Here is a 262,343-nt window from a genome sequence, read left to right as displayed (position 1 = left end):
AGCCGCTCGCCCGACTCCCACAGCCGTGGGAAAAAAATCAGCAGAAAAGGGCAAAACTCGTGGGTTGAAATATTATAATTTAACAGAACAGACAAAGGGAAGAAAAAAGAAAAACGATAACACCAGTAAAGGAATACAAGAACGCGATTACAGTACCGCCGCGAAGCGCACCGACCGCACGCGCACCGCCACACCCGCCCCCGAGTGGCGACTGGGTCTTGCTCCCCGGCTAGCTCCTTTTATAGCGGGGCATGGGTCACGTGGTATGGAACACGTGCCTCCCCTGCCGGCTCCTTGGGGAAATTAACCCCATCCTTGCCGGAACCAGGACATTATCCACCCCTTATTCCATACCATCTATGTCATGCCCAGATCTTTCAGTTCCCATAGTCTATGAGCCATCCCTTAAAAATGTCCATTAAGCTCACGTAGTCCATGATGGTAGGCTCCAGCGGTGAGAACAGTCTCTCAGGGCACATAAGATGATGTGTAGTGCTGAACTGGTGGGTGCTGTATTTGAAGTTCGTGAATAGGGAATCCAATACAGTCCATGCCCATGGTCCACAGGTTGAAGATGTCGATCTCAAGGAAAATTGCTGGGCGCCAGATACTAAGATCAGTTCTTATTACATCATCACGCACTTTACTTAGTCTCATCAAAGTCCATCTGTCATTGATTTGGGTGATTCTTCTGTAATACCATTGATAGCAATAATAATGATAACATACACCAGCAAGGTTATTTAACATTTAACATCATAAAATTATTCATTGGCTATTCTCACCCAAAATCAAATCCCCATGAGGTACACATCGGACCTCCCCATCCTCTCTCATCACCCACCAAGTGCACCCAGGTCCTTGTGCAAAAGCAATCCCACGGATGGGTTTGCCTTTGCCTGAGGCAGGGCTAACCCAGACTGTCTTTCCTAACATATTCTTCATATGCACTACAGGGACTTTATCCCCTTCTACTGTACGTGGAAGTTTTGATTGGGCAGGGCCAGCTCGATTGGCAGATCCCCTAGTGTTAACTAACCAGGTGGCTTTTGTTAAATGGGTATCCCAATGTTTGAAGGTTCCACCCCCCATGGCTCTCAGGGTAGTCTTTAGCAGTCCATTATATCGTTCTATCTTACCCGAGGCTGGTGCGTGATAAGGAATGTGATATACCCACTCAATGCCATAGCTGCTATTTTGTTGATCACATCCATTGGGATCTGACGGCGTCCATCTTGCCATTTTATTCCTAAAAATTGGATCTCCTGTGCAGGTCCCTTAACCTTACTTCGTTTTATGGCAAAGCCAGCTTTCAGAAGGATTTGAACTATTTTATTCCCTTTCTCAAAAACTTCTTCTGCTGTGTCGCCCCATACAATGATGTCATCAATGTACTGCAAATGTTCTGGAGCTTCACCCTGTTCCAGTGTGGTCTGGATCAGTCCATGACAAATGGTGGGGCTGTGTTTCCACCCCTGGGGCAGTCGATTCCAGGTGTACTGGATGCCCTTCCAAGTGAAAGCAAACTGTGGCCTGCACTCTGCCGCCAAAGGGATTGAGAAGAATGCATTGGCGATATCAATCGTTGCATACCACTTGGCTGCCTTCGACTCCAGTTCGTATTGAAGCTCTAGCATGTCTGGCACAGCAGCGCTCAGCGGTAGTGTGACTTCATTCAGGCCACGATAATCCACTGTTAGCCTCCACTCTCCATTAGATTTTCGCACTGGCCATATGGGACTATTAAAGGGTGAGCGAGTCTTGCTAATCACTCCTTGAGTCTCTAGTTGACGAATCAACTTATGGATGGGAATCACAGAGTCTCGGTTAGTACGATATTGCCGTCGATGTACCATTGTGGTAGCAATCGGCACCTGTTGTTCTTTGACCCTCAACAACCCTACCACAGAGGGGTCCTCTGAGAGACCAGGCAAGGTGGATAACTTCAATTTCTTCTGTCTCCAAGGCAGCTATGCCAAAAGCCCACCGGTATCCTTTTGGGTCCTTGAAGTATCCTCTCCTGAGATAGTCTATGCCAAGGATGCATGAAGCCTCTGGGCCAGTCACAATGGGATGCTTTTGCCACTCATTTCCAGTTAGGCTTACTTCAGCTTCCAGTACAGTCAACTATTGGGATCCCCCTGTCACTCCAGAAATACAAATGGGTTCTGCTCCTCTGTAATTTGATGGTATTAAGGTGCATTGTGCACCAGTGTCCACCAGAGCCTTATACTCCTGTGGCTCAGATGTGCCAGGCCATCGAATCCACACAGTCCAATAAACCCGGTTGTCCCTTTCCCCCACCTGGCTGGAGGCAGGGCCCCTCTAATCCTGATCATAATATACGTTACTCACTTGTTGCAAAAATGATTTGGAAGTCCCTTCAAGAGGATCGGAGGTAAGATCAGGCTTTCCATTCTGTCTGGGGAACTGTCTGCTGGAAACAGGAGCTGCACTTTTCCTGGAGGGATCCCCTTTTGTGATTGTTCTTCCTTGCAGCTCACGTACCTGTGTCCGTAGGGTTGAGGTAGGTTGTCCATCCCACCTCCTCATGTCCTCTCCATGGTCACGCAGGTAAAACCACAGGGTGCCTCGTGGTGTGTACCCCCTATACTCTCCCTCTTGAGTAGGGAAACGCCTGCTCCTAATAACTGAGATGCTGGCCTGTACAGGTGGGGAGTAGCACATACTCTCTTCAAGTTGCTGGACCTTCTGGGACAGTTTCTCCACAGCTGAAATGAGGGGGGAAGATAGGCTTTCTTCATATTGACGGAGTCGTCCAGCCACCTCATCCACCGTTGGTCCCTCTTCACTCCATCACTGCCAAGGAGTTGGCATATGATGATGGTGCACTCCGTACAAACTTCCGCCATATGGGCCTTGTGCAGTGGACTTCATCAGGATCTGTGGGTAACTGCACGTTATCTGGGTCGAAGTAAATCATCTCTCGTACTGCTAATTCCCTTAGGTACTGGATACCTTTTTCCATGGTGGTCCACTTGCTTGGACGACATACAACATCTTCACTGAAAGGATACCTTTCCCTTACACCTGCCAGGAGTCGCCTCCAGAGGCTGAGGGCTTGTGTCTTTTTCCCAATTGCCTTGTCAATGCCTGCCTCCCTAGACAAGGATCCCAGCTGCTTAGCTTCCCTGCCCTCTAATTCCAAGCTACTGGCCCCATTATCCCAGCATCGGAGCAACCAGGTGACAACGTGCTCACCAGGAAGTCGACTGAAATCTTTTCGCATATCTTGCAGCTCACTCAAGGATAGGGATCAGGTGATTATCTCTGGTTCTGTCTCTTCCTCCTGTTCCTTTGATGGCCCTGGTTCATCATCATCCTTTACTATGTGAACTGATTTCTTGGTGTATTTCTTCTTCTGTAAAGGAGCAACTGATACTGGCACAGGTTGGTTGTCCAGTTCAGCTGCAGTGCCTGCTGCTGGGGTTTGAGTGGCTGCATTGCCTGTCACCAGGGTTTGAGTAGCCACAGTGCCTGCCACTGGAGTTAGAGTAGCCTCATTGTCTGCCACGGGAGTTGGAGTAGGCATAGTGCCTGCCACTGGAGTTGGAGTAGGCTCCTTGTCTGCCACCGGGGTTGGAGTAGCCTCCTTGTCTGCTGGTCTGGCTTTCCCCTCTTTCCCCTGAGGGTCCTGCATAGTACTGAGCAGTGTTTGGTAGATACTGGCCAGGGCCCAACACAGTGCCATAAGTTGTGCCTCTCTGGAATAGCCACAGCATTTTCCTTTCAAATATTCTATTACTTTATCAGGGTCCTGTAGTTGTTCAAGGGTGAAGTCCCAAGCCCTTGGAGGTGAGAAGTTCTCTAGTTACCTGCCCATGTTCTCCCACATCCCATGCCACCCCTGACTATCTGGCCTGGGACAGATTTCTGAGTGGTAGTCTTAAACAGCTGTTTTACCCTAAACAAGACTTGAAAAACATTCAGGAGACATAGCAATAGGAACACGCTGGTTTGAGCATCCCGAGGATATTCAAAATTCTCAAGAGGTGTTATACCTGGCCCAAAGGAGAAGAAAGAGGCAAAAGAGCTGGGGAAAGTATCGCCCCCTGTTTCTCCCATAGATTGGGTGTGATTATTGATAACTTCTGAGAGACGGTAACCAAGGTATGGACAGGACAGCAATACCGCATAGAAACCTCAACAAAGCCACTTGAATAGTGATGTTACCATATCATAAGCTGATATTGCACAGGACAGCAAAATAGTAGTCCTGATCCCTCTCCCTGAGATAACAAACAGCATCACAGGGAGTACATACAGCATATAAGAATTTACATAACACAGCCATGTAAACAAACGAAGCAACATTGTAACCGGCAACTATTTAACTAATAGGAGAAATACATATAAGAAATCCGTTTTAACAAGCTCTGGTCAGATCTGTCGTTATTACAACCCTTCGTGCCCCACGTTGGGCGCCAAAAAAGGACTGTCGTGGTTTGGCCTCAGCCGACAACAGAGAACCACGCAGCCACTCGCCCGACTGCCACAGCCGTGGGAAAAAAATCAGCAGAAAAGGGCAAAACTCGTGGGTTGAAATATTATAATTTAACAGAACAGACAAAGGGAAGAAAAAAGAAAAACAATAACACCGGTAAAGGAATACAAGAACGCGATTACAGTACCGCCGCGAAGCGCACCGACCGCAACCACACCGCCACAGCCCGCCCCCGAGTGGCGACTGAGTCCCGCTCCCCGGCTAGCTCCTTTTATAGCGGGGCGTGGGTCACGTGGTATGGAACACGTGCCTCCCCTGCCGGCTCCTTGGGGAAATTAACCCCATCCTTGCCGGAACCGGGACAACGGCCTCAGGCATTTCACAAAAGTGCCGAGTGGAGGTGTGCGTGGCTGATACTCAAAGAGACCCTGTCCTATGAGAAAGGAAGAAATGCTGTTTTTGTAGACCCCTGCCACCCTCTGGATAGAGACCCGGGCTTGTGGACTCAGGACAACAAGGATGCAGTCTGGCAGGGACCAGTGAGTCAGGATAATTTACTTAACACTGGACAGAATTTTATTTTTCAGAATGCTCTTGCAAAACGCCGTTTTCAGCAAAATCTGAACATTTACAAGAATGTCCAAGTCAATAAAATGGTTTTTGTGTAAAAAGCGTCCCCAAATCCTTCTGCTTAATAAGGTCCGGATGGGACGTGAGTAGTAACATAAGGGGGCTGCTTGAAGGCAAATTTAGGACTCTGGGTATGCAAAAGTCAGTTCTGCAAGAATCAAGTTGATGCAGAAGATGGTCCAAAAGCCACTCTGCTGTTAGGTATAAGGAAAGCAAATTAAACCCTATGGATTAGTTTCTCTACTATGTTTTGGGTTTTCTTTTCCCTTCATTTTGTAGAGTAGAAGATTTGGGATTAGGTTTTCTAAGAAAAACTTTAAATGATCAGCTCCTGATGAATATTTCAGGCACACCCCCATCCAGTAGCCATCACTTTCCACTTAAATATTCCAGGTTCATCTGTCCAGTGCATCTCAGTGTGCTGAGTACACGCTCTTGATGCACTGCTGAATGTTCCAGGTGGTATGGAGTGATTAAATGTCCTACTTTTTTACTTTTTTTTTTTTTTTGGTGGTGTCCTACTTTTTGTGAGGATTCAGGTGGTGTGGCCAACTGGTAACAGCAACAATAGCAACAGATACTAGTACTTTCATCCTGCTTTCCTTAGCTTATGAAAAGATTGTGGGCTGATAAATACATTTCAAATTCATAATTCTCATGAGGTGCCACAGATAATTTATAAGCATCTGTAACTTCCAATTTTGCAACTGAGTCTACTGAGTACAGTTGTGGTTATTAACAATGCTTCCAAAACAAGCTTGAATTTTTAAAATAAATCCTCTTTAGTATGCCAATACATGTTCGGAGCAGTCAGAAAAATGCTTAAATGTATGAAAGACATGAATATCTCTAAGATGGTAATGTGGAAATTTTCCTGAGTTCATACGCATAAAAACACATCAGAGTTAGTATAAATGAGAAATTTTAGCTCAAATACTAGTTGTCTTTCAAAATCCCTAGCAGAGGGACTTGACCCTACTCTGAGTAGAGTGGCTGGACTGGATGAGCTGCAGAGGTCCTGTCCCACCTCCACTGTTCTGGGATTGTGTGATGCTATCTGAGCATTTGGGCTGGTGATTTTGAGATGGGGCTTTTCAAAGAGAACTGCCCTTAGAAGAAAGAAACACTGCAGACAACAATGACAGATTGTGCGCTTGTCTCATTACTTGGCTTTACTTAGGATGCAGTGTCCATTCCGAAATCCCTCCTGGCAAACATGTTATGTCCTAGTTTTTGGCTGTGGCCATCTGATCACCCTCAAGGTAGAACACACCTGCCATGCTGCTGCATGTTACTAGGTACTACCCTTCCAGCTCTCCTAGATTTTGTATGTCAACTCAATAGAAGTAAGTATTAGCATATGTGCAATGGAAAATGAGAGGATAAAGGATTGCTCTCAAACGTCCTCTAGATTATATATACTGCAGTCGGTTTTTAGGCCAAGTAAAATGACCATTACCTTTTTCAGAAAACTGCCCAGAGGAGGCTGCAATATGTGTTTTGTTTTCTTACAATTGGTAGAAAGTTTGTGTAAAGAAGAGACATTCAAAAACCTGCTCTGCAACTCTAATACTTGACCAGGGTTGTGTTAGCTAAAAATATCACACAAGTTGTTTGTGAAGACAGGTGGGTGCCTCATCCTGGTGACTCATGTCTGAGCCATTTTTGAAGAGCAATTTTTTTATCATCTCATCTCTACCATCAGTGTCAAGCCTGTTAGCAGATGAAACCTCAGATACATGATCATGCTTCAGGGACATATTTGCTTGCAACTTTAGGGAAGTCACATGCTTGACAGTCTCAGTTCTTCTTATTAGCCAGAGAATATGGGTGAAACAGAAGAAAGATTTTTGTCTACTACTTGGCAATGCCCTACAACTGACAAGGACAGAGAATAATTTAGTCTCCTTTTCTGTCCAGCAGAATCTGTCCTCAAGTCCTCACCTCAGCTAACTCATCTGGGTTGCTGTTTTTCTCTTGTGGTTGTTTCTCTGGGAATGGGATTGAACATATGTAATCATTTTACTGAAGTCACTGGTTTCATCACTTGGTATGTAGTTTTGAGGGGGACCTTTGAAACCAGGAATGAAGTCATGTTCACAGCCACAACTTAGTACTAGCTGGGCTTTATTCAAATTTGTGCCATTCACGCCTAATTCTAGCCATGTTGTCATGTTGTCTATGGGTAATCTTCATATGGCTGAACTGGATGACCCCACCATACATCTCCACTAAGTTCTGTATCAGCACTGTAAAGGGCAGAGGAGAGTGTTTGCATGATGGTAACATGAAGGATATGTGCCTGTGTGTGCATAAAAGAAAGGGACATACCCAGTCCAGTGTAGTCGTTCTGTCGTCCTTACAGCCATGGAGAATTGAGACCCCTCTGCTGACTGGTTATTCTGGCATTCGTGACTCAGCTAAGGATGGGCTGAGGGCCCCAAATAGCAGCGCTGTCAACCACATCTCCTGCCATCACGGTGATCGTATGTCTTTAGGTGCTTCCTTACAAGTAAAATGCAAATAGACACTTGCATTGCAAAGAGACCAAATTTATTGCTCTGTAGGAGCTGTGTGTTTGCCACACCAATGTAAGCCCGTCTTCCTGCCAGACTGAGGCAGCGTTGTTTCTGGCTGTAGTCTGCGCCCCCGCCCCCTCCCTTGTTACACATGATTAATGTCACTGTGGCCAGAGTGACAGGGGAGAGCGTCTTCACACAGCCTTCAAGCTTGTGTGCAGCTGATGAGAAAAACCCGAGACTCTAAATCTCTCTGTGCCTCTGGCCCAGCGAGGGAAGGTTATAATTTGCTTGGCTTTAATTCCACAACACCTGAACACCAAACATGATTTACAGTGGGGAAGAGCCCTTTTCGGTGGTGGATGAGAGCAGGACCGAGTGTCTCTCCAGATCAGGCTGTGGGATGGGAGCTCCGGCTTTGCAGGAGCACCCACCTCCAGCTTTTCTCTCTCCACAAGCTGTGGGCATAGTCTGAGCTGCAGAGACAGCTCTTTCTCTCCCTGTCCAGGGGCATTCCTGTGCTAGCGGAAACCTCTGTTGGGCTTCCCAGTCAGTGTTTCTCTGCTTCTGTTCTCCAGGTTTTGTGTCCAGGGCCTGAAGCTCTTCCTCCACTGTGTGTCCCAGGTCCCTCTCCGTTCCACCCCTGGCCACCATCCTGTGTAAGAGAGGGGAGTGCTGCAGCCGCTGAAGCTAATCAGGGAGAGTTCCTGCCTGTGAGAGCAGAGAAAGTTCATGATGGATTCTCTTGCCCTCATTTCCAGCTCTGCCTGGAGGTGTGAGTCCCCAGGGTAGTCATGGCTGCAGTCAGTGCCTGCTCCACTGACTTGGAGAAAGATCTGAATCACACTGGCAGGGTTTTTGGTTGGGTAACTCTGAGAGACTCTGCATGAGAATAATCTCTCCCCTTCCTTCCCCTTCACGCTCTTTCTTGGCTCTTCTGTAAGCAGAACACGACGTGAGCTTCACCCTCCCTAGAAGGAATTTCAGGAGCGTGCCTAGCATATTTCTACAGCAAAACCCACCACCTTTACGCCTTGCCCCCTCTTCCCACAACTGAACTATGACACAGAAATATTCCCTGATTCTCAGAGTTTATTAACCTTTTTTCCAAGAGAATGAATAGAGATAGTCACAGCTTTTGAACAGCAGCAGAAACCTATTAAATTGCTCTGTGGCAATTTTGTCAGGAACTTGTTCCTTTAGCAGAGGCACATTTCAGAAGGCTCTGCACTCACTCCCAGCCTATTTGGATTCAGTAAATGCAGGTGCTGCTGAGGCATTAGGGCGAGCAGCCCTGGACCCTAAAGCTTTAAATGTAGCAGGGCGACAGACAAAAATTTCTCTAGTCTTGAGGTCTCAGAACTGGCCAGAGATATTAAGTTGTTCCTAGCACCAATGAGATCTCTGGGTCTGCTCCGAATGAAGGAACAAGGACAGTGCCCTGGGACTGGGATTGATCCGTTCACCGAGCAGCACAAACCCCTGCCCAGAGAAATCTGTAGCGGTTCCTGTGCTAATACTAGCAGCTCTACACTCTGCTTTTCAGTGAAGGCCTCAGCGAGACCTACATGGAGGACATTGGTTTCGTTACTGGTACAGCTTCCTACCCTTAAGACAGTCCTGCTGACCCAGGCTAAAGTCACTCATCTCTGAGCTGATGCTCTTACTATGGTGCTGCTACATATTAAGGGGCTCTGCATAGAAAATAGTATGACACAGGGAGGGAGAGAGAAGGAGAGACACCAAATGCATAGTGCAGACGTGCTCACGGGATGTGCATGCCTCTCTAAGCAACATCTGTTTGGAAGGGAGGTAGCCGTCACCCAGCATGCTGGTAATGCCGAACCTCGCTTGGGCTTACATCTGCAAGCAGGTTTTTTCACTTCTGCAAGCAGGTATTTTCACTTCTGCAGACAGAACACGAGTGGGTGATTTAAACCCTGAGTATCACCACTGGGGCATTTTTGCTTCTGGCAGAGATTAATGCTCCTTGTTTAATAAAAATAAAATAAGTCAATTCATATTCTCCCCACTTATCTTTGTTGTCAGCTGGATGAGAGAGAAGCTAGGAAATTAAAGCTTTTATACTGTCTCTTGATTTCAGTGCATCCATAAATGTGATGTTACATACTACTTACCTGTGTATACATTAAGGTATCACCTACCTGAAAATCCAGCTGTTGCCATATACCATCCTGATTGCATCCCATAGCCAGCTGATCTTATATTCAGAAGAGCTTCTGAAAACTACTAATACATCTCTAGCAATGATTCATTTTTCACGGAGGCAGTGACATCCTAATCTATGGACCAGATGGAGTGGGGCCTTGGGCAATTGTAATCAAAGAGCAACAGCCACAGTTTGGAGAAAAGAGAGATTCCCAGTTGGTTTCCTATTAAATGCTTCTATTTTCATTTTGTTTTGACTCAATTGTGTGCATCACCATGGCCCACTGAACACATCTGGCTGACATCTTAGATCGCATGCCCAGCACATTACTGTGTTAGCTCAGCGTTTCACTTCTTCCAAAGTCAGTGGCAGTGCTCTGTGACGACGAGTTGTTTTATCCCCATCCTTAGGTGGAGTTGGGGGAACAACAGAATCAGTCGCAGGCAAAGGCGGGCTGAGGGAAATCCATCACTGTAATGATGAACCACTCCCATTCCTCTTCACCAGCAAAATATCTTTGCCTCTGTAGAAGCTGGAAGATTAATTGACTTGGATTCTGGAGCAGAAAACGTGGCCACTTAGGAAAAGTATGATCCTGCTGAGTTACTATAAATTGGTCTGGTTCAGTCCCTCCCAAAAGATATATCCCACATCTAATACTGACAATGATGCTTGCCTATGATTTTTTTTTCTGGCCATTTCATCGATCTGTGAAATAAAGGTCTTAATGTTTTCAGGTGTTAATGAATGTATAATTGTACTTCGATTTTTTTTTTTTTAAAAATCAGTTAAATTAGAATAAAATCTGATAGTCTGCTTTTTCATTGTCTCCCAGCTTTCAAAGGTCATCTTTTTACTCTTCCCATGAGAAAAACTTGCTGGAACTACAGGTCCTGTCATATACACTGTTTCCTTAGGTTTTGGACGGCATTTGAGAGTTCCTCCAAACATGTTTTCTGTATAAACTCTGTAGCATTTTCAGCAAATGTATTTCAACAAACTCTGTGGCTAGTTTGCTTTTTGTACAGTTTTACATTGCATGTATCTTCCAGAAAGTTGCTAAGTGATACGTTTTTAGAAATCATTGGGTTTATTCTTGTGTTATTAATTGATGTGCTAATTATGACACAAGAATTGCTTTTGAATTCCGTGTAGTTTCTTTCACTGCGTACAGTGTAGTTTCTTTGAATTCGTATCACTTTGTGATCTGGTGTCAGTTCAAAGGCTGGCTTTGCTTTTTGTGCTGTTTAGACTTTCTTTTTCACTTAATATGCTGCTTTAAGGATCTATGATAAGATGACGTTGACGGCAGCGTAAGACTCTGGGAAATGACTAGGCTCAATCAGAACAGCCTTGCATTTTACATTAAATGAAAGCGGTTTGAGCCAGAGTTACCAGCCGTTACTTCTTAGCCGTGCTCTCCAAATGCACCAGCGTCATTGACTCTATTTATATGACATGTTTTCTTGCTTTGTTTTCTTGCTTTCCCTTTCTATGAACAGATGGGAAAAGTAATTTAAGTACTGAATACCATAAGGTACCTGGAGTAAAGTAAATTAAGGAAATACCATGAGTGAAAAAATGAAGCAGTTAAACCGCTAACAGGAGATTTACAGTTAAGAATGAACAGAGAAGATAAGCTTTGCCAAGAGACAGAAATCACTTGGTTCAGAGTGAGTCTTGCAGAGGATGGACAGGGCTCTGACTTTACAGATAAGTGGAGAATCCCAAGTCATAGAAAAGAGGAGACTCGAGGCACCAAACATGTAAAAGAGTTTATGGATTTATGCACGCTGTAGCAGGTACGGTAAATTGGCATGATGTTCACTATATGACAAAAGATGCAAGGAGTACTAGGGATTACATCGCTTTACAAAAGCATGTGAGAAACAACAGAAGGAATATACAGGATGGGTAAAGCAAACAAGGACAGCACCACTTGCGTAGATGAAAATTAGATAGCAAAAACGCACAACGCAGCAGCAGCCAAAGATGAAATGGTCTGACTGGAAGTAAATAGGACATTTCTTTTTCAACCATTACACAGAAGCAAATGTGTTGCCGGAAATATCTTAGCAGATGCTCGTAGGAGAGTCACACCTGGCAGAAAGTAAATATGGAAAACAGAATGGACAGTGATAAGCTTATTAAGTACAAAAAAGTATGTGAACAAAACTGGAAAATAAAAGGGGCAATATATTGGAAAAGGCATAATTTGTAATAGTGACCCAGGAAAGATCTCAACTGAATACAGAGCAGACCTGGAGGAGTCTCTCTCCCTTAGCCTCATGCTACTGCCTCCTCCCTGCAATTCTTGTCTTTAGGAAAGTTATCCTTAATTCAGAGGCAAAGAGGGGCTGTTAACAGGGTCATTGCCTGGAGGATGATGGAACAGGTACCGTCACACTCCTTTTTGTAGGGACAAGACATAGTATCTTCTAGTGCCAGAACTGCCAGGACAAAGCTAAGTAAACAAAGTGGAAAATTCTAGATCATGCAAATAATGTCTGAATAAATTACATTAACATAAAAAGTCAAATAAGTAGATCATGGGTGAGATGGCAGAGGAGAGTTTGTCCACATAGGTGAGAAAATGTGTAAAGATTCATTGGGAAGTTTGGTAACATGGAGACATTTGCCCCTAATCGAACTGCTTGCAGCAACCACCTGGAGCACTGTTGCGTGGTGATGTTTAATAGATGTACACTGTCAATATTAATACCGAGACTGAGAAACTGAAGGGGTTGATTAGGGGCCTTTATTCCAAAGGTTCACAGAACAAGAGTTAAGTTATGCACTTCTTTCTCCAAGGATGCTCTTAGTGGTGCTGCAAAGCTATGCTTGAAGCTGCAAAACAATGGCTTCTGTGCCACAGATGCCAATGAAACATGATATCGGTGTGTTCTAGTAAATAAATAGATTTTAGCTTTAATTCACAGAAAACAGTGTTTGCTGAAATTGGCCATGTCACACTCGCTGAGATGTTCAAGCCAGTTGCTCCTGGGAATTACTGTTTGCAGTTAAGCGCCCAGCTGGCAGGTATTTTGGGGGCCCAGACCCACTCCCAGCTACCTGTGTGCTAATGCAGTAAGTGCAGCTTAGAATTAGATTTTGCATGCGACGATCTGACTTAGAAAAACAACCAACCAAATATCCAAAGTTTTGTCCAACTTTGAACAAAAGACGGACTGTGACTGCCAGAGATAGCTGTGAGAGAAACTATAGAGAAAATAAATAACGTTTTTAGCAGAATTACTATTAAAAATTATGTAGAAACTTTCATTAGAGTTAGGATCAAAATGGATGTTTGAAGGTTCTTCAGGGACTGGAAAATCTAAACAGCCAGGAAAATTTTCCACAGACTGTTAGAGACACTGAGGAAGCTGGTAAAACTCACTGTGTATGCTGAAAATGCAGATTTAGATGGTTCATTTGGATGATGGAGGGCAAGCAGGAGAGCTGCATATCTGCTTGTGTGTATGTGTGCTAGTTACCATCGCTTTCATAAAGCGATGGGGCATGTGCAGCTGTGTATTCACTGGAGATTTTCACCTCCAGCACACGATTAGTTACGTGATCATCTCCAAACCCAAGGAAGGAGGGAGTAAAGGGGCAGTGCATCTTTTGTTTTATCCAGGAGAGGTGGGCGGCCGCAGAATCTGTGGATTCATGGCTATAGGCTACTGCTTTGTCCCAAGCCAGCACTGCAGATCCAAACAGCAGCAGTAGCAGCAGATTCCTTGCACTAATGCTGATCCTGAAATGTCACTAAGCATTGATTTAGACAGGAAGACATGGTCTTAAGACTAGGGCTTTGGATGGCCAAACTTTGATGGCCTGTCACCACTGTGCTGTCAGGCTTTTCTGGCTGTTATGCATGGGCGATAGGAGCTGAACAAGACATAAGGCAGAGCTCTTGATAGCCAGGCGGCTTTCTGAATACACAGTTTGATTGCTTGGACTTGTCAAAACCTCACAGTTCACGACCCAATGTATTTATGGGAGTCCCGCTGTCAGTAAAACTGGCAGCGGGACTCCCGTAAATACATTGAGTCATCTCAGGTGTGGCTGCTGAGTCCCACATCCACCACCACATCCTGGGCTGTGGGGAACCATGGCTGTTTGCCTGCTCACACCCTGGGCAAGGCTTTGTCCCACAGCTTCACAAGTGGATGGGAGCAAGGATCAGTCACCAGGTATTTCACCGTAATGAAATGTGTATCCTGGTAATTTGTCAATAATTGTTTCTTAGGTTAATAGTCATTGATATCTTCCCTCACCAAGTTTATTTACTCCATGTCATAGTTACTGTGTCTTAAACAGAAACTACCCTCAAGGTGTCATCTAATTATCTTCTCATCATTCTGCAAATCTGTTTCGTATTACTAACAATCTTATTACTACAACTGCAACATTCATTAAGCAAATTGAGGACAATAAAGATACATACAATAACAGCAATTAAATTAAGTTTGAATCTCACAGTGAGTGATGGACAGTCGTGGAGCAGATTGTTCTCATAGATTTTTGCCCATTATTTTCTGAGAAAGGTTTAAATAGCTCAAGAAAATCCTATTTCAATTGTAGAGTTCTTTTCTAGAGTCTGGCCATTTTACACAACCCCGTTACCACAAAATGGCACAGTCTGGACCACAAATGGTCACAGAGCCTGGGGAGACCTCTCAGCAGAGATGACATTGCTGGATTCCTATGGCAAACACCAGTCCCTGCACAGGCCAGCCCGGGGGGCTGCCAGAGACACAGTGAAGCTGAACTCCATGACAGTGATACAGCACCTCTTGAGTGCATCAAATGCTTCCAGATGATATACTGAATGGTCTTGCATGGGACTAGGAAGCCATCACTTCCTTCCTGACACGTAGCGGCTCCTGATGTTGCACTGAGCAAAGTAAAACCACCAGAGGAGTTCTGGGCCATCTATATTTAAAAGATTTGGAGCCTGATCCTCAGCTCATGGAAGTAAATGGAAATACATTCATGAAGAGCAGACGACTGGATTTTCAAGCTGTTGTTGCCTATCAGCCATGCCAGGTTATATTTAGCTCTATTACACCTGCGCAGAGCCACTTGAATGTGCATCAAAACAATTCCCATCCCTAGCTTTGATCCACACTGTCTAGTCCAACAACAGATCATCATTTGTCTCACTGGTAAAATAACTGCTGACAAGTGTAAGTGGGCATTTTTTCAGCTGCAAATGCATGAAAATATATTTGGAAAATTTTATGGGTACATTGCACACCTGATGGAAACATTTATGACTGCTTCCTCTCTGGGTATATCAAAAATATCCTCATCCAACTTCACTATTTTTATCAACTCCACTCTTACACTTAATGTTCATTCTAACCTGGAAATTTTTTTTTCTGAGTATCAGAGATGAGTTTGTGACCTCTTTGGTATGCTCAGCCAAATAGCTAAAAAAGAAATCCACCCCTGAAGTACTGTAGGTCTCATTAAATCAAAGAGGAGATGGTATGTTATGTGCATGTGTGTATGTGCAAATTACTGTGCGAGAGAGAGCCAAGGCAGAGAGAGGTGCCTGGATTTATTTTGGACTCAGGAGAGGTTACTGGTCATTGCCTTTTTGTGCTGGCCCAGCCCCCTTCTACTTCGCTTTCATCCAAATAATTGAAATCTCTTTTTGTTTTAATATGCAAGTTTGCAATTACCTCAATAATACAATATTTACTACTGCAAATATAATAGAAATATAGATTACATTTTTCAGGAAAGTGGGCAAAAGGACAACAAATAATTAAAAAAAAAAAAAAAACAACAACCAAAAAACTATCCTAAGTCCATAAAGGAGTAAAATGGAAAGTTGGAGGAGGATAGCATCCCATCCCTGCTGGTATAACTGTCTGTAAATCCTTTGTCCTTTTCCCATTTGTGTTTTGTGACCCTTCTGTCGGGGCTACACTTCCCTATGACTATTTTCCTGTGGAGAAACACATCACAGATGATGTCTACAGTCAGTTTTAGGAGAAACGAGGGGGGTCTTTGGTCACAGGGTCTCCCACTATGCTGTTAGAAGCGACGCAAATCTTTCAGCATGTGAGGAAGTCGAAGCTTCCCCTCTGCCCAGCTCACCCATAACTCAGGTCCTGTGTTACACATTGCCAGCATTTGTTCTCCTGCGGTGCTGTCTGGGCTCAGCTAGGAGAAGCAAAAATGCAATCAACTTAAAAAAAAATTAACACCCGAGTGCTCCTGGTTTAGCTGCGTGGTTAGGAATGATCTGCCAACCCAGTGCCCTGCCTGGCTGCAGGTCCCCGTTTCATCATCCTTCTGGCCCAGTGAGGGTGCATCCTTACTCTGTCCAGGGCTGCTGAGGAAGAGAGATGTTTCTTTTCCTGAGAGAGGACTTTCTGATCTCCAGCACCCTCACATTGCTTAATGGAGGCTCCCCGAGCAGCAGAATTAGTAGGAGATCCCTTTCTAGTCAACCCTCCTGGGGGCGGCAGGAGGAAGCAGGGGCAGAGTGATACCTCGCCAGCTCTCGGTGTGGTTCGCAAGTTTGGAAATGAACTGTGAGAAACTGGAAATCAGTGACGTGGTTCCTCCTGGCTATTCTCTTGTTGGGATGGAAGCTGAACAGCAGACCTCAGGAACAGGGTTTGCCCTTAACCTCCTCTGATCTCTGCAAGCAAAAGGCAAGTGTTTTCTGAGCTGGCAGGAGTGAATGTGACAGCAAAGGAGAAATGAGAGAGGCAGGAGAACGAAGGGCTCCACACAGAGGTGACACCCTTGAGGGTAGAGCTGGCTGAGACCTTGGCCTGTTTGCAACAGCGTGTGCTGTTTTTGACTGGATGCAGGCAGCAGTGAGGCAGTAAAAGGCTTTTTATTTAAGGTGCTGACACTTCAGGAGAAAATGAGAAAAAGAGAGGTGCTAAAAGAAAAATACATTGCTTTTCGTTCTTCTGTCCTCTCACTTCTTCCTTAAATTTTATGGGATGAACTCGCTCAATTTAAGTACTTGTCAGCAAAGGTCTGGCAGGACAATCAAGAGCCATCCACGGTGCTGGTTGGGAAAACCACTGGAGACCAAGTGCTGGCAGCCACCTTGGCACTGCCTGGGGGTACAGCACTGCTCCCCTCCACCTCCTTCCCTCTGTCCACTCATGCTGGGCAGTCAACCTGGTGCATGACCTCCTGCACCCCCATTATCGAGCCCTGTGAGCCCCCGGGCCACAGGAGCACACTGTGTTCAAGAATAGATGAGCATATTACTAATAAATGTGCGACTCAGATGCAGCTCTGCAAAGAAGTAGCAAGGCCGATGAAAATTAATTTGTTTTTACTGGCAAAATGGCAAAAGGTGGCTCTGGGATTGTTTTATGCAGACTGGGACTATGCCACCTGGCAGCGTTTTTAGCAGCAGTACCATAGTAGCCTTCACAATAAGCTTTTGCAGATGTTAGCCTCCGTCCCTGCTTACTGGTGGTCAAAGCAAGGCAGCCAGGTGGGTTGCAAAGTTTCCTGCAAGGCCATTCAGGATGGCGCTAGAGGAGGGAGGGAAGCCTGGCGGATGGCCCATCCTGAGGCACAGCTTCCCTCAGGGCATCTTCCCATCTCTGCAGATAGGTTTTAAGTTGCCAGGTATAGCTTGGGAGCATTCAGATCCTGCCTCAGACAATGTGGATGTTTCTGTGTCATCCTCCCTGGTGGGCTCCTCTTCAGCGCTCAGACCCAGAGCAAAGATGTCAACAACTGCAAAGCCTCCCAGCTGAAAGGAAGAGCCGACGCAAGGCACCTTTGGAAGGAGCAGCAATGACAGCTGCGATGGGCAAAGGTGTCGCCCAGGACACAGAGCTGCTGCCACCTGCGTCCACTGACTTGTTTGGGCCTCCCGGGAAACTCTGCATCTTTGTGGAAAAAGCTGAACTCTAGACATAATATTTTTAGCCTGATTTCCTAAGGAAATGAAGATTCTGTCACTTCATGTCTGCCCATCTGTCCCCATCAACCTTTGAATCCGCTGGCTACTTGCAAACGAGTTTGATGAAGCATTACAAGTCTCAAACATATTTAGATTAATTGTGAAAATTGGTAGCTGGGGAGAGATGAGAAGTGCAAGGTAATGCATGAATCTCCATCTGACAGAAGGGAAGGAAGGGAGGACTCAGCAGTCACCCGTTGTGTTTGAAAGCTCCTTATAAACCTCAGCACATGGTATTTCTTGCTGCAAACATGGTGGGTAGAGAATTCCCAAAGGGAACGAGCTAGGTTAAATGAAGCAGAAACTGCAGCCTGTCAGAGACACCCCGAATGTGAAACTGAAAAGTTGAGGCTTTGTTCAATTCACACAGCGACTTGTTTCACTGGCAGTCTCCTTTTCTCTGACAGGTTTGCAGGAAACTTGTAAGAAAACATAACAGAAAAGGAGGAAATCTGCCTTGTGCCTTGTTGTGAAGATGGATATTCAGTTTTGTTTCGTGTTTCACCTACCAGTTGAAGGTACGCGTGTGTCTGCATGCGTACGTGTGTGTGTGTGCTCACTTAAAGTTTATTTAGCCATCAGAGGGCATTGAAGTACTGAGCGGCTTTCCGTGCATAGTGGTTTCAAATATATATGGCCAATTGTGCCGATTGTTGCTATGAAGGCTTTGCCTGTGCATTTTATTCCCTTCTCTCACGCTTTGGCTGCCTCTGCTTTTCCAAATCGCATGCTCCTTATGGCAGGGTTTATCTCTCCCTTTATGTTCCTGGCATGCATTTTGAGTATTGCTGTGAACAGTTAGCAAAAGCCAAAGCAAGATCCCTAATGCCTCCAGTTCTCCTGTTTAATACCTCCCGAAATACCTACCACCACCTTTGACTGACAGGGTTGTCTCCAGGGAGTGGAGCGGGGGGAGATGATGGCCCAAAGCTTGGACTCTGTGACCTCTCTCCGACTGTATCTGCTGGCAGTACAGCTCTCACGCCCCTGGGCATGCCCTTGGGCCACCAGCTCATTTCCTGGTAAAGAGCTGAGCTCTGTCAGAGGGCTTTGCTATCACGGCCAACACAGGCTTCACTCTGAGCAGCCAGCTCCAGGTGAGGTCCTCGCTCCCAGTGACGGCCACTTTGAATTTCAGAACTGAGGAGACCAAGGGTTTATCTGAGGATGGGAAGAAATCGCAGGGGATTAAGCAGTCAAAGGGAAAGTGTGGCTTCTTAAAGAAGTGGTCAGTGGTCAACCTTTGCAAGTCAGCAGCAGATGCAGGGTAGCAAAGAGAGGGTGGTTGAGACACACTGTGTGACCCTGGGGCAAGCATGGGCCATGCGTGACGAGCTCTGGGGTGGTGGCAGCCTCTGCCAGTCCTGGCTGGGGACAGGCTGACTGCTTTGTTTGGCACAGGTTAGCAGGCTGATAAAATCGTAACTGAGCTGGCATAGTTCTTTCACTTCTGTCTGATGCAAATGAACAAGACCACACTCCCCCTGAGCAGGGAGGGAGTGAAAATTTTAGTAAATGTAGCTTGTTAGGTGGTCTGGTTTTGGTCTCCGCAGGAAAAGAGCTCAGCCGTGACTCTTTAGAGGGCCCCTGGGGAAGAGCCCGATAATGTAATGGAATAATGAGTGTCGAGCTATGAAAGCATTTCATTACCAACATCCTCACCCCATGCAGCCCCAGTCTGCTGCAGTTATCATGTGCTTCTGACAAGAAAGGTCACTGTGAGATTATCCTGCCTCCAAAACAGAGCGGTTGCATTTCAATGAGAGGGTCCTCGCTCCTGTGTGGGCACAAAGAATTAGCAGATACCCCAAAGCAAAAGGAAAGCTGCGCTTGGGGGTGCTGCTCAGGGGCAGAGCAAGGGATTTCACTGCTCTGAAGAACTAGAGTTGTAGCCCCTGTCCCTCCATTTGACCTGCTGAGGCCCCATTATGTTGCAGAGGAAGCCGATGGGTAGATTTCTTTCTCCTAAACCTAATTCTCAAAATATTCACCACTTTCCTTCCTAAGTCAGTAGTTACTTCCCTTCACAACCAGGTGGAGTTTTGAATAGACAGAGGTATCTTTGAAGGTGACGGCACTAATTCAAAGTCAGAGTTGGACCATAAGAGATGAGCACTCTCGATGAGAGATGAGATGAGCACTCTTCCCAAACCACGAGCTGCCGAACGCGGGTGCCCAGCACGGCAGAAGGGCAGAGTCTATATATGGCAGAGTCTATATATGGCAGCCTCAGCCCTTTCCTTCCCGACTGGGACAGCCTAATGAGGGCACAACGAGCCCCTGCCCTACCATGAGTGGCATGGGTGATGTTGGGTTATTCAAATCCCTCTGTTCTCTGTTTCCTCTGTGGTGAACTACAGTTAACGAGTCTTCCCTTCTCTTGCTCACTGTCTGCTTTGTCTAGCTGGATTGCAGGCTGCTGCACGGTGCTATAGCACTGCCTGGTGTGTCCCCTTGTGCCAGAAAGCAGGACCCCAAGAAGTGAGCAGCAGCCCATAAGGCACCATAGAGCCTGCAGCAGCAGGGCTGGGTGGCCTGGGCACTGCAGGCAGCAACAGTGCACTGCGGGCTTAAAATTCAGCCCTCACGTGGCTAACACAAACCTGGCATCTTATGCACGAATCTTTCCTGAAGTCAGGCCGCTCTCTTTCTGCACTGCAGGCCCTTCCATGGTGGCATCTCTAGCTCAACTTTCAAGGAGCAGCCAGCTCCTTTGGTCCATGTTCTTCTTCCCCATACAAGCGCTAAGCAGCTGAGTCCTCTGCCCTGCAGCCATCCTCCCAGGGCTCTCCCTGCCATCGCTGCCACGAGAGAGGGCACCTGCTTTCTCCCCTGCCACAAAGGGAGCTCTGCAGACTTCCATTTTTAGCACTGATGAATCATGTTGTCTTTGCTGATGGCAGAGAGCAAAGACCTGAGTGGCCCCTACCACCAGCATTTGCTGCTAGCCAGAGAGGTTTCACTAAGCAGATGCGGATGGCTGGGTGGGCAGCTGTGCCTGGCAGTATGGGCAGGAGTAGACAAGAGGGGGAGAAAGGTTTTTAAACTTTTAATCGAAAGGGTTTTACTCCCTCATAGCACCAAAGACGCTGCTGTACAGCCTTTGCTTCCTTCATTTGCCCTGGGGAAGGTTGCAAGCTTCTCTACCCCCTGGCTAGGTCTTTCCCCCTCCCGCTCTCTGCTTCTCTCCACAGACTTTATTCACAGGAGCAAGCATGTCATAAGCTCTGGTAATGCAAGTGATTTCACTCAAAATGTGGCAAAAATAGTCACATCCTCTGAGTTTTGAGGATATCACCAGGATTTCTCACTTCCTCAGCCATTAGTGACAGGGAAGAGGTTGAGGAATTTATGGTAGTATCAATGAGGTTTTGGACGGAGAATTCCCTTTTATGCTTCTCCATTCAGACCCTTCATTTTGTTCCTTACTGCAGTTGATATTTTAGACAGCACCTCTTTTGGGGGGCAGGAAGGATTCCATCCTGAGAACCGCAGGAGATTGTTTGTTGTCACTACAACCCAAAGTCTGTTGCTGAAAAACATTCAGCTTTGGAAGAACTGTCAGCTAGAAGAATGTGCCACCTGGCAGGACATTTTAGGTTCCTCCTTATATTTGACTGCGAGGTCTCGATAGGTACAACCGCTAAATCAGGTGAAAACAGCCAACACAGACAATTTTAATATTTACCACCATATGCAACAAAATAATAACGATTTAAAAATAACTTGCCTGCTTTTTTTTGTAATAGTTTAGTTCTACGTTAATTAATTTAAAACTCATTGAATAAAAAATTTAAAAGTTGTGTTTTTCTCTTTGATCTACTTTTTTGCTTTTCCTCTGCTAGGACAGTTGAAAGCACTGTTGTCCATTCCTCTTAGCTGCTTTTTATGCCTTTGGGGTAGTTTCTACACCTTTACATTTGTTATGAATACCCTGATCTTTGGGTGTTCAGCCTGGGAGACCTGCAGCTCAACTCTAGTTGCACACTCAAATCTGTATAGCAAATGTATGCCTGATTCATTATTCTTGGCCTGAGGATACAAGCACAATGAGGAAGTACTAATATCAGTGTAGCATTGCGCCTGCCAGGTTTCCTGAAGCCTTTACAGCTGAGCACTGAAAACCCAAAAGACTGTATTTCATATTCGGTTTTGTTTGTTTGTTTACTGGGGGAGGGTGGGGGCTAAACTACTGCGATGTCTCTATACACTTCAATCAAATCACAGACTTCTGCACGGTAAGTGACTCCAAAAGGGATTAATGGTGTTAGAGTACATGCAGTTCCCAAGGCTCCAGCAGGAATCAATCCCTTCTACGACAGGCAGAAAAACCTCCTCATAAATAGTCAGGTTGAGATACTGGCTGTGTTTGTAATGTTTTGTACAGTGTTTCTGAACAGAAGCCATCTAATAATTATTATTAGTGTTTTTTAAAAGAGCATTCGAAAACCCCATAGCTCAGACGCCACCCACCTTCCAGTTCTGCTCTTTGTCCTTCATCCTTCAGCTGGGGATGGGGGTAGTGAGAGGTGTCCAACCCTGCTCCTGAGACAAGCAGACACAACCGCTTAAAACACACAACATGATTTTTTTTATTTGTTTAATCAGTTTACATTCCACAATTGACAGTTTACTTATTTATTTTTTAATTTTCCATGGACAAGTTGTTTAGTTAGTTACCAGACAAGATTTTAATCGATGGAAATACAGTATTCTGTGCCAATCTGGATAAAACCAAAACCAAACAAAAACAAAACAAAAGGAAAACTAAGATGTAGCCAGTTTTTTTGGCAAAGTCCTGTGATGCTTTCTGCCACTTGTCTTTCAAAGTTACAAGGATTTGTTCGTTCTCCCTGTTAGTTCCCTGATCTCAACCCTGCCATAAAATGATCCTTCAGGACCATGGTCCTGCAAACACCGATGCACCTACATAAACACCCGTGTGTCTGCAGATTAGCACCTTGGAGTAACGGAGCAAGAAGTTTGGGTTTGTTTCATGTTTAAACAACTTCCGTTCACCTCTTCTGCAACAGATTACAGGAAGAAATGGAAAGTACAATACACTTGATAAGATGCCGCTTTACTTGTGAAATTAGCCACCACACTCACATCTTACCCAAATGACCTAACACAATAGTCAGTTGTTGTTGATGTATTGTTAGCACCGACGGCCACAAGAGCCACTTTGCTTCTTGCAGCAGCACAGATGTCAGAACCTCATAGGACGTGTCACCCTCGATTACTTCTGACAACTGGATGTTACTACCCAAAACTCCTTAAACTCTGTATGGATTGGCTAAAAAGTGCTCCACTTGGTTGAGTGGCTGCATACACAGTTCGAATATCCTTGACACTGCCCAAAACATAATCAGAAATGGACACATTTTTGGATTTTCAAAATATGTTAAACTTGAATATATTTTAATGTAATTCCCAATCTAGCAAAGCAATTAGGCATGTGCCTAGCTTTAAGCATGGCAATAGCATCATTAATGGGACATTCATGCTTGAAATTAGGCAAGTGCTTATGTGCTTTGTGGGATCAAAGCTTTGTAGCAGTGCTCTGATGAAGTCAGGATCCTGAGTGTCCTAATCCTGGCTTTCACATTTACAACCACTGCAGATTTGGATAAACCAGCTACAGTCTGGATTTTCAAAAGGGCTGAAAACAGAATGTTCCACCTGCAGCTAGTCCACGTTGCGAGGGGGCATCAAACCACTAAAAATCACGTCTTTTCCTGGGCTTTTGGCTTCCTGTCTCTAAAATGGCTGTAATACCTACCTGCCTCAGACAGGTCTGATGAGACTCGTAAAATTTTCTGAAGATATGCCAGATAAATGCAATGTATCAATGCATTTCTCTGAACATGCCTGAGTATTGTGGCATTCTAGGTCTTTTCTAATCCAGCTTTGATACGTGTGTAGTGCACTTAGAGGAAACATAAACATCTGGCCAAGATGCATCCACATGACAAATATCTTGTACCAGTCATATTATTTTACTTGGGAATGTCCTAGAAAAGTGCTGACATACTTCAATTTGCAGGCATTTAAGTGAATTATTATCCTAAGCCTCCCAAAGTGTCAATTAGAGAGAGTGGTGATTGCAACTTTTGTCATCACCAAAGGATGGTTATGGGAGTTGTTTAATTTCTTCTGAGAAAAAAGATGCTTTTTCTTAAGGAAGAAAGGACCAATGAGGGAGTCAAGGAAAGAGAACCCTCCAAAAACTTTTTGCCGGTGTGGTAGCTCGTGGCTAGGGCAAACATTACTTGTGGCAGAAGAAATCCTAAAGAGCAAATATCTGCATGAGATGCACCTACTGTGGATGGAAGAGAGTCCAGTGAACCTGATTTCTCACTGACCCTTGTGCAAAACACTAGCACTTTCACACAGGTGTGTTTTGCCATGCCTGCAGGTCTTTGCCATACGAGTGTGTGATGGCACAAGTGCAAGAGAGCAATGAGTCCGACCCACAGCTCTGAACTGGCCGAGTGGTTCATGAACATCACAGTGGGAGCTCGCAAGGCAAGGTGATGCTTTAGCTCTCTGATGTAAGATGGCCACGGGTACCGCACCCATCCTCCTGCCTACCCCCTAGGATCTCATCCGTGCCCAGGCGTCACTGCTGTCCCCTGGGAGGCTGTGCATTCCCTCCCTGCTGCAGGGCCACAGGAATGGTTATGGCTTTCACTAGAAGGTGAGACAAGTTTTTTTAAGAGAAAATGGAAAATTATCCAAGAAGATAATCCAAGTGCAGCATGGGGGTGAGGGGCCAGGCAGGCCCCTTTGACAAGCTACACCCTTGGCAAAGGCAGCCCCGCAGCGAGGAGGGTGTGCACAGCTGGACATGCAGGGCTGTTGTAAAGAATGGGAAAGAGATATAAACTGGGACAGAGTCACCCTTTAGAGTCTTCTCCCATGTGTTGTTGCAGATTGACTTTATCACCTTTTAAAAGGAGGTTTCCTTTGACAGTACAACTCTGAAAAGTCTGCAAAACCCTCCTGGGACACAGTGAGTCAACAGCTTAAAGAGCAACCTTTGAGAGTGCCACATTCCAGGACTGTCCCTGTCCCTCTTACAGAGAGGGAGGCAGAAGGGTGATGATGAGAATTTAGGAACATTCTGAAAAGTCTTGCAGAAAATGGTGCTGCATCCTTAAATTTGATTTATTCTCAAGCTCCTCCTCATTGCCAGAGTTCACTCTTAAAGCCTTTATTTCTTTTTCACAGACATCTCAAATAACAAAACAGTCACATATGCAAGAGTTGGTATGGAATGGGATTGAGAGAAAACATCTTTACAGGAAGCATCTCTATATTTGCACACAGAGGGAGGAAAAGGAAGAGAGGAAGAGAGAGGTACATATCTGACTCCTTAAAAAAGGGAAAAGGAGAAGAGGAGAGGAATGTCAGAATGAAACACTACAGCTTGGTCAAGGTGGTACCATTCTGAAAAATAACTTTTGATCCCTGGAACTCAGCTTTATCTTCCACTTTCTAGCTAAATTATTTTCCTCAGTACTGGTACACAGTATTGAATCTTTACAAGTCCCTGCATGCCAGCTGAAGTCCCTCTTGCCATAACCTTAACAGTATTTTTAAAAATTAAGTTGTTCTGAGAGATGGATGAAGATTGTCATGACTTAAATTTAGCTGTAGAAATAAATAGTAGTGACCATACATTGGCACAACATCCAAAGTTCACTGAGCCCTGGAGCTTTCAGAAATCAGTTTAATTGTCCCACTCCTCTGACTGTGTTTGGTTTATTCAGGTAAAATAAGGGAATATACAAGAGCTCCAAAGTTCTTATACTGGGTCAAATTGCTGGTTCTTCCAGACAGACTTTCTATCGAAATTTTGGCTCTGAGGGACTCTCACCATGAGATGGAGACGTATGTTCAGTCTTGTCAGAGCAGCTTTCTGAATAATCCAGTCACAGTTCATTCTCTTGTTGAGTCCCCAGTTTAGTTTTTGAGGACAACTATAATCCCAACAATAAGGAATGAAATTGCAATCTCTTTAATCTCCATGTAAGCTGTTTGTAAAGCAGTTATTAACATTGAAAAAAAATAGGAAACTACCCAAACTGTACCTTGGAGGGGAATTTTTTGATTACCACTACCAGCTAGATAACCTTTTTCAGGCCAGTTTAGGGACAGAGCAAGAAAGCAACCTTCGAACAGCTTAGCTATTCAAACTTTCAGGATGTAAACTCACTCTTTGAACTGCTTCAGCAATGCCCAGGACTTACAGAGAAAGGTGAAGAGTTCAAACCAAAGATCTCTGACCTCCAGCACTGGGACCACCCAGTAGTCTGTGCCTGGAAACCACCACCAGGAACTCACCTCAAATGCAATTTCTAGGGGTTGGGGCAAGCCCTATCCTTTCCAGTCATGTTGCAGTTCAGGAAGGGAATGCTTCTGTGAACATCTCCTTTTGCTCCAACAGTCTTCCACAATTAACATGTGCGTTTTGCATGGTGAGCCAGGCCATGCACCTGAAGCACATGGCCACGGCTGATCTCCATATGGATGCTCTTGTGCACTAGGTCCCTGATTCATCTCACCAGGACTTAAGATCTTTTAAGATCTTGGGACCACCCAAGATAGGTGAATCATCACTCTGTGGAGGGAGAGGGAGATCCTAAAGCTGACTTAGAGTCAGTTTTACTGGTACACCATCTAGAAGCAACTGTCTCTTCATTAACTATACAAGAAACCAAGGGAGACAAGCCCATTAACATAAAGAGCTTGGTTAAGTGCTTAAGGTTAATGGGGATGAATTCAGGTCAGAAGATCTAGGCCTTTGTGTAGCTTGACTTCATCCACAGAGGTGCTCCTCAAACCTAGTCCAGAAGAACAGCATCTGTACAAAGAGCCTCTTAATAAAGGATAAGTGAGTCTATTGAGACCGCTAACATGGAATGGAAATTCTGCTGTGGCTTTTTCAGTCCATTTCTTTTCCTTAGAAAAGCCCTTGAGACCCAGTCCTGTGACTGGGTATACGTGTGTGGATGTGCGTGCTGCTGACTTTAGTGTGGTACCCCTCCTCAACTGGTGCAATGGCAGAATGAGGATTTTCCTGGGAAATAATGATTTTTAATTTGTCTTGATTTAAATATGAGATACATGACGATTGTGAAAAAGAAACAGTCCTTTGCCTGAAATTCTGTACATCAATCTCAGGTTATTTCAGGCAATCATGAAGCCATGGACATTTCTCATAAATTTACAAATATATATACATATATATACATATATACATGTATATGTGTGTCAGCCTATGGGCTAGATTTACCACTGTGTTATTCCAGCCACACACAAGTATAATGGTTGTTTTTTACAAAAAGAGATTGGTATAAAGTTGGAGTGACTTAGCAGTGACTGTTCCTGTGTCTATGCAAAAGATCCTTAAATGGGCTGACATGTAAGTCATATAAATAGGACCCAGTCTTACAGTTGTTAATGAAGCAAATTTCCCATTGATTCCAATAACCTGTGATTGTAGGGAATTTTACATGAGAGAGAACTGAAAGTTCAAGCCCATATTAGGTACAGTTCACAGTTTTGAAAGTTGTAGTATCTGTCACACTAGGCCTCAAAATGCTTTAAAAGAATTTAAGTTACTGCAGAAAAATATCTTCAATAGTCCCCAAATATGCTTTTCTGTGTAAGTAGGGGAAATTTTGTCCTGCAAAAGATCAAACAACAAATACATGAATATAAACACTCTAAGTGATGGAAATTGCTGTGTAAAAATAGTAACAGTTTAAATTAGATGTCTGTGATTGTTGTTAGTGCCCAGGAGTTATAAATAATTCAGTACGCTCTAACTGAATAGTCTAAGGCTGCACTTTCATTTCATTGTTCTGATTACTTGAACCTTTTTCTTATGATCTATACAGTTAATGAATAACCCTTCATAAAAAAATGCAGCCTCATGCTCTACAGTCAGATGAAAATTATTCTTGGGATAAAATGTCACAAGAGCTTAAGCAAATTAGGAGCGTGTATATTTTTTAAAAAATTATGCAGACACCAAAGGCATTTAGTGTTTTACTCCTATTCACCGTCTAAAGAGGAACTGGATGCTGAGGATCTTTTTTGTAGCTGGCCCCAGGAGGCTGAGCCGTATCCGATTCATGCTCCTTGGTGTCTACATCACTTTGAAACTGGGGCAAAACCCGCAGGTCACACAGGTTTTTGAAGACTTGGCTCTTTGTCTCATCTACTGCAGAATTTTTGTTGCTGTTTGGGTATTTCTGACCAGCTGGCAAAAATAACAAGGCCACTTGAAAGGAATTGCCTTTACAGAGATATTCCTGTACCCTGCTGCCACAGATAGGGATCAGAGCCACGGGGATGTGAAGCTCCCTGCTGTGCCGAGCGGCGTTAAGTGAGGTCTTCGTGCTGCCGACAGCCCGCACAAGCCCTCTGCAGAGGGCAGAAATAAGACTCAGGCAGTGTCCTGCCATGGTGCTGCCACTTGGCACAGTGGGATTTTTACACTAGGGGATCATAAACTTTTCTGATTTGGCGGTGACATGGTGCAATTTTTTCTCTTGTGACTATGGCCATCCGTGTTGAGAAGCACATTGCAACAGAGGGTTGCAAGAACCAGTCTTGTGAATACCAAGGCTGTCCTTCTGATGGGAATTCAGGTTTTTCCCCTTAGCTTTATGCTCTCAGAAAGTGACACCCGTATGTACCACACACGAGTAGTTAGTACCAAGGCCTGTGCCACTAGAAGGTAGTAAGGACTTGTGGACACAACTGCGTTTTTGGAGGTGGAATGGCTAGCTCAGGACTGCCTGGATCAGAAGTAGGTCTGTAGAAACCATGTATCGAAGAGCACTGATGGTCAGCTCTGGAGACTCTTGATGCAGGATGTTTCAGGATGTTTTTGCCCTGAGCTGTTCACTGCCTCCTTTTTTTTGCTGGATGTATCTGCCCTGAGGCAAAATAGACAGAAAGAAACACATATTTGTGTCTCAGATGCTTCCTTTACCTGCATCTCTGGGATCAGAACAACATTGACAACTCTTTCTTAAATACCCAAATACGTTTTGGTGGTGAATACCCGATTTGTCCCAGTTTTATTGTGCTTCCCCACATCTCTTCAGCAGATAGTTTCCATGCGATCTGCATGCACAACCTAACACGGACGCAGACGGCATCTGAATTGCATTGCAACTCCTGAGTTAAGTATAAAAGAATAGAAAACAAACTATTATGCTGTATTTTGCCATGTATTTTCTCTATATATAGTACACATATTTACAGGTTACTAGCACCCACCTCATGTGGGGTATGCATGCATGTGTGTCTAAGGAAGGAGGGGAGCGAGGGTATCTATGTGTATACACCCTATGCAAGAAAACTTTTGAAGGAGCTTTTTGCCACTCTGCAGGAGTGTTAATCAGTGAAGGAAAAATATAAAAATGCAGTCCTATAAGGGACTGACAATTCCTGCTGCTGCTGCTGCTGCAGGCGACATTGGATCGTCCTCACACAACTCTACCAATGCCTGTCAATTCTGACCTATAGCAACTGCTGTTTGGTTTCCTTTTTTTCACTCCCCCACCTTTCTCTGGAGATAACCTATCTGAGCCTCAGTTATTTTCATTGCAAGTCTTCCCTGAGCAAGGAAGGACAACTGATCTGTGAACCTGGAGTGGTTTACTAGAGGTGACCAGCATTTCATTTCCCTCGTGGCCCATATTGAGGCAGTCATCTAGGCTCTTTCTCCAAGTCAAATCCTAAGCATGTGCAAGGCATACTGCAATTAAATTGACAGCACTGTATCAGGCTCCAGTTCTCCCCCTGACGTCAATAGGAAGCTTATCAGACCTGCCTCGCACCAGCAGTAGGTCATTTGTTTTAAAAAGTGTTGCAATATCTAACTATGGCTCTGAAGAAAGCTGTAAGATTGTAAGATTGTAAGTGGGCAGAAAAGATGGAAACCCTAAATCAGGGAGAAAAAAAGAAAAACATAACTTTTGATGACCAAAGAGTAGATGTTGTGAGTGTGGAAGCACGCATTTCATTTTCAGCATTAGCCAGGACAGCAGTAAAATATTTTCTGAGGCACCTGATCCAAAACTCACTGAAGCCAAGCAGAAGCTTTCTATGGACTTCAACTGACGTATTATATTCCTTACTATTATTGGAAAAAGTGGGGCTATAACTTTTGAGCTAAGCCCTGTTTTTATGAGTTTTTCAGCTTAGACTGACAGAATCAAGATCTTATGGATCTGGCCTGGAGTTTGCAATCAGACTTTAGGCTTGTTTGAAAACTCCGCTGCTGACCTTGGAAATTCATCCATCACTAATCTTTACATGCCGTTTGTGCTTCATGCACACTTTTTACTCTTTGTCTCTCAGCAGTGCCTGGCAATCGTTCAGAGCTGTCTCGGTTTTTCACCTTGTGTCTTCCCTTGCTGGCTAGATGAGCACAGTGGTATGGGCCATGAAAGAGTGCAAAACCTGGGGGCAAGGAAATGCAGCGTTGGTTTGTGTGAATGTGCCTGAGCACTCCTATAGCCCTTATAGGCCTATGTAGAGACACACAGAAGAAAGAGCCCAAATAATGTATGTCTTTATTTAAGCTATACTTGGTAACATATTATTTCCTCTCCATTTCACTGCTGGCAGTTAGCTTGGCACTCAAAAATTAAGGACAGATTACAGTGATTTTCTTCTGAGCTCTGCTTATCAGTGGGGCTTCAGGGATGAGCCTGACTTGGAGCCACTGCATGGTGGGTAAATGGACAGTCAAGGAGACACAGTCTTCCAGGAACGCTTGAGAATCTAAGATACCCCCTGCATATCAATCCTCTCCCTCACCAATGTTCTTTTATTCACCAACCAATGAACTGCACAGCTGACATGCTGTAGCTAAAAGTGGTCCCAAATGACTCGCATCTACAGGAAAGCAGAATATCTGCACTCTCACGGTCCCCTCCTGGGAGGATGAGGATCCTCTGTTTAGAGGACTCTGAGGGTTTTTTTTTTCCTTTCATTTGTTACTGCAGCTGGAATAACATTTAAAAAAGCAATAGCAATTTTTCAAAATCAGTATTTCAAAGAAGTTGCTCTGGTCACTGGTGGTTTGTGATCCACTTGTGACTGTCCCTTGGGTAGAATGAAAGAAAAAAAAACCCCAACTAGAAATACGACTGGAGGGACTGTACTGTTTAGATTAGGGAAGAACAGTTGTGTGTTTGCAGAGAGGGAGAAGGGAGAGATGATATTTACAGGTGGCCAATGGGAGTCAGGAATTTTAACACGCAAACAGCTTTCGCTTGAAGAAGGTGTCCTATACAGTACCTAAGATACAGAGCACATGGACTCCTGCCATGTAGCCCCCTCCATGTACACAGTGCCCCCGGCAGGGATGGACAGCAGAACCCCCTGTAGCTAACTCACTGCGATCACAGGACAACTTCACTGTACAATAACTGAGAGTCACTATACATAAAATGTCAGCCTGCAGGTCACAGTGTGTTGAGCCAGTTCATCCTGCATCCCTGGGACTGGCATTTCATGACATCTGTGTTCACTGCAGTCAAGTTCCTCTGTGGTCTCTGAAGCATAGAGATGTGTTATCTCAGCAGTGCAACATGCGGGAGAGAGCCTGCCAGCTACGGGCCCCGTGTTACCACCTCACAGAAAGGGAGACCAAACACCCGCTGATACATCAGGCTGGGACAAAAGTGTCACTTTATCTACAAGGTAGGAAAAGAAAAGCGGGGGCTGGACTCTGCGGGAAACTGAACATCATCCAGGAAAACACATTCTTAACTTTAAGCATATGAATAGTCTACCAAAGGTAAGGGGATTAGTTACATGCTCCAAGTAAAGCACATGCTTAGGCGCTTCGCCAGAGCAGATGTGAAGGATGAGGTCAAGACCCTTAATGCTGGGATCACAGCTAACAGATTTCTAATTAACTACTCCTCCAACTATAAAACCAGACATTAGTTAAAAAGCTTGAATCTCTGTTCAGAAAGATATTTCAAAGCATCCCCAAAATGCAGAAACTCAGACTAGATGGGAATATGCTTTGGCTCAGGATAGATGGAGACACTAACCGTTGTAAATTTGGATCTGGATGTATTTTGAGTCAACCCTTATCTAAAGATAAGTCTGAGCCAACAGAAAGCGTGGCAGGGCTGTGATCCCCCTTCAAGGGTGTTGAAACACGCAGGGCTCCTCCCGGTTCTGCAAGTAGCACAGAGGGAAATTCACAATATCGCAAGGGGGTTTTGCCCTTATTTGAGGCAAAGATGAGAGAAACGGTGTTTGGACAAATGGTCCCTTTAGGGATCTGATTTGAGATTAAGGTTATAAGATCATCTGCCGCTTCAGACACTTACTCCCATAGTTTTTAAGATGCTTCATAGCCACACAGGCCTTACAGAGCCTATGCTATGGCACATGGAAAATCACAGAACTGGTCTAAAGATCCAGGGTTAACATTTGCCCGTTGCAAATAAAAATAATCCTAACCCTCTTCCACCATCGCCACACACAGAAAAACACACAGGCTCATATACAGCTTGTAAACCAACACTGTAAGAAAATACTTCATCAAGGCAGAACTATTTTCCTGCCAGCTGCAGAAAGAAAGGAAAGCTTTGAGAATCCATAAAACAGCAAAATAATTTCAATTTCTTTAAATCTTACTGCTATATCTCTTTCAAAACTGTATTGCAAAAGAATATACCCTGTGGATCATCACAGACCACACAAGACTGTACATCATCACAGGAGCTGTTGTACTGCTTTCCATGACACAGGGCCTGATGGTGGACTCCAGCTAGATACCGCTGTGTCCTTCGGTTTACCTGGGTCACTCCAGGTACCTGTATTCCCATGAAACACCTTCCCTGTTGCACTCAGCACTGCAGAGGAGGAAGAAAGTTTGCATTCAAAGCTGTTTTAATAAAACAACTGCCATTTTTCTAAAGCATTATTCTCTTAATGAGAAGATGGTTTTCACAATTTTTTCCATATTTTGAAAAATTTCACAAAAATTTTTATAGGTCTCTTTTGGTTTTAAGTTATTGATTTTCTGCTTTCAGTTTTCATTTAGCTTTCCAAGAGCTGTTTTTATTTTTAATTTCCTTCTTCACTCCAATAGTAATTCATCAGCCTCCTTACCTACTAGGCACTTGCACAGTTAAACGGTTTCAAAGCTTTTCAAAACCACTCTATTTGAAAACCTTGCCAGAAAAAAAGCAATAAACCAATCTACTTAAAAAGGAAGTTTCTTCAAAAGGCATTTTCAACATGAATAAATAAATACATTCTCCAGTCAGATCTAATGGAGAATGAAATGACAAAACTTCAGTTGCCAGGGGTGGCACTTCAGTGGCAACACACTGGCTTGGCAGCTGGCATTGGCATGTTTGGGGAATTTGTAGACCAGAGAAAGTAAAAGCTAGGTAGTTAAGCAAGAATGAAAGCAACTCAAATCTACCCTACTCCAAAACGCCCTTCTTTGGGCATTGTTAATAAAGCAACATCATCACATAAGGTGTAACAAGGAAGGGTAGTAGGGCTGGAAGGGGAATAGCTGGCTATGCAATTGTATTGCATAAGAATTATTTGTTGGTTGGATTTTTTTAACCAAGCAAAATACTGTTCCTTGCCAGCTGTGTGAATGGCAGGACCTGGAAATTAAAGCGTTCATTTATGTGCAGTAGGCACAGTTTCAACAGGTTACCTCCTTCTACCAATGACTTTTCATAGATGCAGAGAATAATTTTTATTGACTAATGAGGACTGATGGCATGCAGCTGTCATATAAGAAAGGATTGCTGGTACTGTCCCTGAATTAAGAGCACGTTGGGTTTTGGGGAGAACTCTTTTCTTTGCCCTGTCTCCCTTTGCCTGTATGTTTGTCAGTGGTACCCTCACTCCTGCATATGGCCATTCAGTCATCGCCTCTTCAGACTCCCTTTGGTTACACCCTTGGCCCTTCCTCCCCACCTTCCCCTCAGCCACAGTTCCCCTGTAAGGACCCGCTGCCCTCACAGCCGAAATGCTTTGTTTCCCCTAATGGCATTCACCCGCCTCTCCAGACTTAGCTGTTCCTTTAGCTCTTCTGGGACCTATGACCTGAATGATGGGAAGAGCAGAGTGAAGGAAAAAGGAGACAATGGGAAGAGGAGTAGCAGGACAAAGAGAAAGACCAAAAAAGAGAGAGGGTCCCATTTGCAGATTCACAATTATATCATACAACTCTTGAGCTCATGGGGAATGGATCTCTTTGCTTCCATCTGTACACAGTTCTCCCATATGGAGAGTGTAGATGTCCAGTGAACCGGGGTGGTTTCCAAAGATGTGAGAAGGTCTTATTTGGCATACATGAACACAACAAGAGGCGTCTTTTACTTCTCCCTTAGCTCCCCTTTTCTCCTCGGCAATGGCTTTTGCCCAGTTGACTTAAACATCCAAAACAGAAACTTGATGAAATCCTACTCCAGTAAGTACCTGGGAAGAACAACTGCCAGGGCTCTCCCCACCTCCCTTCTCCCTGGTCGGTCTTCCCCTGGATCCATCATCCTGAACTCTCAGGCGCTCCGTGAAAACAAAAAAACATCCTGAAATCCACCAGAGGAGACACGCTGTCTCAGACCTGACGGGTTTCCTCACGCTTCTGCAGTTGCAGTGCCTCAGTCTTGGGCCACAAACACAGCATGGATGGTTTAGTGGACAATCACATTGCAATGTTTTAAAATTTTCTTTTTCTTAAAAAAAAAAAAAAAAAAAAGAAGAGGGAAGAAAAAGTTATACACACACGTATCACAGCATTTTCAAAAGGCCTTCTGCTGCATTTATGTTAGCAGTTCAGCCTCAGTTGTAAGCCTGGATGTAAGGCAGCTGGAAGATTAAAACTGCATTGTTGGAAAGTCCGCTGAGATGTCCTCATGGAGTTTTTTTTGTTGTTTTCTGTTTTTATTTTGTTAGATCCTTTTGTTATTATTATTATTTTCACTTGTTTGCTTCTTTCTAAAGTTTGGCAGGCAAAGAGAAAATGCTTTTCTGCTTTTCCCCACATGTTCTGTCCATTTTGTTTTCTATGTTTTTAAGCAAAAAAAAAAACCCAGAAAAACCCAAAACTAATGACAGCGCAGGCTTCTGTCATTTTGTTTTAAGAAAGAAAAAGAAAGTGTGTGGGTTTCTGACAATGGCCTTGAGGAGTCATGTTGTAGAGGTGTCTCAAATGCTTGATTTGTTCCTTTGCTTGCTGTTTGCATTTTCCTCTCTGGCTGCAATGGACAGGCTTTTTGTCCCCCCCACCCCACCTTCCATGTCCTGTACAGATTCTGGTTCCAGATCCCCCACACGGACCCCCTGTTCCCCTTCCCAAATGGCAGTAGGTAGGTGCAACTGTATGTTCATTCAACCTCTAAGGTATGATGCTGAAGTTAAGAGTTGGATGGAAGAGCCATGTGAGAGAAAAGCTTTCCCATCACTGTGAGAAAGAACAAAGCAACACAGAGTCCGGTGGAGATGTGAGTGCCGTGTTGGACTCAGCTCTACCTTGGCACTGGCATTAATTTGATATTTTATATATATATAATTATATATACATATATATGCATGTATAGGTATACATAGACATATATATATATATGTATGTTTGTGGGTGTATTTGCTCTTTCTTTTAGCACACTGTCCCATTCTCAGGTCTAGATTTGGGGCAGTTGGTCCTGGGGACAGGTTGGACAGAAGGGGCCAGAGTGCAGAAGAAGCCAGAGATAAGAGTGAGGCCCAGGCCCCCCCACGCACAGAACATGGACCAGCCATAGCCATGGCTGATGTCGTCGGGAAGTCCATACAGGTAGCGGGGGTAGCGGGAGAGCTCAAAGTTGATTCCAGCCACACACGTGCACAGTGAAATGATGCAGAAGGTTCCTGGAGGAGAGTGGGAAGGGGAGAAGGAGGAAGGAAAAAAAAGAAAGAGAAGTTAGAAGAGTGATAGACACACCACTTTCCGAGCTGCCTGAGAAGAGCTGGTGCAAGCAGTAAGGAAATACCTAGGGGAAGATGTTCGTATAGAAAGTGGCTTAGTCTAGTGGCTCCACAGGGAACGAACTGAGTGCCAGCAGAGCCTTGAATATTGATCTGATGCTGAACAGAGCTGTATGGAGAAACTTCAACAGGAACAGTTTTTTCATTATGAGCACTCCCTTGGGAACCAGAAAGCTTCACGAAACCATTGATTTTTCTAGAATTCTGCTTTAGACAAATACAGACTGAATCATTATGTTTCAATATTTTGGGGGGAAAAACATGATTTTTTTTTTGTTTAATTTCAATTTTTCAGTGATGGATTTTCTAGAACAAAATATTACAAAATACTTGACATATTCTCTGTTGAAACATGCATTTGAAATTACTTGGAGAGATTTTTTTCAGACTTTTCTTATACCTCACTTTTAAATATCACTGTCAAAATCATAAAATCCATCACAAAATTCGGATTCCGCCCTCTGCATGACTCCAGTCCCAATCTAGATGACCTCTGCAGTGTTGGGGAAATCTTCAAAGTATCCTGTTCTTGTTTTCCATCTCTGCAGCAATATTTCATTTCTTCATGAGAACACTGCAAGGACAGGCTTCATAACTCTGCCAGATGGTAAGTGTTATGGAAAGTCCAACATTTTGGATGAGGCTGAACCTTAGCCCACAAGATGAGTCTAATTTTGATCTTTGGCCTCCAGCTACATCAAAGCTAAACTCTGAGCTCCTGAAATGTCACAGTTGCCACCCACACACCAAATAATGGTTATGTGTCTGTCTCGAGAGATAACAACTAAAGTCAACATCAAGTTGGCAGTTTATTTTTCCTCTCTAATTCCTCCCTATGTGGGCATCTCTGAATTACCTGGTGAGCCCTGGGCACAGACGGCATATTGCAGGATGTGTGCTATAGTAACATGTTTAGCCTGTCCTGTGTGTCGTCCCGTTGTTCATGCAGAGATCAGTAGCATGCTACAGGTGCTACCTGTGCAGCACGTTCTGCATCTTTTCAACTAGCAGCTGCTGGCAAGGAATTTCTTACTCTTCCTGGTTTCATCCCTAAAATAGCACAATCCCCCAAAGCCAGACTGGTATTAGTGTCAAGCTCTTTTCTTCTGGTGCCCTTGCCTCCTTCTATTCCTTCCTGCTCCTGCTCCTGCTTCTCTTCTGCAACACTTTTCCTGTTGTTTCTCTCCTGCTTTGCTATTTTTAGTTGCAATTGCATTGAAGAAATGGATTTTACACTCCCCACTCTGAAGACACAGGTAAGATTATGTGGCAAAGTCACCTGGAATTAGGCTAAGAAACTGAAGGCATTTGTAGAAACATATATACCACCAAAAATGTGTGGACTTCCACCATACTCACCTCCTTTACTTAGTAGGCACATCACACGGGTCTAGATTCTGCAGGCAAATCTCTGTCACAGACCTGCTGTGAGATCACTGTCATGTCCCTCTCTCTGTTCCCTCTTCTGATCACTGCCTTGTCTATTTGGACTGTCTTTTCTCCAATGTGTTTTGGAGTGCCACTTGTAGATGCTCTCTGTTGTAAAGGTCAGGGAATATGGGAACTCTGGGTGCATCCTCTAATGCTATATGTAGCTGTCGGGTGGCCCAGGTTATTCATAAGTACTCATATTATGATAGTGCCACAAGGTACCAGTCAGGTGTCACAGTGAGTTGCTGCGGTAGGTACTACAGTTATTTAAATAAAGACCGCCTTCCTGCCTCACAGCAGTGCCCAATTAGTCTACAATCAGTGCTCTGGACTTTTGCAAAAGTCTTGTGAGACCCCAGGCCCTGGAGCTGTCTTCAGAGATGTCATACACTACTTCAAAGCACAGAGCAGGATAAATGGGGACGTCTCCCTCCCAGAACCCGTTACTCAAAAAATCAGGTTATTTTGATTAGAGACCACACTCCCTTTCTGTGTTTTAACTCATCCCTTAGGTTATCCAGTAACACGAAGGTGTCTGGCAAGAACGCAGTTGTTCCCTGTGTGACATGTCAACATGACACTGTAGGATCAGGGAAAGAGGGATCCATCAGAGCCACTGTGCCCTGAACCAAGCTCCGTGGCTCATTTCAAATGGCTGTGGTTAGAAAATGTCATGAAAAGTCTTTCTTTGCTAGCAAGAACATGATAATTTCAGCGCTCTCAAAATATAAGATTGTTAAGAGAGGTGGGTGGGAAAATCTGTGTGGCCAGACTGAAGTGGCATTTGCTAAGTACAAAAGGGAAGGAAACAACTTTGGTTGTTTCAAATACTCCCTGTGCTTTCACACTTTGTCTTGGCTATTTTGATTACAAGCTCTTCAGTGCAATGAGCGTTGCTTACTCTTTGTATTCAAACAGTGCCCAATATACTGGCACTCCACCTTGCTGCCCCATAACGAACGAACAATAAAGAAGAATGAGTAACAACAATAGAGAATAAAGCAAATCATGAGCATGAGACTTCTTTAAAAAAAGGCTGCCCCCATCCTGCCCCTTCACTGGAAAATGTGCTAATCCCATGACAATAAATAACGACTGCCATGCACAACATTAGAGGATGCATAGCACGGTCCTCAGCCAGTCCCCTCCTCACCGCTTGTGCAGGATGTCTTGTACAGCACAGGTTTATCAGCCTCCCTACTGCTATTCATTACAGACACAAAAAATGCCACTTTATACCACCTAGAGGAATCTTTATGGCCATTATATGAGTCCTATGTGTTGTTTGTATTCAGCCAAGCAAGGAAATTCCCACTTGTAGTTAATCTGGCCTCTCACCAGGACAGTTACTGATGGAAACTGAGTACAGTAACTACCTTTGGACTGTTCGGTAGCTTTTTCTCATGAACTGGCAATCATAACACAAAGGATCATCCTTGCAAATTGCACAATTGTTGTCCGTCACAGTGAAAAAGTCATGGGTGGAAAGGATGCAGAGACTGAGCTTACCCTTGGAAATGCAGCCTCTGTTAGTCTGGGTAAGACACAGAGCTGGGATGGCCCAAGGTGGGAGGCTGTCACTCCTGCCATGACACTACCTGCGCTATGGACACAGCACTTCAGAGACCCCAGGACTGCAGCAAGTCTTAAGCATCCCGAACCCTGAGATTCTTTCTTTTCCCAGAAAACAAACCAAACCCTTATTCACTTTCCTGGCAGGTTCTTACCGTCAGTGAGGTGCCCCCCTACATGTGCACTAATGTCCCAGATCCCCGGGCAGTCACAGCAATATAAACTTTTCTCTTTTTTTGTGACAAACACTCCCGATAACTCTGGCCCAAGCAGATGACCAGACCTGAGGGCTGGTGGTCCAAGGCTCGGCACTTCCACTGTGGCACTCACAAGCAGAATGTTAATGACAGGCTGTAATAAGAGCTCACCAGGGATGCGCTGGTATGTGAGCTGGAGGGGGGAGATAAAGACCATCTCCTTCAGCAGTTGGGGAGAGCAGAACGTGCTAAGTTCTTTGTGCTGGGATTTACACGGTATCATCCTGAGCGAAACACTAATGAATGAGACAAGGCAACGGCGGTGGTTTTGACAAAGGAAATTCACGTGTCATTGCAAAATGCTTCAGTCAGGTGAGAGATGAAATTTCATGTAAGGCCATGTCTGCACCACAGAAACTGCTGTTTGACATGTAGTCAAACCTCCTCCCCGCCCTGACTCCTCATCAGACAGCTGCCCTTCCTCTCGGGTCTCAGGTAGGTTTTGACAGTACCTGTCCTAACAGACTGATGATCAAAAGTGGTTTGAGCACCCGAGCAATTAAATACCTCATGGCTATCTTGCGCTTTTCCTTCTTATATATCATGGAAGAAGAATATTAAACATTATACTAAATGTCTCCTCCATTTAGACTGGAAGCTTTTTTAGGACAAAGATGAACTTATTTGCTATATATGTGTACAAGATTGGGGTTCTGCTATCCTTACTGCAGGGGCAGACATGTTCAGAAGAGGGATGGCTGGGAAAGGTAATATCATTGTTGGTCAAAGCCTGATTCAGTGTGGATTATGAGTCAGAACGTTTTGCTGTAGCTGTTTGTAAGCATGATTTTATCAAGCAAAGCCGTGGGCCTCTGCTGCTAGAAATTCTTTTTTTTTTTTGGTAAATGTCCCCTTTCTTTCCAATTAGCCCGGCTGTGCAAGGGCTGCAATGCCTCCGTTTGCAGTTTTCAAACCTCACCTTCAGGGGAGAGCCAAACTGCTTGCGAGTGGACCAATTTAAACACAAGCAGGCTCAAACCATCCATACCAAATATGTTTGAATTTTGCCTGAGTCTAGTGTCCCCCTGAACCACATCCTTCGTGCACAGGCCCAGCTTGGCTTCCAGACTGATAGAGCTTGAGAGTTTTCACAGGGTCCGTGGTGTTTTTTGAACAAGAACTGCTGCCTTTCTTAGATACGCTGCAACCGAAGGTGAACCTTCATGGTGCTGATGTGCAAACAGACCCTGCTAGCAGGAGCTTCATCTAAACTTCCTGGTCCCTAGTATTAGGGATGAAGTGTCTGACTGTAGCCTAAAGGAGACATCACCAATTTGAAGTCAAGGGAAATCCAAAAAGCCAGTAATTACAATGAACAGGTCACCAAGCCCATCTCTGAGATCCTCCTCTCTACAAAGCATTTTTCTCATTATTTGGAAAGCATTTCTTCTGTGTCTGACGGAACAATGCTCGTTCTCTCCCTTCCCACCACAACAGACAGAAATGACTCACGAACTAACTGTGCTGTCAGCTATACAAAGAAAACAAACCAAAAAAACCCCGATTCTTCTCTCTTTCTGGTTTTTGGTCTTTTTTTTTTTTTTTTTTTTCAGAGATAAAACCACCAAGTATTACTTATAAACACTAGTAGATAAAAAGGTATGGATCCTAAGATATCCTCTGAAACCAAGCAGTTCTCAAATAAATGCGAATCTACGCCTTTTAAAGTATTTCTAGTAGCTGTGATTGATGGCAGTTTGTGGCCACTAATGTCTTTGGAAGGAGTGCTGTTTATTTAATTATCATCACTTCTTATTATAGGGTTATGGGGAAAATAAATCTCACAAGTGAAACAATATTATCTTTACTTTCTCTTTGCCCTACTAGTTTTTACTATTTTCAGGGTACATCAAACAAACAAATAAAATGAGGCCTGATCCTAAAGTGGAGTGTGTACCATTAGCTATTTAAATTATATCACAATCAAATGAAATTATTAAAGAATAAACCGAATTCCCTTCCAACACAGTGGTGACAAAAGCCTTTTGCAGGGAGCAGCTTTGCAGTAAACTCCTTCTGTGCATGGATTAAACGCCTCAGCAGCACGCAGCTCTTGAGAACACTTTATTGCTCTGTGCATACACGCATAGAATATAAATTATTGCTTAATTATGTACTGTTCCAGCAGAAGCAGCTTGCAACATCACCAATAGGTTGCAGAATAGCAAGGGGTTTACTGGAAAATTGCACTTATAAAAAAAGCTGAGATGGAAAGAGAAGTCTGACTGGGTGATGGAGATTTAGTGCGGTGTCCTTGTGAGACAATAAACCCACCTGGGTTGGAACTTAATACATTTTTATTTTATACTAAGAACCAGTGTAAACTGCAGGGTCTATAGCGGTGCTATGATATTGCATTATAGCCACTGTCAGAATGCAGTTTGCATTTGGCCTTTGGCCTCCTACCTCAAAAGGTACCAGCAGCATCCATACCCCATCAGAGCTGTACGCCAGCCGCGTGTTTCTTCAGCAGCGGTGCCTGCCTGTCTATTGAACTGCTACTGCTCAAGCCATAATATGTTATGGCATCAGAGGACTATGTATCCTCTGTCACAACTGCAAATACTTAATGGCTCATATAAATCTGTATAGTATATGGAGCAATAGTACAGGAGTTGAGGACTGATCTCCAGTTTGCTATGCTGGTACAACGGACAGTCAATCTAATATTGCACATTATAGCACCCTGCAGATTTGCACATGGTGCCATTTCTGCTGCCATATCCCACAGTGCATGGGACTGCACCAGGAGTGGATACCCGTGCTGTGCACTATTGGCAGCCAGCGAGCACCAGCTGTGAGCAAGCACCCTCTGAAGATGTGAGTTGGCACATAAGGGAAAAGCAACACTACATAGCTAAAGGCACGTTGTTTTGATAAAATGGACTAGGGAGAAACAGGGGAGTTAATCAAAGCCTGAGTTGAATAGCCCTCTGATTACTTTAGCGATGTTGATTCGTGACCCACCCAAAATAACCTAGCAATAATAAGGTGACTTGACTACAGCCATTAAGCAAACATAATGGCTCATGAACTGGCAGCCACAACAGAGGAGGCAGCAAAAATCGTGCCAGTTGTAGTAGTGGGATGTGATTCAGTATTTTACTGGGAGCAGAAGGGAGAGAAAGGAAGAGGATGTCTTAATGTCAAAATGAAGAAACATCCTAATCAAAGGTTAGTGAAACTATCCCATCATGGTGCTGGCAAGCACCTTGCGTGGCAACATGAAAAGGCTGCCGGCAGGTTTCTTTCATCCACTGCAGTATGGACCTCCCAGGATGGCCCAGAAAGAGGCTAAAAGATGAAATGGAATGGGGCGCTAGAGGTCTGAGCAAACTCAAAGTGACTCCATCACATCTCAGATTTGCCAGATGACAAGACACAGAAGTTTAGTATCAAACTGTACCTCAGGTAGGTGCTACCCAGCCAAGCATTTGCCACAGCTGAAGAGAAACTTATGGGGTCAGGTTGGGTTTGCCTTGTCACACAACGTCTCCCGTAGCATGGGGAATCCATGCACCACATTCCATTTGGTCTTTTAGCAACCGGGTCATTCTGCCTCTCTCCAAATAAGGTCTTTTTCTTCCAGTCAAAAAATTGAACCTCTCTCAGAAGGAACCTCAGAAGGAGCCTCAGAGGGTTTGTGGAATCTTTCTTTTGTAGGAAACCTTAAATTGCTGAAAAGTCTTCAGACAGGTGTTTTTCAAGACAGGAGATACTGAAGAACAGACACAGCACAAACAACTTCAGTGCACCCTTCTTCCATGTTGGCTAGTGTGTGCAACTACAAATACTCTTAGAGGGAATACTTTCAGGGCTGAAAGGGTAGGGTTACTCACATGCATTTTTAATCATTTTCTTTGCTGAAGGCATTACTAAAGAAGCCATCGGGAGCTCTGGGTGATAGTGGTGGCTACCTGATTTGGATATTTTCCCTTCAGGTGCTGGAGACAAGCCTATCTATTCATTTTTTCAAGTGACCAAAGGACTCTCTGTGCAATTTTCAGTTGTTTTTACTGAATGTGAACTGAGGATCTTTGCTGCAAAAGGCTCTGGGCTCTATTACTGTTTGCCTGAGCTGACCTGCCAGGAACAGTAAAATGCTTTCTGTATGTGCTAAGTGATACAGTTGTTGAAATGTAATATCCAGAAATAAAAACAAGACGTAGTTGTCTTGTCAACAAGGACCACTGGATGCAGGCCACCCCTGTGAAGTTTACATCGTTGTGTTGCTTGCAAGCAACAAACTACCCTGACACCTTCGTTACTCCCTTAAAGGGTCACATGCTGAAATCGTCTTTCCTGTTGCAGAGGAAATACCTCCACAGCCTCTGCAGCCCACACAAGTACATCAGCATGACTTGTCTCTGTAACCCCTGGAAGAGCCAGGTTGGGCAGAAAAAAAGAAGGCCCCACTCATCTAGTTTCTGCCAGGTCCAGCTGCTTTTTCTGTGGAATTTCCAGTGGCCAGCTGGACTCTGTCCAGGTAGATTAGACCAAGCAAGCGTAGCAGTGATTTATCCAAGGGGAATGTTGTTTTTTTAAGTTGGCAATCTGAGGAGACAAGAAGGTGAATGTAAACCTTGCTTCAGCCTCTCCATTTAACAACAAGATTTGCTACACACAGAAATTTGCTCCCCTTTCTCTCTGTAAAGAATTCTTCCTTGTCTAGCCAATTATGCCAGTATTACTCTTCCTTCTGTTGCATGTGCAACAGTCTTCTTTCCTCTTTGATGCCATTCATGCAAACAACGCAGCAAACTTTTTTTTTAATAAAAACCAACCCAATAATAAATGCCAGTTTTGTTTTCATTGTCTTCCTTTGGCCTTGATGCCTCTTGCCATTGGGATTCAGAAGTCAGCAACAGATCAAAGACCTGGTGACATTATTAAGGGATAAGGAACAACCACAGAATTTTAAAATACACATAACTTATTTTCCAGGGCTGTGCATGGGAAACTCTTTTGTATTTCTATCAGATCTGTCTCCCCTACTTTGCTTCTACTTTAATTCACCTTCTGTCAGCCTCCCAAAGACCTATTGACATCCCTGAGAAGCAAACTAGATTGCATGCCCTTCATAGACTACACTAGGTTTTCTGTTCTCGTAACTGTAGAAGGTACTGATGTTTCTGTCAGTACCTCCGTCCTGGCGAGGGAGAAATTATAAGCCAGTATAGTTGACTTAAAATGAACACACTCAGGAATATGAAGAGCTCTTTTTGCTGAAAAGCCAGAGTGAGCTGACTCCTAATTTACTGTACGCTCAGTTCAGGGAGACTGATTTGAGTTAAGACTGAAAAACAATGAGTTTTTAGGTACACATTCACTACTTGCCCTGTCTTATGCTCCAGACTATGAGATCTCTGCACCTCATTATGAAGCCTTTCCTCTCCTTCTTCTAAATGCCAGTGCTCTTCTGTGATCAGGTACAAAGTTGTTGGATTGCTTGTGTTGGTATTTCTCCAGCAGTGTGCAAGCGCACATCTAGGAGCATCAGAAATGAGCCACAGGAAAAAAAAAATCCAACGCATTTGAAGGTTGACTTTGAAGTCAGCTGATAATGTTTCCATGGAGATCAAATGCTATGTAGTTGACAATGAATTCTCTCATTGTGCCTTTCCTTCCAGGAAAAAAAAAAAAAAAAGACCTCTAAATGACTACACACTGCAGTACAGCTGTGTTATTGATTTGAAAAAAACATTTCTATATCCCACCCCACCCCCATTCTCTTATGGAGATGTTAACTCTTAGGTCCCAGCTTTTCAGGGCTAGGTCTGTTCGTATTGACCTAAGGAATCAGCTAAATTCCTGAGGTATTGCAAAAAACTCAGCATCTAATGAAAACAGTATTCTGTGAGAAGAAGGACATAACTCTGCTTTTGAACTTATGCTGTAGGGGATGCAAAGATGGCTGTTATGATTCCCCTTGAGGAGTATTACAACATGAAATTATAAAAGAACATTTCAGTGGCAGGTACAACGTGACGCACAGAAGCCCGTATAGTGAAAGTAGGTGATCTTTCATATTTCCAGAGAGTCCGCTATTTTGTTTTCAAAATGGGTCCCAGCATTAATAAATAAATGCAAAATGTGTTCTCAGTGCACCAGTAAGCATAGAGAAGTACTAGAAGTAAAGACTAAACACGCTACCCCAGCTCTGCCTTTTAAGCATAATGTCTTGCGAGCCTTGTTGTGCGGTCAGCTAAGCAACTGTTTCCTAGCTTGGAAATGCTAAACAGGCCACCTTGACATCATATTAAACCCTGAAAAGATGGCAAGGGGGATGTATGTCAATGTTTATTTTTGGAGTGAAAATAGGAAATTAGACAACAGTCAAAAGGAAAGTGCTACGAATTTCTAAAAGGTGATTATTAATGGTTAGTTGGTCAGGACGAAGAAGCATCTCCAGTCCTATCCACGTATCTGCACTGGACATGTCCAGTGGACTATATCCATTTATGTATCATGAAATCATAGAATGGTTAGAGTTGGAAGAAACCTTAAAGATCATCTTGTTCCAACCCCCCTGCCAGGCAGGTACACCTCACACTAGACCAAGTTGCTCAAAGTCTCATTCAACCTGTCCTTGAACCCCCCACGGATAGGGCATCCACAACTTCTCTGGGCAACCTGTTCCAGTGTCTCAACACCCTCACAGTAAAGAATTTCTTCCTAATATCTAATGTAAGTCTACCCTCTGAGTTTAAAACTGTTATCCCTCATCCTGTCACTATACTCCCTGATAAAGAGTCCCTCCCCATCTTTCCTGTAGGCCCCCTTCAGATACTGGAAGGCTGCTAGAAGGTTTCCCTGGAGCCTTCTCTTCTCCAGGCTGAACAACCCCAACTCTCTCAGCTTGTCTTCACAGGAGAGGTGCTCCAGCCCTCTGATCATCTTTGTGGCCCTCCTCTGGACTCATTCCAACAGGTCCATGTCCTTCTTATGCTGGGGGCTCCAGAGCTGGATGCAGTACTCCAGGTGGGGTCTCACAAGAGCAGAGTAGAGGGCCAGAATCACCTCCCTTGATCTGGTGGCCACGCTTCTTTTGATGCAACCCAGGATGCAGTTGGCTTTCTGAGCTGCAAGTGCACATTGCTGACTCATGTATCCATCAGTGTCCATGTTTTGAAATACATAATTAAAGAAGGACCACTCTCTAGACACCAGAAACATAGCCTAAAATGGGACCAAAGAACATGACCTGCCAGCCCCGTCTGTCAGGGATACCACAAGCTGTGTAGGAGATAGCTTTCTGAAAAGAGGGACTGACAAATCCTGAAAGTGAGGGAAAAGCATATTTTTAAAACCAGGCTAACTCTTATTAACTTAATATGCAGCACTCAGCCTTGTTACTTTACTGCCTGATGGGTACTGAGGCAGAAAACCTGCATGGCTGCTCCGGGCTCTGAGTCTCATCACAGGTCCATAAAGACCTTCATCAGCTCCTTTTCTGCCTTTCCCAACATCCTTGTAATGTGTTTGATGGTTTTAAACAATCAAGAGCCTTAGAGAGGTTTAAACATTTAAAACCTATTAACGCTGTACATTAACTCAAGTTCATTCCAATTTGAGGCCTTAAATCACTATAGAGCATAATGCAAAATTTAACCAAAAGCACAAGTAGGAACAAGAGCGTACGTGTGTGGTGTGGGAGGCCTGGCAGAGAGGGGACTGACCTTGGCGCCCTGAGGCTTGTTTCAAAGACTTTCACAACCAATTTATGGCATCTCTTGACACAAGCCAGCCTTTGTCTCCATCTGGAGGTCAATCCACGTAAATAAGTTCTTACGGTGGTCTGCAAGGAGTTTTGCTGAATTCTTAAGTTCCCCAGTAGCCATCACTAATTTAGTATTCTCTCGCAGGATTAAAACATGATCAGCATCTCGTTTTTTCCAGTGATCCAACTTTTTTTGAATTATAAATACTTTTCAAACTGGCAAAAGGTATTATGCCTTTGCAAAAACTGTATTTATGCCAAGCCTCACAGCTCAGTTTACAGCCACTTATTGTAGACCTCAGTTTTTGTAAAGATCACATGCTGTTGCTTAAGATCTGTATGCATACACTTCTGCACATACATGTGCATTTGCACTTGCCTTTCCATATTTAAAAAAAAAGATTTTACGTATACTATCTAACACGATTTCTTTTGGGAAAGAAGCACATGAAACTGGATTTTAAAGGATAATGTTATGGAACAGAAAAAATAAATATGATCACAGAAAATATATTCAGTCTTCGGTGGTGTGATTGATCATGTCAACGCTGAAGAATGGGTAGAGACCTTGATCATTAGTGAGAAATAGAAATCCTTGGTGCCCTGTGAGACCCACTGTATTTCCAGATGAGCTCCAAAGGATGTCTTTTACTTTCTTGTTTTGTTTATCTTTCTCTTTGCCTCCTCTTGGCAGCTGCTATGAAGGTACTTCACAACTGCCTAGGAGATGTCAATCACAGAGCTTTGCCTTACACTTGCTCTATTAAATTGCTCCATTTTTGTTTCTTAAATTATTCAGCAGCGGAATGATTATTTTGAGATGGCAGGACCACAGTTGTATAGAATAAACACTCTTATTTTCTAGCGCTATGTGCTATTTTCAAAGTACAGTGAGTTAAATTTGGGACTCAAAAGACTCAACAGCTGGTAACGATCCATGGCTGCAAATACACAGATGCCTCAGTTGTCATCTACTAACATATGCACAGCGCAGGCGAAGGAAGCACAGCACACAGGCTTGAGGATTTTGAAGATGAGACTCTTCATGGATGCAGGGAGTGAAAGAGGATACAGACGTGTGCAGCGCATCTGTACCAACAACTGTGCTGAACGGGCTCCCAAGCCCTGTTTTGAAGTACTCCCTTCTGATGGGGTTTGTGTCCCTCAGTATCAGCCTGGTCGTCAGCTCCTGGACACAACGGGTAGCGCTCTGGCAGCTGCTGGGCTCTAGCACACACATTGGCACAAACCCCTGAGCGCGTCTTGTTACCCCCGGCACCTCGCAACAGACCTGTGTGAAGGGTGGCATGGCTGGGGCAAGAGAAGGTGACCCGGTGTAAATGGTCAGTCCATCCTCTGGCTGTGGGGATAATAAAGCAGTTTGTTGACTTGCATTGAGGGAAGGAATATTTTAGAAATATCTCTGGGAAGGGAGGAGAATGGAAATGATTTACAAAAGGTTGTTTCTCCCTGGATTAGAATACAAAAGCAGAATGCACTCATACATTCGTAAGTGGGTTGTTCTTTATTTCTTTAATAAAAATCCTTTCTTGCATATCTGAAATAAAGTGTTAAATTGTGCCAGCACACCTGCATAACTTTTTTTTTTTTTCCCTCTCATGCGTCTTTCCTGCCTGCTTATCTCTGCTGCAGCAGCCAGCACTGGAAAGAATAGGTATTCACCTCTGCTATGGGAAAAGGTTTGAAGCTTTTGTAACCCTGATATAAGTCCTGCGAGTATGGACGGGTTGCAAAGAGCAATGTCTCCGCAGCACTCTTAGCTGGGTCAGAAGAAACCCAAACCAGAGGCAGAAGTGGAGCTGGCAAATGGTATTCAAATCCCCCAGACTGGCAGATCATCATTGGAGAGGAGGGAGGAGGAAAGGATGAAAGAAATTCCCAATATTTCTGAAAGCAAATGCTGGGACAGAAAATCAGAGAGAAAAAACCCCATAGCACTGCTGTATGTGTACAGCAAGGCTTTCAGGCCTTTCAGTGCCAGCAAAAAAAGAACTTAAGACTCCCAAGCAAAGCCCCAAGCCCAGTATTTCACGCAAAAATATCACTAGGCAAAGACAAGAAATGAGCTGCTATGTGAGACTACAGATCATTTTATTACAGAACTGCATGGTGAAGCTAAATCACATGAAAAAGGGCATTTAGCAGCTGGAATAATTTCCAAATAGACTAATTAGAGACTGAATTATTAATGGTAAAATTTATAATTGGCTCAAAGCAAGGTTAGAGCAAGAAACACACTTGACTTTGCAAAGAATAATGAGTATTTGCAAGGCTAGTAAAATTATATGCTTCTCTAAGGAAACAGCAAACAGGGAAAAAACCCTAAAGTGATCCTAAAGTGCATGTCACAAGACAAAACTGGCAGAGACCAGATAAGAGTGAAGAGAACAGGTAAAACAGTAAACAAGTGCAGAGATGATTTATTGCATTTATTTGCAGTAAATTTCAAACAAAATGAGACAATGCAGAAGTCTCTCCCTGAAGGGCTTCCTTGTTAGGTATGCAGTAAACCCCCTAACTACTCCACCGAAATGTGTTCTCAATACAAATTACAGACTTACAAAAGGAAAATAAAAGAATGTGCAGCTGAAGGACAGAGCTCTGATAAGGATGATAAAACATCATTCTTTGTGGGTCTTTCAATACATTTACAAAGGCAAGTGATGTAGCTTTGGCCAGGGATAATTTTGTGCTGAAGCAAGTATGAGAACAAGATATTGGAAGTGCCATTTTATATTTCAAGCTGGGACAAGGGACAACAGTGCAGCAGGGAGGTGCACCAGGTAGGGAAGGGGAGGATGCAACCACTGCCAAAAGACTGGAGTGTGCCACCATGGGGCAGCCCTGCCACCCACTTTCCCCATGGCAGGCACTGATGAGGAGGAAAAGGGTTCTGGAGCATTTAGGTACAAAGGCAGCCCTGCCCTCAAAACTAGAGATAAAGCAATCCACGTGATGTTTCAAAACAGCTGACTGGAATGAGATCAGAGCTGAACTGCGAAAACAGCAGGCTACCAGAGATAGTCTTTAAAAGGTGATTCTATAAAGCAAGTACAATAACAGAAGGTGTGGTGAGGTTGGGTTTGTATGGTTTGCATGACTGTGGAAGGACAATCAACTTAGCAGAATCTGAGATGCTGAAACAAGAAAATAAACGCACTAGAGAGCAGGTGGAAAAGCCAATAGTTAGATGGATATATAGCTTGTTTGCTTATCATGATACAGGAAATATTCTTAAACAACTTGTGGAAGAACCAAAAGGAGGGATTCCTGAAGATACAGGAATTTGTCCTAGTAGAGTTGCCATTGTGCCAGTTCATAGCATCCCAGTTCTTTGGGGCTGGAAATAAAACTGAAATATGACCTTGACCTGGCAATATTACCTACTGTTGAGGGAGTAAAGGCGCAAACCAAATGAATTGATGGGTTTGCCATGATAATAAAACCAAACACGTCAAGGATTTGGATACATTCAAAAGAACTTCTGAAAACCAGAAAATGTGAGCGCTACTTCCTGGGAACTGATGAGGATGTCACATCTAGACTTCCATAAGCAAAGGCACGTTCTTGGTGCAAATAAATATACTTTGGTCAAAACACGATGTATAAAATGCCTCACATACATTTATTCAGGTAGATGTTTAACTGAATTCCTTTTAGACTACTACTAAGTACTTGATGTGCATGAAAGCATCAAGTTTGCCACAGGACTGACATTTGGAAGTAGTGTTACAGATGCTTCTAAGATTCCAGAAATTATTATAAAATTGCAAAATTTCTGTATCATGTGCCCAGTATGGAGCTTTTACTGGTGCACAGATTTTCATAATTTGCACGTAGAGACAGCGCAAGAAGCTGCAAGAGGATGTGCTTGGAGTCATGTATAATTTGAGTATGACCCACTTCTGTAATAGAATTAAATAGTCTCAAATAAGATGCATAAAATGAAGTAGTCTTAGTGAAACTTAAGACCAAAATTCCAAATTATCCAAAAGAGAAACTCTCCCACCTTGGAGGATAAAATCATACTGACATTACTAAAATGAAACTACAACAGATAGTGCAACTCTGGGCACAGGAGGCTATGCTATAGTACCATCACGCAAAATGAGGTCAAAAATACTGAACAGAATTTGCAGTATCCATCTGGCTCTGTACAAGATGAGGGACTGAAAAAGAATCCTACTGTGGTCAGGCAAATGCTGTCGTTCAAGATAAGGAATCTAAGTACAAATTCTACAATAAATATAGAAAATTATGCAAAAGAACTTTGGAAGCCATAAGAGACCTGGGATTGCTGTTGATACAGATACATTTAGACTAAACAGAAAAGATAAATTATTAATAATTTTTAACTTGTTACAAAACATGCTGAATTACAATCTAAAACACACTTGAAATCACAGTTTACATGTCCTGGATTCCAGATGAGCTAATACCAGATAACGGCCTGCATTTCACAAATTACTTATTTCAGTAATTTGCTTGATAAATTAGATCAAGCACACTAAAGCAAGTCCTTATTAGGCACTGCCACATAGGCCAACAAGAAGACTGTTCAGTAAATATAATAAAGAACCAGAGGTCCAAGGAAACCATGTCTGGTCTTGTTAGATTATCACAGCACACTTCTCAGTGCTCCACTGAGATTTGCTGTTCAAAAATTATGGGCAATAAGGGAAAAAACCCATAGATATAGTAAGCCAGGAATGTTTAATTGTTATAGAAGAGCTATTTGTCTAGAAATTAAAACAGAGCAAATGTTACAAACATAGCCAAGGCAAGCAGCATTGCAAATGCAAGGGAAAGTTAGATTTCAGGCTGGTTATAGCTCGCAATTTAACACAGTCTCCTCTCATCTGCAACGAGGTCAGATGTGATAAGCCTCCCAAAGCATTTTTCCCATTATTGGACCAGAGAAAAAGCTAAGGAAAACTAAGAGACACTCTGACTTTGTGCATTTGCAGGATAAGTAGGATGATATCTTGACAGCATTTATGCCATGACAGAAGTAAGAAGTTTGTATTCAAACACTGTCCAGCAATAAAAAGGTTCAAATTAAAAGATTCATTGGCTGTATAAGGAATGCCTATGTAACATATGACACAGTCTGAAAACATTGATAGCTACTGACTTTTAGATTAGATTGCCTTAGTTGTGTATTTGATTAACTGACTGCTTCGGTTTGTAGGTGTTACTTTATGCACATCTGCTGTTTAAAGAAAGGAAAGGTATAGCAGTTGCCACTGACTTCTGCAAAACAAAAAAGAGAGTAACCTTTTGTAACCCCGATCCACATGTCTACAGTGGAGCAGAAAATAAGTTTGATCTCCTCCCAACACATCATTATTTAAAATATCATACATCTTGACAGAATTTGGCAGATACAATAATCTGATGCCTCTCATTTCAATTAGTTTCAGATTCCAGCTGCTGGATCTTGTTATTATTTTGCCTAGTCAGTCAAAGAGCATGCTACTATCAGATGGCTGCTCCTTGCATAGGTACTTCCACACTGTGTTCCACTCAATTATAAACCTTCTGTTAAACAGTTTCAAACAATTGGCTTTTGGTAGCATGCTTTATTTTTCTTGTTTTTTCAGACCTTGAGTCATTCTTGCAGCTCTTCTACAAACCTCTCCCAGTTTTTCCACATCCTTCTTTAGTATGTTCACCAAACTAGGATGTCCCAAAATAGCTTTGCTTTGCCCAGAGATAACCCCACCTCATGCTCTTATTGCATATTCCCATCAAAACTGGCACATTTAGCAGCCACATTGCACTGAGAGCTCCTGTGCAGCTGGATGATCCCAGCAACTGTGATCCCAGAGACCTTTCCAGAGCTGCTGCTTTCTGAGAGGCAGCCTCTCATTCTGCGAGGATGACTGGCACTTTTTGTTCCCAGTTGCATGACCTTGGATCTGTCTCCACTGAAACACGTATTGTTTGAGCATACCAAAAGATGGCTTGTAAGCTGTGAGTGACCCATCCCATTATGCATGGTTATACCAAGTCTTGTTTCACCTGAACACTTTTATCAGCCGTCTTTCAAATCACTGACAAATAACATTAAGCCAATAAGTAATTGCTGCAGCTGCACTAGAAACTCTCCCATATATAGTGATAATTTGCAATTAGTAAACTAGACTTAGCTAGTTTGTAATAAATTTGTTTTCTGCATTTATTTAGTATAGTCCTAATGTTTTAATCTGAATATTGTGCTGTAATAAGTTAAATACCACACAGATACCTGAGCATATTACAGTAACATCGCCTCTGTGCAAACTAAGCTTTTAATTACATAAGAAATACCAAGCTAACTTGGCAGACCCATTGCCCATAAAGTATCAACACCCACACCAAATCATTTACTGACATCCACACATAGACCAGTGTGTGCTTGCACAAGGTACTAGCAGACTTCAAATGTGTTTGTGGGCACCGAGAGAGCTAATGTATATCTCGCCAGCACCAACAGCACTGGAACGTAAACAGATGTTACTTGAGCACTTAACTCCTCTTCTGGGACTACAGAAGCTTTCCTGTATTTCACACCCTTAGCTGTGTCACACCACAGTACAGATGAACAGGCAACCAAATGCATTGAAGTGATGATCTGCCTGGGGGGCAAAACCCAGCCAAACAAAAACCACCAGCAGAGGAAAGAAGAGAGAACAGAAGTAGTGCTGTTCACTTTGAGACATTCACCCAGCGCTGTGTTTGGAACTTGACTCTCACACCCTTCATTTCAAGTAACTGTGTGCCATGAAACCTGCTGATGACATAAAGTTGGATGACATCTGTAGTAAGAAAGGCTGAAGCATTACATGGGAAATGTTGGGTGACCTTGAGGGCTGGCGTAGTAGAAATGGGAAGAAGCTCAAAAGCACAGAGTTCCAGGGCATGTACCTGGGGAGTAATAAGCAGAACCTCTGCTGTAAATTGGGAGATCAACAGTAGGAAATTACAAAGGAGGGGAAAGGCCTGGATATATTATTCAACTGAAGGATGACTGCAGGTCTCCAGTGTGACGCAGCATGAAAAAGGCAAATAAAACTGCAAAATACTTCAGGCAAAGGATTTCCAGCAGAGAAAAAGAACCAACACATCACTATACAATGCATTGATCAGACCTTGTTTGGGAACAGTCCTTCTCATCCGCATTTGAGAACGGCAAGTACAAACAAGAACAGAAAGGGCTGCTGGATTGATAACTGGTCTTAAAGAGGAAAGTCAACAAGAAATAGCATATGTAGAGTGGGAAAAGGAAAACACAGGATACCATTGCTCTTCGTAAGTACATCACAGAAAGAAAAGAGACACATAAACTAAAGGTTGTATTTGACTCAAGAACAACTGACGAGGAATAAATATAGGTTAAAACCTTGAGCACAGTTTCTAGTTATCAAAGTGTCCCACTATCAAATAGGATAGCGGTGGGAATAACATCTGCATCATCTTCAGATTGTTATTACTAAATTTATTAAGCTTATTAAGTTTAAGGGTGACAGAGTTACTTGCAATGATAGAGCACTGGACTAAACAACTCAGAAGGCCATTTCCAGTCCTGTGACTTACAGACACTGTTTTGTGATAGAAGTAACATGTAACTATGGTTGAGTTATCCTTGATGTACACCAGAAGGAGCTTGGAATGAAAATAAGTCCAGATCACCTAAAACAACGCTGAAAACGTTTTCAGTGACTTAGAAAAGGAGGGACATGTGGAAAGAGGGAGCACAAAAAAACAAGGAAAAGAACATATTTCTTCAGACACCAACATCCTTACCTCCCATGAGGAAGAGAAGCCCCGCCACATACTGCATAAGGCCTCGATCCCAACAGCACCCCAGCACCCCGATAATCCAACCAAAGAGGATGATGGCCACAGCCATGCCCATGAAGCCAGCTGTCATCCTGCGCAGATCTGCAGTGGGGAAGACAGAACAACAGCATGCTTGTGAACAGTGATACATTATCATCATTGGAGGTTCATAACAGTCTTAACCCAAAATGCTACTGATCTGCAAGGTCTTCAGTGTTTGTTGGCACTGGATGATTTGAATAAGAAGGGTTCAGAGGGAGGACAATCCATAAATTACGATACTAGCTTGGGCTGAGGAGAGGGAGGAGGTGACCATTTCACCACACAATGAGGTGCAGATGCACCCAAGGTACTTGTGACAAGCTACTCAGGAACTAGAATTTGTAAAATGGCCTCAGTAAAATGCTGTGCCCAATAGCTCTAGTCTCTGGGTACTAGTACAACATGTGTTTAAGTCCTGCCTTCTTGTCTGCATCCTTTCCTCAACTGCATCCAATGGATGTACCTGCTCAAACTGATATGCAAAGCCGTCTCTATGCTTTGCTCCAGTGCTGACATGACAGGGAATTCACCTTGGTTCTGACCCTTTGTGTGATCTTGGGCAAGTCACTCAGTCCCCCTGGGACATGGCTTCCCATGTGTATGTTGGGCCATAGTGCCTTGCTGTCCAGTGGTGGTGTCTGAAATTCGGTACCTCCAGGATAGTGAGGCACGCAGGTATTCTGGTGTCAGTGATAATAAATGCACTGCAGATACACAGCTGGGGCATAGGACACTTTATTGCCCTCTCTTGTATCTAGATGGTGACCATGTCAGATGATTTTTGGTGAGGATGTTTTTAAGTGCTCCGGGGAGCACTGAGAGTAGGAGGAGGGCAAGGGCTTGGAGTGAAGCATTTTGTGCTCTGCAAGTGGGGACTGAGTACTACATCTGATGTTTGTGTATGGGGTTGACCTGTATTTATTTCATAAATAAAGGAAAAAGATCCCAAAGAGCTAATGTAAAGAACTCTTAAATTAAGACCTGACTACATCGCATATTTGCCTTCTGCAAAAAGGATGGGACTACTGGGATGCCTCCTCCTGCATGTGCTGGGAAAAAAAATCTCCACAGCTGTTTTTGATGTGAAATCTGGGCAGGGACACAACCTGGCAACCAAACCAGCAAGGACTATGAGAGCTGAAGAGCATCTTTACACCCTCAAATAATGGAACAGATAAGGGCATGTCCTCTAACATTTGATTGTTCCCTCTTCCCCCTCATGCATGCATAGAAAGTTTAAGCACTGATGTTTCAAAAGTATATATGCAGGGAAAATTCCAGCCAAGTCAAGTCTCCAAACATTTGTTTCCTTCTTGAAACTTTTTTTTTTTTTTTTTTTGCATAGCAATGATTTCACTTTCTTTCAAGAAACAGAATGCTTATGACAGGGGGAGGAAGATTTGAAAACTGTGAATCATCCACCAGTCTCTGTGGCAGCATTTCTCCTTGGCTAGCCTTTGACTGTTTCTCAATTTCTGTTATTTTTTTACCCTTTTCCCACAGTGGATCAAAAGGATCACTAATACCAGCAGTGCAGATTCAGTGAAATTTGTAAACAGTGATAAACTAGCATCATCAGAGATTTATAAAACTCCTTATCCAAAATGCTAAGTGTCCACAAGGCATATAGGTGAGCTGAGACAGCATGATTTGATTCAGTGGAAGACAGTTTACTCTGGGCTGTGTTCATTATAGCAATGTTTATGCAAGATCGATTTGCAGAACGCAACCCCTCCCTTGAAACTATAACTGGTTCCTGTAGATTGCCGCTGGTTTTTGCAAGATATCCCTCTGACAACATAAAGATTAGGTGGCCTTCAGCCCACCAGTGACCAGGGCCCTTTTAACAAGATATACATCTTAAAATTCAGATGTTTATCTTCGGTTTTGTGACAGTCACACCAAAAAAAAGCAAAAAAAAAATCTCCCCACAGAGCATTTGAATATGTTCAAGGAGGTCTAGTGCGGGAAAAAAAAATACATTTCCTGCAGAAACTTGTACTTCCCACAGGCAATGCTTGTCTCTGTTCCTTGGGAATTTCTGAGTGCTTTCTAAAACAAGCAGTAAATGTTGGTAAGCATCTTTTATGGCAGAGTATCTTCCTACTTTTCAGTCCATGAAGGCCTGGACTCAATTTGAAAGACAGATAAAAACATAAAATGTTTACTGTTTCCTATGTCATCTTCAATAACAGCACAACACGCCTCTCAGAAGCACAGCTGCCTGTGTCAGCTCTACAAAACCCTTCCATTTTAACTTGCGACTGCTGACTCTGGGTAACAGCACTTGCTCATCCTAATGGAAACATACCCTAACAACCTGCTTTTAATGAGATGAATTTAAATAGCTTTATTCAGCTGCAAGATGTCAGTAACTCCTCAGACCTACCCCAATGACTACCTGATGGAGCCAGTTTTCATAGGTCCCAGAGGGGATTACAAGAATCCCCAGATCCTATATACCAAACTAAGGAATGGTTTTTACCCTACTAAAATCAGTCTGAGTTTTGCCATTGAACAGAAGAGTTAAAGTAGCAGGACCCAGATTTCTAGGCCCAATTTTGAGGTTTGTTTCACTTGACCTCTCTTCCTGATGGAACCTGAAATTCCTTTTCTAACAACACAACAAAATCCATCAGCATCCAGCTTACATTATCTCTTGAAAAAAAGCAGAAAGCTAACCTCTGACAGACACTTAATATCACATATAAAAAAATTCAAAATTGAAATTCTTTATGAAATCATAGTTTTCGCAAGTTCAGTGTGCTTAGTTTAAGATTGCCACTGCTTAGGCCAGTTGCAAATCTGCTCCTTACAAGCCCATCCATTAGGGCTTATCTGAAATAAATAAAATATAAACTTTCTTTTTTACTCAAAACCATCTTGGCTTTTGTCCTGCCATAACCTTCCTCAAGGGCAGCCCTTGCATATGGCAGTGCTGGGAGAGGGGGTTGCAAAGCTGCTTTCATAAACAACTTGCACTTGTCCAACAAGATCTTCCCGGTGCTCCTCACCTGTCAGAGCCCACATGAAGCAGAGGTCAGTGCTGGGAACAAGTCGGTTCAAAATGATTCTGTAGTGGGAAAATACTTAATGTATGTAAAAAAATCATTACCCTCAGGCTATTTAGTGAGGAGAAGGCCAGGGAACAGGAGCCCATATTATCTGGACAAAACCCTCTATTAGTGGCCCTTTTTATGATTATTGTTCTATTGGTGTGGTGCTCGATGTGGAGAGGACAGCAGAGAAGCAAAGATTTGCCCTGTGTACTTGAGGCAACACATAAATTCCTTCTGCTAATATAGGAGCGAGGGATGCCATATAAATAAACAATAGCTCATCAGTACAAATTGATGGGGTTTTGTCTGAATTTGATTGGCACTGATAAGACCTTTCCTGAATACATTCTGCAAAGGTAAAAAGGGTCATCCTTTGTCATGCAACACCACTTTATGACATTTGAGCACATCCTAGGTTTGGTTTTTTTTTTTTTTATTTTTCTGAAATTGCTTTTATTTATTTTTAGGCTATGAAATAAACTGTTCTTTACACTCTTGCTTTCTTTGAAAATCTCTCTGAGTAACTACAGCATCTCAGGATCATGGCATGACAATCCCAATCAACAGAAGGAGTGACTATGCCAGCAAAATGCATTGTTGAATCTTATGCAGCCAAATGGGAGCTGCAACAGCAAACATACCTTGCCTTAGCTCACTCATGTGCACTGCTTAGCTGGTTCTACAGCTGATCCTCTCCTGGATATCTATCCCAAGTCCTCACACTGTAGCAAAGTGCACAGATCGCAGGAGTACTATGAATCCCCCTTCTTCACCATCTAGTAACCCAAACCTTTAAAAATGTAGCTAAAGGGTGCAAGTAAGGAGGGTATTCCATTGCTTGTTCTGTAAGACCTATCATAAAGAAGTTGATTTTCAATGCCTTGCCTGTGTGACCAGTAGTTTCAATAATTTACTACATAGACTTACATATCACCATCACTTGTGGGTGAAAGTGCAATATTATCTTTCCACTCATGTTTTAGAGACACTGTCTTCATCCCGTTTTCTTTTTTATATTAACAGACTAAAAGCTACATGTGAAGCTACATCTTCCCCTTGGGAGTGCTTTCCATGCCTAGCACTGCTACAGGTGCTGCTGCATGTAATAGGCAGGGAACTCAATCCTAATTCAAAAACAATGTGGATTATCAGGCAAGGAATACAGGCATCATGTTCGTGTAGGCTGGAAACAACAAATTTCTTGACTGGTAACATTGGAGAAGGGACAGGGTAAGAAGTAATCCAATTCCCATGACTGGAACTGATACGGTAAATTTGAAAGCCACAAGCTTTGTGAATCGTGATGAAAAGAGAAACGTTAGCATTCTAGACAACCTCCTTAAAACAGAGACAGATTCTCATAAAACAACATGCATTTCCTGAAAGCATTTTAGTCTTCTGCTGGAGAATATTAACTCTAAAGGTTTTCTGAAGATAAAGGCAGAAGAGCTGATTAAGATCCATTTATTTCCAAGCAGCATGTGGTAGAAGGTTCTCGCTGTCAGTTTGCAAATGCCCCTGCCCTTCATTTCACCCTGATATCTGTCCATATGTATTTGTTGTGAGCAATAAAGTAATTCATGCTGGTTGTCACATTGTGGAAGAAGTTTCACACCTCAGCAGCTGCAAAAAACATGTTCTGAATCAGCATTGCTTCTTGAAAATTTCAATATGCCTTTTTGACTTCTGATGTTCTGTCCTCTTCCGTGAAATTGCAAGTCATCTTTCTAAAGCAAGGGCTCAGTCTTCCTGTTGATATCTATCTTCCTTTCCACAGAGGAGTTTCATAATACTTCTAAAATATTAGAGATTTCTTTCCTCACACCACATACAGAAAGGAAAATATAAGCCTCTTCTGAACAATGGGGAAACCAAGACAAGATGAGAATAGTCAGCCTGCCTATGGCTATGTGAAAAGTTTGTGGAGGAGCATATAATTGAATCTATATTATCAGGCTTTCTAGCCAGCCCTTTAACCGCACAGAACTGCTTGTTCTCAAGTGTTTGTTACCAGATCAAACTACAGTGCTTGTTATCAGACCATCAGAAAGCGCAACACTGGTGCAAATAGTGTAGCAGATAGTCCATCTTACATCTCCTCCTTTCTTCTCCCAATAGAGAAAGGTCCATAGGGACTAACGACCTTGAAGTCTGTGTCCAGAATACCTGCAATAGCTTGGAAAACACTCTGGGTATAGTGCTGTTCTTTCCTGAGATGTCCCAACAAAAGGGGCAAGCAAAAAGGAAATCACAAATAAATTTTTGTGCCCATCTAGGACCAAATGCCAGAATATAGTATTGTCACAAGCAGAAATAGACTGAGATAGCATAATTCTTTAGCATAATCCTTCATTACAGGTCACTTTGATCTATACCTTCCTGTACTAGATTCATTCTCATTTGTCTTTAGCAGTGTGGGATTAAAAACATTTGTACTTGAAAAGAGTCTAAATCACTCCTTTTTCATCTTTTTCCAAACAAATATGTATTGGAAATTGTTCAAGAACTGCACACAGCCCAAGCACACGATTTACCAGCTTTCACTAAGCTTTCTTTAAATGACTTTTACAAAGAATCAGCAGCACAGAGGCACCCTTCTCTGTCATCGTTCCTTCACTTACCTCACCCCAAAACTAAGACAGATATGTCTTTTACTGAATCTAGCATCTCCCAGCTACAAGGAACAAGTGAGTATTAATGCAGGTGATTTTGAGTGGCATCTTCTGGCTCTCACAATTCTCTCTGCATAGCTTAAGACTGTACTTTGGACGAGGTTGGCAAGTAGAGGGCAAGGTTTTAATCTTTTCTTTCTGCTTCGGGTATGGAAAGATAAGAAAAGAAATATGTATTAGTCTACCTGAGAGTCAGTTAAAATCTCTGAGTGCCTTTTACTGGATCATGTGGCAACACAGTCTTCAGTTTAAAGATTACTCTAACGCAATCACAATGAGTACAACCCACTTCAACAAAGTAACAGTGGATTATATTTATGTTAGTACTCTGCATCAGCAAGCGACTCAGAAATACGCATATCAAAACCGCATACATTAAAACACAACCCTCTCAAAGCTGAGAAAAAGAGCAGCAGAAGGCCCTCCAAAAGAAACTGGCACTCCGAAGGATTTAGGTGAGCCTTCATATCACAAGAGATGAAATGGTGTTCATAAGATACATGCATAACTTCTCCTAAACCAGCAAATCCCATCACCTTATCTTGACTAGAGTGTGTTGGTTGTGTGACAAAGTGTTAAGTGTTTGGTTGCCAGCATGTATGAACTTGCCTATATGGAAATGCTGATAGGAAACTTCACAAACTGGCTGTGGTCAGCGGTGGACAGACTGTCTATCTGGATTTCCTCCGTCAAAGTTCCTAAGTGTTCTTATAGTTATTTAAAACAGAAACAATCACAAAAGGAAGGTGGCAGCTGTGCACTGTTGGTGTTTCAGCCTGCCTTCCTTCATAAGACATCCCACAACTTAAGAGTCAGGTAAGCAGTTCATCGGAGGAGGAATGAAGTCCGGTTGTATACAAAGGCTGACACCTTCATAGGTTCATGCTGACAATTAGCAAACTCACATGACACTGCAATTTCATGTCTCTGATGAACCTTCCCATAAAGCACCAGAGAGGGAGGGGGCATCCCAGATCAGGTCACACACTGGTGTGTTACTGTCTGAAAGCAATTCCTCCAGTATTTGGGAAAATTACAGAGGCCTAAGAAATTCTGCAGTGGGTGAAAGCACCATCTGGAGCTTGAATATTGTCTGGGTTTGAAGTAAAACAGCAGCAATTTTGGGTTCAGTAATTTTACTTTTCAGTTAAATCTCTTCTAACTAACTGCACTCTCTGAAATTATTGGCATATTTTTCATACAGTGTCTGCTTCCAGAGCAATAAGGTTTGATATTTATAGTGAATGCCAAGGAATGGTATGCAGAGAGGCTCCTGTTTATACTTACTGCTATAACAACCAAGGTTAGCTAACTCTGTTATTTGCCCCATTAGAAGGTTGGAAGCAGAAAAGCATAGAGTTGTCACACTTGCAGGGAGGAGCAGAGAGGACAGGTGACCCAAAACTGACCAACGGGGTGTTCCATCCCATCTGCCTCATGCTCAGTATCAAAGGAGCCAGTCTCTCTTTCTTCAGTGGCTGGTGCCCAAGGAGGACTCTGTCTGTTCATCTGCCTTTGATCCCGATCTGTGTGTTCCTGAATCCAGTTCCTGAGTTCAGCTCCTGTCTGTCTCTAAGTCCAGTCTGGGACTTTCCCAGTGTGTTCTCATGACATGATCATCATCCTGGGAGCCCGATATTGGTTTTGTATATATTGTATGTATTTCATTATTTTCTTATTAATATTATTATTTTACTACTAATATTTCATTAAAGTACTTTAGTTTCTTTTCAACTCATAAGTCTCTCTCTCTCATTCTTCTGTCACTTCGGTAAGAAGTTATAGGACATCTGTCATTCGTTTTAGTGGCCAGCCCAGCCCAAACCATGACAAATATCAAGTCCTGATTTTATTCTTGCCTTTTGCTCATGTAGAGCAGCGACCAGACAAAAGAGAACTGCTAGAGAGAGGGGAGAGATTTAAGGAGGCAGCAGAGAAGGAAGGAAAAGCTTGTTTAAGTGCAGGGGGGAAAGGTGGGAAAAAGTGTCTTGGGAGGCTGAAAAGATGGATTTGTCTTCAAGAGACTTTATGATATGGATATTAGAGAGGTCAATGCATAAAGGAGGCATTTGCACAGCAGAAATTTAACGCATGAGATGCAGTTCTACTGTAGAAGGCAGAAAACCTGTTAGGTCTTGCGAGAAAGATGGCTGTGAACACCATCCTGTAGAAGGGTTCAGCCTTTTACTCCAATCCTACTTCCCCTTCTGCTGAAAAAGAAACTTTGGCCAAAGAAGAAAAAGGATTTTTTATTATCTGCTGTGTTACTACTCAGCTCTGAGTGACAGCAAGCTATGAAGGAAACAAAAGCTTTGCCCTTATAACCCCTGGTGCAGTGGGCCAGAATAGCTGAGCCTATGACAAAGGACTATTCCACTCTACCGTACCCTACCCTACCGCAAGCCATTCCCTCCCCTTTTCTAATTCTACAGAGGAGACCTTTTTTCTCAGAAAGTACCTGAAGCTGATCATTTCTACTTATTCAGTGATGTTCAAGAACTGATCTTGAAGAGTCTTTCTCTCTCCAGATTTACCATCCAGGCTTTTAGCACTGCAATATATGATCATCTAGGAACATTTCCAAGCTTCGGTCCCAGCAGAGTACACTTGTAATTTGCCCAGCCAACCCTTTCATCCCTTCTCTCCCTCTATCATTCCCTAGAAACAGGGAAGAAAGTCTGAGGCACCTGCATTTTTGGCCATCCTTCTTCATATTCATAACTTTAATCCTTCCTGCTCCTGCTAGGTGAGGCCACACAAAGCAAACATTTCCCAGTTGTAGCCATGCCAAGAGGCTTTTCGTTACACAGCTTTCATGGATTATGCAGGTGTTGAAGAATTTGAGGCACATGTAATAAAATGGCTTCTGCTCAATTTCAATGTGAACTTTGGGACTTTATAAGATCAGAGCTGTGCTTTTTTTCATTTTTCACCCTTCTTGTTCCCTTGAAGAGCTCAGGGAGTGCACACTTCTTTATGCTGGTCACCTCTTACTTTAGGTGACCTCTCCTTTGAGCCACAACACCACAAGTACAATCCTGCTGGGGAGGAAGAACAACACAGTGCCTCAGCACCACATTAGCCTGGCCAGAGGGATCATTCCTGGAGGATGTGAGGCACCATCTCCCTGCGCCCAGCACCTCCAGCCCTGGCAGCAGTGAGAGAGACCAGGCAGAAAGCCCAGCTTTCTAAATGGAAGTTTTCCTGCATTCTCCTATGGTCTGGAAGAAAGCTGTGATGGGCTCTGGGTTTCAGGGCAAAGGCAACACCCTTCACTGTAAAGTGCTTTCAGTGCTGGTGAGAAGTGCTGCTCTGACACCACTGAAGACTGAACTACTCCATTTATTCCCCCCTACTAGGTACAGTTTACAGGAGGAAATCCAGGCCAGGGCGTCATGCAGCTCTGCCAGGGTGTCACAGGCACCTAGAGACACCACGGGGGCAAGTGGTGTCTCCAACACCCCTACCCTCAAGGGCCTTAGCATCTAGAGTGAAGAGCTCAGTGACCTCTACCTTCCCAGAAATCAGTGGGAGGGCTGGGTGCTCCAAAGCTTTCCTCTGAAAATCAGGCTTTTTCCTATCTCCCAGGGGTGCCATGGAAGCTAATTAATGACTTTTTTTCCAGAGGCATTCGGATAATAATGATATACAGAGTACAGTAATAGTTGTGTAAAAATAATCCAGATACAGAAAGCACTATATCCTATTATATATAGTCACGGTTTTGTCTAGTTTACAAAAGTCTGCTTCTGCAGGGAGCACACTCTGCCCTGTTACACTCTGCTTTTTATATGCCAGCCACCATCACAGTATCTACATATCCAGTTTACTAAACTTTAATCTTCAGTTAGTATCTCTTGAATGATTTCTTGCAAACGTGGCCAGGGTTCATCAGGGCCAGAAAGAAGAAGAAAAAACAGAAACACTTTTTTTCCTCCCTTTTTCGTTCAGTTAGGAGAGAAGAGAGGACAAAAACAGATGGAGAATAGAAGAGAATGATGAGGAAAAGTAAAGAAAAGTTTGTATTAAAGATGACAAATGGAGTGTGACAGGAAGCAAGAAACATAATTGTATGTAAAACCCCAGTATCAGGCAGTGTTAAGGGTCATTTGTAAAACACAGATTTACCCTAAGCTCCTCCTGAAGATAAATGAAGTTGGAGGTATGCAGGAACGGACCACAAGAGGATCAGGAGGGGTAATACAGAAAGAGAGAAAGACTTGGTAATGCCTTCCCTGTGTTAACTTGTTCCCTCTGCATTTGACTTCCCTCCCCTGCTGCCCAGCCCAGCCCAGCCCAGCACCAAAGCCTTGCTCACATTCAGGAGTGACTAAAACATTATCCTAAAGGTTTTTCTTCCCTTTCAGCTCCTGCCCCAACCACTGGTGCAATATTATGCAGCACAAACCTGAGAATAATCCAATCATAAAGCATTCAGAGCAGCAGGTTTGCTAAATGGCTGGGATGAAAAAGGCTGGAGGTGGAAGGATTGTATCTCTGCTTTATCAGTGCTCCAGCACTCTGCTCAAACATACTCATTCCACATACCCCAGCATTAAACATTTTAATTCAGAAACTCTGAAAGGTGTATTCTTGTTTTAAAAAAAGACCATTTAATGCAACTGAGGCTGGGCTGGGGGCTGGGAAGAGAGGAAGGAGGATTGGGGAGAAGGAGGGAGAAAGTATAGAAAGACATTTAAAGCTGTGAGAAAACACTCTCCCTTATGGAGAAATTTTGATTTTGAAGTTTACTCTTCTATTAACATTTAAATTGAAAGGCGTTTCTTCCAAGCTCCACATAGGAAACCAGAAAATCTGCATTTAAATAGATACCATTTAAAAGTGGGGAAAAATATATATCAGCTTTGAATGCTTCTCTATTTGTCTGAAAAGAACTTCACTTACAGATGATTATTAATTTTTTCCCTTTTTTCTTTGTGTGAGCTAAAAAGAGACATTGGAAGTACATTAAAATTCTGCTTGGCACGAGAAGGAGGCGGGGGGATGGCTGCTTAATTGCCCAAAACTCAGGTTTTGAGCTCAGTTATTCTGCAGGAGGGCTTCTGGAGCCTGCAGGAGGCAATCCAGCCTGCTGCCAGGGATGGGGCCAAGCGGGTCCTCTCCTGTCTCGTCCTGGTGCCACGTCACACGTGCCCGAGGGGCTGCACATTCCCACTGAAATGCCTACCTCGCTGGGGACATCACCAGGGTCCTCGGTCCCAGCTGGAACATCAAACCTTCTGTAGTTTTGTTAGATGCCTCTGTACCTTCAGGGCACCAACTAGAAAGCAGAGCCATGCACCTCCCAGAAAGCAACCTAAGCACAGCTGTCGTGTGTTGTTAACTGGGGTGTCATAGGAGGAGAGCTCACAGCCAAGGAGTCAGTGGTTTGAGCAGGCTGTGCTCAGAGGGTTTGGAGAGAAGTCTTAAAGAGATGTTCGTATGTTGATCCTTGGCACCTAGGGCTTTGCACAGCCCATCACAAACCCAGAAACCTTGTATAAGGTTTGGATCTGGTGTTTTGCACAGCGCTACCTCCTTTCCTGCAGCAAAAGCAGCAAGAACAAGAAAGAGCAAAAGCAGGCTCCTGAGCAGGGCAGAGCTGAAATCCGCAGTGTACCCAATGCAGGTGGAAAGCTGGAAATGAGTAAAGGCAATATGCCCACGTTGCATGCAAGTTCTCCCCACCTTCTGCCCTCACCTGCTCATCCCTGCCTCCTCTCCGCTTGAAGAAATGTGAGGCTCGGCCTTGCCACACGCCAGTGCCCCACATCCCATATGTTGGCCATCGGCTCAATTACAGAGGGATGGGCAGGAGCATAGGGGGGAGCAGGGAAGTTCCTGCCTCTTGAGAGAGGGGCCTCTCACTGGCTGTGTCCACTGCAGAATCCCCCATTTCTTGTTTTTTGTCGTTGGTGGTGAAATTTAATTTCACTACCAGCAGCATTCAAGAAGCAACAAAGAGCCACCTGTGTGTGGTGCTCACTCTAATTCCAGGGCACAATGGGCTTTGTCACCTGTGAAGATTCCCTGGGACAATCCAATTATTAATATTCATTCCTTTTTTCTCTGCCTCATTTTCAAGATCCTTCCTACAGAAAAGGTCAGACACATACTACACCCCAGCAGTACATTATCGGCCACCTCAAGGGCCTGCCATGTCACAAAGGGAATAATCAGGAGTGAATGAGCGTTGGTGCCTGAAAGGCTCAGCTATGGACTCTACTGGGTTTCACCTTCAGGTTACTGGTCTGAATCTAGGTCCCCCTGACGCTGTCTGTGATCTACAGTCCAAAAGCTGGGCAGTGGTTCCTGTGACATAGCAGCTCCATACAAACCCAAATGACACGCACCTACACTGTGCTTTGGCTCTTTTTAGAGAGTAACAATGCAACAAAGATTTAACTTTTCGGTGGGGTCTGGGCACTTCTCCTCCTCCTCCTGCCTCTCTAATGGATGGCTTCATTGCTTCCAGCTGGACATTAGGTTGACTTTAAAAAAACAAGGTGGAAAAGCCAAAGGAAAAAACGGGGCATGACAAGGATGGTTCGGAGACCCAGGTACTAGCGGAGAGTCTGTAACGATGCAGATACTACTTTCTGCTGTCTCATGGACTTGCATGGCAAAACAGTCAGGTTTTCTGTGCCTCAGTTCTCATAAACTGGGATAATCTCATCTCACTGAGTTATTTTGAGGATTAATACATTAAAGATTGTGAGCTAGGTTCTCTGCAACAATGGTACCAGGAGCCCTAAAAATGCCTTGAACCGATAAAAACTTTACAGTAATATATGGGAATTTTTTTCAGTGGTGAATTTGAATACAATCTGATTAAATCTGAAGAAGCACAGAGATGAAAATAAGCAAAACGGTAGCTCTCATCTGTATACAGGCACCTGTAAACTTGGGGAGAGCAACTGAACGTCATGACTATTCCTTGGGCCAAGCTAAAATCCAGAACCAAGACTCAAAATCTCCCAGTTTGACACTGGGTCCCCATCACACACAAGTGTTGCAGCTTGATCCTGTCTCTAGTCACTGGGTCAGTGAAGACAAACATCTCCTGCCTCTCAAGACCCAAATGAATTTGGCCGTCTTGCTCTCATTGCCTCGCAGCTTGCCAGGTTCTCACAAGGAACAGCCTTGTTCTTCCTGGGGTCTCTAGCTAATTTTTTTCCTATGCAGATGGCAACCACTTTCTGAAAAGATATATGTGACAAGAAGAAATGTTTAGTAGAAGAAGCAGGTGCCTGGAAAATGGATTCCCATTTGTCCTTCTCTCCCCCTTTCCAAAACCCAATCATTTCCCTGTTAATAAGCTTGCTGACTATAATGTGGCACTAACCTTTCACAATCGATGCCAGTGACATTTTGACAGTTCCACATATGGGCCTGCCGAAAGCAGAAGGAATGTAAATTTGCAATTTGGTAAAAAGCTGGGTGAGCAGCCAAAGCAGCTTGGGGGAAGGAGGAGAAAACCGCCAACCAGCCAACAAAAGCCCACTGCACAGATGTTACACACAGCAAAAAGGAAAAGCACATCCACAGCTGGATGTACCCCAGCAAATATGTGCTTGGAAAAAAAGCCTTAGGCACCCATTAAGCCTGAGATGCCTCCCAACAGATTCTCCTCACGTGGCAAATTTAGGGAAAGATTTTCCTAGCAGAAGGGAAATGGGACACAGCATTCAGTCTGTGCAAACTATCCGGTTAACATTAGATGACACAGGACTCGGCAGTTGCTCTAACAAGGAATCTTTAATATTTCTGCCAATGTGATCAGCCGTAGGGAAACAACTATTTTTTAACACTGTTTTGTGGAGTGTCTTTGAATTTACTTTTCAAGATATCTCTGCACAAAACATCACTGACAGGTCACAGATTGGCTCAGCTACTCAGCGTGCGTATCACACACCATGCATCTTCCCCAAATTACATCTATATTGAATCCCATAACATTTATCTGAAAACTAACTTCCAGAAAGTAGTCCAATAATCATGTGACAAGATGAAGGTAAGAAAAACATTGCATTTAGCAGTTTGTCCAGGTGATTAACTAACTCCCACTGTTAGAAAAACAATCCTGTTCTTTCATTTGGATATGCCTGGTTTCTGCTTTCAGGTGCAATTATTGCTACGTGGTGAGGTAAGTGGTGCTGTGATCACTCCCCTTCTTTCTGATCCTCATTTCAGCAATACTGAAATAACTTTTTTGCTGAAATCAGAGGACTGTGGCTTTTACCACGGTTTACCTCAGTGGAAAATGCAGAGGTGGAGTCACTGTATATGCATATATAAATAGTCATGTGTAGTAATGACATAGCTGTACCTGCCTAACCTGCAATGCAAAATTACTATTTAAATATAATGGTTTATTAGAATTTTCCGTACGACAATGTGGTTCCTCTGGGTAGACCAGGCAGGGAGGCAGAACAAGGGTCCAGATAAACATACCCAGCTTGCAAGTGAGAGGCAATGGGGCATGCCCTTCCCATCTCCAGATGCACAGAACCAAATGTGGAACCCAAAAGAGGTCTAACAAACACCAAAATGCTCCCTAAGCAAGGGTAGTGGGAGCCACTGGTCAGCAGTTGTTGGTAGAGTTGGACTGACACTGAAAGCGCACCCTTAGAAAGCTGGATCTTTGCACTGGCTGGGAACAGTAAGCCCGATGAAAAAGTCAGATTTACTATTTTTGAGACATTTTATCTGATTTTTTTCTTTTTTTGTGCTGAAGAAATAATAGTAGGGTAGGTGCTGAATCACTGTATTAACTACGCTTGTGGGGAGTGTGAAGCATAAGACCTTTCTGAAGTAATGTCACTTGATAGGCAGGGGACTGTGGCCAAGGCTGGACCATGTGTGGGTGTTTCATGCGATTGCAGGGATACAGATGACTGCTACCAGCATGACATTTGTAAGGGGTTATGCTTGATGGGATTGGGAGGATGATGGGGGTCAGAAGTGCAGGGTGTCCAGCAGTTGCGACAGAGAGCATGCTGGATTTCACCACGGCATGCTTGATCTGAAGTCATTAATCTGTCCGACTTCAGGAAACAGCATGATGTTGCTTCCAATGCCAGTATACCATATTTAGTTCTTACTGCTTCAGGCAACACATCGCTTCATCTAAAATAACTAGTAGGGTCCAACCTGGCACAGGAGACTACCTGCTCTCATCAGGTAAAATAAGTGGGACTTATTATTTGGCCACAGCTCTGCAAGCAGGTAGGGTTTCCACACACGAGACAGAGTGAGCCCCTGCCTTCTCCTAGCAAGGCTGGTGACACAGAGTAGCCCATAGATGTTCATCTGAAGGTTTCTCCTCAAGTCAGCTCATTCCCAGTTTTGTAAAGGGCCTCCCTCGCCCAGCACCCCATTCCCACCCCCTAGAAGGCCTCATTTGCTTCTCTGACTTCCCAAGCCGCTAATGAGCTGTGCTGTTATTCGCGCTTTTTCAGGAAAGACCTATCTTTGCACAGGCTCTCCTGATGGCAGCCACAGTAGAAGCACCGGTTAGCAGCAGATTTTTCAACAGCAGCGTTAGCACTCCTGCTGCTGATATCATTACAAAAGCCTACGCCAAACCGGTACAACTGTGGGAGATTTTCTGAGAAATGACCGCATATTAGTGGAAGCTGGCCAGTTTAAACAGCCTCCGCGCGCTGACTGGCAGGGTAGGAGGATGAAAAATCTTGCAGCTGTATGTGGTCTCACAGGACCTGTTACCTTTTCATGGAGACCACCCCTCAGTCTTTGCTAAGGAAAACACTGAATGCTGCTAATGCAGCAGAGTCGTGCAAGCAGTACTCTGCCTACAGCTCCAGGGTGATGCAGAGTGGCGTAAGGCCACAAGATGTGGCTTGAGTTCTCTGAAGCGACTGATGCTTGTACGGTAAACAGGATAGAAGGGCCCTATACTTTCTACATTATCTAGATTACCTAAAGCCAACAAACAACTCCCCCCAACACTAACATACCCTGGTGGTGTTGCTTTATACCATGTGTTTTTCAGCTGCCATTCCAAACTGGATTATTGTCACTGCCATATACCCACCAACCCAGAAACTGAAGTCCCTGTGCACAGAGTCTCTGAAGTCTGCAGGCTGCACAGCAACAAGAGGACAAAGGGTGCTATCTGACTTTACCCTACCGACCTCATCCATCAGCCAGGAGCAGGGCTGGTTATGTGTTTGGAGACGTGCAAAAAGAGAGATGGGGAAAGAGCTGACAGTTATAAATGTTTTGCAACCTGAATGTGACATTAATGTATGTGTTCAGTGTGTTCACATTAGGTATTTGTGCACAACCCTAATAAATACCATGTTCGACAGCAGTTTCACAAAACCACTCAATGATGTAGAAGAACTTGCCATGAAACAGACTCTAGTTTTACTGAAAAAGAAGGAAATATCCCTGTACTTAGTCAGATCCTTTACTTACTGGAAATATAGAGCAACTCCAATGAACTCCATATAAAGTTTAATTACTCACAAGCTCGTTGAAATGACCAGATAGCCAAGCGATCAAAACCTGCTCCATAAAGCACATGATGGAACGACTGAGGGATCTGGGGTTGTTTAGCCTGGAGAAGAGGAGGCTGAGGGGAGACCTTATCACCCTCTACAACTACCTGAAAGGAGGTTTTAGAGAGATGGGAGCTGACCTCTTCTCCCTGGCGACAAGTGATAGGACAAGAGGAAATGGGTTCAAGTTATGTCAGGGCAGGTTTAGATTAGATGTTAGGAAGCATTTTTTCACTGAAAGGGTTATTAAACATTGGAATAAGCTGCCCAGAGAGGTGGTGGATTCACCATCCCTGGAGGTGTTTAAGAAAAGGGTAGATGAGGTGCTTAGGGACATGGTTTAGGAGTGGTGGTGTTTTTATCAGGGTAGGTTAATGGTTGGACTTGATGATCTTAAAGGTCCCTTCCAACCTCACTGATTCTATGATTCTATGATTCTATGATTCTATGATTGATTCTGTGCCCCAGAAAAGAGTTTTAGTAAGCTTCTTTCAAGTCTAGAAATACCGATATAGGATGCATGGTGTTGTAATGTCTGCACCCAAGGGACTCTTTGTGGAAGGGTAGCTATCCTGTTTCTCTCACTGGGTGGTGGCCCGGTAGCTGAACTTAGAAGTCAGAAATTTCACCATACTCCATGGCTTTCATTACGTGTTCACTTTAAAGGCCGAGTCTGTGCTACAGAGGTAGTCCAGAGATGTTTCTAATGCAAGCTGGAAGCTGACTACCTTGACATTTTCCTCACACTGTGGGTGTTGTGGTGGTCTGTGTGGAGACATGCACATACGTGCTGTGGTGCTGCATATGGAGACATGAGTATACATGCTGTGCTGCTGTAGGTGGTCCATTCCCCCTTATAGGGTACCAGAGCAGCCTTGAGGCTGCTCCCATTGATGCAGGGCTCAGCCACAGTGCCAGGATGGTAGCATGCAAGTCAGGACAGGCTGAGGCCAAATTCTCCATTTCACCAGATCCCCAGCCCCTTACTACAAAAACTTCTTTAAGAACAAAAGGAAGACCAGGTCCTATCTTCAGTCGACACATTTGCTCAGAAACAGTGTGGTGGTTAGTGGTCAGGAGTGGGAAGACACCATGCCAGGCTGACCCCCTGCCCTTGGGAGCTGCTTCCAGCCAGGGTGACAGCCCCCGCCCCATGAATGCTATGGCCTCGCCATGTCACAGCCAGCCCTGAGCCTAGCCAGGGACACCCCATATCTCAATCAGGACCCTGCCCCCCCGAAAGGCAGCTGGCCCCCACTGCTCCCTGGCAATAGAGCACCCCAAAAGCAATGAAACAAAATGTCTGTGTGGTCATCTGCTCAATTCAGGTTTTCTACTGTTTTTGAGATGAGAGGCAAATTTAAGTATCTCTTAAAAAATGTTGATATGCTCCATATTAAAAATACCAAAATGTCTCACATGGGCATTTTCTTAGAATAAAACTGACTTTTCATTTCAAATCCACATTTTTTAAAACTGCACTCACATTAAAAAGGAGAAAGGATTCAAAAGGGTTAAATAAGACAATCAAAGCATCTCAATTCAACCAAAATTCTCTTGGCTGCTCCAAAATAAATTGTTGCTCATTTTGCTGAAAAACTTCTAAAAGCCACCTGCAGCCCTTCCACCATGCTGTTTTATTCACTTTGCCTTCCCAGCCAGAAAGCCCTTTGTCTCAACAGCTCTGTCCATCAGTGCAGCACCTGAGCAGTGGCAGAGGGCTAATAATATCACTGGCAAGCATGAGAAGGCTAAACTTGGAAGACAAGCTTTGATAGGCGAGTAAAAAAGGAATTCATTCCCAAATATTTTGTTTCTGAGATGACATATGGTTTCATTCTTTGTGCCTACCCACAAGTGATTCAATTGATTTGGGATCTGAAAACCTTGTAGCACATTTTCTCACTTTTAAGAAGCTTTTCAGTTTGCCTGTATTGGCTGGTTTGCTCACTTCCTAATGGGTCTCTCCAGATCTGATGCAGCGTTTGAAGCTGTGATGGGTACATATGTGAAGGAGGGGGAACAAATGGAGGGAAAAGCCCACTGTGCATTGCTAACAGCCTCACGTTTCTGAAAACCTGTGGTTAGGAGATTCCTAATTCAGTTAACCTCTTTGATCTCATCATGCAGTATGAAATATCGAAAGGTAATGAAAAGATTGCAGGCAGGTCTGCTACGTTTGCATATCAAAACACATGCCTCAGCCTGGTACAGAGCAGGAGACAGATACAGTAAATACACTTGTGATAGATGGAAAAAGGATCTTTTGATTGGGACAGAACAGCTTTCTTCCCAGTTGTGTAGTGCTCATGTATGTGCAATAAGAAAAAAGAAAACCAAACAAACAAAAAACCAGAAAACTTGCACTGTATCAGGAAGTGATGCACACTGGGGCCAGGATTCACTTCTGCGGCAGTCCGCTAGGCTACAGGCATGATTTATCTCCCTTTTTCCCTTAGTTATTAGCAGTAGAGCAGAAGGCAGACTGCTATGCCTCAGACAACGATGATATGCCCCTTAAAAGAGCCTGTCCTGCCAAATGCTCAGTCACCAAAAGATGTGACGCGTTTTATCCGGGTTCAGGTTCCCATTGTCCTTTTCTTTAACTGAGGCCTGTCCACCTAGAGAGCCAAGATGCATGTCCAATGCATGCAAATATTTGTATTTTAAGAAAATATACCACCCTTCCCCTTACAGCTGCCAACCTGCTCCCTCCAGCTATCTCCCTGCCTTTCCTTCTCTCTGTCCCTCTATCCCCATCTCTGGTGCCAATCCCCTCCTTTTCTCTACCTGCTCTTCTCTGCCTCACAGCGCTTTGGTTTTTCATCATCTTTCACTCCTCCTTTCTTAATGCACACCTTCCTTCTCTTTCCAACTTTCCTCTATTATTTCCTCCTATCTCCTTTCTCTCTCTGTCTAGGTTGACACATCTTAACACCCTCCCAGTGACTTTTAAGACATCTGAAAAGCTGTAGTCAGGTATCAGATTCCTTATCAGGTCAAAAGAAAATATTAGGGAAGTCAGTGGCCAGATGCAATGATTACGGTTCAGTGTGGACAAGAGCGACACCAGTCTTTATGGTCCCAGATGAGATTTAAATTGTTGATAAAATGCAACATTATTGATTTTCCACTATCTCCCTTTGTGGTATCTCTCCAGAGCTGAGGTAAGAGAGCTTGGGTGCCTTATCTCTGCATTTCTTACCTTAATGTGGTTGCTTTCTCTTATGCATGAGCTCAGTTATGAATATCCTGGATTTCTGCTGTTTGATATTGTCCTCTACTATTTTTACCCAGAAGTTACTGATACTCTTAAGTGTAACACCACTTGATGTTTTGCTCAGCAATTTTCTTACTGTGCTTGTTTTAATTATTATTTTTTTAAATTATATGTAACAAGATATATAGGAAAGCCAAAAAGAATCCTACCTTCTGATATTTCTAATGGTGTGATGACCTGAAGTACTAGTTTTACATCACTCCTTATTTAACCTTTTTTAGGACATATTCACTGTGTTGTGGTGTCACACACCCAAAGCACACTAGTCAGGCTTTTCACCTTTGATCAACATTTTCATCTGTGGGCTCTATAAATTAGTGTACTGCTACAGTGACGGGTGCTGAGGATGCTCAGACGAGTCTCAGTGTCTCTGTGCTCCAGGCTCTGTTCTCCCAGCAGCTGTGCCCCAGACATGGGGTGCCATCCCCCACCCATGGTGGGTTTGTGAGTCCTGGCATACCCCTGCCAACTGAGACCTATTCCTTCAGGGGAGGGACATCCCAGTGACACCGAGTCTCTGTAGCCCACCATCCCACTGTGTTCAATAAGCCACAGAGGAAATGTGGCGATTGCTTGGGCTCCTCTGCACCTCCAAGTGACCTGAGTCTGGCACAGACCCCGATCACCACAGCATCTAGACACAGCGATCATTGACAACTTAGCTTAATTACATCCTAATTTCTTCACATAGAGCCTATGAACGAGATTTCAATTAACTGTTATATATGTTTGATGCATCTCTGTCATTCCATTAAGATGATTTGGGACAAGACAAAGATAAACATAGATGTTAACATTCTATAAAGTATGAGATTTTTAATTAATTTTAAAAAAATTATCAAGTTATTTATAAAGGATCATAAAATTCATTTTCTAGACACAGAATGTACTTTCTGTACATTTGGGATAGGTTTGTTCTGTCTTTCAAAAAAACAGGGATCCTGAACCCCTTTTGATCTAATCTGATCTTACCATGGAGTCATAATCAGCAATTCTTATTAGAAAGAGCTTTGGAATCCTCAAATCAAAGACCTATCTAAGTGCAAAGTCCTATTAGGGTTTTCAGTGAGCATTTTTATTAGCATGAGATGAGCTAAATAAGGTTTAGCTCAGGCCGTAGCCTGTTTGACTGAACCAAAACTCTTCTTGCTGGGAGGAACAGCTGAAAATACACCAGACTCTTAACATGAAGCCCCTTTAAAGTCAGGCTCTGCTATGGCCCATTACAAAATCACCGCATCCCCGAGACAGGGTTTGAAGCTCTGCTGGCACATAATTAAGTAGGCATGTTCAAGCAAAGAAGTCCATATGATAAATCTGAATACGAATCCATCCGTGGAAGAGGATGTGTCCTGAGTCGAGACTTCGGATTCACTTATTAAGCGGGCAGCTCAGCTTCAGGAAATGCCAGGTCAGGGTTTGGTAGCCATTAAAGCTGCCCTGTTTGCTGGCTACTTCTTAATTTTAAGCATGACTGCAGAAGCAGCCAACAGCCTCCCATGTACTGTGCCACTGTTCAGCCAGCAACCAGGTTTTCTGGCTGTAGAGCTGTCACTTGGAGGGATGCTCAGAGCCTGGGGGTGGTGTCCCGTGGGCCCCACACAGGGACAGTCGTTGCCCACATGTAGGACAGAGTCTGATTGCACCCGCCTGCAGTTACGTTTATGGGGACATCTCTCAAACTGTGAGCAAGTTTGTTAGTCCCTGTCATCTCCCCACAGACAGTTTTGAAAATGCCTAGAGGATTTGCTCTAGAGGATGCCTCTAGACTTCTCTCTCTGGCTGATGGCAAATGCACCCGTACCGCTGGGGTCGGGGTGCTGGGAAGCCCTACCCATGAACCTCCTTTGCCCCCCCCAGACAGGCATCATGATAGAGGGGAAAGACCGGGCTTCTCAGGTCAGAGGCTGGGTGCTGCCTTGCGGCAGCCATGCTAGCTTCCATCCCTGTAATTAGTTCCGTTAGCGGGTTGCTATGGAAGTTTCCTTTCCCTGGAGAAGGTGTCGGGGCAGCACTCAGAGGAGACAAGGAAATTAAAAAGGAGGAAGGGAAAATGCTGATGACTGAAGGAAAAACAACATTGCCTGTTGAAACTCCCCCCCAGCGCGTTATCTCCTTGGCCAGAGCAGACCACACACTTTAAAGTCAGGACTCATTGACTGTGTATTTTGTCTCCAGAGAAATGTTCGCCTTGGCATGACTAATACAACAAGCAAACCCAGCACAGCAGAAATGTCACCAAAGTCCCTCCCACACAGGACCTGTGATTACCATAAGCGAGCACTCTTAACCTGCTTCGTCTTTAATTGATAGCTAAAGAAAGCTGGGAAGGAGGAGAATACTATGCTGAATTTTTGCGTCTTCTTGACTCTCGGTAAAAACATGGCTTCTGAAAAGAAAAAAAAAACATCAGGCAAGTTCAATCCCCTTTGTACTACTGATTCGCAGCTTCCAAGTGCTGGAGAGAAAGAGAGCAAATCCCTCACACGACCGTACCTCCTGATTTGGAGGAGAGTGCAAACAAGACTGAGGGAGAGATTTAGTTCCCAGCCCACACCAACTGCTGCATCGGTGGGCAGAAGCAGCTGGGGGGAAAAGCTGGGAACGAAAGTCTTTAAATGGTTTTTGTTCCTCCAGAGTCACGGGGGGTGAGAATCCATAGTCTAGGTAAATCTGGATGTAAAACGAGCAGGGACCCAGCTGGAATCAGTTTAGTGATATAAAGACACATAGTCTTAATTAAGGGAATTGTGATTTGCCAATGAAATCCCAGCAGGGCGTCTGTCTGCCTGATCAAAGGCTCGACTTTCTGATGGAATCTTAAGTGCATGAGCCATGAAATTACTTTTTGAAAAGGGAACATGCGGCACAAAGAGGCAGAGCGAGAAGGGAGGAGGTGGAGGAGAGGAGGGAGGGAGGGATGGGGAGCCGAGCGGAGCTCCAAGTGATGCTACTGGGAGCCTCCATTCCCTCCCTCCAAACAAAGCTAGAGCGGGGCAGGCTGGAGGAAAAATCATGCCAAACTGTCAGCAGAGTCAGCATCTAAAATCATTACCAAGCCTACTAAATAAAGACACATTCCTAATTTGCTCTTCAAAATTATTTTTAAAAGTGCTTAGCAGAATTTGGGGGAAAATGTTTTGTTTTTTTTTTTTCCTAAGAAAATCCCATTTTCCCACCCTCAAGCCCTTCCTTATTTGCCACAGACTAGACAAAGTGACCTGCTATTTCTGCTCTGAACCTAATTTTCTAAGAACCCTGGATATCAAAAAAGCAAGGCGGGTTTCTCCAACCATTTCCTCCTTTTTCTTTTTTTTTTTTTTTTACAGCAACACAACATATTTCCCTCCATTTTGTTGCATCAATAAGAAATGCTTCAAACTATCTGCTCCAAAAGATACCAAGCTTTTCAGTGTACATAGGAAGAGTTTCGGAACAAATCCCAAAGTAGGCAAATTCTGTGTGATCTGGAATTATAATGCTGTGGGGTCCTAAAATACTGAAAGCTCTGCAAATCAAGACACAAAGTTGACAGAAGAGACACAATCTACCAGCTTCATTTCTCATGTCTGTACTGCACGAGCATTCCCACAGCACTGAATAAATTTCCTAAATCCCATCTCCTCACGTAGCAGACTCGGCACAAAGCTACACAGGATTAACCCAGGACAACCTCAGTTTTGTTTCTGAAGGTCTGGCGAGGCATCCAGAGGACATCACATTTCCAGACATCTTACATGGGTCTGCTCTCCTCTGACTTTTAAATGTGTATTTTTTAAAAAGCGCTCTCATTGCCAGGCTAAAACCCAATGTAATGATTACAGAAACTATTATATGAGAAAAAAGCCAACTGTCACCTTGCCATGTCATCTTCCTCAAAAGTGTCTAAAGCTTAAGTGCTTCAAAGGAAGAAATAAAACACCCATATGCACCTGCTGTGCAGGGCAGGACTTTGTTTAATGGAGGAATAGTCCCAAGCAAACACATCAGGTTGTTTCACTGATCAGGCAACAGCATGGACCTAATAAATCACAATTGGTGTACTGATGCCATGCCAAGATCTAAAGTAAAAGAGAAAATAAGCAATCAAACCCTATGAATTTCTAGCTGTGTTCAAAGTATCTGGAGGAAAACAAGGGATGTGGTAAAATAAAAATAATAAAATAAAAAGAAAGATGAAACCAGTGTGGGAAAACACTCCATTCTCAAGCATCTCCAACAGCTTGTGTAGCAAAAAGCCTAAGGGTTTCTGACAAGTGTCTGCACAGCACAGAATGCAGCTCTGATCCCAGCCAGTGGCGTAAGCAACACGGTGCCTCCACTGCTCCCCAGATTGCTTGGTTCTTACCGATGTTGCTAGATCTAACAGGAAAACAAATCTCAGCATCATTCACTGAGTCAGCCTTAAAGCTCTGCTTTGGGACAGTGTAGCTCTTGAGAAAAGCTGCAGGTTGAACAAATAAATAAGAGGGTCACGGTACACAAACATTTACCTTAATTACTCTGTTTTGACATGTGGGTGTCTCCCTTCATGCCCCATTCGATAAGTGTCAGTCACCTGATTTATTTAGTAAGATACGGTTAGCTATGCAGTGGCTGCATGCTGCCCAGTTCTTGAGCCTAATGAAGGCTTCCCCAAATCAGAAGTGAGCCTCCTAGGCACAGCTGCTTTGCTTGCAATGGTGAAAGAACTTGTGAAGCTTGCATTGGTGGAAGAAATATTTTCCTCACTGCTTTTTCCCTCACATCATCAACTGTCAACAGGTCCCTCTCTGCACAACTTCACTGCCATGGGATGAAAGAGACTCCTTCACTGCTGCTGTGGCCACCAGCTCCCATCCACTCAACCACCTTCTCACTTCTCAATCTTTTCAAATCTCAGGGAAATGGGTTTTCTCTTTGTCCCCTTTTCTGCCTCCCCTGACACAGCGTGCAGGCTGTTCCTGTACTGTAAAATTTCAAAAAACAATTTTATATAAGAAATACAGATCAAAATGTAAAGGAAGGTAATTTCCAGGAGACTATAACAAAAAATGCAGGGTTTTTAAGGAGGATTAACAGCCATTTCACAGACGCAGCTTCTTCAGAACACTTTCCTTCTCACTATCAGAACAGGCTTCACAGCAAAGCAGCAATTCACAAACTCGAGTTTTCCAAGCAGGTTCTGTGCTGTGCTTGAGGGGCTAATTAGAAACACCAAAACACACTATTAATTTGTGTATCTTGAGTCATAAACTGCTGGCTCTGCTGTTCACCCCCAAGCATGCTTAAGATCTAGAGGAAAGTATCCCAACATAACAACACCAAGTTCTCATCTGAGTTGTTCACACCTTATTTTCCAAGCCAAAGAGCAGTGGGTGGCCGCTCAGTGTCAGGATGAAATCTAAATTTCAGGCTGCCTTGACAGACAGAATTCCCTGTGCCTGGGACTTCATGTTGTCGCAAGGTTTCTGACTCAGCAGCACCCAACACCAGCTGTTGAGCCATCACACAAGCCAGGATGCTGCACGTGGCCGGTTACTAACACCATGAGTGGTTAGACCCAGATTAAGATCAGCACAGCTTCACTGGCTCGGTGGAGCTAGAGTGCTTTACAGCAGTTGAAGATCAGATTCATGACTTACAACTAGATCTGTGTGCATGTGTATGTGGCGACTGTGTGCATATAGCTATCAATGCTGAAATATGAGACTGCAGACTATACGGTCTTTCAGAAGTTTCTTTGAAAGGTTTCCTTTGGGATACTCTTTTGTATTTCCCTGAAAAACCTAAACGGCCAGAGCCTTGTAATACCCTCCATCACTAGAAGACCAGATCAGCAGGAGTTTGGTTTTCTAGTTAAGGCAAGGAATGAATACTTGGGAGGGGTGAGGCCCGCTCCTGGACTTCAGCCCTCCACCCAGGAAAGGGCACTTTGCTCCTTCCGTCTCTCCCTGCCTTCTTTTCTCCTTCCCTCCATCCTGTAGTATTAAGGCTTGTCTGCTTTTCAGAATCTACAGTTACACCAGACAAAAAAAAAAAAAAAAACCAAACCAGGAATTAGGTGCTCCTGCCCTGATCATGTTTTTTTTCTGCTTTCCTGGATATCTATTTCTGAGTGCTTCTGCTTTCTCAGAAGAACTCTATCGGTTCAGACAGCAGTTTCTGCTGTAAAGAAAAGGGGCTGCTTGTAGAGATGTGATCAGTAGTCACTCCCTACTCGCAGCTTTTAACTCTGCTGGAGTTCATACCTGTTTTGCTCATCTGCAGGGATCTCCTCTACTGCAGATTCCCCCTCCTCTTCCTTATATAATGAAAAAGTCCTAATCCATCCCTCCCCACAAACATTCTACTTAAAATCAGTGCTCATTGTAGTTAGTCCCCAGTTCTCAAAGGGCATTAATTGCTTTGGGCTTCACCTCAGAGCTGTTGAATACTGATAATAACTGGTTTGCCTGGGCTTACTGCCTAAATAGCTGATAATTACAGCCCAAGAACAGCAAGGAGCATGCTGTCTTTCTGCCACAGCCGTCTGTCTAACTGGTTTGCTAGGCATCTTTCCACCTGTCTCTAGGCAATTGTTCCTCTTCTACTTGACTTTCTTCTCCTTCATCATGTCTCTCTCTTTTTTTTAATTTATTTTGCTTTTCAATCTCTTTTTTGTCTTTTCCAGAGCCCTGACATCTTTGATCTCTTGTCGACAGGGAACACAGCGTACTGGCTACACATTCAGAGATCCAAACATTTTATCACCCCCTGGAAGCAGCTCAGGATGTGACAGGTGAAACGTCAGGAACAATTACAGAGAGAGGCTTTCCAGCCCCATGGGGGAACCATCCGGTCTGCATTCTGCGCTTCACCTCCTGACTCTGAGGGAATTGGAGAGCCAAGCCGCCCCGGCACCCATCCAGAGAGACAAATGGAAAGAGATACAGACACACAGGCAAGATGTTGAAGGTTTGGGGTGCTGAAGGGGGAGATTTCTGCAAAAGAAACCAGTGGGATCATCAGCTAGATTCCTCTTTAGCTGTTGAAAGATGCAGTCATCTGTGCATACAAGACAAACGTGCCCCCATCAGAGGCAGTTTTCATATAACCTCATTGCGCTATTGCGACCATCTGCTCCCCCACCCTGCCAAGCTCCTGTGGACCATGAGGATCACCGTACGCTGACCAGGGAGCCAGGCACTGAAATAGAAGCAAACGTTACAAGCCAGAAGAGCAATGTGGGAATTTGGTCTCTGCTGTAGCCCACTGCACTGGAAACCCCGAAGGATAAAAAAAGCACAGAAGCCTATTGGGAAAGTGGGCCAAAACCTGGGGTTGTCATATTGGTTTGCAGACCATGGGTGGAGGTCCGTTCCATTATTAACTCCCTCTCTTTGCAGGCCAAGAGGCCAGAGGCTGTCCTTGGGAGAGCTTGCTGTCCTGTACTGCCTCCTACCTTGTAAGAAAATCTCTGCCTCCTCCACCACCCTCCTGGACACAGAGACCTCAGGCACAAGGCACTACAGCTTTTTGCTGAGGGAGCAGAAGGAAGACCCGCCATCAGCCCATCCTAATGGCTGCTGTTGAGCAGCTGCCACAGCTCTGAGAGGATGGGCAGGGACCCATCCAGGTCACTCTGCACCAAGTAGGACTGAGCTATGCTCCAAAGGGTGGTACAGTGCAGGCTGCAAGACTAGTACTGACCATACAGCAGAGGCATAGTTGTACTAGTGTTTCGTAACTGGGTACTGTGGGATGCCACGTACCTCTGGAAGTGTGATGCCGCTGCAATGTCACCCTGTCAGTCTTCACTAGTGCAAACAGAAAGGCTCCAGGCTGGGAACCCACAGGTATGTCAGGGAAAGTGATATACCCACAGGGAGTCACAGCCACCTACACGTGTTGCATATGTATTAGGCACCACAGAGCAGGAAACACAAGTGTTCATGAAATGGGCAAATAATGAAAGGAAAAACTAGCCCAAATCTTCCCAAAACTCTAAAAAAGTTGTCATTTAAATTCTCTGTTCAGCTCCTAACTCCCCTCTTGCCTTCACCTCTCCCTCTCACACACAGCTTATAAGATGACAGCCACTGGGTGTTGGAAGGAGCAGCCCACCTCTGCCCTAAGAAATGATCTCACCCAGCTCCCATTCCTGCCAATTGTACAGAATGGCTTTCCTGTACCCTCTTCTTCCCTCTCTTTTCCTCCATAAAACTGATTCGGCAAATAATCCTTTTGCTTTCTGACAAATAGCACCATTTGCCTCCCGTGTGCGTGCACCCTGCCAGATGGCAGGGTGAAACCACTATCTGCACAAGGAAGCGTTTTGGCTCTCTATGCACAGGAAACAAGCCAAAGGAAAAGGAGAAACACTTTCAGATGATGTGCCTCCTGACACAAACTGATGAAAATCCAGGAGACTGGTACTTCAGCCTCTTTGCACTTGCCCCTCATTTAATTTTTTCCTGTGCTTTGATCTCTGTGAGTAGAGGACTGCCAATCGATAGAGCAAATGTAAAGGTCCAAGCTCTTCTAGACATTGAACTAGTGCTATAGCTCCATGTCTTTGCTGCTGTTTTCCAGCTCACAGTTGTTTTCAAAAATGGATGTGGGAAAAGAGAGAGCACTTCCCACTCCAGATTGACAGGTCTTCTCTGTAAGTCATGTACCAACATCCAGAGGTGGGATGGAGCCTGCGTTTGCTTCAATATTTGTTGCAATGTCATGGACAGTAATTCCTTATTCCCTAACATCAGTTGGGATATGTGGGACATGAGAGATGTTAAATCATGTTCTCATCACAACACTGAGGTCCTTTGCTACAGCTAACTGTGATGGCATGGGTTGTGTCTTCTTGATCTTCTGGTGAAAACAGCCCAAGCAGAGCCTGTTGCCTCATCTGATCCGATCTGACCTTAAGGAATTCAGCCCAGATTCAGACTTGGATCCATAGCTTGTGGCAACAGTGATTTCAGCTGATGCTGCTCAGTGCGTATACAGCAGCAGCAGCAATGTGGCCTAAGGGTAGTCACCTCAATAATACCCTCCAGTGTCCTGATTTAACCAGCTCCCAGTCAGCCTGCAGAAAATATTCCATATTTGACACCTTTAAAAATAAAGTTATGGGCTGCGTGTGTGTTCAGATATGACTTTTTCCTGCTGTTACTGAAAGAAATTCAGCTTGAAAGTCTCCTTCAGTTCACACTGTACCTGGGAGGGCAACAGTAGCTTGCTTGGGGAGTGTAGATCTCTGTATTCCTAGACCGTTCAGAGAAGAAAACAGCCTGGCAGCTTAAAATTTTGAATGATTGAACCTTTAAGAGCAGTGAATACAAAACAAAACGAGCCTGACGCCATTTTCTCCAGTGATGTGCCATGGCTTATTAGGAAAGGGTTATAAGCTGCTTTCCAGTGAACTTGTTCTCAGAGAGATAAGCTGACTAGTGGGAAATCAATCACTATGAATTTTGATAGCAGTGCCTGCTGAAGTAATTACTTCAAACATCAATAATTCTGGTCACCTGCTTGTGCAGTTTTCAGTCATGCTGAAGGTTAGATTAACACCATGGAGCTCCTGGGGACTTTTGTTTTGTTTTGTTTTTTTATTTCCCTATCCTTTTCCATCTACTTCCTTAAATATTTTTTTTAAATGGCGATGTAATTGAAATGTCACGTTGCCCTCTCCTCTCTTTCTCTGTCTCCTCAACCGAGTCATCAACATGAGTTTGCTCATATCAGTGAGATTGTCTCTGCAATTCTGTGCGTGCAGAAGCTGCAGCTGATCCTTCCTGTCAGACTTACCAAGCATTGAACGTTCACATCGCATCTCTCCTCAGCTGTTTATGCTTGTGTTTAAGTTAATACGTATTTAGAGAAGGTCAAAACAACCTCTGTGCCAACTGCTGCTGAACTGAAGACCCTCACAGTGGCCTCTGGATGGTGTGATTTTAGTTCTCACACAGATAAGCACGTCAGTTCAGGTTTTGCCACACAGAACAGACTGGGTGCACAGAAAATTCATAACTTAAAGCACATCTTACAAAAATTTTAAGGTGATACAACATCACCTAAAATGTCCCTGACTTAAAATTAATTCCCCTTAAAACAAAATGAGAATGGTTGGTACAACACGTGTGTACATGTTTGCACGTTCAGCAGATAGTAAATTAAAGAGGGTATTACTTGATAGAGAGGCCAAATATTTCATCCAGTTACTAAACAACATAATAAAATTATAACATTATCCAAAACGTGTATCATTTTCATTTTAAATATAATGTATGATCTGAGTTTTGGACTACTGTGCTTCACCGACTGCAACCTCCTCCATTCGCCACATCTCCTAAGCTCCTGGATATCTCCTGCTGCCTTATGCTAAATATCCTCCAGGTCTCCCACTGCTGCCCCTTTATACCCAAATTTCATGCAGCCTCAGTAGTTCTGCTCTCTCTGCTGGAGCAGCAACGTATTTATTACTATATTATTATTGTATTTCAGCTCCCAGCTATAGTAAATTCCATCCTGCTGTAACCCCTACCTCCATCTACCATTAGACAGCCTGGGATTCCCACAGACTTGCCAAATTTGATAGATTTGTTTATCAGCTCATCAGAACTAAAGCATGCGTGGACTTACTGGCTGACTGCAATCGAAAGCTGGCACAGATGTGCCAGGGGGTACTTTTCTCACTATCCTTATCTTTTTCTATTCTGTCTGGGGAGTAAATGGCAGCGATATTCCAGACTATTTATTTGCACGTAGGCTTCATTCCCATAAACAGCCCACTCCTGTCAAATTTTAAAAGTTCCCTTTAACGTCAGTTATCCTGAGCTGTGAGGCCTAGCCTATATTGATGTCATTTGTTTATAACAGTGATTGATTGAACACACATCACGGTTTTCAGCAGAGAAAGCCCTCCGCAGACCCAATTTCAGATCCAAAAAGTGTCCTGCTGACAATTGCCCACATAAATCCAAGCAAGGAAAGAATGAAGACTAAAAGCAAGTGCTTTCCTGTCTGAATGACAATTCAGACTCATGGCAAAGGACGACATCCATCACTCTAGCATCACTTAGGTGATCGCTGCAGCCACATAGGTAAGGGGAGGGCAGGGCAGGGAAGACCTCTTGACACCACGGGTAATCAGGACTCTTTCACTCAGGCTCCTTACTTAGTTGAAGGCAGCCACATGCGAAAATAAAAGCTGCACCTTTAGCTAAATTCTACTTCTATTATCTTAATATGGCTTTGCTGAAGTCAGGTAACTGAGAGCTGAATTTGGTCCATATTGTCCATAATGACAAATCAATATTTGATGACCTCCTGTGAGAATGTCTGTTCAGTTTATTAAGAGGAAAGTGCTCTTGGTTGATCTGACACTGTTTATCTCATTGTTATCAAACCTCTTCTGAAATTAACTGTTAGGAGAAAGGAGGACCATTTTCTCCAAAGAGAAAATGAAGTAAAGAAGAGAGAGGCTTTTAGTGACTGAGAAGGGGATTTCAACACTACCCAGCCAGTGAACGACAGGTCAGCAAAATGGTTCCTAACTATAGATTTTAAAACAGTTTACACTGCTCAAAAATACATTTTGGAACCTCAAAAATTTTCTTTTCTGTCTTTGAAGTAGTAGGAACATTGCATGGCAAAAGATTTGAGATTTGTGATATTTGTTAGTAATTTACATCAACATGTTCAGTAGGGATCTATGAAAAGGAGTGAAGAGGGAGGTGATTAAACCTCCAGACAATGCCATTTATTCACTTTCATCAAGAGTGAAAAAGATGATAAAGACTTTCAGCTGAACCTGGTAAAGATATGTGAATGAGCACAGACGACAACTGAAACTCAGTGCTGACAAATGTGAGGTACCAGAAGGAATCACATGAACTCATCTCCCGCATTACTGGCTTCTAAATTATCTATGAACTCCACGGACAGTTCAGTGTGCAACAAAGGCAATCTTCAGGATGAATTATATATCAAGATGTATGAAGAAAAGAACAAAGAATAATACTTGAAATATTATAATTTCATTATAGTAATCCGTGACAACCATACAAGAGGAAGACTTTTGTGGGGAAAAAAAAAAATTTGAAGAGTATGACTAGAAGAGAAAAATCAAGGGGGTCAGTTCCAGAAAGAGCAATTGTTATAAGATTGGAAACACTGAGGGAAAAAATTAGACTTTAAAGACTGAGACTATGTTTAGAACAAACCCCATCCTGCAGGGGGGAATGGCACAAAAACAAGAAAGGGTGAAGAAAAGTTAAATTAAGAGATTGTATTTCTCTCTCTTCTTCCTATGAGAAAAAGATAAATTAATCACCGAATTGAAAAATGACAGTTGCCTGGAAACTCACTATCATGACCAGATTACGTGCAAAAATGGCAACAAAAGGTCAGCACCTACTAGTAATACTTACGTATTCATACCGACACGCTTACAGAGTACACAAATACCTACAAACGCTCTTCAGGCTTCAAGAGAAGGTATTTGAAGAAAATCTGAGTGAAACTGATAGAGACCAAAAATTAGACAGATAACATGACTGAAAAGTGGAAGCACTTTATAAAGAAGAGTTAATTAACTAGTCAAAATGCTAGTCTCACAGTCAAGAAAGCTTACAAACTTGGATAAGAAAACAATACTTGGTTTGATGGCAAATAAAGCGGTAATTAGAAATAAAAGCAACATACGGCAAAATGTAAGGCAGCAGGTACAGGTAGCAGTCAACATAAATGAAAGTTATGAGGCGTAAGTAACTGATAAGGGAAGCTGAAGACATTAGGGGAAAATGCCTGGCTGACAGAGTTAAGAATGACAAAATGTAGGTGTCTGAAGATACTCTGGGAACAAAAGAAATCTGAAGAAAAATGAAAGTGTGATACTAGTTAAAAGTGGTAAAATCATTAATGCTGAGGTAGCAAAATGTCTTATAACCATTGCTGTAACTATTTAATATAGCTGTTCTGAGTTGGCGATAATTCATTCCATTAGTAAATAATGAACATATTCAGGAGCAGAGACAAGTTCTGTGGGCCAGCCAGCCTATACCCACAGTTCTTAAAATGCTGGCTTACAGACAAGCCTGGCCTCCTGATGGTAATTTTTAATACATTGTAGAATATCGAGGAACTCAATATGACCGTGAGACTCCTAATTTTGAGCCAATAGTCAAAGAGGGCAGGGGAAGAAGGAAGCATTCTCAGCCTGACAATACTTCCAGGAAAGATCACAGAAATGCCGAGTCAGTATTAAATACTCAAAGAATTAATGGGTATCAATAAAATTCATGCCAGGCAACATAGGATTACGGGGACAAAGTCTTTTTAAAGCAATATGTTTTCATACTTCAATTAAATTACAAACTTAGCCGACAAAGGTAAATGAATACCTACAAAAATTTTGGCTTCTGTAGAGCTTGTGACTTATTACCTCCTATCACCGTGATTTAAATTGCATTATACATTAACAATAAAGTACCTATTCAACGGATTGAGAACTGTCTGAGGAATCTCAAAAGAAACAATGAACGGGGAATCATCATTCAGTAGGAGGATTTGGTGTGGGGTTCTGCAGAGATCATGAGTAAACAGAACATGATTTTACATCTCATCACTGATGTGGAAATAAATGCAAAATACTTGAGGTGAAGTTTGCAGAGATTGGTAGAGGAACAGACATATAAAATAAAGTGGATCACTTCTAAATGATACCTGTTCAAACTGAATATAATTTCATTCAGCTAATTATATAGAGTAATATATCAAGGACCAAGGAACGCAGACCACATCTACAAAGCAAGTGACTGCAACTAGGAAAGCAGGAACCTTGAAGAAGATTAAGGTTCACTGTGGATAAGCACAACTATAGAAAAATGGGTGAATGGAAGCCTGGAAAGTGAAGCAAGGCATCTTCAAACTAGAAATGAGGTGCAAATTACACTGCAAGTGTTTAACTACTGGAACAAATTACCGAGAGAAGCAGCGACTTCTCCATCTCTCAGTCTCCTTACATCAAGAGTTGATGCCTTTCCAGAAGATATGCTTTCACCAAACACAAATTATCAGCCTCCACACAAGTGGAAGTCAATGAAATGAAATATCCTGTGTTCTATAAAAGGTCCTTCCATACAATGTCTTCACTCTTCTGGCCTTGAGCTCTTTGACTTTGCAAAGCAAGGCTTTTCAATGAACCAGAAAGGCAGCAAACTAAAAAATGAGAATAGGAGAGATTTTCAAACTCAGAATGTGGAAACTCTTTTCCACGCACTGTTGGCTGACTATGCTATAAGCTGCTGGGTTCTTGGTTTCAGCACAGATGCTACCTGCAAAGGCTGTGCTGACCACAGTTCTGGTCTCACTGTGGGCTTCCAGAAAAACTGCTGGCTCTGTGCAAACCCTGACCCTCTGTAACCTGCCATGACTCAGGTCTTCGGGCTGAGGTAAGCTGAGCCTTCTTGCTGTATCATAACAGAATTTGGGTTTGGTTGTTTATTGTTTTAGCCAAGAAAGAAGCGTAGTGGGAAGGCACAGGAGAAGAACTACTACTCTCATGACCAAGGCTGTACCCTCAAAAGAGTGTGGCCTTTGGAAAAGTGCTGAGGGCATGGGCCACCTGAGGCAAATGAGTGGGAAACAGGAGCCGTGGGGCAGCTAGGAGAGCACATCTACCCCACAGCGGAGACCTCAGCAGGATGCCAGTGCACAGTCACATAACCACAGGAACTAATGGACCCTGGCTGGCAGCAGATTTACATCTCAGGGCAACTTTCCCAAGCAGTTCAAGAAGCTGTGGCCCCTGCAGCATCCTTCCCCTCAGGGTGTTCTCTAACCTATTTGGCCAAAGAGGTTCAAACTTAATTAAAAGGAAGAAGAGGCACTAACTTTCTCTCTCAGTGTTAGTATGTAAACCATGTTTCCTTAGAAAACCACAGTAGAAAAGATTCAGTGTTTACAATCTTGCTTCACACCCATACTAAGCCCTCAACAAAGTAAAGTGGCCAAGGAGCGAGCATAGATGTAATTTACTCTTATTGTAAATGCCTAGAAACAACCTGTGTCTACATACAGTAAATACAATCACCTCGTAGAAATTAAGCTCTCTACATGCAGGTTTGACAAGTATAATTCAAAGTATAAAGCATCAAGACACACAGACCTTCAGCATGTATGCTAAAAGGATGCCTTATTTGCAGTACAGAGAAGAGTTATCTGTTGTCGGGTGTGAGGGCAAAGAAGAGGTTAGTATGAAGAGGGGTGGGCAAGAGGGAAGAGTGGGGCTTCAATGAGTGTCTGAAGCTGATATGGTTCATCCTGACAACTTGCACTGCCCTATCCTATTCTGCTAGACCCACTTGACAACCTTTACCCTGGTATTGCACTCATCAGCATGGGGCAGCTGGGTTTCGGAGTCCTATCTTACGATGTGAGTGCTGAAGCCAACCAAGCCATTGCCATGACTCCATCCTGCCAAGTTATAGGCAGTTTCTGGGAGTGAAAGGAGTATTGTGAGAAGGTACTGGTGAAACTTAATCATGGCTGTGAGCCTGAGTCCTCACATTAAAGCAGGCAGCTCATCAGCTACAGTAACAACAGTACACAGGACAGATTAATTAGCTCTGGTTTGGAATAATTTTTATATATATATATAAAATTCTCATGATATACATATTTATATACATTATATCTATCTGTGTGTACATGTGTACATATATATAAGTATATGTATATGTATAACTGAGGGGCCCTGGCACTGGGGAACACAAAAGCAAGAACCTCTACTAGCTGGACAATGAATACAAGTCCAGGAAAAGAGCAGAAACGGGTAAGAAAGTGTGAGAGAAAAAGAAAAAGCAAGTAAGGGAGATGCTGGTTATGCATAGAGAGCCTGTGAAAAGGCAGAAAAGATATGTAAAGGGAAGGGGTTTGGAAAAGGGCTTTTGCCTATAGCAGAACATGGGGAAACAGAGGCAAAAGGGAAGTACAGAAGGAGTTGAACATAAAGAAATGCCAGGGAAACCAGAGAAGTAAACCAACAAACATCAGAAGGGAATTCATTTGTGAAAAGATAGGAAGGGAAGAGGACATCTTTCCCTCCCTGCTCACTGGTATAACTTCTGCATTGCATCTCATATCTTTTATTCTCTCCCATACACTTCCTCCTATTCTTACCAGTCCCTTATACATGTTTGTCTTTAGAAGCATTAATCTGCGCAGATTCCCTTACTATGCCCCTGCCTCTCCACTTCCCTCCCACCCCAGCACACAGGCGTGATAAGAGGAAAGACCTCTCACCTCTACCTCTCCCCAGCAAGAGCTTTTGTCAGCTTATGAATCACTGCCAGGTACACGACACAAAGGCAGAACAATTTACCTTCAAAGAGAAAACCTCATTCTGACAAACCCAAAGTTTGTTTCCACCACAAGATGTCCCCCAGGGGATGGAATTTAGCAAATCATACGCAGTGTAATATTAATTTTGGTGTGTTATTTCAAGCTGACATGCTGTCTGTTAGATGACTGTTTTTCCCTAACAGGACTATTCCACTGGGAAGAAAATTAACTCTTAATAAGCATTTCTCCTCTACTTTGTCAGGTTCCCATTTTCTCTCTTCTTCAGTTTCCCTCATATACTCCCTCCATCTGCCTTCCTCATCCTCTTCCCTGATCTCTGTGTCCCACTTCCGTCTTTCTTATTCCTACCTTCACTTTTTCTTCACTTCTCTTTTTTTCTTTCTGCATCCTGCCTCTGTCACCTTATTTTGCTATTCCATACTTTCTTTCTTTTACTTTTTCCATATTCTTCTATTTTGCCATTTTTGCCTGCTACCTCTCCTGTCCCCCTCGATCCATTCCCCACAACCTGCACCCAGAGAAGTGCATGAGAATAACATTCAAGGTATTTCTATAGCCACCGACACATAAGGGCAGTCAGCCAGCCTATTTAAAAAGCCACCCAGCCAGCCCTATAGAGCCTCCAGTGTCGCACATTATTCTGCAGGCCAGTAATTTTAGCTCCTACAGCCATAAGGGAACCAGAATAAAAACCAGCACCCTCTGGCACTGGGTGTTCAACATCTTTGGAGACCCAATGCAAGAATCTGGCTGGGGCTACACAGCGCTCCAGGCTTTGAAATGGATGTGCAGAGAAGAGATTGGGCAGGATTCATTGCTCCTAACTTCAGGTGACTTTAGGGTAGGCGTCTTGTCTAACCCTGCTGTATGTTTGTGCTACAGTCAATGGGAAGATAAGGGGGGGTCACTTCCAAAGAATTAATTATTCCATTATAAATAGTCGTCTCAGATGGGGTGGCTGTCAAGATAGCCTCAAAACCAGCTTAAATTAATAGCCTAACTTTCAGACAGTAAAAGCTAGGTAACATGGAACACCTAACATAGAAGAGAAAATAGAAGGGAAAGTCTGCATGAGGGCAGAAAAATGGCAGAAACTGGAGGGAAAGCAAGAAAGGTGGGAAAGCTACCTCATTTACTAGTGTACCGACCGAAAATAAATCTTTGCTAAATCAGCAGTACATCGAGGGCCAGAGTTGCAGACAAGCTGAAGCCCCACAGCTCCCATTGATTTCTCCTGCATTTTGGACTGCTCAGCATTTCTAGAAGGCAGAACCCTAACACCTCTCCTGAGCTGGGGGCTAATCTAAGAGACTTGCCTTTCACGGCTAATGCTCTGGACATGTCACCCCCAAAACGCTGACTTCATTACATTTTGCACCTAACTGCTACTGAGGAAAACACTAGAGTGAAAGAACAGAGAATTAACACTAACGGGTCTTGCAGAAAATCAGTCGATATCTGAGAAATCTGCCTCAGACTATTTCCCTCACACCATTTTCCACTAGTATAATTTAATCTCCTGACAGCACGGACTGTCAAGTCCCGGAAGGGAGTGCATGTGGACACACACACGCATGTGCGTCTGGCTGCTGAAGCGTCAGCGATTTAACTCTACAGAGATGTATGCAGCAAATTGCCTCTTGCCAAAACTGGGAAGCACAGCATCCTTTTCGGGGGGGATCAGTGCTGCCTTCTGCAGCTGGCGGGATTTGGCATCTCCATGTGTTTATCCACTGCATATGAAGACATAGGATTTAAATCATCAAACATGGAGCAAAGCTGAGTGCAGTGCTGCTTAGCCAGTGCTACAGTGTGCTCAGGTTCATATTCAAGGGTTCTCTACCAGGCACGGGTACACAAGAAGCACGTAGGAGACAGGGTGACAGGCAGGAGATGGAAATGTCAATGAAAGTAAGGAAGGAGGAGGCAAACATAAACAGTATATGCGACCAACAGTTGTGTGAACAATCAAGGCTTTCTATGTGTAACAGTGTAACACTTCCCAAACCATTGCAAAATTGGTGGGATTTATAAATGGCTTAGACCAAAACCAGTGCATAGGAATGGTTTTCACTTGGTTTTTGGAAATGAGGGACCGAAGGCAGTGAGAGTAACCCAGTGTTAAAAATGTTGACTCTGACTTAGAAACAGCATACCTACATGCTGACTGTATCAAGCCTTTACAATACGTACAAAAAGTTTGGGGCCTACAGTTTCCAAAACTCCAGATCCTGGGTTGAGGATGGCTGGGAGGAGAGCTCAACAGAGATATCCTCTTCAGCTGTTTTGGTCAACAGAGTATTTGCTGCTCAGTGCCTGGGGTGTTAAGAATGAAACCTCTTGTGAAGTACAGAATGCATCTACAGAAAGAAAAGACAAGCAATTCCAGACTGAATGTTTTCATGAAGAAATGGGGATGTAAAACACAAAAGAGAATCGGTATAGTGTGTTTTGGGGCTTTTTGTATTATTATTATTATTATTATTATTATTATTATTATTATTATTATTATTATTTCACTTGTGTAAAGCAGCTTCAGAATAGCCTGTTGGCTAGTAAATCAATACAGCCTTTTGATCAGAAGTGCTTTTGGTTTGGTTTCTGTGCCTTGCCTCTAAGCTACGCTGCCTTTTCACTGGTATCTCACAAGTGAGAACGTCAGGACTTTTGTGGTGACTTCTTTAGGACATAATTGGGGATACTGGCAGAGGGCATCCCAACAACAGACCCTCAACCCTGGAGCTCATCTTCTTCCTTGGCCCTGCCCAACCTGAATTTGATCAGCATTCATTTACATGATTTATAGGGAATTCTGGAAATATGATTTTAGCATAATGAGAAGGTCATTTACATTTTCTAATACTAGCTGGTCCGTATAACTGTATGCTATTCCTACCATAGCCTTATTGATTAAAAACAAGTGACTTCTGTGTTTGTATATTAATCCCTGCTTGTGACTTTATTATGTTCTCATGGGTTTTCTGCCATAAAAGAGATTGCACTGGAGATACTTTAGAAAACAAAACAATAAAATGAAACTGAGAGTCGTGGATGCATCTAACCACTCTGTGGTGACATGTAATCTATTAAGCTAACATGTAACTAATTTGGAACATTAATACAACATTTTTCTTTTAATTCAGCGTGAATAAACTTTCACAGGAAAAGTTAGTATTGGTTAAGAAGAACCAGTGTTCGAAGGAAATACAGTGGCTGGAAAATATCTCAAAGGAAGGAAGGAAGGAAGGAGGGTGGGACAGTAAACATTTGCCTCACAAGCTGTGGGCATGTGCAGAAGCACACATGCGCACAAGCCCAGAGATACATAGAATCATAGAATTGTTTAAGTTGGAAAAGACCTTTAAGATCATTGAGTCCGACTGTAAACATAACACTGCCAAGTTCACCACTAAACCATGTCCCTAAGTGCCACATCTACATGTCTTTTAAATACCTCCAGGGATCGTGACTCAGCCACTTCCCTGGGCAGCCTGTTCCAATGCTTGGCAACCCTTTCGGTGAAGAAATTTTTCCTAATATCCAATCTAAACCTCCCCTGGCACAACTTGAAGCCATTTCCTCTTGTCCTATTGCCTGTTACTTGGGAGAAGAGACCAACCTCCACCTCGGTACAACCTCCTTTCAGGTAGTTGTAAAGAACGATACGGTCTCCCCTCAGCCTCCTTTTCTCCAGGCTAAACAACACCAGTTCCCTCAGCCACTCCTCATAAGATTTGCAAGACATCCATTCCAAGTTTAATTTGTATTTCAGAGGAAGTGGTGAATACAAACAATAGCAGTGATTTCTCTATTAAATGTGCCTTTCTGTGCTGGATCACCTTGCTGAGTGAAAGGAGCCAAACCAATGTATACGTGTAGATAATTTAGTGTTTCATGGGATTTTTTCCCCGTTTTACCTTTTCTCTCTCTATTTTAAGGTGAGGGGTGATGCACACTCTAGCAGCTATGATGACAGCAAAAGGTGTTGTCAGCAGCTAGAGAGACAGATGAGCACCTACGCAGCCAGTGACTGCCTTCACCCTGTGTCATCACATCCATGATCACCAGCCAGTTCCAGTTGATGGGGACAACTTACTTCTACCATGTCAAGGGGCACATTAATTAATTAATAATGCATAATCTGTACTGATCTGCTGATTAAAACACACCTCTGCCACAACCTTTAAGAACATGATTCAACTCAGAACTTGCCAAGTATTGTCCTCCAACTCATCCCAGTCACCTCCAATGAAGAGGCAATAGGGATCTGCCATTCCAAGCAATGTGATCTTTCTCCAGATGTATAGCTTCAGTGAGGTGTTTCAGCAGCAGAAGAGACTGCTAACACATTTTTTCTTTCTTCCTCACCCACGTTGTATATGCATGTCTTACTATAAATATAGGTAATAATGTAAGATTCTGTCCCCTCAAATCTCCAGCATTGTACCTGATTATATTTTTCCTAGAGCAAATGGTTAATGAAATATCTACAGAACAAAGAACCCAGAAGGGCAGGTACTTTTTGAAGCCAGACAGAAAGTGAAAAAGTGGTGGTGGTGGCGAAAGTAGGGGTGGAGTAGGAGCACATAGGAGAGAGGGAAGCTGAGCAGGTGACCCCAAGGGGAAGGAAGAAAGAATACAGGCAGGATGAAAACCATGAAAAGCAGGGGGAAAAGCACTACTAATGGAGACAAAACTGATGGGCAAAGGAATGTCAATAGAGAGAAAACACAGAAAGCAACACTTGCAGGTAGCATTCAGGGAAAACACAGTGGAAGTTAGGCACGGATTTACCTGAAGAGGCTGAGGGGACTGAAACCCCTTTGGTTCTACTTCCCTCCATGCCCTTCCTTCCAATTAAAACTACTGGTTGTGGACCAAGCTCTCAAGTCTCTTGTCACAGATGTACTGACATGGCTGAACAAGACCTCTCCCCACCCCTCATTCAGATCAGGGGGAGGAATGCAAGGAGACAAAAAGGGAAGAGGTGACACAGAAAACGGAGCAGAGATGGGAAAAAGACAAAGATGGAAAACAGGATGATAGAGTGACAGAGCTATTATACTCAGGTATAGAGCACTTCACTCCCAGGAAAGTAGGTAATTTGGGGCTGTTCAATAGAATGAATAAGGAAAGATAAGGACTATTACCTAATCTAATTTATTTAATAGGGAAAACTGAAACAGCTAAATAGGGTGGCTAAATAAGGAAAATCAAAAAGGTATGGGCATAAGGTATCCTTTGTACAGCAGTATCACAGAGGATGCTGGTCAGGTACCTGGAGCCCACTGTGCAATATCATGAGACGCAGACCTCAAAATTCTCTACACACAAGGTGACCACCTAAAAAGCACATAGGGAGTGCAAAAGGCAAGCAATGTGTTGTGAAGAAGAAGAGAAAATCCGCAGATGAACACAAGTGGGTGCACATCTATCTGCATGGGTTTTTTCTACCATGTGCACTTAAGCAAATATCTAGGAACAACAGGATGAAAATGACCATAATAAAAATCAGAGTGATCTCCATGGAAGCTGTTCGGACTCTGAAGCCTGCTTCTGACCCAGGCAGAAGCTCCCTTGCTTCCATATGGACATTTAAACTAGAATGAAGACTGCATTTGAGGAAACAATCGTGAAACATGCATTACCTAGGGAAAAGACATGTGGTATCATTGGCATTTAGAGAGCAACCTCCTAGATCTTGCTAGTTCAGCTCTGATTGGCACTGTCTCCCTCTCCTCTTCCTTTCACACACAGGCTCATGAATGACGTTGAGGCTATTAATCAGCATCAACTCCCCAGAGCACCTCCTGCTCTGGAATGCCACTGATGAGCAGATGGTATTTTTGGCAAGAAGTGACCTGGCCTGAAAATGAACAGAGGAGGAAAGTACTAGAGGGGAGGGTAGGGGGAGCTGTCTGAAGCTCTCCATTTAAAAGAATGGAGGAAAAAGAGATTTTTCTTCTCTGCTGATAACATATTCCAATCTACAGCCATATAAGGAATTATCAGAAGCCACCTGTACACGTCAACACGAGCCAATTTCCTTCCTTAAGAGTCTGGTATATCTATGTTTGTACAGACATATCTAACTCAACTTGGGGATCACTAGCACCTACCTACAGTAACTCAATACAGGTTAACTAAAAAAAGTTTACTCAGCCTCTTGGGTAGTCTTTGCAGCTGACACTGATGTCCAGGTGGATGCCATGCTAGGAAGACTCTATCTGGCTATTTTAAGCTAGTGTGGCCACATCTGTATAAACTGCAGCAGTGGCAGTCTAGAAAAAACGCCTGACCCAAAGTCTTTTGAAACCTATTGCTCATTGCCCTTCACATATCCTTTTGCTCAGAAGATAACAGACAGGCTTCCCCCTGACACTCCCAAAATTTACATGCAGGAGGTGTGGGCTCACAAATCCTTCAGTCATGAAATGGGAAAAACACCTCAAGAAGGTTTTCCACATTAGGAATTACAGGAATTAGTGTCACTGTGAGTGCAAAGAAGGTTCAGTTCTTATAGGTCAATGGACACTCAGTTTTCACTCTGTAAATCTTACTGGTGGTAGTGGAAGCTGGGGAGATACATCCCAGGTTACAGTTTGCACCTTTAGAGTGCTACAATACTGAAAATCACTGTTACACATCTTGGATTCAAATGTGAATATAATACTTGAAAAAGCAACAAAGACTATTTGTCTTAGTCATATTCCTTCTTTTTTGAGAAATCTTACATCTTATTTGAGTTACTAAATTAAAAACACAACAGCAGAACACAGAGTTAGTCTGGCAACAAAGCAGTCTGTGTGCAGGCAGCCTAGGAGATGAGCACCTGCTCAGGGATCATTAGTGAATGGAGATGGAAATACTTCAGTGCCCCACGCTCTCACTTCACACGCACTTTGAAGAGACATGTGGTGCATCGTTTGGTGATGCACATGGCACAGTAATGCTTCTTTCTATAGCTCATGCCATACAAGGCTCACAAACCAATTTACAAATACTAACAAATGAAGCCCTATCTCTACAACATCAGTGTTATCATCTCTCTTGATTTTATCATAAGTCTCACCACTTTACTTGTTCTACTCTGTTTTATGTGAAGCCCTAATTCTTGGAAGTCAACTGATAGGCAAGATCCGTAGCTATATAATTGGGCAGGGGTTGGTTAAAATCATGTCTTATGATTCAAAAATCTGAAGGTAATTGAAAAACAGTTTCCACTTAAGAAAAAAAAAAAATCTTGGTTCTTAAGTCAATTCTCCTATTGATTGCATGGATGGCTTCTGATTTCTAATTCTTGGGCTGGTAAATTGCAACATTTCTCCATTAATGAGCAAGTAATCTTATCCCTAGCTGGCAGATCAGAAACTTACAAGGCAGCGCTAAACCTGCCCACAGTATAAGTGAGTTTTCAACACAGCTAAATTCCTGTTGCGTACTGTGGGGTTGAACTGTGTCTATAAAAAGGGCAAACAAGGCATGTAAGAACAAAGCGTGGGCAAAGTCTGATGTAAAATCCAACTGTTTTACTCTCAGTCCAGTGTCTCAACCAACAAACATGCTCTCATCTAAACACGGAATTCAGCAAAAATCCTCCTTTTTTTTAAACAAAAATCTGCAAGCCCACCTGCAGAGATATTTGAGGAAAAAAAAACCTAGTAAAAAACATTGGAACTTCTCATATCTAATTAGGGAGTTGAAGAAGAAAAGGAGCACATTTTTACAGCACTTCGAAGATATTGCCTCCTATTTAGACTGCAATAAACTAGGAACAGTTTCCTAGCCTGAGCAAGAACAACAGCAGCAGTTAGAGACCTTCACGCTGTGAGCCAGTTCAAAAGACAGAAGCAGAAAACAGCAGGAGTAGGGAGCTGCCCAGGAGCTAAGGAGTTAAGCAGATTTCATTCCCATTCATTGCACATCCTTAAAAAGTCATTATAGATACAGCTCTAGTATAGCTTGGACCCGGAGGCCTTTTGTTTAGCTTGCAGCGTATGACACGAGATGGAGCCCACACCGTGTTGTTTAGTGCCTGCTGAACAGGGTGATATGAGCTGTTTCATGCAGTGAGAAGGTTGCACATCATTCCTGGTGACTAGATGGCTACTGACTTTTCACAGACGATACCTTGCTGTACAAACAAAGTAAGAACCATACACTCTCCCTTGCTTCGTCCTGCTGTCTGCCTCTGTCCCACCTCCCCCTGTATGGGACTGAAACCTGGAAGTCTGAAGGAACAGAGCAATTGGTTTACACCATCTGAACATGAAGGAAAAGAAACAGCAAAATAAAAATTAACGAAATGCAAAGAATAAACAAGCTCTCCCTAAAAAAGCTGCAAAAATAAAGAAGCCTTTGCAGGGAATTTAATTTCAACACCTATCTTAAGGGAATAAGAGGACTGGATGGTGTTAAGGTCCATAAAGCAGATTATAAACAGTTACACAAGAGCAACACTATATATTGTAACATGCAATTTTATAGATGCCTTCAAATGAAAATAAAACACTGAGTAGTTGAGGATCTCTTACGTGCCTGCAAAAAGTCAGGAAAGAAGAGATTGTATCAGGAATTTATAAACTGCAGAGGAGAGAGAAGACACAAGAGAGAAAGAGCTAGTAAACATTTTATTTTAAAATACCATTTTATTTGTTTCAAAAATAATCTGGTGGGTTACTTCAATTTATTTCCCAGATAAATAAATGAGTAAGGCTTCTGTGAGCTCTCTTCAAAGCATAGCTGTTAAGTAAAAGAAAACATCCCTTAAGTAATATCTAATCAGGGCAGGAAATAGGAAGGGATATTAAAAACAAAATACCCCCCACAAATTAGTTACTAGACATCTCTCAGATGTCTTCTTTTCTCTTTTTAACCCTGGGGAAGAGAAGGGGTGAAAGAGATAAAGAAAATAGAAACAAAATTAGAGAGAACAATGTTTTTCCCATATTTGCATCTCGCATGACGAAAGTAAGTTTTTCTTGGAGCACGAAGGTCGGGGTAGACAGCTACAACATATGGGTGTGCAAGTCCAGGAAACCAGAGGTCCTCAGACTTGCCATGATGGAGGAGCTTGACCTCATGTACCCTGCATTGATCCACTGGATTTTCCACACATAAAAAATGACCAGATTGAACCTAGCCAGCTCACCCAGGGAATTCTGCCTCTAAGCCACTTCTGTTTGCTCCCAGATCAACAGACAAGGTAAGCAAACTTGTCAGAGCAACAACACAGACACTATGCCTGGGCCCGCTGCACATGACACTTGCACTTGCTGCTGTAGTGCATTTTGAACTGGGATGTTCACAGATCTCACCCATTCACAAACCAGAGCTGAACCCATGAGAAAAAGCACTGAGTTTATGCCAGACAAGGAGGACCTTTATAGACTAAAAAACTCTGTGTGAGCACAGAGTACCTATTCCAAACAACCTATAGCTTCCTGGGATGTCACTGTAATCACCAACACTACACACATCGGCCACACGAAACTGCAAAAAGTCACTGAGGACAGAGCCCAGGTCCTTCTGATCCCAGAAGCGCAGCCCCTCGCAAACAGAACCAAAGAAGCTCTCACTGAGTGAGACCTACAAAAACACAGATAAACAGTTTAGCCTCTCTACAATAGTTAGTGGCACCTACTGACACTTCATTACGAATGCATTACTGGCTGTAAAATGGTGAGAGGCTGAGACAAGCACACCACTTTATTACCCTGGGCTGCATGACCTCCAAATCACCAGAAGCATTAGAGGGAACTGCAGCGGGAGAGCCAAAGGCTGCTGAGAACAAGACAGGGTGGAGAGGACTCCTACAACAGTGCTGTCCTTCATTCCTTCTTGGACTCCTCCTTCTCCCTCAGTTAGATCAGGGGTGCCCACTGCAATGCGACACAAAGAGGAGCCCCATCCCCACACTGCTCTGGGACATGCACTGTTTCACCTGGTGGCTTTGTCTCCTCCATGCAATCCTCAACAGGCACTCAACCTCAGAGCCACTGCCACAGGGCTCAAGGCTGCACACTCCTCAGAGCAGGGGTCTTTTCTGGTACCTCTGTGAAGAGCCATGTATGGCTATAGTACAGTACCGATATGACGGTGGCACTGGATGGCAGATGGACAGCATTGGATGACTGAGGAAAGACCAGAACCATCCAAGTATTTTAACCTGACTCCTGTTTGTCATGGTGCTTTCTCTCTGATGCAGTTTCTTTACCTGCAAATCCCAGTACTGCTGAGCTCTCTGCTGGCATGGGAACACTCTGCAAAACTTGTCTTTCAGAGCCTTTTGAGAGACAAGGAGTGGATGTAGGAAAAGGACATTATTTTCTAGAGGAAATGTTAACCCTCAAGCTGCCTCTGAATGTAGTGAAGGAACTAAAATACAGGGCACTGACTGTGGCCATCTGGAACATTCGGACTGGGTTAATGAGAGGACAAAAACCATCCATGCATATAAGGAATAAAATTTGTCCTGCAACTGAACAGTTTCACAGACTGAATCTCTTTTTAAGAAAGTAAGTTTCCCACAAAAGGAAACAATAATCTTTCTTCGTTTCTCTCTTCCTTTCAGCTTCTCCTTTTCTTCCAATCGGTGGCTATTTTGTGCCTGTGTGGACCACATTCCCACCTAGTGTAAAATCCTCTGACTGTAAAACAGAAGGTTGCAGCAAAAATACAACTGGCACCGAGTGCTGATTCCCTCATTTCCTCCTCAGTTTCTTTCTCTCCATGAGTCAAGCTCTTGCGCCCCGCTTCTACACATGCACACAGCAAGGCACAGCACGCTTTTGAATAAAAGCAACATTTTGTTAAAGCAGCCTGAATTCTAAGTGAATTCCTACTGCAGCTTTTACCCTAACACTACTCTCTTGTCCTAAAACGTGTAGCTTTCATGTAGCTTTTCTCTAGGTAGTTCCAAAATAACAACACTTCCTAACTGTACCATATGGCTGACAAGGGACAGCCAGGCACAGGTCACACTCAGACGAATTCCAGCAAAGGCTTAGTCTCTGCAAAGAAACGTTTGAGAACCTTTTATTAACACTGCTGTTTGCATTAACCTATGGGGTCACAACCTCAAATAACAGGAAACCTTTGCCAAGGAGGCAAAAGACAAGACCGGCAGCCTAGCTGAGGTCTAAATCCTCACTGTTTTACTCTGGATTATGGTTTCAAAGCCTTCATGCCCCTTTTTTAACTAATAATAACTTTATACACCTAGTAGTCCTACTACTAAGATTAATTTCCTTTCTTTAATTCCAACCACCTGGCTCAGTATTCCCAAATGCACTTACATAGGAAGAGGTAACTATGCAATGACAAATCTGTCCTTTTGTTGTTCATGTCATTTCATCTTTCACAGATGCCAGTCCTGAATATCATATGGAAGATAAATCATCATCTCCCAGGAGTCCAAAAGAACAGAGCCAAGAAGCTTATTCACTTGAGACCTTGTTTATCTCCAGTTCTGATGATTAAAATGGTGAGCAATGCATAGCAAGGAGGGACTGATGCAATCTGGGTTAAAACCAATATTCATTAAGTGACAGTAATGACCCTCACTCCTTCAACAGAAGCGTACAGATGCTGTGGGTCAGAGTGTTGCTTTACTTGTGTCTTTTATTTTAAATGAGATAATGCTGGTGAAAAGCGCTATGCTGACAGTCAGAGACAGAAGTCCACCATCTGCATATCACAGGTAGCACAGGAAAGCAATAGCGGTGACCAAACGTCTGGAAAACATGACCAAGGGGGTAAGAGTTTGAAGGCAATTCAGGGTGTTTAGCCTCCAGGAAGCTGAAAGGAAATATAGCAGTCTTCAAACATGTGAAAGGTGACTGAAGAAAGGCAGGCAATAAGCCTCCTTGTTCACAGGGAACAGGACAAGAAGTAAGTTTGAATTGATTGTGGTGAGCAAGATGTGGGTTAGACCTTAGGGGAACTGTCTCCAGTTGGGAACAGACAGTCTAGGCTGACTGCAGGGCTTCCAGGGCAGAGCAAGTCATGCAAACACCTGGCAGAACGGGTGGGAGTGTGGCTGGTCCTGTCTCCATGCAGGGTGATGGCCTGCCTGGCCAGCAAAGATCTCATCCAGGCCTTTTTCCTGTGACTCTCAGATGCCATCATTATAACCTTTGCCTTGCCAATGTGCTTTTACCCTCAACTGGAGACGCCAACACCAAAGTTTATGGGCTATCTCCCTGTCCATACCATTCAGTCTATGTTTACACTGCTTAAAGTGCCAGCAAAAATGTTAGCCAGTGCATTATGCACTTTAGTGTTGTTGGCACCTTCTATTTGTGAAAGAACTGAGATCAACTAATTCACAATATGGCAAGTCATCATTACAAAAAGCCTGAAACAAACCAGAAGGGAAAGAAAAGGCTCATGATGCAACCAGGGAGTGTTAAAGGACACCTGGACTTCAGGGACATTCAATCCACAGTTTGGCCCAACAAAATTGCTGTGCACAGCTGAGAGAGAGACTGCCAAGAACTTCTCTGAATGTGTCTATAGCCTTATCATAATCGGGGCAACTCCTGATAGCTCTGAACTGCACTTGGTGGCTATGGCCCATAGTCCTTCCCTTTTGGTCATGTCCCTTGTGCCTAAAATATGAGGTGTAAATACCTACAAGCCAGTAACTCAACTTTATTCCAGTTGCTTGGTTACAAAGACTTGCTGGCCCCTTTCCTCTACAGAAGTAGTTGGAGAGACTTTAGTGATCGCTTGCAGCTGGAGGAACAGTGTTTGGCACGGGAAAAACTGAGTACACCTACCCATGTATTATGGAGTGTGTAATGGAAAAAAAACTGATGAGAACATAAAAAAACCCAATTTGTTAGAGCTCCCATTTGACTCCAGAAATGTTACCATCAGCCTCATCAAAGTAAAAAACGCCTTTATTTTTACCAGTGCCATCATCATCCCTGCTGTGATTGCCACTGGGACTCAGTGCTCCTGGAAGCAGAGTGGTAGGAATAGTATCCATGATCTCTGGCCCAAACTCCTCTGGCTCCCAAACACCATGTTCTGCCTCCTGACCACAGTGTGTTGGGAGAAGCAGGAGGAAAACAGAAAGATGTTGGTGTCAGTGACAATGGTCTCTTTGCCAAGAATGATGAAAAATAAAGGAGATGGCATTGACACATCATGACTACGGTGATGATTATATTGCCTGGAGTTAAACAGAGGAGGGAATAAATCAGTCCTGTCACTGACAGGCATGACAAGAGGAGTCTGTAAAGCACATGTAAGTAGCACTCAATTTTCCATTTTGACTATTTCCCATCTTCCAAGTTCCTCCACCTCTGAAGTTGTCTGTGAGTGCAAAGAGAAGTGGCATTCTCCACTCAAGGATAAGCTGACAAAGTTAATTTGCTTTACTTGCTCCCAAACCCCTGATTCATCCACTGCATCTTAAAAGGCAGTTACTAAGCCACTGGTCTAACTAAGACATTACTGTTATTCAAGCAGAGTCTTTGGCATTGTGGTGCAAATTAGCATAACGGCATCACACCCTGTGGGGGCATTAAAACAACTGCTTTTATCGTTCCAGTTTAGGTCTTCAGAGATGGAAGCCTCTGATTGTGAAACTGCTCTCAAAAGTCTCATTGAAGTCATCCTGCTGTGTCCTATTAGGATGAACCAAACTCCAAAGACCAAATTTGTGATTTTCTTTAGATAATACTGAAAAGATCCAGCATGTCCTAGCTCTCTTAAAACATTAACTCATTTACAACTACCTTGGTTTCCCAGTTCTGTAAATATATTCCATCACAAAATTATAATCTCGTCAGTTATGGTGACTTGCAGCAGGCAAAAAGCCAGTATATAAGTGGTTGGTCCTCCACTCTGTAAACTGTCTAAAATGCAAACTGAAATTATTCTTGTACAAAACTGCAAGAGATTAAATTCCAAATCAGCAATTTTTCTGTTCCTAAATAGCTATATATTATGCAGACACATGCCATCATTATTATTTTTTTTGCAAAGAATAGGAATTCCCTCCTCTGAGTGCATGAATGTGAGGATCCCTGCTACACAGTGAGACTGAGAGTTTCCTGCTTATAGGAGGGTCCAACCCTATGGAAATGCTCTAACTAGACCATACAACTAGGGAAGGAGTTCCAGTTCTTTCTAATGACAAGGCATTGGAAAGACATGTTCCACTTTAATTACCTGCAAGTAGACTACTTGGTTTGCAAACATACTGGGCAATGGCACAGACACATGAGTTGGCTCTGTCTAGCTCTATATGGGTCCAACCAGCTTACCAAGCAGGGGTAACCATCATTCAGACACACTGTCCAGCTTCCGGAGCAAAGCTGAATCTGTGTGCATGCTCAGCACCCATTACATACATAGCTTAAAACAAGGTTTTCTCTGCCCTGTCAGTTGTGTAAAGGATCCTTCCTTTCTTTGCTGAACATGTCTCTGCTAGTAGAGCAGCCAAGAAACCTTTAAGCATGGAAGTTCACCCTGCAGGACAAGGCCAGTTCTAACTGCCTTCCCAAGACTCAGTATGCTCTTTTTAGGCAACTCTTCCATCCCGGCTGCTCTGGGAAGTCCTGCTCAGGAGTGGAATATCCACCAAGCTCCCTGTTTTGCTGGGTTTGTGCGTGTCTAAGCACTGTCTTGTCCTCGGGCACCAGATACTGAGCAGGACAGACCAACAAGCTTGGTGAAAGACACCCAAGCTGGGTCTGGAGCCAGTTCACTTTTGAGAGTGAAAACTGTAATATGGTCTGTGGTTTTCCATACCTGGAATTCATATTAAACGAATTATTGGGGTGCTTTCAGTATACAGTTAGCATTGATACATTGCTGCAATTAGTAGACTAAGCTTTCAGTACTGTTCCCCTGACTATTTTAGCTATATCCACTTCAAAACAGTTAGTTCTTTTTCAGGCCAGACGAATTCAAAAGAGAATCAGGCCCTTCAATGTAGGGATCTCTCTTGAAGCCCAGCCCTTGGATCTTGCTGAGTTTAAGTGGTTAAGAATAGCAGCCGCAGCATTTCTAACTCTGGCCTGGGGACTCCCTTTCCACCGCAGTGCTCCACTTCTCAGTGCTAGAGTGAATATTGCTTCTATTCCTGGCTTTTGAGTGAGTCTCCCAAAAAGACTGAATTCCAGCTGTGATACTACTGTACTGGGTGGCAAACTCCAGCACACAGGTTCCCCAGAGACGTGCCACAAACCGTGTGTGTCTTGCTGAGCATCAGCTCTTTGTTTGCAAAGATCTGCCTGTTCAGAGTGCACATACCCCCCACCTAGAAAGACCTTTTTCCCTGGTAGGCAGTTGCTGCCTGTCACACGGAAATAATGTGCTCTTCAGCAACTGGGGGAGCTTGTGCAGGATCGCAAATTGGGAGGAGTTCCCAAGGCACTCTCTTTACATTAAAATATGGCTTACAGTTATGAAGGAGACTGAGAAGACCCGTAGTGCAGTAGCTGAGAAGTGGTCAATGTTATGAATTACACACAGTCCAAGATGAATAGCAAGTCCTGCTGTAGTCTGTCTCAAGAGGACCACAACAGAACATGTATCACAGGAGGCTAAATACAATTTCCAATCTAATTTGAGTGTTTGGATGAGAACATCATACTGTGTGCTTTCTAAGCTGGTAGATAGGTGTTACAAAGTCACTTTTATGCTGCTTGCCCCTGCTCTCCTCTTGCCTTGCATTTATGTAGCTAAAATATACTGTTTTCCTGTTCTGACTTTGCCAAAACAACCATGAGCAGCTCCAGTTTGCATGTGCGTCTTGCAACCCTAACAATTAGCCCCCAAAAGAGCCAAGGAGGTAAAGAGGTAGTGTGTCCTGCCCCTTTCTTCAGCTGTCCTGAAGATAGCCTGAGCACACCTGAGAAGCTTCCTTAAGAAACTACATCTCACAGACTAGCAGCAGACCTACCACCCAATAGCGCTCATATACCTCTGTAACTTAAAATCCATGCTCAAAACAACAAATACTGGCCTGTGGTGTCAGCTCTCCAGCTACTGTAATGACAGCTCAGAATGAGCTGGCACCACATACAGCCTTGATGTGAAGGTAGAATAAAATATGAGGCGGGAAGTGAGAATATCAAAAGGAAACATGAGAGTATGCTATGCAAGGCAAGGCTCTTTGAAAATACGCTGAAGGACTGCGTGTGAAGTAAGAAAGGTTTTCAACTTCCCACTGTGAAAGCTCTCTCTCTTGCCCTGCGATGGGGGCTTGGTAGGGACTGACCCAAGCTGGGTAATTTCCACCCCACTGGCTGCACAGCTCTCTCCTACAGTCTGACAAATGATCTTTATGATAGCCTTGCAAAAATAATGACAAGTGAAAAACAACTGCAACCCAGACAAAGCAGCAAAATGCTAAATTCCTGCAAAGTGTGACAGGCAGAACTAGCAGGGAAAAGGGCTTCGCAAAAGGAAGCCGAACTGGGAAGACCATGGGTTAGAGAGCTGAATGGGGCAGGTGAGATGTGTGGAAAGAGTGAAGGAGGCCACATGGAGTCTGAAAATGAAGAAAAAAGAGCTGGCTAGTACGGAGGAGAACAAGGGCAGGGCTGATGCAGCCACACAGCCTGATTCATTTAAATGGTAGCTACAGTGGCATAAACCTGAGCAGTAATGGAGTGGTGAGTCAGTCCCTTGTAATTAGCCCTAATTGGAGACATAGCTTAAGACAGAGGGGGGTAGAAATAGCAGAGCAAATCCTGTCCTATTTACACTGATGCAAATCCACAATGCTTAGTTTTAAAGAAGTTCACCTGATCACTGTTTTTTTCAGAAAGACTAAATAAACCCCATACTGTATAGGCAAAAGGCTTTTCAAACCACATCGAGAATCCTTCAAGTTTGCCATTTTCCTTTTACAATACAGCCACTTTCAGATCTTCAGTATTAATGTCATGGGGGTTTCCATATTTTTAGTAGCATTGCAGGAGACGTCACAACTAGAAAGCAAGTTATTTCTCAAGGCACAACACAACCACTAAAAAACAGCATCAAACCATTTTCCATTCAATACAACTTATTTACTTGACAAGTTAAATGTTTCAATACAAGTTGAGAACTATATTTCTTTGAAAACAGATAGATTTTAGTGGGGAATTTTCATCAGCAGCTATTTTACAGAAAAGAGATGGCCCTGTGAGTCAGGACGCTGGCCTCTGGGAACCTGAATTCACACTTAAACTGAGCAAAATGAGTTTGATAATTTAATTCTCAGCCCTAAAGAACATCAATACTTCTCACAAACGCACATCCTTACCCAATATAGATGGCAACTTCTCCTCAAGACCTAGGAGTGGAGCACAGAAGCAGTTACCGCAAGTGAAATTGCCTGGTGGCTTTATTATATTTGCAATGGGGTCTTTCATCTGTCTACCACGTGGTAGTGTATCAGTGATATCACCTCCGTTCCCTAGCTAATTGAATGAGAACTAAACACAGTCATGATGTACTTGCCAAAAAAAAGACACCCTTCATCCCTAATTGGTGACAAGGTCATTACATGTCTACAATCCCTCACGGAAACCGTACTACAGTCAATGTTCTGCTATCAGGAGTAATGGGGGAGAGATGTTGGTTTATCCCAGATAACGCAAAATTAGTCTTGCTAAATCAGATGTATAAACATCCTGGGGTCTCTGTATGGAGGCAGTTTAAGTCCAAATAGGTTTATTAGCTCCATATGAATGTTATCCCTCCTGGACTAGATTACTTGCTACAGAGCCTCTGGGGTGGGGTGTATGTCCATCATGGTTTGTAGCATTCCTGGTGCCCAGAATCTTTGTACCAGGCAGAGGACGGAACCTCTCCATGCCTCCAGCATCAGCTGTGTGTGGAGCCCAGCTGGGGCTGGAGCTTCTGAAACCAGCTGGATCCACAACAGCTCCATGCAGTATTGCCCCCCTGCCACAACTCCCTTCCCCATGTCGCCCAAGTCCAAGAACAACCCAGAGACACCCAAGCAACTGCACTCTTAGTGGAGGAGATATGGCCCTGGATATAATGCAACTTTATGCACACAGCACTGTGCCTCACTTAATAACCTTTCTGGGTTCAGGCTGCCTCTACATCCAAACAATGGATAACCAGCAAGCCAGGAAACACCTTTCTACATGTTCACCCTGCGTCTTGCAGCAACAGAGGCAAAGCTGGGCTCTCCCAGCCACTGAACTCGCAAGGGGAAATAGGAGCCTTCCCAGACTGCTCCGTCCACATTGACAGACCCCAAACAACACCAACTAACGTGCAAAGCAGAGCCCAAACTTCTCTCAAAAGTGGAAGGGAGAAGCAGAAATGATGCTGAGGTAAAGGTGGAATTTATCTCTCAGGAAGTGGAAAAACAAGCACAGTGCGTTCCTTGCTGTCAAGCTCATCAGCACTGGGAAGGTATCTGTTCCAGAAACACTATCCAAACGCACAGTTATGAGTACAAGCTAGTAGCCTATCTTCAGATGACAGTTTTTTTACAAAAAATACACCCCATCCTAGCAGTATGGTCAGAGCAGAAATGTGAGGGGAAGGAAAGGAATGGGAGCAACAGAGAAAGGGAGGCAAGTGAAGGGGCAATTTTCTTCTATCAATCATTCTTCCTGACTTAAACCCTTCAAAAATCAAAAATCAAATGGGCTTAATGGTGCAGGCCACCTGCTGAACCAGAAAATGTCACACCAAACTGACCTTCAATGTACAGGTTATTTACAAACTAATGGAGGCAGCAAGCAATTCTACTTCTGCAAGGGCTCTTTCCAGAAAAAGGCAGATCAGAAGACATCACAGACTGATTTAATAGATCATCAAAAGCCAGTGATTGAATTATTGTGTCAGGTATCAATCTCACTCCTCGGTCAGTCTTTATTACAGAGAAACAGTTACATAGAAGGACCTCTGTGAAGAAGCTGGAGAAAGAGCCGCATTTCAAAGCAGTGGGTGAGTCAAGGTGGGAAAATTACAGCTACGATTCACCAGAAAAGAAAACTGTTCATTTCACTTGGGAGGAATTACTGACCAACCTGGGCAGAAGGGGAGGCAGGAGAGCGGGGTGACAAGGAGAGCAGAGCTTAACTGTTCTTTGCATTTTTATTGGTGTGTAAATGATTTCCTTCTCCTTTACTAAAGACTCAGCAGCATCTTTGGAAGGACTTGTAATGGAGTCTCCTGCTGGAGAAAAGGGAAACTTAATTCCATCTGAAACACTTCTTTCTAATTCTCTCCATTAAAACAAGAACAGATGTCAATAACAAATGCATCTCTGTCTCTTAAAAAGACTTATTTCCTGCTTGGGCCCCAAGCCTGGGAGATAACAAATGTTCTCAACCACTACCGGACAGTGAAGCTCAGAGGAAGGCCTTGAGGAGGATTAGACACCTAATGTCACCAGTCCTGATTATCTCCCCACAGACAGCTTGCAGAGAGAAGGCTGGGATTGGGATTCCTGGGGGTGGGTAGGAAAAGGCAGGCTAGGGAATGTGAAAACGAAGATCTCAAACAGATTAAGATCTATCCACAATCCAAATGTGGTATTTTGATAGGACTTGAGCTAGTCCCATCAGAAATGGTAGAACAGGAAAATTAGTGCCATTTGAGCACCTGGGAAAACAGGGCAAAACTTGGAAGATTTCTGTTTCTGACCTTCTATATTTCACCTCCTTGTACAACAATTTTCTTGTCTCCTTGGTCTTTTAGAGCCAGGGCCTACAGGGTGATTAAAATTATGTGTATTAATGTAGCATTTACTTTGTATGCTATCAATCAGCTACCTGAAATACGCACTCAGAAATGTGTAGGTGTGGGGATCGAAACAGGAGAACCAGGGTTTGAAGGAATGCATTTGGCTGCAGTTTTGGGTGGGAAGTCTTGGCCTGGTTCTCAATAGAACGCAGCTTCAGGAAGGCTGAAGGCTGAGACTAAACATGTCTTTTCTATGTGATGCTGCATGCTGATGAAATGATGGCTAAATGTGATATTCAGAGACAGCCCGGTCACAAGTCAGTAACTGAGTCTCACTCCCCAGCTCTGGTATTCAAGCACCGAGGAACAACCTGGGGTATTCTGTGGCAAAAGCGTAAATACAGAAAGGTCTTACAGTATAGAAGCCTAAATGGAAAAAGAAAGCATCACTTTTACAGGATACTGAAAGGTCGCTTTGCCCTTTTGCCTGTTGTTTTTGCAACTTCTAGTTCCTCCTAACCCTGACAGCACAAGACAGAAGAGGCATACATGCAAAATACAAGTGGTTTTAAAAAGAACAAAACAAACCAAACATCAGGAACTTCTCTAGAATAACTGGAAAACTAGAATAAAGTTGAAGAAGAAATAAAGGATGAACACACCCCGTTCTGCCTCCCTCCCTCCTCTTCGCCCCAAGCACCAAGCACGCCCGACAGGAAGAGACAGGTAACAGACTTTGTCAGCTCCTGATCCACACACTCTTTTTTGAAGGCAGAGAGAAAAATTAGAAATTCAGCTCTCACCCACCTCCACCCACCCACTGGAGCTGAAAGCGATAGTTCAAATTAAAACGATGATACTTCCTTTTAGTCTCCAGGAGGGTAGAGAGTTTTGGGGGTGGGAAGAGCAATTTCACACTGTCTTTTTTTCTGTCTTTTTTTTTTTTTTTTTTTTTTTTTGACCAAGTGTGAGACAAAAAAAGCTGTATTTGTTTTGTTGGGTTGTGAAAGGTGTGGAAATAACCATTCCATGGGATAAGTAAAGAGCTGCCTCCCCCTTTCCATCAAAGCTACTACACCTACAGCCTGTGAAGAGCAGAAACCAGTGAGAATTGGGTTATGGGAATGTGAAGGGCAGGAATACCCTGTTTTTAATTCAGAAGTCGTTGTCTCTGGCAGTCTTTTGCCTCTCTTGTCTCTGCTGGTCTCCATGGCAACAGCAGCCGAGCAAAAGCATCCTTCTCTTGCTGGCTCCAGCACAAATTCAACCAGGGGTCAAAATCAGCTCCTGCTTTCAGGAAAGCAAGAAAACGTGCCATCTTCCTTCTCTTCCTTTCCACTGCCATCCTCTTTTGCTTTTTTTTTTTCCTTTGTGGTGCATTTGGGCGGGGGCTAACCTATCACTCTTGTTTTTCTTCAGATAACAGCAGAGAGAAATCTGTTTTCTTTTCAGGCGTTTTTCCAGACAGCTCGAACGGCCATATTGCATGCAAGTTGGGATGATTGTGAGAGAGACATGCCAAAAGAAACACAGGCCTGGGATATCAGGCTCCAGCCTAGCTGCCAGGACACGCATGCCTTGCAATGTGCTGTGGAAGGGCTGCCCAAGCAGCACCCACACTGGATTTATGAATAAAAGCATGGAGAGCACCGCTGAGCCATTAATAAGTGCTTCATTGTTCTTCGTTGTCTTGTTATTTAAATATCTCATTTGAAAACCCAGGAAGCTCAATTGGCATTGTCCAAATTGACATCAGAAATTTGTTATTCTCTATTCTCCCTTTGCATTTCTTCTACTGAAGATCTTTCAGTCATCTGGTCAAGGAGCAAAAGCACTACTTGAAAACCTATTTCAGGGTCGAGTCAGTCATGCAGCACGTAGCTGCAGCCTTCATTGAGCAAAAAGTCCCTCACTGCTTGGACAATACTTAGAAAGAATGCATTAGTCATAATCAGAATCAGTTTACAAACAAAAGTGAACCATATTCACTGAATATTTTATCTGGAGCTAAAAATTCTCCCAGTTCTTTTTCTGATTTCTTTGGGTTTGACAACAAGCTTTGCTTGTAGAGACAAAGATAAATGCTAAATGGCTCAATGTTCTCTGAAAACTTCTGTCACCACTGGGCACCCATGAATATAAATATAAGGGAACAACATTAGTCCTACACCCAAAACATACCCCCCTGTGCTGTTCAACATCTTTCTTTACCTAAAAGACTCCTGGAAGAGATGAGGGCGGCTAAATTGTACACTTGCTCCTCTGCACCTTCCCTCTCATTTCCACTTTGCCTTTTAAAAACTCACCAGCCCTCTTAATCCCTACCAAAGTCTCTTGCCAATTTTCAGTTGGTGCTACAGAGAAGGCTGGAGTCAGAAGATATGTCTAGGTTTGCCCTGGCTCCAAGGATGAGTTGTTTTCTGTCCCACCCTTGATCCTTGCTTCCCTTGCTGGGTGAGCCGGAGAAGATGCCGCTAGGAGTTGGGAGAGCCTCAGGCCAACTCAATGTCACCTGTCCACATGACAGGGAACCACCCCCGGGCAGCGGGAGACTAAAAACTGTGAAAGAAACATTTTTAACACTGTCACCACACATGATGCTGTGAGGCTTTGCTGCCAAGAAACGTGGTACCTGACGGTATCCTGGTTTCTGGTTCCTTGCTGGAGAGCAAAGTATTTAAATGTTTCTGAAATGTCTCCTGCCCTCTCTCCCTTTCCAGGCCAAGAGATGCCACCAGCTGCCTCTCCCTATCCTCTCATCACCTCCAGATGGGCTCCAGAGAGTACTGCTCTCCCACACCAAAAAGAGAGGAAAGCTGTCAGAAATACAAACATGGTCTTTAAGCGGCTGTGGGCCCTACCCACTCTTGCTCTATTCCCACTCATTCCACCCGCTCCAAAACTTGTTTTCACATGTCAAAACCACTCCTACTCCACTTCCACAGGTTCCACGTAGTCTTCCTTAGCTTCCACCTGCCTCCCCCTTGCTTCCTCTCCATCTCCACTCGCCCGACCCACTCCTGTTCCACTTCTGTGCGTCATCCCACTTCTGGCATGGGGAAGGTTGACAACCTTAATGCTGAGCTATTGCAGACTCTCCCCGTTCCCCTCCCTTCTCCCTTTCCAACCTTGCACATATCTATTTATATTGATGATATACTTTAATCTCCCTTTAAGTACTGTCTTGATGGCCCGTTTCTCTAACAAGCATGCATAACTACTGATTTTGATTACCCGTCTGGTGTCTGCTTCACAAGCAACCATCACAGCAGAGACTGCGAGAACATTTTGGAAAAGCTTTTAAAAACCCAGTATTTCCTTAGCCCAGAGGTCACTGCATGAAGCCCCAGGGGTGTCTTTACAGCATTAAAGACAAGACAACCCCAGAGCTTGCATGAATTTTCAGGTTTTGGGTAAGGACAGTGACACTGCTAGAGAAATTAAAAGATAGTTTTGTTTCCCTGAGATAACCAATATCAAACAAAAACAAGGATGGGATGAAAGGGGACATGAAGGATAAGAAGGACTGTGACAAGCTGACAGGATCTCACTCCCTCACTATACAGCTACATCTGTGCACACTACACTGAGGTATGCCTTTTCAGGTATGTGGATTTTGACTGACATCTAGCATGCCAGTTAATAACCTCAAGAATAGGAAAGCCTTGGATGTTTGGTCAGTAAAGCTTTTCCTCAGGCATCCTCAAGCTGCAATGGAAACAGATGTTAATTTATCTCAGAAGGCTTTATTGTAAGAGACACTTGAGATGTCCTGGGAGGGTGTACTGAAAGACAGGAACACACACAAACACACACAGTGTTGCTTTTCACTTTTAAATAATCACAATGGTATGGTGGAGGTTTGAAACCGTCCTGCTGAAGGGAGAGGTGAGCTGACTGGAATGAGGTTGACCCAGGAGATGAATTTAGAATTAGAAGCCAAGATTAATACGTCTGTTCTTCTGATTTCAAAGTAGAAAACAAGGTGGAGAATGAAGAAAGAGGGAGGCTGGAAGAGAAGTGGAGTATATAATTGCCTAATTAACAGGATTTTCTCCACTGATTATAATCACTTTCAAATTAAAGAGGGTTTAACTGCATCATAACCAATATTTTTCTTATGCTTTTTTGGCATTAGAGAAGTGCCAGCAGTGTCAATAAGACCACTGCAAGGTTGGAACTGCAGTGACAGAGCTCTCATTAGTGACCTGGGGCCAAATTTTCACAGCTGGCCTCACCTGGCATGACTCCAGTGAAGTCAGCAGATTAAATATGACCTCAAGACTCACTTGCCTACTGTGCTGTGGAACAGGGAGAGTGGAAATGCATATCTTATCTGAGTTGTTTGGCAGTGTCCGAGAATGTTCAATCAAACTGCAGAAAGTATTTCAGCAATTATTTTGGAAAAAGATACTCAGTAAACCATACAGTATTATGCTGTGAAATGGGAGAAAGGGATATGCTTTTCAAGGCAACAGCTCAAACTTCATGAGATGAAAATTTCACGTTATGCTCCAAACTGCAGCATATTCATGCGTGTTCCTTTACTGCTTCAAACTGGTATTTGGGCATCCGACTTTGGATTAATTGCATATTCAGCCACCATTTATTTATGTAATAGAAAACATGCTCCAAATTTGCATGCGTTACCTTTCAAGCCTAGTCTGATGTTGCATATTTTTTCAAACGCAAGCAGATAATAGTGACAAATCTCTTCAAAAGTGTCTTTGTGAAACTTCACCTTAGTTTTGGAAAAATTAAAAAAATGTCCCCAAAACAGTTGGACATTTCTTTGCACCATGTCTCTGAACATTTCAAAATGGAGAAGAGCCCCCTTGGATACACATGATAACCACAGAAGGGGCAGCATAGAGGGCTCTCTGCTTGCCCTGGTTCATTTTTTTCTTATGACAACCACAGAAAGATCCAATGATAGCTCTTTTCCAGCTGAGGAGAGGTACTGGGCACTTTAAATTAAAATCTTTATGGGTGAAATGGGTTTTCATCATTTAGACGTGAAATGACCTTACGCTGCAAAATGAAGAGCCATCTTTAAATAACAAACTGATGGCTCCCTGTGGAGAACATAATGCCATATGCTGTACTACACCGGATTTTTCTCTTCCTTTGAGAAACTATCACAAACATTATTAACTTCCCAGCAGAAAAGAAAATTATAACAACCTTAGGAAAATATACTCATATGCCTATATATTTTACAATAAAAATGCACCTGTATGTATAATAGTACTTTTTTTTACAAGCCCACAATATATGACAGGTGCCCCACCTAAGCACTTATCTTTGAAAAGTATAGGAACGCATGAAGACACACATGTATGCAATGCATAGCGTACATATATGTATCCTACATGTATTCTTACCTATAATTCAGACACCTACAAGCATAGGCTTGGACATATCTTCACGTGCATGAGTAGCATCCATATATCTTACCCCAACTACCGGTAAATATGATGGTAAACCTTCCACATACTTATACAATAACACATCTGCACGCCTGCCTAACCCGCCCCTCCCCATCTGTAGTACACCGTGTTGTGATCACACAGCTGTAAGGTGAGTTAGCATCATTATGCTGTGTGCTGTGTGCACCACGGCCACATGCAAACATACATGCCATTCCTACAACAACATATTCTGTGCCCTTTGCTAAAACACGCACGAGTAAAAAATCCCCAGGGAGTAAAAGAAATTCTTATTTGTAATACATAAACAAGAAATGTCTTCAGGTTACGTAACCCCTTCTCAGCTAGTGTAGCATGGCTTCTTCTAGGTTACTTCCTACTTTTCTTGTAGATGACTATCAGGCTCGTCTGACCATACACAGAGATGCAAAGCACCTCTGAGGAGCACTGGGAGCCCAGAAACATCAACAAGCCAAGTGCACCTATCAGCCCTGACAGAAGGCAATATATGGAAGTACACCACCTATGTCTTACATACAGCATTTCTCCCCAGAATAAAGAGATATTATGAACGTCTGACCCTGGTCTCCCTGGGGAGCTGAAATGACATCTCTACCTACCCGTTTATCGCCTCCAGCCCTTGACAGCATTGGCAAGGCCATCCATATTGCTGACATTTTTCTCCGCCCTCCCCTCACTGCCACCCTTGCTTGCTATGGCCGGGTAGTCCTGCTAATGTTGCCATTTACAAGAACAGCTGAGACAGTAGCGCTGATCAAGCACTTCTACAATGCCATTATCGATTCAACAGGCATATGAAAAGCCAAGGGGTGCTCACAATTTTTCTGTGCACTTGCAAAAAGGAGGGAGAGCTGCAGAGCACAGAGCAGCCTCCCCCTGCGCCGATACGCCTGGCTCGCTGCGTCTCCTGAGCATGCACCATAACCAGGCTCGCCCTGGATGCTGAACACGTCTGCCAACCCCATCAGCAGCTTGGCCTTTTGCCATAAATCAATAAGTTCTCTTTAGAATTCCACCTTCCAAAAATATTTACTGTACATAATTTAATATAATACTCTCCTGGATAAAGAGCTGACATGTTTAATTACCTGGCTCAAGTGCTTTCCTTCTACAGAATACTGTACGCCCAGCCAGGAATGTGGACAAACACAAAACGGATTTTTAATCTGTTGGGACCTTGGGGTGGGGCAAATTTGACCCTTGTCTGACAATGTCCTCCAGGACCTAGAGTGAGTTTGGGTTTGACCCTAGGAGGGAGCAGCCTCTTGCCCACACAGCTCAAATAGGCTCTGTCTTTGCCTTACCAACACGTGAAGGGGTTTGGGGAAAGAAAGGGGTGATGAAAAGAAACCCCATATCTTAATCAGCTCAGCAGACCGCCGTTGCCATTGATTCGATGGTAGTACCACTTATCCCAGAGTAACTTCTTGACCAAACAGCACTGACAGAGCTCTACCGCTTTGTAGGTATGTACCCACTACTGCTTTGTAGACATGAGCATCCAGGACCTCCATTCACAGAGCTGCCTAATTACACAGAAGCAATCCACCATTTTTTCCTCACAACTTTTAGACTGTAGTTATGTTTGAAAATTTTTTGTATCTAAACCCTCATTTACCCTTTGTTTTTATCTTCCATCTCAGCACATACATGCTGCCATTTGTCTAATGTGGCATCCTTGCCAAATGCAATGCATCCCTTCCTGTGCTTAGGATGTCATCCTAGAGACCACCACCACTAACTGGGGCTTTAGTTTAGCCTTTCTGCAGTCTTCTTACAAATACACAGCCCAGCCAGGGAGTTTTCATTTCAAGGTCAAGTTTTTTGATGACTTATTCCATGCTGCCTGCTCCAAGTTGTATAATCTCAGTGAAAGGTGTGCTGGGAACCAGGTATAGACCGCTGAATACAGGTATGTGAAGTGAAGGTGGCACATGAATGTGAAGGACACTCCTTGGAGTCTCAGCAAGTACAGGTCACCAGTTTTGTGCAGACTTTGACTTTTGAACATCCAAAAGCTCCAAAACTTAGGAAAACTCACCAGTGCACAGATATAAGTTAACTCACATTCAGATTTCTGGGAATGAAAATATCCCATTTTGCATATGCTGCTGAGAAGTTCTAAGCAAATTCTGCCAACTGTTTCCCTTTGATAACCAGACGAAATGGCAGCTCTGAACCAAAAGCCAGAACCAAAGTCAACTGAAACTTAGTCTAGGTATGTTGAAGAAGTTGTCCCTTCTTCCCTGCATGATAAGTGTCAGCAAAGATTTCTTGAGAAATACATCTATCCCAGTTCTACTACATTTGTCTCACATTTTCATGAGGAAGTCCCAGTGATCAAGGAACATCACTGCCCTAGTTTTCATTTACATCAGCTAAAATATTTGTGCCTTTTTCAAATGACAAAATATTTCTGTGAGGCTTATTGCTATACTGAGTAAAATCTTCTCTACAGTTGCTAGGGACAAGCAATCCAGGGGTACAAGCGTTTGAAGTGAAAAGTTGAGTGTAGATATTATCAAAGCTGTTCTTTTGTATGTTAATGACGCTTGTTCAGCAATTCAGAATAGCAAAATATCCTGGATTGTTTCAGTTTTTTTGAAAATACAGTCAACTTATTCCTTCAGCTAACCTGATGTACACCCCCTATTTGAAACAGAACCTAAATTTAATCTAGTTCTCATAAGAACTCTTTTACCTAACCCTCAGTTACTTCTGATCTCACTCAGTTAAAGCTTGATGATCACTTCCAAATGCAAATCAAAATCTACTTCTAAAGAGGCGGATGTGTACTCTGAGCAGAAAAGTATAAATTTAGACCCCAAATGTTTTCACAGTAGGGGTTTTGTCAGGTTTTCAGACCTGACAAATCTACTTCCTCTCTCAGTAATTCAGGTAGGTTCTCGGCAACATTTGAATTTTTTTGTTTGGTTGCTTTAGGGATTTTTGCAGCAAGGCAGGGGCAGGACTTGGCTGGTCCCTAGCTTGAATACAGTCTGAATCAAAATGTTAGTGAAAGTCTCCCTACCTCCCTTGTCTCTGAGGAAAGCAGAGTGTCTCGCACAGTACTGTGCAGATCTGACACCTTGTGTGCAGCACTGCTGTGATGCTGCATTGGGTGCAATGTTGTCACGCATGACATCCCCTGGTGACGGCAACATGCATGCCTACAGCTCACAAAGCTGTGAACAGAAGTCTCTAAGCAGCTCTTGAAATGCAAGAAATGTGGCAGAATTTGGAAACCCTTCTGCTAAAAGCAGAAGCCTGAAACTTTCAGAATGGCACATCTCCGAAACGGATGTGGAAGCTTATGTTACATGTTCTATCCAGTCAGGCACCGTGCAATTTTTCTACACACAATAATAGATCACTGTCAATGTACCTCAGCCTTCATCTGCAGCGTTTTCTGCTATTCTTGTCCCCAGACCGTCTTACGCAGAGGCTGCCTATCACGCCAAATTTTCTGCTAGTGACAAACATCTAGCATGTAAAAATAGCCCTGAACCAAATATCCTTTTCCTGGCCAGTTCCACAGGGCTGAGAGAATACAGATTGAAAGCAAACATTTGGATTTCACAGCTGAAGTTAAAAAATCCTCCTGTCTAAGCACTGTAAAAATCTAGTACTGTTGTAATCTAGACTTAGATCTGCTGTCTGGAGATCATCTCTGATGACCAGGTCTACAGAGAAACCACAAACTTGTTTTGCTTGTGACCTAACAACAGTTACTGAAAGCAAAGAGTGGTTTTCTGCTGTCTTCAGGGGTCTGAATCAGGCACTGTATTAGATTATAAAACAGATCTAAGATGTAGCCAGTGTATTCACCACTCTCTATTCACATATCCTTGTCTCTGGTCCCTCTGTAAGAGAAGAGAGCTCTCCTCCTCTGTGACACGCTGTGTATCAGCTCCCTGCTTTTCATACAGGCTAACTCCTACTCTCCCCAGGAATAACTTATCAGAGTCTCCAGCATTGTTTAGCTGGCTATAAACCAGCAAGCAACTTCTGTCTCCATGGTGAATGATTCTTTGTCATCTTTTCCTCAAAGCTTCCTAATTAGACATCCTGTAATTTGCAGCTTTTCTGTAACATATTTGCAGTGGTGTGTGTGTGTGCATGTGTGTGTATGGAGAATAAAAATTAAAATGTGGCAGTGAATCAGCAGTCTGTAAATACTTGCAATAAATAAATAAACAATTTTTTTTTTTAATAACGAGACATGGATTGGATCTTCCTTTCAGGCAAGCGGCTGGTCATTTTATTGCTTCGTCCTTAAATCCCCAAAGCCAATCTGCTGTAACAAAGAACAACATCAGTTTCCACCTATTCTCACCATTATACGATACATTTTGGTGATCTGTCCCACAGTCTGTGGGTGAAGCAAAGAATGGATGCTGAGAAAGTGAGAGCACAATAAAACAACATGCCATTTAAGAAAATATTCACCTCCAGTTTAGCATTTCTTCTCTAGTCAAGAGCTGATCAAATCTGTTAGCACTTACTAGACATCTAGCATACTTTGTGAAATGAGCTGCTGATTTCATCTGGTTCCTGCTGGACAGATATTTACCTCACAAAAGCAATCTTTACAGCAGGTATTACTTATCAGGCCATGGAGACATTCCAAAATAAAAAGGGAGCTAAAAAAATAATGTAAGGGGGACAGGGGGATAGTGGGACAAAGGAGAAAAGGGAAAAAACAGAACCAGTGATTCAAACAACTGCTTTTCCCACTAAAAATCCAAGTAGCTAAACTGCTTGCGGCTGTGTCCCTATCCTCCTCGTGACTGCTTGGCCACCCAAAACACGGAGTCTTCTCACAGACCTCCTGGGCTGCACCAAGGGAGTGAAGAGTGTGCTGCCTGGTATACCTCCTTGGGAGTCTCCAAGCATGAAGCTACTTCAAAACCTAGACTTTCCCCAAGGTATACTCACTCCTGACAGAGGAATACTTTCCACTACCCAAATTAATGATTAAGGGTTGTTCATTCCTTATTCAAAGCAATGAATAAGCTCTCTAGTACTGCCTTCTGATCTCCTCAATAAAATATTCATATAAAAATAATGCTTTTTTATACATTACATAGGCTCATACATACATCATATATGTTCTTTCAAACTTATTTGACATCATTAGGAACGCTGCAAAGAAAAACTGAAATTTCATCAGTGTCTCGCTTGTTGCTCAGCTGAAGTTGCAAACCCCTACTTCTAGTAATGCAGTCAACTCCACAGAAATATACTGCATTGTCACAAAGAGGGGCTTACGATTTCAATTTGGGAATAATTAGATGGAACAGATGCGAATGTCAAGAGTATCTGTGTCTGCAAATTCCTCCAATAATGCATCTGATGACCACAAAATTTTTTATGAGGTTCAAGCCTCCTCCACAGCTAATGGCTCCCAGTTAATAGAACCAGTCAAAGGGCAAAGAAAGGAGAGGGGGGTGTTCATGAATATTTATGAAGCAAAACAAGCAGCAGAGATATTCCCTTTTAACAGGCTTCATTACTTCTTCCACCCTCCTGATGAGGTAACTGCATTAAAATCCAGACATTTGAGTGTTTCTCGGCTGCCACTCATAATCAGACTCATAAAATCATTTGAACATATATATATTTATATCTACAAATGGAAACAGGAAGAATCAGACGCACTGTGTTCTTTTTAAACAATTTTGTTGCTTGAGGACAGCACCAGATTGACAGACAGTCCTCTTCTGTGCCTAAATCTGCAGGCTGCTGAGTGCCTCCTGAAAACACTTGAGCCTTCTCAGAGGCATGAATCGAAGATGAGATTGCTGAGCCTCTCTGAAGAGATGCTCAGCAGTTTGCAAGATTGCTCTCTTCATCCTCAAACCAAAGGTAGTCTGGGAAGGCTTTACCAACATGGCTTGTGTCCATGCCCTTGGTTACCATGGCTAACTTCTAATAGAAGGGTAATTCCTCATCAGCTTTGGTTGTCCCTGAATGGTTCTGGTGACAGAACTGATGGGAATGGACCTAAATGTCTATAGGCACGTAAAAAAATCAGTGAGCTCAAGGCCTACTGACCCTTATTACATCTGCCTGTCAATAGCAATGACTTACTACTCTCAGCAGGTTGGAGTTGCCTGTAGCTGTATCAACCTACTTCGTTTAAGAAGTAGGCTAATACCAGCAAGCAAGTCTATAAGTTGGATTTTCTGAACTTGGTATGGTCCCTGAATGTCACAAGTTACAGGAGGACTCCCTTTACCTAGGTAATGTGCCAGGCAGCCATCAGCATGCTGGAAGGCAGCAAGTGATGGGTATAGGAGTAGACAGGCCCAAAGTGTGATGGGTTTTCTGCACAGCACTGTCATAGTTCACAACAGACTGCTGGCAGAAAGTGGAAATGCATCAATCAGATCAGGCATGAAGTTCCTTCCCAGGTCTGCAGGACTCACACTGCATTCTCTTGCAGGCATGCCACAGACTGTCAGGCAAGTGTACATGCAGAAAACATACTCCATGCACCCCTACAAGACACAGAAATTCCAACTGTAGCACACAGAGATTTGACATGATTGTAACTGCAATGTGAACCTTGTCCTCCCTACTGGTCTCAACTGCACACTCAGCAGAGGAATGGCAAAATTTTTGCAAAACCTCAAAGTGTAATATTCATAGCCAGTAATCATAACAACTTAATTGATACAGAGAATATTCCTTTGGCTGAAGTTCAACCCCAAGAACCTTGGGAAATGAAGCCTGGTCTTCCAACCAGCCCTTCTCTGCCTCCCAAGAGGTCCTTTCACAGTCTTGATCCCGAAAACCTGTGGGAGGAAGAGGGTAACATGAGCTCCCTATATCCAGCCACATCCTTGCAGACCCCAAGGACCAAACACAGGAAATTCAACTGGCTGTACCAACTGCCTCTGTATCTTGAGCTTTGAAAATAAGTCGGTTAGTTGGGTCTGATTCCAGATTTTTAACCTTGTGGAGCAGCTGAGACAGGAGGACCTCAAATCAGGCCCCTTGATAGCAAGATGACTGTAGCAAACAAAAACTCCACATCCTGACCTGGCACTGTTAGTCAGTCCTACCAACTCTCCTCTCTGAAGAAAAGTAAGAAGGAAGACAGAAAAGGAGACAAAGACCATAGCATCTCATCTCTTGGTTGTTTCAGTGTCTTGGTTACCATGCTGAAATCCAGGTGGGAATCAACGTGTTTATGCTCATTTCCCCAGACAGTACTGCCTAGACTAGAGTGTCAGCAGTGCAGAAGGTTTGAAATGGCATCTTGACAAGATGCTAACTTTTTCATAGCTCAGCAGCATATGCACACATATGACACAGCCTGGCAGTCCCCCCATACACTGTGCCTTTAAAAGCTCCCAAAACCGTGGTGTCCCATAGACACATTCGCTCAGATCAAGGCAACGGTCCTCACTGAGTTCTTGAGCCTCCAAGCTCTATGACATTGCAGGAGGCTGGAATGTGGTCTGCTTGCATTTTTTCCTGTGAACACATTTAATTACCAAAAAAATATATTCTTTTAATCAAAAACTTCTACTAGTAATGCAAACTTCCATGAGAAAATAAAATATTTTAGTTTTGGATTAGATGCTTGTCTGTGTGTTCTTGATTTTGGCTAATGATTTGTAAACATAGATATAATCTTGTAAGAAAATACATATTTTGTGAAGAAAAAACCAAAACTACCATAGTTTAGGCCAAAATCGAATTTGATATCATAGCATGCCCTTGCTGGAGGCTTTTTTACCCAGTTGTAGCAAAAATTCTGTGCAACAGATGAACATTTTTGGCACCTCTTCCACATGGGGATAAATTGGTATATCTTTCTAGCACTTTTTGCTGCTAGGGCAACTTTTCTCAAGCAGATTTTAGCATCCATGGCCATGTACCTGACCGTTCACACCTTCTGTTTATAAATCTTTCAGTCTTGACTGCTCCCAAATTATCAATGCCTATACTTTTCCACAAATGTACCTGGTCTTTCTAACAGCTTCTTTACCTGCACATGTAAAACATGCTAATTCTGGAGATTTCTAGCAAAAAGTAGACAGTTAATGGATATTTTAAAATTGAGCATGGATCAGCAAGTCTATGTCATTTTAGCTCCCTGCCATTAAATTTGCAATGCCTCAGCAGGATGTATACCCTCAAAAATTCCACAGGATCATGTGTGGTAGAACCAAAATTGTCCTTCCTGCAGCAGGAAAATGGTCCTTCTTACTTTAAGATTCCCTTTAATACATCATATCAGCTAAATGTATTTTTTTCATACAAAACAATGAATTTTATCTTCATCTTGCATTAACATAACAAGCGTGAGGCTCCCCTGATTTCCATGCGGCTATTTTTAATTTATTCCAATACAAAAGCCAACTAGGTTTTCATCTTGCACTTATTTCTATACACAAGAGATTTTTTTTTTCCACATATTCATCGCTCCTGAAAGCCAGTTCAATCCTGATTATCAGATTATACCACTTACTTGTTTAACATGGAACTTGTTGCCAAGATGAGAGGAATGAGGAATAAGCAACAGCCTGTGCTTCAGTATAAATTGGGACAGTTTTGGCATTAGTGGTACACATCTGATGTGCTACACTCAATATTGCAATATGTATATGTCACTAATGAAATAATATATATTTAATATATACGAATATTATATTTTACATATATTAATACAATATATATTATATATTTTTTATATATTAATATATACATGTGGCCTAAAGTAGAGTTCATCCATATAGTTTTTGTTCCAATGTCTAGAAATATTTGGGGTCAAGTAAAGGTGAAGTTTATTAGTCACTTCTAAGATCTCAAAGTGGACTGTTAATTCCAGTCTGCTCCCAATGATGCCTAGTTGCAAGCAGCAGTGGCATCTCAAGTTTTTGTGCAATTGTCCATATTGATCTCAAAACTGCCCCAAACTTTATTAATGCATTTAATAAAAGTAAAATATTTCATTAAAGTAAATTCAGATGGATGCTTTGTAAATTTTCAGTGTACAAAGAAAACCTTAAGATCACCTTTTGGCTTGCAGTGGCACAACTGTTGGGTTTTATCTACCAACAGTACTGGAGCTTATTAGGAAACAAACCATTTCCCAAATTAATAGAATAATGGAAGTCACACTTCTACAGTTTCATTTGTGAAGGATTTTTACAATGCTCAAGCCCAAAAGAATTGTTTCCGTGAGGTTATATGTTAATTAAAAAAGAAACATAACAGTGGAGGCATTTTAAATATAAACTAACAATCTGCTCTGGCGATTGCATCTCTGTGATGCTGCATAAAATCTAAAATTGAAACTGAACAGAAAATTACTATATAAGCAAAAATGAAAATCACTAACACCTCATTAACAGAAGAAACTACATCGTGGTCAAACCACATGAATACTGACAAATGAAAACCATTATTTTAATCTTCAGTTTTAATCTCCTAAGGTTATTTTAAATAACAAAGTAAGTAAACTTGTTTTATTATTACTTTTAACTACAGAGACAAGTTAGTTGCTGGAACAGCTCTGTGGAGTACTAGCAGCCCCATGATTTTTACCGTGACCAGACCCTTTTAACTCCCCTGTTTGTAGGGAAATTCTGCCCTGATTTTGACAGCACTCAGACCTTCTTTAGCCTGAATTTGTATGTTTTTGGGGGGGATTCAGTCTAAGACACAGTTCAAGAAATAAACTATTTGGAGATCCAGAAACTGACTGTGAAAAATCTAATGTCAAAAGTTTCTATCAGCGCTTACTAGATGATGTATCAAAGACACTTCCCAAATAGATTACTGAATTTCAGTTGAGAACTTTATTTTATCAGAAACTATTCCTATTAGCTCCTTTAGAAAGTCTGTGACATCTAGAAAAAAGCGCAGGAGAAGTGTTTCCCTTCTTAACTTTTTATTCATAAATCCTTTTATAAACCTGGGTGCCACCTTTCAGCTCCAGAACCTGGAAAGTGCCACTGCAAGTTGTTGTCATACTTGAAGAGGGTCACAGCACCTGGAAGGGCTTCATAGACTAATCCCGAGGAGAGTACCTAACCACAGTCACCGTCTAGGCCTTCTACTACCTGGATGGGAATGGAGAACGTATTAGAGGTCTCTCCCAACAGAGATGATGGATACCTGGTTTAATGACTGAATAGTATTGTATTAACCATTAGGCAACTGGATACTACAGAAACCATACTGCACACTAGTGACCTCTCAAGCCACCAGCTTCCCTTTTCAAAGCAAGTCAGCTGAGAACCTGGCACAAACCCAGACTTGTGTCAGGGTGCTGGGTGCTGTTTGGTCACCTTCGGACCAATACACATCCTGCTGCACTATGGGATGAAGAGCAGGCAAAGTACACCTCTGTTCTTCTGGGTTACGTTGTCTTGTGAGAGGTTGCAGGAGTGTACAGGGCCATCCTTGAAGCAAGGTTTATGGAGAGAGATAACATTTATTATTAGACCAACTGATATAGATGGAAGAAACAGAGAGACAAGCTTTCAGCCTGAAAAACCTGTTTGATTTTTTTTCAGCTATACCACTTGATCAAATAAAAGATATTCTCTCCCTATAAAACTTGCCTCGCTTATGTATTTTAGACAATCATGACTACAGAAATCCTACCACTGCTTATTTTAACCACTCCAAAATGGCCCAAGGTCCTCCCTCTCAGATCAAAGAGAGATGGTCACTATGGTTAAATTTTTCTTCCACCTCCACAGTCCCTTTGGGTCCATTCCTCCTACCCAGGCTGCTGGTATTAGCGATAAAACCATACAGCATGAAATGCAGATTACTCTAAGGTGTATTATCTTCCTTATAACAAAAATAAATAGTATTGTTCCCATTTTTTTCAACATAGGCTTGCAGAAGGAAGAAAACACATCAAAGACCTTTTTTCCTCTAACACTGCAAGTCTTCTACCAACATGTTAAACCCACATGATCTTACAGTCCACCTCCACAACAGGCAGTCTTGCCTTCCTGTCCCCCAGCCACTCATCCCCTTCAATGCCCTCTCCCTCCTGGCAGGAGAAAAGATTGAGATACATATTTTGTCTATCTTAGGGTCACTGAATATCAAAATAATGAAGTCAGGAAAAATCTAACCTATATCCTTTTGCTGCTATAAGGATTACGTCCCATCTCATCAGACATATCTGGCTATTAAGGTTCAGGCATCCATGATGTCAATATTTGACTGTGACAACTAGTTGTGCTTAGTTATCCAGCCACATAACTACAAGAAGCTTCAGTGGATGTAAAATGAACCTGCTTGCTTATTATTAGCTATATTGGGTCATTGTACACATCGAAGATTCCTCGTTAAGTTTGAGGTCATTTCAATTTTTCTGCCCTCTGCTCAAGTTTGGGATTTTTTCCATAGTACTGACAGTAGCTACTCAAGGGACTTCACTGCAACTAAACGCACTGCACCTAAGCAATGACACCACTGACTAGCAGTAGAAGGTTCATAAGATATAACTTTCATATACTATAGCCATCATTCATGTATTCGTTAAAAGCGTAGGTCAACTCACATTCAGAGCTGAACATAAAACACATCTGTGTAACTGCCCTTCTCTCTACTGAACTGCAAGTCATGTCTTTACCTGCTGCAATATACTCAGATACACATGCATGTACATGCACAGTCTGTGGAATGGGAAAAAAGATTACTAATATTATTTTACTTTTAATACCTTAGCAGTAGTTTGCACACTTTATTTATGAGGTCATATAAGCATTCATGTGATAGCTTGATCAATCGACAGATCAATAGCTCAGCTGATCATCTGTCACCTTTAATTCTTTCAGGATTATATCTCTTAAGACAAAAGAAAAACACATCTTTCTAATACCTTACAAAAAAAAGCAGATGTATCAGCTGTTTCTCTGGACTAAATGAATATTAACGATCACAGGATCCTTATAAGCCTCTTCTTGTCTTCTGCATCTTCACCATTTCTAGCAGCACATTCAGTTACTGTATGGAAATATACGCATTCACATTGATCACTATAAACACCAAGGATTTGAATGAAGCCACACTTAAGGTCTGTGAACAATGCTCAACTCATGTCTCATTGCTTTTTATTGTAGCTCATGTGGTAAACTGAGTTCTTTAGCTGAGTTACTTCACCAGAAAGCAATCATCAAACATTGATGCTTCCTAAACTACCTCACATCTCTCCAACCATGAGTCAGTCCAGCAATTACAGGAACAGAGTCAGGATTCTCAGGTCCTTCTCTTTTCTCTGCAATTGATTGCCATACATCTTTGGAAAAAAACATCCAGCCTCACTCCGTACCAGTCTTTCAGCCTGAAGAACGGGTGTCTTAAGCCACACTATGCACAGCAGGCATTGCTAACCAGCATCAATGAAATGCAGGAAGCAGCAACCTGCATGTGAAAACCTCATGTCTGGCTCACAGCAGGAACTGAATGAGGATCTTGCAAGCACTGGAGGCATTAATACATCTGATTTCAGGAAGATAAGAGGTTTCCTACACTGTCATCTCACCCAAAGTAGGCACAGAGAGAGAATGCACCCCCTATATGCTGCTCATGGATTACCCTGGCACAGAAAAGCCAAAAATCCTACAGTCTTCTGTGGCAACAAAAGGTCCTGGCCCTGGAGAACAGCAACACAGTGATGGAGAAGCAGAGGCACAATTTGAAGACACCTTTTCAAAGGCAGTCACGCTCAGGGGAAGCTCAAAGAGTCAGGAAACAGGAGGATCTGCAAAGGGCAGGGGTGCAGAGCAGCAGGAGCTGTAACACAACCAGTGATATGCAATCCGTAATTCATAGTGAAAGAAGAACACTTGGGGCAGAGGCTGGCACTTCTCAAATGCCAGAAGAAAACTGAAACATGGAGAAGTGATGGCAGATCCATCCATCATCTTTGGATTTCTAACCACCACATTCAGAGCAGAAGGTCCATGGTGAAAGAGGCTTGCCATGTTTCAAGCAGAAACATTCAGTGACAATGCTCCTTACAACAGAAACTGCTGCTTCTTTCAGTTGGGATCGCATCTTGACATGAAGATCACTGAGCTGAGGCACCACAGGAAAGAGTTAGTGTGGTTCATTTCTAGGAAAGTTGTGTAATGAACAGAAAGAGCAGTAAGGATAGCAAGGGATTCCTCTCCAATAAAACTTTCCCACTCCTGCCAAAACAGCTATGGGTTGTGTTTTTCAGGAATTCATTTAGTCTGAATAAACTTAATGCAGAATTGGCCAGATGCTTGGGTGAGCATAAATCGGTGCAGCGCCCCTGACTGCTGGGTAGCCAAAGCTCAGCACAGGGTATGCCCAAAGTGCGAGCCATTCATCATTACTAACATAACACATCACTGCTCACTGAAGTAAAGGTTTTAGTGCTGCTTCAAGTCCCACCCAACTAGAGTACATTCATCTTCCCTGCTGCTCAGTTGTTCTCTGTCTCCATGAAATTAGTGTGCAGATGTGTTAAACTATTGGTGTGGTAATGTGCCTTACTTTTACTCACTCGGTTACAATTTTCATTTATCTCACAACACACACAGACAGTCAGAGCGTATACAATCAGTTTGCAAAGTGTCGTGTGACCTAGCTGGCTGAAAGGTGCTCTATGAGTATCATAAATCATTCTTTATCTGCCTTGGCTCTTTTTATAAATAGCACATTTTGGCTTTGTATGTCTTAAATGCTTTGGACCATTTCTTTTGTTTAGGCGGAAAAAACAGTGATAAGGATTTGTTTATTAACAGGGAGAGAAAGACAGGTATTAATATTTTTGTGCTGTTGCTGAAAGCACAGTCCCAACAGGGCTGAATTTCCAATCTTTTGTATAAAAACCAATGACAACCTTTTTTCACTAGGCTACCCAGGATGTTGTTTAAAGCTCAACGCTCACAAGAAAGTTCATGTAAATTAGCCACCTGAGGGTACCAACACGGACCCATGATCGTAACAGAAACATATTGACATTGGCATAAAAAAGGCTAATTAACTGCTTCCTTTCTGCCAGTTGCACACTACATGCACACTGCTGCTCAGCATCTCCTGGGCTGCTGCAGATATGCCGGCAAATACTGTCATTCCATGGAGTTCAGCACGACAGCTGCTTAAAAGGTCTGCACAGAAACGTAGGGGAACAGCAATATGAGGACATGAGTACTCTGCAGGCAAAGGGATAGAGAGTTCAAAGTATATCCCCTTCCTTCATATGGAATAAAGCTCTCTTCATGCATGCACCATTTCTGGAAAATCAGACTTGACTTCGTATGTTTTTCTTCCTCAGTACAAAGACCCATTGAAATGCTGTAGTCCTATGCAGCATGTTCGGTGCTGATAAGAATAACAGTGTGTAGGGAATTTAGTCCTTCATTTCACACAGAGGAAAACAGACTTTGTGGCATATTCTGACTGAAAGACAACTCCAAAGAAGGATGTGAACTCACAGCTTCTAGAGGTTAAAGTCAGACTATTCATCCAGGGAGTTGCACACTCTGATTAGAGGATCTTAAGGTGTTAACTGAAAACCTGTAGACTTCCATGAATGCAACTGAAATAAACTGTGAATTACTGAAGTAATTCTCAAGCGGTACAGAGCTTGATTGCCTTGTATAGTGATTTGCACCAACACATTGTGAGCATCAAGCAGGTATAAAATGCCTGCAGTGGAGGAATAGGGAATGCTGATTTTGGAGCATTTTATACACACATTGCCCTGAACTTAAGAGCTACGAAAGTGTTCTACAAGGTAAAGTGGAAAGAATTCAGTCCCCAGAACTCAAAATACATGTCCTTTGTGACTATTAAGCCCTTTACATTTACAGAAATCCTGATATTAATGCTTATTCTTACAATGCACTAGACGAAGTCCATACAAAAACCCTGTTCTAAGTCCCACAAGGATCTGTGATACCTGAAACCCATTCCCAGTCTTTCATGTTCAGCCTCCTTTTTTTTTTAGTTTCTAGTTTTTTCTCTTTATAGTTTTTTTCTGTTATATGCAGCAGAAGATGAGCTCACCCTCAGCATTTTCCCTGTAACCATTCTGCATCTACAGCATCACCTCACACACAGAAAACCTTTATCTAGCCACAAAGATGACGTAAGAAAGAATGACTGCACAGGTCAGGTGAGTGGTAATGGGACAGTAAGCCTTTCATCTGAGATCACCAGAAAGAATCCAAATCATCTCAACACAAAATGAAAGCAAAATGAAAGTTGTTCCACTTTAATGACTTTTTGGTCAACTGTAAGAAAGCAGTTAGCAGTTTCACAACAGACTGAGCTCCATGTCACAGAAAATAAATAAGTAAAACACGTAAACAGAAAACAGTGCAGTCATCTGACGGCAATGCTGCCACCCAATAATGAAATCAGGTCTGAAAACCTTTTATCTTCTAAAGGATGGAGGTGCTCTGGTGGGAGGCAGAAGCATGCATTTCTGTTGCCTGTGCTGTCCTCATTCTGAAGAAAAGCACAGGACTCAGTGTCTGGGGATGTAAAGCCCACACTAAAGCCACTACAACACAGGGGAAGAGATGAAGGGAATGTAGGGTACCAGACAGAGAGATTCTCTGTTCACTCCTCACACAGTTGCAGCCCAGGGAGGAGCAGAGGGTGCTTCCCTGTAACATCAGCTCCTGCCTACTTAGTATTTTCTCGCTACTAGATGGATGTGCACACTTCTAGGGTAAAGCTCTTTATGTGCCAGAGAGCACCAGAAGCAAAAAGAGTAATTTATAAGCAGCCAGCACCCCTACAAAGCTAGCTCATTTCACATTTTTACTTTCTCCAAACTCATCTTAAAGATAACACTTTCCCTCTGGCTAGAAATTAAAAACATCTTTTTTCTCTCCCTTTTATTTCACTGGCTTCAAAAAGAAGCGTTGGGAGGAAGATGGGTGCTGTGACAAATGCACACTGAAAACATTAAGAGTTAACAAAAACACTGGCTAGGAATAGAAGATAAGGTTAAGGGCAATGACCTTCTTTTTGCTCCTGAAAATGTAGAACAAAGGTTAGCTGTTCTACTAACCCTGCTCGCTGGTTTTTTTTGACTCCTCACAGCCCAAAGAAAGCCTTGGAGCAATAATATTGCCTTAAATCTCATGGCCTATTTGAGGTGTTCCTTCTTTGAGAATCTCTTCCTTTCATCAGATACAAAGAGGCCAATGAATGAAGCCAGCTCTCCCTGAAGCAACCTGTTCGGGAGATGCACAGGCGTGCACACACACTGGGCTTGGGGTGCTTGGAGCACTCTGGCAGCCATCAGCAACAATTAGGCAATTTATTTCTCCTGTTACATCCTGTCACCTTAACCACTGCATGCCCAGTTGGACTGCTCCAAAGAAAAGGGCCAGTGCTTAATTCCATTAGCCATCACCAACTAAAATTCCAATAAAACACGACAGAAGAATAATGCTGGAAGGCATACGGATATGTCACTATCCTAAAAAAAAAAAAAAAAGACAAGCCTGTAGTTGACTGTAAAATAGAAAAGGAAGCAAATCTCTCGCATACCACCTCCCCTAGGCCTCCAGACTCATTCAGACTGGTATCGCCTCTCTGAATTGTTTCCTTATTTTATTAACAGCAGCAGTGACGATCTGCTTCCGCTGTCTCAGAGCTCTGCTTGATATTGGAGACTCGCTTTCAAACTGCAAACAGATTTTGTGCAAGAGGCTTGCTTGCCTCTTTTCTTCTTAGATCTGTCTTTAAATGAAATTGTAAGGCTGGCAGGATTGGACCTGAAAAGAACCATTAAACCTTGATAATTTTCTGCTAGAAGAAACACTTTAAGCCAAAACGACAGTCAGATCAGGAAAAAACATCCACTTTGATAAGCTGGTAATTAAACAGCAAGCAAGCTGGGGAGGCAATGTGATCAGTCAACCATGCTGGCCAAGATGTTACTGTCAAGTGGGACAGAAAGTTTTAAAGGCAAATTTTGCTCATCACCTACTTAAAAGAAAGACAGAAGATGCCACAGATACACCACTGCAGAGGAGAGGTCATGTACAGAATAAAAGGAAGGATCCTGGTCTTACAAGAGAACCCAAAACACAAGGAACATGCCAAAGGAGTGAGAAAACTGAAGCAGAGAAATGTTTTTAGTATTTTATTGATTTTGTCACATGTCTTGTGATGTGTGAGCTGAAGGGGAACTGACTTGGAATCCCTCAGACAGTGTATTAAGTATTTCAAATGACTCAGGGCAATAAGCCATCAGCTGGAGCAATCATAAAACTAAAGATTTGGGAAAAGATGGGTTTTCATGGTATGTTTTCTGAGGACCCTAACTGGCCCTTGAGGCCTAGGAGACTTGGAAGTGATACGTGCCAGAGGAGTCAAAGAAAAGGACAGTACAAAAATCTGTGCAGAGGAAAGGGTTTAAAAATCACATCAGCTTAGCCTGTGGAAACTGAGCAAAGGCAGGTGGGACAGCCCATAAGACTCAGACGCGTAAAAACCACCAACTCACATTAATTTAGTGGTTAAGCTTTGCAGAGCTCTCCCACTCCACTATATTTGCTAATGCTGCTGAAGCTGTTGCTACCAGTCCCTTCACCTCCTTCCTCGCTCAGCACCAGTCCCTAACGTGAACAAAAAGGGACATCTGGGGACCCTTTAGTTCAGGGCTGAAATCCCTTCTCAGGAAGTGGTGGTCTGCTGGCCACCGCACAGCCCCACATGTCTGCCAGGGAGCAGTGTGGGGTCGAGAGATGCCACGCATTGGTTTTGTTTTGGCACATCATATGTTCAACCACAAAAGAGGCCACTGCAAAGCTCAAGTGGTACAACTGAGGAAGAACGGTAAAATCCCATCTTTCGCCATTTTTACCTGTTTCTATACATGCCCAGCCCTTCCCTGCCAGACACTTAGCATGCAAGTCACCCTTTTTGCATACATACCAAAAGTTCCCCATTCCTGGCAGGTTTGAGTGAAAACCAGATGTGTGGCAATTATAGCCCACATGACATTACAAGTTCATTATGTGGCTACCCCGATATCTCAGTTATCACCTATCAGACAGATGGAGAGATCAGCACCTTTAGCAAAAAAAAAAGGCAATTTTTTATGGCACAAGCTAAAAATATAAAATTCTAAACTTTGTAACAATACTAGGGCTTACAAAGTCTATGTATATAACAAAGACCACCACAATTGGTCTATCACCTATTTAATATGAAACACAGAGGGTCCAGAACAGGTTTTTCAGAAAGCCCAAACGATAGAAAAATATAAAAAAAAAACACTGAAATCACTAACACCATTAAGTAATGACCTCTGACATCACTGGAAATTTGTATTACCTCCAATGGATGCTGGATTAGACTCTTGTAGAGTTATGTGAATTATTGAAAGTAAATACTTTATTTAGAGGTTGATACTCTGTTGGCATTTTTTGTGTGTTTTGTTGTAAGCAGGCTAGCCCCTAAAAATATGTTTCCTAGTCAATACCGATAAGTGAAGGTTTAGAGCCAACAAATCTGACCTATGAAGTGCTAATTAAATGCCTTTCCTGGACAATTGTTATGTTTATTTTATCACTTTATTCCCTTGTAGCTGCCTCAGTTCTCTGAATGAGATGAATGTAAACGCTAAGAAGAAACAAATAGTGTTTTAAAGACAGTGACTGGAGAGAGTGAAGTCTGTCATTCCACAAGTCTGTCTACTGACAGATTGCATTGTCTTTCATCATTAAAAAAAAAATTGTCAACAGGTAGCAAAATCATACTTACAAGGAAAAAAGAACTGTGTAATGCATGGAAGAGGAATAAATATGAACCAAAATAAAATCTGTCAAATAGTTTCTGAATACTTTTTGCTACCACTCAACTACTTCTGCTGATAAATTAGTATCAGTACAATTCCCAGACCAATTCAAAAAATAACAAAATATTTTGAAGAGTATCCTTAAAAGGTACCACAATCATATGCAGAGCATATTTAGGGAAAGAGCATTTTAGAGTCTGAATATTAACATAGCATATTTTGATTCCTGACATTTTAGGTTATAACAAATCTCCATAATAGTCAGCCAGACCAGCAATTGGAATAGCAGGTATTAAACAGCATGCTCCCAGGTATGGTGGTCTTTGAACTAGGGTTCAAGACTGTAGACAAAACAACAAACCTGAAAAGAAAATTTCTGACAGAAGTAGGGATAATCAGGAAAATTAAGATCTGTGATAAATAAAACCAAGCTATCACTGTTCTCAGTTATTAGCACAGGAATGAATGACATTCAGTTCCTCCTCTTTTATGATATGCCATCTCTGGTCATGTCACTGGCTCTTTGAGTCTTGAACCCCGCTACTGACTGATGCTTCAGAAGAAGGTAATAGTGTACATGGCCAACCAAATAATAAGCTGTGGTGTGGAGTGGGGGTAAAAGGACATCCATACTGGGTTCTGCACATGATCAAAGTTCACATGTTGAATGAATTTGTCTCAGAGCCTTCTAACATGCTTAGGTCAAATTCGCATATTGAAAAATATCTCAATAAAGAATGAGGATGGACCTATACACATTCTGTTCCCACCATTAGTACCAGTGCTCCTTTACCTTTAATTCACACACAGACACCCCACATCACTAGTATATTTTGCTAAAATATTTCATTGGGCCTGTAACAATAGTGATTCTGACTAAGCATTGGAGCTAGCCAGTACCAATCTCTATTACCTTCATAACTTCTATTTTCCCACGGCAGCTACACAGTGAGGAAACAGTCTTATGTGATCCCGCTTAATGTCCTGTTAAAAAGTCAAGTGTTTTGTCAGAGCTCTTCCTAAACCTATCATAGTCCAGGATGTTATTCTAACTTACACCAAATATAGTGCAAAGCATGTGACAAAACCTGCTGGAGAACCATAGGAAAGAAAAGGAACTAATGATGGGTCACGGGAAGGGGGGAGCAGGGAGGGTAAAAAAAAAAAAAAAAAAAAAGCAACCAGGAAAAAGACTTGAAAGGCATCTTCAAAGCTACAAGGTTCAGTCCAAGTTTTAGACCCTTCCAAATCCGCAGGGATTTGAATCTGTAAAATGTAGCTTCAAATACATAATCTAAACTTCTCCTCCAAAACCTCCAAGGACTTCGAGATTTTAGGTTTGTATTCAGGCATATGGACTGGTAGAAGTTTCATTGTTGCTCTGAATAGTCTGAAACATTAACAACCAATAACATTTTCATTAGTGTTACCACAGTTTCTCCCATAGCAGGGAGCAGCCTGTCACTCCCTGCTCTTAGATAAGCCTGAAAGCATTTCCAGTGTTGGCTGCTAAACACTTGATTATTATCCTGTGGGCTTCTCACCACCTTTTCTTTTATGTACACTCACCGTGTAACTGTGCAGAAGACAGGATGTATATTTTGCAGCATGGTGCTTTAGCACATGGCTCAGCATGCAGAATGCATGGTCTCTAGTCTGACTGTCAGTGTTCCCAGCATCAGGACATAGCTAAATAGCTCTCAGGATAGGGCTCATTAGGCTCCACTGAATAGCCAAGAGGAACAATAGATTTCATAAGTGAAAACATTCACCAGGTGGAAAATATTCATCACTGGATTTGAGCAAGGACACATATTGCTCTTAAAATACTTCTGAGTAGCTATGAAAAGAAAAGAAAAGAAAAGAAAAGAAAAGAAAAGAAAAGAAAAGAAAAGAAAAGAAAAGAAAAGAAAAGAAAAGAAAAGAAAAGAAAAGAAAAGAAAAGAAAAGAAAAGAAAAGAAAAGAAAAGAAAAGAAAAGAAAAGAAAAGAAAAGATAGAAAACCACATCTGAATTGTTCTCTTTGGCTTCATCATCACTGCAGGGAAGGTGCATTCTGCAGCACACCCCAAAGTCCTGTAGTCCGCCTAAGTGAGGAAACTACTGCAGCCCTGCCATTCCCATCTGCCCAGGTTTACTTCCAAAGGAACAGGAATGAGTTGGGAAATGACGTCTGCTCAGGCCCTACCTTGACACATAGTTTTAATACTGCCAAAGCACCCACTGCAAACAGCTATGAAGAGTTCCCAGTCCCACTCTTTAGATAAATGGGACTGAATCTTATTCCTTTTATATTGAGCTTTTCGTCTGCACTCCAGAAGCCTGAAAATGGCCATTCCAAACTGCAAACTGCACATCTTGACTGCTAAGACGCAGAACTAAACACTTGAATTCACCGAGTACGTTGGAAAGCATAGGTGGAAAACAAAGGTGATGACCAGGCATTAGGATACACTGTGGCTGTGCGACTCAGAGGTGCTTCCTGGTGTAAAGCTATTGCAGTATCTTGATTCATAAAGGGGAATTTTCTGGTACTTACATTAAATTTGAGAATCTTTAATGCCTCAATGAGTAAATTTGCATGATATCAAACTAACTTATTAAAGGCAGATTAGTCCTACAGAATACATTTTTGTTTGGTTACCATTAAACGTTCTTAGGACTGCTTTAGCACAGAATCACATCATTTTATTTTAGACCATGAAGCCATTGAACTGAATTTCCATTTATTGCCAGCGTGAGCACTCAGACAAACACCAACCGACAGCAGGAGGAAAGCTGTAGGGATCTTCTCAGGGCATCTGGTGGACCTAGATTGAGGGGGATCTCCAAAAAAGAACAGTTCCCAGGACAGCCCGTGTTTGCATGGTGAGAGGCTAGGAAGTTCATGCTAGAAGCACCTGCACCAACAGAACCTGCAGCTGTAGCAGCATGGAGACAAGGACTTGAGGAATTCTCCTTCAGAAAGAGCTCTACCCAAACAGAGCCAGAGCAGAGAACCGGCTCCTGACAGCAAGGGATAAATAACAGCTTAGAGACAGTCTGAAGGAACCACAGAGTGTTAGGTCAAGAAATGAGATCTGTGAGGAGACTAACTGCAAAGTGATGAAAACCACCATGCCAGAGGCCATGTCATCGGCACCTTCTACTGCACCCCTGCAGAGGAGGCACTGACGGTGCCCCAGCAGAGACAGCATCCTATGTCCACAGAGACAGGGACTGAGGGAGAGGGATCCATCACTGCCTGGCCTCCTCACTGCTGTAGTCAAGAGAGTGATGATGGGCTGTAACTAGCCCTCTGACACCAGAGCTTAGTGCAGCGCTGCATTCCAAGGAGCCTTTGCCCTGCTGCTGCCGGTGCCGAGACAAGCCCATGACACATCTACTGAGGCAGGGAATGCCATTTTTTATATTGACACTGTCCCTACTTTGGGCTTTTTATCTTTTTACTGCTGATGCCTGCCTCTGCTGAGACTAGGGGAAGTCCCATGTTCATATGGCAATGGTTTCATTTCAGGATTTATTAAACATGTTTAAATATTAGTCAATAAATGCCAAATTGAGACAAATATTCATTTAAAATGTAAAAAAAAAGAGGTTTCAAGTCAGGAAAAGCCAATGATAAATGAGCTCCCACTCAAGGGAATACACTGGCCTGATAGCACTAGAACAGATGCCCCAGCAGTGTTTCAGCTTCTCTTGGCACTTTAGGGTTTCTTTATGGTTTTTGTTTTGATTGCAGCCCCAAGTTTACCCTTCTTTTTGAAAACAAAACCAAAAACCAAACCAAACCACAAAACCGGAATTGCACACTTAGAAAATGCATTTCACTCCCCCCCCTCCAGGTCCAGAGGTGATTTAGAAATAGCATATAGCTCATCCCAAGCCAAAATCCTTGAATGACTAGTATTTCACAGATGCACAGGATGCACCAGGATAGCATTGAAAAGTCCTGGTTTTGTCCTATCACTATCAACTCCAGATGTGACTGTAGCATGGCAGGGGAGTTCAGGCTCTGCAGTTTGCCTGCAGGCTGTGCTCAGCCTCTGCCACCTCACAATGGATGCGGTCGATACTGAAAACCTCACAGCTGATGTGAAAAGGTTGCTGCGCACAACGTTCACTCCTGAGAGATAAATCAACACTTTCCATATTGCTCTGCCTGTCGTGTTCGAAGTAACATGGTGCCCACTCTTCACTGTTGCACACTTATTGATATGGCAAAGCTACAAGACCCTTTAAATTGCAACCATGATTATTCGTGCCATACTTAGCACTTGGCTGCAGTTAGGTTTCCTTGAGAATGTATGGGAGGCCTAAAAAGGAAAGACGCTGTATAGAAAAGTGTCATGCCAGAGAAAAGCTCTTCTATGAAGGCAGTCTTCTCAGCAGAGGAATATGGTTAGCAGGTAACCTGAACAAATCGTTAGAGATCCATGGTGCGACTCCAGTCACAGCTGCAGTTAGAACCCAACGGTGCAGTGAGGAGAGGGAAAAACAAGTGCAGGGGCTGATTGAAATCCCAGAGGATTGACTTCAGAGGACTTTGGCTCAGGCTCTTGCTTTACAAATCCTCACAGGCTTGATTTCCACACCAGCCAGGTCTGCATGATTTTACATTGTTACGCAGCATAGTGTATGAATCAGAACACATGCAGAAGCTTCCTAGAGGTTTTCTCTTAGGTGTTTGTAAAGAACCACATATTTAAACTGCATTTCCCAAATCATAAACAAGTAAATACCTAAGACTTCCTGATTTACGTTCAAGGTGGGTTTTTTTTAATGTGAAGGTCACCTTGAAAGCTGCAGTGTAAACAGCTAACTCACTTTACCTCTAGCATCATAGTCCTGCCTCTGCATACAGTAGCAAAAGATCCTCACCACATGAGAAACTAATTTTTAATTCTTGGGCAAAATTAACCTGTCGCAGATTTTGAACGTGCAGCCATGATCAAAGAGTACCCACCTGTCTACGTTGATGAGCTGGCTGGGTAGAAAAGTGCAAGATCCCTTGGCACTTTGCATCCTTCTGAAATAACTTCATAGAGGCAATACGGTTTTGGAAATATGGTGGTGGCCCCAACATTCAGGAGACCTGGATTCTGTCTGTTTCTGGCTCTGCCACTGACCTGCCAAATGACTCAATACAAATGACTTCAACACATCTGCCAAGTTTCACAGAGCAAGTGCGAGACTTGCGCTCTCCCATTCCACCCCAAGGTGTCTCTTCACAGCACCTGCATCCCACACATTTGCAGTATAGTCATCGTGTCTCTTCTGCCTCATGATCTCTTATGCAAGCTGCAGCTTACCAGCCCCCTCCTGACATGCCAGCCTCCTGTGTTTGGGGTACAGGGTCCCAAAGGGAGGGTTCAGTGCTACAAGACACATTTGCCAGAAGCACCCACCTCACTGTCACCCCATGTCACTTCCACTGACATGAAAAATTGCTCGGTGCAAGGATAACATTTCCCATGGTCTGTGTGGCCCAAGCAGTCCTCAGGAGAGTTGGAGCCACTAAGTCCTTCTGTGCCTTCATGATCACAGATTAATTTTCCCATTCAGTAGACCCTTCCTCTACGAAACCATCTCTGTAACCGCTAAGTACATCACTAGTGATCCCATTTCCCAGGGTTAGCACTAATTATTTGCTGGATGACTTTTGAAAAAGTATTTTACTGTCCTGGGCTTATCTATCATCAAAATACAAATACATCAGTAAGAAAGGAGCACTGTAATCTTTGACTGAAAAAAAAAATACATATAAACCAGCTATTTTTATTATTGTTGTTAAATATTATGATTATTTCATTAGTTATTCTGGCAGAGGAAAATATGTACTATGAATAGGAGTCACTAGGGGATTCTCTGCCTAGCCTGATATCAGACTGTCCTCTGTAAACATGGACTGCCTGCAGCATGTTGATTTTTGTTTACCTTTCACAATGGAGCGGTAGAACTCCACTGCACGAGTTTCTTGATTTTTCCACAAACAGGTGGTACAATGAAACATAACTACCTGTACGATTTAAATTAGGGTTCTGTGCATAAATTCATTAATGTTGCTTTGCATTTGGTATCACTTGAAATGAGCAGAATTCTTGGTGGGAGAGTGGTGATGGAGATTCTTGCTCATTTTGAGGGTAGAAAGAGCCCACAGTAAACAGCAGGATGACCAGCCCTTTCTGAAAGAAATTTTAGCTACTTCTGGCATAAAATCGTAACAAGAGTGAGATGTCTGCTTCTTAAAAATACACTTCAGTTTAAGTTACTTTATACAAACTGTCTCCCCACAGCCCCTGGATAGTAACAAAAGAGGAAAAGGTGTTGCATCAGGTCATCAGCACTATAAATGGTAAATACACAGAGGGAGAGAGGGGATAACAGAACATGCTGGGGGGGAGGGGGGGGGAAGAGCACGGAAAATCTCAAGGGAGCCTCAATCACCAGCGGAGAAACCCTCACAGACTTCTCTGAGCATTACTTTTGCTCTGCATGCAATAACTAAAATGCCAGCAAAGGAAAGGACACCACTGAATGGGCACCGTCCTTACACACAGAGGGCGAGGAGACTGAACCTGAAAAGTCTGAAAACTACATGATGAAGAGATAGAAAAGGGAACAAGAAGGACGGAGCCATCTGGCAGAAGAAAAAGTGTGGCCAAGAGCTAAGTTCAACATCACAGAGGAAGCTTGTTTCAGAGATAGGCGTTTGAGACCCAGGAGAGTGCCCTCACCCAGGCAGTCCCCTGATGCAGGAAATGCAGGTTACCTCTTAAGTGACCCTCAGCAGGGAGGAATAAGTGGGAAGTTGGGACAGGCCGAGGAAAAAAGTTCACCTGCCTCTGTCCAAGAACATCTGCATCCAGGAAACAAAGTGAGAATTTTCTTTCCTTTCAATGAAGGACATAACTTTAAGCAAAAGTTTAAAGGCAGATACCTTGACAGAAAAGAGCCAAAGCTCTGTAACTGAGAGGTGGGATCAACCACTCACACAGGCTTCTCTTAAATCCTTGTTGTGTTATTTCTATCTCTGAGAGGACAGTAGCTTTTTACTACAGTTTTTACCAGCCTAAATAATCTTTGGTATTTGAAAACTGTGAAACATGTAGTTCTTCCACCCTGGCTTTAAAATAGCGTCCACAAGAGTATTGAATAGAGACCATTCCTCCCACTGATCTTCATTCACAAGGAAGCCAATAGCAAGAAAAACTCACTCCAGGCCAAGCCTTCTTCCTCAAGTTTTCATGCACATCCCTTTGGTGGGACTGCTCACGTCCATGCTCATGCTGGCCCAAGGAGCCAGGAACTCCTCAAGCCTGGAGCTTGAGGTCCGCTTCATGCCTGTGTCTGCAAAGTATGTGTCAACAAGGATCCAGCAGCCCTTCACAGCAAGCTCCCACCACTTACCAACAGAGCGCATCAACAGGAAAATCCCATTCCCTGCTTCACCCCAGTCCAACAACTCACAGCTGAGTGCCAGCACAGGAGTGTTCTCCTCAGCATTAATTTCGGCAGACATAATAAGTGTTAAACTACTTCCTATTTCATGACCTTCCATTTCTGTAATGCTGCCAATCCAGACTTACTGCAGACTGTTCTCAGTGGACTTGGAGATTTATCTGGGGAAGCTTCTGGTTGCTCAGTACACGAATCTTAAACTCTGACCTTGGGAAGGCAAAGAAGTGTGCTGGCAACTGTCAATATTTCAGGTCACTAACATAACAGAGGTGGCGGTCTTCCTCTGGGGAACACAGCCACAGAGTGGTGAGCAAAGCCTCCTGTGGCTATGTTATTTAGGAGGGTCAGGATACAGTTATGTAACTGTTCACAGATAAAGACCTGTAATGAGGTTAGCTGTGCATGCCAATGAGAAGAGGGAAGAGCAGGCTCCAAGGTCCCCTGAGAAGCAAGGGCACTGTGGGTCTTCCCTGGGCAAGGCAGTGATTCCCTCCAACAGGCTGAAAACTTCAGACTCCTTACTCAAAGGCAAGCAAGTAAAACACACACACTGAAGAGATGAGCATGACAGAAAGGAGAATGGAGGCTTACCTGGCTCTAGCAACGCCACAGGGAACCCATCTGCTTGAAATGTGAAATGAACAATTCACCAAAAAAAAAATATGTGCTGTGGATATAGGGTCTTGTTGTCAGCCCCTTCACTGTTAGCTATTGATTTTACAGTATTTGTAAGATTTATTCCCTTTTATTTTCACCAGGGGAAATTAGGCTGTCAGGATCTATTAACCCGAAACAAGCCATTATCCCTCTCATGATTATCGCCTTCCAGGGCTGCCTGCAAAGTGCCCCCAGGCTCTGTCTGCCAGGGAAGGAGGCTGCCGGCTTTTGCGAGCCTCTCGCAGCCACCCTGCCTGTCCCACTTAGGGTGCAGGTGGATCCAGATAACTAACCTGCAGAGGACAAAGCCAGTAACGCGTGCCTGAAGCGATGTGCGTGTGCCCCCTTCCCCGCTGGTTGCCCAAGGCCCAGCAACAGTGTGCCAAACAACTCATGCAATCCGACTGAAAAGCATCTCCCTCTCTTGTCCTCATAACAAACCGTGACACCTCCAGAATGGTGTGGGCCCACTGCCAAGCGGCAGCACTTGGACCAGAGATACGAGCACATGCATGACTCAAGATGACTTACGCATTCAAACTGAAATGAAATATGTGCTTTTCCATTTACTTTCTTACAGTGTTTTTATCTGCTTACTTTATAAAAAAGAAGCAGAATATCAAAAGAGATCATGCTAAATCTACAGGGATATAAAGCTCCCAAAAATATAGAAACTAATTTGCTAAACAACACCAAAATGGTACGCTCTCTCACCAAATTTTGTTTGAAATGTGTGTGCAAGCTTGTTAGTGGCACTTCCAAGGAGATCAGGGACTTCAGTCTGCCTGACTTCAGTCACTCCACTTTTATGGAGCACAGCCATCCTCAGGGGCTGTGTTAATGTGCCTACTAAAACCTCTGCTCCACTCATTCAGCATGGGATTTTCAAAACCCCTTAAACTGGTCAAATAAAAATCAGTCACTGTTGGATCAGAGCCATAGGCTGTTCCCCAGTGGCAACCATTTCCATAACGAACCACAGCTCTCAAATTCCAGCCGGCTTAGCACCAGCCAGGCGCACTAAATAGGAGTTGTGAAGCACAGAAAATTATGAGGCACAGACCTGGAAATAGGATTCATGCCCTCTCAACTTCTAGAGCTGAGTACATTTCCCCAGGCAACAGAGGCATTTTGACTGGTGGAGCGGCAGGCACTATAGGACACACTTTTCTTACCTTAAGTTCTTCAAGCCATGTGAAAAGCAGCCCGGGCTTTTAAAGCCCTTTTGAGGCCTACCCAGTTGACTGCAGAGTGAAGTTATTCATTCACAAACAGTGCCTCGTTCCTGAGATGCACACTTAAGCCCAGCAAAAACACTCTACAGTTCAGGCTCAGTATGTGATTTTCCGTGCTAATAGTGTGGTCAAATCAAACTCAATTTCCTTCGGAAAAAGGCCACACATCACTCTTCAGTGAAGAGCATTTCCACCCTAAATCACAACTTTCAAACATCTGCCATTACTGCTGAAAAACGGTTTAAGAAAACCACCACCACCTAAAAGACATGCCCCCCCTTTTTTATTTTCCTCAGGAATAACTAAATTAACTCTGCTCTTATTTGAAAAGATAGGACAGAAAAGAAAAAAAAAGAAAAAAAAAAAAAGCTTTATTTCCAACTAGAAACTGAGTATGACAAATCTGTGCCAAATGCAGAATGCCTCCCAGGTTCAGGCTGAAAACAGGACTTTAAAATTTAAAGCACCTTGATAATCTTAAATGAATTCTAACTGGACCAGCCCCTGCTAAAAATGTTCATTCTCTAGTCTTTCTATCACTTAAAACTGATGGTGGTTACGGGAAGAGAGAATGTGACAAGTAAATCAAGGCATACGCGTGTCAGCCACTGCTCTGCTAAGCGAACAAGAACAGACAGCTTCCTCCTAACAGCTGGTTACCAAACCTGGCACTGCAGGCAAGAGCAGATCCAACTGGGGACTCAACCATTGCAGCCAGGCCATAACTCCTTGGGAAAGGCTAAGCTGCACCATCTGGGGTCAGCTCACATCTTGCCATGGGGCATTCCTCTGATGTTCAGCCTCGCTCTGCAGAGACACACGCAAGAAGCCAAAATAGAGACTGCACATCCCTTGGATGCGGTTTAGGTTTTCCCTCCTGACAGCAAATGGAGATCATCCCTGTAAGTTCTGTCTGGGTGCAGGTATATTGCCAAGCAAGCCGCCAAGACAGTGTGTTTCCGTGCATGTGTTAGCAAGCAGCGGGGGGACTGGATTAATGATAAAACTGTTAGAGCAAGCTCTCATCGTGCATTTGAGGCTCTAAGAGCTGTAAGCATTATAGCCATGCTTATGATCAGAATTTGACTGCTTCTGCAAAGAAAATGGTGTTCTGGAGTCACTTGTAATGAGGCACTCCCAGTGCAGCACTGATGGCATGCAGAGCATGTAAAGGCCCAGCTTGGAACCTCAAGGGTAGTCACCACCTTAAAGCCACTTTGTTTTGGGGATGTTTGAGCTAGGCCTAATGTGTTGTGGAGCTTGTACCATTGAAGTGCTCTGGGGAGATTGGAAAGGAACAGACTCTGACACACCATTCCTCATTTAATTCCCTCTGGAGTGGGATGGTGCCAGAGCTGGCCAGAGTAATTAAGCACACCATCTGGGCCTCAGTGTCTCATGTATGCACAGACTAGCCCCGCATCTTGTTAACCCTTCTGCATCCACAGTCATTCACTGAGATAAGTTACGCAATGGGACAAACAAAAATTTGGACTAGGCGTAAAGGGTGCAGCTGCACTTAGCCCTGCTGGGCTGAATAAGACACTCTCCAGTTCAACCACGGAAAGGAGCAAACGATCCAAGGGTGCACCGGCTGCAAATGATCAGCCACAATGTTAAAAACAATGGTTGTGATCTTTCAGACTTGTCAGCAGAGGCAGTCAAGCCTGTTCATAGAATGAAATTAAACCAAAAAACAACAGAAGGGACTGCATCAGCAAGAGCAGGAGACTGGCCAGATCACAGCTCTCTCTACTGAAGAGTCTCCCAGGTTCAAATGTTGCAAGCAGGGGATGACCTAGTGTCCAGATGGTGTTCTGAAGACAGAAAGCAGCAGAAGTCCTCACAAGAGGAACCCTGAGTGGAAGCAGTGGATGGGTCTCCTTGAGCACAGAGCTCATCAGAAGGAAAAAACTCTGGGCACTTCTGATAAAGAAGCTTCAAAAACTCCTGCTGTAATTTGTTTCACACTAGTCAGAGAAACAGAATTTGGTTCAATTATCTTAAATGGGAATTAAAAGGAGTCTTAGAATAACCTAATTTATTCTACTGGCTTCCTATCCTACTAGGAATAGAGTCCTAAAGGGCCAAACTTCAGCTAGCCACAGAAGTAGCAGGACACCATCACTCAGGTAATGCAGGTGGTCTTCAGGAAAACCTCAGCTAGAGGGAAAGATTTGTTTATTAAAACACTCACATTTAATCATACAGAAATGTTTGATGTATTTTCAGAATGACTGGCTGGATTCAAGAAAGTGGAGAAAGGCAATCGGAGAGATGTTGTTCTTACCAGATTATGCACATAGATTCGGGACTGATGTAAGTCATGTTAGAGCCTACGGAAAGACTAAACAGTAGATAGGTAACATTCAGGACCGAGGAGAGGAAGATTAAGTCCCGGCAGAAAACCCTACAGAGTCCGATTTGTGATATGAACTGTCCTTAAATGTGCAAATACCACAGTTCATTCCAGCAGTTACAGGCCAACCCATGACAATCTCACCTAAGAAAAATGCCTCTTAAGTGCTGCCTGAGTTAGACAGCGTTAAGGCTTAAGAAACAGACCTTTGCTTCCTCACCTTCCTTCCTAAAAGTGCTTCACTGAATAGTATGTAGAAGCATCTTGGCACTGCCCCCAAAAAAAACCTAGTTTCCCTAGGGAAAACGAGACAGCGCATGATAAGCGCACAGAGCTCTTAAAGAAGAAACCCCACTGTCGTTTCCACCCCCCTTTAGACATGTAGCAATGGACAGGCAGAGAAAAGGCATCCATCCAGTTTATGAGTGCAACCACAACATCTCCAGGCCACATCATACAACTTTTTGGCTAATCAAATATTCCTCAGTGATTCTGGAAGAGGAATTATAATAAAATACTGGGTTTATGTCCTGTTACCACACACTGGCTCTCGGCTGGTGGAAGCAGAATAGCAAGCAGAATTGCAACCCTGGACTTCAGCAGGGCAAACTTTGGCCTTTTCAAACAATTACTAGGGGAAATCCCGTGGACAAAGCTGTTTGAAGGTAAAGGTGCCCAGGATAGCTGGTCAGCATTCAGGGACTGCTTCTACCAAGCTCAAGATCAGAGCATCCCGACACGTAGGAAGTCAAGGAAGGGAGCCAGGAGACCTGTGTGGCTAAACAGGGAACTGCTTGGCAAGCTCAAGTGGAAGAAGAGAGTTTATAGATCATGGAAGGAGGGGCTGACCGCTTGGGAGGAGTACAGGGCTGCTGTCAGGGGATGTAGAGAGGCAACTAGGAAAGCTAAGGCCTCCTTAGAGTTAAACCTGGCAAGAGGGGTCAAAGACAACAGGAAGAGCTTTTTCAAATACATGGCAGATAAAACTAACACCAGAGGCAATGTAGGCCCACTACTGAATGGGGTGGGTGCCCTGGTGACAGAAGATACAGAGAAGGCAGAACTATTGAATGCCTTCTTTGTCTCTGTCTACTCTGTCGGGGGCTGTCCTGAGGAGTCCTGTTCTGCTGAGACCCCAGGTGAAGATGAAGTCAAGACAATGGATGGGTTTGCCTTAGTTGATGAGGACTGGGTCAGAGACCAGTTAAGCAACCTGGACATCCATAAATCCATGGGTCCAGATGGGATGCACCCGCGGGTGCTGAAGGAGCTGTCTGAAGTCATTGCTGGACCACTCTCCACCATCTTTACCAAGTCTTGGGAAACGGGCGAGGTGCCTGAGGACTGGAGGAAAGCAAATGTCACTCCAGTCTTCAAAAAGGGCAAGAAGGAGGACCTGGGTAACTATAGACCGGTCAGCCTCACCTCCATCCCTGGGAAACTGATGGAGCAGCTTATCCTTGGTGCCCTCTCAAGGCATATCAAGGATAAGAGGGTTATTAGGGGCAGTCAGCATGGCTTTTCCAAGGGGAAGTCATGCTTGACCAACCTCATAGCCTTTTATGAGGAAATAACGAGGTGGATGGATGATGGCAGAGCGGTGGATGTGGTCTACCTTGACTTCAGTAAAGCATTTGACACGGTCTCCCACAGCATCCTCGTGGCTAAACTGAGGAAGTGTGGACTGGATGACCGGATAATTAGGTGGACTGCAAACTGGCTGAAGGAGAGAAGCCAGAGAGTCGTAGTCAATGGGGCAGAGTCCAGTTGGAGGCCGGTAACCAGTGGAGTGCCTCAAGGGTCGGTACTGGGGCCCATATTATTCAATATATTCATTAATGATTTAGATGAGGGAATTGAGTGTACTATCAGCAAGTTTGCTGATGACACTAAGCTAGGAGGAGTGGCTGACACGCCAGAGGGCTGTGCTGCCATCCAGAGAGACTTGGACAGGCTGGAGATTTGGGCAGGGAATAACTTAATGAAATACAACAAGGGAAAGTGTAGGGTCCTACATCTGGGCAGAAACAACCCCAGGTTCCAGTATAGGATGGGGAGCTACCTGTTAGAGAGCAGTGTAGAGGAAAGGGACCTGGGGGTCCTGGTGGACAGCAGGATGACCATGAGCCAGCACTGTGCCCTTGTGGCCAAGAAGGCCAATGGCATCCTGGGCTGTATTAGAAGGGGGGTGGTTAGCAGATCGAGAGAGGTCCTCCTTCCCCTCTACTCTGCCCTGGTGAGACCGCATCTGGAATATTGTGTCCAGTTCTGGGCCCCTCAGTTCAAGAAGGACAGAGAGCTGCTGGAGAGAGTCCAGCGTAGGGCAACTAAGATGATTAAGGGAGTGGAGCATCTCCCTTATGAGGAAAGACTGAGGGAGCTGGGTCTCTTTAGTTTGGAGAAGAGGAGACTGAGGGGTGATCTTATTAGCGTTTATAAATATATAAAGGGGGAATGTCATGAGGATGGAGCCAGGCTCTTCTCAGTGGCGACCAGTGATAGGACAAGGGGTAATGGATTCAAGCTGGAACACAAGAGGTTCAACTTAAATTTGAGAAGAAACTTCTTCTCAGTGAGGGTGACAGAGCACTGGAACAGGCTGCCCAGGGAGGTTGTGGAGTCTCCTTCTCTGGAGACATTCAAAACTCGCCTGGACACCTTCCTGTGCAACCTCGTCTAGGTGTTCCTGCTCCGACAGGGGGATTGGACTAGATGATCTTTTGAGGTCCCTTCCAATCCCTAGCATACTGTGATACTGTGATACTGTGATACTGCATCTTAGCAGCTTAGGAAGTCAGGCAGCCGCTTTCTCCAAGGGTCTCCAGGAACACAGTCTACACATGCAAAGGAGGGAGAGCACTATCTTGTTTCCTCTTTCTACTGCCAGGGCATGCATTAAATGCATTCCTTTATTTTAATAAGATAAGAAGCTGCATTTTATTCCCTTACAGTCTTGTTCCTTAATATGTGCTCTGCAGTCTTTGACATGCTTGGGTGCCTTGACAAAAAGGAAAGAGCAAAGGAGGGAAACATGGAGCTTTGAGGAAGGGAACCAATAAATGATGTTCAGTGGCAGGCACTGCTGAGGTTGCAAGGAAAAAGTACAGCCTAGTGGATAAAGCAAGCAAGGTCAGAAGTGTGCATACTTCCCAGCTTTGCTACTTGCTTACGATGTGGTTATGGAGCATCCCACCTTCTTCACCTATTAAAGGAGAACAATAACGCTAACTTACCACAAGGCAGCATAAAGATGAGCGATTAGTCTTTGGAGAGGGCTTTGAGATCTTGAAAAGGAAGTTATTATGAAACACATCGTCATTGTTTTCCACAGAGGATCGTACAGATGAATTTTAATGGGAACAGGTATGTATATTGCCTTTGTGTAGTACATCTATAGTATGCCAGGATCTGTTTAGATCTATATTTTATTCCAGTAAGATGAGAAGGGAGATTTAACAGTGGTAGCACAATAGGAACAAATGAAATCCCAGGACCTTTCTTCATCGCCAAATCTTCCTCTGAAATTCCTATTTATTGCATTTTCCCTGCAGCAACAAAACCACAGCAGCAGTAGCTATTACTGTTCCCATATACAAACCATATTAGACAGCATTTACAATATTAGCTGTCAAATAATATCCTTCCCCCTACCACCCACTCCTTAATATACAGCCACTGATGTAAGAAAATTAAGATTTGGGTATTGGGAAGGGGGGCATCTCTCCATGCAGGCGTGGCTGCAGACTACAGTATCATAGGGATACTATCTGCGGGGCATGTGGGGAAGGAACTCAGAATTGAAAAGGGAAGATAAAAGGGCAAAACCTGGAGTATTTTCTATGGAGATGACTGTGCTTGAATTTTCTAAGATTTTTTTTGTCATGCTGCTACCAACTGCCTCTTTCAAATGATGTGAAAAGCTATGATCTTTATTTGTATTCCTGCAAGAAACTGATTGCTGAAACAACACACAATTAAAAATATTTTTTTTGTTGCAAAACAAAACATAATAATGTATTTTATATTTACATAATAGCTTTCAGCCTGAGATCTCAAAATCATTTGCAAATAGCAAGAAGAATTTGCCCTCTTAGTATCAGCACAATACAGCAAAAAGCCACAGTCCCTTTTTATCAACAGGACAACTGAGACACAAAGACGTTGTGCTACTGGGTTATGATCACAGAGGATGGTGGCAGGATTAGGAGTAGAATCCAAGTCCCCTGACTCCCAGAGCTGCAAGCAAAACGGGACCACATCCCTCGTCTTCCATGTGTTTAGCCCTGATCAATCATACCCCCCAACCCTGTCTGTTGCCAATGAACACGCCAACTCAAGTGCAACCACATCTTGCCTTGGACACTCAGGCACCTCAAAACACGCCTGCAGTTCCCCATATGCCCTCATGTACCATGCAAGCACACATCTGCTTTCCCTTGTGCACAACCACTTTCTAAGAACTTCCCTATGACAAGTGAATGCACAAAACTACAACATCATCTTCATCAATGAGAGGCAGAAAGGACCATCTCTGGCCTCTCAGACCACACAACAAAGTAGTCCTGTACCACTGCAAGGACCACGTGACAAAAGGAAGACCAAGTTGAATCAATGGCTCCAGCCTGCAGTAGCTCTTATTGACTATTGAAGGAGGGAGGAAAAAAGTGATCTGGGTTACTCAGCAGCTCTGTAGCCTGCAGAGCAATGCTTACCACTGGAGCCATGTCCGAACTCTATTTTTCATGTCTGATTTCTCATGGAGTCTTGTGGAGCTCTTTATTGTATAACAAAATGCTAAAGCAGTTTGTTTAAAAAGAAAACCAGACTGTCATCCAGCACCATGTGGAGCCGTTCACATGGGCACGCAGTGACTGCAGCATGCCACCGGATCAAAATGGTCGCACTCTGAAGTCTCTTTTGCAGTGATGCAGATGACAACACATAGCACAAGGCAGCAAAGATCTGAGTCTATCCCCCAGCCATTTCCCCTGAAGAAGATAAATCTGCTGTCAGCCAGTGAGAAACCTCTCGCATCTAGAACTACCGAAAAAGGGGAGTCTGGCTAGCAACATGCAGGCACTCCTGCAGTCCTGTACGTGCCCATCCTTTCACATACAGCAGACAACATGGACATACATGGCCAGGAAAAAGTTGATACCTTCAAAAGACAGTTTCTGCGTGTGAACACGCACACTGAAAGACACCTCTAGTTGTGCTGACAGCTCTTACGCTCACCCAAATTGCTTCTGCAAATGCAATTGTTCATTTTCTGTCAAAACACAAGGAAATAAGTTTGCTCTTTGGTGGCAGTTTCTTAATGGAGAAGAGGGATTAGCATCAGCCTTTAATACAAAATGAGGGTCCACTTCATCATCGCAGTCAATTCCACCCAGGACCATGGGACCTATGCAGCCTCCTACCCTCAGTCCATTGCTCCACTTCCTACATATTAATGAAAAACTGGACCAAGGAGGAGGAAGGGGGCAAGGAGGGAAAGAAAAGGCATAAGGTCAGAAACTAAATCAAGCAGACATTGTTTTAGGGAACACTTCCTTCCACTGTACTAGGTTATTTATTTTATATTTTTTTTAAACTGTTTCACTGCTGATATTTCTACAGCATGCGGGGCTACTGTTCTACAGTGAGAATAAAATACAGTGGGAACTTCAAGCACTAGATTCAGCTCCATGAAGGGTAAACACGTGACCCCCCCCATGTTACAGAGTTGCAAATGTACACAGAAATCAGTATTCTTGTTAAAACTAGATGAGGTTAGCATTTTAATTCTACTGGTAACTATAGCATCAACATTTGAAATAATTCAAAACATAGATGTAAAGAAAAAGTTTTAAAATTAACTTCTCCTTAAGAAATTAAGTTTTCTTCAAAATTTCTTGGGGAAAAAACCCTTTTAAAAGGGTTAAAACAAGGCTTGCAGGAATTTCCATCCATATATGAAGCCATTAAACTTATTTATTTTGCTCACCTGGTCATCTTCTGATATATATATGGGGTTCTTTTTCCCCCCCAAAAGAGCTAACAGTCAAATGCCCATAAAAGACTGCAGGGTGCTGTGGCACGGGCAGAAGAAGCAACTTCGGTGACTGGAAAGCCGGTGCCTATCCATAAAGCCTTTGCATGAGCCAGCCAGCAGAGGGGAGTACTTTGCTTTGGGTTCAAAAGCTGAAACTGTGCCTTGGGCTGCTGACCCTGTGCTCCAGTACTGGAGTGGGCTGCAGACCTTACACTCACTAGTGGCGCGACCACTGCCTTATCAAAAACTGTGCTCATACTCGCTTGTTAAAAATAAAAGTTGTTTTCAATTTCCTGTAGCTAAATGTCACTGACAAGAACAAGTTAAAAAAAAAAAAAATTTGCTTCATGAAGCTCTACTTAAAAATGGCAGGAGTTTTGATTACACCTAGGTTAAAGCACAGCTCTGCACCATGTCCCAGCACTGGGACTTCATCTCAATGAAGGGGCCACCTGGGGAGATGACCACCAGTGTAACCACTGCCCACCTATTCCCCAGGAAATCCTCTCCTGATCGTATGGTTGCAGGAGAAGGTACACTTCTTGTAAGGAACTGAAAATACTAAAGCCTCAAAACTTGCGAAGAAACCACTGAAATCAAACCCCGAGTTGAGGTGAGTGATAGACACCCACATCTGCAGATAGCCTGATAGGCACCAGCTCGAAGGTGTGCGACTACCACTGCTCTCAGCTCTGGGGATCCCATGGACAGCATCCAGACAGTGTACAGGAGGAGAAACATGAGCCAACCAGGCAATTACTCCCCCAAGCAATAATACAAACCCCTTTTCTTCACATTGCAGATGATACCTGTACTTCCTTCACTCGAAGGAGAAGTGTCACAGAGGGGAAAAGGATCCAGCATTGCTGCGCCCACCTCTATGAAATGGGTGGGGATACCCACCAGGGACGTCTGAAGTAGGAGCAGAGGGAATTAAGACATGAGGGTATACAGCTACAAGTCACAGCATGGATATTGCCCCAGCTCTGGTTTGGTCACAGTCCTCAGTTGCCCGTTGAAGTAGCTATATTTTACATGTTCCTCCAAATAATTTTTTGGATTACCTGTGTCCATTCTGCATCCCAGTTACGCAGGACTTTACATTATAACATGCCCAGCATAACAAGTCACACCAACTCCTCCAAGATAGCTTCCTTGCCATTTTTTAATCCATGTACAGTCCCTGAATATCACAGTGATAAGCACTTTATAAAGGGCAATAAATAGAATCTATGGATTCTGACACTTACTAGTGTAACAGGCACTTTTCAAGGATGAGGAACAGCAAAACATTCAGCAAATTGCCAGTATCTGAAAACCTAACATAATTCTCTAAAACAGAACCTGATGTAAGAAAGACAAGGCATATATTTTTGAGAGCCATTATCACCAGAAAATCCTTTCTTTTCACCAAGAGAAAGATGCTGGGCTAATGGATCTTTTATAAGATACACCTTCACTAACAGATTTTTTTCTTGTGACAACTTCAAAGCCATTACAGGTGCATCAAAGTCACTTCCGGAAATTACTAGTTTAGACTGAAAGACTCAATTCTTAAACTGAATCACTATTTAATTTCTTTAAGCACCACTGCCTCTTTATTTATGTACCAACAAAAAATAAATTAAATGCTTTATAAAATATTTAAAATCTTGGGAAATCATACAACAAAGACATTTTGACTTAAGCAACAGTCAACGTTGCAAAGTGAGAAGTATTTATTCATCCATAAAACATGGATATCAAGGGCTGAACTCGCGACAAACAAGCGGTGATATTTTCTAAGGCATCACTCACAAAGTACAATACTAATCTAACTTGGAACAAAGTACTAATGTACTTGAGATAACAAAGCAAAACATCAGCCAGAAATCCTGCAGCTGTTAAAACTGCTTTCATACACGTTCTGCCAGGCATCTCTTGGGAGAATTTCAGAGACAGGACCGAAATTAAGGAATATTTAAAACTGGCCTGCGTGTAGGAAAATTCCACTCTGGGGTGTCAGGTGATCCTGATACACCAGTTGAAATAAACAACTTCCACTCCTCATTGCAGAGGAAAAAAAAATAACAATGACAAAAAAGCATCTGTTTGTAATAAGTTCATTCATTTACTGCACCACACACTGATCAGCAGTGCAGAAATTCATGATGTTACCACTGAAACTATACTAACCAGGCACCAGTCTTGCAAGCTACCAAGACAGACCCTGACACGTCCACAACCTGTGGTTTCAGGCTGCCTGCAGACTCAGGTAGATGCTGCTGACTCATTTTCATAATTTTCTTCACAGATAAAAAGTTCAGTGACTTCCTTTAAAAAAAATAAGTGTGTGAAACTGGGCAGTAACAGGTTAGCCAGGTCACTGATCTCCTACGACCCAGTTCAATTCAAGCCCCAGGAAATAAATAGCTAAGGAGCTCATAAATTGTATTCTGCCCATGCAATAAACACATTATTCTTATCAAGTGGGAAGAAATACTTTTCATCACAGCCCAGCAACCCTGAAGGTGACCTGTAAAGGGACAACCAGCTTGGTTTTGGGTTCCCTTTTTATTGCTCCATGAACTATAAGAAGATATTTTTTTTATGCATTTGCATTTTATAAGGTATTTTCCTGCTGGTATCATATATGTAAAGTCTGGATATTTTCTGGAAGATGTTATAATGACTTGAGAAACTGAAATGTTATTTATCACAAGTCTAAAGCCAGGAAAATTGGAGGAGTGATTAGTGGAAGGGATTTTAGTTGTGCTATTTAAAAGTTCGGGAATTTGGAGGTTTGTGGTTATGATATTTGAGTTCAGATCTGCGAAGGATGTTGCTTGCTTATTAACATACTTTCTAATATCAGAGTTATATAGCATTTGAAGGAAATCAAGCCATTTTTAAAGATTCTGCATCCTACTCCATTCAGTTATATAAAGGAACTAATATGATGCTGGCCCACTGGATCATGTACTTGGTCCTGACACAGGCTGAACATGCCTGTTTTGAGCTGCACACGCACCTGTGTCCTTAGAGAAGATCAGAACTTACATTTCTCATATATATATATATATTTTTTTTTTTTTTTTACAACTGCTCTGGACTATCACAGGTAAGCTTGAACACTCTTCTAATGTATGTGAATTGCCAGTTGTCCCAAAAGGTTAGTATGACAGTGAAAAAGCAGCACTGCACAGGAAAGAGATGGTAACATCCATTGAATGTTTACTTCAACATTGCTGGCATCAGGAGAGATCAGACAGATGCCAAAATACTAGTATCACCAAAGACAACAGATATTACATTTTCTGCTGCAAAACTCGACCAGGTGGCGACAAGGAGCATGGGATTTAGGCCATTACTACTTTTCAGATTCTTAATATTTGTTTCCTTCTGAATGCCTGCATTTTGTCTGCAATGCAGGAAGCACAGTTTCTTAAACCTTAATCAATTGAAGGAAGCTTTTTGGTTTCGATCTGTTTTGCATACACAGCATTACAACCGTAGGCACTTGCAAGGCAGAGGTTTAAATAAACTTTATCTTTTCTAAACAGCAGTTTGCTAATGACCTTGCTTTCCCCACCAGAGACCTTACACATGGCTCAGAAGTTAGAAGAGGAAGCAAGTCCATGAGTAGAACTTTCTAAAAACTGCAGGTCTGTGATATGAACCACAGACACACAAGGCAGAATAGAAAGAACAATGTTTGGATATACATCAGGCCAGAGCTTGTTCAAAGGTTCTTGACTTTGTAGGTAAAATTTAAATTTTGAGCAGCAACAGAGCAGGTTCTGGGTTGGTGAGTGAGAAGCGATGGATATGAGAGGGATAAAGAGAGCTGGGTGTGAGCTGAAGGCTCTCAGGAGATGGGAGATGATGGATCTCAGCAGCTGCCAAGACAGAATAAAGGAGCTTTAGGGAACCTCTTTATTCATACACATCGGCTCTTCCTCTTTGGCCCTCTTCTCCTATCCCCATCCCCTGGGATACAGCACTTCCCTTAGTCTAACCGGAGACCCCTAAGCTGTCATTTCCAACCCACTTCTACAATAGTCTCCTCCTCCAACCTTTTTCCCCACACAAACCTCTTTATACTCTCCCCTGCTTCCCCAGCTGCTAGAAAGGGCTTAAGAGGGAAAGAGAAGGGCTGCCATCAACTTCTCTCCTGCATAATACAGGGCAGAGAAAGGGCAGGATCATAAGGGGCAGGGTCCCCACAGAACAAAGATTTCTGCTCCCCTTGTGCCAGGAGTGGGGCAGAAGCAGAGGTGGGGGTTGTGATTTTTTGCAATTAGGAGATGTGACATCTCACAGCAGTTATCATCCCCTCCCAACTCTCCCTGTCCCTTCCCTGGCAGCCCAAACAGACTGCACCCTGCTTGGGAGGTGGCTTCTTGGAGAAAAGTGATTGCTTTGCTTTGGGGCTGGTGGAGCTGACTGCCAAGAGGTGGATTAGCCCGGTGACAGAGAGGGCTAGGAGCTGTTGCTGCAAGCACAGGGCAAGGAGGAGCTCCTAAAAGGCATTGCAAAGCAGAGGCAAGATGGAAGAGCTCCCTGCCATTTCTCCAGGAAACCAGGCCAGCTGCCATCTCAGTCAGCTACCTACTTGTCCTCTGCCCTAGGTCAACTCTAGACAGGCTGACTCTGGACAGACTGACTCTGGACAGGCTGGTTCAATATGGATTTCATAATACTCTGGCTTTGAAGGAAGTGCTGCTTCTGCAAGTTTCCCCATGGTGCCAGGTGGGACTGATGCCAAGCACAGATCATCATGTACACTCCAACCACCGGGCTCAAGAAGTAACAAATTGTGAAAAAGTGCCAAACAGGAGGCATCTCCACGATGAGGACTACACAGTGCTGGAGATAAATGGGCAACATATTAAAACAGAACAAATCCAAACTGTAGCTAGACTACAAGGAACCTGTTAGAAAACAGCTATTAGTTGGTCTGATCACGCTTGGCCAAATAGTGGTGTGAACCAACCCCTCCTTGAGAAACAAATATCTAGGCAGACAGAGCTTGCTGTGAGAAGTGAAAAAATAAGAAAGGGTAGAAAGAAGATAGCCAACTTTTCCAGAAGCTCCTCCAAGTTTTTTTGTATGGCAATAGAGAAAATATCAAGTGCCATATTCCAGAGCTGGGAGCTAGGTATCAACTCTTGTCATGATCACAGGGGAGCTGGCATCAGCCCTGCAGTCACGTTAGCTTCTAGCTGCTTCTTCTAGCTCTACAATTGATCTGTTTTATGAGATTGTGCAAAATGTCTAAACTACATGTGACTCTGTTTCCTTAGCTCCAAAATACAGTTTTTGCTTCTCTTCTTCATTGGGACTTTTAATTAATGTTTGCAAACTGCCTTGGCAACATAAGTGCTAACTATCGGTACTCTCTGCAAAAGTATCCGTGAGAAAAACATTCCCACTGATGGTGAAATTACATCTAAGGAATCAGGCAAAGAGAACCATGTAGCATGTTCATCACAAATTTTCCTTCAGTCTTTGGCACACCATTCTCTCCCAAGCTAAAGCCACTAATCTTAGGAAGATTGCATTTTTTTTGTCCAGCACAATGAGCTCTTAAAAAGGTCTTCTTTGCTACACATTTTTTTGCTGAGGGATGCAGAAGCCAATTTGAGGGTGCAAAGGCACAGTGGTTGAAAAATCCAAGAGGAAGGCTACAAGATCAGTTACACTGCTACTCTGCAAAATCTACAGTCCCTGGATGTTTGTAAAAAAATGTCCGGAAAACAAATAAAAAATGCCCAATTTCATTCTAGGAGTTCATGTAAACTGGGAGAGGTCCCAACCTTCCCCTGCCTTTCTTTAAAAGAGAGAGAAGTTTGAAGGGAAGCGCAATGTGTTTAGAAGACTCTCAGCAGGTCTGGAAGGTGCATGCTTGGGAGGGCCCATGACCCATTTCTAAGCCAGCCAAACCCCTTCCCAATTGTTTCCCACTTGGTATATCGGTCTTTCTGTTTCCGGCAGCTGGCTTCACTGAGAAGGAGAAAGGCCTCCTATGGCCTTTAAAGCCAGGTCACAAAGTGCAACAGAAACACTGTGTGTCCCCAAAGGGAAGCAGAATGCAGTGGCTTAAAAATCACAGTACAGGAAACAAAAGCACAGGCTGAGGGGGCAGCCTGCGGACATGGTGACTGTTAACAACATACAAGCTCAGCTACCTGGAACCAGCCTGCCCAAAGTTGGGTGAGCAGAGGGAGGCTAAGTGAAAAATAGGGGATTTAACACTCTCCCTTTCTTCCCTCCCTCGAAGCAAAAGATCAGTGGTGAAAAATTATGTCTGTACCTTCCCTTTCACTGCAGCCTGTTCCCTCTGGCTTTCCTCTAGAGCATACACGTGGCAGCTTGAGCCCTTTCTGCTACTTTTCCCTGCTGAAGGTTTGGACTTCTGTCCATGCTGCTATTTGCAAAACATACTCCCACTGCTCATGGGATGCTCCCACTGCTCATGGCCCAGGGGTGACCTTCTCCAGGAAGGGAGAAAAAAAAAGTAGTGAAAGAAGAGAAGGAAACTAAAGAAGACGAGGGAAGAAGACTTAATACAGGTGTGGAAAGACACAAGAACCATAAAGAGATGGAGAGATGGAACACAGGAGAGGAGGAGGAAAAGGGGGGAAAAAAAGGAGAAGGAGAATTGTCTACTGAATTAAGAGTATGTGTATGGCAGTCCTACTCCCTCTGTCAGTGTATTTACCAGTGAACATCTGTGGAGTGTGTGCAGGTCATTTTTTGATATGGGTGGCATATCCCTTAAAGGGATACACATCTTAAAGGACTGAGCACAAGACCAAACAGGATTCACAGCTTCAGCACTAGCTCTCTGGATGCCCCTGCGCATCTAAGATTTGTACCTCAACCTTTGCAACCTTTGCATGAAATTAAGAAAATCCCATTAACCTCACAAGGGGGTATAGTGAGCCCAAACTCAACTTTTGTTCCCTAAGAACCTGGAGGTCAGTCCTTAGCTTTAAACTTGTTTCAGAACAGCAAAAATGAGTTGACCTGTACTAAAAATCAAGGGACCTACATTTCGCAGAACTAATACAATCGTACCATTAGATGGCCTGAAAATTTAACAGATTAGCACTGGGTAATGCTAACAGATGGCATAGCAGGGCACACACATGGCAGAGCAGGCAGGCACCACTTGGTCATCTCGCTGTTCCTTTGTAACACTTGTGGTGCTCCAAAGTTGTATTCAGCAATGGGCATTGTCCCCGGTTTGCTCTACTGGCAAAGTCAGTTTTGCCTGGGAATAAGACAAAGATTGAATCCCTGTTTTGTCAAGCAAAAGTACATGGCTCAAAAGCCACTCTGGGACTCCTTGTTATGGTTCCTGCTAAGGGGACTGTAAAGTGAAATCAATTAATACCAGAAGCAGCAAGGAAACTGGAAGAGACAGGGAGTAATTAAAGATGCCAGTCAGAAAGGGGCAGGGAAGGAAAGAACAACCCAAGTCATCGTTAAAGGGTCACAAGCATACAACAAAAAGAGCAGAGCCCCTTCAAAAGGGGACTGCAGACAATATTCTGAGACAAAACATCTGTTGAGAAGACACTGCATATATGTTGCTGGGCAGCCTTAGAAGAAACAAAGTGCCAGGGGAAGGGAGCACCTTCTCTCTAGCCAGTACATCGTGGTGGCCTGGCAGTACAAAGAGCCCACATTCAAAGCAATGTTTGCCACCTCTCAATTTCCCTCTGCAAATCCTCCTGTCCTCTCCATCTGTACCCCAGCAGAACAACCTAGCACAACGAGCCCTGCGCAATTCATTACCCGCTTCCAGGGGAAGCAAGAAGATGATCTTTCACTTGGCCCTGAAGCAGTAATACTGTGGGCATCGGGTGGGAAGGTCTATCAACCCCACTACTTTGTGAGTGAAGTGCACTGGTTTTCCCTTCAGAAGAGGTTTTTTCTCATTGCCTGCAGCAGAGCTAGTGCAGTGCCATCTCGTGGTACTTTTGAATGACTCATGCTAGGTAAAAAAGCCAGTCTAAAGCTTAATAAACAAATGTCAAAATGGAGCTCATCACATTGCAGTTGTGCTGGGGCCTAAGAAGTAACACCAAGGACTGTAAGCAAAATGCCAGTGTGGGTGAATCCACTGATATTGCTGTGAACAGTGGTACCAGGCTGTGGAGACAGCTGGTTTCAAAGAGGTCTCATCCCCCCTGTTCAGACCACTCACCAGGCACGCACCCAAGCAAATGTAGCCTTCCATTTCACATAGAGATCCCAGACAGATCAGGACCAATGACACGAATCCAGACAGCAACATGAGGTGGAAATATCTGACAGCATACGGCAGGCTGTATTTAATCCCAGAGTGAGCAATGCTCTGCTCACTGCCCACCTATCGTAAAACAGACTTTGTACTGCAGTGTGGCACTGCTTTAAAGCCATCTCTAATCTTCTCTGATTACAGCCCAGGAGCACATGCAAAATCCAACTGCACCCATACTGTGCAGAAACTTTTTAAGACTAGCACCTTCCTTACCTGAGATTCTGAAGATCCAGAGAGTTAATATAAACCAGAAGCAAACAGGGAACAAAGACCTTGCATACAAATATCTCATCAGTACATAGAAAGGGAGCTATGCAAAAGCATAGGGAAGCAGCCTTGTACATCTTATTAAATTTCATTCGGCAAAAAGAATTTTTAGGATACAGTGGTGATCCCGAAGATTTTCTAGAACTACTTTTCCTAGTCAAGATAAACCCGGGATGAATGGGTGCACAGCAACCAGGCTTGCACATATGCTTTGGTTATGGTCTGTTGTTTTTAGCTACTGGAATGGTACTAAATCCTAAATTAACACAGCCCTAGAGATTTCATTTCACCTTCATACAGAAACCTGAATTCCAGATCTCACAACTAGCAAATGGAGCTCATTGCTGCACCTAAGGTGAGAGCCCCATAGACCTTTACTGCCTGCACGATGCCCACTTCTGCTTCTGAAAAAATGCACGTTCAGCAATAACCCTTCTAGCCTCATCCCTTTTGTGGGTCAGCAGACCTCCCTCTGAAGGATTGAAGGTAACATTAACTGAAGTTCTGTGATCAGTGAAGGTAGGTGGCAAAGCCTGAAAAGCAGAAAAAGTTTTCTTCAGTTATCTGGGACGAGGCTATTAATTCTCCAGAAAATGACAAAGAACATGAACTATGTCCCCACATTTCCCCCTCTTCTCGCATATGCCTACATAATCTTTCCTAGGTAGATGGTACTTTCTTTTTGTCCGTGTTCAGCACAAACATGGCTCCAAACAAGCTTTAGGGGTGGGAAGAGGGAGTCCACTTGACTCTACAAAAGGCTATATAGATGGACTGCTTGTCTGTTCACCTCCCTCACATGCTTTCCTCACTCCTAACTCTTGTTAATAAATTAATATACCTGTTCTTTCAATGTGTCATAAAAATCCACATGCTAGTAAAACAGTGATAAGTCAAGATCTGTGTAAGTAACTCATATTTGAAAAAGCTTGAGAAGATCATAAACATGAAAAAACAGCTGCATTGGCCTGTGGTTGAAAAGGAAAATCCTTAACTAAACATTTTAAAGGAACCTTCTAAAGAAAATTTCAAACTGTTCATGAGCCATACATTTTTTGTCCCTTTTATAAAAGGGACAGAGATGAGAGAGAGCAAGAACCTCAAAATTAGTGGAGGAATGGAATTGACAGAATCACCACAATGCATACAGGAACACACCTGCACCCCCATACACACTGTGTGAGGGTTCTCCATATGATCTAGAGCTTACCAGCTAGAAAACCCTATGCCGAATCTCACATACAATAGTCTTCAAGGGTAAGGATTCCCTGGATTTTGTGGTGGGAAGAGATGCAAAGCCTCATGTACCTCAAGGGTACAAGCAATCAACAAGAGGTTAGAAAAGAAATCCATACAACCCCTGAGCCTCATCAGGTTTGCAACCAGAGAAGCGAGAAGAGAAAGCTGTAATGACTTTCATTACAGTTACTCTCTTCCTTATTGAAAGCTATTAAAAAAAAAAAAAAAAAAACAAAACAAAAACAAAAACACCAAAGGGACGATGAGGATGGTGGCAAAGATTGCCAAAATTTAGAACAGTCTTAGAAGATGCGTAAATCAGGCTCAAGGCTCTTTTAGTTCTCAGCAATAGCTTAAAAATCTATAGAGTGCAACAGTAAATAAAACCTTCTTCTGGATGTACAGCACATTCTCATCTTTTATTACACATTGTCCCTCCATTTACATTAGCATACATGTATGCTATATTAACAAATACATATATGTACAAAAATGCCTATACACACACACATATATATGTACCACACACACATATATATGTACTTACAAAACTATTTCAAAGCTTTACAGTGAGAAACACTGCAAACAGTGAGAACACTATGAAGTTAAGTCAGGTGAAGTTTATTTCAGTGTCTCTCACCAGAGAAAAATAGTTCAGGTTACTTCCTACAGGAAACAGGCAGTATGGAATATCTACAGGTTTTGTCAGAAGTTTGTCCTAGGCACGGCTCAGACTTACACTGAGGTCTCACTCAGACACACTGTGGTGTCCTGGTAACCCACAAGACACAAATTAGCTACCAACAACCTGGGCATGTGCAAAGCCTATAGGATGGTGTTCCTCTTCTGCAGCCTTAACCAGCCTTTTGCTCATGTCACAGAGGAAGGACGTGAGGAGTGGGGCCAGTGCTTTGCCCTAGCAGGCTTTGTGGCTTTGCCCCTTGCAAAGGTTGGAGGATATGGGCTGGAAAACACCTCAAGTAAATATACCCCTTCATATTTAATAGACACAAAGGAAGTGTGGAACAGACATAGCCTCAAGGAGACGATTAAATGAATTAATTGTCTGCCTGGCAGAGGGTACACAGAATGTTAAACCGAATTTTTTTGTGTCCTACTGTCCAGTAGGGATGAAAGTAAATGTGTTAGTTTACTGGGAATAAATGGCTGTAATCCTTTACTGAAAGTGGTTCCATTATGCGGGCTCAAAATTTCATTTAATTTAAAACGGTCACATTCTAACATGGGTCTTCATACCTTCTCCCTTGTTCATCTCATTACACATCCCAGTGAAAAACAGTGTGCAGATACAGCAGATACCACCAATTCAGAAGCCAGCATGCATGAGCAGCCCCACACTGATGCCGCAAAGCCACTTCCCCCTGCTCTCCTACCATTGCCCCATTGCACACAGCATGGGCGCTATGTCTCTAATAATGTGGGCTGGGAAACGGATTCAGAAGAAAAATAAGCGTTTTCCTCCTCTCTGGGTCCTTATGAAGGGGGATCAGCTCCCTGATCTAGCTCACTGTACAGACCCCCCCAGTTTTGCACTGTCACCACTAAGGAGATGCTATAGAGGTAGGACCAAGTAGACAGGAGACAGCACATTACTAGCAGAAATATGCACATCATAGCACTTCTCAAGTGACAAAACCATGAGCTGCATAGTGCCTCTATTCTGTATCAAGTAGACTTCATAGCCTACTTCCAAAACTTTATGCTATCATATACTCTCTGTATGTTACATGTTAAAAAGGTACTTCTGGAACAATACAAAGAGCTTTTTAAAGTGCTGCTAGGAACATGTTACTCATTTTTTCAGCTTAAGCACCAGGTGCCTTAGTTACGACAACCCCAACCACAGAGGCCTCAGAGGGAGCCATTAAAACTGCAAAAAAAACTACTTAAAAATAGCTTTCCTATATCTAAAAATATGTTAACTCTTATCTCAGACCTTTTGAAAGCTGTAGGAGAGAGTTTGTCCCACTGGGAAAAGAGGGTGACTTCCCTTCCCAGTGGCACAAAACTCTTAACTTGCAGCCATTCAGAGCTTGAGACATCTGATTTGCACCATTTCATATCATTATGTCCAAAGGATCAAAGACAAAACATTGACCATTTTAGGTCATGTTAGTAGCTAGCCCTGAAGGGGGAAAAAAAAACATAAAATAAAATATATATATATATAAGCTCATTGTAAGAGAGGAAACACTAATCTGCCAGGCTGTTTTTTTTTCATATTTAGGGTCAAATTTATTTTTTTAAAAGATGCTGGAATACACTCAGAAAAATAAATTACTGAACAGAAGCCAGTTGACATGTGTTTAATTGGTATCACATGACTTCTCAGTTTAATATCACCTCTACATCTGTGAGGGGACATCCATGTGTATCTACTCCACAATTGCTGCCAAGAAATCTTGAAAGAGTAATTTTCTCTGTTTATGTAGGTCCTACCTTGTGTTATCTTTTCCAGATTCAAAACAAGCAGAGGGAGCATCTGTTAACCGAAAAGAAAAAAAAAAAACAATTCCCAGGGCAGAGAAACGTTATCCAACATTGTGCAGGTGTTTCAGTAATACACCAAAGCCAGGTTAATTTTACACCTATTGGAAACAAAGGGCTATGGAAAAGACTTTAAATGACACTCATTTAATGTTTCTCTATCCCACATATACCCTGCAGCATAATGGCAAAGGATGGAAACGTTACTTATATCCCTTGAGAAAGTTCACAAATATGAGAAAATACACAAATCCAAAAATAAAAAGCAAAATATTAATTTTCATGCCAAAAAATCTGACTCCACTTCATGTTAGCTATTTCAGTTAGTTATACAGGTGTTTCAAAGCTCCCTTTACATTCAAGAGCCAGAATTTCACTAGTGCCCATAAAGTTGCTATTTAGAGCTTTTCTCTCCGTCTGTCCAGCCATAATCTGAAATTCAGTCTGAACTGTTGCATTTTTACCATCACTGTATATTATACTAATGCAGGTAAGAAATCAGCCTGAAGAATATGCTAGCAATTTACCACTGGGATTAAACTGACTCTTATTTTTGTTCTTTCAAGACTGTGTTGCTCACAGGGAAAAAAAAAAAAAAAGCAGTGCTCCTGCCTCTATTGTTTGTTGTTTTTTTTCCCTTTGAACAGTAGGCAAGCACAGCTCTCTTTCCTTGTTCTTCCAAAGTCTTAGATGCCAACATAATTCCAGTTTGGTTTCTGCTATGTCCATACATAAGTATTACTGATCCTTGCTGTTCCTTGGACTTTCTGAAGTGCCTGTGATAGTAAAAGAGCAATGAAAATTTTAATGGAAAAGGCTTTTTGTCAGAGCAACTGGCAGAAATGGCAAAACCTAGATGCAGTCAGGCACACAACCCCTTCTCCAAGGGGGAGACGTTACGTCTTCCTACAAGACTTAATGCAATTATATCCTGAAACTATCATACCTAAAAGAACACTATCAAGAGTATTTGGGTGCTGTTCATATATTATACCCAGATCACATTCATATAGGACTGCCTATGGCTAAGCACTTGTTTCTGCCTTTATACTTGTAGCTAGATTTTTCCAGCTTCCCTTTAGGGAAGTTTTCAATAAAATGGCAAGTCCTGCAGTGAAACATGAAAGCAGCAAGACTTGGATCTCTTCTTGGTATACCACTGGAAGTTTTCACAGAGGATGCTCCCCACTGTCATGCTTCATGTACTGCAACTACATGATACACCATGTTTGTCTCTTGCAAGTTTATAACCAGGGTCTGTCTGCTGCAATACGTTGAACAACTGCAGCTTTTTTGCAAAGTCCTGGCAGGCTTTGAGATCATACAGCTCCCCCTTTAACACCAGACAATGTTCGTCACAACACCCATCCACTTCATAAGCAGAGCCGTAGCTTCGTCTTCAAGTTGATGCAGTCCTGGAAACTATGGACTATTTAAGTTCTTAAGCCTTTGAGTTCACTCAGCAGAAATGAGTGCATTATTACCAAATACTGTTTCTGTTCAATAAAAAAAGAACAGTCTTTTTAAATGTTATTTTTAAAACCCTGCCACTATGAAAAATATACTGAGTAGAAAATTTACCTCTGCAGCTGCAGTTCTCACCAACATCCCAGAGATCTGTGCTTATGTGCCTGACAGCAGAATTCAGTCCCTACAATTTAGAAGCAGGCCTAGATCAAAATATAGGTTTGGAACCTAAGGCATACTCTTAGAGACATATTTCTTAAATAATAACTCAAATGTCAGAAAATTAAACCGAACCAACTAGATAAATATTTAAAATGATTTAGTGTTAAGGATTTATGTCTACCTGACTAGCTCTACTCAGAAAATAAGTACAGTTTACGGACTCCCCATATATATCCACTCAGCAGAGTGAAATTTTGCTTCAGGTTGAACTTTTTTTTCATTCTACTCATCTTTCCCCAGTTACGCTCATCTATGTGTCTGCATTATTTACAGGACCTTCATTTACATAGTATTTAAGTACCTTATAATTTATAACATCAATCAGGGAAGCAATATTTATCCCAATTTTACAGATAGCAGCTGAGGTGCCACAGTTACATGGCTTGCACGCAGCCACCCTGGCAGGTATCAGTGATGAAATCTGGAACTCGAGACTAAATCAAGCCTGCACACTGCCTCTCCTTTCATCTTGTTTCTATGAAGGTTGTTCTTCTTTATGCTCTTGCTTCCCTAGTTTCTATCCTGAATGTCAGCAAGGTATGTTATCAGCATGGTTTAAAATGCAGTGGATCTGATAGCAACAATATCTGTCTAGTTTATCAAGTGGTAGTGACTGACACACATTACCTCTGGCCTGGATGTAAGCTAAAGACTTAGAAATGAAAAGTCTTCATCCTTGAAAATGAAATAAAAAGATGGAATCAGCAGCTGACGCGATATTTCTACTACACCACTATCTCCAGTCATCAAAGGTCCAAGCCTATCCCACAGAAAAATGAGGAAGAGGGACCCTCTTCCAGAATGCTCAGATTGCTGCACTGGTTTACTGGAGCCACAGAAGAGAAACAAAGGAGCCAAAGGCTGAGTCCCCAGTGCCAGACCAGCCTAAACCACAACAGATTGGCAGAGGAATCAAGCCTTTCCAGTCCCATCATAAGGAATGTGCCAAGGAAACCACGAGCTCCAGTGGAGGTGGCTCCTGGGGCGAAAGAGATTCAATAGCCCCAGAGCAGCTTCTATGGCTACCCTAAATCCTGTCAAGACTACAAACTCATCTTGTCTGCTTTTTCCTGGTTAAAGCTTCTGTGCTGCACCCTTCCAATTCACAAGTGGCTTTGGTAGGAGTGGAATTGGTCCATGGCACTGCATTGCCTACTTACAACAGCAAACACAAGGACCACAGATGACTTCAATACCTACAGCAGGGACGTGGAAGTGCATGTTACCTCTTGCAGAGAGTGTTAATGAGTGTGAAAGGGAGTGGGACTGTAGCAGAGCATCAGAGTAAAATGAGATTTTGTCCAGAGAAATCCCCCAAGCCTCCACAGGTGTCAGTGTTGAAGGAAGTAGCTTACAGGCATGAACCCAACCCTTTATGCCTCCCAGATGTTGTGTAAACAGAGATGTGATGTGCATCATGTCACAGCCCTTTTTGGGCTTTCTTAATGAATAAAACCAATTACTCAAGCAACCCATTCCTAGGTACTTCCTAGGAGTGTTTCCAGTGCCTGCTACATTGCCCCTTTTGGCATGGATGAGACCCCCTCTAGGCATTGCATAATATTAGCATTTAGATGATGGCCATGCTAGCAGCTCAGCTTGGAGAGTGGAGAACCAGCAGAGAAGCAGGAACTGCTCCAGCACACAAGCAATGGCAAAGCAGAGAGCTGTCTCTCTTTGATCAAAAATCAGATTCATTTCCTTACCGCTCTTTAAGCAGAGGCTTATATGGAACAAGGTAATTGCTAGCTCTCTATCAGGCAAGTTTTACACCACTTTCAATACCATCAGATGAAAAAGATAATAAACTCATTTTCTTCCTCTCCTCTTTATTCCCTGACTCACTCTCCCTTGCCTTCTCCTGCACTTTGACATTCCATCCTTCGCAACCAATTTTCACTCCCTTCACTGATTATTTTTAGCTTTTGCCACTGACTGTCTTTCCTTCTCTCTTTTTTGCGCTCTCCTTTCGCCTCTATTTCACTCCACATACTCATTGGCTTCTTCTCTGTCCTTTGCAGTCCTTCCCTCTTATCTCTGCTCACCCCTATACCAACAGAGAGGCAAGTCTTTTCCTCTCTCATGCTTCCACTGGCTCTTCTAAGAGAAACTGTTAAAAGTGAAGGATATAAGTAATTATCTGAGCAAAACCATGACACGCTAAATTAAGAAAACAACCCAGGAAGTTTTTGGCAGTGCATCTCATGGGTAGGAATCTTCTTTCAATTCACTAATGTGCTGAACAGTGCAGAGTGACCCAGACGCCAAAGATACTTCAAGGCCTGCCACTCTCCCACGATTTCATGTACTTCTGTAATGCCATAAGACATCAGCTAATCCACCTGACTTGGAAAGCAGGGCCTTTACAGTGTTCTGGTAAACCTCTCATTTGAAACAAAAAGCAAGAGTTTTGTTTCTCTTTCAGAACATTTCTTGCTTTGCATTATTAATAGTGTTTGGCACACTATAGTGCTTAGGTAACTAATCCTTACAACCACTTCTCACTTACAGCCTGTCAGGTAGGCAAGTGTTATCATTTCAATTTTAACGTTACAGACACTCAGTCAGAGATAGCAACTGAGCTGGTAAGAGCCACTGGAAGAGCAATGTCAGCGCCAGGGGAGAAGCCAGGAGGCTCTGCTTCCCCAAACCATTAGTTCATCCAATTGTCTGGGGAAGAAGGTGGCACTAATAGCAGCTTATTAGCATATGTGTAGAAAAGCTCTGTGGGAGGTATAGCTTGCTATATTCCCCTGAGGAAAGGCAAGGAGATGACCTAGAAGAGGGATCTAAGGGGTCCGACAGGCCTGATATATGGCAATCTAGAAGCAACCTAACTGGAGGAGAAGACTTAAGGGTCTCTCCATCCCTGGGATGAAGAGACCCGAGCTGAATCTCCACATTAAATCCAGAAACAGAAATGCTGAGGAGCATCACACAGAGATATCGAAGGCAGCAGGACTGAGGCTATCTCAAGTCTGGGCGTTAGTGGGCTCTTTAGCGCATGCACGGTGACATGGGGAGACAGTTCTGCTGCCTCCAGGTGCAAGATGATGCACCCACTGGGGTTTTCACTGTGCTGTGCCACATGAAATAAATAGAATTGGTGTTTCCCAGGGGATCCTGCACCATACCCCATCACACAACGCACACGTGATCTTGGATTCAAGCTGGTGCTGTTTTATCTTGACCACCTTAAGACCAAATCTCAAGAGAAGATAAAAATACTAGTCCTAAACAAAATCCGTGCAGCCTCTGTTAGTTCAGTAGAGCATCTGGTTGTTTACATGTGCCATTACAACTCACTGCAAAGTACTGTGAAAAAATTATTGTGTTTTAAAATGGGAGCCTTTAAACTCAACATTACTCAGAGATTGTCAAAAATTTTCTGTTGAAACATCTTTTTAAATAGATAATTAGATTTTTGACAAAAGGCAATGTGGAAAGCATTTACTTCCTTGAAAAAAAAAAACAAACAAACAACAGGTTTCGTTGGAGAAATAAATGCTAAAGACTTTTCAGCATTTGTCTGCAGTTTGGGAGGTTTTAGCAGTTTGTAGTTATAAAAGATCAAGTCCCAAAAATTTGTTGCCTGAACACTATAAAAGAATTGCTGTGAAACACCAACATTCTCTCAAAACAAGCTTTTTTTTTTGTCAGGACTTTTAATGAAAAAAACATTCTCCAGTCATGCTTATTAATCACACTTGGAGCAGTTATAACTTGATTCATTTAAACAAGTGGCTCCAGTTCATGTTTTCTCTTGTACATGATGTTATAGTACCCACTTGTTTTATTCATCCAAGCAAGTTTTTTTCTACTACACTAACACAAAAATGAATAAACTGAACTGTATTCTGCCTTGCACATCAAAGTAACAATTAGACAATCTCTTTCTGGTAACTCTCCTGCGTGTCTTTCTGCAAAAAGCAAAAAACACTTACCTTGTCTTTCAGAACAAAGGTTTGTTTTAAAGATTTTTGCAGTTGGATTATATCTTAAGTAAATTCCATAGGAAAGCCAGAGCAAGTAGGGAACACTGATGCTCTTTTCACAGATACTTTTCTGTCTAGGGATTCCCTGTTTACAGCTCTTTCATCCCCTATCTCATTGCCAGTGACCTGTGTGGAACTGAGGAACAAAAACCTGCTATCAGATTTTTATGAATAATAGGGTCTGTTAAAAAAAAGGTAATCTTAGAGGTGCATTTCACACAAAATCAGCTTAAATATGGAATTTTGAAAGCTATGGCATAAGAATTTTTCTATTCAAGTGTATGTATTTTCTTCTCCTTGTTAATGTAGTGCTACTGAAAGTTGCCAGACTGAAAGCTCTAGAGGCATAAATCTTATTTATTCCCAAAATAGGTCAAAACCAGTCATTGAAGCAAACACTTTCCCACACATATCTCAGCCAAGAAGGCACTGTAGTTTGTGCAGATTCAGTGATGCTGGTTTTCTGTGCTTAGCTGCTAGCAAAGGTATTTGCTCTGTTTAACTGTGCTATGGACATCTCACTCCTGTGAACATATTCACATGTCAAATCTTTAAAGAGGTATCACACTGTAAAAGCTTTTCATTAATTTATGACCTGTTGATGTAACTTGATGCTCAAACCTCCCTGGGAAGATGGTAGAAGTAACAGTCTTCTACCCCTCACATTTAATTCCAAGGCTGTTTCTGAGTTGTTGGGTTTTTTGCATAAAACAGGTGTACATACAAAATAAGAAGAAATCCTACTGCTCCTTCTGGTGTAGGCACCTTAAAAAGAAACCAAAAACAACACCGGAAGAAATAGTATGGTCATCTAGGACCCAGTTTCCCCATAAGAATTCCTAAGCATTACTAGCATCCTCAGTCTGCAGTTGACAACAGAGACAAGCCTTCAATAGAAGACATTCACTTCCATCAGCCCTCAAAACACATCTGATTCAACACAAAAATACCACCCTGCTCATCTAGCATTTCCACAATCACTCATTCTTTCTCTGTGTATCTTTTATAGTACATACTGACATTCAACAACTGTAAATTAGGTTTGGCTGTGAAATCACAGCAGGAAGCATTAAAGTCACAGTGGGAAAGAATTCTGCTCTGTGTTCAAAAAAAGCCTATCTGACAAAAAAAGAAAATAAAATCTACCGGCAATAAAGAAATTAAAAGGGAAGTGACAGCATCCCAGAAACTGGTATCCTCCATCAAAGAGTACGCGTGTCAAAAATGGAGGCACCTCCTCTACAAAGATCACATCAGTAACAAACATCCTCATCTGTACAACGGCAAAAATACAAGGCAACTTTCTACCTCCCGTGAGACAACCTGGGCCTCAGCAAGCTTGTAGGGAGTGAGGCAGGGATTACAGAACAGCATGGGACTGCACTGTGCTGCTCTCCTCCTTCTGCGTTTGGTGAGCTGTGTCAGTTTTCAGAGACGGGTGAAAAGCCAGACGGATCTCTCACGTTATTATAAGGTCCCAGAAACAGTTTACAATGAATAGGCTTGAATGAGGCATGTAATTTTTTTTTTTAATATAGTTCCTTGCACATCTTTTTTAACAGCACTAACAAGAACACCTGCCATAAACTTGTAGATAGATGAGATGCTTTCCAGCTGCAAACAAGTGAAAAGATGGATGATGCCTTAATGCCATGACACTTTTACCTCTTAAGTAGTTCCTTCAGTACTGCTGACTTCTCATCATTTAAAGGCCTCAAAGACTGCAGCCATTCCAGTATCCTGCTTACAAATACTCATGGGCCAAATCCAACACACATGCCCAAGCCTGTTTTAGCCAGTCAAACTGTATTTTAAGAGGATTAAAAAACAAGGTATGTGAAAAAAAAAAATCTGATTTTCACAAGACATCTTTCATATACCCAATATAAGATGGGGGGCCTCATATATGCCACTCAGGTGGCACAGTTTTATTACTAGTTCTGTTTCCCAACTTGCTCAAAAACACTGCATAAAGAAAATTCACTCTTCCCTCCTGCAATCTAATGGGGAAGGAGGGGGGCAAAACCTCAATATTAAATCAAGTTCAGCTCAAGCCTGCTCTCTGCATTTCAGAAGGCTCAAGAACTCTCTTCAGAATCCTGTTTCTGGGGTTCATCTCAAGCAAAGTCATCCCAAACCCAGTTCCTCTCTCTCTCCTTACAATGTAAGTAATATATTATATATTCTTCCACAAGCCAACAGAATGAAGATAACCTCTCCTAGCAGCATAAATACCTGCAAAAGTGTACAGGATGATACTGAATAATATTGTTGGGTAACTGCTGTTCGTGAGGTTTAGTGTGGGTGAAAGTTTGCTGTACCGAAGTCCCCAGTTTATTCACACAGCAGAAACAGCTCACAGAGTGGCAGCTTGCAAACACAGTTAAAAAGAACAAGAACTCATCTCAACTGTGACCAGGAGGGAGCTTACCTGCCAGACTGAGATCAGTTCAGTCTCTTGATTGATTCAGCTCTTGGCCTCTCTTCTGAGACTACTACAAGGTGCCAACTCCATAGGTAGCTGTGTGAAATGGTTGGGGAGCTCATAGAAAGAGAAGGGAGAGCACCTGTCTCTCAGCACTGAGGCCCTTGCTCTTTCTGTCTGAGCACAGGGTAACTCAGGTATGTTGTATTCTCACTGACAGCATTTGTATATATCAATGTTAAGACACTTGTTTAAGGGCACTAAACCTTGAAAATACATAGAGAAAATGTGCAAGATGTCAACATACATGTGACAAAAGTTACAGATACTGTCAAGCTCTCAGACTATCCAGTTGCGTTGACTTCAGTTTTTCAGTGCAGACAACAGTATCCATAGTTAGCATCAGTAACTGCATAACAACTGAATGTTTATGTATGTTTGCCTCTTGTACCCATGGGACACCTACGCAACATGATGAGTTTGCCCTCAGTCCCATATATATGTATGTGTATGTATGTGCTACAGATATATGGGACACACTTTGCAAGAATAACTGGAAAGAGACAAATTCTATCAGAAATGAAAACTGAAGATTGCAGCGCTCTTTGGACGGCCGATTTATTAACTACACTTCAACTCAATCACATCACATGGAAGGGAAAGTTGAAGCATTTTAAATTCTTGCTTGAACTTAAAATGTCCTGAGATGAGCAGAGCGCTGGGGACCAAACACCAAGAATCCTGTTGGTATGACAGTCATCCCTCAAAATAGAGGATATTTGGGACTCAAGAGGACGTGATACAGCAGAAATGCAAGAGGAAAGGCAACCTTATTCTGCATGGACTAGTTTAGGTAAGTTCAGTGGGAAAGACAAAACCCTCCTCTGGAGATGAAATGGGACATGAACTGTGAGGAGAAAAACCCAAGTGAATATCCTTAGATGTCACTACAGTTCTGCTCTCACTGCCCTGTGAGAAATCATATTCAAATATTTGTAGGATGAAAAGGGAATATTGAAAAAATAAATACATAAAAGAGAGGAAAGTAGTCCTGTAGAATATTTATAGGATAGGAAAAACTAGACAATTACAATGTAAGGACATCACTGGAAACAGAAGAAGAGTTTATTCAGACACTATAAGAGTCCTGTCACTGGGACAGGGGCAGCATCACTCTGCACCCAGAACCACTGAGACTGTAGCTAAAAATTTCTGCCTGAGTAGACTAGAAACTCCTCAGCCAGATTGCTTTTAAGAACACACAACCCCCACACAGACTTCTGAACTTGAACTGATGTCTGTGGATAAGGAGTTATACTTCTAAATTTATCTCTAGCCACTTAACTAATTCCAAATAAAACACCTTTGATATTCTGTGCAAGCAGTCTGCTTAAATCAAGTGTCCTGAAGAAACCCCTCACTACAGATTAATCCCTCGGGCACTCCCTGCCTAAGAGTTGTTGTTTCTTATGCTTATATATTCTTCATGGATTTTTAATGTAAAATAAGATCTGTCTTCATTTACCAAAGGGTTAACAAAAATTCCAATAACTAAATTAACAGGAATCAGCTGAGGAGCTCCCTGGTGCAAAGTCTAGTAAATATCAATTCCTTTTCTCCTCCAGGATAATGGACCAGCCAAGAAAACTTCCAACTGTCCCCTACAGGGCTTCAGCTAACAGGCACAAATGTGTACAGGTACTGCCCCATCTCTCTCCTTCCATCCACAGGATGACTCCAGCTCCCTGTGGCAGATGTGACTTTATATAAAATAGGCCAAGTCACTTTTGTTTTTCCTGCTTTCTCCAAGGCTGAATGTGTCTAATACGGCAACTGCAGCAAGTGATTAGAAAGTGAGACTTAACAACATGTTTCAAAAGATACAAAAGATATTCTGGTCCCAGAAAATTGGAACTTACACATGAGCTCAGCAGAGGACTGAGAATGGCTCTCAAAACCTGTCCAAACCATGACATCTCTGACATGTGCTTTCTTTTCACCATCCCCTATGAGTGAAATCTCTGGGACTGACAGTCTTTCTCAAATGGTCAATGTTCTTTCTAACTGAGCAGAGAGCGTGCCTCCCCTCTCCAGATGTTAAAAACCCAGTTATGACTCTAGAGTGGGGAATAACCATCACAAAGTTAGATCAGCCACAGAAACTTCTCTTGCACCCTTTGGATGATGCATGATGTGGCTTGTTCCGATTCCCCTCAAAGGAGGGATCTAAGTTGGGAAACAGCTTTCAAGAGAGTCACATCCGTGCTGGGGAAGCGACCGTGACAAGAGCCCAGTGCAGCATTTATTGAGCAATGCCACCCATTTATTGAACAATGCCACCGAGATGTTCTTGATCAACAGTTAAGGGAATCATGCTGCATCCTGAGCAACTGCAATGCCAGGCAGACATATCAGACTTTAGGACAGAGCAGGATGCAGTCCCAGAGGAGGGTGGCAGCTGCTTCTTTCCTCAGAGAGGAAAACGTGGATTTTTTTCCAACCAGAAATCCATTGGCTCGCTGCTGCTGAGGGCTTCCCGAAGACATACTGCATCAGCAGGTTCACCCATCAGTTTGGTTCTGCTACTGCCCAAAATAGTTTTGTTTATTTGTGAGCAGCCACAGCTGGAACCCGGGGTATTTGTGTGGCTTGTGCCATTATGTCTTAACGCCAGCATTGAATAAGGTCTGCAGCAGTTATGAAAATAATTTGCTCTTGTGATGTAAGTTTATGAAGCACAGTGCATGCTATTTGTTTTGCACTAGGAAGTATATGTTTGTTACTGAAAATAGGAAGGTGAAAAATTATTTGTTGATTTCAGCATATACAAGTTGATTTAAATTTTACATCATACATCTGTAGCGATTTTAAAATTTTCAAGGATAAACAGCAATAATCAATAGTAGCTGAGAACATCCACCTTGCCACATACTTAAAGGATATTAAGAAAGTGAAGCCTTGAATTTGTCCCTAAGGGAGTGTGAGGTGACACACGACACACAGTAACAGCAAACTAACTCGATCTTTATCATCAATATTTTTAATGTAAACTGAAAAAGACAAGCTTTTTTCAATATTAACTACATCAAAAGAGAAGTGCAAGCACATAAAGAATGAATTATCTGTGCATTACTGTTAATAAATAAATTCTGTGCACTGTTAATAATAAATATGCTAATAACATTCAGTTCATAATGCTGATATTCCTGAGATACTAGAACTGTGTGACAGCTGTGTCTGAATTTTATTCTGTAAGTGATTCAACTAGAATAATAACTAACTAGTTATTTTCTTCTCTTTTGTAAGTAGAGTGTAACAAAAGGTTTCCCTATGATAAAACTAGCAGAAGGTTAAGGAAATGACATCAAAAGATTATAAAAAGTAATTCTATCATGCAGATAACCTCCTCGTTGTTAGACTTTGCAGCAAGCACCTGTCAAAAGCTCTCTCTACAGTTGATGCACCTCTAAAACTGAGGTTCATGAACTCAGACAAATTTTCCTATTGAAGAAATAATTTGCAAGAAATTAAAATTCAAATCACGGCTTGCTCTACCACCCGCTCCGTAGGATGTTGTGACACTGCGGTACTGGACTTTCTGCAGCTCTAAAGATAGAGCCATGCAGTCAGCGCCTGAGAGCTGCCAAAGCAGTGCATGAAGGACCTGAGCAGCCCCAGGCAGGAGCGCGTGCAGAGTTAACTGCTGCCCACCTGCAGGATCCTGAGGCTGAAAGCATGGGGATGGGGGCAGGAGGCTGACATTATGTTGTGTGCAACATTAGATCTTGCTTAAAATCTTGTAATCAAACTGTTGAAGAACAAACCCGTCATAGGTGCACTCTGGAGCTCGGCTGGTAAGAAAGCAGAAGCCCATGTCACCTCTCAACTCGGGTGCAGGCAAGCCCCTCCCTGCCCAGCCATGGCCACCACCACGTAGCTCCTGCTGCCTCCCAGAGACATCAGGGGCTTATGCTGGGCAAATGCATTGACAGTGTCTCCTGGAAAATGCCACAGCCTACATGCTGCAAGTCTTACTAGCAAGGTGCAAGTCTGCCCTTCTACAGAGGAAACGAACACGGAGAGAGGACATAAAGGAAACAGAACAAAGACGAAATGTACAGACTTGTTTCATAGAATCATAGAATCGTTTAGGTTGGAAGGGACCTTAAAGATCATCTAGTTCCAACCCCCGGGCCATGGGCAGGGATACCTCCCGCTAGAGCAGGTTGCTCAAAGCCCCATCCAGCCCTGCCTTGAACACCTCCAGGGATGGGGCATTCACAACTTCTCAGGTCAACCTGTTCCAGTGCCTCACCATATTTCTTCCTAATACCTAACCTAAATTTCCCCTCTTCCAGTTTAAAGCCATTCCCCCTCATCCTATCACTACATGCCCTTGTAAAAAGACCTTCCCCAGCTCTCCTGTAGGCCCCCTTCATCCACACAATATACGAAGTTCACAAGAACTGCCCTATTACATACTTTCTAGTAGCAAATTGCTGACTCTGTCTCCCTTAAGGAAACACTTTCAGTAAAAAAATACCCATATCCGATGGACAAATATCCAATACCCGAACATCAGAGAGATTATGAAGCCAATGAAAGCACAGGAACAGGGCTGACAGGAAGCAGTATGAGAATTTAATAACCATATTGACTATTATAGGAAGGATTCACAATGACTTTTTAAATGAAGGATTTTAGAGTCTGGCTGTTGCGACTTTTTCATGGCAACTTCTAAATCCCATTAGGGAGTTACAGAGGAATTTTTTTGTTTCTTTAATAGCTATGGATTAGAAGCCAATAATGAAAAAAAAACAAAACCAAACTCTGAGTACTAGTTCATGCTATGGTTTGGAGACAGGACAACAGATAAGTATGGTTTCTTTTTAAACACATAAATTTGAAAATTCAACTTATTGCAAGTATATGCTATTTTGTGTAATTACATTCCTCAGTCTTCTCCTGAAAGACAAGTTGTTTTTCCTATGTTTGGTCTACAGGGAGTTCTGAAAATAAGCAATCAATCTTTTCTAAAAATTCTGGATTATCCCAGATTTCTCTAATGTATTCTCATAAAATTAAACTAGGTGTAACTTGATGACAACACTGTGAAACATCTCGCTAGGGCATGCAAAACATCCATGTGAACTCAACACGACAGTAAAGCCTATGTTGCCTGAATAAATGAGACTTTGCCTGCAGTATAATCATATTCCATTTGGATCCACACCAGAGTTTCACGTTACTAACCCACTCCAAACTCCAAAACAGGCCTATGCTGGTAATCATGGTGGTCCAAAAGAGGCAGATTCAGGATTGAAAACAGGGAAAGGGGACAAAAGTATATTGGAAAGCCCAACAGGAAATATTAAGGTCTGTTAGTCCTTCTACACACTTGCTAAGAGCTGATACCAGGCAGGCTGCTACCTGGAGTAGCAGCCAAATGCTCCAGCTGCAACTGCTACCACCAAATGTTGCTCCCAAGCCCTCTGCCAGCACCACTAAGGGCTCCTACCATACTCCAGGTTGTCCTCCATATCCCCCTGTGAGATATGTCAGCAAGCAAATGAAGAAGGCACAATGTGCTTTTAGTTGAATGTTACCTGTTCATCTCTAGATGGTAGTTTAAATGGTTCATACTGAGAATTATCTATAGATCTTCACCCATTCATCCTGCTGAGAAGTCAGTTTGCCACTACTCACTTCTCTCAGATCAAAGGAAACTCAATCTCTTCTCTATCCTTTGACTGTCACCACAGGCAGAGGCAGGGAAATGAACCCAACTATCTGAGATAGTTCAAATAACTAAAAATTCTCTTATCAAGGGGTACCTGGCACCAGCCTCATTGCTAAAAAAAAAAAAAAAAAAAAAAATTAGGCACAGAGAGAAATCAGCTGGGAAATCATCCTGTAGTTGCATACAGAAACAATATGGATATGCCTATGGATACTAGACAATTTAAAGTGAGAAAGAATATATAATTGATGCATTTGGGAAGGAAGGAAGGAAGGAAAAAGGCAGAAAAGGCAAAGGAACATAATTCAAAATGTTTATTGGAAGGTGGGAGGGAAAGGGACTTCCACCTAATGAATTACTCACTCCCCTAGATCAATACTCAAGCTCATGCTGCGAGATCATTATTTCAAATAGCATTTCTGAAGAAATCTCAAGTTTTGCAATGCGAGCTACAGACGTAACTGTAATTATGACTACTCATCTCGAGAGAGAAACTTAGTATTCAGGAGGTCCTTTAACTTCAGCTGCCATTTGCCACGTCTCCCAAAGCCAAGTCACACCAGGATCTCCAAGACAGTTTGCATCCATCAGTTTTTGTGCTGCTTCAGCTACTCTGGGAACAAAATATAGGATGATTTTCAAGATTTGCCTACGACTTTCAGGGTCATTTGGGATCCTGAGTAGTCCAAGTGCTTTTACAAATCAACACAGTATGGTAATTTATCCTAGAATTATAGTTCTGCTTTTGGAACACCAACACCCACCGCGTGTGTGGAAGAGACTTCACACATAGCAAAAAATATCCAGTTCTATGGTGCAATTTTGCACACAGCCTTTTCTCCATGAGTTGGTTCCTAACCAAAGTTCTCCTCTGGTAACAAAGCAGCATCGTCACTGGAAATCTCAGGTCTAACTAACACAGAAATAACAAATACAGCCAAATCTACCAAAGGGACACCTTTGTTTAGCAACTGCTTATACTAGGAGGTATTGATGCACATAACCATAGCCAGATGCTGCCAATCTTACTTAGGTTGCTGGGGAATGCTGAACCCTTTCCCACTGATCATCAGGCCCTTTCAAGCATACTTCATGTCAGACATCTCAAAATCAGGTACACCAATTCATTTCTTTCTAAAAAAGCACATCCTTCTATAAGTAAATAGCTGATTGATGTCAAAACCATGCTTTCTATCAAACCTAACAGGGCAACTTTCTCCGTGTGCTTTCTGATGGCTGCCTAAAGGTCACATTTTTATCTGCAGCCACTAATTTTGCATGTGTAACAGAGGGTGTAAAATAGGCTTATGAGGTTTTTGTCTCTCCTTCGTAAATATAACTTGGAATTCTAGTATATGTACCTGTTCTTAGCACTGAAAAATTCAAGGACATGGAAAAAAGACCATTCTGCCTTCCCATTTCAAGGCCCAGGGCTAACCAAAGAGTCATGACTTACAAATGGATGGAAAGCAATGCCAGCACCCTAGACAAAAGGATTTACAAAAGGATTAAATAACTATCACTTTTCTTGACTCAGAACTTTTCTGGGTAAATTATTACTCTTTAAAGCAGTGCACTAGGAGTAAGCTGCCTGACTCCCATTAACATTAGCAGCAGTGGCATAGCATAAGCTTTATGTGCCAGTTCTGAGGATTAATCACAGAGTCGTATCTATAGGGCACTTGCTTTGAACTCAGCAAATCTGCAACAGAACAAGTCTTCTTTGTCAGACCCTTCTTTGAAAAAAATCACAAGAAAGTGGGTGGGCTGCTGGCTAAGCCCCTTCTTAACCCACCAGCACTTCCCCCATAACTCTAACAGAACAGTAAAGCAACAAGTGAAAATATTAAATAGCTCTCTCTTGCTGCATCTTCAGTAATATTAGCCAAGGCAGGGGAGCAAGAAGGGACAATTTCTTTTGGAGCAGGAAGAAAGGATAAAAGAAATCACACAAAAAATAATGTAATAAATGTGCCATCAAGAAGAGATTGCGATGTTTTTGTGTTTGTTTTTTTTTTTTAATACAGGATGAAAGCTGGAACACTTGAGAATAATTTCCATGTATGGATTTGGAAATCTAAAAATAACACCTCATTTAATACAAAAAAAACCCCGTCAACAACTGACCCTAGAATAGATAGTGATGAATACATTCAACACAAAATTTTCTCTATTCTCTCTTCCCTTCAGTGCTTGCTGGCACCTTTCCCCCAGCCCACCCCTTGTCATTTCCCTAAAGAGGGAGGAGAGGTAATCGTTTCTGAGCAGCCTCAAAGTAGCTCTGGCAGAGCAGGACAGCCACGATGGCTACGGCTTTACAGGAGGGCAGCTTCATCAACTTGGGGCTTGTTATTGTTTGCCTAAGGTGCTAAGACTTTGTCTCACTTGACGCTACAGTGAAAAATTTCCACTGCCTGTGGTTTCCACATGATGTTGCTCCATAAGCTTTTAGACCTCCCTTTTCACAGTTCTTTTGTTCTCCTCCACTCAGCAGCAGTACACCTCCCTGGCACAGCCTTTTGGTTTGGTAAAACCCCCAGAAGGACCCACACAGGGCCACCACCAGGGAAGATGGGAACGCAGAGATGCAGGCAGCTCTTGAGCCTCAGCCTTCCTCTCCCAGGGGCTGAAGACAGGCCAACGGCCCCTTCGGACCACTCTGTGGCACGGCAGCACCTTCAGTCCACTCCTCAGGCAGCTTGCACGCCTTCAGCTTACAGAAAGCCAAAATCACTGACCCTACACTTAACACTGTTTCTCCCACTTCTCCACTGAATAAGAGCTGACCAGAGGGCTGTTGCTCTCCAGTGAAATCTACTGGTGCAACAAGTTATCAGGGCCGTGTCTGTCAGGTCCAGTTACAACACACTTGCATCAGGGTCCAGAGTGCTTCCTAGACAGCTGTATGATCAGAAGCATATAAATGCATCACACAGACACTCTTTGCCGCAAAACTAGAGGCTGGATACAGCCAAGCCACCAAAAGATTGGGGCCATAGGTTGAACTCATACCCTACAAATGGGTGCTAGTCTACAGGATCTAACCTCCTGTAGGAGAGCACGACACTGAAGCAACAGATGTCCTGACGTGAGCAGCAGCTCAGGGAGCAGAGCTGAATGGCTGCAGCTGCGATAATGCTATGCTTCAGGAAAAGCGGGGCAATACTGCAGGGGAAGGCTCGATACACAGCAGCAAAGCTGTCCGAAGACAAGAGAGTACACCACACCAACAAGGGATCAACTCTTTCTAGAACGACAGTTTGTACGCTGTGATTAAGCACAGTGGCATGGCTGTAACTGGGAAAAGTGCCCAGTACTTGCCTGCAGTATGCCTGGTTTTAGCCGGTGCTGTCAAGTCTCTTGCTTTCACAAGCAATACGTTATTTCAGCCTTCCCACGCACACATAACCCCAAATAAAGAGAAAACTCATCTTACTGCAGGAGCCAATGTTCTGTTCCTACTGTCTGTTCATTCACACCAGAGGCCCACCAGAACGGTCACATCCAACTGCACCTCATTTACTTTTATTGATTATGCCAGCATTGTAGCAAAAACAACACACTGAATTCAGAATAACTGAAAAATCAGTTTTCCACTCCTTCATAAAAGGAAAAGAGTCAAGCATCATCTATTGATAGTTTCTAGCAGTAACATTCCACTTACACTGCTTACTCTCCTATGCCACCTGTTGTTTATCCATCCTAGACATTCACATACAGGTGGGTATAAAATGGATATATACACCAGCTCCATGGACTAGTGCCTACAATAGTGTTTTTATAACTTGGTGCTCTAAGTAGCCAGTGATCCTACCAGCACAACTATTGTCTTGACAAATTGAAGAGACATGGATTCGACAAATGGACCACTCGGTGGATAAAGAATTGGCTGGACAGTCACACTCAAAGAGTTGCGGTCAATGGCTCGATGTCCAAGTGGAGAACAGTGACAAGTGGCATTCCTCAGGGGTCGGTACTGGGCCTGTACTGTTCAACATCTTTGTCGGCGACATGGACAGTGGGGTCGAGTGCACCTTCAGCAAGTTTGCCAATGATACCAAGCTGTTTGGCGAGGTAGACACGCTGGAGGGGAGGGATGCCATCCAGAGGGACCTGGACAGGCTGGAGAGGTGGGCCCAAGCCAACCTCATGAAGTTCAACAAGGCCAAGTGCAAGGTCTTACATCTGGGTCGGGGCAATCCCAAGCACAAATACAGGCTCGGCGGGGAATGGCTGGAGAGCAGCCCTGAGGAGAAGGACCTGAGGGTGCTGATTGACGAGAAGCTCAACAGGAGCCAGCAGTGTGCAATCGCAACCCAGAAGGCCAACCGTATCCTGGGCTGCATCAGAAGTGTGGCCAGCAGGTTGAGGGAGGTGATTCTGCCCCTCTACTCCACTCTCGTGAGACCCCACCCGGAGTACTGCATCCAGCTCTAGAGTCCCCAAAATAAGAAGGACATGGACCTGCTGGAGCGTGTCCAGAGGAGAGACACGAGGATGATCCGTGGGCTAGAGCACCTCCCCTATGAGGAGAGGCTGAAAGAGTTGGGGCTGTTCAGCCTGGAGAAGAGAAGGCTGCAGGGAGATCTTGCGGCCTTCCAGTACCTAAAGGGGGCCTACAGGAGAGCTGGGGAAGGACTTTTTACTAGGGCACATAGCGATAGGACGAGGGGGGTGGCTTTAAACTAGAAGAAGGTAGGTTCAGATTGAACATTAGGAAGAAGTTTTTCACTTTGAGGGTGGTATGGCACTGGAACAGGTTGCCCAGAGAGGTTGTTGAGGCCCAGTCCCTGGAGGTGTTCAAGGCCAGGCTGGGCGTGGCCTTGGGCAACCTGGTCTAGTGGGAGTTGTCCCTGCCTATGGCAGGGGGGTTGGAACTCGATGATCTTCAAGGTCCTTTCCAACCTAAACCATTCTATGATTCTATGATAATACTGTGTACTGACAGACCTTTTAAAACTACTTCACCAAGACCTACATTTTGATACTTGAATGCAACAGTGCGCAAGCGTTTCAGTATACAGCACTTGGTCAGGAAACCAAGTGCCATGAATCTCACATGCTGTCTAGTCACGCTGCCTTCAAGCTATACCTCTAAGGTTTGTTGGGGTTCAGCCCACCAGCATGGTTATGTCCCACATGGCTGATTGAATGATCTAATGACATCTAAATGAACTGATCATCCCAATCCTAGAATTTTATGTAAGTCAGTGCACCAAATGTGCTATATTACTGGACAGCTACATGTGATCATAGAATGGCTTAGGTTGGAAGGAACCTTGAAGATCATCTTGTTCCAACCCCCGGGCCATGGGCAGGGACACCTCCCACTAGACCAGGTTGCTCAAAGCCCCATCTGATGTGGTCTTGAACACCTGCAGGGATGGGGCATCCACAACTTTCCTAGGCAACCTGTTTCAGTTTCTCACCGCCCCCACAGTAAAGAATTTCTTCCTAATATCTAGTCTAAATCTATCCTCTTTTAGTTTAAAACTATTACCCTTCATCCTGTCATTTCACTCCCTGATAAACAGTCCTTCCCCATCTTTCCTGTAGGCCCCCTTTAGGTACTGGAAGGTTGCTATAATGTCTCCCTGGAGCCTCCTCTCCTCCAGGCAGAACAACCCCAACTCTCCCAGCCTGTCTTCGTACGAGAGGTGCTCCAACCCTCTGATCATCTTCGTGGCCCTCCTCTGGACTCAATCCGACAGGTCCATGTGATCTGGTACCAATCGACACTACAGACGTTGATTAACACCAAAGTATAGTCCCATCCTCATGTCACCTGCAGCTCTGTCCTGGATGCTGTGGTCTAGGACATACATATGCCCAAAGGTGTATGGCACTACAGTCAGTGTCATGGACCACCAGTAAAAAGCAAAATAACAAACTTCGCCCTAGTCAAATAGTTTGGCCAGGATACTCCATGCACATGTCTCAAGGCACATCTACCTGTTGTGTGATCCTCATGTCTGTGCTAACATCATCCTTCTGATGGGGTCAGTATAAATAGCATGCAGGCAAGCGCTCTTCTATATGTCTCTTGGTACTTTGGTTTTGGGAGCTGCCCGCTAGCTATCGGCATCAAACATACTTTTAATTGCTGTTTTTGTTTTGTCATTCAGTCGAAATGAAGAGATTGATCTCTATTGATCTGTGGAAAGGCTCACTTTGTTTGCTTAACCTTTCTGTTGCTTATCAGGGTTGTGCCAAGAGCTTGACACACACAGACAGAGAATTTTAAAAAAGTAATGAGTGATGGCAAACTCATGCCAGTCTCATTCACAATCAGACTTTGCTGCAAAAGGAAAGTCAACAGCTTCTGGTTATTGTCTCAGCAGTGCCAGCGATGTCAGGAATTTGTTTGATTTTCACATGAACCCAATGCATCCACACTGATGCATAATAAACAAAGGAGAGAGGTTTTCTCTGTAAGCAGAAGAGCATCTAGGCATCACATTTTTGTTTCCCCCAGCAGTTTTTCCATTATTCTCTGTTCTCTCTTTTAGCTTCTCCCCAGGTGTTTACACACATCACCTTGGTTTCCTTATTCATATTCTTAAAGACACCACTAAAAGCTTATCCAATTGTATCCTCAGAACAAAAACAAACAAACAAAAAAAAAAAAAAACCCACAAATAAAAATCCACCACAGTGCCCCCATCATACAAAGAGTTCTCTTCACTCAGCAGTCTCCAAGGCTGTAAGAGTCATAGAATGGTTTAGGTTGGAAGGGACCTTAAAGATCATCTGGTCCCAACCTCCCTGCCACAGGCAGGGACACCTCTTACTAGACCAGCTTGCTCAAAGCCCCATCCAGCCTGGCCTTGAACACCTCCAGGGATGGGGCCTCCACAACTTCCCTGGGCAATTTTTTCCAGTGCCTCACCACCCTCATTGTGAGTATTTTTTTTTCTTAGTATCTATTCTAAATCTACCCTCTTCCAGTTTGAAGCCATTACCCCTCATCCTATCACTACATGCCCTTGTAAAAAGTCCCTCTCCAGCCTTCTTGTAGGCCCCCTTCAGATACTGGAAGGATGTTATAAGGTGTCCCTATAAGGTCCTGCTCCTATACATCAGAGTGTTTTCTCTGCTCATGCTTACAATACAGCAATAAAAGACTTGGAAAGCAGCAACATTCTTCCAGCTGCCAACTATGCCATTGAACAGCCACCCATCAGATGTCTTTCCCTTTCTATCAACATCAAAATGAAGGCAGCTGCACAGCAGGTGGCTTTCTGCTCCAAAATAGTTCCCCCAACTTCACCAAGATGAGATTGCTGTGTGGGTCAGAGCTCTCTGCAGATAACTTAGGGCCATGTCAGCTTCCTACCTATATCCTCTTTGATTGAAGCTCGTTCTGCCAACTTCATAGACAAGTCTGCAATTCTTGTAGGCCATTGCTGCCTGGGGATTAGCTATCCTTGGTCCCCGACTCAGTTGGAACGCTTTCAGCAAATGCATCTCTTTTGGGGACTACACCACCAGGTTTAGGGGCCTCCCAGACCTTACTACAGGATCTTCATCTCTACAACAGTATCTACTATCCCTTCTGTAAGCATTGCTTTTGCACGGGAACAGATCAACTCTTCTGCTCTGTGAGAAAAAGGACAGCCAAACACTTGTCATTAAACCAATAAGCTGATGACAAATGGCATCCCTTTTATGGCTAGTAAAATACTGAGTCTCCCCCAAAAGTGATAAAAAAAGAATATCCTTAAATTGCACTTGGTGTCATCTGACTGCCATAAAATGGGGATTCATTTACCTCTGGAACTCTGCTCTCTTACTTGCGTAGGGGATGCCTTCCCGTGGAAAGCCAAGTCCAGAACCGTTAATCAGAGAACCCTACGAACTAGCAGCCAGAGTGATACATCACGTGATCTAATCCATCTATGTATCACACAGATTTTCAAAGTGCTCCTGCCTGTGCTATCCTTGGTCCATCAAAAAGCTTCACCTAGCAGAGCTGTCAATTCAGCTCTTCAGAGCGCCACTGATTCCTCCTGGAAATCTTTGGGAGGACTACTCTGAAAAGCTAATCCTATTGCCATATCAAGTAGTTTTTGCATTGCTCTGCCCTGTTCCTTGTTACAAAACACATTTGCATGAATTGTCTGCTGCTTAAAAAAATTCTCAACTCCTTCCACATGAAATATCTGGTCCTCCCTGGAAGTGATATCACCATAGACTTTTCCACTTCAGCAACTGAAGTCAGTACAGAGAGCTAGTGCTCCAGTGAAGGGTTAAGTGTCAGAGCCAAGGCTTATTTACTGAATAAAAATCCTGTTTTCATGGAAAGACCTAAACAGCAATAAAATGCATCCCAAATAGTCAACACATAGGTTCTGATATGCCAAGTTCCATGAGGGATGAAGATACTCCTGAAATGAGCCAAAGACCAGTTCAACCTAGGTTTATGTTGGAATAAATCACAGGTAGTTCTAATATACCCCAGCAGTGGATGGTTCACAGCCAGTAATCATGGTGCAGGACTATACCTGTCAATTAATCAGTTCCTCACCCATGCCATTTTGGGATGAGGTGCAGAGCTGGCTGTGGCCACTCTGCTGGCCAAGAAGGATTCACCATAAAGGACAAATTCACCCCAGGCCAGATCAGGAAGGCCATTTCAAAATTATTTGCCTACAGTTTTCCATCCAGTGTGCATGTCTTCCACATTATTTTATGGCTCTGTAATAGGACTGATAATTATTATCTCTCAAAATGTACTCATTTGATTACTTTTCAAATAAAATGACAGCTAAGATTACTTGCAGGTAAAATTGAGTACCAGTATGTTATTCTCGCTGTGCATATCAGTTGTCATGACAATCAGTAAGGACATTGGTTTAGAGTCCAATTCACATGTGGTAGAAAATCCACAGCACCTACACATATTCTAAGGGAGATAATTTTGAAACAATTACTGATTCTAGTTGCTCACCCTCAGATATCTCTGAGGGCCTGGTTTTCAGCAGGTGCTAAGGAATCCCTGCTTTGTATACCTTAATCACTACCAGCCTTTTAAGGTTCTTTTGCCATTATTTCTAAGAGAAAATCACCACTAATGTATGTAATGGATTCTGGGTTTGGCCAGTAAGCTTTCTCTTGAATTTTTTTTTTTTTTTTTTTTAATATCTTTAGAAAACCCATTACCCTTGATATAGGGTTTTGCAATGGTCTTTTCAGGAGATATGCTGCATAATCTCTGGCACTACAGGAGGCAGCATTGTCTAGCACTTACAGCAGTGGGAGTCCAAAGACCTGAGTTCTGTTTCTGGCTCTCCCACTCACTCTCTGCATGACATTAAGCAGGTCAATTAACTTCTCCGTAACTCTTTTTCTGCATGTGAAATGGGTGTACTTGGGTTGTATTCCTCCTTCAGCACCCTGTTAAAGTCAGAAAGATATTGAGTGAAAACTATTGCCCAAGTGTTTCAAGGTGCTAGGATGGAAGGTGCCCTATACACTGTCAGCAGCAGCATTAACAGAAAAGTGTAACTGTGGAATCTGTTCATTTTCACCGATATATCTAAAAGTCCCAAATCTCAAGGAGCACTTTTCTTTTTCTGAAATCTATTGAGTATTTTGCACCCAGATTCACATTATTTTTATCTCAATAACTATTCTTGTTTTAGTAGAATTATTACTCTGGTATAAATATAAGCAGAATTAAACTGCCCAGCCTACTGGTCCTTTCTGATTAGGATCTTTGTGTATGTGGATTTATGCCACTACTGACTTCTTCCCGATACTGGAAAAAAATATTAAGCCTTGCCTTGGCAGTTTAACACTTCTCTTCCCATGGCAACACAATCAGGTACGAGAGTGAGTTATAAGGAATGGCATTACATCATGCTCAGATATGTGATTATAACATGCTGGAGAATGGATTCTACAAGGAAGACTGATTTAGTACGTGCCTACGATGACAAGTGAAGAGCAAGTAGTATCCAGCTAATGCATTGCCAAAGATTGTATCAGATAAAACCAGTAATTCAGCCACCTCCATGTCCCCTCCCATAAAATTTTAATAAACCCAATCTTATAGGAGTAAAGAAAAGACAGAGACCCTACTGAATTATTTACAGCCTTAGTTGTGTGTGGCAAAGAAGCCCCTTTTAGGTCAGTAAGTGATATTCTTCCATTGATTTCCGTCTCTCAGCATATCTAGGTGAGAATCAAGTTTGGGGATAAAAAAAAAAAAAAAAAAAAAAAAAGAAACAGGGATGCAAAGGGCAAGCCAGAGAAAAGACAAAGCTGATGGAGGCAGAGATGAGAGAGAGTTTGTATTTATGAAAGGGATATTGATCAATTGCACAGACCAGTGGCAGATAGACTCAAATTAGCTGTCATAATTCCAGTGATGCAGAGGGACATGCAGGCTCTAGCTCCATTAAATATAACCTACATCCAGAGCAGCCAGATGAGATTTGTGAGACTGAACTCTGAAGTCCCACAGGACATACCTGCGGTTGATTTATATTCCTGATTTCCTATTCCCTCACCAACTGTGCAATCAGTTCCTGGAGGTGGGCAGGGAATAATTGAACAGCTAAACTGTGATTCACCCAGCCAATTAAAGGAGTCTTGGGATGGGCCCTAAGACAAATCCTTCAGCTTCATCCAGTCTTCCTGGGCAAGAACAATGTTCAGCTGTGACAATGTGGCCAAAACCATCATGGCCTAGTTAAAAATTTATTTGGGGATGTAAAGCTGAGTTATAGTTTTCACACATTAATATTCACACTTTTTAGACCTTTGCAAAGTAGCAAGTAGGAGGATGTCCTGGCTGCACATGAGGATCGGGTTTATTCTGTAATTCAATGTACAAAGAGCATCACTGCAAAACAGTAATTAAAATGGCAACCACTGCCTAGTAGCTATCAACATATAAAAATCACCTACATGTTTCAGCCTGCAGCTTCTGTCAGGGTCAAAGCCAGGCTGTTTGATTCAAAGTTTGCTGGCATCTCTCTCATGCTGGCTGCTGTGATGTTCCCTTGTGGATGGTGCATGGCTTTGTGAACAAATCACAATAATCTCATTTCCAAAATGTTCCACTTAAGTCTTTCTTCTTGCACTGAAGCAAGGAAGCACTTACTTCTCATTACTAACCCGGTGTGTGGCATGTGGCATGTAATCACCTTGAAATATTTAACTGGCTGGCTTTCATCTCTCAAACAGTGTGGGGCGGGGCATCAGATTGGGGTATAAATAAACTGGGATATAAATCATCATAAATCAGGCATTAAATTGGTATATAAATCAAAAATTATAGAAGTCAGATGGAAGAGAGCCATTAGATCATCTTGTTTGTTCTTTCCTGTGTTCTCACCCTAAGAATGCACAAGGAATCATTCTTGATTAGCCAAGAGACATAGAAAAAACGCCCATCTCTCCCCCTCTGTCTCTCTCAAGAGGGAGAGAAGGGAAACAGAGAACTCTGTATGCATATTAATAAAGCTATATTTTGACTGGCTGAATGACTGGAAATGATTAGTGATGGTATGTTTTACCTGTCAACATCTGCACAATGCAACAGGCAAAATGTCTCTAAAACTCCTTTGCAAAAATTCACCAGTAAGGCTGGAGGGGGTTTGCTCTCAATTTTCCTGCACTCAGAACAGCCTCATAAATACTCTAAGATATTTTACTTTATGAAGATAAAAACACGTCTTCTTTTTTCCAGTATAACAGTGGGAGACAAGGTAAAACATTGCCTAAGCCAAGGTGAATACAAATGCCTGCACTTATAACAAAAAACAAAAGCAAACAAAAAAATATCAAAACTTTATGAAGGGTGCTGAGTCAAGCATGCCAAAGTTAGGAAATACAAGAATGTGACCCTTTGAAAGGGTGAGTGTGAAAGGTGAGAACACATGCAACACTGTAGCTAAGAGTAGTAGGAGCTGAGATCAGTCAGCTGACATACACCTCCTCCTCCCTCTGCCACAAGCGCTTTGTTTTACATCTACCCCAAAAGTCCTTGGTGATGAAAAGTCAATTAGTCTACAAAATCTCTTTAGAGGTTGCCCCTAGCCATGTTTTCCTCATTTACTCTGACCCAGTGCGAGTTGAGTCACAATTTGAAGTTTGATTTACAGGGCGTGGAGCACCTAACGTTGCTCTGAAAGTCAATGGGAGCTGTGCTCTGAACATACAAAGACTACTTAATGCTAAGTACTGTAAAACCCCAGTCTTCATCAACTCCAACTGGACACCCAAAAAAGCCCAAGACAGTTAACTTTGATCGCCAGGCCTAAAATGCAAATTATAGCCCACCTCAAAATGTTATTGCAAATTAACATATTTATCTTTACATGTCATGCTTCCGTACAATAATTAGAAATGTGACAAAGCTCATGAAGTGGTTAACTCTGTCTTTGCATCAGGAGTTGTGTATTCTGCAATAAAGAGGCCAGCAAACATGCATTAAGCAAGGAAAAAGAAACCAAACATTGAAGACATCATTGAATGGAAACAGAATATCCCAAATGCATGGAACAAGGCAGGGGTCCTGTGGAAAACACAGTATGTGATTACAGTAATTAAAGACTTGATAATGAGTGTGCTCAGAGGAGATAAATTAAGGCCAAGTATGCAGCCTAAACTGTGTCATCTCCCGACTTTAAGTACTTGTGTCTGCAACCTTAAAATAAAAACAGATGAGAGTTTTTAAGTTCTTAACTTTAAAACAAACAACAAACTGCAATAGCAGGAATTCTAATGTGGGGTTTCTTACTGGTTCAGAAGAGTGGCGAGTGGTTTGTCAGCAGAAGTCTGATTCACCTCTGAGCCCCCTGTTATGAGAGCTGGTGGAAGAAGCTGCTGGCCGAGGGAGCAGGATACCTCCCCTCTGCCAGTATTTCACAGGTGTGTTAGTGGTAGGTATACAGAAAGACTCCTGACTTGTGCACGTTGAACAGCACTTTGGAGGGGATCCTTCCCTGTTCATTCCCTGCCCTCCTCCAACACACACAAACAGCGAGCTTGGCCATTTTTACACCTTTGCTTCAAAATTGTTCCAGTCCACCACTCCTACCCTTATCCCAGTCTCAGTGTTCAGTAATCCTTTGTCTTACCTCTCCCAGCTCACCAGTGCAAAGTTTCACCACTTTCCCTGTCCTCGTTTCCTCCCTTCCCAAATCATGACCATGTTTCCTACTCAGACACCCCTGTCAACTCAGGACTGGGAGGTCTACTGAACCTCCTCCCTTACTCCTGCCCTGCTCCTCTGTCTAAGAAGCAAAGGTAGTATGGGAAATAAAAAATAGTATGCAGTTGGGAAAGCTATTCACTAGTGTAGGTATTAAGGTCACAGCCACGTTAGCAGATCCTAAGACGAAGCCTAGCAGAAGGCAATAAAACCCCTTACAGATTTCAAAATAGGTCTTAGATTTTGATGCCAAAACCCCACCATTTTTATATCTTAGCTTGAAATAGCAGGATATGAAGAAAACCCTGCAGCAGACAGCAAGAGAAGGAAGTGAGAGGGTCTGTCACTACCACCTGGTCATTAGCTATGGGAATGATGAATATGATGGAGATCCAACAACCCTAGACCTCCAGGCATATGAGCACCTGCTGCCTGACTAACCTCCAGGATGCCTGCCCCGTCTGCTTTAATAACCAATGCATTAAAAAATGACATAATATTGTCAGCCAAATGGCACTGACCAGCAGGACAGTGTCATACTTCAGGGTATACCTCCATCTGGGGGTCAAGGAAGCTAATTAAAAATGAAACAGTATTTCCTTGTAGAGGAAGATAGGAAAGGAAGGAGACCCGAGGGAGTATGGGGGAGAGAGAGCAGAAGAAAGGAGCAAGAAAAGTGGGATGCTGCCTACTTATTTCAAACACTGATTTCAGTAGTACCCAGGAAAAAAAAAAAAAAAACCAACCAAACCAACAAAAGCAAGAATTCTCTAGGGTCAGCACTTAATACAGATACAACAATGAAATATTTATTGTTGCTTATAAAAGCAGACAGGGTCAAGCCCATGAGCCTACTGGTGTTACTAATGCATTGTCAAGCTATCAACTGAGCTTCTGTGCAAGTCTCTTGTTCCGTGGAGTGAGAAAGCTTGGGAAGCCTGTAGAAATTAGAAGTATAGACATCACAGCCTTTTCCAGAGTGCCAATTGTTACCGCTGCCATCAGTACCATAACTGACCTTCACAAAAGGAGATTTTTTTCCAGCCCCCCCCAGTAGTTTTACTGGTTATAAGGAGATATTTGAGTGCTTCGTAGCCCTAAATGAGGAAGCCTTAATCTCCTGCAAAGTTTGAACCATTAAGGCTGACAAAATCCATTCAGCTTTCAGCACAGATGCTATATGAATTAAAATATTACCACCCTACATCCTGTAGAAATCCTTCATTTCCTCCAATACTTGCTCCTCTCAATGTGCCAGGCTATTACTTTTGACTTTACAATTCATTTTTTATGCAAAGGGATTTCAGACCACCACAAACACAGGATTATTGTCGTTTCAACAGCACAGATGAATGTTATCATTCGAATTAACACAAGACATTATGGTTCCTCTTCTCCTGACAATGCAGCTCCCCATGCCAATGCTCTAAATTCAGATCCCACATCCTGTGGTCCCACAGGGTAAGTGAGGGGGTAAGAGACAGGCAAAGGAGATCCCACAGTGCCAGACAAGGATCATTTCCAAACAAAGCAGGAAATTCTAAACACTTCTCAGGAAGCATCAGCTACCTATTGGTGAACTGGTTCTCTCTAAAGCAGTCTGGTGACACAATTTCTAAGCTGTGCAGGAAGAGATCAGTTTCCATAGCAATTCCAGCCACCTTCTGCCCAGATGCAGCACTCTCCATGTTCCTGGACACAAAACATGGCTGCTGCGGAAGACGGGCCCAGGTAGCAATGGCAAGCTGGAAAAGAATAGACAAACAGAAATTCCCTCTTTTGTGGCTACATTTAATCCAAAGTACAAATTCAGGTTTGTGATATATAGGGCAGAAGGAAAAATAACAGACTTAAAGACCCAGCTATCTACCTTGCATGATAGGCTCTGGGAGTCAGCAAAATAATAGCTTTTGGAGAGAAAGAAGAATTTTTCATCCTTCTTCTGATGTGGAGACTTTCATGTGATACAGCGCAAGGCACTGGGAGCTCTGCCATACAAAGGCTCTGGGTGCCATGCAGCATTTGTCCCATTTCAGCTACCAAGGTAGGAGAAAGGGAAGAGGCAGTGGTTTAACTTGTTCTGAGAGAAAAAGAAACCTCAGTCTTCAAGAACACACATTGGCAACTTGCTTGTTTGCAGTCCTTTAAAGCCACAATACTTTCTTCACCTGCCTTGGAGAGTTGTCCCTGGACAAGCCCCCTTTTACCCTTCCCTTGCCAAGGCCACAGTGAGGAAGACTACAGAGTGACTCATGAGCATTAGCCCTGTGAGGCTCCAAGCAGGTACTGAGCCCACAGCAGGCTAATCCACAACCCTCTAATACCTACACCACTGTTCTTGTTGAAATTGTTCAACAAATGGATACACAAAGAAGTCCCATGGCAAATTCAACTATGTTCAAAGGTAAAAATGAGCAAGGAAGCATGAGATCTAAACAAAAACAGCTAGAGGCAAAAAAAAAATAATCATGCTAGACTGGCTTTAAGGAAGTATGAAGACAATCCCCTCTCCTCTTGTCTGCACCATCCTCCCTTTTCTGCACTATTTGGCTTCCTCAAAATAAGTTTCTAATCCTAACTCTCTCAGCAAGACAATGAAATGCAGATAGCTGGCTTAAGCATACTTAGAAATTCCTCTCTGCATTTATCTTCTATGCTGTGGTTACCCTTTTTCACAAAACAGTTGTTTCTCAAAGACTGCAGCAGAAGATCAATTTAGAGCCTGGGTTGTCTATAGCCTATTTAGAAAAAAAGAAAAAAAAAAAAAGGAACAACCTTTCTACTTTCTACAGTCCTTCTGATGATATAAAACAGCATCAACCCAACAGGTTTCTATTTTGCTCCAAGGAGAAAGCCAGTAGACTAAATGCTCCCAGGGCTTTGAGTGCCTTACCCCTCACAATGGCTTTAGAGAACAGCACTGTTGATTCCTGGATGATGCCAAACTGAATATATCACATCCTCTCATTGCATTGGTGGTACTACCATTTTCAAAGAAAACACAGCCTTTCACCTTCTGTGCCATAATATACATGATAACGTTTTCCTGAAGTTTTGGAGACAAGAGAAAAAAAAAAAAAGAAAAGTTGAGCATAAAAAAGAGGCTGTGTTGATGCTAAACTTTCTTAAAGTATAAGCACCCAGTTGAAGTGCTTATTCCATCATCTGAAAATGCCTATTACCCCTTCCAATGTCTGTACCATATTCCACAGCTCAAACCCCTGCCATGATCATTTTCCCCATGTTTTGTAAACACAAATCTGTAGCACCCTGAAAGTGAGCCTACGAGAACAGCATAAAACACATGGAACTGAATATGTGAATACATATAGAACTGTTCAGGATTTTTTTTATTATTTTTGTTCTAATATATACCTCCATTTCTAAAAGCATCAGTGATGCTGCTGGAGTTTTTCAGAAGCCAGAGACTATGGACCAAGTTTCTGTGCAGAAGACTGGGGCCAAAATGTGACAGGGTAAATGCCTAATAGTGACTCAATCATATCATTACACTGGCATCTTCCATAAAGAGACAGTTACTCATGCTCAAAGTTGTTGGCCACAACTTTACTTCCCTTCTCCTTTCCCCTCCCAGCTCATATAGACATTCATTTTGTCTAATCAGATGAATGTTTATCTCCTGAAAGGTGAGAGCTGGCAGTACTACAATCATCCTTCCCTCCATCCCTGTTTAACCAGAGATAGTCAAGCGGAAGTGATTGCAGGGAAGTGAAGTCATATTTACCCAGCTCATGCTGCCATAGGCAATCAATTTGGAGCAAAGGTTCCATCTTGAAAACGTCAAACAGAATGAAAAAAGATAAAATCAAAAGTTATAAAGTGAGCTCCAACCATTCCTCCAGGTAGCTGCTCCACTGGGTTCTTCCAGCATAGCTGACAGCACAGCTAGAGGAATATCTGCTGACTGGTGCCATGGGGTCCTTAGCCTCAAATTAATTGCCCCTCACCCACACCTGCAATTCAAGAGAAACTGCTGGAGCATCAGTCCTGCCTGCCAGTCCGAAAAAAGCAGTCTGCTAGGCATGGCTGGAGGCCTCTCTCTTCTGCTCCCCCAACCCAGTACACAGGCAAAGCAACAGATTTCCAATGCACCAGAGAAGCAAAACAACCACTACTGAAATATGTCAAAGGACAGCAGTGGCGTCAGCCTGGAAAAGGCATTTTCTTTGGCAGGGTGATCAGACACTCTGGTTTCACCTTTCCAGTTCCCCTGAAATTCTCCAGGATGTCATTTTGCCCAGTGTTTATCAGGAAATAGGGTTGGGTTTTTTTTTTTTTCCTTTCTTCCATCTTATGCTACAAATCTGAGAAATTACCAATGGCAAGAGCAGAAGGAACAACAGGCCTGGGCCCTGCTTCTTCACTGTCACAACACTCAGTGAAAGGGAAATTTCTGAATAGAGAATTGTTCAGAGGAAAATAATGTCCAGATTGAATTGGAAATGCTATTCTGCCTCAGGATGAGCAGTGGTGAGCTGAAGTAGCTGTGCCCTGGATGAAGCTAGTCCAGAGGTACAGAACAAGGTCAGCTGCTAAGGCAGGGACTAAACCTACAGAGACTTTCTGAAGGGACTTAGAGTCTTACCCTATGTTATGTATACTCCATTGCAAATATTTTCTAAAGGGAGAACATCCCTCTCCACCAAAATATGATCTGAAGGGACTGCTATTACCCTTGTCTTTTAAAACAGATGTTTTACAGCAAATTTATTCATTCTTAAATGCAGTGACCTCCAGATCCTCCAGTGGCTAACCCACATATCAAACACTCACCATTGCACCTAACTGCTCTGGAGAAGAGAGTGCTACAGCAAAATATTTCTTTCTTTTCCTGTCTTTAGATAGGGAGATTCAAACTTCAGTCCCATCTATATCTACCCACGCTTATCCAACTCACAAACTAACAAGAAAATCCAGGTCAAAAATATGCATACACACCCACACACTTGGTGTACCCTCCCCAGGGATGAAAAAAAACAGCCTCACCCTGAAAGCGCCTCGGACCAAATCAGATATGTAAATGTGTGAGAACAGTGTGTCTAGACTGACACTTTGGAGACTGATGAATGCCCTGCTGAAGGCTCCCATCAGCTGCCAATACACCAGGCTCAGGAACTTGCTGATCCCACCAAAGGATGCATGCACCGAGGAACTAACATGGCCAGCCATATTAGTGATTATATTTAAACTGAAAAAAATACAGTTACAGCTTCCAAATAGCCCTTTACCTGAGCCATTGATGAAATAAAGATGAACTTCTTTAAGACAATAACTCCTACATTAATTAGTGAGATTCACAGCGGATAAATGCAGAAGAGTCATTGTTGCTCACAGCAGTGGAAAAGCACATATACAGAGCCAAAAGCATAAACCAAAGACCCTTCCTACTGCCCTATGAACTCTAACAGAAGATATCTTGGGTGGAGGGCACATTTCTTTTTCCCATAGAGGAGCAATGTTAACATAAAACTGACACCAGCAGAGATGACAGGTGGTAGCAGAAAATCTGAAGGAAACTGAACCACCTGAGCTCCTGATTTCAGGGACAAACAAGCACAGCATAGTATTTTGCAAGACCAGCCTCTTACAACTTTCTGAGAGGCATGAGTTCAATATCCATTTTCTTCTTCATATCACAATAAAAATATGTATTTATTCACACACACATTAAAAAAAAAATATTAGGAGTTTAGCAAGACCCTGTAGAACTTTCTTACTGCTTCACCAGATTTGACCAGGCAGGTCTATAAGCACCAATGAGTCCCAAACCAGGCCCCTGACCTTACCAGTGCAGGAAATAGACTATATCATTACACCTTCCCCTCCCCAGAGCTTAAAAGGACCCTTCCAAAGCAACAGCCACATAAGGCAGGAGTGAAACAGGGACTGAGAGCCCTGGGAACACCAGAGGTCTTACACATTTCTCAAGCTAACAGTCTGGACAGTAGCTGCTTACTACCACCTTTCAAGGTTTTCAATCAGAATCAGCATCCCTCAGCCTCTGCCATCTTCAAGGAGCTGTCAGCTGCTTCCACTGAGACAGAGAAGCTCAAGACATTCCTCAGTCCCCATGACTATGTAGTAACAAGAGCAAGTTGCAGTGGCATCCTTCCTTGTGAAATCCTACCTCTTCCATTATAATAGTGAAACCCCTTTTTCATCTCCAAGATGAGAAGGAGAAAAGCTTTAAGGCCAGCCAATGCATCTCAAGGCAATCCCACCCCTGTCAGATCTTGTTGCTTCAGCAAATGTTACAAGTTGGTGACCACTGGCTACAATTACCACTAAGGGCTAAGCTCCTTCCCCATGCCTTAAAGGGCGCAGCATTTCTTTCTAGATCTTCAAAGGAGGGCAATGCCACACTCGCCCAGAAGCTGCAGGCAGCAGGACATATTCTACAATAAAAGCCAGCAATGAATTCTGCTGGAAGCAGGAAACAGCAGCAGTATGAACTGCACGAGTATACACTCACGTATAGAGCGTTCTACTGAATTAAAAAATAGGGCATTGATTTTGTTATTAATTTTTGCATTTAACTCAATATTAATCTCTGCATACAAATGCCTCTTCCCCACTGCCACTTTTTCATGCCTCAGCAGAATTTCTAGTCAGCATCAGAAACAGAGATGTAGGTCCTAAGAACAAATCAATCAGTCTGCTGCAAAGACAAACTGTATGAGGGCTCTGAGCAGGTTGTCAGTCAAAGCCTCCACTCTCTTTTATCAGCGAGCACCTCCCTTAGTCCGCACATGAGGAGAACAGAGAAGAAAGCCAGCAACACTTACGCAAGGCATGCCATTCATCCTGGCGGATTGTCTTGGTGATGTTGTAGGTGAGGTTCTTGGGAATGGTTGCTGAGGAGTAGTGGTACTTGATGTACGTGCACCGCTCAATTGCTCCTGGGAAGGGCAAAATGCAGAAAAGAAAGTGCTGTTAAATGAATGCAACGTGTTCTCCCAGCTGTAGACTAGATAAGCTTGACAACCAAAAGCAAAGGCTAGGAGCTAAGCAATCTCTACTATCAGTCTACTAGTGACAACCAATGCTATCTTACAAACTACCTGTAGGGTAAGCTCACATCCAAACTTATGATACACCAAAGGCTCTGCAGTAGCTGCCAGAATGTCAGCTTTCACCAACAGATATGTGGCAAATCACCCTTCTTCCATTTCTTTTCTCTGAACCATGAGCTAGAAGCAGGCATGCCAGCATTTACTGTGTAGAAACTAAATTCATGTCTTAGCTTATTGTGCAGTAACGTGTCTCAATGCCCACACTCCGGGACATACACAAAGCAAACATCTTTGATCTTTCCTTCAGTAATAAAAAACAGCACAGGAAAAGCAATATATATCAATAGTGAACAATTTTCCTGACCCCCTTCCACCTCGCAGCCAAGCAGCAAGACAAGCAGAAGGATACATGACAGGCTATGTCTCTTGAAGGTACCCAGACACTTTCATAGTGGGCTCAGAAGCAGAATTTACTGGCACCCCTGAATAATGAGCCTCAGATGGCAACACGAATAGATGAAATGGGCAATTTTTTTCCCCTGTACTCAGGATCTCATCTGTGTTCCATGGAAAAAAGCACCACGTGCTGCTTCTGTTTGTCTTCTGTTTACATTATTACATCCTCCATTAACAGCCAACTTCCCTTCCTCTACAATAATCACACCTCCAGGCCCCGATCTCCTGGCATCTCTCTGCATAGTTAGTGTCCTTAGAGGAATGGGTCTGGCATAGCCTGATGCTTTCCATGAATTATAGCCTAGCCAAATTTTGCATCTCATCAGAAACCTCTGATAGCGCAACCACTCTTACATTGATGAAAAACAGTGAGGTTTCCTACATCCCTTTTGCCAGCATCCTCAGCTAACACTGGCTTTATTAGACCTCCTCACTAAGCAGTCAGATTCAAAGCTCATAAAACTCATTTTTCCCTTAATATTATGGTATTTTGGATCAGGCCTTTAATAACTAAATAGGCATCCTTAATGTGGTTGGCCACACTGTTTGCTACTAGCTACCACTGGTGAGGGAAGCAGCTATGCTGAAAATGCTTTTATGCATTAAAAATACATTAAGACAGGCACTCAATAGAATAAATTAAATTAAGCAATGAATTATATAAATAAGGATGAGTGCTATACACCAAGAGGCAGGTAAAGAACACTTACTATCAGCCTGAACTAAAAAGGCAGAGCCATTAGCCTTATATCTACAGCTCCTAGGGGTTAAATATGCTTTTATGCCACTAGAAATACAAGTTTCTACCTCAGGTTGTAAAATATTACTTGGCATGAACTTAGATGACACACCATGAATTCACAGCATAAATAATCTGTGAAACAAAATTATTAGTTACATCACAGTCTACTAGCATCTTCCAAAGTTAGCGCAATACAAACATTTGAGGTCCTCATTGTTTGCTCCTCTTAAGCATTCTTCACATTCTGCCTTTGACAGCAATTAGATTAGACAAAGCCAAATATTATAGGGGAAAAAGGCAAAATATTTACATATGTATCCGCCTGCCCTGACAGCGTGATGGGCTTCTGTGTGAGTCTGCACCATCTGGGCACCAAATGTACGCCCAGAATTAAAGTTTCAAACCAAGAATAGTATTTAAAAAAAGACAGCTAGTGCGCAAAGAGCTTTAAAAAAAGCCCAAAATCACAACCCTGTCTTCTTATAGGTTTTCCTAGTCCCTTTTTTTCAGATGCTTTCATGGATCAGAAGCATTGGCATGACGATGGAAAATGCTTATTTGTCAGAAAATAATCTCAGTTATCAGATTATCAGATACCTGCCCAGAGAAAAGGTTTATATAAAATAGCAGACAAGGACACAGAGACAAAATTCAAAATAACAGCCTACAGAAGGAAGAAAGAAAAAAATCCTATTCCATTTGCTGTAACTTCTTAAATTAAACAGCAGAAAGCACCTCCTCTTACACCAAAGAGGCTAATTTCTAGCAGGGTCAATCAAACTTTATTCTTACTGCAAATATTATTAGTAGTAATGCTGCGAGCTCTTCACTATCTCATATCACCAAAGCGTAAAGCAGAAAGAGACATTATGGTCTGAATTCAGGTCATCACTTCACCACACATATAATTTTGGCCTTATGTTTATAACCTCACGGCTTTAATGAGACTTAAGTACATGTTTAAAGACTGTCTAGAACTAAGAGTACAACTGCAGTGACAATGGTTCAACGGTAGATGAAGTACAGGCAAATTTTTAATGGTAAATTCCATTATTATCTCCTTCCCAGCCACACAACACATTTCAACACTGTTCCCACCTCTAAATATCACGCTATTAGCCAATAAAAATCATGACTCCAACCAAGAGTTTGTAGGTACCAGAAGGTAAAGTGCACTTCGGTGTAGATTGTGAGATACGTTCTCCTTTTCCCCTACTTGTCTCTGAAATATCAGGGCTGGCCACTGCATGCAGTCAACAGGGCTGAGCAGAATACAGAGAATTCACTTGTACCTGGAAATTGTCCCCGCTACTTGTCTTAAACAGGGAAACAGACCCCTAGGTCAGACAGATAAGGATGCTGCTCCTGCATTTTCACCCTTCTCTGAAGGGTTCACTGATAGAATGGGTAAGCCCAATTAATTTTTTGTTACAGGGCTCAAAATACTTCAGTCTAATCCAAGTTACTGGGCTCAATAAAGGGATAAATGGGTGAAATGTAGTGGTCTATGATATACCAGAGGTCAGCCCACATGAGCTAATGGGCCCTTTTGGCTTTAGGCCATTAAACTCTCCTGTGAATGCTGAGTTAATACACTCAGGACAATGTAGTTCAGAGTGTTTCAGAGCTGTCTTCTACTAGCTTCCAGCACTTCAATTACTTCAGACTCCACGACTGTAGCAACCGCTGGAGAAAGCACGTGGCCATCTTCATCTGGCCACCGCTGATAAGAGAGGCAGGTGGGATCTTACTGGTAACCTAAAGCTTTTCATTACCCAAACTGACAAGGTTTGTGATTGGTTGGCATTTAAACATGAGTCATTTATCCAAACCTGATCTCACAGGTGTAGAAAAGGGACCCTGCTGAGTTAATGCAACTGCACCAGCATATATCTAGCTAGAGCTGAGAACTAGCTTTTGAAACTTAGAAAAAGGCTTTCATTTTCCTGGACCTGCCAATAAAAATTAGGAAAAGGATGAGTTTATAGCAGTGACAATTTCATACTTCATGATGTTTCCCTACTTGTTCCACATAGAAGAGAACTAGGCTCAAGACCCCCAAACATCAGGATCCTTGTGGCCCCTGGGAGAAAAGAGGCAATGACTGGAGCAAGGATCAGAAATACTGCCCTCCTGGAGAGCCCTCTCAGAAAAACCCTAAGAAATCCTTGTCTTCAGATGAATTAATAGCTATGCTTATGCCAGTCTTTGGGGTGGGAGGGGAAGCAAGAGTAAGAGAAGAAAAAAAAAACAAAAAAAACAAAAAAAAAAAAAAAAAAAAAAAAACAAAAAACACCACCACTTTCCCTTCCATACCCTCAATAGGGTAAATGCAATTTATGGAGCATCTCCAGCCTTCAGCACTAACTTAGAAAGACCAAATGCAACTGCAGCTGAGCTCTGCACTTTGCTCAAATAACTGGGAACAGTATTTATAGCGCAAACCAGTGAGTGGGTTTTTTCACCTATGCAGCTGCCATAGCAAGTGTTACAGCTGGCCACAAGAAACATGAAACAACCACAAAGCTGCTCCACTGACAGATGCAGTATATCCCATGTTCCTCCAATCAAAGTGAAAATGTTTGCTGAATATCTTAAAAAAAGTGGCTGACATCTTCAAATAGCATGTTAGGAAAGGGACCAGCAGGAAGATGCAACTAAAACCATGCAGAGCAAAACTCTGCTATTCCATCCTCACATAAACACAGATGCTCAGAGGGGGTTTGGCAGCTGTAACTCTATGGTTGGCAACCCCATGTTCCAGCAAAGTTCAGATGCTAAATAAAACTGAGATAAGGAAACTAGAGATAGTTTCATCCAGAGCAGCTAAGTATTCACAGCAACAAACATGCCAGTCCTCTTACTGACTTCCTCACCTGCTCAGTTCCCCTCTCATATCAGTCGAGCATTTGTCCATACTGTCACCTTATTATTATATAATATTTCCTCTTCTTTCCATTACAAAGACAATCCTTAAATTTTGCTATAGTAGGGATATCACCTGAAAAGGTTGTGCAATTCTTTTCTATTCAATTTCTAAAACTATCCCAATATCTTGATATTAGTTCAGCTGCTAGTGAAAAATCAGCTCCCACTGCATCACCCCAGTAGAGGTCCCAAGCTGTTTGGTAATGCAGGGGGTAATTGAACCATTCTCCCATTCTAGGCTGAACAGGGTTGAGATAAATTAGAAGAAAGGTCATACTCTTGGTATCTGTACTGTATTTGTCTGGTGGGTAAACAGACATCTTTTTTCAGAACTTTTAGGCCAGTGTCTTTCTTCATCACCAAGCCACCCCCGCCACTCCCTTTAAATATAAAATTTCAACACTTTCAAACTGCACCAAGAAACAGTCTTTACCCATGCTTAATTTAAGACATAGAATGAAAATTAGAAGTGCCACCAGGGTATTGGTCACATTAGTCCTAAAATTTGGATCTCCAAAGTGCCTAGAGGCATGTGCCCTGTGAGGTCAGCTTGACTTTTGCAGAGGTGGTCATCAAATTTCAGGAACTTATACTGTCACTGTGATAATATAGTTTAGTCTTCTGTATAACACAGACCAACTCATCTGACAGCTGGCAATAGAAATTAGTCCTTCAGATGGTCTTTCATGAAACTGGTGATCTGTGAGAGCAGTTCAGTAAGTGTCAGTAATGTCCTTTCGATCCAACCCAAGATAGCACACAAGAGTTACTTGCACAAGCTATCTGACTATTGTCAGATATGTGGCATTTTTCTCCCCACAACTTTCAGGGCTGCAAATTGTGGAACCATCCTTGAGGTTAAGGTACAGATTTGCCCAATGCCTGTGAACAAGTTACCTCTGGTAGCTGGAGGGCTCACAGCTACACATAAGAATGTCTCCCACTCTAAGACCCTTTGCAGCAGTCTTTGGGTGAGAGCAATCAGGAATCTCGGACAGACGCAGGGAACTAGCAGCTCACTTGCTCTGGATGAACTGCGGTGCGGCCATTCCAGACTTCACAGGCAGTTAGCACTAACAAAACAGTCACCTTGCTTTCTGTGACATGCAGAGATTTTAAACCAGGTCATACCCACCCTTCTATTGTAGTATGTATGTTGATTTCTAAGAAAGATCCAGCTGTACAGCTAGTATTTGTTTTATTACATTTCTTGCCAAGGCTTTTGATATGATGAGCTTCCCTGAAGAGACTGACGTGGATGTTCTAAGCCTTTCCTACCTTCAGGCAGCTTTTCCATCTTCTGTTTTGTAAATACCTCTGGATGAACTGTTCGTAGCAAGCAACTTATTCCACAAAATTCACCCTTTGTGCTAGCTCTAATTTTTACAAATCTGTTTGAGAATTACTACACAAACATTTCCTAGTAAAAGGAATCTTAGCCTCTGGCTTGCAAACTGCACTCACTACATATATTTGCTATTCATTATGAGAAGCTACCTTCTGTATGAAAGATTGCCTTAATCCCATGGTTTGGTTACTGTTCCCTCATTGGGTGACTATATGCATGCCAAGCAGAAAGAAGATGTAAGATTAGTCATTTAGCCTCCAATTGTTTCACATTATCTTCAGAAAATCTGTAGAGCAGAGAAAGTTTACATTTTTTTCTTAGCGTAAGTAAGGTTTCCAGGGGCTATAATTATAGTTAGGGCTAGAATCAGGTTACACAAAGCAATTGCATGTGGCATATAGATTTGTTAGTGTCTTAAGTCTTGTCTCCCTTGGAAAAGTTCATTGCTAAATTGTGCTAGCATTTTATACTACCTCCAAACCAGGCTGGTGCAACTTAAGAATTATCAACTTCAGCTGTCTCTGCTGCCCTCAGTCTCTTAAATAATTTCATTTGAATCATCAGAACTCATCTGGAGGTACCTTCATATAGGCAAGGTTGCTGCAGTTTCAGCATGCATTGACTGGTCAAACTAAACCCTGGAGGAAGGTAGTAGGAGAAATTAGGCTCTACCTTGACCAGCTGCTATGAGAGAATTGCAATCAGATAGGCTGATTACTCCATGAACTCATGATGAGTAACTATCTTCTTAATGATGGCAGAGACTTCATTAGAAAGTATTGCAACACACTTAACAGGATTATTTCATTACCTCTGGAGTAATACTAACCACAAAAGTACTGGTTACGTATTTGTGCCCATCTATAAATACATTAATAAGAAAAGTGTAGGGACATTATTCTTCTGCATTAATTGTGGAATCGTTTATGTTAGAAGGGTCCTCTAGATGTCAACTGGCCCAATCCCTTGCTCAAAGGAAGACCAGCTTCAAAATTAAAATCAAATTCAAAGATGGTTCACATTGCTCAGGGCCTTGTCCATTCAAGTTTTAAATACCTCTAAGAATGAAGGTGCACAACATCTCTGAGCACCCGTTCCAACATTTGACCACCTTCATCATGAGGTGTTTTTTTTTCCCCTAATACCTAATCAGAATTTCCCTTGGTGACAACTGAATATCTTGAATACTAGAATACCTAAGGGTAAAGGTCTAAAAATCTAGGAAGAATATGCAAATAACATCACCTTAATCAACATCTCTGATGAATATTCATCAACTTATATGCATAAATAGCAGTCAATGTTCTAATTAATGGAGCTCAAGATAGATTTTCAGCTGCAGCATGGGCCAGTTTTTTACAACAGGAGATCATATTTGTTCCTGCATGGCCCTGGCATCATCCTGAACTGAGGTTCAGCTTGGTCTGCCAGGAGGACTTGTAGCTACTTGTCCTCAATAAAGTGAAACAACTTCTGGTACTGGTTGTTGCTTGCTGTGGGCTGCAAGGAAATTGGGCTGATGTCTCCCTTCAGTTGACAGGTTGGGGTTTGAGCCTAAGTTGCTAGCCCCTAGCTGCTACCTCTAGAAGTGGTGAGAGATGCACTATCAGCTTCTACCCACCATTTGCAGGTTTGTGTAACAGAGGGATGTGACACATTCCCCTTTCCCATTCACAGACAGCGTCACACATTGGGAGAGACAATGAATGTGTCTATGGTAACACTTAGCATGTATCAGGAGTTCACTTTTGAAAATGATCTCCTAACCATCTCTAGTTACCATGCTTTGGTTCATCACATGATGTGCTGTAAGACAATGACAACTAGATTCTTCACAAATAAAGCTAAATTGGAAGATGAGCTAATGGGAATTCAACTAATGGTGCAAGTGCAGATCCAGCCTGAAGTAACATTCCCTCCTTGAAAACACACACAAAGTGAACATTAGGTTCTAAGCACCAATTGTTTCTTACAAATCCACCTCCACTGTACCACACTATTTACAAATGTAGATCTAACCTATGCTGTGTGCTGTGTCTCTGCAGTTAGAACCATCCTGTTAAGGACTGACAAAGGAAATTCAGCCCTGGGTGACCATAGGTCTAGGAAAGCCACCTGGAAGAATGCCTTATCTACCTAGATGGTTGATCTCCAAGACTAGAGAAGCATATCGAGCAGCCACCATGGCATGAACACAGATCTGCAGCCAGGTTCTGTAGAGCTGCAGTCATCACTGATACACTCACACCAGCCATGCTCACAAATCCAGGTGGGCAAATAGTCTGTACTTTGGGTTCAAAGGCCAACTTGAAAAATTGGGGGGCGAATGGGGAAGGGGACTCTGACAACAAGGAAAAAAACAAACAAACCAGAATTCCAGATGAACTGAAAAGTTTTGTACAGCCACAAAACGGTATTAATCTGTAACTTATTTTGACACCTTTAAAGAATAATTTAAAAAATTTATTTCAACTAAAAATCTGAAAAGTGTATTTTGAGAATTCTAAAACACTGACTTTTTCTTAATTTCATAGTGCTCTTTCCAACTGAAACCATCAGTCATATTAGATCAAGTTTCACAAGTGGTTCTGCTCCCTTGCAAACTCTTTGCTTCAGCACCAATTTTCTGCATGAAAATAAATAACAATTTGCTAACTTTCTTACTATAAACGTACTTATAAGCACACTAGGCTATACACTACCTATACCTTCTCTGTTGGGTAAAACACAGAAAGCCTGTGAGGCTGCCAGTGGCAAAGGGATATTTCAATAGCTAGAACTCTACAATATCACCTAAACTTGCTTTTTACGTATAGATGTCTTTACTGACCACCAGAAAACATAATGAACACAGAACTTTAGTGAAACATACTCAGAAGATAACAGCATCCTCCGTTTTCCCTGAAGAAAAAGCTTGCTTGTATTCCCCAAGTTGGCAGCCACTGAAAGGATGAGACATTCATAAGATAAATACTACTTTGTCCCCGAAATGGCACATACCCAACAAATACATTAACAGAATGTATGGCTTAAAGATTTTCATTAGGAAAGTGAGCAAAGGTTTTTTCACAGTGACAAGCAGAACGCTCCTGCTCTTTTTTCCTCACATTTTTCTTTTACAGGTCATCTCATTTGATTTCCAAATAAAGGTTCTCTCAGAGCCTCTATAGCTTAGTAAAACTTGTTAGACAGTGCTCAGCTGGTGAAGAAGTCTTGTAAAAACCAAGTGAAAACATAGCAGGGGGGATGGATGAAAGGATCCACATACTGTACTATACTGTACTATCCATACAGAAATGGGGTAATAGATGACAGTAAGCCTTTCCCATTCTTCCCACATCATCTGGGATGAAAACCTGCCAGCTCACTTTTAGAACTGATCCATTAGACCTCTACAGATATGGAAAAAAATCAGATACAAAGAGTATATGAAATGGAAGCAATCCATGAAGCTTACGGATCTCCAGATGGACACCACAGCTTTGTCATGCGTGGGCTGTATGGTGACCAGATTCCACACAGGGACTTCCAAGTATTTCAGACTGAAACACCTACTTTTCAATTTCAACTTCTGTTTCCACACCGAAATATCTAAATTTCCTTTTCAACCACTGTGCAAGTAAGGATATAGGTGCAGACATATGTGCACGCACTGAGCAGACAGCAACATTTTCAGAGTAGAGGAAAAATGAAAGTGCCTGAACAGCTTTGCCAGGCCTGTTCCGCACATGCTCTCTGGATATCCCAGCAAATAGCAGCTTGCTTAAAGCAACCAGCTGGCAGAAGATAAATATTCCACCCATGACAAGAAAAGAATCCAAGTATGAGACCAAATGCTGAATTTGCATTGGAAATTGATGAGCTCACACTTTCTCTCCAGGGACCAAGGAAAGGGGGCTGGCAAGGAAGCTGGAGGAAGAAGATGGTTATGAAACACGTTTTTACTTCAGCTATTAATAACAGTCTCCAAGCCACAAGGCACTTGAGAGGAGGAAGGCATATCCTTGTTTCTATTAATCTTTTTGTCCACCTATTTGCATTGGGCTGGCCACAGGGGAGAGTGAAGCAGAGCACGAATGAAAAGTTAAGGAGGTTAAAAGGGCTGAAAAATATTTGCTCCTTCTTGTTTGGAGGCAGAAATTAAATGATCAATAAAAATTCACTGAGACAGCAATTACCAGTAAAAACTCACTGATGACCCAATAGCTCATGGAACAAAGCATTATCTCAGCACTGCTGTCAAGCCAAAGAAAAGCACAGCAAAGACTATGCCATGCACAGGTATCTTTTATATGAATGTACATCTTCTGATTCTCATTGTAAGATACTCCCATGAAGCTTGGTATTTATTGAACCAGCTTTGAAACTGATTTCAAAGAGATGTCTGGGAAGCAGGATCCCAGACTGCCAAGAAGAAAATAAGGATGGGTCCACTGTTATCACTAATTCTGCTGAGGATGTGTCATCACATGCAGTGAAGTCTAAGGATGCCTATCTCTGTACTTTGGAAAGTTATTTTATATGCTGTTTTACAATGTAAATGTGCCTTTCTATACACATTTAATACTCTTTACTTCTCAAAGTGAGAGGAACGTTAGCCCTTCTCTGTGTCTCCATACTGTGAGTTTACAGCTAGCTCCACAAATTGCTGAGGTGGAGAAAGCGCTTAGCTTTCTTGTAGCACTTCAGCATCTTGTAGCACTTCAACCTCGTGTTTAAACAGCAGAAATCGCAACATGACAGAGAATCATTTAGATGGTTTGCATCCCACATTAAGGAACTTAAACTGAGGCCTAACACAGACTAATCTAGTAGGCCCCACTTACAGGCTAAGCCTCATCCAGCACGTACAGCAGACTCTTAAGAACATCACTTAAGTGAGAGGAATTGTGTGGACTATACAACATATCTATATGACACTATTTTCATGTAGGCTTTGCCCCTCACCTGAGCTTGGGAGGTGGGGCTGAAGTTTCACAACTTTCACTTGAACATAAACTGTTGTGAGGAAAAAGGAGAGAGAAAGTTCTTGGCGGGGGTCGTATAACTGGAATTCACAGGAATCAAACTAAGGAGAGCAATCTTTAGAAGAATAATTGTATTTTTTCCCTATCTTAAGGACTGGCACAAAGACAAAAACCATTTTGCTTACATACTGAAGTTAAGACGTGGTTTCTTAATTCACACGGTTATGTGCAAGAGGTGAATTGGCCTACCTTAAATTTGGGGAAGTATAACACCATTAGCATGGATCCTGTTTTGCACACTTTAAACAAAAGTTAACTATGAGAAACCACAGGATTTGAAAGGATTTCAGTTCTAAAAATATTACCAGCAGGGAACTAGCTTATCAAAGAAATAAGTGAGGAAGAAATCCAGCATCAGCTTTTCAGCAAGGCTGTTTTCTTTTTGCCATGAGAAGACTACAGCATGGATAGACCAGGAAGGGTGCACCCTGCTATCCCCATAAACTGTTCCCTCAATCTAGTGTGCACTGAGCTTGTAACCTCCTTTGCTGATAAGACAGACTATCTCCATCCATCAAGGACTCTATTGGGACTTCAAAACTATGCAAACAGAAAACTCTGGACATATTCTATCTTTGGTGGAAAGATTCCTTTCTTAATAAGTACATCCTTATTTTCTGGATTCCCTAAGGTTCACTAGCCTTTTTTGATACTGTCCCCATTCTAGTTATTTCAAATAACTGTTAGGGTAGTGTGGTTGGAAGAAAGGCATTTTCGAGATGTCACTTCATACACAAAGAAGAATTTCCCAGACAAAGGTACCCTGCAGTTATTAAATGTATACACAGTATAAAGCTAATGGACAAGATCATCCTTAAGTGAGCAGTTTCCCCTGCAAGTTCGTAATGTCTCTTGCCCCATAAACTCTACCAACTGAATATCTACTCAGGTCACGCAACCTGATGGACAACAGCTACTAAAACTACCTTGAAATAAACTTCGGGACTGTTTGCTGGCAAGTGGAGACCACTAAATTGTAAAGATAGTATATACAATGACTCTCCAAAGTAAGGAGTAGTTTCATGTTTTACCATGCTCTTTCCCTGTAAAGTCATTCCCTGGATTGTCCTTGTTCAAATTATTGATTAAATGGTGAGTTGCCATCACTAAATTACAAGGATGCTCCACCTTCCTTTTTATAGGAGTATGCATTCAGAGGGACGAAAGATTTCACAGCTGACTGCCCTTCCCCTGCAAGGCCATTTGCTGCACTATTGTAACTGGACTTACTATTGTACATGAGGGCTTGAATCAAATAAGGGCTTTAAGAAATTAAATGTTGTGTAGATATTTAAAAAGTAGTCCTTGAATAATCAAACAAACTGAAAGACACAACTAGAAGGAAAGGGGGAAGAAGATAAAGATGGTGTTAAGAAGATCAGACAACTGTACTGTGAAATCCGAGATGAACTAAAGCACAATTTGGTCATTCTAAAACCTATGAACCACGGATACTGTTAATCTCTCTGCAGTTGTCTGAAATCATAAGTGGTTTCTCCCTTACAGAAGGAAATTATTCTTGAAGATGTATTTGAAATAGGAAAGGTTGGAGGATGTGATCAAAAAATATATTTCCAATTGACTGGACTGTGCCCTTACTTATCCAGTGATGAGTTTTGCAATACCATCATACACCCTTGTGTCCAGAAGGCTTAGACATTGAGTACCTCATCTCAAATGCTCCAATAATTCATTTTTGGTGCTAGCATCAAGTACATTTGAGTGCATCCAGAACTTAAGTCAACAAATTAGGGTTAGAATCTCGAAAACTCTGCAGACGCTCTGCACCAAATGAGCAACATATGTTTCAGAGTGGCTGAAAATATTGAAAGGACAAATGCCCTTGCACAGGGGTAGAGGGGACCAGAAACTGAGAAGGGACCAACTTATCTCTAGCCCCAGCCTTCCCTTTGCTTATTCCAAATACAAAACTGGGAGGACCAAGGTACGCCGATAGCTGCCAGCTACAGGAAAGTTAGTAGTGAGCATACCTGTTCACAGCATGGTCTTCAACTGGGAATTAAGTTGCTCTAGCCGAATCCCAAAGGCATCTAGTCTCCAAGCATGTTAGCTAAGATTCATGGCATTCCTTTTCTTTTAAGGCATGTGTAAGATGTGCCATTTAATGCAGAAATAAGAAATGGCAGAAGCCAGCCCAGCTTATGTAACAAGGCCGCAAAACAGAGTAGAGAAAACCAAGTAGCTCTAATAGCATCTATTACTTTTTTTACATGCCAAAGAAAGTTACAGGTTGTTGTAAAACCATGCGACCCTAGCTTACACCCAGAGCTGATGTATATTTCAATGTAGAAAGACTATCGTGGGATGAGAATTTCTCATCCAGTAGACACATCTAGTGCTGGGTCAGTGCAGACTAGGGAGCAGAATGGGCTTTTGCTGCTGCTGTTGGGTTTGTTTTTTTTCACAGGGAGAGGTAAATGTTGCTTTTCTTTGAGAGGGTGTTGGGGCATGATGTTCCCTTGCGTATAACATCCTCTTGTCATTTGGTAAAAGTAATCTACCACTTCTTGCATCTTCCTGTCCAAAATGTCAAATCAAATTAGAGGGCGACAGTATGAAAATCTCCCACTTGCTGCAATGTAAGATGTTCTGGCCAGGGCAAGCTGGACTAAATATTTCTGCTGTCTGTCAAGAAGGATTCATAGCTTGAAAGACACGATTCAAAAATGTACAGAGCGCCATGAGTTAATATAACTATTGATGGCAGCAACAAGCATTATCTAAAAAGTAAGCATTGCACCTCTGAAGATGTTTGTCACTATCCATCTCATCCCATCACCCCTATGCCTGAAAGGCCAGCAGAATCCCACTGGGGCTTATAGCCCTTCATGTTATTCAGCTCTTTACCATTCAAAAACCTGCTTTATGATCCTCATTCTGACAGGGGAGGGGTCAACCATATCCCAAAAGACCCATCACCATACATGGGACCAGAGAAGAAAGTACTTCCTAGCACCACTTGCAACGTACAGAATAGCCCTTTAACTCCATATTGGAATTTCAACAGTTTTGATTGTTGCTTCACAATCGGAGGGAAGGGGCTATGGAAACAGGCATTTGCTCAGACACTGTCAGCTCAGCATTTGTTTTCTTTCAGTTTTTACTCCTAGTTTGAGCTGTAATAAGTGCCTGTGTCTCAGTAGCATCTGATAGTCAGGCCTTCTGTTTCCTGCCTTTGTATGCTAACTTGTGGGCATTAATTTGTGGACAGTGCAATAGGTCTAAATGTAGACTTTAATCCATCATTCTATTAACTATAAATTAAGTTACTTAAGAGACAGCAGATCTCTATTCCTGCCCCACCCCTCAACATCCAAATAAAAAATTAAGGTAATAAAAACATGGATAACAAGTAATCACTGCTTGTTCTAAATTTGGGACCAACATCTTACACAATATGGAATTCCTCCTCCGCTAAATTACAACATGGTTTAGGAGAAGGACTGGGCAGATGCTAACCTATCCTCCTAATTTCTTTCCTCTTCTTTTGTCAGGCACTGTGTTCAGCCTCTCAGCCTCCAAAACCATGAGGCTTCAGTTCACTGGCCACAGGATCAGGCGAAGAAGATCCAGAATGATTCTTAACATGCCTCCACTGGACCATCAGCCACTCTGATGAAGGGTACGAAGAGAACATGTCAACTTAATGGAAAACACGTTCTTTGTAAAACATCCAAACCTTTAAGAAAATATGCCATTAGCTTTATTCTTATCCCCTAGGGTTCTTCAGTATCAGGTTTAATTACAACAATTGTGACAAAAATCATAGTAAAGAGATATAGCTGCAAGCTGATCTTGCCCAGAGATTCCACCCACCAGGGTAAGCGCCAAATGCAACACTAGGAAGACACTGCAGTACAAGCTCAGCAAGCAAAATACATTCAAATCACTTTCAGCAAAAATATTTCTAAGTAGAGCCTAACTCAAAGGGAACAAGAGATTAAGGTGGCAGGTACATGGCTGAGATTCAGAGAAGCACTCCCAGGACAAGGAGACTTAGGAAGGAGAAGCAAAGAGCCAGTCCCACACTGCAGTAGAAATGCAGTGAGAGTAGACAAGTGCCAGACTCACTGGCAGGACAGTCAGTGCCTCAGATTGTCATACCATAGATTCTTTTTTTGTTGCTGGAATCAGGTAAAGAAAAAAACACCAACATGGCTTCCTCTGGCAATTGATTAGCATTATCATGCCTAGAGAAGCTTACATGGTTAACAGGATGGGTTACAGTACTTATGCTTGTAGCTACACAGCTGTGCAACAGGCAAAAAAAAAAAAAAAAAAAAAAAAGCTAGCAGGACAGAGCTCTAGAAGAAAAGGGGAGAGGAATAAAAGACAAAATAGCCCAATATTTCTGAAATGGATAACATCATCCTACATCTTTGTATATAACTCATTTGCAAATGTGGTGGATTTAAAACCTTAAGGATTAAACAGCTTTTCTAAAGATATCCACAGCAGCTGCAGGATACAAGGATAACCATTCTCGGTACAGAGACAGAGTTTTGGTAAAATACTTCAATCCTAGGATATCAGAAAATGAACAGCTTGAACTTGTATGAATGTGACTTCATCCACACAAAAGAGAAGCCTTTGCCAGGAGCATGCACAGGGGTGAGACTGGATGTCAGCACTTCATAATTGATTACATTAAAGAAAAGATACCTCAGCAATATAGAATCCCACAGGTTTAATAATTATCTGTCCAAAATGAGTAAGCAAGTGGCCCAGAAGTGGAGAATCCCTCAGCAGGTAGAAAACAGAAATTTTTAGGCAGTATTTCCCACCTCCCAGCAAACATCTTTCCTACAGGAAAATAACCAAGTTACCTTAAGGAATGAGAAATAACAGTATTCGTCCATTCCTCCACAGTCCTTCAGCTATGGAAGAAGGATTTGGCTATGAAATTGCATGACAAGTTACTTTAAAGAAAAATATGCAGCAGTCCATGTCATACAGACCATAATATTTAAGAACACTTAGGTTGTCATCAAAAAGAGGGAGCGAGAGAAAATATCTTCATTCTCTATTTAGATTTCCTCCAGACTTGGTGACATGTACTGTATTTCAGCACTGCTGTGGCAATGCTTAGGAGCCTCACTCTTGGACCAAGTCCCCGTGAGGCCAGGCACTGTGCAATCATGGAATTAAAACTTTCTCAGACCCAATTCCTTTACCATTTTGTAAAAATTTCAAGTTCTTCTGAATGTTTCCAATGCCACATCTAATAAGCTGGGTTTTGTACTGGGATGGGGAGATGTACTTAAAAATCAGTGAAAGAAAATAGCTATATATATTACTAATATTCAAGGTCCAAGAAAAGACATAACCAGGTGGAACAGTCTCATTATGCTCAACCATGCATCTCACCTACCCACATGGCCTCATTATGCTCAACTATACATTTCACCTACCCACAAGAGTTCTTCCTTAAGGACAAGCCTGTAATTTTATTATTCATACTATACCAGGGCAGAAAACAGAGTTTTAAATAGTCCCGGTTGTTTAGAAGACTCAGCATCCTGTACCCCAAGAGGAAGTAAGAATATGTAGACTCTTGAGGTCCCATGGGGAAGCAGTCAATGGTCATGTAAGCTGCAGATTGCCTCTGCAGCCTTCTTTGAGCCCAAACATGCTCCTCTGATTTAATCTTAAAATTGACATCAGATGGTTTTTTGTCTGATTAGGATAAATTAAGTCTAAGGTTTTGATCATTCTGTAGCCCCGATTCCATGTCATAAGTACAAAATCAATAAGGGGGGTTACTGCAAATGACTGCACATGATCCATGGCAGTACCATAACACTTGAAGCATTTCAGCACTAGACAGACGGCTCTGCAACTTCTCACCACTCACACTGCAGAACCAGAGACCCAAATATGCTGCCCTGGTCATCAAGCTGATCTTGATTTCCTCTCAACTATTACCCCTAATGCCATAAAGTGAATTCGAGTAATGCCATGTGGCTTTTGTGCACGATAGCTGAAGGATGCCAGTCTCACTTCTAATAGGAAAAGAGCAAACTCCTGTCACCACAGATACTCTTAACAGGAGATTTTTAGGAGGAGATTTTAATTATTTTTGGAAGCTATGCTAGATATAGTCTGCTACTCCTCTCTATCTGGAGAATGTTGGTGCCTGCTGGATCCTCAGCCTACTGTCAGAAAGGACAGGGATAATCATTAGAGTGCCTTGTTGAAAATGGATATCCTCATACTTGCAGGAATGGTGAGATTCTTGCAAGACAGCTGTGCTGTATCAGGGATGCAGTCAGATAGTCCTAGGCAGGGAGACGAGATATTCACACATGAGCTGTACTGCTCTGCCGCATCACATAAAAGACAGCATGATGGCAGGTTTTGAAAGTATCTTTCATAAGGGTTAGGGCAATGCTGCTCTCATCAGTCAGAAAGATAGAACCAGGAAAAGTCTGCATAGTGTCCTGCTAGAGAATCCACAGCGTGTCGTGTGAGGCAGACCCAGTCTCCTGTCATAAATTACCTGATCAGAGGAAGCACAGCTTTTTGCAAGGTTGCAAGATTAGAAACAAATATCCCCTTTATTGGTTTAACCTTTGGCTCTTTAGCCCTGTAGTTCATCTCTCTGAACTACAATCACAAGCCATGAGTATTTAGGAGAGGGCAATAGCTTATCCCTATTACAGAATAAGAAGTTAGTGCGAACTGCACTATTTATCATGAACCCACACGAGATGATTATGAAATGAATTAGCAATAAAAATGTATTTCATGTATAAAAGCCTTTTAAAAGATAAATAAGCCAGGCCCCAAATTACCATTAAAATTAACTTCCATCAATGCTCTGCCAGTGCTGCTGAACTAATGTTCTTTCCAGAAGCCAAGTGGATTGTTTGACAATTGAGTGATATCAATCAACACGAACTATTGTGCTAGTTGCTTCATCTGGAGATCAAAAAGGGCTTTGTTTTAAAAAAAGCAGAAAAATACAGCACCACTAAGGGTTCCGCCTTCTGCATCACTCTCCATTTCCAATACACAGTCTCCAGCATGACTAGTGTTCTTTCCCAAGCAGAATTCTCCATATTTAAGTAACCACCAACCATAATGGCAAAACAAAAATCCCATCCTCTGAGAATTAAAGCTCTGAATAGGACAGCTCACAGACCACGGGCATCTGAAGTGTTATATTACAAAGCTATCACACAAGTAACCATGGCTGAGTGATGTTCAGGTGAGTGGACGCAGCTTGTCCCGATTTCTTTCCCTGTGGCTTCTTCTGGCAAGAAGTCAAATCTCTTGTCAAGGTGGCTGCCTGTTTCTTTCGTACATTTACAAGCAGCACTGTTGGGTCTTTTTCAGTCCTCTTCCTTGTCAAATGTCAGTTTGAGACAGTGCGATGCTTATATTTCCCTCAGCTTATAAACAACGCAGGTTTTTTGATCCATGCCAGTGGGCTGTAGCTGAAGGCAGTTAGGCAGTGAGCTAGTTGTGACAATGGTGAAGGAGCATCGAGAAGGAGAAGATTACATATGAGAGAATTCTGCTGCCCCAGAGACTCACACAAATTCTCCCAGGTCACTCAAAGCACTCAAATCAGTACTTTAAACTGAGGCTAGTGTCTAGGTAAACAGTTAAGGAACTATTCTTGCTTTTGTGACTTGTGCCCAAACATCATCTCTGTATTTTGCCTTTGACTTACACAGGTTAGGACAGATACACAGGCTCCATGTCAAGCCTTGACATCACCAGAGTTTCTCTGTACTGACTGCAAGTCCCACTGTAGTAACCAAAGTTAACTAAGTGGTCTACCTTGATTTCAAAGTAGACAAAGTCACTACAACGCAATCCAAACATAAGATGTTAGCAAATGCATCTAGTACAGTCACAGGAAACAGTTTCATAAGATTTGTTAATATTAGCAACTTAATTAGCACAAGATTTATGCCCGAAAGGATTGGACCACTTAATACCTAAAGTGCATCTATTGCTTCTCTTCACTCTTTAAGGGCAAAGAAAGATCTACACCAGCAGCTGTAGCAAAACATGACTTCACTTGGCTATAGCATTCTCTCCATGCTAAATCCCAAAATACCCTGTAGAGGCAAATAAGTAATGGCAGGTATGGAAAGGAGTTAAGGGACAGACAAAGAGTATGTTTTCTGCTGTGTTTTGAGATGAGATAGAAAGTCAATGAGGCAGAAAAAGCACATTCGGATGGCAAGAGCTGTAAAGGAGAAGACTCGCATCAATGGGGCAAGACTATCGACAATGAAGAGACAAAAGGTTAAGAATGAGGCCAAACCTTAAAGAAAACATAGGTGCAGCGCTACATTTTGGTGGGAGGCAAGAAGAAAGGGCAGAAATTCTACTTTTTCACACGTAGCTTAAGACATCTATGGCTGGGATTATACAAATAGTTGCTTGCAATAGCAGAGGACTACACCGATTCAGCAACTCTCCCTAGTCCTACACAGAGATGCCAGGAGAAGACAGTAGGAACAATCTCAATCTCTTGGAAGTGAAGAGGGGAAAAAACCACGAGTAACTAGACATTTTAATTCTCCACTGTATATTCTGCCGCTATGACGACACTACATTATTAGAAGAACTCTCTACTTAGCTAACATTTTTAAGAATGATCAACCACCTCTAGCCTCCATTCTACTATTCCCATCCTTCCCCACTCACCAGACTAGCTCAGTACAGTCATTCAAAGCATTCTGTACAGCACCAGAGCTATGCTGCCTTGTACAAAAGAGCAGCAGGGAATACTTTAATTAGTATTTTCTCCTGAAGGGTAATAAATGATTCTGAAATTACTTTGCCTGGTAACGAACTGCATCTTCTTTCACTCTATTGTATATCTGAAACAGTGATTTCTGTTTCATGTATTTGCCTTAGTTTAATTTTGTTGTTGTTTTGTTTTACAGATTTGTTTCTATCATGATGAAAGCTAGGCAAAATACTACAAAAGCAGGGGAGAAGGGAATGCCAATATTAAGGGAAATAGAGTTTTCTCTTACCTTGCTAAAATAAGTTAGTCAAGATTGGTGGGAACAATGTCATTGGAAAAAGGAAACCTGTGAACTATTTTATTTTTAGGGGAACTGAATACATTGGTATGATTAGAAAGTACCAGGGTAAAAAACAAAACAAAACAAAACAAAAAAAAAAAACAACACTCATTGAATGTTCCCTGCCCCCTTATATTTAACATAGGTATTTCTAGTAAGGGAGCACTGGAGTGAGGACTGACTTTTGGAGTGGAAACACTTGTGTTTAAAATTACTTTCTTACATCTGATAGATGGATAGTGCAGGTGAAATCTGGGCAACGCCGAGGACCTGACTCAGACTATGTCCTCTCCATGCCCAACTCACTCCAGGTAACAGTCAAGATCTGAGTTCTGTGCTGATCTGCTTTATTTCCCTGACAAGTAACAGGTATTTAGCTGGATAGAAGCTGCTCAGGTTTATACTCTTAATCTCTGAACGACTCTATAACATCTTAGGACGTAATTAATGCACCTTAATCATTAAAGCCAACCTCTTATCTTTTTTGTTTTTCCTATACTTATTTCTCCATGTAGATTTCTCAATGTCACCGTTGCCTTATTCACCAGGTGACTTCATTCATTGGCTCTGAATGCAGAGTGAAGGACTGGCCACTTCCACCTTTCAAAGCAGGTACAGCTCTCATACGCGTGCCAATACCAGAAGTTTTTACACGGATCAGGTTCTGAAGACATTCCCCTGCCAGGCTGGGTAGCCAGTCACCAGCCATCTCAGTTAAACATGAAGAGCAGTTAAAAACTTAGACGCCCTGTGTGTCGTGCACATGCAACTCACATTCCTGAAAAGATGCCCAGCAATTACAGAAACAATTAAATACACCTTTTCCTGCTATGCAGTGAAGTGCATTTCAATAACACTCCTGTGTACTTATGAGATGTTTTCCCCTGGAAGACCTCCAGAATGATAAACATTCATTAATCACTGCAAAGAACCTGTAAGATATCAAACTACTTAAAAACTACATCAAACAGGTGATCAGAGACAGAGCTAGAGGCCATTTGACATTAAGACAATTTCACTCTACTCTGCTGACACACAGCCAACTTGCTGTGAGCCATTCCAGCCCCAGAAGAGTTACTTGTCTTGTAAGAAAACATACCGTGACCAACAGCACCCCTGCATTTGTCAATCATCCCAAAAGCTTCAGCCAAGGGAAGAGAGGGGAGATCCGGCTTCCATGAACTGATAGTCTTCAACTAACCCAGCAGCTGAGCCAGACCACAGGCTGTCAGCACTAAGCGACCTTCAGCCACCTCTAATGAGGTCTCATGGGCCAGGATGGAGGGGAAGGAAGGACACAGCCAGACCCCACATTTTCCCCACAGGATCACAGAATTACAGTTTAGCTAGCTGAGTCACCCACATCTCAGGAGAAGAGGACAGAGACCCTTGCCATTGTAGCAGGTGCCTCCCACTACCCACACCTGACATAAAAGCTTCTCAGTGAATAGCCCATAGCATAAGACTTCACTGGAATTAACAAAATCCCCTAGAACACAGACACAGGGGGTAGGCTGTATTTAAATAAGGTTTTCACATTATTATTGCAATAAAGGCAATGTTTCTCCTGAAAAAAAAAATCATACTAGCAGAAACTCCAGTACACTGTGTTAGAGGCAAACAGCCCAGTACTAATACAGCTTGGTTTTGTTCCAGAACTGGAACAAGCTATTCTATTGGAAAAGCTGGAGGTTAACTAAGAAAATTCAGACACCAACATTTTTTGCTTATTTCTCAGAACAATTGCTAACACATCACCAAGCTGTTTGAAACGCTGTACCAATGTAGAAAAAAGTCTTTAAAGTTTACAGAGAATTTGCACTGCAGTGTGCTACTGTCTCTGATGCTCAATCAGGAGAACATAGAAGTTTTGGTACTTTCATTTGTATACACGAGTATGTGTGCATATACATATTTTAATTAAGCCTTATTAATGTACTCTATTTTCTCACTATAATTATACAGTTATACAGAAAACCATTCAAAGTCTAGATGACTCAGGAGTTCGACAACAAGATATGAACAGCCAAATTTAGTCAATAGTACAAACCCAGCTATCCAGCTAAAGTCAGTAATCCAGAGCAGACTGAATAATTTAAATACAACTTTGACAAGTTTGGTCCTTTTTTCTTTGTTAATTGTCTGCTAACAGGCTGGAAAAAAATCTGAAATTTATTCATTATTCAAAGTGATTCATAAATGTCTTCAATGACTAACTCTTAGCCTACAAATATCTTAAGCTATGACTGTCACAACTAAGTAAACAATTTGCAATTCATGGTATAACTTATGTAATGAATTTCTTCACCTTATGTAACCAGCTTGAACAGTTTAAACAGCTGACAAACACAGCATACATTTTTAATTGCACACTTGCAGTTAACAGTTGGGTGGTTACAGGAATCACCCTCCCAAGAAACAATGCCATGTGATTTAGGTTGCAAATACCAAATCTTTCAGTTGAGGATGTGCTTTGAAACTCCCTTTCTTTGCCCACACCCAATGAAGTATGCAAGCCTTCAAGCTATAAATGTGTTTTCCACATATCCTTCTGCTCTAGTAGTAATATTTTAAAACTTCCCGTATAAGCATGATTTTTCTGAAATTCAGGAAATAGCAATTTATTTGACCTTCTCTATAGTACTCCAAGATTTGGAAAATGCACATTGATTAGGAAGCTGTTGCCTTTTTCCTAGTATCACAAAGTGTGCACAAACTCCACACCAAGCATTGGAGTTACACTAACATGGGCCATATGCTCCACTGCTGCCTTCCTGATGCTCCACTCCAGGAGTTTAAGATAAATACCTGAAACTACATTACAGAAGATAGCTTTAAGTAGTTTCTCAAACAAATTAAGAGCTTCAGGCAACCAAGGCTTACCATTTATCTCAGAATCCAATTCCACAGCTTATCAGCACAGTCAATTCTGTCTTATATTGAACTAAAATTTTACATTTCAGTTCATTATTAATCACTTCCTCTCTGTGTTTCTCTAAACTTTCCTCTTACTAGAGCCATGGAGAGCTTGATGATCTCCTGTCTTTCCCTCCATTTGTTGTACCAAGGTACAAGACAGATTTTGATACCATTAACCTGGCTCTCAGAAGTCATGCTTTTAATTGTGCATAAAGTTGGGAGAAGGAAGGTGACTTTAATGGGGCTACTACTGAACATGAATAGAAGCTCTGAAATCTGGCCCTACTGCTTTAGCTTTGAAAAAAATTCAACTCCTGATCCAATCATCCCAGTGTCCCAGTTTTTACTGTTCTTTGATTTCCACCCAGTATTATTCTGACAGCAGAGTGAAATATTTCTGTGAAGCCAGACAATAATTACCAACAGTTCTGGGGTACTCTGATGCTTTGCCCTCTTCTACATTTATAATACATTTTAAAAGCCTGTCAGTTTAAGATCTGTTCTCATACAGGTTTGTATTTTTCACTAAAGGGAACTATTCCCAGACAGGACTCTGCCCACCAGTGATGAGAGCTGTACACAGCCCAGGCTTGAAACAGCAAGGGCCCCCATGAGGGCTCTGGCATTACATCTGTGAAGCACCTGTTGCCAACAAGCGTAGGGCAGTGGTGAATCAGATGCTGGGATCATTGCCTTGAAGAAAAAACACCTTTCTTCACCAAATCATTTAGGTCTTTCATGTTGTTTTTTTGTGGGTTTTTTTGTATGTGGTGTTCTTTTTTATTTATTTATTTTATTTCTGCTAATTTATATGACTATATACTTCTATAGAAACTTTATTGAAAATTTACTTTAAAGATTACATGAAGATGTTACTGAAATTTAATAGAGGAAAGACAAAAGGCAATAAGCCTATCTTGTACTACCCAAAATGACTGGGACTATCTTTCCACAACTGCCTTCTCATTTTTCAGACAGCTCTCACCCCTGGGACTCTGTTCTCAAGACTTTCCTTTACCAGTGGTAACACGTTCCTGATGATTTGCCCTGAATGTATAAGCAGCCATGTGTACTCCCCCCAACACACACGCTTGTCTTTTGTTCCTTCTTACCCATGTTCCACTGTGCTATTTCAGTCTCTCTCTCTCGTTCTGTCTAGACAAATTTTACAGCTATTCGTATTACTGCATTCTCCTAATAAAAATACCCCTGTGCAATCTGCCATCAAAGGGCCTATATGCCATTTAAAATAAATTCAAACACCCAAAATAAAGTGGTAAAAGCGCATGGGCCTCATATCTTTTGGATATGCAAGATTCACACAAGTATGAAATCTAAGAGCAGACTATTCCAATTCTTCAGAGTAGACTCTATTATATTCTTTTCTGAAGAAAGTTCCCACAGTATAGATGATGGTCCCACCAACCTCAACTTTAACAGTATACCCCAGGCAAAACGACCATTTTTTACAAGACTACAGTACTTACAAAGAGTAGCATAAAATTCTCTGTTATGCTCCAGCTGCAAAGCAGTAGCCAACCTTTTAGATTTTAGCACTATCTCCCACAATATTTTGACATTTAAAGGCTCAGCTTCAGAAATCTAGCAGTGATACTCATGGAGAACAGCTGGAAACATACCCTGAATATCTGGTTATTGATCAATAACCAAAAGAAAATAACATTTAAGCCGATATTTGTCCGCCATGTATTGTTTTTACATCTCACATTTTTTTAGAGATAGATTGACTTTTTCGCGCATTTGAAGTGGATGTTGTCAAGTAATTCACAGAATAAATTTCAGATATGAACAAAAGTATTAAAACCTAGACATTAGACATAAATACTGCATGAAAGAGACGGCCTTTCTAATACTTGTCCCATTTATAATATTCCTCTCAGCAACATTTGGCACAAAGCAGCAGTTATCCCCCAAAATCTCACACAATGAGATACATATTATAATAGGGTTCATTTAATATTTTCACTTATTATATATAAAATGTCAATTCAATTAGGCAGCTACCATTATAGCTTCCTAGTGATAGTTTGTTCTACAGATGTGTGACCTAGTGCATTTGCTATTTGTTACTCTGGAAAAAAAAAAGTGTTGCTATTGCATTATATAAGGGACCATCAGAAGGTAAGAAGGCTGTTAGTGCCATGGTTTTCCACCTATTTAAACTCACAGACCTATAAAGCATCTCAAATAGAGGTATGGATCCCTGGATAATGAATTTAAGCCTAATGACAATAGCCTCGCTTTTCTCATTACCTTTCACAAACCCTTAGAAATAGTCCCTGGACCATTGGTCGAAGACCATTACTTTAGGGCAGCGAAGAATTACATGCTGACACGTACAGTACTGCTTACTGAGTCATGAGCTGAATAATTACACATATTGCAGCAAAGCAGAAACTCCTGTGACTGGCCAGTCCTAGGCTCTGTGCTGGCATACAGGTACCTGTGCGAGCAACTGGCTCAGTAAGCAGTGTCAGTGCAGTAAAGGAAACTACACAAAGGCAGAAGCATTTGCTGGGTTAAAGACCAAAAAAAGGATGCAAGTGAGAACTTTTAACTCCCACCCCCACTTGGAAAGTCACCAACCCCGCATTCAGAACACCCAAACTGGAAAAATTACACATACCTAAAGAATACGATTAGTCCCGTTGATTCAAACAGAGCCATTTTTCCTTATCCATTTGGCCCCTGAACTACGACCTTTCTTGTGAAAACATTGTTAAAGTCCTTGCTTGTTTAAATCTGTTTCCACTTACTCATAAGTAAATGTAGACCAGACAAACATGAAGCACTGTCCCCTCACTGCTCATTCAGCAGCTCCTCTGGGCCCTGGTCCCCTCAGGCCCACAGGCCTGGAGCCATCATGGCCTGCCAGCACTGGGTCAGCTTCAGTGGAGGCTCTTGGGCAGATGGAGACCCCACACTACAGCCTCCCCAAGCTGAGAATAAAAAAAGTTTAAGAGTGAGCCAGTCTGCCTGAGGACAACCCCCCTGCTGCCCCTGCCCAGCCTCAGGCACCCACCGGCAAGGGGTCAGCATGGTGCCTCCCTCACAGGCAGCCACTTTCATTACCAGGATCACATACAGCTGCTTCACGAGCTAAGCCTGCCCTCGTGCATCACCCAGCCCGAGCACCAGCACTTCTCTTGTGGGCATCACCACATTAGGTGGCTCACCTGAGAAATCCCCACAGCTTCTCCTAAGAGGCGATGCCACAAAACAATGGCAAAGTCTCCCCAGGCTGAGGGAAAAGCCAGGACAGATGAAAACACCATGTCACCCCCAAGCTAGTGTGGTGTTTCATTTTCTCAGGCTGCACAGCTGAGAGCTGCATGAGCCAAGCAGACACCGGGGAGGTCCCTGCAGCACTAGCAGGTCCCATGCCACCTCCGGGACCAGGGGAGCCCCTCACCTGAGGGAGATGCCACATCTGCACCCACAGGGCCACACTCCAGTGCGCATGAGCAGCACCACCTCTCCGGCACCTGCCTCACTCTCCCCTCACCACCATGGGGTCTCAGCCAGCTGCTGCTTGCTTTCACACAACCTGCCTGCAAGGAGAGCTGTGCCCAGTCCAGGACTCCACTGAAGCCCACACTGCTGGTTTGGCCTGCAGAGGTCACAGCACCCTGGTCCTCAACCCACAAGGACACCCCAGCACCAGCTCCCACCAGCCACAGGTGATTCCAGGTGCACAGAAATAGGTCCTACATGCCTCACAGGGCCCAGACAAACACATACCTTGTTCATATGGCAGGCAAAGACTCATGAGAGGCACAGCCCTACAAGACTGAACATGGAGGCTTGGGTAAGGGGGTCCATCAGCACAACAAGGAGTGAGCCAGGACAAAGGAACCTCCCAGAGAGGGGACTGAAGACCACAAGCCCACAGCAGAGCTCAGGAAAAGGCTAACAACCCTAGGGCTGGGCTGAAACAGCCCTGGGCACAGGGAGGCCCCAGGTGAGACCAATTAAGGCTGTTAAGGCCTGTTAGTGCCCCAGGCCAGCAGCACCATAGCCCGAATGTGGTGTGTGGGGCCTGTTCTCTCCACAGAGACGTGGAGGAGTTGTACCCGGAGCAGTGCTTCCCTCTCGCCTGCCTCAGTGGCTGCCCACAGTGGGTGTCAGTGGGCTGAGGGATCGCAACCACTGCAAATGGCACCACTGGGGTCTGGTGGTCAGGATCCAGCCCTGCAATGCCCGGGCCTGTGTGAAATGTGGTGTTTCGTTTTCCCTCAAGAAAACTTTGCATTGATAAAAGGCAAACAAATCCCCCCATAATTTTTCTGAGGATTATTTAAAACGTTCGCTTGGCAGAAGCAATTAACATCTAGGGGCTTTATGTATCTCCCCCTCCACTAATAAACAGCCACTGAAATAAACAAATTGTCAAGAAAAGAGCAAGAGAAAAGCACCTAAAATTTCCACCCCAGCAGCAGCACTGGGAGGAGCTGCGCTTCTGTCTCTCACTTGCCTCCTTCCTCCAAAAACCACCGGCCGCCGCAGCTGGCTGAGGCATCCTCCTGCTCAACTCCTCCACTTCTCGTCCTCATCCCCACCCACAGCCCTGCAGGAGTGACCAGGCACATTTCACACCTGTTGAAAGCACCCTCTGGCCATCTTCAGCAAGTCTTGAGTCCAGAAATACCTAGCAAGCAAGGACCAAATCCAGACCTGCTACTTTCAGATGTAAATGGTCTGCCATGCTGCTTCAGATAAGCAAAATGAAAGCAATGTGAAGTTTTCTTACGGAAGAAATTGAAATTAAAAGGAACTTTACTAAGATATCAGACAATGCAGATGTTTCAGCCCTTCTCCATCATGAAACAAAAATGCGCAGGATGCAGGATTTATGAAGCAGGATGTGGGGTTTAGGAAGCGGGATGTGGGGTTTAGGAAGTGGGATGTGGGGTTTAGGAAGCAGAGCTGCGAGGGGCACGATGACGGGCGCGCCTGGGTGCTGGGCTGGGCAGCTCTTGCCCCTGAGCGCCTGGGGGCTGCTGATGGAGGCTATCCTACAGACAGAGAGGAGCTGGGTCTCAGGCAATTAAGAGATTTGTGAAGTGGTGCAATGGAAGAATTTCACCTTTAAGAAGGGAGAAAACGCTTGTTCTTTTTAATTGAGTGGCAAGGCACATGATGGGTTAGCTCACTGGACTGTAATGTGTTTAGACTAGATATTTAGATAAAACATTTGCAAGATTGTGTTACGTTAACAAGATTCCTGAAACGTGTACACTCACTGGGAACATAATATGGAAGTCATAACCATGTAGCAATAACATAATATGCAAATTAAGTGTGTTGGGTTATAAGAGGACAGGTTGAATGAACGGTGCATTCCAAAAGACAGTATTTTTAATATTTCTTGATCATTGTGTTCTATCAGGCCAAAAGTTCACAAATGTGAAAGGAATAACAAGCCCCTACAAGGTTTGTGGCATTAGAGGGCTCCTTTGGTGCTACTAATGAAGCAGATAACTGTTACATCTACAAGTTTCCATAAAATTCATTCTCATAAAAATAACTAGTATCGATCAGTCTCTATAATCTCATATCTGACAGTCAACCCTTTACTTTGACCTTTTCATGTTTGGCAGAATATATGGAAAAGAAACTGATAGCGCAGAAGAAACAAAATGTGTGGTAGATGGAAGTTGTCTCAGGCAGGTGAATGGGTACTGTCCACTTCACCTCCCTTCTGGTGAGGCTGACTTCATGCAGCATAGCCTCTGAGGTTTTGCCTCCAGGGCCTGTTACCTACCTCTGTAGATACTTTACTGTCAAGAAAACCCAAAGAGAAAGCTAGTACTACGTATTTCAACAGCAGAAAGTTCTTTGTGGTTTTCAGATTAATTTGTCACTTCTTTGTGTGTCATTTGTCATGATATATGCCTTTGAATCACACAAAGTAATCCTTCTCCTCTTAGCATTAACACCCCCCAAATATTTGTAGTCTGTTAGCACATCCCCACCTTCGTCATCTCTTAGCCAGATTTAGCACTTCTAATGTTTCCACCAAAATCAGTCTTGAAGCCATCCTGATAATTTTTGTTGCTTTTCTTTGAACTCCTTTCAATTTGTTGAGATGCTGCTAGTGAAGTTTTGGGCAACACTGGATGTGATGGTTTTAGGTGTGAATACATCAAAACTGGATAAAGTAAATCTATTACCACCTTGAGCTGTGATATGGTGCTTCCATATATGCAGCGCAAAACCATATTGTCACTTTTCTGCAAACATGCTGCTTTACAAATTAACGTGTAATATCCTATCCCAAGTCTCAGAATGATCTCCAGGCTTTTGCTTCTTTCTGAGTGGCATGAGTTTCAGATTATTTTCATATCTTGCTTTTTCCATTAGTAGACAGGTACAGAGCTCACAGGCTCAGAAAGTAGCAATAGGAGGAGCATCAGAATACACTATAATAATCAGAAAAGAAGGCTTCACCACATTTTCCAAAGAAGGCTTCACCACATTTTCCAAAGTCTCCATGGCATTTTGCCCCCAGAGAAAAAATTGGTTTGGCTAAATCCTTGTTTAGTTTCTGTGTGCACAGAGATTACTCCTGGGACAGCAAAGGACCAGCAAATCCCACGGTCACACAGTCCTGAGACCACTGTGGAGCAGCATCCATTGCTACATATAACCTATATAGCCTCGGATTGTGTATAGCTGCATTCCCATGGTGAAGGACGCTGCTGAGCCTCCAGTCACAGGATCATGGGGAGACACATGGTGCAAAGTCTTGCTGACGGATGGACAGGAGATTGTGAGGAAGACAGGGAGGAAACAATACCGGAGTGGGGGACTCAAAGGTCACCCAACTCATACACAGAACAAAGTATCATCCCAGCCCTGTTTAAAAGCCTCCCAACCTTGCCTTGTTTGTAAGGTGTAAGTCTCCTCTCTTACCCTGGACTGACTGCTGCCCACTGACTGTCCTGAGAAACCAGTGGCCTGTGCATTCCTGCCACACACTGGCCATCTCTGGCTCTTCAAAGATAGGGAACCTTATGAGTTACACCTACAATTTGCATGGGAAGGCACGGGGTCAATGCAAAATGGGCAGGGGATGAAGGCTGGGTTAAATAACAGGCTAACTTAAAAGGACAAGCATAATAATCACAAAATGGGACTAGGGAAAGGGACAGAAAAGAAGGGAGCAGAGAAGAGCAGGATCAAAGGAGCAGAAAGAATAGCAGTATGGAGGCAGAGAAGAAAGGCTGCTCAGCCCCAGACTGTCACGCTGCAGGGCAGCAGACTGCGTCAGGCCATTAGGAACACAATCTCATGTCACTGACGAAGGCAATCCAAAGGAAGCCCTGGCAGCTTCCAAAGGGACACCCTCTCCATTTCAAACACTACTGATGCAATACAGAGGAGCCCCAGACTGAGTGGCTAGTGGGTGAGTAGGTGTTTGAAGGCAATAGCCAACAGCCATTTCTACTGAGATAAAACCCAGCCACACATCTGTTTGAGAAGACAATAAAATCTCATCTTTCTCCAGAGAGAAAGTGAGTAACTCTAATAGTGTTGTGACAGTAATACTCCTTCCATTAATACTGCACTCTTTACTAACAGATTTCAAAGTGCTGTGCAAAGGATCTCCATCGCTGATAACAGGTGAGTAAGCTGAGACTCAGGGGAGTGAAGTTGCTTCCTAAGGTGGTCCAGCAACAGATCAGAGAATAGAGACCAGCTACCACCATCCCACTCTAGTGCGGTAGTTGCAAAGCAATGCTTCCTGTAAGCATGATCTGCTCCTCTCTCTACTTAACGGGGATCGCTTCTCCTTCAAACTGAAGGATACACTTCCTCTGGTTTCTTATTGTTATTGTGGTGACAGTATAAAAGCCAGGTGACATCCACTCTTCCCTTTAACATTCAGCAGCAGCAGTGAGGAAGGTAAGTATGGTTAAGGGGAAGAACTGGAGCCCTCCCAAGCAGAGAGATATCCTGCTTACCCTGCATCAGCCTGTCTCTTTCCTCCTCGCCTGACTGCTCAGCATGCTAAGTATGTGATGAGTGGATTAAAATAACATTTAAGACAAGACTTAACACTCATTAAGAAGAGGTGAGATCTCAAAGCAAGCTCAAACTGCATCCTTACCTCACCCTGAAGAGATGGAAGATGGCAGCTTGCTGCACAGATCGCTGGCAGTTTCTGTCATAGCCCGTGTCAGGCTGCCACACACGTACATTAAATACAAAAATGCACATGTCAAGGAGCTCGGGAGGGTGTTCAGTGTTGTGTGCCAAACCCCATGTGTTACTCATGCTCAACAAGGAAAGCTCCGGGGCTAGAACCCCCAAAATCTGATCACTTCTTCCATTGACCAGCTGATCACTTTGCGGAGCAGAGACCCACATATTCCTCCTTTGCCCCCCTCCCTATCCTAGCAGATAGACACAAAGGTGGAGGAAGGATGGCAAAAGGGATTTCTCCCAGGCTTAGTATCACAGGGGCCCACCAGTGGCTTTGTCTGGGAAGTATTTGTCTAAAATTAAATACATTTGTGGTGGGGGAAAGCACTACATAAAAAACAACTCCATCTTAGGAGATTTGCTCTTTGTATCATCCTGTTCTGGCTTGCTTTACAGATAGCATGCATTTAACCAATTAATGATGAAGAGTCAGCCTAGCTACGGATGAATGGCTTGGATTAATCTTTTTTGTCTCGTGTCTGATAAACACCAACTTGACAGCTAAATCCTGTCTGTAGAAACTTTATTAAGGATGATTATGCATGAGTCAGAAAGGACACAGCTTGACTTTCAGATACCAATTTGAGTTTAAGGGCTGGCTGGTTAGAAACATCACCTTGAAAACCAAGTAAATTTGATCTGGATGCCACTGAAGAGAATAAATACGGAGTCTGGTGATGTCATTTTTCTCCAAAGTCACTTTTCTGTCTGCAGGAGGTTTTTACCTTTGTTTGAATGAAGACCTTACTTTTGACTTTTCTTGTCTTTCACTTTATAAACTATATAAGAAAAAAAAGAAAGCAAAAGAAAAAGAAAGGAAAATATGATTAAATATAATTGTTAGGTTTTTGCAATGACGTTCTTAGCTGTGACACTACATATAGCTGCAGACAACAGAAACCAATAAAAGTTATTTATAGGGTTTTTAAGTTGAGTAGATAGAGGTCAAGATGTTTGCCTGACCCATTGCTGCAGTCAATGGGCTGGAGGATGTTTTAGAGGAACCAAAGTGGGATGAAATATTTACAGACCCATAATAAAGTTACACATTATGAAAATTTAATGCATTTAATTTTCAAATTATTCTTGCCTTTCTCACATTCAAAAATATAAACTAGAAACTGTCAACCAAAAAGATATTTAATGTCAAATTAAGTGTGCAAGATCAAGCTAGCAAAAGTAAAGATGCTGTTTTAGTAAAGAACGATCCATCAGATACAGTTGGCTACATGGAAAAATCAGGAAAAACTAAATTTGAATCAAGCCGAATAAAATTTTTAATGCTTTTCAGGTAAATGTTAAGACAAAAAATGTCATTTTAGGTCAACCCAGAATGTTTCGGTCAAACGACAATGAAATGCTCTGATTTCTAATATTTTTAGCTGAATCATTTTTCCTTGAGAAATATCCCTAAAAAATGAAATTCTATTTTAAGAATACTAAAAATTGTCATCATTTCCCCAATGATATTTTTCATGCTGAAAAAAAAAAATTACTTTTTCACCTCTTTGTTTCCCTCGAACCTTCCTTACCTTCTGACACTATAGTGACTATTTTGTCACTACACTCGACAAAAATTCACAAGTGCCTTTGATTGTCCCTCAAATTGATAAGCTTACCTTTATGAAAAACATATTGGACCAGCTCTGCAATGCCAGTAATTCAACCATGTCATAGAGACGTCATCTTTCTTTTTTCCCTATGTCTGATTACATTGACCTGAGGCTTTATTCAGATTTATAATACTGGAGACAAGAGTCTACATTTCTCTTCATTCCCTGGGTAGACCATTACTTGAGCTATTTAGGAAGGAAAGATGTTTTTGTAGCTAAGGCATAATATAAGGAGTCAAGATATTTGGACACATTTTCAGCTCTAGCTCAGATTTTTGTGCAATTGTGGACAAGGCATCCGGAGCTTCTCTGCAAAACAAGGAAAACATAATATCTCAATAATTCTTTCGCTGTTTAGATTTTATGCTTTGAGGCAGTCTTTTTCCTTACCACATTAGTCAACCCAAAATTAGATCCACAGTCCTTAACTGGGGAGTAGGCCTTCTTGCTGGGACCCTTGGTAGAAATCTCATGCTGAAGATCAATTTTAATGCTTTTGAGGTGGATTTGTTTTATTTTAAGTTCTGCTGTTTGGAAGGTGGAAGCTGCATATTTTCCCCATCGTTGGAGCTCACCATAAGCTGGCAGCACCATCCCTGGCAACCTGCACTCCTCCATTTTGGTGGTGCCGTTCTCATTTACTGAAAGCACCATTTGCTTCAGCTCTCCCAAGCCTGGATGAGCTGCACTTCAAGGGTTCCCACCTGGCACCTCGCACCAGCACCATGCGGCCCACGTGCTGCGTCAGCAGATGCTAAGGGAGGGCTGCAGCTTCTGCAGGCTCCCCTGGTATACCTATGCCATGCTGCAGCCCCACCGAGGTCCATCAAGATACCCTTGCCCACATTTTCTGCTCCTTTTGGAGAATCCCTTTCAGCAAGTCTCACTACCTCCATACCACCTCCCTTGCTGCACTACCGTGATGCTGATGGTCAGGGAACACAAACACCTCCATGCAACCCACGTTCAGCTACGGCAAAGATAGGGTCACTCTGAAAACCCAGTTAGCAAGAGCAGCAGAGCCCCATTGGCCTCGGCTCAGCATTCCTGCACAAGGAGCCACAGGAGGCATCTTGCACCCCAAATCACCCAAATGAAGAGCATGCAGGGCACTGGGCAGGGGCATTTCTACAGGGGTGACCAGACAGCAGGATGCAATTTGTACCCACGACTGCAGGACTACACACAGCTGCAGAAGCAACCAGGGTGCAGGCACGGAGCAAAGCTTTCCCTCGCTGTAAGGACAGCTATAAAGACATGATTAAGAAGGCACTTTCCACTGCCGTTTTCCTATAGCTGTGCACAGAGACATTTCCAGCACAGTACAACTGTCAGAGGTTGGGGAGAGGAGAGTGGTGGAAGAAGGGAGGCTCTGGGGATTTAGCAGCAGGCAGTAGACAACACACGTTTACCAAGACAAATGGATAAATAAAGCAAAATCAAAATGAAATATCTCAGTTAATAAAACAGGGGCTTTCAGCTGATTCCAACAGAATGTCTACTTTTGGTGTTTTGGTTCTGAGAAAAATGCACTATTTTGACTTTCCAGATCAATTCTTGTAAGCTTTCCCCAGCCTGGAAATCTGCTGCCTGTAGCTTCAAGCAAAACAGCCCAACTGCTCTCCCTCCTCCTGGGCCATGGCTCTGGCTCTGCATCTCACCCCATCTGCACCCTAACGAAGCCAAGTACCTCTGGGTAGTTGTATCACGTCTGATGATGCTCTATGGCTTGGAAAGACCTGGCAGACAGCGTCCCTATTTGCTCACAGTGTGATACCCTGCGTAGACCTAGGCTGAGCACGTTGCCACATCAGCACACTAGGTAAAAACGATGTGTTGAGCACAGCCTGGGCTGGTGGTCTGCTCTGCCTCAGCAGGGACCAGGGCAGAGGCTGCCAGAAGGGCTTTATGCCACCTTTGTATCTTCTGAAGATGGAGGCCCTCTGGGGAGCAGGACCATCCCATGTGTAAGTCAGAGCAGCCCCAGAGGCTGCTTTAATTTATACAGGCCTGAAATAGCTTTTACAGCTATTTTACAGCTTGTGTTATTTTCATTCTCTTGAAATGCACAAAAACTTAAAGCCTGTTCTCAGGTTTCAGTCCAGCCATACTGACCCTGACTCTGCTTAAGACTTCCCAAAAAAGCACCATTTGTGATGGTGGTTTGGTAATGCAGACAACTGTCTGCTAATAATTGACTGAGACCAATACATTTCATATAAGCCACTTATGGTAATAACTTTTGGTCACTAGTGATGCGAGCAAGGTCAAACTAAAACCTAGGGGCGAGAGGCCGCAAAGTCTGTTCTGAGTCCCTTAGGACATCCGTTCTCCAGAGGTGACAACTGAAGTAGCAGGGTGGCTTGCTGAGAAAACTTAATTTGCAAGCAAGGAGCTTGTATGTGGTTGCCAGCAATGTGACTCTGCTGGGCTGGAAATATTCTGAGTGAATATGATAAGGTGAAATTGGCCACCACCTAGGCCTCAGCACCATGTCCCTCCCTGAGCTCTATTTTAAGGGTTTAAGAGAGATTTAAGTGGTGGAAAAAGTTAATTTCTCCCCAGAGACAGAAACTGCCTATCCCAAAAGCAAAACAAACACCAAGTAATTTTAACTTATTTTTTCCGTTTTACCTTCCTCCCCTCCTTTTAACTGTTTACATACCTTGCTCACTCCTCCAAAATGAATGAGGTCTGAACCACATGCCCCATAATATCAATGTACTATGAAACAAAAACTGACCATCCATAACGTGAGTTATAACTGAATGCCCCCAATCATAAAGCAAAGGGTTCAGCTTATCTGTGTTTTAGAATGAAGGGATTCTTCCCTTCCTTTCACTTTTTGCAGAACACAGTCATGATGCTATCTTCTCCAGAGGCCACCGGCTCCTCCTGCAATAGCCCAGAACCTGCTTCTGCAAAGGAGGTGCCAAGGGCAGGAGATGTAGGACCTCAGGAACTAAACATGGAGCCCAAAAGGGCTTATTCTGAAAATGCAGTTATATGGGTTAACTGAGAGGGGCTGGGCAGTGAACTTTGTGAAGGTTTGTCTAATAATTCCCTGAAAATTGCATCCTGTGACTATCTGCAGGCTAGGGAAAAATGTAAATGAAGTTCTTGCTTTTTAATTGAAATATGGCATCGATCTCTGTTTTTTTCATTAGCCTGCTTTCCCGTATGGTATAACATCTACATAGGAATTTTTAAGTGACATGATGCAGCATGTCTGTGTTTAAAATAATAATAATAACAATCTTATCTCAAGCCCGCAGGATGCTGAAGGGTTCAGCGTTGGGTGAAATGTCACCCTTGCAGAGGATAGGCAGAGGAATTTGTGTGCAGCGGGAGCTTGTGATCTGAGCACAGGGGTTTAGAAGAGGGCTGCATTTCATGACCTACAAAAGAGAAAAAAATGAGATTTACATTCCAAATGTGCTGAGCAGTCCTTTCCCTTTAGTTATTAGAGGCACTCGGCATATAATTCATAATCGCCTAATGGCAGGTTGGTGGGGGGAGGTGCACCATTGCCGTTCAACATCAAAATCCCTCCAGGAACAGCAGTAACGGGGTTCTGCTCTTATTTATATCGTGACACTAAATGGCTGGCAGGAAGATACCAGCAAATATCAGAATAAATAATTCAGTAAGTGTAACGGAAGGTCACGAAGACTAACAAACATGTTTCTGTTTCCTCTCCTTTTCTTTCTCCCCTCCCTTTATTTACATGCTCTTTCTCTTCTAGTTTCCCCCTCCCGAATCTCCCTTTTTTGTGCAATACTTCTCCCCCTTTTTTTTTCTTATGTACACAAAATATGGCTTAAAATGCAGTCTTCTCATTTTTCTCCTTTCTAGCCTCCATCATGCTCCTGACATTTTCCTCCATCTGTCCTTCCTCGCTATCTTTCCCATATATTCTCTCCCTCTTTTATTGCCTGCTCCTGTCATCACCCACCACATCCCTTCTTGTGGGACAACTGACAGTGCTGACTTGCCAGGGTAAACTCAGCTCTGAGTTACGCTACAGTAAAATGCTGCTGAAGTTGATAAAATCCTCTTGGCTTGATCTTGGAGCAGCAGCAGAATATGGCCCCGCGTTAAGAGCGCTCCTAGGTTATTGTATTGCTGCGCCGCCAGATCCACCCAGTTACCCAAATCATAGCAAGGATGTGTGCTTTGAAGTGGATGCGTTTATGGCTCTGCGTACTGATATACATAAAATAGTACAAGTTTTGATCTACATTCAGGAAAGCCAGAAAACCCCTTGGCTGACACATGAAATCTGAACTCATGGTGTCAGGCACTCATTTTCCAGTGCTGCAACTTCTGTGTAATGTTAAATCACAAATTATGAGCCCAGAAGGCAGCTCTGTGATTATTCGATCAGATACCCTGTAGAGTACAGGCCATGGGACTGTCCTGAATTCATTTCTGTTCAGAAGATATAATCTAAGTATTCAAAATTTTTTCAATGGAGCATTTGCCACCTCTGAGAGAGAGCTGTTCACGGGGTTAATGCCTTTCCTGCTAAAATGGCTGGCCTTATATCTCGTTTGAATTCAACTGGTTTAACCCCAGCCTTCCACTCATGTTGAACCCAGTATCTGTCTGCTAGATACAGAGTCCTCGCTGAGTAGGTTGCCTTTCCATACGCAGGTTTTATAGCCTGCAATATAGTCACCCTTCAGTCTTGTCTTCGTTAAGCTCGGCTGACTGAGCTCCTTAAGCCCTGCGTTACAGAGCATGCCCTCCTCGACAGCACCATCACTTCTGTCCTGAACCCCCTCTGCTACCTCAACCCTATGTGTGAACGCCAAAAATGGACAAGCCATAGAACTTACATCAGTGCAAAACCAGTATTATTGGCCTTATGAAGCCTTTGTTGCCCAGTGGAGTACTGTGCAGGGATGATATCTGGGACAACTGTATCCCAAGACATTGTCTGAGGCACAGCTAAAGTACTTCATGTACTTTAGTACAGATGCTAGGATAGATCAACTATATCTATATGCCATATTACTGTCTCAAACACATGTACCTAAAATACACATTGTTTCTGTCCACTTTACAAAGAGATCCAAACCATTTCCACAGACTTACCTGGTTTTCATCACTATTTATCACTCCCCAAACTATTATTAGTATACTTTATGGGCCACTTTGTCATGGGTTTTTTCTAGTTCTTTAATAAAAATTGTTACTAGCCTAATGCAAAAAGCTGTTACCTGTAACACCCTGTGAAATCTGTTTTACGTCTATAGAAAAATTCATTTTAAACTCTATAATTTAGCCGGCTTTTTAATCCATTTAATGTACATCATGTTGGTTTCTGTAGCTTATTAATCAAAATATCATCTGATACCAAGTCAAGTGCCTAAAAGAAGTGAAAGAATATTCAATCAACACTAGCACCTTTATAAACAAAAATTAGTTTAGTGAGATCTGTTGTTATAAATCCATGTTGATTAGCATTAGTTAGCATATCTGCATTTAATTCTTTATTAATTTATTGATTAATTACATTAGCTGCTACATTAATTTTCCCAGTATTGCTATATTTACACTTTTCAAGAGTTTGAATAATAGCAGCTTTCTCCTACATCTTTGATATTTCACCAGTATCCTGACAAATTCTGAAAAACACCATTTATATGAATTAAGTCTGGAAATTTCCTTAGCCAGCTCTTTTAAAATGCTTGGTATCAAATTATTCAGATCTATTAAATTAAAATGACTGACTTTATTAACTGTGCTCCGCCAGTCCAAATTACTGTTGGAGAAGGAAGTATTTTGTTGTCATCATATGGCAAGAATAACTCATCTAGCTTTTTTCCAAAAGAAGAATAAAAATAATTATCAAGCATATCCTTGATTTCCACTTATTTTTGTAATCATTTCCATTTGGCAGAAGACAAATACTATTGTTAGCATTTCTATCATTAATATGCTTTGCTATTGCAGAGTATATAATAATAATTTACTTGAACTTTCTGCTTTTTAATAGCTTTTGGCACTTTGTTTCCTGTATGAACTCAGCTAAACATAGCTTTCCCTCCTTGTACTTCTTTTCCTTTCTAGTTTTTACCATTCCTGGTTTCTAATTTCCAGATATTTCAGTATGTTGTCCTTTCTTCTTCCTGCATGTGAGAACAAGCACATTCACATTTTTATTTCCTGCCACTTTTACATCCCCTCATAGTAAAGTTATTGTAGTTTTTAACAATATTGTCTTCTTTCTCATATATAGCACCATGGGTTTTTGCAGACACAGTAAAATGTTGTCAATAAGTTCTCAATTACCAGTTAAGATTGTCTAGATTTTATCTCCAAATTAATTTGGTCCTTCATCATTTTCAGCTCTGTGAAATGTTACACAGTTCTTTCTCCTTTTGCTTTCAACCTTTACTTTCTTCAGTACATTTGCACAGTTTGGTGGGATCCATTTTTCAATAGGCAAATATCTGGAACTATTTGATATTTGCCTGTCTCTGTATATGCAATTGCAGATATGCAGGGCGGGGAGATGCTCATGCAGAAGGGATAGGAACAGTCCAAATCTACTCTTCCAGTGCCAGCCCAACAAGAAAAAACTTCACAGGCCGGAACATGCCATCGTCATGTCACCATACGGTCTGACGTTCCCTCCATACTGTTAGCCTTGCGCTGACCCCAACAGTCAGCAGTCTGGCTTTAACTTAAATCCCCCATATACATCTATAGAGTCATCAAAGTGTACCCAGAGCTACAAATCTGTGCTGAAAGGAACAATTTAAGTGAGTTAAGCAGAATGATTTAAGTCACCCCTAGCTATGCAGTGCTCTGCCACCCATGGGTAAAGCAGGCAAGTTTTGTAAGCAAATCCTTTCCCAGCACACGGGCTTAGTCATCAGTGAAAGCTGCTGGCTCGCTCCCATCCCAACTGTGGTTCAGCTACTGCTCGGAGGTCAGCTCTGCAGGCACTTGATAAAGCTTCAATTAAGTGCTCTTCTTGCAGCACTCGCTGATTTACACATCTTCTGCCCGCATCGGCCATTTTGCTGAATAAGATCACATAACAGCAAGGACCGCATGCACAGAAGAGTCGAACTTTCCCTGCCTACAGCAGGAATTAGGCTTCTTAAACTTGGGCGTCACCAGGCAGCTTAAAATAAATAATAATATTCCAATAAAGTTTTTAAAAAGGGGAGGGCAGGGGGGAATACAGCTGCAGAGGGCATAGTACAAATATTACTATAGATACCTTAACTGGGCAATTAATAATACATGGCATATCTATTCCAGACAGTCTCTGAGCTGTATTTCCTTGTGGAGATGTGCACGTCTGCATTTAGATGCTACTGGGACGGCATGGTATAAAAATTTCAGTGACATGAACATCGTGATACGCTTCTCCAGCCTGTGTAACAGCCTGGTGGATCAGCCCCTCAAAGAGATTACAATGGAAAGGCCTGACCTTACCTGCTCATTAACAGGGGTCGCACTTAACTGCAGTGAGCAGTTCTCGCACTGAAGCCTTGTGCTCGTGTTCAATTGCTCAGGATACAAGTCAAAATGGAAAGTGACTCATAATGATTGCAAATCCCTCCGGGAAAAATGAAAAAGTAACTAGCATAAGATGGTGGAAATGATTTGGTCGACACAATGTGCATCAAGGAAGATCTGTGTTATTTATTTGTGAGTGATGCTGTTTGAAAGGGAACTTTCACATTTGCAGCTTTCACAGAAGAAATGAGTTCTGCAGAGACAGTGATGTTAGAGGTATACTGGACTGTTTAAGGGAAGACCCAACATTTTCATTTGTGAAAGCAGTTATATGAATTTATATAAAGTCTCAGATTATTTTTCCTTGGACTTTTTTGGGCAGTGGTTCAGAATAACAACCTTAAAAAATTCACTTGAAAATTTATCAACCCAGGCACAAAATCTTCTTCCTTGCCAGGAGTGTAGTAAAGAAACAAATGAACATCATTTTATTCTCTCCTCAGGAAAAAATACATATCCCAGCCAAATAGGCAAGTGGAATTTGGCAAGACTGAATTGTTGACATGCTTTTATTATACCAACAAATAAAACGTTAGCTGTGAGTGTTACATGGCACTTGCCTTGTATGTAGGTCATTTTCTCTAGGCAAAACTCCTGCTTGACTCAAGGAAGTATTTCAGGGGACTCGCATGGCAGTGAACCTCTGCAAGGAGTGATTAGCAAGCCCCTGGGAGGTTTGGTCTAGAAGGCCTTTCCCCACTTTTTCCTCAAGTCTTTTCACAAGCAAAAATTAGTGATGGGCAAAATCTGTGTCCCGCTGAAGTCAAAGGCTTGCCTGCTTCAACTTCAGCAAGACTGACTTTGCTCCCCTGGACTTAAAAGCAGTTTTGCTTGAGCAAGAACAGAGTAAAAGCGATGTGTGATCTTCAGCACATCGCCCTGGGCTAACTCCAGGGAACATGATCCTCTCAAAGCCCAGCTGCAGACATGAGAGCTTATTTAAGACTACTTTAAAATGCAAATTGCACTGGCATGCTCATCATATGTCTATGGATCCACTAACATGGAAATATGCACAGCCCCGAAGTATCGATGATCTGAGGAAGCTCACCAGAGCCAGGATGCTGAGAGTTAAGAGTGAAAATCCTGAATAAGGGTCCATCCTGAACTTATGCAATGAAGAACAGACTATCAGTGTGGATTTACTCTGATTTTTCATGCTTTTCTCCGTTGAAGTCAGAACCCCTAATCATGTTTAATATGGATTTTCTGCAGAGTCACCAACAGAACAACTGACAGGCAGCCATGAATTGCAAGGACATAAATACGTCTGAGGGCTGTGGCGGCCAGAGCTGATACAGTAAATGATTGCTCTAAGAGATTACTTCTCGGCGCTGCATTTTGAAGAAGCAATCTGATCGCTGATTATTCTGAGTAGCAAGGAAAAAAAAGAAGGCACCGTGATTACACTCACTTAATGATTTTGGCAACCTGAGCCTGTCCTATCATGTTGGTGCCACCCACGGTGCCAGAATCATGGCAACGTCCCAGGGCTTACACACCGGGCAGAGTTACACGGGTTCTATGGAAACAGCTGTCAGCAAAGCAGGAACAGTTCTCCCATGGGCAGCAAGAGCCCGCACAGGTGTAGCATTGCAGGGGGTCGCAGTCCACGCAAGGAGGGGGTGTGCGGCTGCTTCCCCACCACGTGCCACGGAGCACAGAAGGCAACTGGGCAGTGCAAAGGGGAACCATCAAGCCAGTCTTCCTCCAGTAAATTGTCCCACAGCTATGACTGTAGACGACTTGCATTGCCAAACATGAGGCCTCCACGGGCATGGGTGACAAAGTGACTTTGGGAGGCACTGATGCTGCCTGGAGGCTATGACCTGGCTGCATTGCTAAGAGTGCAGATAACCCTGGCCCTGCCTCCTGCCCCCCTTCCCTTGCTTCTTGGTGCAAGGCAAAGCCACAGGGACCATAATCTCCCGGAGGTCTTGCCCCCAGCCTGAGTTTGTTCGAAGGGATTAATTCCAACAGGCTCTTGCATCCTCTCACATACTCCTCTGTACTCACACCTCATGCTAGTCACAACCTCCTAGCAAAGCTGTATGCTCTGATACAGGCTGTACTCTGCCCATGATGGCAGAAGGGACCTGTTCAGTTATCTGTCCTCACCCCTGATGGAAACAAGCTGATCCCTGCTGTATTTTCACAAGAGCTGTGTCCCATCTAATTTTAAATGTCACTTGTAATAGCTGTTTTTCTTCCCCAAATATCTTTTGCAGCCCTGCAGTTGAAGTCATCTGAAACCACGAGATTGGAGTTTGAATGGCCCTTGATATTATCAGTGAGCCGAGCCATTGCTCTGTGCCTCAGCCACCGTTTTCCCTTTCCATCGTTCGCTGAGATGCATGCGCAAATCCAAAAGAACCAGTCAGTCAAATGCAGTGAAGCCATCAAATATACTGCTCCTCTTCCTCAGCGGAAGAAGTCTCACTAAAACCAGGGGGATATCTAGGTAACTGCAGCCAGTAGAGGGATTTAGGGCCTCCACAATGCGTGACAAAGCTGTCATTAAAGCAATACAGCCAGTACTGAGATCCTGAAAAATGCAAAGACATTAGCGTAACCAATACGGAGGTCTTGTTGTATTATAAATTATTCCCAGCATACCACAGTATGCTCTTGAGCCTTCTGAATTCACTGTCATCTTCAACGCTTGTATCCCCTTGGAGGAATTGCTGCGTTATCCAAAACCTCAATTACACAAACTTACTTGGGGTCCCTTATGGTGTTATAAGGCTCATGCTGTATATTGATTTGTCTTCTCCTCCTCCCTGCCCGCCTCGGGGCCTCCTCTCCCATTTCATATACATTGGCTTCCTGGATTTCAAAGGGAATTGTCTCAAGGTCATACCAAGATGCTTCAGTATGGATCAGCTATGAAAAATGTATGTAGCCCAAAATATTGTTTAAAAGCAATAGACTGAAAATAATGCCTGTGGCCCAAAGGAGCCCTGATTTTTTTAAGACACAGTGGTATATATGCACACTTTTAAAAAACTGCCTGTACTTCACCAGTTAAAACAATGAGAACAAATGAGGCTGTGATCTGTCAAGTGATCCTTCGTCATTCCCAGCACAGGCCCATAATCCTTCAGTTGTGATTATGCAAAGGAATATTACATTGATCCTGTAAAATATCTCTGATTGGATCAACATTATTTTCTCTCGCATTGACAAGGTCTTACCAGAGAATGACTATAATTCCACTGCTAACACTGTCTTAGTGAAATCCCCCAATAAATCCTCCAAGCAGCACTGTTAGTAATACCTTTATTAGACTAACTAAACAAGATATTTATATGCAGGTCTTTGCAAAGGACTCTGGCTCCTGCTTCAGGTTCTGGAGGAAAACTTGATCAAAAGTGCTCTGCTGGAAGACTTGCCCCCAAGCAGGCCCTGCACGGATGTAAAAGTGGCAGGTGAAATTACCCTGTCAGGATTCACAAGGTTGGTGACAGATTTGCCCTTGTCCTGCCCATACTACAGTGAGGACCCAAATGTATTCTTGGCAGAAAAACCTCACAGCGAGTCTGGTTCACAGGCAGGATTGGGGTTCAGGGTCAGTAGAACAGTTTGCAAATAGTCAAAGGGTCAAAGGGTCTTTATGTCCCTGTTATCATTTCAATATTTGTTCAAGGCCAAATCCTGGCCTTCATACTCAACAACAGACCTGCTCCCCTTCTAGCCACTGCTGTCTCTGCTCACCAGTCCTCCCGTTCTCCGCCTCTCTTCCCCTTCACTCTTTGTGTAATTCTCCTCTAATTTTGTCTCCATTTTCTTTTCTCCACAGCTCCAAGCTTTCAGTCCCAGTGGTTTCATTCCCACACTGACCTCCCCTTCATCACTGAAGTTCAATTGTCACCTTCTGGCTTGAAACACGATGCTCCAGTGAGATGAATGGCAGATTCCAGTGATCACCTTGCCGAGTCATTTTTTTCATGCTGCTTGAGTGCTCAGGTACTCACTGCATCTCTGCTTTCCCTTGGTTCATTTCAATAAAGTTACCTCTAAAGCCATGTGGGCTACAAACACACCCTTGTCTTACCTTCCTAAACCTTTAAATAGAACCATAACAATCATGAATAAACAAAGTACTGTGTCTAACATAAAACTTGAGCACAGCTGAAAGACCAGCGTATACAGCCATACATTAACTAGCAGATGAAAAAGCTACAAAGACAATATATTGGTAGAAAAATATCAAACAAACAGCACAGCAGACAATACGCCTTCTTAAATCCTTTGAAACCGGGTTGGCATCTGTGATGGGTAAACTCTGGCTCTTTTATGTTTCATGTGAAAACTTTCACGGAATCACAGAGTTTTCAGAGTTGGAAGGGACCTCTAGAGATCATCTAGTCCAACTCCCCTGCTAAAGCAGGATTGCCTAGAGCACATGACTCAGGACTGCATCCAGGCGGGTCTTGAAAATCTCCAGAGAAGGGGACTCCAGAACCTCCCTGGGCAGCCTGTGCCAGTGCTCTGTCACCCTCACTATAAAGAAGTTTTTCCATGTATTTGAACAGAAGTTCCTGTGTTCTAACTTGTGCCCATTACACCTCGTCTTGTCACTGGGAACCATTGAAAAGAGCCTGGCTCCATCCTCCTTCAACCCACCCTTTAGATACTTCTCCATATTCTTTACGGCAATATACTGAAATGTCAGAGGAGTCACTTCTCAGCTCCCAGGTCTTTAGAAACAAAGGAAAAATAATTGATATTAGCCTTTGAAAAGGAACAGCCTAATGGTAAAAGAAACTGTTAATGACTATAGAGAGGACTCCTGACCTATTTCCTCCATCCACATCCAGTTTTTCACATGTGCCCTCTACCTTCTGGTTCAACTATCTGTGCACCAGATGCCTAAACTGCGGTGTCAACTTTGAAAGTCATTGTCATCACTGTGATGGATAACAAAACTTTATCAAATGAAAGCCTAAACTCGGGAGCACTGACCTGCCTTAAGGGGTAGATGCCGTGATAAATGCTACGGCTATGAAATTGCACCATATAGGCAGACCAGTCTGCAGAGTCCAATGGCTTTGGTTAACACACTGTCATGTTCACGGGGTCCAAGATGCATGAAACAAGCTCAAGGACTCCCACCCATTCACCAACTAGGCCCCACCAAATCTATCAGAAAGTTTCTGTGGCCTCTTCCAACACTATGCAGAATGATATGCTCCTGCTCTGGAGGAGAGGTGCAAGTCAAATTGGTATTTTAGCATAGACCGAAACCCTGGAAAGAAAGTGTTGAAATGAATGGAGAAGTGCTCGTACCTAATCCTTAAATGTTAGGACAAAATCCCATCCTGGTGTAAATTGCCACCAGGATGGATAGAAACAGGGCAATTTGTGCCCTCTGAGAGCTGGACAGTTGGATCTCATTTCAAAACATGGACACTAAAGACAAGCACTGAAACATTATCACAAGAAGCCTCAAAAGTCTTAGTCCCCAGAGGAGGCATTTAAGTGCCTAACTCACGTCCCCAAGATGAATATTCAAACACCTTAATTTTCTAGATGACGGATACAATTGTACCATCCCACCACAGCCATCAAGGGCAGGTCACCTCAAAATGCAGGTCCAAGAACTCCTAACATGCCATGAACTACATTCAAAGGGAGGAGAATCTTTAAAGAAGACAAGTCCTTCCAGTCATCCTAATGGCACCAGCCAAAAACTACACCCTGGCTGAAGTACAGCAACACTACCAAATGGACGCCACGACCCCTTGGTTTGAAGCAAGGCTGGCAGCGGGCGAAGCAGAACTTGGGCCTGAAGAATTGCCCATGCCTCAGCACTGCGGGCAACTTTCTGCTAAGAGAAATCCTGCTTCTTTCACCTTTCTCTCTCTTTGCACTTGTATTCTTAGAGAAAAGCACGGGAAAAGAAGACTTTGGTGCTGAAGAGTTCATCTGCTCCTGCTGCTTCTTCTTCATTGCAAGGCATTGACAATGCAATTAGTTGATGTGTCACAGGCAGGATGCTAACAGTAACTGATGATCAAGAGGGGGAAAGATGTGCCACCAGTTCTGGTATGGCACAGAGTGTAGGGACACCAGTAAGGACAGGACAGGGTTCCTAACTGCAGGGATAAGAGGGAAAGGCTGGGAGGAAGGCAGAAGCCAATCCTGTAGTGCCATTGCTGTCGGTGTGAGGCCAGATCGTACGCTGACATACATGTCTTCTCCCTCTCACTCATGTGAGTAGTCTCTCCCTCCTTCCCTTAAAGGCACTTAAACAAGCTGCCCCACTTTCTCCCATAAAACCTCCTGCTTAGAAATCTCTTTCCCAAATTTGAAAGAAGTCCCTATGCTTTCCCCAAACAGAAGTTTCCAAGTCCTGAGGCCAAGATGCTGCGCAAGCCCATTCTGCAGCCACTTCATCACTGGGAAACAGGGGACCTTATGGAGTGGTCAATGTGAGACAGTGCTGCCACGCTCCTATCCCCACAAAGCTGATGCCACCTCTGGGAGTCTGTGGCTACCTCTCCCAGTTTCCCACTAGGGTTAATGAATCACAAGGAATAGCATTTGAAAACTGGAGACTTCTCAGGGCACCAGGTAGAAAGTATTCCTCTTTCCTCTTCAAAACAAAATATTATTTCATAGAAAAATGGCAGATGACTCAAGTCTACATGAATGAGCAGAGAAAGCCATGTATCTCTGCCCTCGTTCCAAACACTTAGCAGGGTATAGTGGCTTAGCATAGAGTCCCTCTGCCACAGATATACAGCTCCTAAAAAGCAGCTGTCTCACATTCACACAGCTCAGCACACAGGCAGAGGACCTCACATCCAGCTGCTCCCACGTATGTGACGTGCCCATAGAGGCAACATCAACAACCTCTGCTCTCCCTCCCTCGGTCTCTGCCACCACCCTTTCCAGTTCGTCCGGAGCAGAATGGAGGCTGCTTTTCATAAGGCTGTGGTCGTTCCTCAACAAAAGCAGAAATCAAAAATGCCTTCTCTGACCCACCTTAGATACAACCCTCCTTCTGCAGGTGCTCAGGCACAGAGCTGGGTAACAATTTCTTCCAGCAATGCAGGCAAGGTTACCCAAACATCCAGAGAGGCAGAGCATCCCAGCTTGTTTCGTTCCATGCTGATTGATGGAGCCCTAAGTCCACCTTTTCTGGGAGCTGAATTATAGCCTAAAAGGCTATCCCTGATGATGCTTTCCTACCTTTACTGCTGTGGAGCCTTTCTGTTCCCTGTAAGACCTTTCCCTGAAACTCTCGAGAAAATTGTGGTCTGCTGCTGCACACACAACAAAGCCCAGGAGTGGGTGCCTTTAGTCCTCATAAGCTGGTGGATCCTGTGGCAAAATCCCTCGCGCTATAACGAAACTCACCCAGCATCAGCAGCCAAATGGCTGAACATTTTGTGAACTGAAATACACATCACATGGTAATTTAAATATGTGCAAATAAGAGTTTAATTCCGTTGCTGCCAGCCATCCCGAATGTTTAAATATAGTACGGAAATTCTCTTTTATTTTATATAAACTATTTTAATGAAGAAGTTGAAGGCTCTGCATTCTCTTGGCTTATGAATACAAATGGTTGAGAATTTAACAGGCCTTTGCTGTCGTTACGCTAAGGCAACATGAAATGAAAGCAGACAAGGGAGCCTGGAAACAAAGACCCTATTTACTACATTATCTAAAGGAAAGGTATGTAAAATGTGTATTAAGTGCACACAGTCCTCATCCCTAGTCCTTCCTGGATGTGTGGGTTGTCACAAGGATGAAACAAAGTGCAGCTCAGATCTAGGTGAAAGAGACAAAACAGCTGGGATGGTGCAGCTGGATTTGTCTTAGGTCCCTTCCCTCCCACCAGACACCTGCGGCTGGTATCAGACAGCTCTGTGACAAACTCTCCTTCCATCAGGTCCTGCTTGATACAGAGCTGAATATGCTCTTCCTTGGGGAAAAAAAAAGAGGAATTAATAGTAATAATAAATTAATCCTTCACAGTCCTATGGCATGTTTCAGAAGGACACAGCACCGTGTTCATTTTTCTTGCATAGCAGGCAAGCATATCATATAATCTCCTCTTCCTAAATATATCCATCTTCATCCTTAAAACCTGTTAGAAGTGCTGTGCCCTCATCACTCCTTCCAGAGCCCCACTTCAGCACAGCTTCCAGCCTACATGTATTCATGGCCCTCACACAGTTTTCCCTGCTAATGTTGTCCTTAGCTTAACCACATCTTCCTCCTCTCCTGTGTTTAACTCCATTTCATCTGGATAACAATTATATTTGTGAAATAGATTTTCCTTTTCTCTCCTCACACTTGTAACCCCGTTCTGGACCTCCTTCAGTTTGAGTTCATCTTCTCAGAGGTGGTTGACATGAAGAGCCAGGATTATAACAGAGATGGCTTGATTAACACCTTGCCCACAATTTTAACGTTTCCCTAGTTGAAATATCTGGCCAGCTCTGTTCTTCAGTTACATCTGACTTTCTCCCAGTTGTGGCTCTGCCACTCTCTGCACTTGAAGACAGGTGCACCCTCATGAACCCTTTGTTCTTGTCCCCACTGAGGTGTGCTCTGCAGTCACATCCCAACTGCATGTTGGGTGAAATTCAGGTATGCACCTTTCCTGCCTTGAAAGGAAACTTGCTGCAACACCTGGACATGGAGGAAGCCATCTAAGCCCCAATCTTTCAACAGCTTGGATGTCTGGGGGACCCAAATTCCAGTGTGCAACACAGAGGGTATTTGCCCAACAATGTAAACACATCCTCCAGGACCAAAAGTTCACACTGAAAAGAAATTTCACATCTTTCCTATTGCCCAATCCTCAACATCACCCAGTTCTTTGTATACAATATTCCAGGCCCTCTTTCTCTCGGCAATGCCTCATTCTTGTGGCAGCAGCAAATGTCTTAAGTTCACTCCTTCGTGCCCAGCTCAATGAGAGCTATCACCTCCCCTTACAGACAATATCATTAATTACATTATTAAATCAGCTTGGTCCCCTGCTTCAAGAACTCTGCTGTTGACCTTCATCTTGATGCTCCCTCTCTCAGCACTTGTTGCCTTCCCTTGGCCAGTTCCTTAAACACACTGTAAATTGTGCACTAATTACCATAACGTTGTAACAAACCATTTCCTTAGGGACAGAATATAAAATCCTTTACCAAAATCCCAATAACATAGGCTTAGGGTGTTTCCTTCTGTCAAAACCCATTTATCTTCCCAGTAAAATGTATCAGGGTAGTTTGGCACACTTCAAATAGAAAAACATATATTGCACGCTTATTTCATTTCCCCCCATGCATTTAATTAATCTTTCCTTTAGAACTTACTTTAAACTCTGCTTAGTATTATTATGATCAAACTAAAAGGTCTGCTGTGGCCCAGATGACTTTTTCTCCTTTCTTTAAATATAGATTTGCTACTTTTCATTCCTAATGTACCATCATAATTAGACAGATTTATTGAAAATCCTTTTTACTGGACTTGCAATGTCACATACCACATCATTCAGAAGTCTGAGATGGAAATTATCCAGCTTCCCAATTTGAGCCCATTAAGCTATTTGAGTTTTTCCATTTGCCCTGCTCCTGTTAGCTGGCTCCTTTGTCTCTCTGATCAGTGTAACATTCCTCCCTATGTCTTTAAGCACTATGCAATATCATATGAGCAGAACTGGGTAATCTTGAGGACTGGTGAATAGAAAAGGGATGAAATTTAACACAGACCACCAGCTCATGCAGTTAGGGACTAACAATGGAAAATATCTTTCCAACATGAACTTTTGTCCTGCGGGGTGTTTGCATTGTTGGGCAACTGTCCTCCATGTAAAACAGGGATAATTCCACTCTTCAGAAGTCCTTTATGGTTAAAGATCAAGAAGTACAGTATTCAGACACTGTCTCAATGGGAACCACCTAAGTACCTAAGACAGAGTAGTGACATTGGATCATCAGCTACCATAAATCAGCATCACCCTTCAAAGCCAGGCTAGTGATCTTAATTTACACCTCTAACATCTGATTGAAAAACATTCTTGTTTGTTTCTGTTATAATATTTACGTCATTAAATGACCACCAGGCAGAAAGCAAAACTATCTACATTATAAAGGCTCTTTTGCATATTCAAAGATCTGTACTGATTAATGGAGGCACAGACACAAGCATTGTACACTCATATTTAAGCAGAAAGATCTTTTCAAATAGCTTCTGTTACCCAATAAAATTAGCATAACTGTTTCAGCCTTTTAGAAAGTCTAGAAATACATTTAGGAAGCTTTTTTTGAAGTGTTTGCCATTAAAACGCAAAACCAACAAAAGGTCTCAGAATTAAATAAGGACTGCGACAAGACATTCTCAGTGACTTTCACTCGATCTGGTGGGATATCTTAATGGGACACACTTTGCCATATACATGGGACATCCTGGAACCTCTGTTCCTTTACAGTGTTTCAGCTTGCATGCTTATGGTAAGGAACAAAAGAATTACAGGGCACTTTTGAACGGGTAGGTCACACACTTACTTACACTGAACAGAGGTGGCACAGGGGGATGAAGGGGTCTTAGAGCACAAGCACAGTCCCTGTCATCTGACAAGAGATGCTGATAATCACCCAGCTCAGGACATATAGTTTCCTTCTCAACATTGAGTGCAGAGTCCCTCCAGGGACAACTGAGGTAGCACTGCTGGAAAAAGCAGCTGGGGGTACTGGGAAGATCCTCTTAGCTCTCCTTTAAGGGTGTGTGAGTGCCAGTTTTGTACATCATCCATGTGATTCATAAACCTCTGGCTCCTCTGGCACCCCCAAAGCACATCAGGCTACCGCACCTTGTTCCAAGGTTACACCTTCACTGGAGCCAGAAACAGCAGTGGGCACAGGCAATAGCTGGCCAGACATTTGTGTGAGAGAGTGCAGCACTTCCAAGTGCAGAAGCACTGGGATGGGGGTACGACAGGCTGAAAAGACCTTTTCCATAAAATCCTCTCAGCTCTGGAAATACCTCTGTCCACCCCTCCCATTCCCCAGCTTTGTGGAAAATATCCTGAATTTGTAGTTAGTATCTGTTTATCTGCACTGGAGACACAGTCTGAGATTGGAGCACGTTGTTCCAAGCATTGGCCAACTCACTCAGTTCTGCTGGGGCAAATCACGCTGACACCTCTGTAAGGTTACACAGGATGAACTGCCAGCATGAAGGCAGGACAATTTATAGAAGACAGTCTGTGGTAGTGACCTCTCTCCCCCTTAAGCTTCATGTTTTAGTGTCTCCTCCATTCAGTCTACAACCCTGTTTGACCCCATCAGTCACCAAAAAGACAGGGCTTCATACTGGGGCCTGCGCTCTGCCACCATCCTCCTGCTCCACTCCTTGCACCATCCCCTGGTCTCTTTCTGCAACAACCATCGGCCACCACCTTCACACGAAGCTTGCTTGGCTTTTCTGTCACCTCAGATCATCAGTATTAAGGGCTTCTTGCCTGCACTCAGTCCTTTATCACCCTCTTTATCATTTCTTTCCTTTCTCAACATGTTGATGTTATCCACGCTGCTCTCTTTCATTCACAGACCTTTTCCCCTCCATTCCCCCACCTGCTCCTGCCCTGCCATCCTGAATCCCAGCTGACCCATAACAGTTGCACTCTGCTATGTCTCACACAGCAGAGCATCTCTAATGGGAATCCCACTGCCTGGCTAACTTTCTCCACTCTAAAGGCATTGTTCCCCCATTCAGTTCTGCTCATTTCCTAGACTTATTACTCCAGCTCAACTCAGCTCAGTTAAATCTCAGACTCACAGCCATAGTCACCTCTTTGCCACATTTGGCTTATTCTTCAGACCCTCCCACCTCCTCCAGCCCCTACTTCAGGTGTTACATAGGATTTCACCCAGTTCTTCCATGAGAAAAATTACAAACTATGATCTTCCTCTTCCAGTAGCTTTGCCTTCTGTTTCCTCTTCCCCTCCTACAACTCCTTCCCCATTCTTCTCTCCCACAGATGAAAAACCTCCTATGCAGCTCTCTTCCTTCATTGCTTTCATTTGCCGCTGAGCCAGTCTTATCCTATATCCCGACCTTCCTTATGGCCGTTCTTGTTCTCTCATTCTCTCTTCTCCTTGACCTCTCACACCCCTCTGTCTCTTTACTCTCATAATGCAAGTACCATTTAATCTCTCTCCTCTTAAAATATTCTCACCTTAAAACATTCTTTCATCTTAAAACGTTTGTTTTGCTCTCTAAATACCGTGTCCCCCCTGCCAGTTCAGTGCAGCTCCCTCTCCCTTGCAACTGCAGCTGTAAAATTCTCTACTTAATGTACTAGGCAAATTTCAGCATAGTATGACTAGTCTGTTCTCATCTGCTGCAGCATGTCAGCTACCTTCAGGAGTCTCCTGTGCTGTTTTAACCTGAAATTGTGTCTTTCTTCAGCTACCATGACATTACTCACTTCTCTTGGACCACCTTTGAATCTGCTTCTTTGGCATGTCCTCCAAAAGATCCCTTTCTTCTCCCAGCTTTTCCAGAAATTCATGCGGCTTTTCTCTTTATGTATTTTACTCCTTGGTAAGTTCCATCACATAGATCCCACTACCATCTCCTTGTAGCAATCTGCAGATTGACTGCTCTAACACAAACTTGTCTTTCTAGGTCCATACCCGCAGTTTCTGATCCTCTTCATAGACATACAGATATCAAACTGAACTTATCATAACTAAAACAGAATTCCTAATGCTCTTCTCCCTTCTTTACTATATGCTTTCTTCAGCAATTCCTCTCTTGATCATCACAGCGAACACTATTACTTTCTTTGTTGTTCTGGTCAACAACTGGAGCAACATCTTCATCTCATGTCTCTAACCACATCCATAGAACCAGGGGATGTCTAAGGTTTGCATATTCTTTCTCCATCCAGGCACTCATTATCTCATGCCTTTATTACTACAATATTTCTTTTTCTGACCTTTACAAATGTGATCCTGCCCTCCATGTATCCATTCAGGATGCTGCTAGAAACATAATTTTCCTAACACATCACTCTGACCACGTCATTTCTCTTAGCAGCTGTAGACTGCTGTCCCACTATCTATCTCATTAGTGTAATCTACTTGTCTTCATTAAGGAAATGTCAACTTCTTCCTACAGTCAACCAAAGAGGTCAATCCCCAACACCTACTTATTAATTTTTCAAGCAGACATGACCCATGATTTTTCTGGTGCCATCCTTCAATCTTTGGAAGACCATCTTGTAAACACCTGCACCTCTTATTCATTATCCTTCTTTACAACTCTTTTATGAATCCCTCATTTCATGGTGCTTACAGAAATCTGGTTAGCCTGTTGGTGTTTTAAAACCACTCTTGGTCATGCTGAACATAATTACCTTGTCATCTCCTTGTACTCTCTCATAAGGCTGCATTACTCGCCAATATTTAAAGCGCAGCAACATGTCAAAAGGATGGGGACATTTTTCTGATCCATGATTTCTGATCCATGATTAAGGCTCATAAATCCTACGGTAGAACTCTAACTGGTATTAATAATAATGAACGAAATCCCTATTATACTGCTACTGAGCTGAGGTACAAGAGATTAAGTCACTTGCCTCAGGTCATGAAGAAAGACTATGACAGAGCTCGGACTCAATTCTGGCTTTGTAAGCCCTGCCCTAACTGCAGTACTACCTTTCTTCTATCTATTTGGGTAATTATCTACAAAGGATTATGATTTCAGCAGGCTCAGATGGGCAGTTCGGAATATTTATTTGCAGAAAAATTAGGCTTTATGAGAAAGAAAATGGGGAAGTTTCTGTTTTATAGTCTGATTTCTCTCCTGCACAGAAAATATGTTAGTTTACATTCTTTTCTTTTAAGTGGATTCTATCCTGAATGGTCTGTTAAGGGCACTTGGACTCCAGAATCCACATTCTTTATTTATACCTTAAAAACTAAGAAACACCATCTCGTTTCTTTCTTTTGCTCTTGAAGAGGTGAATATGTACTCAAGGGTTCCAGCAACACTTTGTTAGCAATGAGCCATTAAGTAACTTACATTATAAATGATTGTCATTATTTTTGCAGAACCTACAAAATATAAATTCTTCTTCCTCATTTACTGGCTCTGCAATAGTTAATGGACTCATTCCACTTGACATTATTCTGAGTGCACAGAAAGACTTTTCCAATGAGAAAAAGCAATATTAATATGGATTTTTATTGCTGGAGATGACCAAATAGTTCAGATTGTTTCATCTCTATTTAAGTGAAATAATCTTTCGTATTTTCACTTTTACAGTAAACAGAACACATCTGCACTCATATTAAATCTTTCCTCCACACTTTTAAAAAAGTTTCTAAGCAATAGGCAGAAAGGATAAGAATGCTGAGATTTCTCAAAAGGATTTGGATGCTCAATTAAATGAACAGGAATTAAGCATGCGGTCCTGCAGGCAGCTCTGCAAATATCAGCTTCTCTTGAGAAGGGCATGATCCCGTCATTTTTACTCAGGCAAAATTTCCATTTGTCTTCACCGGCAATTTTGCTTGAAAGCCAACAGCTTGATTGAAATTTGCCCTTTAAAACAGCATGATTAAAACCAGTTGCAGTTCTGTTAAATTACATATATGTTCTTAGTATTTTTAGCAGATATAGATTATCAAACTAATTATCTCAGATGCGTCAGAGGAACGTGTCAGGTTCTCATTACTTGTGGTAAAGATATACTTTTTAATGAATTGCTATATAAGTTTGATGCAATTAAAATATTAAAATTGCTTATTTAAAATATGATGGGCCAAATCCTCCTGGAAGTACCATTCAATCTCTCTCACATGCATGAAACACCAGTGATTTCATCCGTTAAATGATTTTAGAAAATCTCTGAACAAGAGGATGCCTTTGCCGTACCTTAGAAACATGCAGTTAATTGACTTCCAATCTACATCGACAGATAATTACAGCATCGAAAACAATGAAGGCTAAATACCTGGTTAGCCTAAGATTCAACTCAAAGCCTGTCTAACTGCTTAAATTTCACTGGATCCCTCCAGCAGAACTCTGCTGTGACAGAACGGAGCACAGACCTTGCGTTGGCCTTTCTATCCAGGGACAATTTTAACCTCAAAGGAAACACTAAAGGCCTGAACTTGCTGCATCACCACGTTCAATAAAACATTACAATTGACTTCACTAGGATCAGAACTGAGACTTCAATAAAGTCCCTTTTTTAATGAGTGCATATGGAGAACAGTTGGGATTTCAAACACACATTTTAAACAAAGCATTTGGATTCTTTAATGTATGAAGGATACATGAAAAAATGGCTGTCCTAATTTACCTGGCAAAATTTAGAAGTCAAATCTACAGCATTGCAAGGTATTGGAAGTACTTTTACAGAAATAAATCTTTTTACTCCTAGAGATAGCTGCAAGTAGCCTCTCTTCAGGCTTTTCCAATTGTGTATAAATAATCCCTAGAGACGGACAGAGTAGTCCTGTTAAGCCTTTCTTCCTCAGTTGTGCCATGCATCTGACAAACCAAAACAGAGAATGCTTTTCTCCCAGAACTCTTGCATATTATTTGGGGTGGAGGTAGGCTGCACAGGAATGACTTGCTTTCTTTTTCTTTCAATGGGCTAAGTTTACTCACAATAAAATGTTTTAAAAATAGAATTTACTATGACTTCCACAGATCTTGGGGGAAGAGGGAAGGTAAAAGGGGGATTGAGATAATAAGGTCATTGTGATTGTTTTTTTTGAAGCAGAATTGGATTCCAACAGCAGGCAGCAGAGACCCATCAAGACAGGTTTAACTGGCAGCCTTCCAAAAGCAAGATGAAAGGTCCTCTGAGTAGTAATTGTCTAAGTGGAACAGTCTCTGGTTATTGTGCAACTTCTTCATCTACTTTATTGTACCTTTATAATTAAATGATGTAATTCCTTTTTTTCCTTTCTCGTTTTCCTCCTGACCAGCGCAGGAAAGCATCTCAGCAATGTTGCCGTAGGATGCAGACAGACTCTGTGGCTTCCAGTTTTTTTTCTGGGTCACTACAAGTCGTAGACAAGGAGTTGTGAGTCGGTGGTTACCTAAGCAGGACACAAACTCTGCCTTCTCCTGGTCATGAATGGACACTCATCTGCATTTCAAATCTCTGCTTGTTTAGTGGTGGAGGTGGTTGGTTCACTGGGATTTTCTGGTAGGGTGAGGGAATGCTGCTTTTGCTAGAAACTCAGTGGTAAAAAGGCAAATAGTGGATCTAATAGGATACAGGGAATGCTATATTTAAAAGGGCATTAAGCAGCAGGGCTATTTAATTCATTGAGGAGGCTGGACAGACACCGGAGAATCGGGAGAAGCTTAAAGTATTGTGCTGAACACACCCAGAGCCAGCATTTCCTGACTGTGCAAAGCTTTAGGGATCAGGTGTGAAACTCTGGTCCGGAGATGCCAAAAGACTTGGTCAGATGGAAAAGCAGAATCAGAGGACCAGCTTTGTAAGCTCTTTTTTTTTGGCTGGTCCTTCTTCATAAGACTGCTTTCCCTCAGTCCCAGTAGCCCATTCACAGGAATACAGATCAGTCAGGTGAGTAAAAGTTAGCAAGACTGGGCATGTTCAACTCCAATAATTTCTTTATTCACTGTAATTTCTGTTGTTTCTGGTTTGATATTTTTTTCATTTGTGATGACAAAGAGAATAAATTAATTGCCTGATTTTGATGCAGCTTTAGAATATTCTGCAGGCCTTTGGTCTCTTATGTCTGCCTGCCTCTCCCTGAGTATGCTTACTGGTGACAATCTGTTTTAATTCATTTCCTATTTATCTAACTGTATCATTTTGAAATATGCACCTGGATTATATGGGAATATAAAAAAGAGATAGGAGAAATATAAATAGGTCCAAATAGTTTATATATGTATTAGTGTCTATTATATCTATCCATAAGAAATCTGAAGTAACAGACGTCCAGTTTTTCTAGCAAAATCCAACATAAAGGTTTTGATTTATTTGCCAGCAAGTAAAACAAATACAGAATAAAATCACAGAAGTGACCCAGCCTCTTCAGAAATAGAGCTGTTTTTTAAAACCACTGGCATCAGGACACTGCGAAGTACCATAGGGCCTGATCCTGCCACAAGCCATTGCCTACAGCTTGTATTAATTTCAGCAGAGTTCATAAGCGGAGTAACTGCAGGGTATTTGCAAAGCTAGTTAGGCTCTTAATGACTATTTTCTGTTATCCTTTGATAGACAAACTTACCATTCTCAATATTGGAAGTTTTGCCTAGGGAAAAACCTAGGATCTGTCTCAAAATAAATGGATCACTTAGATCCTGTCCAGCTGACAAAAAAAAAGAAAGACAAAAAGCCACCAACCCTTAATAGCATTTACATTCAATTACATATAGCATTACACACAATATTTGGGGCCAGAACCTGCATTAGTTTATCCAGCTCCGGAAGAGGTGTGCTAGATTAAATTAACAGCTGGCAGAGGAAGGAGACTAAAAGGCTTATGTACCAATAACATCCTCTTTTATATGGTATTTGCCCTGGAGCTCTCGTTTTATATAGAGAGAGATTTCATCTATTTCATCTGCGCAGGTATATGCACCCCAATCAGGGTATTTAATTACTACAGGTAGAGAACATCTACAGCTCTTCACATCTGCACAGGGCATGCTTTGCCCAGGCACCCACTCCTGCAACCTCTAACTCCAGAGGAGCATCTGCCATGGAAAAATAAACTAGAAAAGCAAGGCGATGCTGTCGGGATGAACCTAGAACACCTGCATCGTTTTGAACTCATAGCTGTTCTCAACGTGGGACAGCGACGGCAAATGTACTTATTCCACTTTCATCATATAGCTGAGGATCGTAAAGAAACAGTCTAGTAGCTGGCCTTAGGTGGGAACAGGGACGCTAGTTGACTACCTGGCTCCTTCTAATTCAGTGATTCCAGCATACAAGGACTTCTAACAGATGAGTATTTTACATTACTTTTTGTTAAGGGGAGAGTAAAATCCGTTAGTTCTTTCTGATCTAACAAAACATAAAGTGGACAGGCAATCCTGTAATGTCTCCAGTTTTATTTCTGAGTAAATCAAATACTTTATTTTATCAAATTGCCATTATACTTGCTTTTCTGTGTTTTAATCTGGAGGTGCCAAAGGAACACACCTCTACAGCACTAGTGCTAACATGTGTGACTCTTCATCATGGCTGAGGGTTATAGTATAGGAAGATCCTCACTCCAAAAAGACCATCAAATGAACTATGATGTTGGTATTCAGTATTATGAGTCTTCCTTCTTTAACATTTCCCTCAACGTACAATGAAGTTTGTTAAATGTGTACCAAAAACCTTTAAAGAAGGCAAGGAGTGACACATGCCCGTATCTGCACGCATCTCCCTAATGTGCACAATTTGCACTTCTGACCTTGGGGCAGCGACTCTGCAAAGTGGCTATCTGGCCATCTGCAGACACATATGTCCAGGAATATGTGTGCCGGAACGCACGCTGTACCTGAGCCCGGGAATCCCTTGCTACCAGCTGAATGCTGTATATTTAGAGTTAGTTCACCACAGTTGCGCTCATTCACACGTTCATACACACACATGGACACACAAGAATTACAGCCGGATCTTTCAAAGACTATCTTCTCCTGCATTTAACCACCTCAGCTTGAGTTGCCGCATTTTCTCTATGGTTAACACTTAGCAGAGCTGCCCTTACACATAAGTCAGTGCCAGGCAATTTCAGCAGTTTCTGGCAGGAGAAGAGGGTGTTCCTGAACCCAGGACAAGGCAGGCGGTGAAAGAGGAACGAGTCGCACTTATTTCAAGATTAAAAAAACTCTCTAAAAACTGAAACTCCATTTGCCAAAGGTGAGCTCCGGTGACACGTTCTCCCGCTGTCAAGGTTGAATTTCTTTGTTTATGCCCCAAGCACGGCAAGCACACGTGGCAGAGCAATCCAGCCCTCCACAGCCAGCCTGGCATATCTGTGCCCTCACCTCAATGGAGAAAAGGAATCCCTCCCTCGGCACTGAAACCAGCAGCAGGCTGCCAGAGTGCTGATAGGCTTTGGACATGTTCACTTGTCCATTACAAATGGAACTGAAGCCACCAATTGATTTCTTATAGGTCGTTAAACAGCAACAAGATATTAAGGGTCGCTAGCAACACAGACAGGATCCCAACTACTGATCTAGGTTCCCTGCTACACCACCTGTTTGTACTGTCTCAGTGCAAGTCTACACTGTGCTACTCACCTCTACTGCTCACTTGGACAAAATACAGAACAAAACATATACATTGGCAAACATATGTAAGAGCATATCCCTCATGAATAATTAGCTTTAAGCAATAATTCTGCTTGCAACATCTGAAGAGGAAATTAACGCAGGCTATCATGGGAGTTTGGGACAGAGAACACAGAAAACAAGTATTTTTAAAGATGGCATGGTGTAAGAAGCAATAATTTCACTGCGATGGAAATAAACCATTGGGGAATCATCTGAACGCAACAGAAGAACCATGAGAGGGAAATGTTATTTTGTTGTATGGAGTAACCATGCAGTGGGCAGCAAAGATGCTGTCATCCTTTACTGAAACCCTCATCATCCTGCAAAAACATACATCTCTTGTAGACAGGATGTTTAGGCTGGGTTTTATGCATATCTCCCCTTCCTATACTTCCAATCAAAGAAACATTTGAGGCAAACTGACCATCACCTTGAACTGGTACCTTGGAGGAAAGAAAGGAGGACCAAAAGACAGGAAAAAACATAGCACAAAAATGCTACAGACAAACAGATTCATCTCCGCCCCAAGAGAAAATTATTCCTTTCTAACACTCCTAATAAATTCATGTAATGTTTTGTAGACATTGAAAATATTCCAAAACATAGCTCAGTGTAAACAGCAAGCTGGGTTTCCTCCTGCTCTTTAGCATTTCTCTTTGTTTACTCTCCATTTGAGGATAGAAAAAGCCTACATGTGAGCACTGCAAATGGTGTATGTCAGGACTGATGGGGCATTCGGTAGGGGAATGATGAAATACAAACATACATAGCCTCCAATAAAATAATATGTACTTTGCCTGAGTCACCAGGGTCAAACAAAATTAAAAAAAAAAATCCAGCATCTGCTTTATTAATACTTTTTATTTGTATGTGGAAAATAATCTGATACCATGGTGATGGGCAGACTATATTAAGCTTAGAGACAGCCATGAGAGAGAGACATTCTGGGGTGTGTCTGCTCTCACCCCCACAGCTTTTCTTGCTCCCAAACCCCATGCCTCAGCAGTAGAAACCCCGTGGGAAACTGCCCTGGCAGTGCTTTGGGAAGCAATGCCCAGCCAGGCCAGTTCACCCATCGCAAGGAGAGGTTCTTGGCTAGAGACACCAGCTCCCACCTGTGAGCCCAAATGGCTCTGATCAGCCTCTGTTCAGCTCAGGAGGGCCTGGCACATTCATTTGGTAAAAAAACAGCCCTTACCTTTGGCAATCAGCTCCTCCAGCTCTTGGTCAAACCCTTGTCGGTGGCATTTCCTCCAGAGCCCCATGTTGGTCGAGTTGTACTGTCTGTTGCACTCGTCAACTGCGCTCATAGCAAAGATCTGCCTCCTGTTTCTTGCCAAGAGGAGTTTCCCTTCCCAGCGGTCCAACCTAGACCTGCTGGCCCTGAGAGGCAGGTTGTTGTTGGAGTTATAAATGAAGCCAGGATCATTTCTCTTAGTGGTGATGCTCTTGCACCTCTCTCTGTGCTTCCTGGCATCAGTTTCATACCAATGGTCAGAGCAGATTGCCACGGCCAGCATGCCCAGGGCACACAGAGCTAAAGAGAGGCCAGCATACAGCAGTAACCTTCCAGCAGCCATACCTCAGCTTCACAGAAACACCATGGACATCTTCACAACAGGCAAAAAGCCCTTGAGCGTGAGACCACGCAAAAACCTCCAGAGCAGCTGCGAGGTGTCACTTGGCAGAGACTGCCTCAAACATCCCCAACTCCCGTGGCTCACATCCACGCTGCGGAGGGATGCTGAGAGCGCTACAAAGTTCTGCCCTGGAGGCAGTCCTGGACTCTCATATGCCTCTTCTCCTCTGCAGAGGAGACCTGGCGAGGACAAACACAGCCTTCCACCTGGAACAGGAGCAAGCCAGCGACCCACCTATACAACGATGTCCTGCCCCGCTCACCACGAGCCCCCGAGTGACAAGGGCCGACGGGTTATATCCCCCCTGAAGAGATCCGAAAGCTACGGCCGTTCGATCAGTCCATTAATCTCTTCCAATCGGGCCAGCTCGGAAATCCAGAAGAGATGGCTTTCAGATCAGCAGGCTCACCGCAGCATCATCCACAGGACAGAAAAGTTCAACAGCCACAGACCTCCCGCTTGCAACGCAGCCGGTTATCCCGGTGTCAGGAATGGGGGACTTGCCTCTTCTTTTGTCAGCGGCTCAGCAAGAGCATCGTCGCCCGGACGGTAGGGTCGCTTGGGTAGGTTTAAAGCGGGGTCGGAGGGGAGGGAGCAAGAAGGGGGGAGCAATCTGTTGTTGCTGCTGCTGCTGCTGTTTTAAATCGCGGCGAAAGCACTACCCCCCCCGGCTGGGTCTGGGAAAGGCAATGCACAGGTCTCTCCCTCAGCAGACTTCGCTGACAGTCACTGACATCTCGGCTTCGGAAACACCTCGGCTTCCCTCTGCCCAGCCTTGCCGGTCACTCGCCCGCTTTATCTCGCCTGCGCTGTCATCCAGGCGGCCGAACGCCACGGCCCCTTCCCCGAGGCGCCCCAGCAGCGCTCCGGTTCTCTCCCTCCCTCCTTTCCCTCCCTCCCGCCGGGCGCGGCGCCGACCCTCCCCGCTGCCGGGCCGGGAGAAGCGGCGGGGGGGGGACCCGCCGCGACCGCCCACCTCCCGCTAGGCAGCACTGCAAGCCGTCCTCGGCCCCAGCATCGTTTTAGTTTTCGGTTGGGCTTTTTTTGTTGTTGTTGTTTTGGGGTTGGTTTTTTTTTGTTCTTCCACCAACAACAACCCCTTTCCGCTGGTATCGGAAAAGCTTCCTCCGTCCCCGGCGCCGGGATGTGTTGTGCACAGTTTTCCTAACACGGCGGCATCGTTAAGCCATCTGCAAGATGAAGGCAGGCGGGCAGGGCGAGGGCTGCCTGAAAGGATGCTCAGGAATGGGAAGGGGAGGGAGGTCGGGGGAAATCAAACCAAAACAAACCGGGGGAGGGGAGGGGGGGTGCGAGAAGAGGGCGGGGGGGAGGGGGGGACGGGGGGAGCTACACACCTTACAGCCCCTAACAGTTGTCAACAGCTTTCGGTCTGCACCATTTCTCTGCCATATGGCCTGATCTCCACGTCGGAGCTGAGATTTTTAGCTCAGCAGCTTCATACGAATCGTATTCCCAGAATCAGCAGTTATATATTCAGACATATTTTTTTTTCCTCCTTAAATTTCCACTCCCTTTCTCTCTAATGGGAATAACTCACCCATCTCGTAGAGATCAAGTGCAACAGAAGGCGAGCTGGAGTCCCCAAGCTTTAAAAATCTCATTTCACCGTTTTTAACCCAAATAAGAGCGAATCCAATCTTCTGTACACCTGGGAATCTTTCCTTGTTCAAACACCGAGCCCTGCAGCCTTGGCTAAAGCCTACAGACAGAGAATACAGAGCGCGGAGCCAAAAGCCAGTGATGTCACCCATGCAACGTGAGACTCATTTCTTATTTCTCTAGCCTCCTTAAAGATAAACTGCACCACTTCCCAGGCAGGAAATGTGGAAGCCTTACTTTCTTAAGTGGGGAAAATGTAAAACCTGGATTTAACTGGATCCTGCTCATTCTTGGTCACAAGCCCCTACATTGTGTCAACCAAACCCTAGACAAGCGGAGCTGTTTCTTACTGCACCAAAAAATCCCAACCTGCTACGTAACACAGAGCATGAGATTGAAAAAAACCCTGGATTCAAGACCTCCTGTGTGATCCAGAAAACTGAGGCCTCCAGACTCTGAACTGTACTGTTTAAAAAGGAAATAAGCATGGCCATTTCCCTTCCATCAAAAAGCTCTGGGATCCTGGCACACCCTGCCCTCTGAGTACCACAGCACCCTGGAGCTGGCAGAGGAACCCAGTTAGTCCCATCCAATATTTGGCTTCTGCACACCAGCATGAATAGCAAACAAGGTGGTCCACAGCAATTCCACAGCATGAATAGCAAACAAGGCGGTCACTCCTACTGCACCACAAAGTCCACAACCCGATGTCTCTCCACAGATGAGTGCCGCAAAAATCTATGTCCACGCTGGATCCACGCAGCTTTTGGCCCCTGAAGCCCAAGCTGTGTCATCAAAATAGAAATAAGCACAGTCTTTATTGGAACCCCTGGGTTGGTTCCTTGGCCCCAAGAGAGGAGTACTGGGATTTTGCTGGCTTTTAACCCTAGCCACACAAATTGTACTTGCTCCAGTGGGAAGAACAGAATGGGGACATATAAGTTCTTCATGGATCAGAAATACATACCTGGATTTTCTTGTGGAATACAGCTGCATCAGAAAAAACCACACAGCTGGATCCTACCACGTTTTGGCCCCAAACTAAATTGGATCATCAAAAAAGGCAAGATGTCTCCTTCCATTTTACCTGGCAAAACCAGGTCCCAAGTCAGCTGGGATTTCAGCTATGGAAGGGCATCTCTCCCATTAAACCATTTTTGGTTTGAAATGTACTGTATTGTCTAACCCCCTTGCATCATTACAAAACTTGCAAAGGAAAGTTGATCATCCAAACTATAGACATTGTGATCATCTGCATCTTCTGAAACAGCTCTCTTTCAAAACTTCAATGTTATGTTATGAATATCAACTGTATCTTAAAAGCTCTAGATAAAGTTAATTGTTTTCTTGAAACAATGCACTG

The 262,343-nt window shown here is 42.9% G+C and overlaps 1 protein-coding gene across 1 annotated transcript; it reads right to left on the bottom strand.

Moving 5' to 3' along the window:
• Positions 1-35,427: 35,427 nt before the first annotated feature.
• On the bottom strand, positions 35,428-259,300 carry TMEM178B (transmembrane protein 178B; the record flags this gene model as incomplete). The annotated part of the gene is made up of 4 exons (XM_082498559.1): positions 35,428-35,678; positions 54,585-54,722; positions 198,316-198,429; positions 258,919-259,300. 4 exons carry the CDS (start codon positions 259,298-259,300, stop codon positions 35,428-35,430), a joined length of 885 nt encoding a protein of 294 aa, XP_082354685.1.
• Between the last annotated feature and the right edge of the window lie 3,043 nt (positions 259,301-262,343).

This window comes from Vanellus vanellus, assembly GCF_965231255.1.
Source record: "Vanellus vanellus genome assembly, chromosome: 1".
Lineage (NCBI taxonomy): Eukaryota > Metazoa > Chordata > Aves > Charadriiformes > Charadriidae > Vanellus > Vanellus vanellus.
The sequence above is the reverse complement of the archived record's forward strand: the minus strand, read 5'-3'. Positions and strand labels throughout refer to the sequence as shown.